Source organism: Bombina bombina, chromosome 7 (assembly GCF_027579735.1).
Source record: "Bombina bombina isolate aBomBom1 chromosome 7, aBomBom1.pri, whole genome shotgun sequence".
NCBI classification, from domain to species: Eukaryota; Metazoa; Chordata; class Amphibia; order Anura; family Bombinatoridae; genus Bombina; species Bombina bombina.
In genome coordinates this window covers 166,274,489-166,562,846 of record NC_069505.1, presented here as the reverse complement: position 1 = coordinate 166,562,846, position 288,358 = coordinate 166,274,489, and the positions used below count along the sequence as shown (strand labels likewise).

At 38.3% G+C, this 288,358-nt stretch overlaps 1 protein-coding gene across 1 annotated transcript; it reads left to right on the top strand.

Annotated features, from left to right (window-relative positions):
- Positions 1-51,368: 51,368 nt before the first annotated feature.
- DCDC1 (doublecortin domain containing 1) lies at positions 51,369-280,375 on the top strand. Its single transcript, XM_053689318.1, has 19 exons — positions 51,369-51,404; positions 54,977-55,158; positions 127,331-127,430; positions 127,841-127,976; positions 130,608-130,767; positions 131,860-132,000; positions 148,395-148,625; positions 162,805-162,919; positions 166,188-166,358; positions 168,634-168,819; positions 201,055-201,258; positions 222,088-222,262; positions 228,248-228,394; positions 230,088-230,189; positions 251,330-251,466; positions 263,443-263,619; positions 270,083-270,236; positions 277,453-277,562; positions 280,107-280,375. Exons 1-19 carry the CDS (start codon positions 51,369-51,371, stop codon positions 280,155-280,157), a joined length of 2,715 nt encoding a protein of 904 aa, XP_053545293.1. The 3' UTR covers positions 280,158-280,375.
- Positions 280,376-288,358: the final 7,983 nt, after the last annotated feature.

The window sequence follows — 288,358 nt, the reverse complement described above, 5'->3', positions numbered from 1 at the left end:
AAGTAGTTTCTAATGATTAAGGCTTTCAGCTTCTAGGTTTTCTGTTGTAAAAACAGTCTCAGTTTGATCTCCTGACTATTGCCATGCCTCCAAATTTACATCAACATAGGAACCAAACCTACCAGTCAAAATAGTCTTTAACTTTTCACCCAATGTAAAAATTAGCTTTGTAAAGAACATGGTATCCATTTGCAATTAGAGTAAATAAAAACCACATACTCTGTTAAATAAGGTTGTACGTGCAAATAAACACGCCAATAATAGTTCTAATTTTGGTATTTACCGCACACAAATATGGCTTTTGTTAGTCTGACCTGTACAACTCCACCCCCACCTGATGGGGGTAATTTTAAATCACAAAAGATATCGGGGGCAGGTGCATATTATGTGTGCAAAGTAAATTATGGTTTTTATTTAATCAACATTAAGGCTCAGTCACGCAGTGCTCTGGTAATATATTATTCTGAGAATAGTTAGACTTGCTTGAGGTCTCACATCAGTAGGTATGTAATCACAGTGGCTACAGAGAGCAATAAAAAGGAGTTTGAAACAACATGATGGTTTTTGTAAATTGTGGCATTTTACTAAGAGAACATTACTGTGAAAATGGCAGGCCTGATACATCCACAGTATTGTGTCAGTTCTTTGGATGCTGAGAATGCTGTATTAGGGTAAAGTCAAGCAACAATAAAACATGCTGTACTCAAACTGTTTCTTCAGTATCTCAAAATGAAAAGCGTGAATATAAATGTTGCTAACTAGTGAGAATCAGGCTGTCACCTCCACGCACCGTTAAAATAAAATAAAAAAAAGACGTAATCTTAAAAGGACATAAAACACGTTAAGATTGTGATATAAAATGTTCAGTTATGTGTAGTACAAAAAAAAATTGCAATATACTTTTATTACTTATTTTGTCCCAGATTTGTTTTTATTATTTATTTTGTCCCAATTTTACTCTTTCCAATTCCCCAGAGTTTTTATAAAGTATCAACTGCCACCATGTTAAAACCTAGGTTTCCCTTTAACTAAGCTCTGCTAATCAGCACAATTAGGGGCAGATACAGTGTGCATACGTTGGCTGTGAAATACAGCGATGTTAAAGGGACTTCAAACCCTGATAAATAAAATCCCTTCAGTTGGATCTGAAATACCAAATGTTTCTTGCATGACTCAGTAATTGTACTGATTGTACAATTAAAAACAATATGTTCTGATTTACTTCTATTATCTAGTTTTCCAAAAATACTTTTAACAATGTTATACATTGTGCAAACACTTCTGCCATCTAGTGGTAAAAAGTATATAAAATCATTCTTGCAATACTGCTACCGTAAAGTGCTCCAGACGTGAGCTGGAACGCTTTGTTAAAATAGTACACTGAATTATGAATGAAAAAATTGGCGTTTCATGTCACTTTTACATTGGTATATTCCGCACAGCCATTGATTATACACTTTATCTGCTCCTAATTATCCTCAGCAGAAAAGATTTGATAAGGAAAACCAAGCTTTGAGAACATGGTGGCGCCAGTAGTGGACCTTCTCAACCGAGGGTCCTGGTGCAAAAGTTTTTTAGGTCCTTCTCAAAGGGTAATTCAGTAGTAAGCAATAGTAATAATATACATGCTGTTCTGCATTATGATTTTGAGGATAGATAGATGATAGATAGATAGAGATAGATAGATAGATAGATAGAGATAGACAGACAGATAGATATAGATAGATAGATAGATAGATAGATAGATAGATATAGGTAGATAACTAGATAGATAGACAGACACACAGACAGATAGATATAGATAGCTATAGATATATAGATAAATAGACAGACAGATAGAGATAGAGAAATAGATATATAGATAATATAGATAAAGAGATTGATAGATAGACAACCTGCACTAATAAAAAAACTCCCCCGCATTAGGATCGTACACATTCCGCAAACACCTATGTATAGACTGGCTGCTATGGGTCACCTCCAGCACTTGGTCCCTGGTGCCACCGCACCTGCTGCACCAATGGTAGTACCACCCCTGTGTGGCGCCTGTTATTTTATAGAAGCTAAAGTTCTGTATAGAAACTAAACCTTTACACTTATTTCTTCATTATTTATATACAGTAATTAAAAAATGCATCTACATATTATTCTCAGGCTAATGTGCCTTGAACACATACTTCTACCTAGCATTTATTCACTGTTTAATGCTCCTGTAAAGGGTTAGATTGGCACCATAAAGCGGGACATTTTGTTCATGCACGGCTCATCAGGAAGTGCGGCTGTCATATGATTTCTGTCAGATACAATCTGTTTGAGATTTCTTTTTACTTTCAAGCACAGGGCTGCTTGTCTGTTTTCTAACCTTAGGTGATGGGTCCTGCTGCCTTGTCAAGTAACATTTGAGTTCCCTCACTACCTGCCTGTTGACTAAAGCACAGACTCACTGCAGTAGGAGAGCCAGCCTCAAGGCAACCCAGTATCTGTCTCTTCTTGTAATTAGTTGCAGTCTTGTGTGCAGTAAAGAGCTTACAATACTAATGTAGATACATTAGTGTTTGCAATCTATTTAACTCTTATGCTCTCACACATTTTTTATTAAAAAGGAACAATAAAATATCTATATTGTTACAGCATTTTATTTTTAAACAGATTCTATTTTTTTAAGGTGGGTTTAATCCCTGCACAGAAACTCCTCAAAACTTCTTTTTATTCTAGATAAAAATACTGACACTGATTGGAGCATACTTAAATATGTCTGCTCACCAGCATAATCCTTATCCAGAGCAGCACTGCAGCAGAACTTTATAGGGATGCCGTAATTCAATATTGTGCTCCCAATGATCAATTTTACCTATTGGGGTGTTTACAAATAGCTACTTTACCTTTAAGAAAGTTAATTTTGGCTGTTAAAAGCACAGCCTACACAGTATTGGTAAAAAAAGCTATTTAAACAAGAAGCTGCAGGAGAAATCAGCTTTCCAGTAGGGATAGGAGAAAGTTAAGTCAATTTGAAAGGGTGTTCCTGCAGCACACTTGAATGCAATGAACTCTTATCATAAGTAAAAAAGCTAATTTGTTTAAAAATAATACAATATTTTAAGAAAATATATGATTTATTATTACTTTTAACTTTAAACCCTATCGCCTAGATTTAGAGTTCTGTGGCCAAGGGGTGCGTTAGCTACGCTGGCTTTTTTCTGGCCGCACCTTTTAAATACCGCTGGTATTTAGAGTTCACAGAATGGCTGCGTTAGGCTCCAAAAAAGGAGCGTATAGCATATTTACCGCAACTTCAACTCTCGATACCAGCGGTGCTTACGGACGCGGCCAGCTTCAAAAACGTGCTCGTGCACGATTCCCCCATAGAAAACAATGGGGCTGTTTGAGCTGAAAAAAAACCTAACACCTGCAAAAAAGCCGCGTTCAGCTCCTAACGCAGCCCCATTGTTTGCTATGGGGAAACACTTCCTACGTCTGCACCTAACACCCTAACATGTACCCCGAGTCTAAACACCCCTAACCTTACACTTATTAACCCCTATTCTGCCGCCCCCTGCATATTTTTTTTAACCCCTAATCTGCCGCTCCGTAAACCGCCGCTACTTACATTATTCCTATGTACCCCTAATCTGCTGCCCCTAACACCGCCGACCCCTATATTATATTTATTAACCCCTAATCTGCCCCCCACAACGTCGCCTCCACCTGCCTACACTTATTAACCCCTAATCTGCCGAGCGGACCGCACCGCTATTATAATAAAGTTATTAACCCCTAATCCGCCTTACTCCCGCCTCAATAACCCTATAATAAATAGTATTAACCCCTAATCTGCTCTCCCTAACATCGCCGACACCTAACTTCAAACATTAACCCCTAATCTGCCGACTGGAGCTCACCGCTATTCTAATAAATGTATTAACCCCTAAAGCTAAGTCTAACCCTAACACTAACACCCCCCTAAATTAAATATAATTTAAATCTAACGAAATAAATTAACTCTTATTAAATAAATTATTCCTATTTAAAGCTAAATACTTACCTGTAAAATAAACCCTAATATAGCTACAATATAAATTATAATTATATTATAGCTATTTTAGGATTTATATTTATTTTACAGGTAACTTTGTATTTATTTTAACCAGGTACAATAGCTATTAAATAGTTAAGAACTATTTAATAGCTAAAATAGTTAAAATAATTACAAATTTACCTGTAAAATAAATCCTAACCTAAGTTACAATTAAACCTAACACTACACTATCAATAAATAAATTAAATTAAATACCTACAATTACCTACAATTAAACCTAACACTACACTATCAATAAATGAATTAAATACAATACCTACAAATAACTACAATTAAATAAACTAACTAAAGTACAAAAAATAAAAAAGAACTAAGTTACAAAAAATAAAAAAATATTTACAAACATTAGAAAAATATTACAACAATTTTAAACTAATTACACCTACTCTAAGCCCCCTAATAAAATAACAAAGCCCCCCAAAATAAAAAAATGCCCTACCCTATTCTAAAATTAAAATAGAAAAGCTCTTTTACCTTACCAGCCCTGAAAAAGGGCCCTTTGCAGGGCATGCCCCAAAGAATTCAGCTCTTTTGCCTGTAAAAAAAACCCATACAATACCCCCCCAACATTACAACCCACCACCCACATACCCCTAATCTAACCCAAACCCCCCTTAAATAAACCTAACACTAAGCCCCTGAAGATCTCCCTACCTTGTCTTCACCTCACCGGGTCCCGATCTGTCCAGAAGAGCCTCTGATGTCTTGATCCAAGCCCAAGCGGGGGCTGAAGAGTGACGTCCTCGGGCTGAAGTCTGGATCCAAGCGGCGGCTGAAGAAATCCATCATCGGGCTGAAGTCTTGATCCAAGCGGGCGCTGAAGAAGTCCATAATCGGGATGAAGTCTTCTATGAAGCAGCATCTTCAATCTTCTTTCTTCCGGAGCCATCATCTTCCAGCCGACGCGGAACATCCTCTTCTACCTACGCCTACTTGCCGAATGACGGTTCCTTTAAATGACGTCATCCAAGATGGCGTCCGTCGAATTCCGATTGGCTGATAGGATTCTATCAGCCAATCGGAATTAAGGTAGGGAAATTCTGATTGGCTGATGGAATCAGCCAATCAGATTCAAGTTCAATCCGATTGGCTGATCCGATCAGCCAATCAGATTGAGCTCGCATTCTATTGGCTGTTCCGATCAGCCAATAGAATGCAAGCTCAATCTGATTGGCTGATTCCATCAGCCAATCAGAATTGTCCTACCTTAATTCCGATTGGCTGATAGAATCCTATCAGATTGAGCTCGCATTCTATTGGCTGATCGGAACAGCCAATAGAATGCGAGCTCAATCTGATTGGCTGATCGGATCAGCCAATCGGATTGAACTTGATTCTGATTGGCTGATTCCATCAGCCAATCAGAATTTTCCTACCTTAATTCCGATTGGCTGATAGAATCCTATCAGCCAATCGGAATTCGAGGGACGCCATCTTGGATGACGTCCCTTAAAGGAACCGTCATTTTTCAGTTGGACGTCGTCGGAAGAAGATTGATCCGCGCTGGAGGTCTTCACGATGGAGCCGTTCCTCATCGGATGAAGATAGAAGATGCCGCTTGGATCAAGATGGTTGCCGGTCTGGATCGCCTCTTCTTCCCGGATAGGATGAAGACTTTGGAGCCTCTTCTGGACCTCTTCAGCCGCAGGATTATGGATCGCCAGCCCCCGCTTGGGTTGGATGAAGATTTTGGAGCCAGGACCGATCGGTGATATCCGGTGAGGTGAAGATAAGGTAGGAAGATCTTCAGGGGCTTAGTGTTAGGTTTATTTAAGGGGGGTTTGGGTTAGATTAGGGGTATGTGGGTGGTGGGTTGTAATGTTGGGGGGGGGGTATTGTATGTGTTTTTTTACAGGCAAAAGAGCTGAATTTCTTGGGGCATGCCCCGCAAAGAGCCCTGTTCAGGGCTGGTAAGGTAAAAGAGCTTTGAACTTTTTTAATTTAGAATAGGGTAGGGCATTTTTTTATTTTGGGGGGCTTTGTTATTTTATTAGGGGGCTTAGAGTAGGTGTAATTAGTTTAAAATTGTTGTAATATTTTTCTAATGTTTGTAAATATTTTTTTATTTTTTGTAACTTAGTTCTTTTTTATTTTTTGTACTTTAGTTAGTTTATTTAATTGTAGTTATTTGTAGGTATTGTATTTAATTCATTTATTGATAGTGTAGTGTTAGGTTTAATTGTAGGTATTTTATTTAATTTATTTATTGATAGTGTAGTGTTAGGTTTAATTGTAACTTAGGTTAGGATTTATTTTACAGGTAAATTTGTAATTATTTTAACTATTTTAGCTATTAAATAGTTCTTAACTATTTAATAGCTATTGTACCTAGTTAAAATAAATACAAAGTTACCTGTAAAATAAATATAAATCCTAAAATAGCTATAATATAATTATAATTTATATTGTAGCTATATTAGGGTTTATTTTACAGGCAAGTATTTAGCTTTAAATAGGAATAATTTATTTAATAAGAGTTAATTTATTTCGTTAGATTTAAATTATATTTAACTTAGGGGGGTGTTAGTGTTAGGGTTAGACTTAGCTTTAGGGGTTAATATATTTATTACAGTAGCGGCGAGATTAGGTCGGCAGATTAGGGGTTAATACTATTTATTATAGGGTTATTGAGGCGGGAGTGAGGCGGATTAGGGGTTAATAACTTTATTATAGTAGCGGTGCGGTCCGCTCGGCAGATTAGGGGTTAATAAGTGTAGGCAGGTGGAGGCGACGTTGAGGGGGGCAGATTAGGGGTTAATAAATATAATATAGGGGTCGGCGGTGTTAGGGGCAGCAGATTAGGGGTACATAGCTATAATGTAGGTGGCGGTGGTGTACGGAGCGGCAGATTAGGGGTTAATAATAATATGCAGGGGTCAGCGATAGCGGGGGCGGCAGATTAGGGGTTAATAAATATAATATAGGGGTCGGCGGTGTTAGGGGCAGCAGATTAGGGGTACATAGGGATAACGTAGTTGGCGGCAGTGTACGGAGCGGAAGATTAGGGGTTAAAAATGTTAATATAGTGGCGGCGATGTGGGGGGACCTCGGTTTAGGGGTACATAGGTAGTTTATGGGTGTTAGTGTACTTTAGAGCACAGTAGTTAAGAGATTTATAAACCGGCGTTAGCCCAGAAAGCTCTTAACTACTGACTTTTCTCTGCGGCTGGAGTTTTGTTGTTAGATTTTTAACGCTCACTTCAGCCACGACTCTAAATACCGGCGTTAGAAAGATCCTATTGAAAAGATAGGATACGCAAATGACGTAAGGGGATCTGCGGTATGGAAAAGTCGCGGCTGGAAAGTGAGCGTTAGACCCTTTCCTGACTGACTCCAAATACCGGCGGTAGCCTAAAACCAGCGTTAGGAGCCTCTAACGCTGGTTTTGACGGCTTAAATCAGTTATATACTGGCCAATGACGACAGCCAAGTTTGGTGCAGTGGAAATTCCTTCTTAGGGTAGTAGGGGCAGTTCCCCTGAAATTTGTCTAGGGATAAAAATAAATAAAATGGCATTGTAAAGAGGACAGTCAGATTAATATTTTTTTTTGGGGGGTTGTAAGTAATGAAGCTATAAGACATAGTGGTTTATAGTATTAGTAGAGCCCAGCACATCATTTTTATGTCTCTTCCTGAAAATGTGCTTTATATAAAAACTGTTTTAATGATTTAAATAAATAAATAAAAATGCTACAAAGCTGTATTTTTATATTTACCTGTAAGATGTTTATGATGGCATTTTGTTTTTTACAAACTGATTAGTTAGGGAATTTGTTAAGCAGCTCATACTGTTTACTAAAATTTAATAAGCATTTCCTGCATTTGTTAAGAAAATACACACACTCAAACATACACACACTCACACATATATATATATATACATACTGAATGTATCTATATCTATCTATCTATATATATATATTATTTCTGTTCATTTTAACTCATACTAGAGAGCTATATAGGTTCAAATAGGTGGGGCAATCTGAGGGGTGGGGCTTTCTTACAGTGGTGAGGTCTAGCGCTGCACCATCTTCAAAATTTACCAGCCGAATAGAGACTACACATTCCAGGGCTTGGGCAGAGGGAATTGCATAGGCAGGGATGACTGGATTGTTTGGAGGGCGGAGTTTGTCATTTCTGGGTGGGGTTTAGGAATTCCTTGTATACACTTTGGTAAACTCAGATATAAGGAGGTTAGAAAAAGTATTGGGAGAGACGAGGAATAGAGATCCCAAACTGTTAAAAAGTCCTTCAAAATCTAGGACAGTTGGGAATGCCGCAGTATGTTGAAGGGACTAGTCAAAATTAAAATTCAGATGATTTAGATAGGGCATTTCATTTTAAACAACTTTCCATTTTACTTTTATCATCAAATTTGCTTTATTCTCTTAGTATTATTTGCTGAAAGCTAAACCTAGGTGGGCTCATATGCTTATTTCTAAACCCTTATCCAATTGCATTTTGACAGGTTTTCATGGCTAGATAGTACTAGTCCATGTGTGCCATGTAGATAACATTGTGCTCACTCCAGTAGAGTTATTTATTAATCAGCACTGATTGGCTAAAATGCAAGTCTATCAAAAGAACTAAAATAAGAGGACAGTCTGCAGAGGCTTAGATACAAGGTAATCACAGAGGTAAAAAGTGTATTAATATAAAAGTGCTGTTTATGCAAAACTGGGGAATGGGTAATAAACAGATTATTTATCTTTATAAACAATAATAATTCTGGAGTAGACTGTCCCTTTAAACAAGCAAAAGTTTTGAATAGTTTTAAATGTTTGATCTTGATAAACTTAAGGTTAAAATGTTAATATGGAAAATGTTAATTTTTGTGCTAAATTTGCTTTTAAACTTTTGTTCAAATTGGAAACATTTAGCAGAAAGGTTTCAATATTTCTGATCGTTATATTAAAGATATGGCTTTGGATTCTGACAACATAAAGAGACTTTAAACTCAACGTTTATTTCAACATTAAATGCTTAAAAGGACACTGAACCCAAATTTTTTCTTTCATGATTCAGATAGAGCATGAAATTTTAAGCAACTTTCCAATTTACTTCTATTATCACATTTTCTTCATTCTCTTGGTATCTTTATTTGAAATGCAAGAATGTAAGTTTAGATGCCGGCCTATTTTTGGTGAACAACCTGGGTTGTCCTTTCTGATTGGTGGATAAATTCATCCTCCAATAAAAACGTGCTGTCCATAGGACTGAACCAAAAAAAAGCTTAGATGCATTCTTTTTCAAATAAAGATAGCAAGAGAAAAAAGAAAAAATGATAATAGGAGTATATTAGAAAGTTGCTTAAAAGTTCATGCACTATCTGAATCACGAAAGAAAAAATTTGGGTTCAGTGTCCCTTTAATAATGTTTACAATATTGCAACAAAGTTTCATTTTTTACTATACTGTTTCTCATTTGGGTCCAGAGAGGCTGAAGTACATTCTATGGATTTCAGGACTCTGACTTCTGTACATGCATTAGAGCAGTGTTTTTATCAACCAGTGTGCCGCGGCAGACGGACAACAGTGTGACATATATTTTTAAATTTTGCTTGTTTTTTTATTCTGGGCCGTTTTTTTATTTTGAGTGAGATGATGACTGAGGGTAACTGCGCAGCGGCAGCTCGTCTCCCTGACCCGTGTTCACACTTGGAAGGAACTCCCACCCACCACAACACGTGTCTAGTGCCGGCTCTACACACAGCACGACGCAACACTTCAATTCCCCATGCATGCTGGCGCAGCTTTGCTCCTCCTCCAGAACAGTTCCAGCCAGGTCACGTCAAACATCACGTTTTTTCTCAGCACAAGGAACATGACCGGAGGACTGGAGACTCACTGGAGAGGAAGAGGGAGGAGCCAGCCGGTGCTGTGTGGACTCGGAGTGTGTGCAGAACTAGCGTGGGGAAGGAGCAGCACTGGCCATTACATTCTGGCAGTGGCACAGAAAGAACGTCCGTGTGACAAAGTCAGAAGATAGGGAAGGTCTGAATCTGGGCAGTGGGGTTTCAGGAGTGTCAGTGTGTAATAAGGTAAAAAAAAAAATCCCCAAATTTACAGACTGTTACTGAAAATTACTGTACCAACACTATATCATATTGTTTGTAATTTGTGTGTGCAGTGCAAGTTGACTGCAGGTCAAATCATATCCTGAAAAAAACATAACCAAGCACCTCCATTGTGATTTACTCTTTCAGGAGTGTAACGTTCAAATAAAGTCCTCAAATTTACTGTTACCACCTTTATATCTTCTTTCTTGGTAATTTGGCTGTGCAAGTTGACTGCTGGTCAAATATTACTAAAAAAGCATAACCAAGCTAGCACCTCCATACTTTTACATAATTTTACTAGAGTTCAGGAGATAAACATTTTTAAGATACCAAGAGAAGAAATAGATAGAATTGAGTAAATTAGTTTATATATGTATTGTATCTGCTGTCCGAATTGTTTTGTTGGCATGTATGTGTATGTGCATGTATGTATGTGTGCATTTGTATGTGTTTGTGTGTGTATGTGTTTGTGTGTATATGTATGTGTGTATGCATGTGTGTATGTATGTATGCTTGTGTATATATATATATGTGTATATATATATATATATATATATATATGTACGTGTGTATATATGTGTATATATTATATATAAAGTGCTCCACAGATAACACTTTTCCCATTGCGAGGGGGGGGGGGACTTTTCCCAGTGCGGGGGTGTCCCTCTTTCAAAATTTGAAATATTGGGAGGTATGTGACAGGCTCATCAGGCACCATTTACAACCATGACATATTGACATTCATTCACAGACAATCATTATGATTGTTTGTGAATGAATGTCAATATGTCATGTATAGTTTGTAGGAGGCATGGCATGACAGCACAGTACAGTGTGTATGTATGTATATATATATATATATATATATATATATATATATATATATATATATATATATATACTGTATTAGGCTACAATGTGTGATTTTGGAAAATTTTGGGATGGTGATGTGCCGCAGGATTTTTTAATGTAAAAAAGTGTGCCACGGCAAAAAAAAGGTTGAAAATCACTGCATTAGAGGGATTGTTTGATATGTGTAGGAGCTAATTTAAATGAGTGAGCTGTGTTTGTATCAATGTATGCATGATTAAGGGCAATATTGTCTGAAATGTTGCACTTATCTTTGTTGCACTTGAATAAAATTGAATTGAATACTTCACTGGTGCTGCTGCATTTTTGAACTGATATCACTAGCACAGGAGACACTGGTACTGAATTATCTAATTTAAACTTACTTTAGATTAAAGGGACATTACACCCAATTGTTTTCTTTTTATAATCTAGAAAGAGCATGCAATTTTAAACATCTTTCCAATTTAGTTCTATCTTCTAATTTGCTTTATTCTCTTTATATCTTTTGTTGAAAGCATAGCTAAATAGGCTCAGTAGCTGCTGATTTGTGGCTATTTCTTTAACAAAGGATATCTAAAGAATGAAGCAAAGTAGATAACAGAAATAATTGCAAACTATTATAAATAGGGAGAAAATAAGGAAAAGTAGTCCTTATAAAAAGATAGGGAATTCAGCACTCTCATATACACATTTAAAGAGACAGAGATATAAATATCTCAAGGTATCAACCTAAGTATTAAGATAAATAGAGCAGAGTGTGGAGCCAGGTGGAAACCCAGAATAAAGACTTGACAACTAGCATGCTTGCAAGGCACTCTTTATAGGCCATATTGGGACACGCCTCTGGGAGTTTCAAAAAACAAAAAGTATATATATACAAAGTGACATTTCATATATAAAATTTATTTACAAAATAATAATATTAATTCAAAAATAAAAATAAATATAAAAAACCTGGTGCTCAAATGCACATGCAATTTGTTAAAATATAACTAACAGCCAAATTGAGAAAAATGAGAGCTCCCCCAACGATGCATTGGACACATAGGGAGGGTCAGCAAGTTACACCTAACAAGACAGTTTGTTGTTTTTCTAATTCCTATAAAGGCTAAATAATAAGGAAAGGGATAAAGTATTCTAAGTCAGAAATTAAGTAAATTTAGAAACTTCTATTGTTAAAAGTATCTTATAGAGACAAGACCGGGATCGAACCTGTGACCTCAAATCTACTATAAACTAATAGTCAAATTGAACTAGTATTAACCCACTACTCTAAGCAATATAACCTATATATAATGAAGATCCAACAATTATAGATCTACAACCTTTAAAGTTAAATATACTTATTAACCCAATGTATAACAACTGCATTTAAGTATTCTTAAAAATATTATTAACAGTCGAAAATTTGGAGCTAAACTAGTTATAATGATAGCAAAACAAAGTCATATTAGTTCAATGACTATTTTATATTGAACATAAGGGATCGAACCCAGGGTCTAAAGGGTCTATATATCTTAATGACTTAGAAGAACCACAGTCCTAATCCACTAGCCCAAGGGTACAGTGTAGAAAAGTAAACAAACTTTATAGAAATGATGCGAACTCGAGTTTTTCATTTAACCCAAATGGGGCACAAGTATGTAAGCGATAAATCCAACCAGTTTCCTTCTGGAGAAGACATTTGTCCTGATCACCTCCTCTCTTATGTGACAAACCAGTATCAATTCCTATGAACTTTAATAGTTCAAAATCTGAATTGTGGCACATCTGAAAATGACGTGCAACACTACTAGTATCTTTGTTATTTTTCACGTCATCTCGATGTTCTCTCACCCTGTCGAGGAACTGGCGCTTCGTCTTCCCTACGTAAAACATAGGGCAAGGACAGTATAGCAAATAAATTACCCCAAAAGTTTGACAATTGTTTGGGTAATTAATGCGATACACTTTGCCACCTGTAGTAAAGGTTTCAGTCCTTGTAATAAAACTGCAAGAAATACACTTTCCACAAGGAAAACTACCCTTGTGTGATTGGTGTATAGTGAGCCAATTCTGTTTTGGAGTTTTAACAAAGTGACTTCTGACCAAGCAGTCTTTCAAGCTCATAGCTTTTCTAGCGGTAAGTAGGGGACGATTGCCTACTTTTCCTGCCAGTTTTTTGTCTGCAAGTAAGAAATGCCAATTTTTACTTAAGATAGAACGAATTTTGTCCCAGTGAGAGTTAAATTGTGTGATAAATCTGACATGGGTATTTTCCAAGCTCTTTTCATTTTTTGAGAAGAGAAATGGTTAAATCACCTTTCCACAACATGAAAACATCATCCACATAACGGAGCCATAACTGGACCGAGCTCTCAACTATATCATTATGGGTGCACTAGACTGTGCCCTTGGGCTAGTGGATTAGGACTGTGGTTCTTCTAAGTCATTAAGATATATAGACCCTTTAGACCCTGGGTTCGATCCCTTATGTTCAATATAAAATAGTCATTGAACTAATATGACTTTGTTTTGCTATCATTATAACTAGTTTAGCTCCAAATTTTCGACTGTTAATAATATTTTTAAGAATACTTAAATGCAGTTGTTATACATTGGGTTAATAAGTATATTTAACTTTAAAGGTTGTAGATCTATAATTGTTGGATCTTCATTATATATAGGTTATAGCACTTAGAGTAGTGGATTAATACTAGTTTAATTTGACTTTTAGTTTATAGTAGATTTGAGGGCACAGGTTCGATCCCGGTCTTGTCGCTATAAGAAACTTTTAACAATAGAAGTTTCCAAATTTACTTAATTTCTGACTTAGAATACTTTATCCCTTTCCTTATTATTTAGCCTTTATAGGAATTAGAAAAACAACAAACTGTCTTGTTAGGTGTAACTTGCTGACCCTCCCTATGTGTCCAATGCATCGTTGGGGGAGCTCTCATTTTTCTCAATTTGGCTGTTAGTTATATTTTAACAAATTGCATGCACATTTGAGCACCAGGTTTTTTATATTTATTTTTATTTTTGAATTAATATTATTATTTTGTAAATAAATTTTATATATGAAATGTCACTTTGTATATATATACTTTTTGTTTTTTGAAACTCCCAGAGGCGTGTCCCAATATGGCCTATAAAGGGCCTAGTTTAGGTTGATGAAGTTAGCCCTGAGGAGTCCCTGCTACTCATTGGGATGAAACACGTGTAGACCTTTACTAAGAATTTTGTTGCTTTTTGTAATTAATAAAATTATGAGTGCCTTGCAAGCATGCTAGTTGTCAAGTCTTTATTCTGGGTTTCCACCTGGCTCCACACTCTGCTCTATTTATCTTAATACTTAGGTTGATACCTTGAGATATTTATATCTCTGTCTCTTTAAATGTGTATATGAGAGTGCTGAATTCCCTATCTTTTTATAAGGACTACTTTTCCTTATTTTCTCCCTATTTATAATAGTTTGCAATACTTATATAGGGTCTGCACCTCTAGTTTGATATTACTACACAGAGCTAAAATATTGGTAAATGGCTCCCTTATCTCCATTTTTTAGATAACAGAAATAAATTGGAATGCTGATTAAAATTGTATTCTCTTTCTGAATCATGAAATTATTTTAAAAAGGACTATTGTTTCTGGTCACTTTGAAATGGCTGCAAAGCTCCTCCAACTGATGACATCACAATCTGGGCTGAATTAAATGCTTTACTAGTTACAAAAGACTCAATAATTGGATTCAACAGACTGTCAGTGCTATTAGCAGAGACCATAGATGCAGCCCAGATTGTGATGTCATCAGGGGCGGAGCTTGGCAGCCATTTCAAAGTGACCAGAAACAATATTTATTTTAAAATATATTTTTTTACCATTTCTGCTGCATGATATAGAAAGAGTGCAGGAGGATATTTGCAGTTTAAACTAAAGTAAGACTTTAAGATGACTAAAATGTAGGCTGTCCCTTTAAACACTGGCATTCATTAAAGTTTTTTTTTTTACATATATGTATATGTTTATATATTTTTTTTTAAATATCAGCTAGAGGTAAACAGTTAAAATATGGCAATTTGTTTTTAGTTAGCCTACAGAGATTGAATACCTTGAACTATACATAAACCAGGGGTTCTCAGTTAAAAATCTAATATGATACTGTACTTTAAATTCTACCAGCAAATGGAGACAAGAGTTCATAAGTATTAAAACTTACTTTTTGAGTACATTAAAATAGATACCAAGGCAAAAAGCATCAGATCTATGATAGCAAAAACAATCCTATGCGTTTCATGTACAAGGGCACTGCGTCGCAGCTAATATGGTCTAAAAAAATTAATTCAGAGTATGTTAAATATAACATTTTTTATAGTGAGCACGAGCAGAAAAAAAAGCAATTTCAGCAAAACTTAGAATCTACTTCAGCTGTTTAAAAATTCACTTAATAGGCATTTAATCTATAATCCTGGAACATTTTAAGCACAACTGTACCACAAGATGGAGTGTTTAATACAAACTGGCAATCTTTCTAAGTACAAAAACTATTACCAAAAAAACTTAACTAATTAATTTCAAATGTTAGCACTTGTAGTTACTATGTATGGAATAAGATTGTATTGTTGTAAAAACATACATAGCTAAATGCCAGGAAAACATTTTAAATCATTAAAGTGATATGAAACCCCAATTTTTTTTTCGTGATTCAGACAGAGCATACAATTTTTTTTATTTTATTTCTCTTGTAAGGTGTATCCAGTCCATGGATCATCCATTACTTGTGGGATATTCTCCTTCCCAACAGGAAGTTGCAAGAGGATCACCCACAGCAGAGCTGTCTATATAGCTCCTCCTCCAACTGCCACTACCAGTCATTCTCTTGCAGCTCTCGACAAGAAAGGAAGTAGCTAGAGAGATGTGGTGTTTTTATTTAGTTTATCTTCAATCAAAAGTTTGTTATATTCAAATGGTACCGGAGTTGTACTATTTTAGCCTCAGGCAGAAAGTAGAAGAAGAGTCTGCCTGTGGTCTTTGATGATCTTAGCAGGTTGTAACTAAGATCCATTGCTGTTCTCACACATAACTGAAGAGAGAGGTAACTTCAGCTGGGGGAATGGCGTGCAGGGTCTCCTGCTATGAGGTATGTGTAGTTTAAATTTTTCTAGAGAAATGAATATGCTAGAAAATGCTGTTAATACCGGATTTATTTAAGGTAAGCCTGATTACAGTGATTTAATAACGACTAGTATCATGCTTGCTGTAAAAGGTAATATTCTTATTACTTTCTCACATTACTGAAAAATAAAACGTTTGCTGGAAGTGTTTAAACGTTTTTTATGCATATTGGTGATAAAACTTTATTGGGGCCCAGTTTTTTCCACATGGCTGGCTAGATTTTGCCTAGGGATAGTTTTTGTTAGGCCCTCTCACTGTGAATACAGGTTGGGAGGGGCCTATTTACGCGCCTAAATGCGCATTAGATTTTGCAGCTTGAGACATCCAGTTTCCCTGAAGTCCACTGAACACTTAGGACCTCTCTAAAGGGTTTTTGTGCCTTTCAAAGTCGTTATATAGGCAGGTAGGGCCACAGCAGAGCTGTGGCAGTTTGTTGTGACTGTTGAAAAACGTTTATATCGTTTTTTTGATCCGGTTTTGAAACTAAGGGGTTAATCATCCATTTGCAAGTGGGTGCAATGCTCTGTTAGTCTATTATACACACTGTAAAAATTTCGTAAGATTTACTGCTTTTTATCACTGTTTTTCAATTTCTGACAAAATTTGTTTCTCTTAAAGGCACAGTACCGTTTTTATTTTTTGCTTGTTTACATTTATCAAAGTGTTTTCCAAGCTTGCTGGTCTCATTGCTAGTCTGTTTAAACATGTCTGACCGAGAGGAAACTCCTTGTTCATTATATTTAGAAGCCATTGTGGAACCCCCTCTTAGAATGTGTACCAAATGTACTGATTTTACTTTAAGTTATAAAGATCATATTCTGTCTTTAAAAGAATTATCACCAGAGGAAACTGACAAGGGGGAAGTTATGCCGACTAACTCGCCCCACGTGTCAGAACCTTTGACTCCCGCTCAAGAGGCGCCAAGTACATCTAGCGCGCCCATGGCGTTTACTTTACAAGACATGGCAGCAGTTATGGATCATACCCTTACAGCGGTATTGTCCAAACTACCAGGGTTACAAGGAAAGCGAGACAGGGCTAGAAAAAATACAGAGCACTCTGACGCTTTAGTAGCTATGTCTGATATCCCCTCACAATATGCAGAAGCTGAGGCAGGAGAGCTTCTTTCTGTGGGTGATTTTTCTGCTTCAACCTGATTCTGATATGTCAACATTTAAATTTAAGCTTGAACACCTCCGCGTGTTGCTCAGGGAGGTTTTAGCTACTCTGGATGACACACCATTATAGTGCCAGAGAAATTGTGTAGATTGGATAAATACTATGCAGTGCCTGTTTACACTGATGTTTTTCCAATACCTAAAATGTTTTCAGAAATTATTACTAAGGAATGGGATAGACCAGGTGTACCGTTCTCTCCCCCTCCTATTTTTAAGAAAATGTTTCCATTAGATGCCCCTACACGGGACTTATGGCAAACGGTCCCTAAGGTGGAGGGAGCAGTTTCTACCCTAGCTAAGCGTACAACTATCCCCATCGAGGACAGTTGTGCTTTCCTAGATCCAATGGATAAAAAGTTAGAGGGTTACCTTAAGAAAATGTTTATTCAACAAGGTTTTATTCTCCAGCCTCTTGCATGCATTGCCCCAGTCACTGCTGCTGCGGCCTTCTGGTTTGAGTCTCTGGAAGAGGCCTTACAGGTAAAAACTCCATTGGATGATATACTTGACATGCTTAAAGTGCTTAAGCTAGCCAATTCATTTGTTTATGACGCCGTTGTTCATTTAACTAAACTAACGGCTAAGAACTCAGGTTTTGCTATTCAGGCGTGTAGGGCGCTATGGCTTAAATCCTGGTCAGCTGACATTACTTCAAAGTCTAAGCTTCTCAATATTCCCTTCAAGGGGCAGACCCTATTCGGGCCTGGACTGAAGGAGATCATTTCTGATATTACTGGAGGAAAAGGTCATGCCCTTCCTCAGGATAGGTCTAACAAATTAAGGACCAAACAAACTAATTTTCGTGCCTTTCGAAACTTTAAGACGAGCGCGGCATCATCTTCCTCTAATACAAAACAAGAGGGAAATTTTGCCCAGTCCAAGCCGGTCTGGAGACCTAACCAGGCTTGGAACAAAGGTAAGCAGGCCAAGAAGCCTGCTGCTGCCTCTAAGACAGCATGAAAGATTGGCCCCCGACCGGTAACGGATCTAGTAGGGGGCAAACTTTCTCTCTTCGCCCAGGCTTGGGCAAGAGACGTCCAGGATCCCTGGGCATTGGAAATTGTGTCCCAGGGATATCTTCTGGACTTCAAAGCTTCTTCCCCAAAAGGAAGATTTCACCTTTCACAATTATCTGCAGACCAGATAAAGAGAGAGGCATTCTTACATTGTGTTCAAGACCTCCTAGTTATGGGAGTGATCCACCCAGTTCCAAAGGAGGAACAGGGGCAAGGATTCTATTCAAATCTATTTGTGGTTCCCAAGAAAGAGGGAACCTTCAGACCAATCTTAGATCTCAAGATCCTAAACAAATTTCTCAGGGTCCCATCTTTCAAGATGGAGACTATTCGAACCATCCTACCTATGATCCAGGAGGGTCAATACATGACTACCGTGGACTTAAAGGATGCTTATCTTCACATTCCGATACACAAAGATCATCATCGGTTTCTCAGGTTCGCCTTCCTAGACAGGCATTACCAGTTTGTGGCTCTTCCCTGGGTTAGCTACGGCACCAAGAATCTTTACGAAGGTTCTTGGGTCACTTCTGGCGGTCCTAAGGCTGCGGGGCATAGCAGTAGCCCCTTACTTAGACGACATTCTGATACAGGCGTCGAATTTCCAAATTGCCAAGTCTCATACGGACATTATTCTGGCATTCCTGAGGTCTCATGGGTGGAAAGTGAACGAAAAGAAGAGTTCTCTATCTCCTCTCACAAGAGTTTCCTTCCTGGGAACTCTGATAGATTCTGTAGAAATGAGGATTTACCTGACAGAGACCAGGTTGTCAAAACTTCTAAATTCCTGCTGTGTTCTTTATTCTACTTCTCGCCCTTCGGTGGCTCAGTGTATGGAAGTAATCGGCTTAATGGTAGCGGCAATGGACATAGTGCCGTTTGCCCGCCTACATCTCAGACCGCTGCAACTCTGCATGCTCAGTCAGTGGAATGGGGATTACACAGATTTGTCCCCTCTACTAAATCTGGATCAAGAGACCAGGGATTCTCTTCTCTGGTGGCTATCTCGAGTCCATCTGTCCAAAGGTATGACCTTCCGCAGGCCAGATTGGACAATAGTAACAACAGATGCCAGCCTTCTGGGCTGGGGGGCAGTCTGGAACTCTCTGAAGGCTCAGGGGTCATGGACTCAGGAGGAGGCTCTCCTTCCTATAAACATTCTGGAACTAAGAGCGATATTCATTGCTCTTCAAGCTTGGCCTCAGCTAGCGGCAGTGTGGTTCATCAGATTTCATTTGGACAACATCACGACTGTAGCTTACATCAACCATCAATGGGGAACAAGGAGTTCCCTAGCGATGTTGGAGGTTTCAAAGATAATTCGTTGGGCAGAGATTCACTCTTGCCACCTATCAGCTATCCATATCCCAGGAGTAGAGAACTGGGAGGCGGATTTTCTAAGTCGACAGACTTTTCATCCGGGGGAGTGGGAGCTCCATCCGGAGGTGTTTGCACAGTTGATTCAACGTTGGGGCAAACCAGAACTGGATCTCATGGCGTCTCGCCAGAACGCCAAGCTTCCTTGTTACGGATCCAGGTCCAGGGATCCCAAGGCAGCGCTGATAGATGCTCTAGCAGCGCCTTGGTCCTTCAACCTGGCTTATGTGTTTCCACCGTTTCCTCTGCTCCCTTGTCTGATTGCCAAGATCAAGCAGGAGAGAGCATCTGTGATTTTGATAGCACCTGCGTGGCCACGCAGGACTTGGTATGCAGATCTGGTGGACATGTCATCCTTTCCACCATGGACTCTGCCTCTGAGGCAGGGCCTTCTACTTCAGGGTCCTTTCAACCATCCAAATCTAATTTCTCTGCGGCTGACTGCTTAGAGATTGAACGCTTGATTTTATCAAAGCGTGGTTTCTCCGAGTCGGTCATTGATACCTTAATACAGGCGCGAAAGCCTGTCACCAGGAAAATCTATCATAAGATGTGGTGTAAATATCTTCATTGGTGTGAATCCAAGGGTTACTCATGGAGTAAGGTCAGGATTCCTAGGATATTATCTTTTCTCCAAGATGGATTGGAGAAGGGTTTGTCAGCAAGTTCCTTAAAGGGACAGATTTCTGCTCTGTCTATTCTTTTGCACAAACGTCTGGCTGAGGTTCCAGACGTGCAGGCGTTTTGTCAGGCTTTAGTCAGAATTAAGCCTGTGTTTAAACCTGTTGCTCCGCCTTGGAGTTTAAATTTAGTTCTTAAGGTTCTTCAAGGGGTTCTGTTTGAACCTTTGCATTCCATAGATATTAAGCTCTTATCTTGGAAAGTTTTGTTTTTAGTAGCTATCTCCTAGGCTCGAAGAGTTTCGGAGATATCTGCTTTACAATGTGATTCTCCTTATCTCATTTTTCATTCCGATAAGGTAGTGTTACGTACCAAACCTGGTTTTCTACCTAAGGTGGTATCTAATAAAAATATCAATCAGGAGATTGTTGTACCGTCACTGTGTCCTAATCCTTCTTCAAAGAAGGAACGTCTGTTACACAATCTTGACGTGGTTCGTGCTTTAAAGTTTTATTTACAAGCTACTAAAGATTTTCGTCAAACATCTGCATTCTTTGTTGTCTACTCTGGACAGAGGAGAGGCCAAAAGGCTTCGGCAACTTCTCTTTCTTTTTGGCTAAGGAGTATAATACGCTTAGCTTATGAGACTGCTGGCCAGCAGCCTCCTGAAAGGATTACAGCTCATTCTACTAGAGCGGTAGCTTCCACATGGGCTTTTAAGAATGAGGCTTCTGTTGAACAGATTTGTAAGGCGGCGACTTGGTCTTCGCTTCATACTTTTTCAAAATTCTATAAATTTGATACTTTTGCTTCTTCGGAGGCTATTTTTGGGTGAAAGGTTTTGCAGGCAGTGGTGCCTTCCGTTTAAGCACCTGCCTTGTCCCTCCCTTCATCCGTGTCCTATAGCTTTGGTATTGGTATCCCACAAGTAATGGATGATCCGTGGACTAGATACACCTTACAAGAGAAAACAAAATTTATGCTTACCTGATAAATTTATTTCTCTTGTGGTGTATCCAGTCCACGGCCCGCCCTGTCATTTTAAGGCAGGTGTGTTTTATTTTTAAACTGCAGTCACCACTGCACCCTATGGTTTCTCCTTTCTCTTGCTTGTCTTCGGTCGAATGACTGGTAGTGGCAGTTGGAGGAGGAGCTATATAGACAGCTCTGCTGTGGGTGATCCTCTTGCAGCTTCCTGTTGGGAAGGAGAATATCCCACAAGTAATGGATGATCCGTGGACTGGATACACCAAAAGAGAAATAAATTTATCAGGTAAGCATAAATTTTGTTTTCCAATTTACGTCTATTATCAAATGTGCATCGTTCCCATGGTATTCATTGTTGAAGAGATACCTATGTAGGTGTCTGGAGCACTACATGACAGCCCTCTAGTGCTCTTGCAAATAGACAACATTCTTGCAAAGTTGCTGCCATATAGGGGCCCATTTATCAAGCTCCGTACAGAGCTTGTGAGCCCGTGTTTCTGGCGAGTCTTCAGACTAGGGTTGCCACCTGTCCCTTAAAATACAGAACACTTATAAGTTACACATGCTGCAGGGTGTGCAGGGAGGAATATGAATAGTGCTGTCCAGAAACACAATACATGTTCCTTCCTGCACACCCTGCAGAATGTGTAACTCATAAGTGTCCAGGAAAACATGGCTGAGGTGGCAACCCTACTTCAGAGTCGCCAGAAACACACGTTATGAAGCAGCGGACTAAAGAACGCTGCTCCATAACCCTGTCCGCCTGCTCTGAGCAGGTGGACAGGAATCGCCGGAAATCAACCCGATCGAGTACGATCGGGTTGATTGACAGCCCCCTGCTGGCGGCCGATTGGCCGCGAGTCAGCAGGGGGCAGCATTGCACCAGCAGCTCTTGTGAGCTGCTGGTGCAATGTTAAATGCGGAGAGCGTATTGCTCTCCGCATTCAGCGAGGTCTTGCGGACCTGATCTGCACTGTCAGATCAGGTCCGCAAGACCGATGATAAATAGGGTATATACTGGCGCTGAGGAGCTAGGGTATTAGGTCTATGAAAAGATATGTATCTCAAGTGTCTGGTATATAATGGCACAGATTTAGCAAATATATCTAGGTTACACTAAAGACTAGCTCGAAATAAGCAGATTGCAATAGTGTCTGGCTAAATTAAATGCCTATCTGACCGTACGTAGTTTCTAGGATAATAAAATGAGGGACTAATGTCACTCTCTAAATAATGCAGTTGTGTGGGAATCAGATTGTATTTTTTGAGAAATAAATAATTGTGTTTATTTTAAGTAGCATAAAAAACAGTGCAAAAGCAGAAAAACTATACAATATAAGATAAATAATAAAATCTGGACGTCCAGTCTTGAACAATGTATATTAGCAATTGGTAACTTTATATAAAATTAATATAAATAAAATTAATGCAATTACAATGGATATAATAAAAGTGGTTTATGCAATGAGAGTTCATAGTCTGGGAAACGTCTATGTGCTGTGGATTGTCACAGCAATATAAAAGTTAAAAAAAGTACCTTGAAAGTCCTCAAAACTCTACGTTTAGAGTGAGGTATCTGAGCAAAAAAAAGGGACTTTGCTTTGTATTAATGGATCCGCTCTCATTAATATTTTAAACTTGATGATGATCGTCAAAGGCAGGTGAGTCCTGGATTTCCAAATGTGTGATCCGTTTGAAGAAGCTGATACCAAGCGGGTGTATTCCGCTGTGAGCCTTGCTCCTTTCTGTGTCTCCTTGCCCGATCAAAGGCAGGTGCAGCCTGGATTTCCAATTGTGCGATCCGTTTGAGGAAGCGGTTACCAAGCGGGTGTATTTGGCTGTAAGCCTTTCTCCTTTCTGTGTCTCCTTACAGTACAAAATTACGGATACTGTGGTAACCGCTTCCTCAAACGGATCGCACAATTGGAAATCCAGGCTGCACCTGCCTTTGACGATCATCATCAAGTTTAAAATATTAATGAGAGCGGATCCATTAATACAAAGCAAAGTCCCTTTTTTTTGCTCAGATACCTCACTCTAAACGTAGAGTTTTGAGGACTTTCAAGGTACTTTTTTAACTTTTATATTGCTGTGACAATCCACAGCACATAGACGTTTCCCAGCCTATGAACTCTCATTGCATAAACCACTTTTATTATATCCATTTTTATTGCATTAATTTTATTTATATTAATTTTATTTAAAGTTACCAATTGTTAATATACATTGTTCAAGACTGGACGTCCAGATTTTATTATTTATCTTATATTGTATAGTTTTTCTGCTTTTGCACTGTTTTTTATGCTACTTAAAAACACAATTATTTATTTCTCAAAAAAATACAATCTGATTCCCACACAACTGCATTATTTAGAGATTGACATTAGTCCCTCATTTTATTATCCTAGAAACTATGTATGGTCAGATAGGCATTTAATTTAGCCAGACACTATTGCAATCTGCTTATTTCAAGCTAGTCTTTAGTGTAACCTAGATATATTTGCTAAATCTGTGCCATTATATACCAGACACTTGAGATACATATCTTTTCATAGACCTAATACCCTAGCTCCTCAGCGCCAGTATATATCCTATTTCTTCTAACTTGCTTCACCAGGGGTATCTTATTGGGGGTCCCCTTTTATACTTGGCTTTTAGGGATCCCTAGCGCCTACACATTTTCTCTCTAGCTCACGATGATAAATAGGGGCCATAGTATTCTAGTAATGGGCACACTCCTGATCTTACATTTCTGCTTTTCAACTAAAGATACCAAGAGGAGAAATAAATATTTATAATAGCAGTAAATTAGAAAGCTGATTCAAATTGCATGCTCTTTCTGAATCATAAATGAAAAAATTGGGGTTTTACGTTCCTTTAAATTACAAGCTGTGATGTAATTTGCACTTCACAGAAGTGCATACAGTTGCAAGAAAAAGTTTGTGAACCCTTTTGGAATTACCTGGATTTCTGCATTGATTACTCATCATATCCAAACTGATATTCATCTATGTCACAGTTATAGACAAACATAATCTGACTGAACTAATAACACACAAACAATTGTACTTTTCAGTATTTTTATTGAAGACATTGAGTAATGATACTCAGTGCATGCTGGAAAAAATAATTGAACTTCTGTGTTAATGTTTCAATTAAAAAGATGAGATTGTAAGTGTGGGTTGCACACGTGCCCTGTCGTTTAAGTATAGAAGCTTAAAGCCTGGTTACTGACAAATCTGTTCTTCGAAAGGTTAGTTAGTGTGAATCATGCCTCAATCCCAACAACATTCACAGGACCTTAGAAGACACATAATAGAGATATATGAAGCTGGAAATGTTTATGAAAGCAGGCGTATTCATCAATCCATGGTAAGACAAACTGTCTATAAATGGAGAAAATCTACAACTGTTTCTACTCTCCAAAGGAGTGGGCGTCCTGCAAAAATCCCTCTTAAGGGGACGAATTATGACCTGAAGAGGGCTGTGCAATAAAGAAAACACCTCAGGCTCGCCGGAAACAGCAGTTATGAAGCAGCGTTCTAAAGACCGTTGCTCCATAACTTGTCCGCCTGCTCTGAGGCCGCGGACATCAATCACTCCGATCCTATACGATCGGGCTGATTGACACCCCATGCTAGCGCCCGATTGTCCGTGAATCTGCAGGGGGCGGAATTGCACAAGCAGTTCACAAGAACTGCTTGTGTAATATAAATGCAGACAGCGTATGCTGTCGGCATTTATCGATGTGCGACGGACATGATACGCTACATCGTATCATGTCCGCTCGCACATTAATAAATAGGCCCCTAAGAGCATAATGGGCAACCCAGAAAGAGGTGAGAGAGAACCAAAGGGTAACAGCAAAAGACCTCCACAAAACTCTACTGTGAAAGTCTTTGTTCATGTGTCCACTATCAGAAAAACACTGAACAAGAATGGTCTCAAGACCACCTGAATGTTTCACAACATGTCTAGGAAAATGTGCTGTGTATAGATGAGAAAAATGTTTAACCTTTTGGCAACAATCCACAATGAGTGGAGAAAAAAAGGGCACTGCCCACCAAAACCTCATTTCAACTGTGGAGAGAGCATCTAGGTTTGTTACTGCTTTGCTGCCTCAGGGGCTGGATGCCTTACAATCATTGAGGGAACAATGGATTCAAAAGTGTATCAAGACATTTTACATGATACTGTCAGGGCAGCAGTTTCTCAAGCTTAGGAGAGGTTGGGTGATGGAACAAGACAATGACCCAAAGCACACAAGCAAATAAAATAAAGAATGGCTGAAAAAGAAGAATCATGTTTTGGAATGGCCAAGTCAGAGTTCTGGCCTTAACCCAATTGAGATGCTGTGGCATGACCTGAAGAGGGCTGTGCAATCAAGACAACCCAGAAATATTTATGAGCGGCAACAGATTTGTAGAGAGGAATGTTCCAAAATGTGTCCTCAATGTTGTGCAAGTCATATAAGCAGCTACATGAAAACATTTTGTGGAATTTGTTGTTGCTAAAGAAGGATCTACAAGTTACTTAATCCAATGGTTCTTTTACTTTGTCCAGCCTTCATTGTAAATGTTTACTCAATGTCTTCAACACAAATTTAAAAAAATACAGCTGTGTGTTATTAGTTTAGTCAGATTGTGTTTGTCTAGAACTGTGACTTAGATGAGAATCAAACCAATGCAGAAATCCAGATAATTTCAAAGGGTTCACAAACGTTTTCTTGCTACTGTATATTTTATATTGTGCTTTATCAAGATGATATAATGCAGTATATTCTTCCTAAAACTCTTAAAGGATCATTAAACATAGGATAATTTCATAATCAAAAAATGCATACTAAAATATAAAATAGTAATAATGTAAAAAACAATTACTTTGAATTTCAGATGAGCAATAGATTTGTTTTCTGACAATTGTCAGTTTCCTTTAATTTCCCCTGCCGCTATATCAAGTGACAGCCATTAGCCAATCACAGATACATGTACGTGTATACTGTGAAGCTTTGCACATGCTCAGTAGAAACTGGTGTCTCAGAAAGTGTGCACATAAAAAGACTGTTCACAATTTGACAATGGCAGTAAATTGAAAAGGTGTTTTTTTAATTGCATGTTCTGTCTGAATCATACATTTTAATTTTGGTTTTAGTGTTCCTTTAAACATTTTAGGGCTTTAATGACATTGCCTTGAAACATATAACTATATATATTACAAATAACCATACTCAATATCTCAGGTATCCAATTCCCCCCTGCCTATTACATTATCACATCTAGGTAAGTATGTTCCTTAAGACCACTTTTATTTGACCTGCATTAACTATTCTTATGGGAGCCAAAATACTGGGATTAACCCTGAATACAATAGAAAGCATTACTGTTGGACTCCTTCTACTTTTGGATTCCCAAGTTACATATATTATCACTATTCTATGCTTAATACACTTAAATGAAGAATTGTGTTAAGGAAATAATTGTGGGAGCTAAATAAACCCCTTAGAATGTTCCGTGAAGTTTCACATTACTGCCAATAGGCTAGTTTAAAAAAAATCTAAAACCAATCACTTTTCCTTGCCCACTTTAGAAACTGGACTCTTAGGCTTACATGCTAAGGGGGTTCAGGGGATAGCAATGGAGGAGTGGAACTGGTATAAAGTAAGGTTAGTGTAGGTTGTATACATCCCTGAACATTAGAGTCTTTAGAGAGCGCTTGAAGCTTTCAAAATTAGGGGAGAGTCTTGTGGAGCAGGGCAGAGAGTTCCACAAGATGGGAGCCAGTCTGGAGAAGTCCTGTAAACGAGAGTGTGATGAGGTAACCAGAGAGGAGGAGAGTAGGAGGTCATGAGCAGAGCGAAGGGGACGGGAGGGAGAGTATCTGGAGACAAGGTCTGAGATATAGGGGGGGAGCAGTGCAGTTGAGGGCTTTGTATGTCAGAGTGAGAATTTTGTGTTTGATCCTAGAGGCAAGAGGAAGCCAGTGAATGGATTGGCAGAGAGGTGCAGCAGATGAAGAGTGACGTGTAAGGAAGATGAGTCTGGCAGAGGCATTCATTATGGATTTTAAAGGAGCTAGGCGGCAGGTGGGGAGACCAGAGAAGACAGAGTTGCAGTAATCGGGGCGGGAAAGAATGAGAGAGTGGATTAAAATCTTAGATGTGTCTTGTGTAAGGAAGTGTCTAATTTTAGAGATGTTTTTAAGGTGGAAGCGGCAGGCTTTAGCCAAGGACTGAATGTGAGGAGTGAAATAAAGATCTGAGTCAAATTTGACCCAGAGACATCGGGCATGCGGGGTAGGGGTAATGATGGAGTTGTCGACAGTTATAGAGAGATTGGGGGTGGAGATTTTGGAAGAAGGGGGGAAAATGAGGAGCTCAGTTTTGGAGAGATTTAGCTTGAGGTAGTGAGAGGACATCCAGGAAGAGATGTGAGAAAGACAGTTAGTGACACCGGTTAGCAAGGAAGGAGATAGGTCTGGTGCAGAGAAGTAGATTTGGGTGTCGTCGGCATACAAATGATATTGGAAACCGTGGGACTTTATTAGGGAACCTATTGATGACGTGTAGATTGAGAAGAGAAGGGGACCGAGGACAAAGCCTTGCGGTACTCCAACAGAAAGTGGTGACGGGGTAGAGGAGGCCCCAGAGAAGGCTACACTAAAGGTTTTGTTTGACAGGTAGGAAGAGAGCCACGAAAGGGCTGTGTCACAGATGCCGAGGGATTGGAGGGTTTGGAGCAAAAGAGGGTGGTCAACAGTGTCAAAGGCTGCGGACAGATCAAGGAGGATAAGCAGAGAGAAGTGGCCTTTTGATTTTGCTATAAGTAGGTAGTTGGTAACCTTAACAATAGCTGTCTCTGTGGAGTGATGGGGACGAAATCCAGATTGCAGTGGGTCAAGAAGGGAGTTTAACGTAAGGAAATGGGATAGACGTGCATATACTAGTTTTTCTAGAAGCTTTGAGGCAAGAGGGAGGAGGGAAATAGGGCAGTAGTTGGATGGGGAGGTACGATCAAGGGAAGGTTTTTTGAGGATAGGTGTGACCAGTGCATGTTTCAGCGATGAGGGAAATATACCGGTGCTGAGGGAGAGGTTGAAAATGTGTGTTAGTATAGGGGTAAGGGTAACAGAGAGGGAGGGTAGTAGCTGTGATGGGATAGGGTCAAGGGGACAGATAGTAAGGTGAGATCGCAGTATAAGTGCCAAAACATCTTCCTCAGTAACAGGGGAGAATGAGCTAAGTTTAAGGTTATGTGGGTTGTGGTTGAGTGAGAGCATTTGAGGGGGGGAGAGAAAGGAATTATGAGAAAATATGAATGTATGAGAAAATAACATACTATAAGGACTGTAGTCTTATAGTGCATGGGGCCATGTAACTCCATGAGATTTGCCAACAAGCTCTACCCTTTATAGTAAAATGTGTACAACTTAGTGACATATATTATGTAGCCCATAAAGAATCATGCATAAACTCTTGCAGTCTGTATGATCACATAACCGATTTCTATTAAAATCTACAAATATCCAACTTCAGGTAATCGTCACTGAGCTGTTATCTTTGTGTAGATATGCCAGTCACCATCCTACAGATACAGTGCACTGGGTTCTTTATGGCAAATGAGATCTTACACAGTTTAAGGTGGAAGCTATGGCAATCAAGTCCTATAGTCTATTTTTAAGGTTTTGAAGATGGTCTTTCCAAACTTTACAAACTTGTTATAAGCTATAGGAGCACTTGTTTATAACATCATGGGCCAGATTACAAGTGAAGCGCAAAAATAAAACACTGCTCAAGTGAAGACAATAGCGCTATTATTTTTAGCCAGGCATTAAGTTGAAAGTAAAAAGTAATAATGCAAGGAAAAGAGAAGGAGAAAGAGAGAGAGAAAAAAGAGAGCATGGTGAGAAAGAGAGTGGAGGGAGAAAAAGACAGTAAGAAGGAATAAATAATTGAAAAGAGAGGTGGAATGGTGAGAGAGGAGAGAGAAAAGAGAGAGGGTGTGAACGAGAGATAAGAAACAGTGGAAAGAGAATAAAGATACATTTTATATAAGGGAGAGAGAGAAGACAATGGCTAGAGAAGGGAGAGACAAAGAGGAGAGATAGAAGGATAAGAAAAGTGAGAGAGGGGACAACAGAGTCAAGAGGACAGAATGCAGAGTGGAAAGAAAAATAAAAGGAAGAACAAGGGAAAGAGGGGGAAAGAGAGAAGGAGGAGAAATAGAGTCAGAAGAGAAAATTGAGTGAGAAATTAGAGAAGTTAAAGGAGGGGAGAGAGAAGGGAGAGTGGAAGAAATGTGAAAGGGAGATTAAAGCGAGAGGAGGGGGAGAGATTGAAAAGAGAGATAAAAGGGTAAAGAGGGGCAGAAGTAAGAGAAAGGAGAGGGAGGAAAGTAAAGTTAGTGAGAAAGATAAGAGAAAAAGCAGAGGGGTGGAAGCAAAGGAGGGGTAATAGAGGGAGGGAAAAGAGGGGATTGAGAGAGAAAAGAGTAAAGAGGATGATCAGAAGGGAGAATGTGAGAGAAGGGACAGAGTAGAGAAAACATATAAGAAATGTAAATAGCAGCTTATTACCTCTGGTTGCAGGAGATAAAATGCTTATAATGCAGTCCCCTTTCCTTTTTACATGTTTACTGTTGCCTGTGTCCCCTCTGCCTCCTGAGTATGCTGATGCTGACAGCACCAAACAGGGTCAGGTAGAAGGTGGAGGGAAGTGAGGAGTCTTGACAGCCACAAAACGTGTAGTTGTGTAACAGCCTGTCCGGGTTATAATATCCAGTTAAGCCAGGAGAAAATTGATAGGCAGGGCTACTATACTACTAAAACTAACATACTAAGGTCAGAAAAATAAAACAAAGAAAGCACAATTTTTATGCCCCTTTGTGAGGCCCCATCAAGAGTGAGGCCTTACACTAGGGCCACCTATGCCCCATATAGTGACTTCTTGAATAGTAGCCTCATCCGTTGTTTTATATACACGTTTACACTGCCCTCCTTGTGATATTTCTTTCAGTTACATTAGTTGTTAAGCACTTGATAAGTAAAAAATTTTGCTCTGAAATTGAATTTCCACCTACTACAAAAATAAGTAATATGCTTTTGTTACAAGGGGGTAACTACAGGATCTCAACAAGCATTAAAATGTATATGCAGGGACATTAGGATAGTAACAATTCCCATTATGGCTAGAACCACAATCAATAATAATCCTTGCAAAATCTTTGCTAAATTTTTTAGCCAAGACCTTTGATGACTCCGCCATTTGGTAGCTGAGTTCCTTGCTGAAATCGAGGGAGCAACCTGTAAGTCCAATTTCCACAGAGTCAGTATGTCCCCTTTTAAATTATAGTTACAGGAGTTTCATTCTAGAGGCTATGCCCTACTTGACAAAATCAATCTTGCAGTTCTCCAAATCTTTAACTCCAAAATCTTGGTAAATCTTTAATCTGGTAATACTGTCCACTAGTTAATCCTCTGTATAGCTGCATCAAGGCTCTAGTACATTCTGATTTTTGACCGCATTATTAATTTACCATACTAGTCTTTTCTGGGGTTTATTTTCCAATCTTAGCCTTGTTCGTGATAGAGCCAAGGTTGTAGATGTTTCTCAAGTATGAATTAGGGAGAAATTGAGGACACTTTGATTTAACAGAATCATCCAGTTAATGAAATCCCTATCCGGTTGACTGAGGTAACAAATCCCTAATTTCATGACAGCATATGTGTGCAGGAAGGTAGTTCCTCCAGGCTTGTCCCGTGTTTTGTTTCCCTTAAAGAGAAAGCATGCACTAGTTAGTAATAGTATGCAATAATTTGTAACAATTTGACTTGTTATTAGAACAAAGGACATAATACCTACACCACTAGCTATCAACACACTTTTCCTATGTCTTTTATTTTGTTGAACCAGTATCCAAATGTTAGATCCTGCACAATTTACTTAATTTAGCTCTAAATAAAGATAACATGGTACAGAAATAATGATATTTCAGAATTATGCCCATGGCCGTAGCGAGTTGCATAATCTTTGTAGTATACAAAAGCTTACCAAGTGCTATTAGCTTCAATATACATTTGCCAATCCCACCCATGGGATTTAACTACATTTGCCAGCTGCCAGATAAAACAGTATCTGGGGGTACAACACACCTTATCCAAGTGTCAAGTTGATTGGTCCATCTTTGGGGGTTAGTTCAACTTCCAAAGTCAGTGTCAACTTATTATGTTTAGGTAGTAATAAAATAAATAATGTCTTAGCTTTAGATGTTGAGGCAGTCAGGCAGTCTGTTTTTCATGTTACAAATAACCATAAGGGATCTGACTATAGGTCAAATGTATTGAGTGCAACAACATTTTTGTTTTTCTAAAACTTTATCCCAGGCCTTCAGTGTATGTGTGGGTGTTATTTTTTATATTTGTGTTTTCATTGAACCATTGAAGCATTTGACCAAGCTAGCAGATTGTGGTTAATATGGTACATGCAAAGTGCACTGTATGCTATTATCCACCCTCCAGTATTGGACATCAGTTCTTGTGAAATGGGTCCCTTGATCTATTTGTATGTCTTTAATGTTCTTTATTCCCTCAGTCATCACATTGTAAGAACAAATACCATCCAAGATGAAGGGCAATCCCATCTTCTCTTGTCTTATATACATAGCTATACACTGACAGCTATACACTGCACTTCTGACCTTTCTTGCAGGTACAAAATTCCATTGCCACCTACCACAAGGCCATCTAATATGCTTTCATTACATCTGCTCTATTTAGAATAACAAGCACCGGCCACATATTTGTCTGCTCTTTACTATTCCTTATATATTCCATGTTCATTTTTAAAGGGACAGTAAACACCTTGTAATTACAAGACGTCTTTTGTGTTGCCATAGAATAACATATCAGCCAAGTCTTTATGTTTTTAAAATAAATTAGCATCCTTTTTTACTGCAGTTATTTTTTAATTGCTAAACTCCACCCACAATTTACCTTATTTGGAGGAGCCAATCTGTACTTTAGTTCACAGACAACAAGGCTGTCATAAAGTTAGTATAAAATGCATAGCTTTGCAGTTGATATCAATTAAAACCAATAAGGCACGATTATGTAGCATGGTTAGCCTTGATAAGTCAGTAGGGTAAGTTATGAGACTTTGAGAGTTATGAGAAATTTCTCAAACTTCAGATCTAAATTACATGAAGAGAGGACAAAATAAATAATGAAAATATATTGTAAAGTTGTTTTTTCTTGTAAATTTTAGACAAGCAATCAGACACTTTATTAACCCCTTGAGTGCTAATGACGGCTCTGAGCCATCACATAGTTTCCCACTCTGGTGCTAATGACGGCTCAGAGCCGTTACTAGCACTCTCCCAACTTGAGGGAGATCTGGGGGCTCCCACCCGCTCCTACCCAGGCGATCGGTGCTGCATAATGAAAGGCATCACCGGGGCTTCCGTTTTGTGTGGTGACGTCATGCGCAATAAACGTGATGACGTCACCGCGCAACTTTATTTAACATTAACAATGTTAAATATAGGAGCAGGGGGCATTCTGCTTAGAAGCCTGTATCTCAGTCATCTAAGCAGCTACAGACCCCCAAGACCCACCGTTGGAAAGTTAATCGCCTAACCTTTCCAACGGTGTAAGTCTTGGGGATCTGAAATAAATAAAATAAAAAGTAAAAAAAAAAAATATTTTTAAAAATATTAAATAAAAAACCCTTTAAGAAAACCTTAGCACCCAGGTGGGAAAGTGCTTATCACTCAAAGGGTTAAACAAACCCAACACAAACAATTAATACTGGATACAAGCAGTTTAGGTATTATCATATCATAGTCCCCCCCCCAACATAAATGTTTAGAAGGAAACTAACATATATTTTGTGTTTTTTGCATCTATTGTAGGGCATTTTGGAATGAATTACAGTTTTTGTTTTCGAATATCGAATGTTCGTGTTCTGAGTTGTGAGGTATTTCTTTGCCATACTTCTATCCCACTGACCATTGTGGACCAACATGCATTATCTGTTAGTAAATGTTGAAAGCAAGAACCCTTCTTTCATTTACTCAACCCCATATCAAAATTTTTTTTGATTGACAGTTTTTTTTAAGCAACAAATCGTCCAGATTACAAGTGGAGCGCTTAATATCGATTTAGTGAAAAATATATTAGCGCTACACTGAGTAATACCAGTGCACGCTAATGTGAATTGGTATTGCAAGTTGTCAGCAATGCTGGGAAGCATTGCGCTCATGAGAGCGTGCTTTCATAGCCTTGAGAACCTCGTGCAGTGAAGGGGGTAAGTCGTGCAGTGATGGCAGCAGATGTAAATATATATGTTTATGAATATATACATATAGATTTATTTATTACCATGTGTATATACAGATATTAACACATAAATATATACAGTATGTAGTATATAATCATATACATATACTGTATATTTACAGGAAATACACAGTTCCTATAGACCGCATTGTAAAGTGTAGTTTTTTTTCTTACACCCCACTCCCGTCAACTTTACCGCCAAAATCCTGCCTAGTGCAGTTATTTTATTAAAACATAAAGATGCTGTATTTTGGGGGCGTTTGGGGCAGATTTTAAAATTAACCAGAGATCTGATCTCTGGTTAATTTTATAAGCGCTAATTGCTACCGCAAAATTTGCCTGTTTGCTGCCACACGATAATTTAGCGCTCCACTTGTAATCTAGCCCAAATGTGTTTAAATAGGCATCCTTATAGTAACCTTTTGAAAACTGCTGCCCATCCACTTCTACGCTTTTTTCTGTGTTTTAAATAGTTCCTATTGCCAATCTGAAGCCGTAGGGCCCGCTCATTTACTACAGCTAGTGCACTGTCCTGATTTCTGGACTCCGTGAAGCTAATTACATTCTGGGGCACTGCTTTCATTGCTGGTTAGGGGCAGGCGGTCTTGGCGCATGCGTTCAGCTTCTTACAGTTCAGAAATGGGAGCAAGCTCTTTATGAAATCTATTGCACAACTGATAGAAATTTGAATAGGCCTCTGTGACTCACAGAAGCATATGGGCAGTCCGTGTTTTTTTTATAACTCAGGAAAAGATGCTTTACAAAATGCTTTACAAAAAAATACAAAATGCTTTACAAAATACATTTATTGTATACATAAAAATTGTCTGTCGTAAAGCAAAATTATTTTTAATCTTGATTATTTAAATTTTTACTAATCCTTTAACCATTTTTCATACAACGTCTTATTATGGGTATGTTAATCAAAAACTTGCTGGTGTGGAGAGAAATCTACTAAATCTATGGGTTGTGTAGGAGTCCCTGTTTCACACCCTGAAGCTGCATAGTAAGATAAACATTATTCAAGCTAAAATTTACCTTTATAAAATTATTTGAGAGACCTCACCGTACTGACAAGAATTCTTAGATTATTTCGCCTGAACGGAGAGCTTTACATTATCGGGCCCTATGAGTGAATCATATTAAACATTGATCCCGATTTTGCCTTAATGGTTATGCAAACATACTAACAGGCTTTGCCATATACACTTCGGCTGCCATTGTTTTTCCTGCCCTTCATGTTGCCAACACAACAGAAGTACAATTTAATTTGTCAACCAGTGAATATCTCAACATTCTTACAATTCAAGCATTGGGTATTTTTAGGCAATGTCTACTGTGAGCTGTCTGAATAAAGATAGTAAAGGAGCTCTGAAAATCTTGTCTAGCTGTTTATTTAGTACGCGTGAGACCGAGACCCTCATATGAACTCATTATACAAGAAGAAAGCAATAGTGAGCTCTCAAAAGCAAACAACACTAAATCTAATATGATTCATCTTACTAAGGAAGCAATACAAAATATATCATCATAATTAACAAAGGCTAATGTATTAGATAATAACAAAATCAATGCATATAATGAAAGGAGAGGGCTCCAAATCCAAGTATCCTCATTATTAATTTAAATAGAATATACATTAAATAGACACGTTCCTTTTTTTTGGGGTATGATGAAGAAATATGACCATGTATTGTGTTAAAAAACAACTCTATGGAAAATATAGATATAGATATAACTACTTATAAATGCATTTAATTATAGGAAGTACCCATCTTTATTATTTATATTAAACTAGGTAAAATAAAAACTATTTTCAATAATAATAATAAAAAAAACCCATGGAATTATATCTATAGATTAACATACATGACTTTGTGGTCCACATAAAAAGGGAAATTTATTTTGCCATGAGCATAAAGGGACAGTATACTATAAAATTGTTTTTCCCTTAATCTGTTCCCAATTACTTTTTAACCAACTGCATATTATAAAATGTATGAGATTTGCTTTTTTTAGGCTTATTTGTGTATATAAATTAGCTGATTTTGTGTTTTGAAGCCACAACCTAATAAAATGGGTTGAGCTTGTAGGTATAGGGGCCTAGTTATGAACGTGTCAACTTTCCTGCCTTCGCCGGCCCAATACGCCCGCCTAAGCTCGCCTCACATCGCCGCCCCAGACCTGCAAAAATTCGCCTAAGTTATCAAATAAAGCTGTCAAAAAGCCGCGCACCAAGTACGGGGCGATGAGTAGCGGACTGTGAGAGTTATCACTCATCCGATCTCGCTGCTCTTCGGCTTTTTCCCAGCTTTATTGACAAGCTGTCACTAAGCACCCACACTAAACTACACTGTTCTACCCCCTATACCGGCGCCCCCGGAGCCCCCCGCAACTAAATAAAGTTATTAACCCCTAAACCGCCGCTCCTAGACCCTGCCGCAACTCTGATAAATGTATTAACCCCTAAGCCGCCGCTCCTAGACCCTGCCGCAACTCTGATAAATGTATTAACCCCTAAACCGCCGCTCCCGGACACCGCTGCCACCTACATTATACCTATTAACCCCTATCCTGCCCCCCCATACCGTCGCCCTCTATAATAAAGATATTAACCCCTATCCTGCTGATCCCGCACCTCGCCGCAAATAAATAAATAGTTTAACCCCTAAACCGCCGCTCCCTGAACCCGCCGCAACCTATATTAAATTTATTAACCCCTATCCTGCCCCCCCATACCGTCGCCCTCTATAATAAAGTTATTAACCCCTATCCTGCTGATCCCGCACCTCACCGCAAATAAATAGTTTAACCCCTAAACCGCCGCTCCCTGAACCCGCCGCAACCTATATTAAATTTATTAACCCCTATCCTGCCCCCCCTACACCGTCGCCACCTATAATAAATTTATTAACCCCTATCCTGCCCCCCCTACACCGTCGCCACCTATAATAAATTTATTAACCCCTATCCTGCCCCCCACTACACCGCCGCCACTGTAATAAAATTATTAACCCCTAAACCTAAGTCTAACACTAACCCTAACACCCCCCTAACTTAAATATTAATTAAATACATCTAAATAATATTTATCTTATTAACTAAGTTAATCCTATTTAAAAAGTTACAATTACATCTAACACTACACTATACTTTAATCAATTATTCCTATTTAAAACTAAATACTTACCTGTAAAATAAACCCTAAGATAGCTACAATGTAATTAATAATTACATTGTAGCTATCTTAGGATTTATATTTATTTTACAGGTAACTTTGTATTTATTTTAGCTAGTTAGAATAGTTATTAAATAGTTATTAACTATTTAATAACTACCTAGCTAAAAGAAATACAAAATTACCTGTAAAATAAATCCTAACCTAAGTTACAATTAAACCTAACACTACACTATCATTAAATAAATTAAATAAACTACCTACAAATAACTACAATTAAATACAATTACATAAACTAACTAAAGTACAAAAAATAAAAAAAGCTAAGTTACAAAAAATAAAAAAAATAAGTTACAAACATTTTAAAAATATTACAACAATTTTAAGCTACTTACACCTAATCTAAGCCCCCTAATAAAATAACAAACCCCCCAAAATAAAAAAATGCCCTACCCTATTCTAAATTTAAAAAGTTCAAAGCTCTTTTACCTTACCAGCCCTTAAAAGGACCTTTTGTGGGGCATGCCCCAAAGAATTCAGCTCTTTTGCCTGTAAAAGAAAAATACAACCCCCCCAACATTAAAACCCACCACCCACATACCCCTAATCTAACCCAAACCCCCCTTAAAATAACCTAACACTAATCCCCTGAAGATCATCCTACCTTGAGTCGTCTTCACTCAGCCGAGCAGCGATGGAACCGAAGTGGACATCCGGAGCGGAAGAAGTTATCCTCCAATCGGCGCTGAAGAAATCTTCCATCCGATGAAGTGATCCTCCAAGCAGCGCTGAAGAAGTCTTCGATCCGGGCGATGTCATCTTCCAAGAGGCGCTGAAGAAGTCTTCTATCCGGGCGATGTCATCTTCCAAGCCAGGTCTTGAATCTTCATCCCGCCGACGCAGAACATCCTTCTTTACCGACGGACTACTGACGAATGAAGGCTCCTTTAAGGGACATCATCCAAGATGGCGTCCCTTCAATTCCGATTGGCTGATAGGATTCTATCAGCCAATCGGAATTAAGGTAGGAAAAATCTGATTGGCTGATTGAATCAGCCAATCAGATTCAAGTTCAATCCGATTGGCTGATCCAATCAGCCAATCAGATTGAGCTCGCATTCTATTGGCTGATCGGAACAGCCAATAGAATGCAAGCTCAATCTGATTGGCTGATTGGATCAGCCAATCGGATTGAACTTGAATCTGATTGGCTGATTCAATCAGCCAATCAGATTTTTACTACCTTAATTCCGATTGGCTGATAGAATCCTTTCAGCCAATCGGAATTGAAGGGACGCCATCTTGGATGACGTCCCTTAAAGGAGCCTTCATTCGTCGGTAGTCCGTCGGTAAAGAAGGATGTTCCGCGTCGGCGGGATGAAGATTCAAGACCCGGCTTGGAAGATGACATCGCCCGGATAGAAGACTTCTTCAGCGCCTCTTGGAAGATGACATCGCCCGGATCGAAGACTTCTTCAGCGCCGCTTGGAGGATCACTTCATCGGATGGAAGATTTCTTCAGCGCCGCTTGGAGGATAACTTCTTCCGCTCCGGATGTCCACTTTGGTTCCATCGCTGCTCGGCTGAGTGAAGACGACTCAAGGTAGGATGATCTTCAGGGGATTAGTGTTAGGTTATTTTAAGGGGGGTTTGGGTTAGATTAGGGGTATGTGGGTGGTGGTTTTTAATGTTGGGGGGGGGTTGTATTTTTCTTTTACAGGCAAAAGAGCTGAATTCTTTGGGGCATGCCCCACAAAAGGTCCTTTTAAGGGCTGGTAAGGTAAAAGAGCTTTGAACTTTTTTTAATTTAGAATAGGGTAGGGCATTTTTTTTATTTTGGGGGGGGGGTTGTTATTTTATTAGGGGGCTTAGATTAGGTGTAAGTAGCTTAAAATTGTTGTAATATTTTTAAAATGTTTGTAACTTATTTTTTTTATTTTTTGTAACTTAACTTTTTTTATTTTTTGTACTTTAGTTAGTTTATGTAATTGTATTTAATTGTAGTTATTTGTAGGTAGTTTATTTAATTTATTTAATGATAGTGTAGTGTTAGGTTTAATTGTAATTTAGGTTAGGATTTATTTTACAGGTAATTTTGTATTTCTTTTAGCTAGGTAGTTATTAAATAGTTAATAACTATTTAATAACTATTCTAACTAGCTAAAATAAATACAAAGTTACCTGTAAAATAAATATAAATCCTAAGATAGCTACAATGTAATTATTAATTACATTGTAGCTATCTTAGGGTTTATTTTACAGGTAAGTATTTAGTTTTAAATAGGAATAATTTATTAAAGTATAGTGTAGTGTTAGATGTAATTGTAACTTAGGTTAGTTTTTAGTTTACAGGTACATTTCTCTTTATTTTAGCTAGGTAAGCTATTAAATAGTTAATAACTATTTAATAGCTATTGTACCTAGTTAAAATAAATTGAAAGTTACCTGTAAAATAAAAATAAATCCTAAGATAGCTACAATATAATTATTATTTATATTGTAGCTATATTAGGGTTTATTTTACAGGTAAGTATTTAGTTTTAAATAGGATTAACTTAGTTAATAAGAGAAATATTATTTAGATTTATTTAATTAATATTTAAGTTAGGGGGTGTTAGGGTTGGTGTTAGACTTAGGTTTAGGGGTTAATAATTTTATTACAGTGGCGGCGGTGTAGTGGGGGGCAGGATAGGGGTTAATAAATTTATTATAGGTGGCGACGGTGTAGGGGGGGCAGGATAGGGGTTAATAAATTTATTATAGGTGGCAACGGTGTAGGGGGGGCAGGATAGGGGTTAATAAATTTAATATAGGTGGCGACGGTGTAGGGGGGGAAGGATAGGGGTTAATAAATTTATTATAGGTGGCGACGGTGTAGGGGGGCAGATTAGGGGTTAATAAATTTAATATAGGTTGCGGCGGGTTCAGGGAGCGGCGGTTTAGGGGTTAAACTATTTATTTGCGGCGAGGTGCGGGATCAGCAGGATAGGGGTTAATAACTTTATTATAGAGGGCGGCGGTATAGGGGGGGCAGGATAGGGGTTACTAGGTATAATGTAGGTGGCGGTGGGCTCCGGGAGCTGCGGTTTAGGGGTTAAGACATTTATTATAGTTGCGGTGGGCTCTGGGAGCGGCGGTTTAGGGGTTAATATGTATAGAGTAGCTTGCGGTGGGCTCCGGGAGCGGCGGTTTAGGGGGTAATAACTTTATTTAGTTGCGGCGGTGTAGGGGGGGACAGATTAGTAGTGTTTAGACTCGGGGTACATGTTAGGGTGTTAGGTGCAGCCATCTCCCATAGGAATCAATGGGATGTCGGGCAGCAGCGAACTTGTACTTTCGCTATGGTCAGACTCCCTGATTCCTATGGGATCCGCTGCCTCCAGGGTGGCGGTTTGAAAACCAGGAACGCTGGGCCGTAAAAGTGCCAAGCGTACCTGCTAGTTTTTTGATAACTAGCAAAAGTAGTCAGATTGTGCCGCACTTGTGTGCGGAACATCTGGAGTGACGTAAGAATCAATCTGTGTCGGACTGAGTCCGGCGGATCGAAGTTTACGTCACAAAATTCTACTTTTGCCGGTCTCTAGCCTTTGATAACTAAGGCGAATCAGCCTCGCCACAAATACGCTGCGGAATTCCAGCGTATTTGAGGTTGACGGCTTGATAACTAGGCCCCATAATCAGATCTCATTACTTTATCACATTGTGTACATATAGCTGCTTCTTTATCTTATATCTGTCCGTAAACCAATCACCAATACTTGGAGAGAACAATGGAAATTAACATTTTATTACCTTATCTCTTTAATACCCTACTGGGAGTGTAATTTATTCTACTGGCTGTGTTTACAAAGGTTGGCCTTGAGGCCAAAAACTTTCAGAATAGGTGAGGGTACCACAGGCTAAATCAAATTCCAGTATAAGGGTAATGGAAATGCTTGTAAACAATTGAATACACTCCAGCAGGTAAAGTGGATTATTGGGAACAAATTAAAGGGGAGAAATGTTTTGAGTAAACTGTCCCTATAAGAGAATACACTTTAAAAGAGAGGCTGTTGGAAGACATAACACAAAAAAATTAACCTTTTGTAGGCTTCAGGTGACTTAATTAATGCATTTTTATTATGATGGAAGACCCTTTATTTTTAAGCCACATATAACAAGGGCTCTTGACTTTATCTCCTTGCAACAAAACAAGGTTCTGTTTTCTGTAATAAAAGAACATATATTTATTCTAAATCAGCGTTGCAGAGTTTAAGTTTTTTTATGGCAGCTTGACTCTAAGGTGGGAAAATATTTTATCTGGGATTAGTTTATATGGGCAATTTATTAATCTGATCTTGGGTAGTGGCTGATATGGAATTTTATACTATTCTTTATTTATTTTTTTCGTCCCTAAAATGTTTTTCTTCTTCTAACCATAGATCAGAATTGGCCAGAGATAAACTTTTAAATCTAACTGAATATTTTTACAACAGTGAGTCTCTGAAGACGTGATTTAATGAATCACTGGTGTTTCATGAAAAATAAGAAATATTTTTTATGGTGAATCAAATTTTTTTTAATAAAGATTTAGTAACCAAATTGCTGAAGAACGACGTAAAACCATACCCATAAACCTACCGTAATTATGAAGAAAAATATAGAGGTAAAAGATGAACACATTTACTAGCTTAGTCCCTGTGAAATTGTGTCAAAAAAAGCAAATGATTAATCTGTGAATTTAGCTCACAAAAGACAGAAAACAATAATGGTGTTGTTACTTTTTGTCATTTAAAGAATAAATGAAACCAAATAGGCTTTTCTTATCTATCCATGTTACATTAGAGGAGTTCACGGCCTGCTCTTAGCATTTTCCAACACAGCTGTAGAGTATTTTAAAGCCTATTTTTTAAATAAGTGATGCTCAATTTGTCTTTGATGATCCGAATGATTCAGGTGAGATGGGTGCACTGTCGGGCACTGATTTGCATAAAAATTAATCACGGAAAAATGTAAATTGATAAAATTTTGCCTGGCTTTTTCCCCTGTATTCGAAAAGCCACGGATGTCTCCCAGAAGCAATCATCTCAGTATGGTGCCACATTGGAAGCCTTACAAATGATCACATTTGTGTTGAACACTCACTCATTTAAATGTCAGCATTGATGGGGCGGTACATCACATGGGAAAAAAAGTGAAAAAAATAAATAAATACACAGCAGCTGAAGACAATCAAATTTGAGGGTACTGGTTAGAAATACATGATCTAATGTGAATAAAATACATTAATTATCTTCTTTTTTTTCCAAATTGATAATTGTTTTAGTATTACACCAGAAAAGTCTTGCAATTTATTTGGAATCAAACAAAATGCAGCAGAATAGGTGGCAATTAATCTGAAAAATTATTAAACACTAAAAGCAAAGGGATGTAAAAATATAGATATTTTTTTGTTTCACTTTAACCCCTTCACTGCTTAGCTCTGCATATATTACATGTTTTTAACTTACTGTAATTATATAAAAAAAAAAATTTATATTTTATTTTAGAACTTTAGATACATATAGATATTTCAAAAAGTCAGATCTCAAAAATGTGGTATATTCAAATGCATAAAAGAGCTTGTTTTATTATTATTATTATTATTATTATTATTATTATTATTATTATTATATTTGTAAAGCACCACCCATTTTGAAGAGATACATGTATAGAAATGTCTAGTTGTTATGTTTTGTTCAGAAGAGACACAGATGTAATTAAGAATGAATACTACAACATAAGGTTCTGCATATTTAGAATAGTTTGGACAGTTTAAATGATGAAACAAAAATATTTTTGGGATATGTAAGATTGAAGATTGGAATGAAATATTATAGCTGCATAGTGTATTTAAATCTAACTGGTTCTCATTCTGTACCTGTTATTATTGAAAATAAATCTCGCAATGTACACTCCACCAAAAAAAAATAAAAAAAAATCTACAATTAGTTTAGAAAAACAGAAACGTATATGTTAAAGATGTATATATATATATATATATATATATTTATATATATATATATATATATATATATATATATATATATATATATATATATATATATATATAAAACACCTAACATTAGAAATATGTTCCGTCTCTTAACTAATAATTTTTTAAGGATATTAAACCACAATATTTAAACAATAATTTAAACAATAATTTAATCTCCAATTTAAAATACAGATCACTTATTTTCATAGATTTTTTTTGGTGCTAGATTGTATTTTCTCCTAAACATTATAAAAAAAACATTATATTTGACATTTCATATTGCCCCTTTTACAAATCCAAGTCTACATTATATAACTAGATAGAATACCATGGTTTATTACAATCCCTTAGAATAGACCACTGGTTTTCAAACCAGTCCTCAGACCTTTCTAACAGAGCAAGTTTTGAGGATATCGGAACTAGAGCTCATTTACAAATAAACAACTGATTAGTAAACACGGTTATTTTACCTGCTCTCACCCAAGGTAATCCTGAAAATCTGGCTTGTTAGGGAGGCCCGAGAACAGGTTGGATTTAAGTGGCTTCGCATTAGAGAGTAATGAAAGTCAACATTAAACTTTCATTGTTGAAATAGAGAATTCAGTTTTAGATACTTTTTGAAAATGATTAATTAATATTAATTAATTATTATTATTATTATTATCATCAAATTGACCTAATTTTCTCGCTTTCTCCTATTTAAGAAAACCTTACCTAACTATGCTCAGGAGCATCAGTGCACTACTAGGATCTGGCTCGTGATTGTTGGTTACACCCATATGCTTCTTGTCATTTACTCACCAGATATGTTCAGCTAGCTCCCAGTAGTGCTTTGCTTCTCTGGAGCCGCCTATAACTATATGTTTAACTGCTTTGGAGGTATTAAACACATAGTTAAATGCAAATAATGATAAAATGCTCTAACATATAACATTCTTTTTGCACTTTTATGCCCTGTAACTTCATCAATACTTTACTTGGACACAGTTTGACAGAGGTATTCCAAAGCATCAGGAACAACTCTCTGGGCAGATCTTTGTAGAAATGTTGGACTTTCCTTATTTAGTGCCCTTGACCTCTTGAAAATCGATTTTGCACCCGTTTTACTTTGTATATCTTTTGTTTTTAATGTTATCGTTTTTGGGGCATATTTATCAAGCTCCGTACGGAGCTTGATGCCCCTTGTTTCCGGCGAGCCTTCAGCAGTCTAAAGACCACAGCTCCATAACTTTTCCGCCTGCTTTGAGACGGCAGACAGAAATCAACCCGATCAAACACGATCAGGTTGATTGACACCCCCTGCTAGGGGCCGATTGGACGCAAATCTGCTGGGGGCGGCATTGCACCAGCAGTTCACAAGAACTGCTGGTGCAATGATAAATGCCAATAGCGTATGTGTAGCAGACTTCGTATCATGTCCGCTCGCACATTGATACATATGCCTCTTAGTGTGAGTCAATTTCACATATTTATAAATGCAGTTGCTTCCTGGTTAATTTAAATGCTCTAAAATATAGCCCAAATCAGATTTTTAGATGACAATTGGAGAGCAAAAATATTAGTTCTATAGAGCTCTAACACTCCTCAAGTTAAATTAATAGCGATCTTATCCTTCAGCTCATATTACCAGTTAAAAGTAAAATGATAGTGCACAAGCGAAAGCCTAAATCCCTCACCTAAAGGCTTCTATGGAACGCACTACAAAACTCAGGTCTTGGCTTTTGCGTGAGCATTAACCCAAATGTTTGTTAAACCGAAGGTGCTCTAAGCATATGGTACGTTTAAAAAATAGAAGAAACTGTTTTGTTCTTCACAAACTATAAAATTATATTTTAGTTTAAATCTATCTATCTATTATTAATGAAAATGTGTTAACAGTGATTTAAAGGGATATGGTATATGTCAAGGTGACTGGAAGGGTTTAAAGGAAAGTATAGATGTTTGTGTGACACATTTGATCCCCTTCCCAGTTCAACACCTTGTCATATTCCTTTAAATCCATTAGAAAAAAATCATTTGAATTTAAAACATATTTTCCTTACAATCTATCTGTCTATCTATCTATCTATCTATCTATCTATCTATCTATCTATCTATATACACACATGCTTTTACATACTTTTATTATTGCCCTTCAGGTCTCCAGTTGTGCTACCTTTTTAGTACTGTACTGTGTTGCACTCATACATATGATAATCAGAATATTAACTTATGATAGCTATTAAATAAATTAATGAGTAAAAATGTGTTTTTTTTCCAAATAAAATGTCTAATTATAAAGTTATACAAAATAGCATGAAATAGTTAAATTGTACATAAATTGATATTACTGGTTAAGGGTAGATTACTAGTGAAGCGCAAAATTGCACTTTCGGGAGCTCGATATTTGCACTTCACTCAGTAATACTGGCGCATTTAAATGTAAATGGGTAAATTTTCCCTTTACAGGTGCACGTTAAATTAGTGCTCCACTTGTAATCTAGCCCTAAATGGGGGAAAAACTTAATTAAAAAATAGAAATAGTTAAATTGCACATAAGTTAATATTCCTGGTTAAATGGGAAAAAAAAACTTCATTAAAAAATATTAGTAAATTAATTTACTCAAGACATTTACATTGACCACGTATATTTTTTTTTTATGTAAAGGTCAGAAATAAAATACCCTAGAAATCAGGCAATCCTTTTTTTATAGTTTTTGCTACAATTCTCCTTTTTTTATTTTTTATTATTTTTGCATTTCTATATCTGCGTTTTTGGTTTTTGGACTTGTATTTATTTGTTTTCATAATGTGGCTTCTAAATCTCGTGCACATTACGAATGAGTTCAAAAAATGATAACTTTTTAAATAAAATGTTTAATTATAAAATTTATACCAAATGACATGAAATAGTTAAATTGCATATAAGTTGATATTACTGGTTAAATAAAAATATATTAGTCATTTGTGTAATTACCTTTCGTTACATTTACATTGACTACGTATAGTGTAAAGATCAGAAATAAAATACCCTAGAAATTTTGCTACAGTTTTCCTTTTTTTTAATTAATATTATTATTATTACATTTTTATATTTGACGTTTTGTATTTTATTTGTTTTCATAAGGTGACATCTGAGTCTCCGGCACATTACTTTAGAACAAGAGAATTATAAAATAATATATCTGATTTGGTGATGAATTTCCCCTGTTATACATATTAGATTGAATAATACAATATTTAATGCTTTGTGTATAATATGCTCAATATACATGAGGTGTTTCGGGGGGGGGACCATCGGTGGGCATGATCAGTACTTCTGTAATATGTTTAAATATTGTGTCTGCTGCAAAATCTTCCTGGGATTTTATTTTTTGTTGTTGGCAACTCAAAAATTAAGATGAAAATATGCACTTGTTTTCACAGCTTTTCTAATGCATTGATTGGAAGGGGGCTTGAGTCTAAGCTTTCTAATTACTGTGGCTGATACACTTTGTTGTCAAATATGAAAAAGTCACATATACTGAAATCCTCTTTACGAGTCAGTTTTACCAGTTGATTCTACAAAATTGACTTTTGAGAATTATAGACAGATTTTAAGGTGTTATCATTATCTATTTAGGCTTGTCCTTCTTGCAATGCATTATTTTGGGGCTGAATAAGGTGTTATCATTATCTATTTAGGCACGTCCTTCTTGCAATGCATTATTTTGGGGATGAATAAGGTGTTATCATTATCTATTTAGGCATGTCCTTCTTGCAATGCATTATTTTGGGGATGAATAAGGTGTTATCATTATCTATTTAGGCATGTCCTTCTTGCAATGCATTATTTTGGGGCTGAATAAGGTGTTATTATTTATTTAGGCACGTCCTTCTTGCAATGCATTATTTTGGGGCTGAATAAGGTGTTATTATTTATTTAGGCACGTCCTTCTTGCAATGCATTATTTTGGGGATGAATAAGGTGTTATCATTATCTATTTAGGCACGTCCTTCTTGCAATGCATTATTTTGGGGCTGAATAAGGTGTTATTATTTATTTAGGCACGTCCTTCTTGCAATGCATTATTTTGGGGCTGAATAAGGTGTTATTATTTATTTAGGCACGTCCTTCTTGCAATGCATTATTTTGGGGATGAATAAGGTGTTATCATTATCTATTTAGGCACGTCCTTCTTGCAATGCATTATTTTGGGGCTGAATAAGGTGTTATTTATTTAGGCACGTCCTTCTTGCAATGCATTATTTTGGGGCTGAATAAGGTGTTATTATTTATTTAGGCACGTCCTTCTTGCAATGCATTATTTTGGGGCTGAATAAGGTGTTATTATTTATTTAGGCATGTCCTTCTTGCAATGCATTATTTTGGGGCTGAATAAGGTGTTATCATTATCTATTTAGGCACGTCCTTCTTGCAATGCATTATTTTGGGGCTGAATAAGGTGTTATTATTTATTTAGGCACGTCCTTCTTGCAATGCATTATTTTGGGGCTGAATAAGGTGTTATTATTTATTTAGGCATGTCCTTCTTGCAATGCATTATTTTGGGGCTGAATAAGGTGTTATCATTATCTATTTAGGCACGTCCTTCTTGCAATGCATTATTTTGGGGCTGAATAAGGTGTTATTATTTATTTAGGCATGTCCTTCTTGCAATGCATTATTTTGGGGCTGAATAAGGTGTTATTATTTATTTAGGCACGTCCTTCTTGCAATGCATTATTTTGGGGCTGAATAAGGTGTTATCATTATCTATTTAGGCACGTCCTTCTTGCAATGCATTATTTTGGGGCTGAATAAGGTGTTATTATTTATTTAGGCATGTCCTTCTTGCAATGCATTATTTTGGGGCTGAATAAGGTGTTATTATTTATTTAGGCATGTCCTTCTTGCAATGCATTATTTTGGGGCTGAATAAGGTGTTATTATTTATTTAGGCATGTCCTTCTTGCAATGCATTATTTTGGGGCTGAATAAGGTGTTATTATTTATTTAGGCATGTCCTTCTTGCAATGCATTATTTTGGGGATAATAAATATGTTTTCTAGTCCCCTTCCTATATTTTATGTACGTAGCTTATCCACATTTACTACCTAATGACTCAATAGCGGCTATAGGCACATTATATCCAGACCATCAGCTCCTGATATTGTCCCTACATGTTATAAGTTCTGTTGCAGGCACAACGAAAATACCATAAGCTAAGTAGATAATTAATACACTTACTGGTGTGGGTTAAAAATAAAGTAAAACATAGCAGACTCTAATGGATGGAAATTACATTTTTCAAAGTTGTATGAATTGCTATCCCCATCTAGTGGTAGTCAAGAGAAGGTACATGTATACGGTTGGAGTTAAATGCTTACAGGATACTAGTTAATCATTTAGAAGAATTAAACAAACACTTGGAAGAAATAATTATTAATTGTCTGAACCAGTTAAAGGGACAGTCTAGTCAAAATTAAGGGCATGTCATTTTAAACAACTTTCCATTTTACTTTTATCATTAAATTTGCTTCATTCTTTGGTATTCTTTGTTAAAAACTAAACCTAGGTAGGCTCATATGCTAATTTCTAAGCCCTTGAAGGCTGCCTCTTATCTCAGTACATTTTGACAGTTTTTCACAGTTAGACACTGCTAGTTCATGTATGCCATATAGATATCAAATGCATGTCTGTCAAAAAAAACTGAGATAAGGGGGCAGTCTGCAGAGGCTTAGACACAAGGTAATCACAGAGGTAAAAAGTAAATTAATATAACTGTTGGTTATGCAAAACTAGGGAATGGGTAATAAAGGGGTTGTCTATCTTTTTAAACAATAAAAATCCTGAAGTAGACTGTCTTTAATTTGCTATACGGCATTAAAACAGTGTTTGTCCTTTATGTAATATTACAGCATTATTTGCATTGTATCCCAATTTGCTTCTTAAAAGTGATGTGGAACTTTATCATTTTATTTTCTATTTCATCCATTCTGTACAACATGTTTTAAACATTACAGAAATCATTTTGAAAAATAAGTATTTAGAAATGTAACATATTTACATTTCTTTTCACATTTTAAAAAAGTGTCTTGGCATTTGAAGCCATTGTAAGCAGCAACATTCACACAGCTTTGAGGTTTCTGCACTTGTAAATAGACTTTCACCAATTTATTTTTTAAGCAAAAATACAAACACATTTTGGAATTGTTTTAGCAATAATATTTTAGATTTAGATGATAAAAAACTATATAGAGCTTCTTATGAATAAATGTCAGAAGAACTATCTGCATATGATGGTACAAATACATGTATACCTGAGTGTCTAAAAATGTATGTAATAATTATATCAATATATTAGGGCAATATTTATATATTGAAGCAGCTTTGATAACGGCAACAGACGAAACATGTCAGCAGCTGTAGGAGCTGACTCCTATTAGGAGAATGGCACCCTGTTGTTGTTGTTCTTTTTACTTTGATGATTAATAAAGGTTTCTTTTATTTTATTCTATTGCACTGGTGCTCCGCTATACTTTTTTGCTTATCCCAATATTTATATACATCAAAAGTAATTCCACGGCTGCTATCTAAAAAAGAAGTTATATCTAATAGGACAGGGCTTGTAAAACTATAGCAAATATGCACATGTGAAACCCCCCCACAAATGAATAAAATATTCCTCACAGTATATTATGTGATATATTATATTGCAGTTGCCAAAAAAAATAAAAGTAAAAACGGGGAGAAATGGAGAACCATTGATACGAATCTTATGTTTAAAAATGAGGACTTTATCACTGGTCACGTGCCAAAAAAAATATCACTGTTAAAAGGGTCATGAAAACAAAAAATTTCATTCATGATTTGGACAGAGAGTAACATTTAAAAAAACATTCCAAATTAATTCTGTTATCAAATTTATTTAGTTCTCTAGGTATTGTTTGTAGAAAAGCAGGTAGCATTGTGTCTGGGGCACTATAAAGCAGCTGGTTGGCATGAATGATTTAAACAATGTTATACATTTGCAAGAGCACTAGATAGCAGCACAAACATTTGCCACATAGAACATATCTGGTGATCCAATGACAAAAGACACGTGTATGTAGCCACCAATCACTAGCTAGCTCCCAGTAGTATATTGATACCTCTGAGGGTATCTACTTAAACTTTTCAAAAAATTATGCTAAGAAATTTGAAAAAAGATGTGAATTTAAGTGTCTTAAAATTATATCCTCTGTCTGAATCATAAAAAGTTTCATTTTGAGTTTTATATAAGATTAATGAGCTCAGTAGGTCCAACTTATACATTCTTTAGGAAAGGAGATGTAAGGTCAATAGGACATTGCACTATACGGTTGCTGCTATAATGGCATTAAGCAGGGGGGAACTGGATTGTGTGTTTACAAATCGACTATAAAGCAACACTAAACACTAAATACGTTTCATGTAACTCCCTATAATCATGGGTGCTGCCATTTTGGATCCTAAGTTACACTGCAGGTATGTGAAAGAGAGTTGCTGCACATGCGCAAACAGGTCAGCACTGGAATGTAGTAAAAGATAGAGTTTAACATGGTGGCTCCCCTGAGTAGAGGGGGCGGGAAATAACCTTAATAATATGCTTATAACATAAGTGTTCACTGTCCCTTAATGTCATAATAAAATATTTTGCTAGCTTTATAGTATTAGCAGAAGGCAGGGTGTTATTAGCCCAGGAACAGCACTGTATGTGATGTGCCAACAAAACAAAATAGCATGCCATATTAATCAAGTGCACCAAACCACCCCTGACATTTGTAAGGTGCTGAGATAACACACATGACATTTCAACGTCAACCATTTTAAGCAAATCACTACAAGGTATTTCCAGCAAGTCACATGTAAGATTAATAAAGACAATGCTTAAATATGCAGACTTCCTGTTATAATGTGCAGTTTCTTATCTCAAACAGATAGTGTAACATATCACTGCTGCCATAGAGTGAGTCATGACAAAGCATTTGTAACATTGCCCCCAGTGATTTAAGCAATTGTCAGATGTTGCAGGTAGTAGGGTCGCTTTAAGCTTAATTAGCTTTAGGGCTTAAGAGAAGGGTTAAGTGGTTATAGTTAGGATTAACTCTCACCTTAACCTTAGTATCAGGTTAGAGTTGGAATTAACTCTTGCCCTAACCTAACTAAAGTTTACAAGTCAGATAAGTGACGTGTGACATTCCAAAGTCAATATTTTTAAAGTGAGATATTTCCAGCATATCATAATTAGGACAAGGTATAAAGGTGTAGACTGTTATAATGTCCTGCTTCTGTTACAATACTGAAAACCCAGTGTGATGCTTTTCCTCTTCCATACTAGTCTACATTCAGATGGTCAAATCATATTTGGTTTGCAGCAGGTTTTCTAGAGGGTGATATTGAGCATTCAAATAATATTGATTTCCCCCTTTGCCAGATGGGCCATAAGGCATGAAGGGACCTCTAAACCTGGTCAATGGAAACTGTCAAAAGTGAAAAACCCACTGTGGAACAAACTTACCTACATGTGGCCAGTGCTTCCCAATGGAGAAATAAATGAGGTAATACTGGGTAATGCTACCGCAACGTAATACACAGAAATACACAGATATGTTAAAGAATACATTACAATACTCTGGGTGAGTTTGTATTAGATTGGAGGTACCAGCAAACTTGAAGGAGGGATATATTTACCATTGTGACATATTGTAGTCTACGTTTACTATTGCGGTTCTAGGGCATCCTTAAAGCTGCTGCTAATGTACTTTAATGCAGTATCCACATACCTCAAAGGTGTCACTTTGACTAACTCACCCTTTTCTACTTGCCCACTGCTGTGTCCGGGTTCCTGGCTGCTTAGCCCTCCAGTCACATCATATAAGAAACAACAGCAGACATGCAGCCTCAGTGTCACGCAGGGGTGATAAAACAGATAAGGATTGTTAATACCAGTAAACACCTTCAATATATGGTTTGTCAACCAGCCTTGTTAGCCCCCCCAAAAAAAAAATAATTAAATACATAAATAACCGTTCCTATGTTAAAAAAAAGGAGGACCTAAATATTATATGTCACAAATTTCCTGGGAACAGGGCCGCCACTAGAAATTTTGAGGCCCCTGACTTAACCATTGATCAGCCCCCCCCCTTCCTTTGACATGTGCAATTTTTGACCAAGTGACTAAAACGTATATGCACTTTATTCTTAAGTGTATATTTAAACTTGGAAATGTTGTAAAGGTAGTAACATACAAACACATATACACTCATACACTGAAACACACACACACACACTCACACATAAGGATTCACATATAGACACTCAGCAGACACGCAAATAAACACACTCAGACACAGACACCCAAACAGAAACTCAGCACTTGTTTACATTGACCTGACAAGTAATGAGGTAAACTACAGTTTTGTAAAAAAAAAAAAAAAAAAAAAAAGAAGATTTAGAAAACAAAATATGGAGTTCTGATTATCTTTTTGTACAGGAAGATGACAACTAAATGATGACAACAGCATGCAGTGGCTGAAAGGAAGGGCCCTGAACTGCCTAAACAATAATTTAAAGGTTAAATTGTGGATTGGTGACTTCCAGAAAGGTCTCAGTCTCAAAGTCTGTAGAAAGATGTGAACAATCAGTAGTAAGGCCAAAATGTCCTAAAAAGGAACAGACAATGGACACACACACAAACTCAAACTTGCACATACACCCAAGGAAACACTGACAGAGACAGCCCCAGAAAACACACAAAGACATACAGACACACACAGAGACACCCACAGAAAACACACAAAGACATACACACTCAGAGAGACAACCACATAAAACACAGAAAGACATACATACACACCCTCACTGAGACATCCACAGAAAACACACAAAGACACACACACACCCTCACAGAGACACCCATAGAAAGCAAACACCCTCACAGAGACATCCACAGAAAACACAGACATACATACATACATACATACACAAACCCACCCTCACAGAGGCATCCAGAGAAAATACACAAAGACAAACATACACACACCCTCACAGAGACACCCATAGAAAAAGCTCAAAGACATATGCACACACCCTCACAGACATCCACAGAAAATGCACAAAGATATACACACCCACCCTCACAGAGAGACCCACAGAAAAAAAATACATACACACTCATAGAGACACAAACCAAAGCACAAAGACATAAACACAGACACCCACAGAAGCACTCACATGAGGAAACATCTATGCACCTTGCATCCCCTAAATCAACAGTGTGTGACATGCATGATATAAAAAATTGCAGAAATGAAGAGATCACTTTTTAAAGAATCATATTTGTAAATGTGCAAACAAAACTAATTCTGTGAATTCAAAATTGTACATTAATGATCTGGGTAGATGGCTAGATGAAGAAAAGTACTTTTAAAAGGTTGACATATGTTTGTTTGTTTTTTCCCCATTTCCCCAACCAAGAGCACCACTTCAAATATATTGTACACATGTTCCCATCTGTCAGCTGTACTTATGGATTTTGAAAATGCTGTACTCTATATGGTCTTGGTGGAACCATAAGCTGTGGTACTCATACCATTATATCTGGTTAAATGCATGATTTAGGCTTGTTGGTATGTATTTAAAAATTAAGTCAGCTGTAGTGTAAACTGAACAGTTTTAAGTTAATCTGTCTCATTTCAAACACTGAGCAATCTTAGTCTGAGAGTTTAACATTTTATGCAGATGTAAAAATCTTAGATAAAATGCCTCCTTGCATCTGGAAAATCCTTGCATAAAGGGGCAGTAAACTGGAATGTAATAAATAAATATATATATTTTATATATATATATATATATATATATATATATATATATATATATATATATAGTCAGTGGAAAAGAAGTCACTCACAGGGTCTTGTTTAGAATAAATAAGTGAATATTTATTTAATATTCACTTATTTATTCTGAACAAGACCCTGTGAGTGACTTCTTTTCCACTGACTATACACTTGTTTGAAGTGCACCCAGGGCAAGGAAGGCTGTTTAAAGCCCAAAGGAAGCAGGAGTGCTACTACCTTCCCCACGAAATATATATATATATATATATATATATATATATATATATATATATATATATATATAAATGTATATCTGCCAAAAGGGCACCTACCATTTGTGTATTGAGGAGGAAACATTTCTGCATGGTTTTAAATATAGAATTTCTACAGCATTGTCAAATAATCATAAATACACTGCTGCTAAAAAAAAAATGTGTTTTTATGGCCCCCTGGCCCACCATACAACTACTACCACACTGAAGTTACAATCCAAAATTGCACAAAGAAATAAAAAACATTTTCTAAGTAAGTCCTACCTCCTCTGCAAATGAAAGTGATCTGCCGTCTGACTCAGGCACACACTGTACAAACAAACAAAGTGCCAAGTCTGTCTCACACTGTGCATAGTGGTTTAGTGCACACTCAGAAATCCTCTCAAATGCTAATACTTTACTCCTTGTAATAACATTTCCCATGCTCAATTAGCACTCTGCTGTAGTATCCACTGGTGGCTGCCAAAATTTAAAAAAAAAACAAAAAAAAACTTTTTTTTTTTTTTTAAGTTCTTGCCTCATGGGGCCCCCCTGGCCCATTGGGCCCATAACAGGAGTCACCCCCTGATGGCGGCCCTGCCTGGGAAGGGCAGGTAAATAAATAGTTAACATAGAAGTCTAAAATATTTATTTAAATAATGATCTGATTACTTTTAGGGGCCGATTTATCATGCCCCATATGCATCTTAATACATCTGTTTCCGCTCGAGCCTTCAGGCTCGCCAGAAACATGAGTTAAGAAGCAGCGGTCTTAAGATCGCTGCTCCTTAACTCAGATACGATCAGGTTGATTGACACCCCCTGCTAAAAAATTCCAACAACATATGCTGTTGGCATTTATCGATATCCGACCGCACATTGATAATTCTAACCCTAAATATGTACTGCTCAATGCAGCATCTTAATGTCTTTATATTTTTTTTTAAACATGAGTGCACCCTTTAAGCAAACATTCTTTTTCAGATTTGATATATAATCTAAGATTTAATTTATGTTTTATTTTGTAATTGGTTATGGCAGGACTTTAACTGGCCGATCGAAGGGTCATTGATTCCAAACAGTCCCCCGTTGGAGAAACCATGTCAGGATCACCCAGACACTCACGTACCTTTGAGACTGAAGGTATTAAGAAATGGAGACTCAGATCAATGCAACACATACAAAATTGTGGGCCCAAACTTGTCAAACATGCGCAAAAAGCAGTAAGTCAATGCATTAAGTATGGGGAGCTGTCTCCTGGGTGATAGATAACTGTTAATTCTACAGTATATACTGATATTTCACCATAAAATGTTTTAATAAGACTAGTATTTAAACTTGTATTATACTTTAAAGGGTCAGTAAACCTTAATTTTTTTTTTATATAATTCTGCACATAGTGCAGAATTATATAACATTACATTAACCAATTGTTTTAAATCATAATATTGCCTTTTTATTTTTAAAAAATATCGCCGTTTTACAGACCCGCTCTCTGGGCTCTGCTGAGCGGGTCTGTTGTTTTTACTGAGCGCATCGGGCCAGCTGTATAGTCACAGCCCGGCCCGACCGCGCCATTAGACACAATGCAGCTCGCTCCCGCTGTCAGACAGAGCAGGAGCGAGCTGCATTGTGTCTAATGGCGCGGTCGGGCCGGGTTGTGACTATACAGCTGGCCCGATGCGCTCAGTAAAAACAACAGACCCGCTCAGCAGAGCCCAGAGAGCGGGTCTGTAAAACGGCGATATTTTTTAAAAATAAAAAGGCAATATTATGATTTAAAACGTTTGGCTAATGTAATGTTATATAAGTCTGCACTATGTGCAGAATTATATAACATTTTTTTTAAGGTTTACTGTCCCTTTAATTATATATTTAGCATGTTTTTCGTGTAATTTGATTTTAGTACTGCCCCAAAAGAGTATGTAGTGAATCCTACTTACTTCAGCAATCTGCCCTTTCCATATGCTACACCGTGACTACTTGATCAGTGCAGGAACTCATTTAAAAAGACATAATAGATATTTGTAAGGGTATGATTTTGGACTGCAAAATTTACAGTTTTGAATTATTGTAATCATGTATTACATATGTAGTTAATTTGCTATGTAGTGCATAATTACTAGGAGATATACTATGTGTGTGCATATATCATATATATATATACTGTAGACAAAGAAGCGCACTCCAGTGGGGATTCATTTTCAAATCGCCACTTTTAATGTGAACGTTTTCAAATTACAAAACCCTTCCTCAGACATACAAAGTGAAGCAGCTGTTAATACGTTTGCAGTACCCTGGATTATTACAGTGCTGAGGTCTGGAGTTCTATCCCTTTGCAATATATATATATATGACACGTGTGTGTATGTGTGTATATATATATATATATATATATGACACGTGTGTGTGTGTGTGTGTATATATATATATGACACGTGTGTGTGTGTGTATATATATATATATATGACACGTGTGTGTGTGTATATATATATATATATATATGACACGTGTGTGTGTGTGTATATATATATATATATGACACGTGTGTGTGTGTGTGTATATATATATATATATATATGACACGTGTGTGTATATATATATATATATGACACGTGTGTGTATATATATATATATATGACACGTGTGTGTGTGTGTATATATATATATGACACGTGTGTGTGTGTGTATATATATATATATATATGACACGTGTGTGTGTATATATATATATATATATGACACGTGTTTGTGTGTATATATATATATGACACGTGTGTGTGTGTGTGTATATATATATATATATGACACGTGTGTATGTATATATATGACATGTGTGTGTGTGTATATATATATATATATGACGTGTGTGTGTGTGTGTGTGTATATATATATGACACGTGTGTGTGTGTGTGTGTGTGTGTGTATATATATATATATATATATATATACACACACACACACACACGTGTCATATATATATATACACACACACACACACACATGTCATACATATATATATACACACACACACACGTGTCATATATATATATATATATATATATATATATATATACACACACACGTGTCATATATATATATATACACACACACACGTGTCATATATATATATATATATATATATATACACACACACACACGTGTCATATATATATATATATACACACACACACACACCCATAAAGGCAAATTATTGTAGTGTTAGGACCAGTCAACATTGGGAAACCTTATAAGTTGATGACTGGCTAAGCAGAATATGGTCATATTGTGTTACTAAGATCCCAATTTTAATGTGTAAGCATAGGTGTTTTTGGAGGCAATTTTTTGCAGCATTTAAAAATGTATTGTTTATTTGCAAGTGGGCCAATATGCCCTGTTATAAGTAACTTTGGTCTCATTGGCTGCACTCCCAAACTTTGTGGTTTTAGATATATATACAGATATATATATAGGTATACCTCGCTTTACAGAGCTTCACTAATACAGTGCTAATATGGAACTGAAGTTCAACCTCCAAGGAATTTGAAACAGTACTGTACTCAACTTGAGATGGCGAGAGAGGCGACTGGCACCATTTTGTTATGCTACATTTTGATGTTTACAGCGTTGCAGTGCCCTCCGTCTCTCAATGTCATAGTCTGAAAAATGTTACTACTATTTTACAAGTGATGTACAGTTTTTATTAAATACTAATTGAAAACTGTACTGTACTGTGCTAGAGTTAAACTAAACTTAGCGCTATTGCACACCTAATATATATTAGTTCAAACATGTTTTAAAGTTTTTAAACACACTGGCAAGTGAAAAGAAAGCTAAAATTTTACAGGGGGGTCCGGTCCCTAACCCACTGCATGAACTAGGTATACCTGTGTATATATATGGTCTGAGGAAGGGGATACGGTCCCCGAAACGTCATAATAAAGGAACGTATTTTAAAAGCCCAGTGAGTGCAAGCCATTTGTTTACCTATATGTGTATGTATATATATATATATATATATTTATTTATTTTTTGCCTGCAACTTATGGTGATAGTGCATATAACTTTAATATTAATTTAGCGTATAGATGATACAATCATTCATGATCCATTTGTTCCATTTGTTGATGCAGATTTCATTCTCAGCAGCAATCTGCACATTTGTAGTATTCACAAACTGAAAAAGTGAGACTAACAAGGAACTTGAAGCATATTTACATTAATTAAATAAACTTCATACATCACTGAACAGTGATTAACATCCACGCAGGCTGGCAAATATGATATCTGAAAGAAATGATCTTGCAAGGAAAGTGAAGCCTGAAATTGAAGGCTGTGATGCATACATATCTTACTATTATATTATATCCTTATTATTTCTGTTTTTTTTCTTCTTTTTTTGTAGCAATGTTAACCCGTCTGCTAAAAAAGGAATTGAAAATACAGGAAAAAGGGGTAGCTCTAAAGAAGATAATTCAGTGAAAGTTGACCAGATTGAATTGCAGCAGTTTTTAGAAAGGTATACAATACAATTTATTAATATTTTATATGTTTGGTTTTTTTTGCACTGAATATTTTAAAGCTAATTAATTTTTTAAATGGCAAACCTTTCAAACATTAGTGATAATTAGTTTAAACAATTAAAATCAAGTACACAGCAGACAATGGCTATCACAATAATATTACTAGGTGAAATGGGAAAAATCAAATTACATATATCTAGTGCTGCCATAATGCTCTTATATAAAACTGGGACAAAGTTATATGTTTTATAATATAAAGGAATGTAATTAAGGAACCACAATTTAATAATTAAGCAACGTAGTAAAGGTACCAGACACCATTCCATGATAACCATTCCAGAAATGAAAGCATTCGTATGGGGGCTGCCGGATGTAACTTAACAACATAATAATAATAAAAAAAAAAATATGATTGTCACACACTTGCAACAAATATGAAACAGGTACATATGAGTGAGGCAAATTAGTAAAACATAACTCAATAGTGCTCATTAAAAATGGTATAAAAATTCCAAAAAAATTAAAACAATAAACAATCCATATTGCTGAGAAGTCCAGGGAATATGTACTTTATACATATATAACGGATCAACTCTAAAATTATACAGTATCAGCAGATAAACAGAATTAACAGTAATTACCATCTGACTCAGAGGCCCATTGTAGCACACTTAGGCCTCTAGTTATCAACGTGTCTACTTACCTGCCTTCGCCGGCCCCAATACGCCCGCCTAAGCTCGCCTATCATCGCCGCCGCGGACCTGAAAAATCTCGCCAAAGTTATCAATAAATCTGTCAAAAAGCCGCGCACCAAGTACGGAGCGATGAGCAGCGGACTGTGATAGTTATCACTCATCCAATCTCGCTGCTCTTCGGCTTTTTTACAGCTTTATTGACAAGCTGTCACTAAGCACCCACACTAAACTACACTGTTCTACCCCCTATAACGGAGCCCCCCGCAACTAAATAAAGTTATTAACCCCTAAACTGCCGCTCCTAGACCCCGCCGCAACTCTTATAAATGTATTAACCCCTAAACCGCCGCTCCCGGACCCCGCCGCCACCTACATAATACCTATTAACCCCTATCCTGCCCCCCCTATACCGCCGCCACCTATAATAAATTTATTAACCCCTATCCTGCGATCCCGTACCCCGCCGCAACTAAATAAATAGTTTAACCCCTAAACCGCCTCTCCCGGACCCCGCCGCCACCTATATTAAACTTATTAACCCCTAATCTGCCCCCCCACACTGTCGCCACCTATATTAAATTTATTAACCCCTATCCTGCCCCCCTATACCGCCGAATCCTATAATAAAATTATTAACCCCTAAACCTAAGTCTAACCCTAACACCCCCCTAACTTAAATATGAATTAAATACATCTAAATATTATAACTCTTATTAACTAAATTAATCCTATTTAAAAATAAATACTTACCTTTAAAATAAACCCTAATATAGCTACAATATAAATAATAATTATATTGTAGCTATTTTAGGATTTATTTTTATTTTACATTCAAATTTCAATTTATTTTAACTAGGTACAATAGCTATTAAATAGTTAATAACTATTTAATAGCTACCTAGTTAAAATAAAGACAAATTTACCTGTAAAATAAAAACTAACCTAAGTTACAATTACACCTAACACTACACTATCATTAAATAAATTATTCCTATTTAAAACTAAATACTTACCTGTAAAATAAACCCTAAGATAGCTACAATGTAATTAATAATTACATTGTAGCTATTTTAGGATTTATATTTATTTTACAGGTAACTTTGTATTTATTTTAGCTAGTTAGAATAGTTATTAAATAGTTATTAACTATTTCATAACTACCTAGCTAAAAGAAATACAAAATTACCTGTAAAATAAATCCTAACCTAAGTTACAATTAAACCTAACACTACACTATCATTAAATTAATTAAATAAATTACCTACAAATAACTACAATTAAATACAATTAAATAAACTAACTAAAGTACAAAAAATAAAAAAAATAAGTTACAAAAAATAAAAAAATTGTTACAAACATTTAAAAAATATTACAACAATTTTAAGCTACTTACACCTAATCTAAGCCCCCTAATAAAATAGCAAAGCCCCCCAAAATAAAAAAATGCCTTACCCTATTCTACATTAAAAAGTTACCAGTTCTATTACCTTTACCAGCCCTTAAAAGGGCATTTTGCGGGGTATTCCCCAAAGAAAATAGCTCTTTTGCCTGTAAAATAAAAATACAACCCCCCCTCAACATTAAAACCCACCACCCACATACCCCTAATCTAACCCAAACCCCCCTTAAATAAACCTAACACTACCCCCCTAAAGATCATCCTACCTTTAGCCGTCTTCAGCCAGCCGACCACCGATGGAACAGAAAAAGACATCCGGTGCGGCAGAAGTCATCATCCAAGGGGCACTGAAGAAGTCTTCCATCCGATTGAAGTCATCATCCAAGGGGCGCTGAAGAAGTCTTCCATCCGATTGAAGTCAACATCCAGGCGGCGTCTTCAATCTTCATCCATCCGGAGCGGAGCTATCTTCAGACGAGCCGACGCGGAGCCATCTTCTTCCACCGACGACTGAACGACGAATGACGGTTCCTTTAAGTGACGTCATCCAAGATGGCGTCCCTCGAATTCCGATTGGCTAATAGGATTCTATCAGCCAATCGGAATTAAGGTAGGAAAAATCTGATTGGCTGATTAAATCAGCCAATCAGATTGAGCTTGCATTCTATTGGCTGATCGGAACAGCCAATAGAATGCGAGCTCAATCTGATTGGCTGATTGGATCAGCCAATAGGATTGAACTTCAATCTGATTGCTGATTTAATCAGCCAATCAGATTTTTCCTACCTTAATTCCGATTGGCTGATAGAATCAGCCAATCGGAATTCGAGGGATGCCATCTTGGATGACGTCACTTAAAGGAACCGTCATTCGTCGTTCAGTCGTCGGTGGAAGAAGATGGCTCCGCGTCGGCTCGTCTGAAGATGGCTCCGCTCCGGATGGATGAAGATTGAAGACGCCGCCTGGATGTTGACTTCAATCGAATGGAAGACTTCTTCAGCGCCCCTTGGATGATGACTTCAATCGGATGGAAGACTTCTTCAGCGCCCCTTGGATGATGACTTCTGCCGCTCCGGATGTCTTCTTCTGTACCATCGGTGGTCGGCTGGCTGAAGACGGCTAAAGGTAGGATGATCTTCAGGGGGTAGTGTTAGGTTTATTTAAGGGGGGGAGGTTTGGGTTAGATTAGGGGTATGTGGGTGGTGGGTTTTAATGTTGGGGGGGGTTGTATTTTTATTTTACAGGCAAAAGAGCTGTTTTCTTTGGGGCATGCCCTGCAAAAGGCCCTTTTAAGGGCTGGTAAGGTAATAGAGCTGGTAACTTTTTAATGTAGAATAGGGTAGGGCATTTTTTTATTTTGGTGGGCTTTGTTTTTTTATTAGGGGGTTTAGATTAGGTGTAAGTAGCTTAAAATTGTTGTAATATTTTTTAAATGTTTGTAACTTAATTTTTTTATTTTTTGTAACTTATTTTTTATTTTTTGTACTTTAGTTAGTTTATTTAATTGTATTTAGTTGTAGTTATTTGTAGGTAATTTATTTAATTAATTTAATGATAGTGTAGTGTTAGGTTTAATTGTAACTTAGGTTAGGATTTATTTTACAGGTAATTTTGTATTTCTTTTAGCTAGGTAGTTATGAAATAGTTAATAACTATTTAATAACTATTCTAACTAGCTAAAATATATACAAAGTTACCTGTAAAATAAATACAGGTGGCCCTCGGTTTACAACGGTTCAATTTACACCGTTTCAGAATAACAACCTTTTTCTCCAGTCATGTGATTGCTATTGAAAAGCATTAAGAAGCAGTGCATTGATTAATATAGCCAGTAGGTGGAGCTGTCCGCTTGTGTTGCAGCAAAGCCAAGCAAGCTGAAATTAATCAGTTTAACCAGACCTGAGCTATCGAGCAGATTTCAAAGGAACAAGATCTTCCTGTCTATAAATCAGTCCAGATTGGAATGCATAGAAAGAACTGTTTGCGGAAAAATGCAAGTAAAGTCTGTGTTGTGTGATTATTTTATTAGGTTTATAATACTATTTAGCAAATGTTTTTGTTCATTTAACTTAGTTTAATTATATATTCTGTGTTGTGTGATTATTTTATTAGGTTTATAATGCTGTTTAGCATTTAAAGTCTTCATTTCAAAGCTTTAAAAATAATGTATTAGGTGTTACTTATGACAATTTTGAGAGGGACCTGGAACCTAACTCCCTCACTTCCCTTTGACTTACATTATAAACTGGGTTTTAATTTACAACAGTTTTGATTTACAACCATTCCTTCTGGAACCTAACCCCGGCGTAAACTGAGGGCTACCTGTATAAATCCTAAAATAGCTACAATGTAATTATTAATTACATTGTAGCTATCTTAGGGTTTATTTTACAGGTAAGTATTTAGTTTTAAATAGGAATAATTTATTTAAGTATACAGGGAGTGCAGAATTATTAGGCAAGTTGTATTTTTGAGGATTAATTTTATTATTGAACAACAACCATGTTCTCAATGAACCCAAAAAAACTCATTAATATCAAAGCTGAATAGTTTTGGAAGTAGTTTTTAGTTTGTTTTTAGTTATAGCTATTTTAGGGGGATATCTGTGTGTGCAGGTGACTATTACTGTGCATAATTATTAGGCAACTTAACAAAAAACAAATATATACCCATTTCAATTATTTATTTTTACCAGTGAAACCAATATAACATCTCAACATTCACAAATATACATTTCTGACATTCAAAAACAAAACAAAAACAAATCAGTGACCAATATAGCCACCTTTCTTTCCAAGGACACTCAAAAGCCTGCCATCCATGGATTCTGTCAGTGTTTTGATCTGTTCACCATCAACATTGTGTGCAGCAGCAACCACAGCCTCCCAGACACTGTTCAGAGAGGTGTACTGTTTTCCCTCCTTGTAAATCTCACATTTGATGATGGACCACAGGTTCTCAATGGGGTTCAGATCAGGTGAACAAGGAGGCCATGTCATTAGATTTTCTTCTTTTATACCTTTTCTTGCCAGCCACGCTGTGGAGTACTTGGACGCGTGTGATGGAGCATTGTCCTGCATGAAAATCATGTTTTTCTTGAAGGATGCAGACTTCTTCCTGTACCACTGCTTGAAGAAGGTGTCTTCCAGAAACTGGCAGTAGGACTGGGAGTTGAGCTTGACTCCATCCTCAACCCGAAAAGGCCCCACAAGCTCATCTTTGATGATACCAGCCCAAACCAGTACTCCACCTCCACCTTGCTGGCGTCTGAGTCGGACTGGAGCTCTCTGCCCTTTACCAATCCAGCCACGGGCCCATCCATCTGGCCCATCAAGACTCACTCTAATTTCATCAGTCCATAAAAACTTAGAAAAATCAGTCTTGAGATATTTCTTGGCCCAGTCTTGACGTTTCAGCTTGTGTGTCTTGTTCAGTGGTGGTCGTCTTTCAGCCTTTCTTACCTTGGCCATGTCTCTGAGTATTGCACACCTTGTGCTTTTGGGCACTCCAGTGATGTTGCAGCTCTGAAATATGGCCAAACTGGTGGCAAGTGGCATCTTGGCAGCTGCACGCTTGACTTTTCTCAGTTCATGGGCAGTTATTTTGCGCCTTGGTTTTTCCACACGCTTCTTGCGACCCTGTTGACTATTTTGAATGAAACGCTTGATTGTTCGATGATCACGCTTCAGAAGCTTTGCAATTTTAAGTGCTGCATCCCTCTGCAAGATATCTCACTATTTTTGACTTTTCTGAGCCTGTCAAGTCCTTCTTTTGACCCATTTTGCCAAAGGAAAGGAAGTTGCCTAATAATTATGCACACCTGATATAGGGTGTTGATGTCATTAGACCACACCCCTTCTCATTACAGAGATGCACATCACCTAATATGCTTAATTGGAAGTAGGCTTTCGAGCCTATACAGCGTGGATTAAGACAACATGCATAAAGAGGATGATGTGGTCAAAATACTCATTTGCCTAATAATTCTGCACTCCCTGTAGTGTAGTGTTAGGTGTAATTGTAACTTAGGTTAGTTTTTATTTTACAGGTAAATTTGTCTTTATTTTAACTAGGTAGCTATTAAATAGTTATTAACTATTTAATAGCTATTGTACCTAGTTAAAATAAATTGAAATGTGCCTGTAAAATAAAAATAAATCCTAAAATAGCTACAATATAATTATTATTTATATTGTAGCTATATTTGGGTTTATTTTAAAGGTAAGTATTTATTTTTAAATAGGATTAATTTAGTTAATAAGAGTTATAATATTTAGATGTATTTAATTCATATTTAAGTTAGGGGGGTGTTAGGGTTAGGGTTAGACTTAGGTTTAGGGGTTAATAATTTTATTATAGGATGCGGCGGTATAGGGGGGGCAGGATAGGGGTTAATAAATTTATTATAGGTGGCGACGGTGTAGGGGGGGGGCAGATTAGGGGTTAATAAGTTTAATATAGGTGGCGGCGGGGTCCGGGAGAGGCGGTTTAGGGGTTAAACTATTTATTTAGTTGCGGCGGGGTACGGGATCGGCAGGATAGGGGTTAATAAATTTATTATAGGTGGCGGCGGTATAGGGGGGGCAGGATAGGGGTTAATAGGTATTATGTAGGTGGCGGCGGGGTCCGGGAGCGGCGGTTTAGGGGTTAATACATTTATAAGAGTTGCGGCGGGGTCTAGGAGCGGCAATAGGATGCGGCGGTATAGGGGGGCAGGATAGGGGTTAATAAATTTATTATAGGTGGCGACGGTGTGGGGGGGGGCAGATTAGGGGTTAATAAGTTTAATATAGGTGGCGGCGGGGTCCGGGAGCGGCGGTTTAGGGGTTAAACAATTTATTTAGTTGCGGCGGTGTACGGGATCGGCAGGATAGGGGTTAATAAATTTATAGGTGGCGGCGGTATAGGGGGGGCAGGATAGGGGTTAATAGGTATTATGTAGGTGGCGGCGGGGTCCGGGAGCGGCGGTTTAGGGGTTAACATATATATTATAGTGGCGGCGGGGTCCGGGAGCGGCGGTTTAGGGGTTAATAAATTTATTAGAGTGGCGGTGGGCTCCGGGAGCGGCGGTTTAGGGGGTACTACATTTATTTAGTTGCGGCATTGTAGGGGGGACAGATTAGGGGTGTTTAGACTCGGGGTACATGTTAGGGTGTTAGGTGCAGACAGCTCCCATAGGAATCAATGGGATGTCGGGCAGCAGCGAACATGAACTTTCGCTATAGTCAGACTCCCATTGATTCCTATGGGATTCGCTGCCTCCAGGGCGGTGGATTGAAAACCAGGTACACTGGGCCGGGAAAGTGCCGAGCGTACCTGCTAGTTTTTTGATAACTAGCAAAAGTAGTCAGATTGTGCCGAACTTGTGTGCGGAACATCTGGAGTGACGTAAGAATCGATCTGTGTCGGACTGAGTCCGGCGGATCGAAGCTTACGTCACAAAATTCTACTTTTGCCGGGCAGCAGGGCTTGATAACTAAGGCAAATCAGCCTCGCCACTAATACGCTGCGGAATTCCAGCGTATTTGAGGTTGACGGCTTGATAACTAGAGGACTTAGGCTCAGATTACAGTTGCGTACAGTTGGGTTTATCTAGGCTGTCTGTGCAAATATTGTGCGTATTATAAGTTAAAAGTAAATAAATTCGCTTGAGCCCAATTGAAATTAACGAGGGTCTGGTTAACTGTTACACACTGTTTTGTACACAATAAAAAGTTGTACAAAAAACATTAAAAATACATTTAAAAGTACAGTTACACTCATAATAACAATATCTAATAAAAATTATTTTTAAAAAATTGCAATAAAAAGTTATAAGGGCTCAAAGATATGAGGTCTTAGGTGTTAGAGAAAAAAGGCTGTAAATAGCTTTAACATAGAGATACATCCATATACGTGTCTTAATATGTACATGTATGTTATTATTATTTTTTATTATTATTAGGTATTTGTAGAGCGCCAACGGATTCTGCAGTGCTATGTGTGTGTGTATATATATATATATATATATATATATATATATATATATATATATATATATATTTATATGTGTGTACATACTGTATGTATATGCATTTAAATGTGTATATATGTATTTACAGACATATAAACACATATGCAATATTCATTTTTAATAAAGTGTTTAACTGTGTTTGTACTGTAAATATTTCACATTCCAATGTTCTTCACATTGGGGAAAATGTTCAAAGTATTTATAAATAGATATTCATATATATATCTGTATACCTATATATAATTATATAAGCAAAAACAAAAGTGTTCCCTGATCCCTAAACATGATGTTCCCAAAACAGCTAAGGCAAGTGGGCAATACAACATTAGGTTGAAAGTCACTAAATCCCAGGTACAGCAAAAGGTCTAAAATACCGATTAAAGACCTGAGTGAATAAAGCGGATTGTGCTGCACATTGCCATATTGTGTGACCCATGGATGTCGTTTTACTGAAGTTGTCGAATAAAGATATTGTTTTAAAACGTCACCTACTACTACATCTCCTTTTGATCATATAATATATATATATATATATATATATATATATATGAAGAATGAGGTTTCAAAAGTCAGCGCTCATAGAAGGGAGAGAACAAAAACAAAGAAACAAATTATGGTGCAGTATGACGGCACTGGTGTATTTTGTGGCAAAAAAGAGAAAGAAGTTTGCTCACCTTTTTTTGACCTCAAACCTGTGAGGTATGTTTGAAGCGTGAAGGGGATTTAATCCCTATCTGTGTTAAAGCTGGTTAAATGGGTGAGTAGTCACTTGTAGTATGGTACTCTATTTTCTTGATTTTATGTAAATTGCTCTTAGGTCTCCCTAAGAGTAAAAGGGGAAACTAGACGTGGACTCCTTGCACACATGCCCTAGAGATATGCAACTGTACCTCACTGATGAGACCCAAGAGAGGCCGAAACATACGTCTGGGGTTTGTTGTTTGTCTTGTTCAGAGAAGAATTGCCTGTTATTTCGGTGCTGGACTGTCATTGGGCAGGATCAGACTGATATGCTACAGGATATTTTTTCTCTGTGAAAAGGCATAGTGTGCAAAAAGAGACTGCACACTGAGTGGCACTGGCCTTGTGGACAAGCACAGAAGTTTTTCTAGCTATTGTTCTGTCTCAGTGAGTGTATCTCTCTATTTTCTTGATTTTACGCACCCATTTAACCAGCTTTAACACAGATAGGGATTAAATCCCCTCCACGCTTCAAAGATACCTCACAGGTTTGAGGTCAAAAAAGGTGAGCAAACTTCTTTCTCTTTTTTTGCCACAAAATACACCAGTGCCGTCATACTTCACCATAATTAGTTTCTTTGTTTTTGTTCTCTCCCTTCTATGAGCGCTGACTTCTTAAACCCCATTCTTCACTTTCTACCTCACATTCCATTTGATGATAGTGGAATACTCAGAAACTATCTGCCATTGAAACACATCAGGAGGAACTCCCTCAAGCAGAATAAATATTTGCTGTACACACAGCGCAAGACAAAATACCTAAACACAAATATATATATATGTGAAGAATGGGGTTTCAGAAGTCAGCGCTCATAGAAGGGAGAGAACAAAAACAAAAACAAAGAGACAGCTTTAACACAGATAGGGCCTAAATCCCCGCCACGCTTCAAACATACCTCACAGGTTTGATGTCAAAAAAGGTGAGCAAGTTTCTTTCTCTTTTTTTTTCCACAAAACACACCAGTGCTGTCATACTGCACCATAATTTGTCTCTTTGTTTTTGTTCTCTCCCTTCTATGAGCGCTGACTTCTGAAACCCCATTCTTCACCTTCTACCTCACATTCCATTTGATGATAGTGGAACACTCAGAAACTAGCTGCCAGAGGGTCCTGCTCTCCTCCAATATATAAATCCAAAGGAAATCAGGCATGATTAAGGGTCTGTGTTACACGAAACGTAAAGTAGCAGACCTATTGTTTTGGGCCCGCTCCAATGGTAATATGTATATGCTGCTCTGTATAATGATTTTGAGGATAGATGGACCTGCAACCTGCAGTAATAAAAGGCTCCCCTGCATTAGGATTGTACACATTCTGGCCTATGTTTAGACTGGCTGTTATGGGCCCCCCGGCACTTGGGGCCTGATGCTACAGCACTTGCTGCACCAATGGTAGTTCTGCCCTGAGATATATATATATATATATATATATATATATTACAAAATACCATCAGATATATGTAGAAATATTTATTTATGAATAAATATAACATATTCTTCTATGTGAAGAACATTGGAATGTGAAATATTATTATTTCATGTCGGGATAGTGCACTAGAGAAAATGCGATCAGGTTTGCACGACTTGTTGGGTGTTAGTTTTTTTCCACTTTACGTGCTCTATTGAAGTCTATGGGAGAATACGTTAACACAATGGCAATATTTTAACTTCATCTTTTTACGTACGTCGGTGTTAGCTCACAAGCAAAAACATTTTACTCTCAACTTGTAATATGCATGGTGTCTGATGCACACCTAAAGCAGAAGTTGAATGCAGTTAGCGAGCAGGAGCGATAAATAACGCTCCACTAGGAATTTAGCCTTTTTTGGTTTTGTGAGCTCCACAAAAGTGGATAATAAGTGAGCTTAACCTATTTTCTCATATTTTTGCTAAACCTGAGGCGAAGCACAAATCAGGTGTTCACTTGCTGGGAAACCCATTGGAAAATTATGTTTCTTGATATTTTGTACACAAATTGGCTGGTGTCCGTTTTTTTATCATGCCCTGACCATTTATATTTTAATTTTAGTAATTATTTTAGGGAGAGAACAGCTTGAGCCCACTTATTTATCCACTTTTGTGATAACAATGTTTATTATTTTTATATATCATTTTATGTATTAGGTTACCAATTGTGTATTTAATAAACAAAACACAAAATATATTAGCGCTATAGCCACATTCCTCTTCCTAATTCAATTAACGTGCATAAAGTCACTATATAAAATCAATGCAACTTGGCAGTAATCCTTACAAAAGTTGAAACAATCATATTAAAGTTAATAAAGAGGGGGGCGGAGCCTGGCCACGCAGGAAGATGGTCACACATTAACAGGGCTCCTGCATCCAAACTGACATTAAAGCTTCAAATAGCATCAAAAAGATCTTTTTCTTTTAGGCTGGGCGGTTGGGGTACATGCCTGATAGACTCTCAGGGCACAGGACTTATAAAAATTAATATTGCCTCCTGCTGAGAAGGAAAAGGAACAAACATCGCATACAGCCTCCCACATGGAGAACTTTTAATGGCCGCCGCTACATCAACCGGCTTATAGGAGAGGAGCCGCAACATTCACAGACTGGGGGCAACAACTTAAAAGTGTGAACCGGGATCGCACAAATAGCCCCGTACCTCCGCACAGCTACGGCCACAAAAAGGGAAGGAGCAGTGATTGCTATCGCGGCAATTACCGCGAGACAGTGAGTCCGGCCCTGATCAGATCTGTACAGGGAACAACAACGGAAGGGAGACGGAGCATAACATGCCTTAGCACGAGCAGAAGGGGACAGAGCCTGGCTGACAAATAAAGGGGTAAGCAGTCCTTGATCGGTAAGACTAGGCTAACACAGACTCGGCAAGAGAGGGTCAGTGATTTTAGTGGCCATCAGTTACGCACATTGAGGGTGCTGCTCCTGTCTAAGAAGCTGCAGAACTTTTTTTATTTTTGCAAGAAGTAGCACAGCACACAGTTAAAGCTATTTACTAGAGGGGGCATCTGGACCTAAATATCAACGGTTCTTACTACATATTACCCTTGTTTCAAACCCTGCTTCCTACTTATCCTACAAAGGGAGACAGCCCACCTAAAACAGGCAGAAAGGATCTGATTTATAATTAAGGTCAGAAAAGACCTTCTCATGTCAATCACTACTATTAGCTGCCACCTCATTTAAAAAGACTCTCTTAACCACTAATACTATATCTACAACCTAATAGGGGCATAGCAGATCCTGCACTATAATTAGGAGAGATTGTTATTCCCTTGGTTAGTCTTTTTTGCTGTCCCCAACTGTACAGCTACTAGGTAGGGGGCTTTTCTGTACTAAAATAATACATACTATAGCTGGGTACGCCAAAGCTTATCCAAGCAAAAGGGCATGCCGAATAAGAGAACATCTAAAGGGGAAAAGCCTGGGAGCACCAAACCCATGAGCCAATATTTAAGACCACTGGAACCTTCTAAGGAAGTTTCAGAGGGCTCAATGGCGGAAGAGACTGAAGATAGAGGCTTAGGCACATCAACCAACACCCCTAATCATTCAACTTTTGTCACAAAGGAGGATATTTTACATCTTTCCTCCAAAGAAGATATACAAGGGGTTCTCACTGAAATGAGAAGTTTATTTGGAGACCTGCGGAAAGATATGTCAGCTCTGGAATCAAGAGTGGCGTCCGTGGAAAAAGCCTCAGGTGAGACAGCATCTACTACCCGACAGCATACCTCAGACATCCAGAACCATGCGGACAACCTGCAATACTTGAACGATAAGCTAGAAGATATTGACAATCAAGGCCGCAGGAACAATCTGCGATTTAGAGGGGTTTCTGAGTCTGTGGCCCCCCAGAATATAGAAGGATACCTTCAGGCCTTATTCAGAATTATAAAAGACTCCCCCTCTTCCCTAGACATATTAATAGAGAGGGCACACAGGGCTCTAAGGCCCAAGCCACCAAACAAAGCCCCCCCAAGAGACATTATTGTGCGATTTCTTAGTTTCAAGGACAAAGAGGAAATCTTACAATGTGCTAGGAAAAAACATCCAATTACACACGTGGGTGAAGAGATACAAATTTATACAGACTTGTCACCAATAACCCTCCAAAAAAGAAGAGAGCTAGGACACATCACATCAGTACTGCGGAACTGCAAGATCCAATACAAATGGGGATTTCCGGTGTCGATCATCGCCTCAAACAACAATAAAACTGCCATCTACAGGCCAGGCATGGACGAGAACATTTTCTTCGAGAATCTATCACTCCGGCTTCCCCCATCTAGCAGCACCTCAAGGGAGGACAGATCATTTTCCCAGCAACCCTTGAGCGCTCATCAACCTGATAAGGACATTGGGTAAAGTATAGTATTGAATTTATTGGTTATCAAGAGTAATGCTCCTTTGATACTTCTGAAGAAGAGGCTAACAGCTCATAGACTTTTCATGGACAATAGACTGTTGAGTGTTGATTGATCTGTTTCAGTTGTATCTTTATTTGGGGGGTACAGGCTTAATATATTAGATAAAAGATAAGGGGTAAAGTTTAATATTGTCTGTATGCTCCTTTAAAGGAATAATCCTAGGATGCTTGAAACATCTTGGTTAATTGCTCACTAAGTCCTGATAGACAATGTTTTTTTGAATGTTATTGAAATTATTGCAATTCTGTCTTCAACCCTTGTTTAAAAAGTTTGAGGCGCTGAATACACAATAGTGATTCCCCCCCCTAGAGATAGCGCACTAGTTTCTATACCTAGACGTAAATTATAGGGGTCTAGCACTTTTGAGTAAAATGGTCTGTAATGAAACACTTGTACCACGATGTAACGAATAGTACGGACTAGAGTCTATGATTCAGAGGAATAGTAGTATAGGACAGCAGGGCACATACTAATGTAACTGTAATGACTTTTGCTAACATCTTCTAAAGCCGGCCCATGAGAGATGCTCGGGGGTACTAAGGATTGCAGGTTGAAGAACACCATGATTGCAGCCATTAGGCCCCAGACGCTCACCCCTTAGGATGGCAGTGAGAAGAGGGGATAGCCCTCTTCGGTCAATAAAATACTGCAACAAACAATGGGTTTTAATCTTACGGTCTTCCCAAGTACCATTGCAGGAAATTACAAGGCTTGAGTTTTATTTGTTAAGGATTTACATGCTACGAAAATTATAACTAATCTGCCCTAGCATTAGTCCATTAGGTTTCACTGAACAGGTTGTGCCCCAGTCGCCTTGCCATGTTTTCATGTTTAATGTTTGAATCTTGCTATTAGAATATAATTGTTTTTATAATCCATGTCAGTAGAGGAGACTTTCCTCAATTGTTTGTGTTTGTTTACATAATAGTGAAAAGCAGTAATCAAAAGGTATTTTTATTTTTTAGTACTTAAATTTTATTGATATTGGTTCTGCAATACTAATACTTATCAGATCCTTAAACAGATTCTACCTTTGGAACTACTTTCCTTCTTTTCCATTTCATTTCATACTTCATCCCACTTTCTCTGCTATCTAACTTTAACTAAACCCACTAGTTACCTTAACCCTCCCTTCCCCCCTTATTTTTTTTTTTTTTTCTTTACACCGCATTGCTTATTGCAATGGCTGGGTAACGCAGGCCTAGCAGATTCAAAGATCATTCAATTAATTTCGCTACCATAAACGCAAAGGGATTGAATGATCCAGGAAAACGCTCAATAGCCTTTAAGGAACTTAACAAATTAAACAGCCATGTGATTTTAGTTCAGGAAACTCACTTTAAAAAGGGTAGGGAACCCAGATGGCATAATCCTTTGTTCCCCGTGGCGTACTTCGCTTCTGGTCAGGGCAAAAAAGGGGGGGTGGGTATTATATTTCATCGTACAATCCCCTTTACTCCGACTCACATAGAGAGGGACCCGAACGGTCGCTACTTGATACTGGTAGGGACTCTTTTTGGTAACAATATTACACTAGCCTCAATATATTCCCCTAGTATGGGACAGGAGACCTTTATGAAAAAGATATCCAATCTACTACTGGAACAATCCAGAGGAATCACATTCCTAGCTGGGGACTTTAACCTTGTTTCAGACCCAGTCATGGATACCTCAAAGGGAGTGACTTGCACACCAGCGTCCACAATCAATCAGGTTAAAGCCACACTCCAAAACACTGCCTTGCACGACTTATGGCGCACACTCCATCCTGCATCAAGAGATTACTCGTTTTATTCCATACCTCACAATAGTTACTCACGGATCGACTATATTTACACTGACTCATGCAGCCTTTCAATCACACATCAGAGCAGTATAGGTCACATAACATGGTACGACCATGCCCCAGTCTCTTGTTCGGTATTATGGCCGGATGTTCCAGTTGTTCAGCATATATGGAGACTGGATGAGACTTTATTAGACAATCCAGTTATCCTTAGCGATGTACAAAAAACTTTGACGGAATATTTTCAAAATAATACATTTCCCTCTTCGTCAAGGGCAATGATCTGGGAGGCTCACAAAAGTGTGTTAAGAGGGGCCCTGATTAAACATAAAGCAATACTTAATAAACAGTACAGAGCTAAATATCAGGATCTACAATCTAAAATTAGTGAACTGGAAATTACACATATGAAGGACCCTTCCAATAATGACATTAAGACTCAACTAAGAGACGCGAGGTCTGAATTTCATAAACATCTAACGGAAATACACCAAAAGAAAGCCCTGTTATTAAGACAACACTACTACGAGGGTGGAAACAAGCCGGGCAAAATCTTAGCCAGATCCCTTAAAAAAAGACAGATCCGGTCTTATATTCACTCCATTAAAACCACAGATGGTCGTTCAGTGCATAGTAGCACTCAAATAGCTGAGGAATTCCACAAATTTTACCATTCCCTGTATAATATTCAGGTACACACACCGGACTCCCCTCAGGAGGCCATAAAAAGTCAACAAGAATTAGCTGTAGACTCTTATTTGAGGGATGTAACCCTTCCCTCATTAACCAGGGAGGAAGCAGAGCAGTTAGATGCACCAATCACAACAGAGGAATTATACACGGCAATAAAGGACAGCCCAAAAGGTAAAAGCCCAGGACCTGATGGGTTTTCATCCACATATTATAAAAAATGCAGGGATATTTTGGCTGGCCCGATCTTAGCCCTGTTCAATGAGATTAGAAATAACCCTAACTTGTCTCGAGTTCTCCTAGAGGCTCATATTATGGTTCTCCCCAAACCAGGGAAGACGGGAGACTCCCCAGGGCACTATAGACCCATCTCCCTAATTAACTCAGACATGAAGATTTTAGCAAAAATCCTTGCTACTCGTCTTAACAAATTCTTACCGAATCTGATTCATAAAGACCAGGTGGGTTTTGTTCCGGGCCGTGAGGCTAGGGACAATACCGTCAAAGTTACACAACTGATTTCACATGCCCGGGCTTCTCACACCCCATTAGTGCTCTTTGCTACCGACGCGGAGAAGGCCTTCGATAGGGTGGGCTGTCCTTTTCTGCGCGGTGTACTAGAGAAAATGTCCTTCGGTAAGGCCTTTATAGACACTGTCTTCGCATTATACTCACACCCCAATGCCAAAATCAGAATTAATGGAACTCTATCGAAACCTCTAGATATAAGCAACGGAACTAGGCAGGGTTGTCCCCTGTCCCCATTACTATTCGCTTTATCAATCGAGATTCTAGCACAAAAGATAAGATCAAACAACAAGGTATCAGGTATCAAGGTAGATGGCACGGAGTACAAACAAGCGTTATACGCAGACGATATCCTCTACACGATAACTAACCCTCTAGACTCGATCCCTGAATTATTGTAAGAAATTAGAGCCTATGGTGAAGTCTCGAACTTTCTCCTCAATTTAAGTAAATCCGAAATCCTAAACGTTAATTCCGACCCTGTCACTATACACACTATACAGAGAAACTATGGCCTTACTATAGCAAAAAATACACTTAAATACCTCGGTATTCAGTTAACATCTGACCCCGCAGATCTCTACAAATATAACTATTTACCTATCAAAAACGACATTGCAGCAGACCTATCTTCCTGGAAGAAGGAGTATATTTCCTGGCTAGGAAGAATAGGCGTCATTAAGATGAATATTATGCCCCGTATACTGTATCTCTTCCAGACATTGCCTATCGCACTTCCAAAAGGATACATAGCTCAATTACAGACCATATTGGACCAATTTATCTGGTCCAACTCTAAACCTAGGGTGTCAAGGCAGACCATGCACCTCCCAAGAGAGAGGGGGGGCTGGGTTTGCCGGATATCTCTCTATACAGACAGGCTGTAGGGCTACAAAGAATAGTGGAATGGGCACAAAATCATGAGCACAAAGCCTGGATTCTCTTGGATAGACAGATTCTTAAGGTGCACAATGTAGGGTCACTAGCGTGGTTGCCTCCCAGGTCCCGTCCTAGGGCTTTACACAACTATCACCTACTAGAGGAAACTTTTAATATTTGGGATTCAACTGTAGCGACTTCAACACATATTTCCTCTAGACACTCACCTCTAACACCGGTGTTTGAAAATCCTGAACTACCGTATCATCAATTAGGCTATCGAAAGGTTGTACCTTATAACTTTACAGTGGAGTGTGTGGAGTAATAGATAAAGGCAAAATAATCTCACAGAACGAGTTAAAACACTGACAACCCTTACTATTCAACTCATTGTTACATCATAATCAACTAATAAACTACATATCTAGACATAAACATAAACAGAAGTTGGGAAGAGAGCTTACCCCTTTCGAAAAGCTCTGTGTTAGTGAGGGAGCTTTGAGACATTTGGTTTCCTTACTATACAGAATATTACTAATCCGTGAGACCAATTCACTTCCAATTTACGTAAATAGCTGGATGACAGACTTAGGCTCCGAGATAGACTTCGAGGCCTGGTCAACAGCCTTTAGACTCACAAGGAGATCATCTGTGTCCTCAAACATACAGGAAACACATATAAAATTTCTCAGCAGATGGTACATGACACCCATTAGACTGCACAGGATATTTCCCGCACTGAGTCCCATGTGCTGGAGGGGTTGCGGGGAACAAGGATCACTTTTGCACATCTGGTGGTACTGTCCCACATTGAGGTCTTTTTGGGCAGGGGTACTGGGTAAAATCAAAGAGATATTAAATATTTCTATCCCTAACTCACCAGAAATCTTACTATTCTTGACACTACCAAAGATGCAAAGTCATGCGCACCTAGCACTACTGTTAATCCTACTCACGAGCGCTAAAAAATTGATACCTAAAAGATGGAAAACACAAGACCCACCTACGGTAGGGGAATGGCAATCCCAGGTAGAAAATGTCCTTCTCCTTGAGAGATATCATTATCTAAAGACACATAGACTGGATACTTATGAGATGATAAGAGCGATCTGGCTTGGCACAATCTAGATTAAACACTGTTTTTTGTTTTTTTTTCTTCTCTCCCTTCCCCCCTCATGAATCAGCTTTCCTCCCCCTTCCCACTATCTTTCACTCTCTTTCCCCCCCTAGTTACTACCATATCCCCTTCTCCGGCTTCCTTAGGTAATACTCCTGGATCAAAGTGTATTGCAATTATCTGTAAAGTTCATAAAATTTACTGAAAATTACAAATATCCTGATTTCTCGCTCTTGACGTGGGTCATTTGAGCGGGTACATGAACATTTAGAAGTGTATAACATTTTTTTTTTTTTGTGCTTGTTTCTGTATTGCTGTTTGATAATTTTGATGAGCAGTATTATGTGAATACTTTCAGCAAGACTCTGTATATCTATTTCACTTCAATAAAGCTGTTTTAAAAAAAAAAAAAAAAAAAAAAGTTAATAAAGAGGAGTCATCTTGAAATCACTATTTCTTTCATACAGGTGAGTCCACGATCCACTACCCCTGGGAATTACTCTTCCCTGACACTATGAGGAGGAAAAGATTCCCAAATCCAAGGAGCTCTATAAAACACCTCCTACCTCACTGGAAACTCAGTCCTGTCTTTGCCTCCACTGGAGGAAGGTGAAGAATGAAGATGTGCAGTTTGATTCTTCAGTGAGAGGGGTTCTCAGATTGAGTTGAGGCCCATTTCCCCTCAGAGTACAGTTTTTGGTGGAGGGATGTATTTGGAGTAAAGGTAGTGGCATATTTTTCACCTTTTTGGATTTAGTCACAAGTCTTCCACAGATGTCAAAGGTCCTTTGCCTCTTCCTGTTGGTTTGTCGATATACTCCTATTTCTTTCGTAAGATGAGGAGAGTCCATAGGTGTCCATAACATGTAAGATATATTTCTTGTCACTAGGAGGAAGTCAAGAACCCTTACCCCACCTCCTCTCCCCAGAGGAGAGAGGTTGAGAGAGGTGCACTGCAAGCAAGATTTTATTATTTTCTATGTAATCATTTATTGGGAGCTCAGACCTGACTTGAGACCCAGTACCCCTCTTTCATCTTCACTCTGGGAAGACTTTGGGATAATTTCACCAAGATTGTGAGTGAAGCAGGGGTAAAGGAATATCTCAATTATGGCATGTCAGTACTCTCAATGGTAAATCTCTTAGTCATAATTGCCCTCAGGCATTGCTGGGACCCCGTCTCTCAGCTTCCTCCTGCGTAGTTGCTGGTATATCCGCAAGTATCCTCCAGTATATTTACTAGCACTGGATGGACTTTCTACTGGATCAGGATTCTGTGAGGGAGAAAGGCCTCAGCAAGCTGTTAAGATACAGTGGAGGGGTGCAGTGACTCAGACACTAAACACAGCCTAGGAACTATCCCTAGTACTTTCCTTTTATAGGTATTACGTAGTTAAGGATTCTCAGCCTTTACACATAGCACCAGGCCCGGACTGAGCATCTGGCACACCGGGCAAATGCCTGGTGGGCCGGGCCGATTACTTTAACCTTCCCTGCACAGCCGGCACCAACACACAACAATGAGTGGCCCTTCTTTGGTAGTCAGCTGGCTTGAAGATACATATCCCTCCTTAGCTAACCCCACCCGCTACACAAGCATCACATCGCTGCAAGTGTTCCTTCTTTTGTACCCTAGAAGGCCCTGGCTTGTTCTATATCCCTCTGCAATCCCATAAGGTATTTGGACTGTTACCATAATGCAGGCAGTAGCTGCCATTCTTAGGGCCAACACCAGCGGACTTTCAAGGTAATAATGATGCCTCATTTCCAATGTTCCCTCAAAGCCCTCTCTGTGTATTGCAAACAGCGCAACTCAGAACTCCTGTAACAGGAGGGATGTGGAATGTGATTTTTTTTAATTATATTTCAACAGTGCTGGACTCCTGGAAAACTAAGCTGCAAGACACCGTGAGAGAGCACTGTTAAAATAAAAAAAAAAATCACTTTTCACATCCCTCTGGTGTAGCACAGCTTGATCCTTTTTCTGTGCTACACTGAGGGGGAAGGACCTTAGCTGACTGAGGAGTTGTGTGCGTAAATCACACAGCTCTGTCAGAGTAAGACCGGGAGAAATTAAACATGGAGAGCAGCAGGCAATAAACTTCCAGTGAAAAGATTAAAGTGCTGCCCTCCTCCTCCATACACTAGAAGCAGCCTAGTAGGTGAGTGCTGGAGATCTTCCTCACATGCCATTAAAAATGACTCGTAAGTTTTTAGTTTGTGACAGCTGAAAGTTACAGATTTATTAAACACCCATGCAGGGTCATGAAAACAGTGCACATACTACTTATTCTAGCAATACCAGCTTTTTTTTTTCTTTTTCTAATCCAACATTCTTTAAAAAATAAAATAAAAGATACAGAGCATTATTTAACCCCTTGGCTATCATAGAGAATTTCAGTACATTCTAATACATTTCACTGTAGCCCTTTTTGACAGCCAGGGGGTTAAATTATGCTCACAATATGGTCTAGGCATGTGAGGAGGTTAAGCAGGAGACTGAAGCTTCTCTGTGTCACAAGCTGACATTTTTTATATAAACTTTGAGCAATAATATCTGTAGTACTAAGTCTGTGTAATGATATTGCTGCTTTTAAATGAGGGTCTAGTTAATCAGTATTGTTTAGCTGTGATGTATTTTTACCACATTCCTACCTGATTACTAAAGGTTATTTCTCTATCAAATTTGAGTGATTTAATTTTCTTTATAGTGATGATGAGACTTAAAAAGCTATTTCTTCATGCCATGTGGTACCCTGCTAGCCAGCTACATATGCTGCAGTACAAATGTATATATGCATATAACTACGGTAACAGATCTCAGCTGTATGTATATGTATGGAATCTGGAGCAGGCTGCAGGCATGGGTGATGGGCAGAGGGTGCCTGGGTGACCTATTTTGCTCCTGGGCATGTGTGTATCCCTCTGTAGCCACATGACTTTTTCCATACCAGCCAATGTACAAAAAACAGTGATTGTATGGTGTTATGAATGTTAAATCATTTGATAATTAAACAAATACATTATGTTTGTCATGTTTGTTATATGGATGGTGAGGGGAGTGGGCTGCTTTGCCGTAAAATGTCCGGGCCTATTTTTGGTCCCAGTCCCTGCATAGTACTTTAATTATGTGTTTAAAAATTATGGAATTCAGAGTTAAAATCTCTCTTTTTCATTGCCTTATTACACCTTAGCAGCCCTCAGTATGTTTTAGTCCTGGGTTCACTAACAAAAAACTACACTCTCTCTTTAAGAAAACTGCTAATTGCCTTATGCAGTTAGCAGTTCAGCTCATGATGGAATAGGTTAGGGTTGGGAACACAAAGGGGATCAAAGTTTTTTTTATTCAATAAAATTAGTTTTTGGTGTGATTTAGTGTTTTTTTTTTCTCACAGGCACATAGTTCCGTACTTAGGCCCCTATTTAAGAAAGTCTGGCGGACCTGATCCGACAGTGCGGATCAGGTCCGCCAGACCTCGCTGAATACGCCGAGCAATACATTCGCGGTATTCAGCATTGCACCAGCAGCTTACAAGAGCTGCTGGTGCAATGCCGCCCCCTGCAGACTCGCGGCCAATGGGCCGCCAGCAGGGGGGTGTCAATCAACCCGATCGTACTCGATCGGATTGATTTCCGGCGATGTCTGTCTGCCTGCTCAGAGCAGGCGGACATGTTATGGAGCAGCGGTCTTTGTGACCGCTGCTCCATAACTGCTCTTTCTGGCGAGCCTGCAGGCTCGGCAGAAACACGGGGCATCAAGCTCCATTCGGAGCTTGATAGATAGGCTCCTTAGGCTCTGCCCCCCCTTTAGCGCCCTTTCTCTCTCCAAGTGACTGAACATTTACACTCGGCCTGTCTCCAGGCCTTACAAGCTATCTGGGTCCAGTTTTTACCCTTTATATGCCTAAGAGGTGGGTGAGTAACCTCATAGGAGCTGTTGAGGGGGTGGGTAATAAAAATGTTTTTTCTTAGGGAACATCTTTTGCTTTTTTCTCTGTCTTCTGGGGTTTTGAGGTGTTTTTCTAAAGGCTGTTTGTTGTAGTTTATGCAAATACACTGATAATTTAAAGTTTTGGAATAAATCTTTATTTCCAATTACCTGCAGTTTTGCTTTTTATTTTGCAGTCATGTCTGTACCCCCACTTGATTTGACTCACCCATTAGAAGGGACCCCTAGGGAACACACTGCAGCCCAAAAGCTTTCTGCAGTTCATTTTCCCTGTTTATTATGCAAAACTGTTCCAGTGGAACAAATTAACCAGTTATGTACTAATTGTTTCCCACATCTCCAATTCGCAAGCCATGATCATGTCAGTATGACACATTGCAGACAATCAGTGCCCATATCTGTATTTGTGGACCAAGGGGATTCCACTGACTCTTCTCCAGAGTTTAAATCCAGTCTTCAAAAGACTATGACAGAGATTTCAGCGGCTATCCCCAAACCAAGTAAGCCAAAGTGAGATTCAGAAGCTTTACCTCACTCTACCTGTAATACGCAGGGTCCTATCCCCAGGCTCAGTTACCACCAACCTTACAAAGCTCTGACTCGGCTGAGGCTCTGTCTGAGGGTGAAGTCTTCTCTTAGGACCTTGATCCTATACCTGAGCCTTTTGCTGCTTCCACATTTAGATTTAAAGTGGATCATATCCGCTTCCTACTTCAGGAAGTTTTGAATACCTTGGAACTATCAGAACTGAATCCAGAGGGTTCCAAACCTATAAATAAGTTGAATCAAGTTTTTAAAGCATAGCCTAAAGTGCCTGAGGTTTTTGAAGCACCAGACTTGGTTACTTACTATAAAGCAAAAGAATTGAAGAAACCAGACATTCCTTTTGCACCTTCGAACAGGTTTAGAAAAAAATAGTCACTTTCAGAGAAGAATTTAACAGCCTGGGAAGTAGTTTCTAAATTTGATGGAGCTATTTCCACCTTAGCTAGACACACTACTATTCCTATGGAGGATAGTTCTTCATTTAGGGATCCAATGGATCGCAAATATGAGTACTTGCTTAGGAAATTATTCTCCCAATCGGCTCTTCAGCTTAGACTTGCAGTAGCAATTACCTTTTAGCCACTGTGGCGTCCTTCTGGTGTGATTCTCTTTGTTTCTTCTAATCAATCTTCTGAGGATATTACCAACTGCATTAAAGTCCTTAAAATGGCTAATGATTTAATTTGTGATGCAGTCTTTGACATCATCAAAAGTTATGTAAAAAATAAATCAATTTCTTTTTTCCTAAGGAGAGCTTTATGGCTTAAACCTTGGTCAGCTGACATGTTTTTTTAAGAATAGATTCTTATCAGTCCCTTTTAAAAGGAAGATGCTTTGTGGATCAGCATTTGATTCTCTTAGCAAAACTGTCACTGGGGGGAAATAGGGCTTTTCTACCTCAGGACAAGAAATCTAAGGGGAAGTGCAAACCAATCATTTTTGTTCCTTTGGCTTCCTTAGAGTGCAAAAGTCCTACTCCAACCAGAAGTCTGAATCCTCCAAACCTTCCTGGAAACCAGGATCTTCTTGGTCTAAAATCAAACAGTCCAGCAATATCCAGCACAAGCACCAATGGTAAGAGCCCCAAGGAGTTACTACCAAACTCCAAAAAGGTAATAACAAACACAAAAGGTAGGAAGCTCACCAAAATGCCAAAGTAGATTCTTTTATTCTTGGAAAAGCAGAGTCAAACAGCCACCATGACGTTTCGGGGTAATGTGCCCCATAATCATGTGTGTAATAACAATACAGATACACCTGTTTAAATAGTCTTACCTGGGTTTTAACCCTTACAGTCTTTCTTACAGCACAGCATATTATGCAATAGCGCCATCTAGCGACCTCCCAGAGGTGTAAGCTGATAAAATTAAAAACAAACAGCTATGAAGCCTCAATTGAATACTAAATTAATCATCTAACCTAACAGTATTTGCAAATTTAAAAAAAATAATTGCATGGTCTATCTACAGAAAAAATGGCTCTAACAGAACTGAAAAGAATTTTTATCACAAAATATGTATAAACTATCAATAAAATACTGACCAATCTATTTCTCTATTTAACCCCTTTGGTTCCAGGGTATCAAGGTGGAAAATCCAAAAGGATTCTCGTTGTTTGAGTAAAATATCTCTATTGCCACCCCTTCTGGGGACCTTGATCTGTTCAATCACCTGGAACCGAAGTTGGCTAATGTGATGTCCAGCTGCTATAAAATGATAAGCAACAGGAGCTGTTAGTTTACCACACCTGATATTGCTCTTATGCTCTGTTATACGGTCACGTACCCTCCTAGAGGACTCACCAATGTAGGCCTTCCCACATGGGCATTTGATCATATAAATAACGTAACTGCTATTACAAGTGAAATAGTCCCTGTAATAAAATTTGTATCCACTATGTGGGTGTAAAAAATAAGGACTTTTCACTATGGAACTGCAGTTACTGCAACCAAGGCAAGGGAAGCATCCTAAATTTTTCTTGGTAATAAACTTTTGTGTTCCAGATTTAGCAGAACCAATATCGGCCCTTATAAGAGTGTCTCTCAAACCTTTACTACGTTTATAAGCAGGCATCGGTACTTGGCCAAACTCCACAATATCTGAATTACATCCACTAAGGATGCCCCAATGTTTTTTTTATTATTTTTAAAACCTGTTCGCTCTGTCTAGAGAACTCAGATACAAAAATCAACCTTTTAGAATTTTTGCTCACTGGCTTTTTGGGTTTTAACAGAGTGTTACGGTCTAACTGGGATACCATATCAATGGTGTTCACAATCAGATCAGATGGGTAGCCACGTTGTAATTTTTTTTTTACTCATTTCAGACAATCTAATGGGAACCTTAGATTCCTCTGTGACAATCCGTTTCACTCTAAGTAACTGACTCTTGGGTAGTGACCTGATCAAGGAAGGATGATGGGCACTATCATATACCAATAAGTTGTTTCTATCTGTCTCCTTCCTGAAAATATCAGTTTTGAAATTATATCCATCCTTGATCACCGTCACATCCAAAAAATCAATTGAGCATTCACTAAAAGTCAGGGTGAACTTAATGTTACTGGTTGAGTGGTTCAACTCAGCAACAAACAGCTCAAGGGCTTCAACGTCGCCCAGCCAAACCCCAAAAATATCATCAATGTAGCGCCACCAATGGTGCCACATCGACGAAATAGGGCACTTTCATAAACAAATTTTTCCTCAAAGATGTTCATAAAGATGTTGGCATAATTTGGGGCGACGTTGGAGCCCATCGCTGTACCCTGCAACTATAAATAAAATAAATCCTCAAAAAGGAAGTAATTATTATAGAGAATTAACTCCAACAGCTGCAAAATAGATTCAACCTGTAATTGTGAATGCAAACCAGAAGTGAGCAAAGCATGTTGGACAGCTCCTAGGCCACTCTCATGAGTAATTGACATATACAAACTTGCAACATCCAGACTGAAAAGAATAAATGTATCAGTCTGGAGTTGCAAGTTACTGAGTTTAATCAAAAAATCATTGGTGTCCTTAATAAAAGTACTTGACTGCTCTACCAGTGGCCTTAAGACTCTATCCAAAAATATGGAAATATTTGAAAAAACAGAATTAGTCCCAGCAACAATGGGACGCCCTGGTGGAGCAGTCAAGGACTTGAATCTTTGGTAGAACATATAACACAGGTGTAATTGAATCAGTAACAATTAAAGAATTGGCTGTCTTGTCATCAATTAGACCATTATTAACAATAAATTTAACAATAGACTGAATTTCCTTAGTAATTTTACTGATAGGGTTACCTGCAATAACCTTATACACACTCCCAGTATTGAGCTGACGATAAACCTCAGATTTATAATCTGCTTTATTCAATATGACTGTTGCTCCGCCCTTATCTGTCTGCTTCAATATGACATTGTCATTGGATTTAAGTGATTTAAGGGCTGATTGGTCTGCAGATGTAAAATTAACCAACCTAGGTTTACAATTAAAATTTTTGTTGTTTGGTCTTAGACTGTAATTTATTCAGATCAGAAAGCACAAGCTGTTCATAGGTCTCTATGCTATGGTCAGTGACTGCAGGGTAAAAAGAACTCTTATTGAATAACCCTAAATGTTTGATGCTCAAAGGGTTAATTTTATTGCAACTCCAGACTGATAAATTTATTATTTTCAGTCTGGATGTTGCAAGTTTGTATATGTCAATTACTCATGAGAGTGGCCTAGGAGCTGTCCAACATGCTTAGCTCACTTCTGGTTTGCATTCACAATTACAGATTGAATTTATTTTGCAGCTGTTGGAGTTAATTCTCTATAATAATTACTTCCTTTTTGAGGATTTATTTTATTTACAGTTGCAGGGTACAGCGATGGGCTCCAACGTCGCCTCAAATTATGCCAACATCTTTATGAACCTCTTTGAGGAGAATTTTGTTTTTGAAAGTGCCCTATTTCGTTGATGTGGCGCCATTGGTGGCGCTACATTGATGATATTTTTGGGGTTTGGCTGGGCGACGTTGGAGCCCTTGAGCTGTTTGTTGCTGAGTTGAACCACTCAACCAGTAACATTAAGTTCACCCTGACTTTTAGTGAATGCTCAATTGATTTTTTGGATGTGACGGTGATCAAGGATGAATATAATTTCAAAACTGATATTTTCAGGAAGGAGACAGATAGAAACAACTTATTGGTATATGATAGTGCCCATCATCCTTCCTTGATCAGGTCACTACCCAAGAGTCAGTTACTTAGAGTGAAACGGATTGTCACAAGGTTCCCATTAGATTGTCTGAAATGGGTAAAAAATGTTTACAACGTGGCTACCCATCTGATCTGATTGTGAACTCCATTGATATGGTATCCCAGTTAGACCGTGACACTCTGTTAAAACCCAAAAAGCCAGTGAGCAAAAATTCTAAAAGGTTGATCTTTGTATCTGAGTTCTCTAGACAGAGCGAACAGGTTTTGAAAATAATAAAAAAACATTGGGGCATCCTTAGTGGATGTAATTCAGATATTGTGGAGTTTGGCCAAGTACCGATGCCTGCTTATAAACGTAATAAAAGTTTGAGAGACACTCTTATAAGGGCCGATATTGGTTCTGCTAAATCTGAAACACAAAAGTTTATTACCAAGAAAAATTTAGGATGCTTCCCTTGCCTTGCTTGCAGTAACTGCAGTTCCATTGTGAAAAGTCCTCATTTTTTACACCCACATAGTGGATACAAATTTTATTACAGTGACTATTTCACTTGTAATAGCAGTTACATTATTTATATGATCAAATGCCCATGTGGGATGGCCTACATTGGTGAGTCCTCTAGGAGGGTACGTGACCGTATAACAGAGCATAAGAGCAATATCAGGTGTGGTAAACAGCTCCTGTTGCTTATCATTTTATAGCAGCTGGACATCACATTAGCCAACTTCGGTTCCAGGTGATTGAACAGATCAAGGTCCCCAGAAGGGGTGGCAATAGAGATATTTTACTCAAACAACGAGAATCCTTTTGGATTTTTCACCTTGATACCCTGGAACCGAAGGGGTTAAATAGAGAAATAGATTGGTCAGTATTTTATTGATAGTTTATACATATGTTGTGATAAAAATTCTTTTCAGTTCTGTTAGAGCCATTTCTCCAACATAGGTGTGTCCGGTCCACGGCGTCATCCTTACTTGTGGGATATTCTCTTCCCCAACAGGAAATGGCAAAGAGCCCAGCAAAGCTGGTCACATGATCCCTCCTAGGCTCCGCCTTCCCCAGTCATTCTCTTTGCCGTTGTACAGGCAACATCTCCACGGAGATGGCTTAGAGTTTTTTAGTGTTTAACTGTAGTTTTTATTATTCAATCAAGAGTTTGTTATTTTAAAATAGTGCTGGTATGTACTATTTACTCTGAAACAGAAAAGAGATGAAGATTTCTGTTTGTAAGAGGAAAATGATTTTAGCAACCGTTACTAAAATCGATGGCTGTTCCACACAGGACTGTTGAGAGGAATTAACTTCAGTTGGGGGAACAGTGAGCAGACTTTTGCTGCTTGAGGTATGACACATTCTAACAAGACGATGTAATGCTGGAAGCTGTCATTTTCCCTATGGGATCCGGTAAGCCATTTTTATTACAGAAAGAAAAAAAGGGCTTCACAAGGGCTTTCTAAGACTGTAGACATTTTCTGGGCTAAATCGATTTATATTTTATACTCCATAGCCTTGAGGAATTATTTTAATCTTGGGAATTATGTAAAATAACCGGCAGGCACTGTATTGAACACCTTATTCTCTAGGGGCTTTCCCTAATCATAGGCAGAGTCTCATTTTCGCGCCTGTATTGCGCACTTGTTTTTGAGAAGCATGACATGCAGATGCATGTGTGAGGAGCTCTGATACATAGAAAAGACTTTCTGAAGGCGTCATTTGGTATCGTATTCCCCTTTGGGCTTGGTTGGGTCTCAGCAAAGCAGATACCAGGGACTGTAAAGGGGTTAAATATAAAAACGGCTCCGGTTCCGTTATTTTAAGGGTTAAAGCTTCCAAATTTGGTGTGCAATACTTTTAAGGCTTTATGACACTGTGGTGAAATTTTGGTGAATTTTGAACAATTCCTTCATACTTTTTCGCAATTGCAGTAATAAAGTGTGTTCAGTTTAAAATTTAAAGTGACAGTAACGGTTTATTTTAAAACGTTTTTTGTACTTTGTTATCAAGTTTTTGCCTGTTTAACATGTCTGAACTACCAGATAGACTGTGTTCTGAATGTGGGGAAGCCAAGGTTCCTTCTCATTTAAATAGATGTGATTTATGTGACACAAAATTTAGAGAAAATGATGCCCAAGATGATTCCTCAAGTGAGGGGAGTAAGCATGGTACTGCATCATCCCCTCCTTCGTCTACACCAGTCTTGCCCACACAGGAGGCCCCTAGTACATCTAGCGCGCCAATACTCCTTACTATGCAACAATTAACAGCTGTAATGGATAATTCTATCAAAAACATTTTAGCCAAAATGCCCACTTATCAGCGAAAGCGCGACTGCTCTGTTTTAGAAAATACTGAAGAGCATGAGGACGCTGATGATATTGGTTCTGAAGGGCCCCTACACCAGTCTGAGGGGGCCAGGGAGGTTTTGTCTGAGGGAGAAATTTCAGATTCAGGGAAAATTTCTCAACAAGCTGAACCTGATGTGATTACATTTAAATTTAAATTGGAACATCTCCGCGCTCTGCTTAAGGAGGTGTTATCCACTCTGGATGATTGTGAAAATTTGGTCATTCCAGAGAAACTATGTAAAATGGACAAGTTCCTAGAGGTCCCGGGGCCCCCCGAAGCTTTTCCTATACCCAAGCGGGTGGCGGACATTGTAAATAAAGAATGGGAAAGGCCCGGTATACCTTTCGTCCCTCCCCCCATATTTAAAAAATTGTTTCCTATGGTCGACCCCAGAAAGGACTTATGGCAGACAGTCCCCAAGGTCGAGGGGGCGGTTTCTACTCTAAACAAACGCACCACTATACCCATAGAAGATAGTTGTGCTTTCAAAGATCCTATGGATAAAAAATTAGAAGGTTTGCTTAAAAAGATGTTTGTTCAGCAAGGTTACCTTCTACAACCAATTTCATGCATTGTTCCTGTCACTACAGCCGCGTGTTTCTGGTTCGATGAGCTAGAAAAGGCGATCAATAATAATTCTTCTTCTTATGAGGAGATTATGGACAGAATTCGTGCTCTCAAATTGGCTAATTCTTTCACCCTAGACGCCACTTTGCAATTGGCTAGGTTAGCGGCGAAAAATTCTGGTTTTGCTATTGTGGCGCGCAGAGCGCTTTGGTTTAAATCTTGGTCAGCGGATGCGTCTTCCAAGAACAAATTGCTTAACATTCCTTTCAAGGGGAAAACGCTGTTTGGCCCTGACTTGAAAGAGATTATCTCTGATATCACTGGGGGCAAGGGCCACGCCCTTCCTCAGGATAGGTCTTTCAAGGCCAAAAATAAACCTAATTTTCGTCCCTTTCGCAGAAACGGACCAGCCCCAAGTGCTACGTCCTCTAAGCAAGAGGGTAATACTTCTCAAGCCAAGCCAGCCTGGAGACCAATGCAAGGCTGGAACAAAGGAAAGCAGGCCAAGAAACCTGCCACTGCTACCAAGACAGCATGAGATGTTGGCCCCCGATCCGGGACCGGATCTGGTGGGGGGCAGACTCTCTCTCTTCGCTCAGGCTTGGGCAAGAGATGTTCTGGATCCTTGGGCGCTAGAAATAGTCTCCCAAGGTTATCTTCTGGAATTCAAGGGGCTTCCCCCAAGGGGGAGGTTCCACAGGTCTCAATTGTCTTCAGACCACATAAAAAAACAGGCATTCTTACATTGTGTAGAAGACCTGTTAAAAATGGGAGTGATTCATCCTGTTCCATTAGGAGAACAAGGGATGGGGTTCTACTCCAATCTGTTCGTAGTTCCCAAAAAAGAGGGAACATTCAGACCAATCTTAGATCTCAAGATCCTAAACAAGTTTCTCAAGGTTCCATCGTTCAAAATGGAAACCATTCGAACTATTCTTCCTTCCATCCAGGAAGGTCAATTCATGACCACGGTGGATTTAAAGGATGCGTATCTACATATTCCTATCCACAAGGAACATCATCGGTTCCTAAGGTTCGCATTCCTGGACAAGCATTACCAGTTTGTGGCACTTCCGTTCGGATTAGCCACTGCTCCAAGGATTTTCACAAAGGTACTAGGGTCCCTTCTAGCGGTGCTAAGACCAAGGGGCATTGCAGTAGTACCTTACTTGGACGACATTCTGATTCAAGCGTCGTCCCTTCCTCAAGCAAAGGCTCACACGGACATTGTCCTGGCCTTTCTCAGATCTCACGGGTGGAAAGTGAACGCAGAAAAAAGTTCTCTGTCTCCGTCAACAAGGGTTCCCTTCTTGGGAACAATAATAGACTCCTTAGAAATGAGGATTTTTCTGACAGAGGCCAGAAAATCAAAGCTTCTGAACTCTTGTCAAATACTTCATTCTGTTCCTCTTCCTTCCATAGCGCAGTGCATGGAAGTAATAGGTTTGATGGTAGCGGCAATGGACATAGTTCCTTTTGCACGCATTCATCTAAGACCATTACAACTGTGCATGCTCAGTCAGTGGAATGGGGACTATACAGACTTGTCTCCGACGATACAAGTAAATCAGAGGACCAGAGATTCACTCCGTTGGTGGCTGTCCCTGGACAACCTGTCACAGGGGATGAGCTTCCGCAGACCAGAGTGGGTCATTGTCACGACCGACGCCAGTCTGGTGGGCTGGGGCGCGGTCTGGGGACCCCTGAAAGCTCAGGGTCTTTGGTCTCGGGAAGAATCTCTTCTACCGATAAATATTCTGGAACTGAGAGCGATACTCAATGCTCTCAAGGCTTGGCCTCAGCTAGCAAAGGCCAAGTTCATACGGTTTCAATCAGACAACATGACGACTGTTGCGTACATCAACCATCAGGGGGGAACAAGGAGTTCCCTGGCGATGGAAGAAGTGACCAAAATCATTCAATGGGCGGAGACTCACTCCTGCCACTTGTCTGCAATCCACATCCCAGGAGTGGAAAATTGGGAAGCGGATTTTCTGAGTCGTCAGACATTTCATCCGGGGGAGTGGGAACTCCATCCGGAAATCTTTGCCCAAATCACTCAATTGTGGGGCATTCCAGACATGGATCTGATGGCCTCTCGTCAGAACTTCAAGGTTCCTTGCTATGGGTCTAGATCCAGGGATCCCAAGGCGACTCTAGTAGATGCACTAGTAGCACCTTGGACCTTCAAACTAGCTTATGTATTCCCGCCGTTTCCTCTCATCCCCAGGCTGGTAGCCAGGATCAATCAGGAGAGAGCATCGGTGATCTTGATAGCTCCTGCGTGGCCACGCAGGACTTGGTATGCAGACCTGGTGAATATGTCATCGGCTCCACCATGGAAGCTACCTTTGAGACGAGACCTTCTTGTTCAGGGTCCGTTCGAACATCCGAACCTGGTCTCACTCCAACTGACTGCTTGGAGATTGAACGCTTGATCTTATCAAAGCGAGGGTTCTCAGATTCTGTCATTGATACTCTTGTTCAGGCCAGAAAGCCTGTAACTAGAAAAATTTACCACAAAATATGGAAAAAATATATCCGTTGGTGTGAATCTAAAGGATTCCCTTGGGACAAGGTAAAAATTCCTAAGATTCTATCCTTCCTTCAAGAAGGTTTGGAGAAAGGATTATCTGCTAGTTCCTTGAAGGGACAGATTTCTGCCTTGTCTGTGTTACTTCACAAAAAGCTGGCAGCTGTGCCAGATGTTCAAGCCTTTGTTCAGGCTCTGGTTAGAATCAAGCCTGTTTACAAACCTTTGACTCCTCCTTGGAGTCTCAATTTAGTTCTTTCAGTTCTTCAGGGGGTTCCGTTTGAACCCTTACATTCCGTTGATATTAAGTTATTATCTTGGAAAGTTTTGTTTTTGGTTGCAATTTCTTCTGCTAGAAGAGTTTCAGAATTATCTGCTCTGCAGTGTTCTCCTCCTTATCTGGTGTTCCATGCAGATAAGGTGGTTTTACGTACTAAACCTGGTTTTCTTCCGAAAGTTGTTTCTAACAAAAACATTAACCAGGAGATAGTCGTGCCTTCTTTGTGTCCGAATCCAGTTTCAAAGAAGGAACGTCTGTTGCACAATTTGGATGTTGTTCGTGCTCTAAAATTCTATTTAGATGCTACAAAGGATTTTAGACAAACATCTTCCTTGTTTGTTGTTTATTCTGGTAAAAGGAGAGGTCAAAAAGCAACTTCTACCTCTCTCTCTCTTTGGATTAAAAGCATCATCAGATTGGCTTATGAGACTGCCGGACGGCAGCCTCCTGACAGAATCACAGCTCATTCCACTAGGGCTGTGGCTTCCACATGGGCCTTCAAGAACGAGGCTTCTGGCTGATTGGTGACTTCCGGTGGGAGGAGCAGGAAGCGCAGGTGTACTACGCGCTCCTCTGACTAAGGCAGCACGAACACGCCGACACACCAAGTTGCCATAGGCCGTGGTTTCATACACCACAGCCAGGACCTGGGCGCTGTAATCCGCCTGAGTGTGCGGAAGTCGCGGAGCAGCCAGAGGCCGGTTTGCTACGGCCGTTTGCCAAGTTTTGTCAGCTGACGGCGGGGTGAGATCTGAGGTGAGATCTAGCAGAAACCCAGTAATTAGGCTGAGTGACAAGAGCCGTGATTGCAGCAGAAAGAGTGGGAAGCTCCCAATGAGGAAGATATGTTGTGAGCAGCATTGGAAACATTGAAGGGGCACTGGCCTGACTCAAGACAACACCGCCACCGCTAGCTGCCTAACCTGGCATCTCTGGAAGGTAGGATCCCCCCCGCATTTGACAAGTAAAAAGTCCCTGACCTGGTACAGGGTGAAGGTAAGAGGCGGGCTGGCCGGGACTGTATTTTGGGGATTGAAAAAAAAATGGAAGTAAGTCCCTGACCTGGTACAGGGTGAAGACAGTAAGGTATAGCAAGATGTGCAGTGAAAATATATACCTAAAGCCAGTCAGTGGATGACCTGTGACTATAAAAGTTTATGGTTGAAAGAGTTGGCGCTGCTAGCCTTTTCTTTTTCTCTTCCCCGCACATTACAGCCATTGGATTAGATTGCTTAAAGGGGCGCCTTTTCTAGTACTCCTGGACCGCTAATATAATTCCATGATTATGTGTTCCAAGGACATACCTAAAGTCTATTACTAATCGCTATACATATGCCGTAAGGTCACCAACATCAACAAAAGAACTGAGACATAAGGGGAAATTACCTGTGCTTGTGTGTGAATAAAATTCAAGGCATAAATAACTAAAATCTATTCGGTGGCTTGCTCTGGCCAATAGCAAAATGTAACATTGCTACAACCGACCGTTTTTTAGTGAGCGAAACAGAATGGCGCACTTAGGATCTGAATGACATTTATTGAAATTTATTGAAAAGGGGAGAGAACGGAAAGGAACTTTCTTTTTTCCTTTTTCTTTTTTTTTCCTTTTTTCCTTGCTTTTTTTTGTATTTCCTTGTTTTATTCTGGCCTCCTGTTTTTCTTTTTTTTGTAGTCTTACTTTTTCCTTACTTTCTTGACTAGCAATTTAAAGGCGTGTGTTGCACCCTTACATAGCTGGTGAAAGATTGTGTTTTGATGGATATATAGTTTACAACAAATGTTGGAAAAAAAAAAAAAAAAAAAAAACGTTTGTAAATTGTTATGGTTTGATAGATATGCAGTACATACCAAATGATGAAAAATGTTTATTTTCCTTTGTTCTGCTCTGATGAATATATAGTATATATCAATTGGTTTACTAGAATATTAGAGTGTTAGGCCTACTGATTTATTTGAAAAAGTATTTTTTCTGAAGTTAGGGTATAGTAGAGGTAGGAGAGAGGAGTAGTTGAGTTACAAATTTCACTGAAGTAGATGACAATTGTTGACCATTGCACATTCACAAACTCATACAGGGGAACACTCCCTAACACACAATATAATTACCTATACTAGAAACACTTATACACTTTTTCTACATATTTTTACTATACCCTTTTTTCTTCTTTTCTCTTTTCCCTTTTTCTTCCTAGGTCACTATTAAACACAGGCACGTCACTTTACACACTCTCTCACTCTCACATATCCCATTTCTTACTTCTGTAAACACTCTAGTTTTTTTTTTTCTTTTCTGACACATGGACAAATATTTTGCACCTAAATCACACGCAATGCCAGCAAAACCCAAGGATAGAAAGCCCAGACATAGCATTGAAAGTATTAGCGATATTAGACCTGAAATGACCACTGTAAATATTTCTAAAGATGATATAGAAGAAATTTCTAAACAGGTAGCACTATCTCTATCACCTCAACTTGACCATATCAAAACAGAACTATTTACACTCTCAGTAGAAATGAAAAACTTTACATCTAGACTTACAGAAATTGAATCAAGAATTTCAGATACTGAAGACTCTGTGACCAAACAAAACCTCTCTATACAACAACACGATATAAAAATTTCAGAAATTACTGTCAAAATAGAAGATTTAGAAAATAGATCACGTAGGAACAACTTAAAAATTGTAGGCCTTCCAGAAACCACCAACTTTCAGGATCTAATATACTTTGCCTCAGTGACTCTGCCACAAAGTCTAGAGATTGATACCAAACTGCATAATTTTATGGTTGAAAGAGCACACCGTGTAGGCTTTATTAGAAACACATCAGAAAATACTATTCAGAAACGAGCTATCCTAATTAAATACCTGAATTTTCAGGACAAAGTACTAATACTTAGAGCATTCAGAAAAATGAAAAATCTAGAGATTGACAATAACAGAATTTTAATCTTCCAAGATTACTCAGTCCAGACAGCAACAAAACGCAAAAGTATGGCTCCATTCTGTACAAACATGATAAACATGGGCTTAGCCGCACACTTAATTTATCCCGCTAAAATTAAGATTTATATGGATAATGAGACAACTACACTAGAAACAATTGCAGAGGCCAAGGCATTTTTGAATAAGTTCCAACCTAGGTAATTATTAAAAAATAAGGAAAATGCTCCTCTTCTTCTCTCCTCTCTTTTTCTTTTTTGTGCTTTTGGTTTATTGGTGTATGGACAGTTAATGGTATGGCAAGTTGGATAACTTTATTTTACCTTCATATAATAAACGAGATAACTAAGGTTAAGATTTGTATAAAAATGAAAGAATGGTCGAAAACAAGGACAGTACATTTTTCTTTAAATATTTTAAACACTTATGTTCTATTAAAGATAAAGGTTCGGGTTAGAGGGAGGGGCAAGGAGGTTAGAATTTATTTTGAATCCCCTTTTTTTTTTTTTTTTTTTTCTTCTGGTTTGTTATCTTAAAATAAAGTATAAATGGCAACACTAAAACTAATTTCGTGGAATGTGGGAGGGGTCACTAACCCAATCAAAAGAAAGAGGATCCTGACATATCTTAGAAATAAAAGAGTGGATATTGCACTCCTACAAGAAACACATCTGACTGAAATAGAACATAATAAACTTAAAGTTAACTGGGTTAGTGAGGTTGTCTATACCCCATGTGCAACACGTAAAAGGGGGGTCGCAGTTTTAATCAGCAAAAACTTAGAATATCGAATTATAGGGCAAGAGATAGACCCAGGGGAACGATTTATTATTCTAAAAATTATTATAAATTCACGTATGTTCACGTTATGTAATGTCTATGGCCCAAATGTGCCAGATATAAAATTTTGGGAAAAATTAAAATTAAAATTACATGATTCTATAAATACGAATCTTATAGTTGCAGGAGACTTCAATATGGTTTTTAACAATATTGATAGATCACAGGCAACTGGAAATAAAACTAAACAGATCACAAAAAAATCCTCCAGGATTCTTAAAGTATTTGCTAGCGCACTAAACATCAAAGACATCTGGAGATTGCTATATCCTAATTGTAGAGATTTTACGTGTGAATCAAAAAAGTACCGGACATTTTCACGGATAGACTTTTTTCTGGGGTCAGACAAAATTATTAACTCAGATATAAAAGCACAAATAGATAACTTCACCATTTCAGACCATGCCCCGATATCATTAGAGACACGGTGGGAAACAGACAGATATGATCCAGTTAAGAGTTACGGCTTCCCACGTTATTTAGCAAACAATTTAGAATTTAGAAACCGACTCATTGCTATATGGCACGAATATGTTCAACAGAACAAAGACTATATACACAAGAAAGAGATCTTCTGGGAAACTGCTAAGGCAGTAGCCAGAGGAGAAATTAAAAAATTCACTATTAGGTTTAAAAAAAAGCTATATTTAAGAGAGACTGAAATTTCTAACTATCTAAAAAACAAATATAACGCATATATTGCATCTCATACACAGACTAATTGGCAAAGTTACATGAAGGCTAAGCAAGAATGGGAAGTTTTTCTATCACAAAAATTTGCTATCCAAGAACTGAAGAACAAAAGTAGATTTTACAGATTTGGAAATAAAATAGGGAAATTGTTAGCAAGATCTGTAAAAGATAGGAAACCGATGCATCACATTAAGTCACTAAATATTGATGGCAAAAAAATATTGAACCTTGACACAATCAAAGCAGAATTTTATAAATACTTTAGGGACCTATACTCAGTAGCGGATATTAATGTAAAAAATAAACAAGATTTTTGGGAAAAAATTAAATTACCTAAGCTCTCGGCGGAAGATTTAGAGAAACTCAATGCACCAATTAAAGAATTGGAAGTCCTAAACGCAATAAATAATTTGAAGTTGGACAAAGCCGCCGGACCTGACCTTCTACCAGCAGAATTTTATAAAATTCTCAAAAATGAAGTAATAGGTGTACTTACGGAACTATTTAATGACTATTTAATTAACTATAAGATTCCATCTCCTAACTTTGCAGTTTCAAAAATAATATTACTCCTAAAAAAAGGGAAAGATCCTGAATCAATAGACTCCTATCGTCCAATTTCACTATTAAACTCCGATTACAAACTATTCACTGCAATTTTGGCAGATAGACTGAAGTTAATTATGAGCCCGTTAATACACCAAGATCAGGTTGGCTTTATGTCTAAGAGAAACTTGTCAGCAAACATACGCAAAATTTTTCTATTAATAGACTTCTTAGCAGATGTTAAAAATAAAAGTGAACAAAACTCCGCCATTCTTGCAGTTGACGCCCATAAAGCATTTGACTCCATTATCTGGGACCATTTATTCTGCTCTATGAAGAACTTTGGGTTCAAAGATCAGTTCCTTGAATGTATTCGTGCCTTATATTCCAATGCAACTTCTATTTTGATGGTTAATGGCTCAAACACTACATCCTTCCCTATTCTATCTGGAACACGACAGGGATGTCCAATTTCACCGCTTTTATTTAATTTAGCAATTGAACCCCTTGCAGTTACCTTAAGGGATAATTTAGGGGGGATTAAGATAGGCAAAATCCCTGTTAAACTTCTACTTTACGCAGATGACCTGATTTTACTTTTAAAGGATGCACAGACCGAAATTCCCAAAATTTTGGAAATTATAAAAAATTTTGGTTCTTTCTCAGGTTACACAATTAACATATCCAAATCAGAACTACTCTGGTTGAGTAAGCATCACCAAAATCAATACACACCCCCTTTTAAAGTAGCCCCGCAATACATCACATATTTAGGAATCCAGATCAGTGCCAATCCAGAAGAATGGTTTAGTTTAAATTACCCACCCCTATTTGCAAAAATCAGATTTGAGATGATGAAATGGGATAATCTTCCACTCTCAATTACCGCAAGAATCAATGTAGTTAAGATGATCGTCTTACCTAAAATATTATATTTAATGCAAAATATCCCTCTAATCATACCAAAAAAATATCTTAGCAAGTTAGACCAACTAATGAGACGATTTATATGGGGGAGGGGTGCGAATCGAATATCATTATATAAACTGTCACAACTAAGGCAATATGGTGGATTGGCACTACCCAATTTTGCTATTTACAATAGTGTAAGTCTTGCAAAAATTGCAATGGACTGGATTACGGGCGGGAACTATATTGCATTTACAGAAGCAGAACAAAATTTAGTATACCCTCTTTCATTAAATGCGCTTCTGCACTGTCCTAAAAAAGTAATTCCAAAAAGTATTAAAAATAAACAATCATTATATCATATTATAATTGCATGGCAAGACATACGACGCAGAGTAGATAGTGACCCTCATTTTTCAGATCTACTTCCTATTAGAGGTGACCCACGCTTTCCACCTGGTATTAGCAGTCAAGTATTTAGGAAATGGGCCACAGCAGGACTTATTTATTTAACACAACTTAGAGAACCCAATCTACAGAGTATATTACCATTTGAGACTCTTAAAGAGTCTTATAATGTACAGAATGTGGATTTTTTTGCATACCTTCAAGTGAGACATTGGTTCTTTAAAGCTATGGAAGATAATAAACTTCCATGGACCCACTCAGGAATGAAAATGGGGCTAGCATTATTTAAGGCAGGCAAACGCTCTATTAAATACTGGTATAATATGATTATTACTAAGACAGGGGAACTAAACATTGTACAGATCTGTTCAAAATGGCAAAAAACGATTGTAGATCTAAAAAGGGAACAAGTAAAACAAAGTATAATTCTCTTGGATGAGGCCACACTCGCGGCAAGCTGGCGAGAAATGCATATAAAACTCTTACACAGAATATACTTTACGCCTGCTAAAATAAATAAATGGTCGACACAAGGTTTAAGGGTATGCCCACGTTGCTCTTTAGCCGATGCTGACTTAACCCATATGTTTTGGAGTTGCCCAAAAATTAATCAGTTTTGGAAACGGGTACAATTTTGGTTAAATAAGGTGACAGCTACAAATCACATATTAGAACTACAACACATAATTTTCCTACTAGACACATCAGACAGACTGGTAAACAGAGCTTTCTGTAATACGGTAATTCTGGGTGGAAGATATCTCATCCTTAAAAACTGGCACCAAAAAAAGTCACCGACTATAAATAATTTAACATTTTTATTACAAAGACAATATACAATAGAACAATTTGATAACGCAAGTAACTCTGAACAGCAGCATAATAGATTTAATTCAAAATGGTTAGATTTTGTTAAACACTACAAAAACACTAATTTACAGAACCAGTTATTATCACCATTAGAGAATATAAGTTAAGACGCAAACCTCTTTTTTCCCCTTTTTTTCCCCCTTTTCTTTCCCCCTTTTGGGTTTTTTTTTTTTTTTTTGTCTTTTTCTTTTTCTTCCCCCCTCCTCTGCCCCCCCTAGAGAAATTTAAAAGCTAAAAACTTTTCCTTGAAGCCGGTCAGGATTTTGATATTTAATTTGCAGGTGGCTCCACCTTTCTCAATAATTTAAAGGTTGAAATTATTTAAAATTTACACTGGACTACCCGAACTTATTATATATCACAGTAAAGACCTGTTTTTTTGTTTTTGTTTTTTTTCTTTGTTTTTTAAGGTTTATAATAATGAAGCTAGGGTAAATCCCGTGTTAATGACTAATGTGATAAAGGAAGAAAAGTGAAATATTTAATATCTGAAAAGGTTATGATTTTATTTTCATGTATATCTTATCTGTATCTCTGTTCCATGTTTTCTGGTTCCAAATGACATAAGTGTATCATTGATTATGTAATTTTTTGTCTTTGCCTTTTCTTTCTTATTTCTGTATATTCTTTTTTTTGACCTTTAATAACAATAAAAAAAACATTATATCGAAAGAACGAGGCTTCTGTTGATCAGATATGTAAGGCAGCGACTTGGTCTTCACTGCACACTTTTACTAAATTTTACAAGTTTGATACTTTTGCTTCTTCTGAGGCTATTTTTGGGAGAAAGGTTTTGCAAGCCGTGGTGCCTTCCATCTAGGTGACCTGATTTGCTCCCTCCCTTCATCCGTGTCCTAAAGCTTTGGTATTGGTTCCCACAAGTAAGGATGACGCCGTGGACCGGACACACCTATGTTGGAGAAAACAGAATTTATGTTTACCTGATAAATTACTTTCTCCAACGGTGTGTCCGGTCCACGGCCCGCCCTGGTTTTTTAATCAGGTCTGATAATTTATTTTCTTTAACTACAGTCACCACGGTATCATATGGTTTCTCCTATGCAAATATTCCTCCTTTACGTCGGTCGAATGACTGGGGAAGGCGGAGCCTAGGAGGGATCATGTGACCAGCTTTGCTGGGCTCTTTGCCATTTCCTGTTGGGGAAGATAATATCCCACAAGTAAGGATGACGCCGTGGACCGGACACACCGTTGGAGAAAGTAATTTATCAGGTAAACATAAATTCTGTTTTTTTCTGTAGATAGACCATGCAATTATTTTATTTAAATTTGCAAATACTGTTAGGTTAGATGGTTAATTTAGTATTCAATTGAGGCTTCATAGCTGTTTGTTTTTAATGTTATCAGATTACACCTCTGGGAGGTCACTAGATGGCGCTATTGCATAATATGCTGTGCTGTAAGAAAGACTGTAAGGGTTAACACCCAGGTAAGACTATTTAAACAGGTGTATCTGTATTGTTATTACACACATGATTAAGGGGCACATTACCCTGGAACGTCGTGGTGGCTTGTTTGACTCTGCTTTTCCAAGAATAAAAGAATCTACTTTGGCATTTTGGTGAACTTCCTACCTTTTGTGTTTGTTACTAAAATCAAACAGGCCAAAAAACCCAACTCAATTCAGAAATCTGCATGAAGGGATGCCCTCCTTGTCCAGAAGAACTTCTGGTAGGGGGCAGATTGATTCGGTTTCAGGCCTCGCTCAGCTCAGGATCCAGCTCTCAGTATAATATCTCAGAGTTATCACATAGGCTTTTGCACCAGACCTCCATGGGAACGGTTTCATCTGTCTCACATTCCAAAGGATCCTGTAAAGGCGGCTGACTTTGTTCAATGTATTCAAGACTTAGAGGGTATGGGAGTAATCCAACCTGTTCCAACATCTTAACAGGGTCAGGGTTTCTACGCCAACCTCTTCATTGTCCTAAAGGAGGAAGGCACCCATAGTCCTATGCTGGACTTAAAAACTCTGATCAAATTTGGCCAGATACCCTCTTTCAAAATTTAAACAATCTGTACCATCTTGCCTCTAATTGAGGAGGGTCAATTTATGACAACTATAGATTTAAAGGATGCATATTTGCATATTCTCTGTTGCTCCTTATTTGGACGATATCTTGGTCCAAGCTCCGTCTCTTTCGTTGGCTACTTCTCATACCCACAGAATGATATCTTTCCTTCATGAACATGGATGGGAAATCTGGATGTGATAATAGACTTGGTTCAAATGCGCTTATTTCTCACAGAATTTCGCAGAACCAAACTTCAGACTGCCCGTCTTTCCCTACAGATGGATCATTCTCCATCTGTAGCACAATCTATGGAAGTAATGGGTCCTATGGTAACAGCATCAGACGCGGTACCTTTTGCTCGCTTTCATCTTCGTCCTCTCCAGTTGTCCATGCTTCAACAGAGGTCAAAGGATTGTTTCCATCTGGAACAACAGATAGATCTCAGTTCTTCAGTCAAACAATCTCTCTTATGGTGGAGGCAAAGTCCCTGTTTGAGCCTTGGAGATTTCTTTCATCAGCCTATCTGGATAGTAGTCCCTACAGATGCAAGTCAGGTGGGTTGGGGCGCTGTTTGGGAGTCTTGAAGGGTGCAGGGAGCATGGTTCCCTCTGAAGATGAAGTTACCTATCAACGTCCTAGTTCTTTGTGTGATTCTTCAGGCCCTTCAATCTTGGGCCCCTCTCAAATAGGAAAAATTAATTTGATTCCAGTCAGACGCCACTGCTGTGGCAGACATTGTGGGCCTAGCAAGCCTTTATATTTAGCACAGTAACTCTGTTGAGCCTGCTCTAATTGGGTCTGTTGTATTGATTCTCTGTTAAAGTAAGATTGTCTGTTTAAGTATAATAGTTAGCTAACCAAGTTAATTTTTAAATTATTTGCTTTGCAAGGGTTGCATTTAAAAAAAAAAAAAAGAAATAACTTTATTTCTACCATTCCATTTTTTTCTGTCTGTGTGGGTAATTAGGGTGGGATTATTTTCACCTGTGTGGGCCTAGCAAGCCTTTATATTTAGCACAGTAACTCTGTTGAGCCTGCTCTAATTGGGTCTGTTGTATTGATTCTCTGTTAAAGTAAGATTGTCTGTTTAAGTATAATAGTTAGCTAACCAATTTAATTTTTAAATTATTTGCTTTGCAAGGGTTGCATTTTTTTAAAAAAAAGAAATAACTTTATTTCTACCATTCCATTCTTTTTTTCTGTCTCTGTGGGTAATTAGGGGTGGGATTATTTTCACCTGTGTGGGCCTAGCAAGCCTTTATATTTAGCACAGTAACTCTGTTGAGCCTGCTCTAATTGGGTCTGTTGTATTGATTGTCTGTTAAAGTAAGATTGTCTGTTTAAGTATAATAGTTAGCTAACCAAGGTAGTTAGGCAAACAAGGATTTGGAGTAACCAAGGGGAAATATAATTATTTTATATTTTTAAGTTAAACCTTTTATTAAGAATGTGTGAGAATTTCATTCAGTGTACAGCTTGCCAAATGTTTGCAACACTGGAGCAGCTGCTTCTGGGATCATATGTTTGTGGCAAGTGTGAGCATATTGTCTCTTTAGAAACTCGTATTGGAGTTCTGGAGGAAAGAATTGCAACACTGCATGAAATTCAGACACTTGAAAGGGAAATGGATAGGACTGAGCTGGTTGTTAATGGTTCCAGCAGTGGGAATGGGGAGGATTCAGATGAGGAGACTCCAGGATGTAGCTGGGTCACAGTTAGAGGGCGAAGTAAAGGTAAGCGGAAGAGACAGGCCAGTTCTGAGCTGGTACACCCCAATAGATTTGCCAGATTAAGTGAAGATGTTGGGGATATCAGTTCGGGGCTGGCAGTGTCAGAGAGGGCTGTTTTGCCTAGTATAGTGAACAGTCCTTTAGTTGTGGAAGAGCAGCATACTATGGTGGGCAGTCCTTCAGTCATGGAAGAGGGGCATACAAGTAAGGGACTGAGGCAGATGTTGGTGGTAGGAGACTCTATTATTAGGAAGGTTGATAGGGTAATTTGTCATCCAGACCCTTTACATAGAACAGTTTGCTGTCTTCCAGGGGCTCATGTTAGGCATATTGTGGAGCGTATTGATAGATTGTTAGAGGGATGCAGGTCTGATCCTGCAGTCATGGTGCATATTGGTACGAATGAAGGAATCGGCGGGAGATGGAGAGTCCTAAAAAATGACTTCAGGGAGTTAGGTAGCAAGCTTAAAGCAAGGACCTCCAAAGTAATATTTTCTGAGATATTACCAGTGCCGTGTGCTAACTCAGTAAGGCAGAAGGAGCTAAGGTCTGTTAATTCATGGTTAAAAACATGGTGTAAAAATAAGGGGTTTGACTTTTTAGAACACTGGGCTGATTTTTCACTAGGGTACAATTTGTACAGTAAGGATGGATTGCACCTGAATGACATGGGTGCAGGTGTGTTGGGGGAAAGGATGGTAGCAAGTTTAGAGAATCTTTTAAACTAGGCAAAGGGGGGGAGGGTCAGTTAGAACACAATAGAACAGAGAGATCAGTCTGTGAATATGTCACTCCCTTAATATCTCAAGGAAGGGATGACTTAAGAAATGTCACATTAGAAAGTATAGAGGAAAGCACACCAAGTAACAGCAGAAAGCACATAAAAAATAAATGTATGAGAAGAAATGCAAGAAGCATGACAGGTAAAATGGGGGAGCTGACACTCTTAGTTGCAGAAGAAGACTATGATGTTATTAGTATAACTGAAACTTAGTGGGATGATTCACATGAGCATGGGCAGTTAACTTAGAGGGGTATACTTTATTTAAGAGGGACAGGAATAATAAAAGGGGTGGAGGAATCTGCATGTATATTAAACCTAACCTTAAACCTACAATAAGCAAAGATATTTATGATACAAGTGACAATGTAGAGACCCTGTGGGTTGAAATAAAGAGTGGGGGGAAAAATCCTAAAAAAATATTACTAGGAACATGCTACAAGCCCCCCAACATTAGTGACCCGGAGGAAACTCAACTACTTATCCAAATAGGTAAAGCTGCTAATAACAGTACTGTAATTATGGGAGATTTTAACTACCCTGATATAAACTGGGCCAATGAAACTAGTAATTCAGCTAAGGGGGATAGATTTTTAAATGTTCTCAGGGATAACTTCTTGTCACAATTAATAGAGGAGCCGACTAGGAGTAAAGCTATATTGGATTTAGTGCTATCAAACAATACAGATATAATATCAAACATAGAAGTCAAAGAACATTTGCGTAACAGTGATCATAACATAGTCACATTTGAAATCTCTTTTCATATGCAGTGTCTTAAAGGTTTAACTAGGACTTTTAATTTCAAGAAAGCAAAATTCAACAATTTAAGGAAATCATTAAATAATATAAATTGGGACAATGTATTCTCTAATAAAAATACAGAGGATAAATGGATAATATTTAAAAAATTGTTAAATAAATATACATATCAACAAATACCATATGGTTATAAAAATAAAAATAAAAAATCAAAGCCGTTATGGCTAAATAAAAATGTGTTAAGAGAAATTAGGAAAACACGTAGGGCATTTAAATTATTAAAAGAAAATAGTACAGACTCAACATACAATATTTATAAGGAATGTAACAAAACATGCAAAAAAGCAATCACATTAGCCAAAATTGAAAATGAAAAATTAATTGCCAAGGATTCTAAGTCTAACCCTAAAAGGTTCTTTAAGTACATAAATAGCAAAAAATCTAAGAAGGATAATATAGGTACATTAAAATGCGTGGAGGGTAGCATGATAAATAATGACAGGGAGAAGGCTGAGGTACTAAACCAGTTTTTTTCTTCAGTATACACAAGAGAGGAACCATTGGATGATACTTTGGAATAAAATAGAACATGCCAGTCCATATCATTAACTGGGTTATGTTTAGAGGATATCAGGAAAAAACTGGATAATATTAAGGTAAATAAAACTCCAGGCCCAGATGGAATACACCCAAGAGTGTTAAGGGAACTTAGCACTTTTATAGACAAACCTCTACTCTTAATTTTTCAAGACTCATTATCCTCAGGCATGGTACCCCAGGATTGGCGTAAAGCTGATGTGGTGCCACTCTTCAAAAAGGGAAGCAGGGATGATCCTGGAAGCTATAGGCCAGTTAGTCTGACATCAATAGTGGGGAAGATATTTGAAGGGATTATAAGGGATTATATTGATGAGCATATTCGTGTAAACAAGATTATAAATTCTAATCAGCATGGCTTTAGGAGAAATAGATCATGTCAAACTAATCTAATTAGATTCTACTAGGAAGTAAGTAAAAATATAGATAAAGGGGAATCAGTTGATGTGATATACCTAGATTTTGCAAAGGCATTTGATACAGTGCCACATGAGAGATTAATGCACAAAATTAAGGGACTTGGAATAGCTGAAAATGTTAGCTCATGGATAAATAACTGGATAAAAGATAGGGAGCAAAGAGTAGTAGTAAATGGATCATACTCAGATTGGACAAAGGTAATCAGTGGGGTCCCCCAGTGATCAGTACTGGGCCCTGTTCTTTTTATTATTTTTATAAATGACTTGGAGCAAGGATTAAATAGCGACATCTCTATTTTTGCAGATGATACTAATTAAGTAAGGTCATTAGGTTAGAGCAGGTCGAACTCTCATTACAAAGGGATTTGCAAAAATTAGAACTATGGGCAAGTAAATAGAAAATTAGATTTAATACGGAAAAATGCAAGGTTCTACATTTTGGAAGTAAAAATAAGCAGGCAACGTATTTTTTAAATGGGACAAGACTTAGCCAAACACAGGAGGAAAGGGATTTGGGAGTAGTAATAGATAACAAGCTAAAGATGGGTGCACAATGCAGGGCTTCAAAGGCTAATAAGATACTAGCATGTATTAAAAGAGGCATTGATTCAAGGTAGGAAAGCATAATTCTGTAACTATATAAAGCCCTGGTAAGACCTCACCTTGAGTTTGGAGTGCAGTTCTGGGGACCGATCGCTAAAAAAGATATTGCAGAACTAGAAAAAGTTCAGAGAAGGGCCACAAAGCTAATAAGGGGATTGGAGAAATTAACCAATGAGGAGAGGCTAGCCAAACTGGGTCTGTTTTCTTTAGAAAAAAGGCGCTTGAGAGGTGACATGATTACTTTATATAAATATATTCAAGGCCCATATACAGAGATGGCAGAAGCTCTGTTTATTCCAAGAAAATTGTTTCTGACAAGAGGTCATAATTTAAGGTTGGAGGAAAGGAGATTTAATCTCCTGCAACGGAAACGTTTTTTCACTGTAAGAGCAATAAAATTGTGGAACTCATTACCAAAGGAGGTAGTGAATGCCAATACCATAGATACATTTTAAAATAGTCTGGATACATTTCTGTATATAAACAAAATTCATGGATATGATTGCTAGTATTAAATGGGTCACCTTTTAGTGGGGTTATTTAAGCTTAACTGGAGCTTTTTGTAAGTATTTTAGATTTGCATAGGTTGAACTTGATGGACTTCAGTCTTTTTTCAACCTTATCTACTATGTTACTATGTTACTGCACCCTATATGCCATTCACATTCCAGGAGTGAACAATTGGGTAGAAGATTACCTAAGTCGTCAGTCCTTCCATTCAGGGGAATGGTCTATTCATCAGGAAATGTTCAATCAATTAGTCCTCAGGTGGGATCTTCAGAGGTAGATCTCATGGCATCCAAATTGAACTGCAAGCTTCCAGTTTATTGCGCCAGGCCAACAGATCCAAGTGCTCACATGATGCTCTAGTCTGCCCTTGGAACTTTCGTCTGGCCTATCTATTTCCTCTGGTTGTTCTTCTTTCAAGAGTCATTGCAAGAATCAAACAGGAACTGGCTTCTGTAATTCTCATAGCTCCCGCATGGCCAAGCAGAACTTGGTATGCGGACCTAATACAGATGTCATCTCTTCCTCCTTGGACTCTACCCCTAAGGAAAAATTGGCTGTCTCAAGACCCTTGTGTCATCCGGATCTCAGATATCTGAGTTTGATGGCGTGAAGGTTGAACGACTAGTTCCCAAAAACAGAGGTTTCTCAGATCCTGTTATCTTTACTTTACTGCAAGCCAGAAAACCTGTCACACAGAAAATGTATCATAAGATTTGGAAAGCTAACTTATTTTGCTGTTCTTCTAAAGGTTTCTCTTGGAAATATTCCAGAATCCCTAGAATTCTTCAGTTCCTTCAAGATGGACTAGATAAGGGATTATCGGCTAGTTTTTTTAAAGGGTCAGATTTCCGCATTATCGGTTTTGTTTCACAAAAAACTGGCCAAATTATCTGATGTTAAAACTTTTGTCCAAGCCTTGGTGAGAATTTGCCCTGTTATTAGACCTATTTCTCCCTCTTGGAATTTGAATCTGGTTCTTTCTGTTCTCCAAGGCCTCCCTTTCAACCTATGCACTCCTTGGACCTAAAGTCATGGAAGGTTCTCTTTCTTCTAGAAATTTTCACCCCTTCTTGATTTTTCATCAAGATAAAGTGGTACTCCAGACTAAATATGATTTGCTACTGAAAGTAGTGTCTTCAGAAAATATTAATCAGGAAATTGTTGTTTCTTCACTGTGCCCAATTCTTTCTAACCCTAAGGAGCACCTACTTCACAATTTGGATGTAGGCACAGCCTTAACATTCTATCTTCAGGCTACTAAAGACTTTAGACAGACTTCTAACTTGTTTGTCCACTTTTCAGGTCCCAGAAAGGGTCAAAAGGCTACAGCGGTGGCCTTGGCATCATGGCTAAAACAGACTATTTGTAAGGCTTACTTGGTTGCGGGAAAACCACCTCGAAAAAGAGTAATTGCTCACTCTACTAGATCTGTATATACTACTTGGGCCTTCAAAGGTGATTCCTCCTTGGAACAGATTTGCAAGGCAGCAACTTGGTCTTCACTTCATACCTTTTCTAAATTTTATCATTTTGATATTTATGCTTCTTCCAAAGTTGCTTTTGGCAAGAAATACTTACAGGCAGCAGTGTCCGGCAGATAGGAACTGCCATCATTTTGTCCCACCAGTCATTAACATGGACTTTCGTATTGTATCTCACATGTTATGGACACCTTTGGACTTTCCTCATCTTACGAACAAAAATTGACTTTATGCTTACAGATACATTTCTTTCTTTCAGGATGAGGAGAGTCTATAGGATACATGGTGGACTGGGCCTGGGGACAGGATGTCCACTCTTGGTGATGGAATCAGGCCAGTATCTGTCTATGAGCATGCTCTCTGCTCCTACGTTGCCTTCTTTGTTGACACAATTGTGCCTGACCAGCCCAGTGCCTCTGCCCCCACAGAAGTCCTGGTTTCTATAACTGTAGGCTGCCCTGCATAAGTGCTATAAAAGTAGCCAAATAACCAATTTCTTTTTTTATTTATATCAAATTTACCATTGTAAAAAGAGTGGTTGATATACCTGGGCCACTTGGTTGCACTCTGGTCAAAACGTTGCCAGCTTTCCCTACTGCTACATGTGAAACCAATAACTGTCCAGTAAAACATGGCTGAGAAGGCAAGCCTACAAGTCTTCCTGTACTGAAAATTTTAATAAAGTGAACATCAACATTAGGAAAAATATAAAATAATGTTTTATTTTATTGAACTTTAGATACAAAACAGAAAATCATCCTGTGTATAATATGAAAGCATAAAAACACATATTTTGACATAGGTAGAATGGTAAGTAGTGTGTGACATATTTAAATTTATATTGAATTAATTTGGAATTAATTTAATGAAAGATAGCATTTGTTTAGTGAATCAACTGTGATGTTCCAGAGCTAAAATACCATATTGTGCAAACAGAGGCCTAGATTTAGAGTTCGGCGGTAGCCGTCAAAACCAGCGTTAGAGGCTCCTAACGCTGGTTTTGGGCGCCCGCTGGTATTTGGAGTCAGTGATTAAAGGGTCTAACGCTCACTTTTCAGCCGCGACTTTTCCATACCGCAGATCCCCCTACGCCATTTGCGTAGCCTATCTTTTCAATGGGATCTTTCTAACGCTGGTATTTAGAGTCGTTTCTGCAGTGAGCGTTAGAGCTCTAACGACAAGATTCCAGCCGCCTGAAAATAGCAGGAGTTAAGAGCTTTCTGGCTAACGCCGGTTTATAAAGCTCTTAACTACTGTACCCTAAACTACACTAACACCCATAAACTACCTATGTACCCCTAAACCGAGGTCCCCCCACATCGCCGCCACTCGATTAAAATTTTTAACCCCTAATCTGCCGACCGCCACCTACGTTATACTTATGTACCCCTAATCTGCTGCCCCTAACACCGCCGACCCCTGTATTATATCTATTAACCCCTAACTTGCCCCCCACAACGTCGCCGCAAGCTACTTAAAATAATTAACCCCTAATCTTCCGACCGCAAATCGCCGCCACCTACGTTATCCCTATGTACCCCTAATCTGCTACCCCTAACATCGCCGACCCCTATGTTATATTTATTAACCCCTAATCTGCCCCCCACAACGTCGCCGACACCTACCTACACTTATTAACCCCTAATCTGCCGAGCGGACCTGAGCGCTACTATAATAAAGTTATTAACCCCTAATCCGCCTCACTAACCCTATCATAAATAGTATTAACCCCTAATCTGCCCTCCCTAACATCGCCGACACCTACCTTCAATTATTAACCCCTAATCTTCCGACCGGAGCTCACCGCTATTCTAATAAATGTATTAACCCCTAAAGCTAAGTCTAACCCTAACACTAACACCCCCCTAAGTTAAATATAATTTTTATCTAACGAAATAAATTAACTCTTATTAAATAAATAATTCCTATTTAAAGCTAAATACTTACCTGTAAAATACATCCTAATATAGCTACAATATAAATTATAATTATATTATAGCTATTTTAGGATTAATATTTATTTTACAGGCAACTTTGTAATTATTTTAACCAGGTACAATAGCTATTAAATAGTTAAGAACTATTTAATAGTTACCTAGTTAAAATAATTACAAATTTACCTGTAAAATAAATCCTAACCTAAGATATAATTAAACCTAACACTACCCTATCAATAAAATAATTAAATAAACTACCTACAATTACCTACAATTAACCTAACACTACACTATCAATACATTAATTAAACACAATTGCTACAAATAAATAAAATTAAATAAACTATCTAAAGTACAAAAAATAAAAAAGAACTAAGTTACAGAAAATAATAAAATATTTACAAACATAAGAAAAATATTACAACAATTTTAAACTAATTACACCTACTCTAAGCCCCCTAATAAAATAACAAAGCCCCCCAAAATAAAAAATTCCCTACCCTATTCTAAAATACAAATATTACAAGCTCTTTTACCTTACCAGCCCTGAACAGGGCCCTTTGCGGGGCATGCCCCAAGAATTTCAGCTCTTTTGCCTGTAAAAAAAAACATACTATACCCCCCCCCCAACATTACAACCCACCACCCACATACCCCTAATCTAACCCAAACCCCCCTTAAATAAACCTAACACTACCCCCCTGATGATCTTCCTACCTTGTCTTCACCATGCCAGGTTCACCGATCCGTCCTGGCTCCAAGATCTTCATCCAAGCCAAGCGGGGGCTAGACATCCACTGAAGAAGTCCAGAAGAGGGTCCAAAGTCTTCCTCCTATCCGGCAAGAAGAGGACATCCGGACCGGCAAACATCTTCTCCAAGCGGCATCTTCTATCTTCTTCCATCCGATGACGACCGGCTCCATCTTGAAGACCTCCAGCGCGGATCCATCCTCTTCTTCCGACGACTAGACGACGAATGACGGTTCCTTTAAGGGACGTCATCCAAGATGGCGTCCCTCGAATTCCGATTGGCTGATAGGATTCTATCAGCCAATCGGAATTAAGGTAGGAATTTTCTGATTGGCTGATGGAATCAGCCAATCAGAATCAAGTTCAATCCGATTGGCTGATCCAATCAGCCAATCAGATTGAGCTCGCATTCTATTGGCTGATCGGAACAGCCAATAGAATGCGAGCTCAATCTGATTGGCTGATTGGATCAGCCAATCGGATTGAACTATATTCTGATTGGCTGATTCCATCAGCCAATCAGAAAATTCCTACCTTAATTCCGATTGGCTGATAGAATCCTATCAGCCAATCGGAATTCGAGGGACGCCATCTTGGATGACGTCCCTTAAAGGAACCGTCATTCGTCGTCTAGTCGTCGGAAGAAGAGGATGGATCCGCGCTGGAGGTCTTCAAGATGGAGCCGGTCGTCATCGGATGGAAGAAGATAGAAGATGCCGCTTGGAGAAGATGTTTGCCGGTCCGGATGTCCTCTTCTTGCCGGATAGGAGGAAGACTTTGGACCCTCTTCTGGACTTCTTCAGTGGATGTCTAGCCCCCGCTTGGCTTGGATGAAGATCTTGGAGCCAGGACGGATCGGTGAACCTGGCATGGTGAAGACAAGGTAGGAAGATCATCAGGGGGGTAGTGTTAGGTTTATTTAAGGGGGGTTTGGGTTAGATTAGGGGTATGTGGGTGGTGGGTTGTAATGTTGGGGGGGGGGTATAGTATGTTTTTTTTTACAGGCAAAAGAGCTGAAATTCTTGGGGCATGCCCCGCAAAGGGCCCTGTTCAGGGCTGGTAAGGTAAAAGAGCTTGTAATATTTGTATTTTAGAATAGGGTAGGGAATTTTTTATTTTGGGGGGCTTTGTTATTTTATTAGGGGGCTTAGAGTAGGTGTAATTAGTTTAAAATTGTTGTAATATTTTTCTTATGTTTGTAAATATTTTATTATTTTCTGTAACTTAGTTCTTTTTTATTTTTTGTACTTTAGATAGTTTATTTAATTTTATTTATTTGTAGCAATTGTGTTTAATTAATTTATTGATAGTGTATTGTTAGGTTAATTGTAGGTAATTGTAGGTAGTTTATTTAATTATTTTATTGATAGGGTAGTGTTAGGTTTAATTATATCTTAGGTTAGGATTTATTTTACAGGTAAATTTGTAATTATTTTAACTAGGTAACTATTAAATAGTTATTAACTATTTAATAGCTATTGTACCTGGTTAAAATAATTACAAAGTTGCCTGTAAAATAAATATTAATCCTAAAATAGGTATAATATAATTATAATTTATATTGTAGCTATATTAGGATTTATTTTACAGGTAAGTATTTAGCTTTAAATAGGAATTATTTATTTAATAAGAGTTAATTTATTTCGTTAGATAAAAATTATATTTAACTTAGGGGGGTGTTAGTGTTAGGGTTAGACTTAGCTTTAAGGGTTAATACATTTATTAGAATAGCGGTGAGCTCCGGTCGGAAGATTAGGGGTTAATAATTGAAGGTAGGTGTCGGCGATGTTAGGGAGGGCAGATTAGAGGTTAATACTATTTATGATAGGGTTAGTGAGGCGGATTAGGGGTTAATAACTTTATTATAGTAGCGCTCAGGTCCGCTCGGCAGATTAGGGGTTAATAAGTGTAGGTAGGTGTCGGCGACGTTGTGGGGGGCAGATTAGGGGTTAATAAATATAACATAGGGGTCGGCGATGTTAGGGCAGCAGATTAGGGGTACATAGGGATAACGTAGGTGGCGGCGGTTTACGGAGCGGCAGATTAGGGGTTAAAAGTGTAATGCAGGGGTCAGCGATAGCGGGGGCGGCAGATTAGGGGTTAATAAGTGTAAGGTTAGGGGTGTTTAGACTCGGGGTACATGTTAGGGTGTTAGGTGCAGACTTAGGAGGTGTTTCCCCATAGGAAACAATGGGGCTGCGTTAGGAGCTGAACGCTGCTTTTTTGCAGGTGTTAGGTTTTTTTTCAGCTCAAACAGCCCCATTGTTTCCTATGGGAGAATCGTGCACGAGCACGTTTTTGATGCCGGCCGCGTCCGTAAGCAACTCTGGTATCGAGAGTTGCATTTGCGGTAAAAATGCTCTACGCTCCTTTTTTGGAGCCTAACGCAGCATTTGTTTGAACTCTCGATACCAGAGTTAAATTTATGGTGCGGCCAGAAAAAAACCCGCGGAGCGTTAACAGCCCTTTTACCGCCGAACTCTAAATCTAGGCCAGAATGTGCTAGTTTTATCACATCAGGGTAGTGACTGGTTGGTCTTGTCTTATCTTTACCTAGGTCTGTGTAATTGGGGTCATAAAATGTTCTATTTTGCTAATGGTCTTAACATCTGCCCAGCACTCTTAATAGTCTTATGGTTATCTGTTTCTGAATGCTGTATCCTCCCCATCTCTGCTTCCTTCTCTCCCCTGAGGACTGATAGCTGTCAGTCCTCTCTGTACATCACATAATACTATTTAACTCCTTTGGGACTATTTCCTGGTAATGCTACACATCCCAATTTGTAACAGCCAAAAGATGGATACCATTCAAGCATAAAATATACTAATGCAATCACTGAGAGATGTATTCAGAGTTGTGTCCCCAAATGGATCAGTTGGAATGGTTTGGCAAGTCTATGTGATCATAAGCTGTAGAGACAGCTTTGTAAACCCTACTGCAAGCAGAGTAAATAAAACAAAGATTTTTACAGTGGATCACCGAAATATCTGCTTTGCTCCTTTTTTTTATTATTACTGTGTTATGGGCAATGCCATTGTGTATATTGGTGTATGTATCAAGACATCCAGGTGATGCCGTGCATTCATCACACATGCTTATCCTAGGAATATGTGCCTCTCCTTGCACATTATAGACTGATTGTTGGCATAGTGTGGGATTCATTGGAAGCACCATTTGAGCTTTTTAAGAAAAGGGCAAGCGTCTATTAGATGATTGGTTGTTTTGTAGCTACATAATGACTCTGTATCATGTTACTTTTTGCATGATAGTTTCTTACCTGCTCTGTGTTCTGTTCTGCCATTATCTGTATACTTTATCCTTTATCATATTGCTTTTACACTGGCTCTTTCATGCATTTTGTGCCCTGCAGGTCATTAGAATCTTGGAAAGCTTGTCCTTCTACCCATCTGATCTCATCCATATATTTCCTCTGCCTCTTCTATGTTATGTTGTGATTTACCTTAAAGGAACAGTTAAGTCAGAGTTAAACTTTTACATGGTTCAGATAGAGTATGTATGTTAAGCTTCTTTCCAATGTACTCTAATCTAATATGCTTTGTTCTCTTGGTATCATTTTTTAAATGCATACCCTGATAGGCTTTGGAGCCGCAATGCACTACTGGGAGCTAGCTGCTAATTGGTGGTTGCAGTACTCAGCTAGCTCCCAGTACTGCTCCTTTAACAATGGATACCAAGAGAATTAATTTAATGAAAGATAGCATTTGTTTAGTGAATCAAATTTGATATTTCAAGTGAGTTGGAAAGTTGTTTAAAATTGTATGCTCTGGAAAAATGCATGCCCTGAGAGGAAGAGGAGGAGCCTGTGCATAGACTGCACGTTGCACCTGTGCAGGTATCTCTCCCATGCAGATACACCTTGGCGGTAAATCGTGCCTGGAACCCTCATGCTGGAGGGATTTACTGCAGCTGGCCTAAGCCATCAGCCCAGCTGTCCTCCACAGCGTATACATTGACCATACGCTTTTACAGAACTTTACCGGAGAACCTAACATTGTCCCTGTTCAGCACTCTATCTAATCTCACTGGAAGTGAGAATAATACCCAAAAAGACTGAAACAGCTGAAAATTCATCTCCCCCTCCACCGGGCTGGAGCGAGAGGGTTTAAAAAAGGAGCTACTGAGTATATCTGAGAAGCCTGAGCAGTTTCCTTTGAGCAGAAGACTGACGACTACCCCCCGCAAAACCTACCGATATCCGATCAAGAACTAGCGCTGCCGTGACCGCCTCCACCCACCGATGATGCGTGTGGAGAGCTGATAGAGTCCTCCTCCTGGTTTGGGGGACCACGGAACCGGCTTCTCACTTCCCGCCGGAACTACGCGGATGAGCACAACAGGCGGAGGAGCACCGGAGCTAGGTGAATCAGTCGGGACATCTCAGAGCTACGCCCGCGACTGCGAAACGACATCTGCAGAATATTTGCAGGCGGGGTACGGAGGCAAGAACCGTGGAGTTTGAAAGTCGCTGTGCGGTGAATCACCCTGGCTGAGATCCCGCTGCAATATCAGTCCGAATACAAGCAGGGGTAAGAAGGTACAAACTGCTCTGTCTTTGCTCATATCAATAGCTCAGGCTCTCTCTTTAAAAATAATACAACGCTCCCTGTATTAGGACTATATTCTAATGGGACCTTGCTGACTTTGCTCTTCTCCCTATTATGGAACCTCCTTGCATTTATTTCTTTATTTTCGGCCGGTGGCCGCACTAGTGTTAACTACAGGTTGTCCCTGGTTGGAGAATCTTTGCTCTGAAAACTGATAGATACCATTCACATAAAGAACTGCTGGAGCCATTTGAAGGGGACTTACATTGATGGTGTACAAAACATGGGCCAACCTTGAACTAAAATAGATGTTTAGTCACACAAATAGCTATCATAACTCATTTTATGTGATATAAAGAAGTAACGGATTTACTTATTCTTTTTCTTAGGGCCTACTAACCTATTAACCTAAAAAACAAATTTATATGTCAATTGTGTCTTAGGAATTGTTGTATTTTGAAATTAAGCTATGTGATAGTTAAGTGCTTGGGGAGGGGAAAAGAGGAAAAAAAAAAGAAAAAGGAGGAAAAATACAACCTATAATTTACAGATAACATTGATATCACCCTGAAAGCATACTATTGTATGATCTCATTTCTTAATTCTTATCTAAGGGTAAGATACAGTATTTTGAAACAGCTAAACTCTGACATTCTCAGCTAAAGCATTCCGCCCCAGTTATCTGAAATAAGGTGTAATTTAACTCTTAATTAAGAGCACGTATCTGTGTCCCTATCTTATTGCTACCAGTTAAGAAGGTATCAAATTATTTCTATACCTGTTTTGCTATACCTAATACATTTAACCCAAAGGGATTTACAAATGCATTCTATCACTATATATCTACTTCTTTGAGTACTGCTTACATAGGGATTTTCTGGTTTGATTTGTATATGAAAAATGCTAAGAACTTAGCTGCAATATAAGTAAGGGGTGAGCTGGAACCTACATCTCAGAACTGGTTGCAACTTAATTTTTTTTAATTAAAACGGTGTTTCTGTGTCCCTATGCTATTGTTGCTAGCTAGGAAAGCATTGGAGTATTTTTTCACTTGTTTGGATATATCTACCATATTTGTATTGGAGGGGATTCGCAGGGGCACCCTGTCATTAACTGTTTATTTCTTTAAGTATGTTTGATCTGTATATGGAAACGGCTAAGTAATTAGCCATAACACAAGCAAGGGGTCAGCTGGAACTTATATTTTAGATAAGCCCCCTCTTAAGTAAAACTTTTTGGGCCCCTTGGCTGGTGTGGGGACTCTCTTACATAGGAATCTACACCTCACTAAATTAAGCTTTTTTTTTTTTTTTTTTTTTTTTTCTCCTCCCCTCCCTCACTTCTTCCACCCCTCCTATCCTCACATTTTCACCCCCCCCTCACTCCCACTTCCTTACCCTTCCTCCCACGGAATTTATTGAACACTTATTTTTTTTCCTTTTTCTGAATACGGCACAAGTGGATCACTACTTAGGCTATTTGCACAATATATGGATAAATTTCTTCACAGTCACTCCCGGACTCCCCCACCAGCCATGACAGCAAAACCAAGAGAGAAAAGGAATAAAAACATTATAGAGGCAGCTGCCGAGACACAGCTAACTCCTGTTAATACTCCATTTACTAATGAAACCTTTAACATGCAGGCCTTAGTATCAAATATCGCGGAAGCCTTAAACCCTAAATTTGATGCCCTTAGGGCAGAGATTAAACAAGAGATCTCATTGTTGTCCCAAGAATTGAGACATTTCACCAGTAGAATTAACGAAGTAGAACAAAGGGTGTCTGATCTCGAGGACCTTACTGTCATTCATAGCACAAGCATAGAATCTACTGTAGCTACCTTGTCCAAAATGCAAATCAAAATCGAAGATATAGAAAACAGGGCCAGAAGAAATAATATCCGCATTATTGGGGTACCTGAAGCAAAACAACCTGAGAATCTAAACTCATTTATCTCAGATACCCTAGTACAGTTACTTAAAATCCCCTCCAGCCATCCTCAAATAGTGGTAGAAAGGGTTCATAGAATAGGGAAGCAACAGGTTGACAACAGAGGTAACACTAGACCCAGGCCAGTAATAGCCAAACTACTTAATTTTAACGACAAAGTCACCCTTCTCCAACACTTTCGCAAGAATCAGCCTATAATGTTTAAAGAGAGCAGGATTCTCCTATTTCAGGACTACTCTGTAGAAACATCACTTAAGAGGAGAAATCTAGCCCCAATTTGTTCCAAATTTATCCAGCAGGGGTACCAGGCTCTAATTAACTACCCTGCTAAACTTAAGGTTTTTGTTAAGGGAGAAGTTTTTATGTTTGAAAATGCGCAAGACGCAGAAAAGTTATTGAGTCAGTTAAATGTCAGTGAGTAAACTGAATGGGTACCAAGGATCCATTGTACCTGGTTATTATTTTATTCTTATTTAATTATTTCTTTTTTCTTTAGTGAAGAATGGAAAGGAAAATAGTTGAGAACAATAAGGATTGGATAAGGAAGGGGAACGTTGTTCCCCCCTTTTTTTTTTTTTTTTTTTTTTTTCTCTCTTTCGTTCTCCCTCCCCCTGTTTTGTTGGTTTGTTTATCCTCCCCCCCTTGCCTCCCACACCAATTTCACTTATCTACCCATTGAAATAAATGGTCAATTTTAAAATAGTATCCTGGAACGTAGGAGGTATTACCACCCCTATAAAGAGGAAATTAATTATTACCCAATTAAAGAAACTGAATACGGATATAGCTTTCCTCCAGGAAACGCACCTCAATCTAGAGGAAAGTTCGAAACTAAAGACATCATGGGTTAAGGAGATATTTGCTGCGCCGGGACAGGGGAGAAAGAGAGGGGTAGCCATTTTAGTGGGGAAAAGGATTAATGCAGAAACACTGTATGTTGGAGTGGATCCGGAGGGGAGATCAGTGATTATAAAAATAAAGATTAGTAATCGTGTGTACACACTATGTAACGTATATGCGCCTAATACTCTTGACCCAGAATTCTGGAACCAATTGCAGACTGAGATACTCTCTAAAATAGAAGGTAATCTTATTCTTGCAGGAGACTTTAATATGGCTCCACAGTGCCCACTTGATAGGCTGAGACAAAATACAAAACAAAAAAAGCATAAAAAAGATAATTTGGAAGCTAAACTACTCACGAAGCTGATGCAAAATCTGGGCATTAGGGACATATGGAGGATGCAAAATCCTGATGTTAGAGAGTATACCTGCTTATCCAAAGCTCATAAAACGCTATCAAGAATCGACCTCTTTCTGATTGATGAAAGATTGTGTACATATGAGATTAAGACAAAAATACTCCCTATATGTTTGTCTGATCATGGGCCGATCATTTTAGACCTCCAGGACAAGCAGCATAAATTTAAGTCAAATCGCTTTTTCTTCCCTTCCTATTTAGCGTCTGATATGAAATTTAAGAACTGGCTCAGAGTTAAGTTTAATGAGTATGCCCTCCGTAATTCAGAATATAGAGATCGTCCTGCTATATTCTGGGAGGCAGCAAAGGCTGTGTTGAGAGGCGAAATTATAGCTTATCTGGCTATACTAAATAGAAAAATGCAACAAAGAGAAAAGGAGTTAACAAATGCAATAACAAATGCATACAATCGATTCCTCCTTGACCAAAACTCAGTTAACTGGGATAAATATAACAGTGCAAAAAGCAATAAAGATGCTTTTTTACTATATAGAGAAACCCAGAAAGAACTGAAATTACAATCCAAATTATATAAATATGGTAATAAATCTGGGAAATTATTAGCTAAACTGGTTAAAAGCGAAAAAAAAAACCCCGTTGATTGAGAAATTGGTTGTAGGTGAGAATGTAATTCTTAAATACGAGGAAATTGCGGAAGAATTGAAAAAATACTATCAAGAATTATACTCTTCTAGACCCTCTGACTTAGCTCAAGCGGAAGACTTCTGGAGTAAAATCCCAGTTCCTAAAATTTCTAGTGATATATCTGAAACTCTTAACGTTCAAATCACAGAGGAAGAAATTAAGAAAACTATCTCTGACCTTGCCCTTAACAAAGCCTCTGGGCCGGATGGGTTGCCTAATGAATTCTTTAAAATCTTATCCCCAGAAATATCAGTATACCTCTGTAAACTATACAACTCCATGTATATAGATGGAGAAGAGATGACGAAATCTTTTTCATCCTCTTACACAACTTTAATACTCAAAAGAGGGAAGGACCCAACTTTAAGGGAGTCATATAGGCCAATTGCTTTATTAAATTCCGACTACAAGATCTTTACATCAATTCTTGCCCAGAGGCTACAAAAAATATTAGGTGATATCATTCATAAAGATCAAGCCGGATTCTTAAACTCTCGAAACTCCTCAGCAAAAATCAGAGAAATATTGGTAACATCAGAATACTTCTTCTACGGGGGGGAAGGGGGGAGGAGGGGGGATAGGGCCCTGCCAGACCTAGCGGTTATTTCAGTTGACGCTGAGAAAGCCTTCGACTCTGTTCAATATGATCATCTTTTTCTCTCCTTAGAAAAGTTTGGGTTTACAGGAGGGTTCCTCGACTTTATTAAAAATTTATATAATCAGCCGCATACGAGTCTAATTGTAAATAATCTACTCTCCCCCCAAATTGTATTGGGCAGAGGAACTCGTCAGGGATGCCCCCTCTCCCCTCTCCTCTTCAACCTCTGTATTGAACCCCTGGCAATTGCGATTAGGCAACAACTTGAAGGCATTAAAATAGGGGAGTATGAAATAAAATTGGCTCTATATGCAGACGATATCCTTATATATTTATCAAACAGCAAAGTCAATCTCCCTAAATTATTACAAATTATAGGCCAATTTGGCTCCTTCTCGGGCTACAAAGTAAATACTACCAAGTCAGAACTATTCTGGCTTAGGAAAAATAACTCTTCCCCTAGCAATATTCCTTTTCGTCTAGTTAAGGATTCGTTTAAATATCTAGGTATCAATATCCCAAGTGAACCAAAAGATCTATATAAGTTTAACATTCTACCAGTCATCTCAATTTTTAGAGATAAGCTTAGAAATTGGGAGAGTCTGCCACTCTCTATCTCTGGACGGATAGCATTATTTAAGATGGTTCTTTTCCCTAAATTGCTCTATGTCTTACAGAATACAGCAATAATGCTCCTAGAAAGAGACATACGATTAATAAATAGTATGCTCAGAAGATTTATCTGGCAAAAAGCTAGACCTAGGATTTCTTTGAATAAATTGTCATCTGCTAAAGTTTATGGAGGCTTTGCCTTGCCAGACATAAGGTTGTATAACTTGGCTTTCCTAGCGCGAATTGCAGCCGACTGGATCTTCTCCAAGGATTACGTGCTGAATAATAACTTGGAAGAGAAAGTTTGCTATCCATACCTACCAAAAGCCCTGCTACACTGTGAACCTAAAGACTATCCAGTGAATATCAGATCACTTAAAATGTTCCTTAACCCCTTGAGGGCCTGGAGAAGAATCGGAAAGCTTATAGATATAAATTGTCAGGTCTCACAATATCTACCTCTAATAGGCAACCCCAAATTTCAGGCAGGCTTAGATTCACCTGTGATTAAAAACTGGTATACATTGGGATTGGACAAACCTATATATTTTGTGGATCAAGAAAGAAAATGTATTAAATCCTTTGATGAACTCAAAAACAACTTTAATCTCTCCAACAAGGAGTTCTTTGCATATTTACAGACAAGGCATTATATTATAGATATGATGCGGATATCTAAATGGCAATGGGACTTAGGTAGTCTAGAGGACTGGCTTACATTAGTTAAGAACGGGCTGATGTCTATCACCCCATGTTACCACTTATTGGGAGTTGGCAAAGGGAAACACCTTCTTGAAAAATTAGCGCAGGATTGGAATCTAGACTTGGCGCAGGATTATATCGATAGTCAATTTATAAAAACCTCTATTGGCAGGGTGTCTCAGGCTACAATTTCTGCCACCTGGAGGGAGGCTCATTTAAAACTTATACATAGATATTATTATACCCCTGAAAAAGCATTTAAGCTTAAGAATTCAAACTTTGATAAGTGTCCCAAATGCTCCAGGATGGCTGCAGATCTGAAACATATGATCTGGGATTGTCCACTGATCAGACAGTGTTGGTATAAAATAGAATTCTGGGCAAAGACGTCACTTAAAATATCCCCTCTGGATCTCTCTCTAACCCAGGTCATATTCTGCTTAAATAATCAAGAAGAGCATAGGTCCAATGGGAATTTAATTATTTCAATTATTTTAGCAGTTAGATACTTAATTTTTAAAAAGTGGAAGTCAAGAAATTTGCCGACAGTATCAGAAATTAAGAATTTTCTTAAGAAACAATGTATTCTAGAGCAGCGAGATACTAACATTGATAAGGAATCTGACATTAAGCTTTTTTTTAAAAAATGGGCACCATTCATCAAATCACTTACAGAGACAGAAATTGATCAAATAATATTCCCTTTCCAAAACTCAGAGATGGTACTTTTGGGAATATGGTAAAGGAAGATGTATTCTGATTTCTCCCCTTCTTCTCCTGTGTGAGGTGTGGGGGGCTCTCTCCCTTTTTTTTTTTTTTTTTTTTTTTTTTCCCCCCTTTTTTTTTTTTTTTTTTTTTTTCTTCTGGTTCTTGTATGGTTGTTCAGGGAAAACAACAAGGGTGGGGAAAAAAAGGGGAAAAATATATTCCAACAGGGAAACATTGTGGATTGTCTATTGATGTTTAATGTTAATGGTTTGTCTATTTTTTTTTTCTCTTCCTTGAAATTATATGAAAATGTATAAACCTGTTGAAATATAATAAAAATATTTAAAAAAAAAAATTGTATGCTCTGTCTGAATCATCACACAGAACAAATGTGTTTCACATCCCTTTAAGAAAGCATTCAACACAAAATGACATCAGCTCAATCTCTTGCTACTTGTCAACATCAAGTAGCAGTGAGCATCATGGTATGTTGCTTTGAGAGCTGACTCAACAAGGGTTCTTAATTGCACTCCTGCAGCGTTCCTTGACTCAACTTTGTGTTTTTCAACATTCTGCATTAAAGGGACATTAAACACTAAATAAATGCTAGATAAAATGATGCATTCAAAGGAAAGATTAGTCTGAGAAGGATTGGAACAGCCAATAGAATGCAAGCTCAATCCTATTGGCTGATAGAATCAGCCAATAGGATTAAAGCTCAATCCTATTGGCTGATTGCATCAGCCAATTGGATTTTTTCACCTTTAATTCTGATTGGCTGATAGAATTTTATCAGCCAATCGGAATTCAAGGGACGCCATCTTGGATGACATCACTTAAAGGAACCTTCATTCGAGAAGAGCTGTGGAAAGAAGAGGATGCTCCGCGCCGGATGTCCTGAAGATGGAGTCGCTCTGCGCCAGATGGATGAAGATAGAAGATGCCATCTGGATGAAGACTTCTGCCCGTCTGGAGGACCACTTCTTGCCACTTGGATGAAGACTTCTCCCGGCTTCATTGAGGATGGATGTCGGGTCTTCAAAAACTGTAAGTGGCTCTTCGGGGGTTAGTGTTAAGTTTTATTAAGGGTTTATTGGGTGGGTTTTATTTTTAGCTTAGGGTTTGGGCGGAAAAAGAGCTAAATGCCCTTTTCAGGGAAATGGGGATCTTAGGTTTTTTTAGTTAGGATTTTATATGGGGGGTTGGTTGTGTGGGTGGTGGGTTTTACTGTTGGGGGGTTGTTTGTATTTTTTTTTACAGGTAAAAGAGCTTATTTCTTTGGGGCAATGCTCCGCAAAAGGCCTTTTTAAGGGCTATTGGCAGTTTAGTTTAGGCTAGGGTTTTTTTTTATTTTGGGGGGGCTTTTTTATTTTCATAGGGCTATTAGATTAGGTGTAATTAGTTTAAATATTTGATCATTTCTTTTTTATTTTGTGTAATTTAGTGTTTGTTTGTTTTTTGTAATTTAGTTAATTGTAATTAATAAATTTAATTTATTTAATTGTAATCTAAGGTTAGGTGTTAGTGTAACTCAGGTTAGGTTTTATTTTACAGGTAAATTTGTATTTATTTTAGCTAGGTAGCTAGTAAATAGTTAATAACTATTTACTAACTAGTCTACCTAGTTAAAATAAATACAAACTTAACTGTGAAAAACAAATGAAACCTAAGATAGCTACAATGTAACTATTAGTTATATTGTAGCTAGCTTAGGGTTTATTTTACAGGTAATTTAGTTTTAAATAGGAATTATTTAGTTATTAATAGTAGGTTTTATTTAGCTTTATTTTAATTACATTAAAGTTAGTGGGTGTTAGGGGTTAATAACTTTAGTATAGTGGCAGCGACGTTGGGAGCGGAAGATTAGGGGTTAATAAATGTAAAGGGAAAAGGGACTTTTTGAAAGCTGCGGTAGTTATGTTGCGTTACGGCCAAAAAGGTGTGCGGTGCAGCTAAACCTGCAAAACTCGTAATACCAATGGTAGTGAAAAAGAGCCTTAACGTTGCTTTTTCACTCATACCGCAAAACTCGTAATCTAGCCGTTAATTTTAAAAAGAAGGCATCTAAGCTAAAAAGTCAGGTAATTTTTTGTTTCAGACCCTGGACAGCACTTGTTTATTGGTGGGTGAATGTATCCACCAATTGGCAAGAACAACATTCACCAAAAATGGGCCGGCATCTAAACGTACATTTTTGCTTTTCAAGTAAAGATACCAAGAGAATGAAGATTTGATAATAACAGTAAATTAGAAAGTTGCTTAAAATGGCATGCTCTATCTGAATAACAAAAGAAAACAAATTGGGGTTCAGTATCCCTTTATGCATAATTAAGGTTAAATAACCCAAAACGTTGCTTTTTTTTTTTTTGTGTGTCCTGCTGTAAGATGCTTCAATAAAGACACGTTTTCTTCAAAAGAATCAGGTGCTGTGGACATTGCAGTTAGTGGATTGAGGGGTATCTGCAGTTGCCCCTATTTCACGTGCGTCAGGTATAGTGCTGTTGTCCTATTAACTGTATGCTTTTCATATAAAGGTACCAAGAGAAGGAAGAAAAATGATAATAGAAGTAAATTAGAAAGTTTCTGAAAATTACATGCTCCATGTGAATCATGAAAGAGAAAAAATTTGGCTTCATATCCCTCTAATTAATAATGCTTCGCTATTGCTTATCATATTCCCATTGTACATAAACTGCTCTGTAGTACTGTACACATCCAAAGCTTTAATAGCAATTTAATAATACTGTACCTATCTGTTGTGAAACCATATGCATTCCTGTCTCTCTGTGCCAACCAGCAAACTGTCATACTAAAGCAGTATCACCACATTAATCAGAAACACCTCACACATTAATTAAGAGTTGCACAATCATTTTTGTAGATGTTATGGGTTGTCATTACAGCTACCCAAGTGTAGTCTCTGCTCTTTGCAATTTTAGCCTGCTAGGTCACTGCAAACTCTGCCAGGTCTTTGTCCTGTTGGCTATTACTTGTATACTGTGTCCTGCTGGCACTTACCACCTAGCACAGTAGGTCCTGTTGGCCATTTTGCATATTAAGTCCTGACAGTCATCTTGCACACTGTATTCTGCTGCCTGCTGTTGTCTGCATAGTGTGTGCTGCAGGCTGTACCTAACTGGACTGTGACCTCATTCATCTCTTGCCTCTGCACTGTTCTTTGTTTAATGCTTTCTAGTCCTGGTATCATGCAATAACATATACTGTGTATGGTTCAGTTGTCATAATAAAGAAATCAACATCTGACATATTACCCTATTCCATTTGCTCTTGTCTATGGCCAATAGTAAACTTGATAGCTAGAATATGATAAAGGCAAGCCTTGTGGTTATATTGAGACAATTTCCAGAAATAGGAATTTCTTCAGTTTCGTTTCGAACCAGAACTTGCTAAAACTGTTATGTTTCCTCCATATGATGCGTGTTTCTCTATTGTCTGAAGTTAGAATGTTTCTTGTGGTCATATATCATGTATAGAAATCATATTTATGGTGAAATGTTCGTGTAATTACAGGAACATTAAACTGCTTGTCACCTTAACAGCCTCTGGAACCAACTGGGGACTATGTCATATAACAAAATATCAACTTCCACGTAAAACTGTGGTCTTTGGAATACAGTCTACCCTGCCCTTAAGAGGACATATATTTGCAAAAAGAAAATGCTATAATTTATTAGAACATTTTACTACTACACTATTTTCATGTAACCATGGGCCGGATGATCTAAAGCTCTCCGCTCTGGAAAAATGATCTAAGCAGTCTGTATAGCTAGATACGCAGCTCTCATGCTAAAAGTTGCCTTTCTAAAATTCATTACATCCTTGTTATTTAAGTATACTCCAAAATAGAATGAAAATAGATTTACATACCGTGACTCTTTGAGATTCCTTGAAGTTCTTCAACTCTCAGTAAATCACAGAGCCTTAGTGGTAGATTTATCAAGAAGTGGATGCTGCAATCTACTCCTGAAGTTTCCGCCTCGCCGGAAACTTAATTTAAGAAGCAGCAGTCCTTAACTCATCTGCCACCTCTGAGGTGGCGGACAGCAATCATCCCGATCAGATACGATTGGCCGCAAATGTGCAGGGGGCGGCATTGCACAAGCATTTCACCAGAAATGCTTGTGCAATTTTAAATGCAGACCGTGTATACTGTCGGCATTTAGCAATGTTGGGAGGACATGATTTGCCACAGCAAATCATGTCCGCCCGCAAGGTGATAAATCAGCCCTTTAGTGTTTAAGCCAGGCATAGATCAGCTCTGGAGCAGTAATGAATTACCCATCCTGGATACGTAGCACCTTTGCATCAAACATTTCCTGTCTGAAACCTTAAACATTTCAGTCAAGCATATATATATATATACATGCACACCTTTTAAATTGTTTGTATTGCAAGAACCATCACTTTATGTTTACAGATTTAAACTCTTTTCTTACTGTTACGCAGACATTTTTTTTTAAACATTGAGTATCAAAATGATAGGAAATCTTACAAGAAATAAAATGTAGACTATAATGATAATCTTTTTATAATTCTTATTGTTTCTACTTTACAAACACAATAAAGGAATAGCACCTCAAATGCTACCATTGGCAGGAACTTGCCAGCCCCCAAATGTAACCGTAGACTCAATTCTCACATTCTATTAAGGGACGTGAAACCCAAAATTATTCTTTAATGATTCAGGTAGACCATACAGTAAAAAAATAATAATTTTAAAACACTTCTTTTATAAATTTTTAAAATTCTTTTTGTATCCTTTGTTAAAAACTAAACAAGGTAGATAGGCTCAGGAGAGTGCATGTGTCTGCAGCACTATATGACTGTATAACGGAGTTCCTGCACTATTTTTTTGGTAGAACTAAGTTCCCTCCGGACAGAGAACAGAAACACTTTAGTAAATACTGCTGCTGTTAGTGAGAGAAGAGCTGGAGCACAGTCTGGTTAGAGGGATAGTGAGATCCTCTAGTAATGTGCAGTAACACTTCCTATAATACACTTAAAGGGACAGTAAAGTCACAAAAAATCGTTCATGATTTAGATAGGGCATGCAATTTTAAACAACTTTCCAATTTACTTTTATTACTAATTTTGCTTTGTTCTCTTGGTATTCTTAGTTGAAAGCTAAATCTAGGAGGTTCATGTGCTAATATCTTAGACCTTGAAGACTGCCTCTAATCGGAAAGCATTTTGACAGTTTTTCACCACTAGAGGGCGTTAGTTCATGTGTTTCATATAGATAACATTGAGCTCCGGCACGTGAAGCTCCTAAGAGCAAGCACTGATTGGCTAAAAATGCATGCCTGTCAAAAGAACTGAAATAAGGGGGCAGTTTGCAGAGGCATAGATACAAGGTAATCACAGAGGTAAAAAGTATATTATTATAACTGTGTTGGTTATGCAAAATTGGGGAATGGGTAATAAAGGGATTATCTACCTTTTTAAACAACACACATTCTGTTGTTTACTGTCCCTTTAATGTAAGCCTGACAGCGGTCCTGCTGTGTGATCACCCCACAATGTGTGTAACACATGGTGCTTACATTTCTGTGTGACTTGCTCTGGGGTTATTTAGCTCCCCTCAGCAGAAATAGGACTATTGTATCTTAAGTGGGTGAGACTCTCTGACAGAGGAGGATTCTCAGGCCCAAAGACAACCATTCAACCCTTCATTGGTTTTAATTTGCTTTCACTAACCAAAGTGTATAGATTGTATACATATAAATGCAGTGTGTATAAAACAATATTAATTGTGAGGGGGTGGAAGTCTTATTGAGTTCCCACACACTTACCTAGGTATCTCTTCAACAAAGAATACCATGGGAACAAAGCACATTTTATAATAGAAATAAATTGGAAACCTTTTTAAAATTGTATGTTCTGTGTGACTCACCAAAGAACATGTTTGGGTTCCATTTACCTCCAAAAAAGGAGATTGTTAGCATAAATGGAGGCCCCTTTGCGTAAAAGGACAATGCTTCAAGAATTTAGCAGCCATTACGCAAGTCTCACTTGAGGAACGTCTGTTAATGCAATTTTGTATTTCTGATAATAGTTATATGTTTTTATAAAAGTAATTTTTATTAGAAAGTGTGGCTTTTATCTCTTTTCATATCAGTTCTATATTGGTTTGACTTATATAACAACTTTGCATGTTAAGGGACCATAAGCACATCTGTGTCCAATTCATAATATTCTATACTTTTACTACTCACTCTCAACTAAATACACATTTTGCAGGGAGCAGTCATGTGTGTAAGTACTTCGATGTTAACCCTGTGTTTAGTCAATAGTTCATTAATCTTTTCTCCTCAGGTGCACGCTGATGATGAATTTACCTTCCGCAGCCCGCAGACTATTTAATGAAAACGGTACTGAAATTTTTCGTTTGAGAGACCTTGAAAGAGATCAGTTGGTAAGGATGAAGAAGATTAGGTTTGATTTGTAATCTCTTCTGTGTCTTGATACCAGATAAGCGTGCTACTTGCTGTTAGAAGATTTCCTGCCTTTGGTATACAAGATAAGTTAGTTACACTTCAGTATATGTTGGATAATAGAGAATATTTCACTGTGGAGTTGAACACTGTCTGTGTGTTCATCTGAACAGCACAAATATCTAAATACAAAAGGTGCATTTTTATTGACACGATGTGGGCTGGATGCATGAAAGGGCTGGATTATGATAACACTCAACAATAATCCCCAATGTATCTACTGATCTGCACCTATCGTGCTTAGTTTTATTTTGGTCATAATTTATCATACTGTGATGCCAATATGACTGTGTCTTGATATGAGGCATTAAAGAACACTAATATCTAACAGGTATATGCTTCATGCGGAGAGCACTGGATTGATCCACAATTGTCTGCAGCTGAGCATAAAAACCACCTTCTGCTCAATAACCTTGAATCAGATGTGGCTTTAATTCGGCATTATTGCTGCTTGAGAAACCCTGACAGTAAGTATATCCTCTCTACCAAATATATTTATAAACTCCTGTTTTAGTACTAAGGCTTTGTGTGTGTATATATATATATATATATATATATATATATATATATATATATATATATATAAATAAAAGGGATATGAAACCCATATTTTTTTCTTTCACAATTCAGATTTTTTAATTTACTCCTATTATCAATTTTTATTTGTTCTCTTGGTATGCTTTGTTGGATGCATTACTGGTTGCTGATTGAACACATTGGTGAGCCAATGACAATCGGTGTATCTATGCAGTCACCAATCAGCAGATAGAACCTAGGTTCTTTGCTGCTCCTGATCTTTCAGCAAAGGATAACAAGAGAGGGAAGCAAATGAAATAATTAGAAGTAAACTAGAAAGTTGTTAAAAATTGTATTCTTTATCTGAAATAACATTTTTGGGTCCCTTTAATTGTAGAATTATTGTAAGGAAGCTATGGGAAATACTATTATTATTGATATGTTTAGCACTTATTAATCTAATGCCAAATGAGGATGGATACGACTTGTGTTCCAGACCTTTCTTTTGTTGCACATTATCAGCATAGCCCAGAGATTGAGGTTTCTGGTTTGTAGCTGAAAGACTTAAAGGGACGTAATGCCTAAATTTTGAAGCACTTGAAAGCGATGTAGCATATCTAAAAAAAAACTGACAGTAAAATATCACCTGAGCATCTCTATGTAAAAAAGAAGATATTTTACCTCAAAAAAATTTCTGTAGTCACGTCCCACTCCAAAGTCAATCAGGATGCTAGTCCTTGGACTTGCAATAAATCGTATGTCTGGCATGTGCAGCACAGTCACTTTATTTGCTTCCTCAGTTTAAGAAAGTTTACCATGAAATCTTGTGGGATTTCTTGTGGGATAAAATAAAAATGTTAAAGGGACATTGAAGTTGAAATGTAACCTTCATGAATCTGTGTAATTTTGTACCCATCATGTACCCAGCTCTTTAGCAGTTGGAAAATAGAATGAACAATTCTTTAGATTTTTCAAAGTAGAAACTACTATCATATTTATATTTTTCTTGTGGTCTCTCTTGTTGAAACGTAGCTGCTTTTCATGAAAGAGTGCTGAGGTAGGGTGTTTGCACTTTGTGTGCAACAATTTTATATACATTAAAAATGAGTCAAATTTGACAATTTGTTTTGGCACCAGATTTATTAGAGTAAAAGTGCAACACTTGTTTGTTGCACCTTTACTCTTTTACTGTTATCAACAAGCTGAATGCCATTGACCGTCAACTTTTTCTTAGCATTAACTCCGCTAGAAGTAAGCTTTTTGTACACGTCAGGCAGTGCTCGTATTAAAAGTTGAAAGTAAACTGTTTTTGCTTGTGTGCTAATCAAACGCGAGGAAAAAGCTGAACTTAGAATATCGCGCACGTCATCTCGTATTTACCAATAGAAGTCAATGGAGCAAAAAAAGTTTGGGGGGGGGGAACAGCCTACTCGCGCGCAAACCCTATTGCATATTCTCAAGTGTGCTAACCTGACATTAAAATATTAATATTTCACATTCCAATGTTCACATAGAACATGTTCTGTTTATTCAGAAATATATATATAATGTTTTTTGCACAAATATAAATTTATAATTATATATACACAATTATATATAGATATATACAGATACAGATATATATTAATATCTATTTAAAAAGAATAGAACAAATTCTGCCATGTGCAGAACATTGGAATGTGAAATATTTACAGTAAATACATAGTTACATACATATGCTTTTACATGTTTTCATCTACTTAATTGCAAAGGGCTTGAAATGCACTTATATATGTGTCTATATATAGGTAAGTATGTATTTAGGTGTTTATATGTGTATATATATGTCTAAATACATCTAAACACATATACATAAAGAAATACCTATGTACACACACACATATACTGTATGTATGTATATATATATATATATATATATATATGTGTCTATATATAGGTAAGTATGTATTTAGGTGTTTATATGTGTATATATGTCTAAATACATCTAAACACATATAAATACAGAAATACCTATGTACACACACACACACACACACACACACACATATACTGTATGTATGTATATATATATATATTTAGACACACATATTTAGACATGTATGTATCTCTATGTCAAAGCCCTTTGCAGCCTTTTTTTCTAACACCTGAGACCTCATATCTTTAAAGCCCTTATAACTTTTTTGTGCAATATTTGTAAAAAAAAATAATAAATGATTAGACCGTGTTATTATGAGTGTAACTGTACTTTTTAATGTATTTTTAATGTGTTTTGTGAGACTTTTTCGTTTCGCAAAACAGTTAACCAGAGCTCTGAGGTTTCTCTTACCCGTGTTAACTTCAATTGCGCTCAAGCGATCGTGTTTACTTTTAACTTTAAATATGAGTGAAAAACCCAACGCACACAAACAGCCGCAATAAACCCCTAATCGCTCGTGGAAAACTGTTAGTGCTCCACTCGTTATCTGGCCCTAAATTGGATAATAGAAGTAAATTGGAAAGTTTTTCAATGAATGCTGTACCTGAGTTGTGAAAGTTTAATTTTGACTTCATGTCCCTTTAACTTTTGTATTTTCTACTCCTAGATTTAGTTCTTGAGGTATGCGGTGAAATTGCTCCAGGAGCAAAACTCTGTATAAATTACAGTGTGGCAGCTACAGATGAGGTGGAAACAGCAGTAAATGCAGAAATGAAACCCGAAGAAACAGATGATCTCATATGGGAAGATGACTTAGACACTCTTATGTAAGTTTAAATAAAATTGTGTGTGTGTATAACTGTCTTGTCCAGTATGTATTTGTAATTTTATGGTTGCAGACCCATGTTACATATATATATAAATATAAGAACAAGAATTTAAAGTCACATACTGGGGCCTATCTATCAAGCTCCGTACAGAGCTTGAGGCCCCGTGTTTCTGGCGAGCCTGCAGACTCACCAGAAACATTAGTTATGAAGCAGCGGTCTAAAGACCGCCTGCTCTGATGAGGCGGAAAGGAATCGCCGGAATTCCACCCGATCGAGTACGATCGGGTTGATTGACACCCCTTGCTGGCGGCCGATTGGCTGCGAGTCTGCAGGGGGCGACGTTGCACCAGCAGCTCACAAGAGCTGCTGGTGCAATGCTGAATACGGAGAGCGTATTGCTCTCCGCATTCAGCGATGTCTGTCGGACCTGATCCGCACTGTCGGATCAGGTCCAACAGACATTTTATAAATAAACAACATTTTTACCACCTGCTAAAAATATTAAGAGCCTTTGAATAAACCTTCAGTTGTAAAATGTACTCATTACAGACGCTAGTTGTGAGTTATAATCAAAGGAACTGCATCTGTCATGTAGCCTTCCAATCTCATGTATTGGGTGACTATAGATGTTAATGACAGGAACACCCACTGACAATTTGCTCAGAAAGACAGGTGAAGTAATGCATTTCAAACATGATCTTGCCTTTATGAGGTCCCTTCGCAACCTCATAATCGTCTATGAATTTAACCCATTATCTGGCCCAGCAATGTAGCTTGTGCATCAGTGTTGAAGGTGAAATTAATGCACACTCCCGTTAACTCCTTGGATAGGGAGATGGCTACAATGATTATAATAATAATACTTGAAAAACTTTACTGGCATCCAATGGGCTAACCCTATCCCTATACTTTATTACTACAATGCTGCCACGTGTCTTTGAGATGGGTGATTGGGGATATCCTTGAAGTAAGATGTTAGAGACAATAAGAAGTCACTATAAAGAAAAGCTCTTCTTCAACAGCATCTAGTAATCTGGTTCCAAAAAACGGACTGATAACCACCAAAAAATCTTTGTTCTACTTCTTCAGAGATTCGCACACACGGGCACACAGGAAAGTTGATGCCTCGTTCACAAACACAAAATATCCTTGGCAACAAATACCACTGGATGTTGAGGAGGATGATGATGATCTGCTAGACAAAGAAGCCACTGAAGAAGAACAGTACAGGTCAGTATGGACCTTTTATAATCCATTCCTTTACACATGCTCACTGAGGTATTCTCATTGCAACTCCTACTAGTCATTTATTTTCTCACCAGCCACATGTAAATATAGTGAGATGCTGCTTCTCAGTGAGAAATCATTATTAAAAATATATACAGGGAGATTTGGAAAGATTAGCTCAACAATATGACTCGTAGTTGTCAACGCAAGTGGCAGAAATAATTTATGAAAACATGACAATAATATAAGTCTTAGTTTTATTGTCAGGTATATTATCTAATTCTGAACAGCAGAAGTACCAGATACTGACACGTGTCATCGTGCACATTTTTTGCCATGTGGTGGTGTGTATATATATATATATATATATATATAGATAGATACATAGATAGAGAGAGAGAAAGAGATTTAACCCTTGATATGCTCATTTTCTTATACATTCGGGTGTTTGGTGTTCCTACACTGTGTAGAAATGTTACAAAAGTTAAATGTGTTTACAAATACACATTGAGTTCAATAATATAAATATACTGTACATAAATTATATACATGATCTGTTATATGCATTTTTCTATGCAACAAATGAACTGACACACAGGTGATTTTTTGCTTGTAATTGTCCAATATTGTGCTAGATTACAAGTGGTCGCTTATTTAACTTTTATGTGCACAAGTTAGATAACCAGCAATAACAAGTGGCTGGTTAATGCTACCCCAAACTTGCGGTATCAATTAGCGCTCAGACCTCTGGTTAATTTTAAAAATGTCCCCTAATTGCCCCCAAAATAAAGAATTTTGTCTTGTGTTATTAATAAAAACTATGACCATCTTTATTGTTTAAAAATATTACTGCAAAAAGCAGTTTTAAGGGGTTAAAGTGTGCAGATGTGGGGTGTTAGAAAAAAATGGCACTGAAAAGTACCTTTACATTGCGGTCTATAGGGACTGTGTTAATACTCAAAATATATATGTATATGCTTATATACATACCCTGTATATATTTATGTGTTAATTTGTGTATATACACATATATTCATATACATACTGTATATATTTCCGCTTTGATGCACAACTTACCCCCTTCTCTGCGCTAGGTTATCTGCCGTGACTATCAGCTTGAGAACGAGGCTCCCATTGGAGCCTATGGAAGCGTGCTCTCATGAGCTCAAAGTTTGCGAGGTCGCGTTTGCATTGCAACTCACTTCTAATACCAGCGCACAATCGCCATTACAAGTGGCTGGATATTGCTACCATGAGCTTGTGGTAGCAATTAGCACTCAGAAAATTAATCAGCATTAAAAAGCATCTTTATTTTTTTATTTTTAAATAACTGCTAAAAGCAGTTATAAGGTGTTAAAAGTGGTGGGTGTGGGGTGTTAGAAAACAACGGCACTGAAAAGTGCGTTTACATTGCGGTGTATGGGGACTGTTATTTCTGTAAATATATATGTATATGCTTTATATTTGTCTTTTAATATGTGTATATACACATATTAACACCTAAATATATATAAGCATATACATATATATTTATATTTGTTGCCCATCGCTGTGTGACTTACCCCCTTCGCTGTGCTAGTGAGACACAGCATGAAAATGAGGCTCCCATTGGAGACTACGGAAGCTCGCTCTCTTGAGGACAATGCTTCTGTGCAATGCGAACGTGAGGTTGCGTTCGCATTGCACCTCACTTGTAATACCAGCACACATTTGCGTGCGCTGGTATTCCTCAGTTAAGCACAAATATGGCTTTCGCCGAAGCGATATTTTGCGCTCAACTTGTAATCTGGCCCTAAATGTTTTTCATGACATGTGCTCGATACTTGCACCTCTTTGCACATAGTCAAATAGCCTGGCTATACTTTCACCACTTGGGGTTAAAACAAGCCTTCCAAGACCCCTTCATCCCACATCAGTGTTTGGCTTTCTGCTCTTTTTTTCCAGTAGTTGAGTGCCTATTGGTAAGTAGCACTGGTTAGTTTGGAGCCTTTTATTCTCCTTATCTGATGTTGGTTAACACGCCACTCCCTCATTACTCAGATACACTATTTGCTGGTCAGATGCAGTGTCTCTGTCTCCTAGTGCGTTAACTGCATGTTGGATTAGCTCACTTCGCCTTGTAAGTGTTTTTGTTTTTGTTTTGTTTTTTGGAGCTGCTTTTGAAAAAAATAAGTATTTTCCCTTTCTTCAAGAAAGAAAGCTCTTTTTTTTTTTTTTAGATAAAACTACATGTTTTATTTTATGTGCACATTACTACTTTTTAGTTTTGTAGTTTTCTGCTGTTATGGAGCTTTCTGATTCTGTCCCTAAACATACTTTAATAGCTGAGATCTCTGAACACTCTCCTACCAGTATTAAATGTGTTTATTTTAAACAGGCTGAGATATTACCTCCAGCACATTTATGTAACACACGTTTAAGTGTTTTAATGCATTCAGACCAATATAAAGCTGCTCTTGCTCCTAAAGGTGTTACTGCTCCTTCTGTTTGTTCTTTACAGAGGAGTTTTTCAGATTTTGCTCCTGGAGTTAAGGATTTCAGTCGCTCTACAGTATCTCAGATTTTGGCAGCTATGCCTCCTTCAATAGAAATAGCTGGCCTGAGAATATACCCTGCTTGTAAAAAGACTCTTCTATGAAAGGACTCTAATTTCTCTTGTTAAGTGTATCCAGTCCACGGATCATCCATTACTTATGGAATATATTCTCCTTCCCAACAGGAAGCTGCAAGAGTCCACCCACAGCAAAGCTGCTATATAGCTCCTCCCCTAACTGCCATATTCAGTCATTCTCTTGCAAGCCTCAACATAGATAGGAGGTTGTGAGAGTCTGTGGTGCTTTCTACTTAGTTTATTCTTCAATCAAAAGTTTGTTATTTTTAAATGGCACCGGAGTGTGCTGTTTATCTCAGGCAGTATTTGGAAGAAGAATCTGCCTGCGTTTTTCTATGATCTTAGCAGACGTAACTAAGATCCATTTGCTGTTCTCACACATTCTGAGGAGTGAGGTACTTCAGAGGGGGAATGGCGTGCAGGTTTTCCTGCAGATAAGGTATGTGCAGTAAAATATTTTTCTAGGAATGGAATTGACTAAGAAAATACTGCTGATACCGAAGTAATGTAAGTAAAGCCTTAAATGCAGCGATAGCAACTGGTATCAGGCTTATTAATAGAGATACATACTCTTGTAAAAATGTGTTTTAAAACGTTTGCTGGCATGTTTAATCGTTTTTTAACATATGTTTGGTGATAAAACTTATTGGGGCCTAAGTTTTTTCCACATGGCTGGCTTAAATTTTGCATAGAAACAGTTTCCTGAGGCTTTCCACTGTTATAGTATAAAAGTTACAGTTGGTGCAGTTAAAATTACAAACAGTGACATTCAGCTTCCCTCAGCAGTCCCCTGCATGCTATAGGACATCTCTTAAGGGCTCAAAAGGGCTTCAAAAGTAGGAGCTGTTATGACTGTTTAAAACATATTTTTCGTTTTGTTAATCTGTTTTTTGTATTAAGGGGTTAATCATCCATTTGCAAGTGGGTGCAATGCTCTGCTAACTTGTTACATACACTGTAAAAATTTTGTTAGTTTAACTGCCTTTTTTCACTGTTATTTCAAATTTTGGCAAAATTTGTTTCTCTTAAAGGCACAGTAACGTTTTATATATTTGCTTGTTAACTTGATTTAAAGTGTTTTCCAAGCTTACTAGTCTCATTATTAGTCTGTTCTAATGTCTGTCTGACATAGAGGAAGCTCTGTGTTCATTATGTTTTAAAGCCATGGTGGAACCCCATCTTAGAATGTGTACCAGATGTACTGATTTCATGTTAAACAATAAAGATCATTTTTTGTCTTTAAAAACATTATCACCAGAGGATTCTGTCGTGGGGGTAGTTATGCCGACTAACTCTCCCCACGTGTCAGACCTTTTGACTCCCGCTTTAGGGACTCACGCTCAAATGGCGCCAAGTACATCAAGGGCACCCATAGCGTTTCTTTACCAGGGGATTCTGTCGAGGGGAAAGTTATGCCGACTAACTCTCCCCACGTGTCAGACCCTTCGACTCCCGCTTCAGGGACTCACGCTCAAATGGCGCCAAGTACATCAAGGGCGCCCATAGCGTTTATTTTACAAGACATGGCAAAGGTGGTGAATAATATTCTGGCAGCAGTATTAGTCAGACTACCTGAAATTAAAGGAAAGCAGTTAGCTCTGGGGGTAGATACAGAGCATACAGACGCTTTAAGAACCATGTATGATACTACCTCACAATATGCTTAGTCTGTGGGTGATTTTTTTTTTTTTTTGACTCAGGGAAGATGATTTAACCTGATTCTGATATTTCTACATTTAAAATTTATGCTTGAGAACCTCCACTTGTTGCTCAGGGAGGCTTTGGCTGCTCTGAATGAATGTGTACAATCGCAGGGCCAGAGAAATTGTGTAGACTGGATAAATAATATGCAGTGCCGGTGTTTTTCCAATACCTAAAGAGGTTTACTAAAAATTTTTTTAATAAGGAATGGGATAGACCAGGTGTGCCGTTCTCTTCCCCTCCTATTTTTTAGAAGAATGTTTTCTAATAGTTACCACCACACGGGACTTCTGGCAGACAGTTCCTAAGGTGGAGAGAAGAGTTTCTACTCTAGCTAAGCGTACCACTACCTCTGACGAGGACAGTTGTGCTTTTTAGATCCAATGGATAAAAAATGTTTATTCAACAGGGTTTTATCCTGCAGCCCCTTGCATACATTGCTTCTGTCACTGCTGCTGCGGCGTTCTGGGTTGAGTCTCTTGATGAGGCTTTACAGTTAAGCGACTCCATTGGATGAATATATTTGACAAGCTTATGCTAGCCAATTCCTTTGTTTTCTGATGCCTTGTTCATTTGACTAGACTAACGGCTAAGAATTCTGTTTTTTACTATACTGGCGCGCAGAGCGCTATGGCTTATATCATGGTCAGCTGTCGTGACTTTAATAAATAAGCTACTTAACTTCCCTTCAAGGGGCAGACCCTATTCGGGCCTGGTTTGAAGGAGATTATTGCTTATATCACTGGAGGAAAAGGTCATGCTCTTCCTCAGGATAGGTCTAAATCAAGGGCAAAAAAAAAAAAAAAAAAAAAGTCTAATTTTCGTACCTTTTAAAAACTTCAGGGCAGGTGTGGCATCCTCTTCCTCTAAGGCAAAACAAGAGGGAATTTTTGCTCAGTCCAAGGCGGTCTGGAGACAATCGGACCTGGAACAAAGATAAGCAGGCCAAGGAGCCTGCTGCTGCCTCTAAGGCAGCATGAAGGAACGGACCCCTATCCGGTAACGGATCCTATAGGGGGCAGACTTTCATTCTTTGCCCAGGCGTGGGCAAGAGATGCCCAGGATCCCTAGGCATTGGAATTTATATCCCAGAGATATCTTCTGGATTTCAAAGATTCCCCCCCAAAAAAAGGGGAGATTTCGCCTTTCACAATTATCTGCAAACCAGATAAAGAAGGAGGCATTCTTACATTGTGTACGAGATCCATCCAGTTCCAAGAGAGGAACAGGGACAGAGTTTTTACTCAAATCTGTTTGTGGTTCCCAAGGAGAGGGAACCTTCAGACCTATTTTGGATCTAAAGATCTTAAACAAATTCCTCAGAATTCCGTCATTTAAGATGGAAACTATTCGTACCATCTTAACTATGATCCAGGAGAGTCAATAGAGGACTACAATGGATTTGAAGGATGCTTATCCTCACATTGTGATGCATAAAGATCACCATCGTTTTTCAGGTTTGCCTTTCTAGACAGGCATTACCAGTTTGTAGCTCTTTCCTTTGGGATATCTACAGCCCCAAGAATCTTTATGGAGGTTCTGGGGTCGCTTTGGCGGTCCTTAGACCGCGGGGCATAGAAGTGGCCCCTTATTTAGACGACATCCTGATACAGGCGTCAAACATCCAAATTGCCCAGTCTCATACGGACGTAGTACTGGCATTTCTGAGATCACATGGGTGGAAAGTGAACAAGGAAAGAGTTCTCTATCCCCAATCTCAAGGGTTTCCCTCCTAGGGACTCTGATAGATTCTGTAGAAATGAAAATTTACCTGACGGAGTCCAGGTTGTCAAAGTTTCTAAATTTCTGCCGTGTTTTTTTCATCCCACCCGCGCCCTTCGGTGGCTCAGTACATGAATGAAATCGGCTTAATGGTAGCGGCAAGGGACATAGTACCGTTTGCACGTCTACATTTCAGACCGCTGCAACTATGCATGCTCAGTCAGAGGAACGGGGATTACACAGATTTGTCCCCCTGTTAAACCTGGACCAAGAGACCAGAGATTCTCTTCTCTGGTGACTATGTCGGGTCCATCTGTCCAAGGGTATGACCTTCCGCAGGTCAGATGGGACAATTGTTACAATAGATGCCAGCCTTTTAGGTTGGGATGCAGTCTGGAACTCCCTGAAGGCTCAGGGATAGTGGACTTAGGAGGAGACCCTCCTTCTAATAAATATTCTGGAACTGGGAGTGATATTCCATGCTCTTCAGACTTGGCCTCAGTTAGCAACTCTGAGGTACATCATACTCAGTCGGACAATATACACGACTGTGGCTTACATCAGCCATCAAGGGGGAACAGAAGTTCCCTAGCGATGTTAGAAGTCTTACAATAATTCACTGGACAGAGACTCACTCTTGTCTATCAGCTATCCATATCCCAGGTGTTGAGAACTGGGAAGTGGATTTTCTAAGTCGTCAGACTTTTCTTCCGGGGGAGTGGGATTTCCTCCGGAGGTCAAGACCAAGCAGGAGAGGGCTTTGGTGTTTTTGACAGCGCCTGCATAGCCACGCAGGACCTGGTATGCAGATCTGGTGGACATGTCATCCTTTCCATCATGGTCTCTGCTTCAGAGACAGGTCCCTCTACCTCAGGGTCCTTTCAACCATCTAAATAGAATCAATCTGAGATGGACTGCCTGGAGACTGAACGCTTGATGTTATCAAAGCATGGCTTCTCCGAGTCAGTCATTGATACCTTAATACAGACATGAAAGCCTGTCTCTAGGAAAATTGAACATAGATATGGTGTAAATATCTGATTGTTATGAATCCAAGGGTTACTCATGGAGTAAAGTCTGGATTCCCAGGATATTATCTTTTCTCCAAGATGTTTTTGAGAAAAGGGTTGTCAGCTAATTCCTTAAAAGGGGACAGATTTTTACTCTGTCTATTTTTTTGCACAAGCGTCTGGCAGGTATTCTAGACGTTCAGGCATTTGGTCAGGCTTTGGTTAGATCCAAGCCTGTGTTTAAAACTGTTGCTCCGCCATGGAGCTTAAACCTGATTCTTAAGGTTCTTCAAGAAGTTCCGTTTGAACCTTTTTTGTTCCATAGATATCAATCTTTATCTTGGAAAGTTCCTTTTGGGTAGCTAATTCCTCGACTCGTAGAGTCTCCAAGTTATCTGTGTTACAATGTGATTCTCCTTATCTGGTCCTTCGTACGGATAAGGTAGTCCTGCGTACCAACCTGGGTTTTTTCCTAAGGTGGTATCTAACAAGTACATCACTCAAGAGATAGTTGTTCCATGCTTGTATCCTAATCCTTCCTCAAAGAAGGAACGTCTATTACACAATATTGGACGTGGTTTGTGCTTTAAAGTTTTACTTACAAGCTACTACAGTTTTCATCAAACGTTCACCTTGTTTGTTGTCTATTCTGGACAGAGGAGAGGTCAAAAGACTTCAGCAGCCTCTCTGTCTTTTTGGTTAAAAAGCATAATTCATTTAGCTTATGAGACTGCTGGACAGCAGCCTCCTGAAGGGATTACAGCTCATTCTACTAGAGCTGTGGTTTTCACTTGGGCCTTTTTTAAATGTGGCTTCTGTTGAACAGATTTACAAGACGGAGTCTTGGTCTGCGCTTCATACTTTTCAAATTTAACAAATTTGATACCTTGCTTCTTCGGAGGCTATTTTTGGGAGAAAGGGTTTTTTACAGGCAGTGGTAACTTCCGTTTAAGTACCTGCCTTGTCCCTCCCATCATCCGTGTACTTTAGCTTTGGTATTGGTATTCCATAAGTAATGGATGATCCGTGGACTGGATACACTTAACAAGAGAAAACATAATTTATGCTTACCTGATAAATTTATTTCTCTTGTAGTGTATCCAGTCCACGGCCCGCCCTGTCACTTTAAGGCAGGTAATTTTTTCATTTGAACTACAGTCACCACTGCACCCTATGGTTTTTCCTTTCTCTGCATGTTTTCGGTCGAATGACTGAATATGGCAGTTAGGGGAGGAGCTATATAGCAGCTTTGCTGTGGGTGGACTCTTGCAGCTTCCTGTTGGGAAGGAGAATATATTCCATAAGTAATGGATGATCCGTGGACTGGATACACTACAAGAGAAATAAATTTATCAGGTAAGCATAAATTATGTTTTTCTATCTAAAGGGTCTATAAAAGACGTACTGTCTTCCAAAGGAATAGTAGTACATTAGCCAGAGTGGAAATGGCCCCATCAACCTTGGGAACTGTTTCCCCACAAACCAACATTAGCAGTAGCTAAAGGATATAACTTTTTAAACCTTGCAGAAAGAGTAAATGAATTACCTGACTTAGACCATTCCCTAGAAATCATGTTAGAGACAGCATCAGGAATAGAGAGATTAACAACAGTCTTAAAAACTGAATTGTAAATTATTGCAAGGCTTATCATCAGAAATTTAGGATCTTTAACCCCTAAAGTCATTAAAAGAGAATGAATATGTTTAACTTTAAACAAAAAAAGAGGAAATACCAGGTTCAACATTAGTTGAGGATTCCTCATCACCAGAGGAAACTTCACCATCTGAAGACATAACAGTATCCCTGGTTTCAGGGCACATAGAATTTGTAGACGGTTAAACCTGAACTTACCTTTTATGCTTGTTTGAAGGCAGGAAAGCAGCCAGGGACTCAGAAACTGTGGCCTTGATAACATTTTTTACAGTAGGCAAAACAATATCAGTATTCTCCTGTAATGAACAAACAGAAGGGGTGTTAATACCCAAAGAAACAGCATTAGGTTGGTCTGATTGCATCAATAATTCTAAACATGAGTCACATAAATGAGCTGGAGAAGGCACCTTAGCTTTTTTACAATAAGCACAACTAATAATGGTAGAAAGGTGTTTAGGGGACTCAGTTTCTTGGGTAGATTTAGGGATGAAATCAGGCTGTTCCATTTTTGCATATAGTAAAGCAATGCAATAAACACTATAACCTCCTTAAAAAGCTCTTTGCAAAACAAAGCAGGAGGTATTAACATAACATCGGAGGGGCAGATAATGCCCATCAGAAAGAAGTAACATACAGCTATAAGGAATTTAGTGCACCAAAAACCCAATGTGTGCATAGTCGATGATGAATGACTATAAACTGGTGTAAACCGGACTACATGTGAAATAGCTATAGAAAGACTAAAAGGACATTTACTAACCCAACAAGCGTTAACCCGATGTGCACAACCAGGATGCTTGTAAACCTAAAAGCCAACAAGATAAATTCAAACTAAGCGTGCCAAAAAAACAATGCAAGCTAAATAGCAAGGGAATAGTGTAAAGGATTCTGTCCTAGGGCCATATATATTAGCAAATATATATATAGAAACCTAAAAAAGTGCCCATAACATAGCTATAGAGTGTCTTAAATGTTTAATTAATGATACTTACCAATAGACACTTGTCCACTAGCAAACATGCAGCAGATAGCCAAATCAGTACTGAATCATAGCAGCAGAGTTTATGGAATAGAAGTATATTGATCCATAAAGGGAGACAAAGGACAAATCCCTGCGACCAACTTTGGAAGGCTTATTAAAAATTCACCATAAGACGAAAAAAGAATCACAAACCATACCCCACATACATCCCTCTGACAACCACTGTACTCTGAGGGGAAACTGGACCTTAATATAGACTGAAAACCCCTTCTCTCTGAAGAATCAAATGCGCATCTTCATTCTACAACCACCTCCAGCGGTAGTCAGTAAAGACGGAGATATGTGTGAGGTGGAAGGTTTTATAGGGCTCTTGTGGTTTGGGAATATTTGCCTCCTCCTAGCAGTAGAGAAGACTATGTCCCTTCTACAAGGTTCACTTGTCCTATTGTAAGGCTATATTTCAAAATTTAGAACTGTACCGCAGTACAAAGGTCACATATTATTTATCCAGTAAAACTAGAACCTTGATAGGTGCGCTAGTGTAAGTTCATTGGATAGAAAGAATCCGGCAGCACTCTTGATAGTTAGGTGTGATGAAATGAATCCTGTGGAAGCAAGGATAGAAAGAGGCGCCACATAGGATAATAACGTTTGGAAACAACACAGACGATAACAGATGAGCCCCCCTGAGGATGGCTACTCACATACACGGCGGCACAACCGGAGTGCCCCACTGAGCAATACGGGACCAATACAGTCGCCCGAAAGACTCAAGGCAAATACGTCCACACACCAGCCTCAGGTCACGTTTATAGAAGCACCAACAACCGCAGCGGAGATATCCTCAAGGAGTAGTAGTCATCCAAATATCAGTATCAAGGTGTTGTGAGGGCAACACACAGGATCCGACAAGGTAGATACAATAAGTTCATAAAATCATATATAACGATTAGTGAGTGATGAAAGAGCAAGTGATATTAAAATTGCAAACTTTATTGGCACACTATAGATACAGCAACGCGTTTCTCAGCAAAGAAAAATGCCATTTCATCAGACTGTAAAAATGAATATGAACTACTTGCTCTATTTAAAAAACATGTTAGCCAATCATGGGGCCATATCAGTACACACCCCTCTTGCGTCATAATAGATAATGACTCGTAAAAAATCCTCACAGAGGGAGTGACTTGAAGGATATAAAGTGTGTAATGAGACGCTAGCCATGACAGGATAGCATAGTGAATAAAACATACTGAATATACATGATAAAAGAATACTAAATTATACATAAGAGACTATACAAACCGATACAAAATATATACACATATTATAAACTGATAGATTGCATAGATATCAGTTCATAGAACATATATATATATATATATATATATATATATATAGTTCCAGGATGAGCACTCTCACTTCAAATTTCATCAGCCAGGGTGCTAGTAGGTAGTAGATAATGGTAACAAAAACTTGCACTCACTGGACTTTTTCAAACACCAAAAAAAAATTTTTAATGTAACGTTTCGGAGACAAAGTATCCCCTTCCTCAGACCTGAGGAGCGTCTGAGGAAGGGGATACTTTGTCTCCGAAACGTTACATTAAAAAAATTTTTTTGTTGTTTGAAAAAGTCCAGTGAGTGCAAGTTTTTGTTACCATTATATATATATATATATATATATATATATCATATCACTCAGTTAAAAACAAAAGACAGACCCGTCATAAATACCCCAATAGAGACCAAAAATCAAAACCGGCAAAGGAGTATGTAACCTATATAATAATATAGGTAATCACCATATCTGTTGTACTCAATAAGAATACATGGGTAGGTGATACAAATGCATTAGAACCTATCAGATCATAAAAGAATAGTAAACTCTTTGTTAAATTTATCTAAAGGGTGGGCAGGCCATCACAGAAGATCCTTTATAAATCTCGATAACATCTTGCTACATAACTAACTCTGATTCAAACTTCTAGTGGCATTACTAAACTATAGGCATCCTCTAATGACACAAAACATTACATACGTGCTCAATGTGGGACTATTGTGTATTGTTGCTACAGATGTATTGGTGCAGGGATATGTATATGGATTAATCTTAGCGACAGTCGGTAGGCAGTGATACAACCTAGGGGAGAAGTCTAGCCCTAGGTTTAGATACATATTAGGACCTAAGAATAGAACATGAAAGACAAAGGAGGACCATAACAGACTGTAAGCCAATATAAATCCACCAATAATTCAGGCAGATATTGATACCTAGGGATAGATCATTATAGACAGAGGAAGACCATATCGGACTGTAAGCTAATAGAAATCTACTAGTAAAAATCTACTAATTAAGGCAGATAGAGTGATATATTTATTAAAAATGTACCTAGTAGATGATCAGACAACATATGAAATATGTACAGATGTGTGAGAGAGAGGGACACCTGGATCCAGATGTGCTAGATGAGGTAATTATTGGAATGCAGCCAGGTCGATATTGAGATTGAGACTATCTGGGTGCATACTCTTAAGCACATGGATCCAGTAGGTCTCTCTCTGTCTCAATCTATAGAACCGATTGTAAAGATGAGAATTTGGGATGATTTCTATGGGAGTAATAGAGAAACAATTAGTGTCACCATTATGTATTAAATTACAGTGTCTGGGGACACTATGGCTCCTATAATTATTTTTCATGTTGCATTGGTGCTCTGACCATCTAATACTAAATCTTCTACAGGTGCAACCAAAGTATTGGACCCCACATGTACAAGATAGAAGATAAACTACATACTGGGAGGCACATGATACATGACCAATTATGGAATATTTACGTCCAGTCACATTGGATTTAAAGATCTTATTATTATGTACAATATGATTACATAATTTGCATCTGCTGACTTTACATTTAAAAGAGCCATGGGGTAGTGATCTTATCATAGTACCTATAGGGACATTTATCTTTTGGTGTTTGACAATTTTGCTAGGAGCTAAAATAGTTTTAAGATTAGGGGCTTTTTTGGCCTATCAGGTTACCCAAAATGGGGTCTTTGGTAAGGATACTCCAGTGTTTAGTAATGTACCGCCGTGTATGTGTTGTTTCCAAACGTTATTATCCTATGTTGCGCCTCTTTCTATCCTTGCTTCCACAGGATTCATTTCATCACATATTTATTACTTATTAGATGAAACTTCACATTATGCAAAGACTAAAGTTTGTTGTTAAAATATACATTGGTGTAAGGGAAGATCATGTCTTTGTTCCTGTTAGGTTGATATATATACACAGAGAGAAGCACTCAACCAGGCATAAACAGCTCAGTAGCTTGTTCTTTAGGAGGTTACCACCTGGGAAAAGCCTCTTTTAGCAAGGCATATATTTCTATTCTGATCGTGGGAAAAGTCTCTGTAATGGTAGGGGAAAGCAAACATGAACTCCTTACTTTATGTGCCTATGGCTGCACCTCATTGATGAGACCAACAGAAGGCTGAAACAATTGTCTGGGGTTGCCATGTTCCTCATTTGGAGGAGGACTGTCTGGTTTTTAGAGCTGGTCCGGACCTTTTAGGTGGAACCAGACTGATATACTTCAGGAAAACTCTCCTCTGTGAAAAAAAAGAAATAGGACAGATCTGTATTATTTTTAATATGGATACCCAGAGCTTATTCTTACATATGTAGCATTTACACTTTGCATACAACTAGCGGGGGCACTTCTTATTGTAGGGTTATACAATTTTAGCAAAACAGTTATCCTATATAATAAAAGGCCAAGTGTGTTTGTCCGAAGCTGTCATGCTTAATATGGATACCCAGAGCTTATTCTTACATATGTAGCATTTACACTTTGCATACAACTAGTGGGGGCACTTCTTATTGTAGGGTTATACAATTTTAGCAAAACAGTTATCCTATATAATAAAAGGCCAAGCTGTCATGCGCAGTAGAGACTGCGCGCGAGGACAAACACACCTGGCCTTCCAACTGACCTGGCATCGTGTGGTGGAGTGGGCGTGACCAGGCGGGTGTGACGTGGGCGTAGCCGGCGTGACATGGACGGGGCCGGGCATGATGTGGGCGGGGCCAGACGGGCCAGATGCCGGGGCGTCTGCAGAGAGACAGAGAGATCTAAAGAGGGGGGATAGAGAGAGCAGAAGAGGGTGGATAGAGAGAGCAGAAGAGGGGGGATAGAGAGAAGGAGAGAGAGAGACAGCAAAAGAGAAAGGGGGAGAGAGACAGCAAAAGAGATGGGGGAGAGAGACAGCAAAAGAGATGGGGGAGAGAGACAGCAAAAGAGAGGGGGGAGAGAGACAGCAAAAGAGAGGGGGAAGAGAGACAGCAAAAGAGAGGAGGGAGAAAGACAGCAAAAGAGAGGGGGGAGAGAGACAGCAAAAGAGAGGGGGGAGAGAGACAGCAAAAGAGAGGGGGATAGAGACAGCAAAAGAGGGGGAGAGAGACAGAAAAAGAGAGGGGCGAGAGAGACAGCAAAAGAGAGGGGGAGAGAGCACAAAAGAGAGGGGGAGAGTGCACAAAAGAGGGGGGAGAGAGACAGCAAAAGAGAGAGGGGAGGGTGCACAAAAGAGAGGGGGGAGAGCGCAAAAGAGCGGGGGGAGAGAGCGCAAAAGAGAGGGGGAGAGAGAGCAAAAGAGAGGGAGAGAGAAAACAAGAGGAGAGAGAGAGCAAACGAGAGGAGAGAGAGCAAACAAGAGGGGGAAGAGAGAGAGCAAAAGAGGGGGAGAGAGAGAGCAAAAGAGAGGGAGAGAGACAGCAAAAGAGGGAGAGAGAGCAAAAGAGAGGGGGGAGAAAGAGCAAAAGAGAGAGGGAGAGAGCGCAAAAGAGAGGGGGAGAGAGCACATAAGAGAGGGGGGAGAGAGCACAAAAGAGAGGGGGGGGAGAGAGCACAAAAGAGAGGGGGAGAGACTGCAAAAGAGAGGGGGAGAGAGAGCGCAAAAGAGAGGGGGAGAAAGAGCAAAAGAGAGGGAGAGAGCAAATGAGAGGAGAGAGAGCAAACAAGAGGTGGAAGAGAGAGAGCAAAAGAGGGGGAGAGAGAGACAGCAAAAGAGGGGGAGAGAGAGAGAGCAAAATAGAGGGATAGACACAGCAAAAGAGGGAGAGAGAGCAAAAGAGAGGGGGGGAGAGAGAGCAAAAGAGAGGGGGAAGAGAGAGCAAAAGAGAGGGGGGGAGAGAGAGAGCAAAAGAGAGGGGGGAGAGAGAGAGTAAAAGAGAGGGGGGAGAGAGAGAGTAAAAGAGAGGGGAGAGAGAGAGCAAAAGAGAGGGGAGAAAGAGAGAACAAACGAGAGGAGAGAGAGCAAACAAGAGGGGGAAGAGAGAGAGCAAAAGAGGGGGAGAGAGAGACAGCAAAAGAGGGGGAGAGAGAGAGCAAAAGAGAGGGAGAGACACAGCAAAAGAGGGGGGGAGAGAGAGAGCAAAAGAGAGGGAGAGACACAGCAAAAGAGGGAGAGAGAGCAAAAGAGAGGGGGGAGAGAGAGAGAGCAAAAGAGAGGGGGGAGAGAGAGAGAGCAAAAGAGAGGGGGGAGAGAGAGAGCAAAAGAGAGGGGGGAGAGAGAGAGTAAAAGAGAGGGGGGAGAGAGAGAGTAAAAGAGAGGGGAGAAAGAGAGAGCAAAAGAGAGGGGGGATAGAGAGAGAGCCAAGGGGTGGGACCGATGTACTGCAAAAAATGGCCCGTGTACAAGGGCTTTAGGACTAGTAATAAAATAAAACACTATTCATGAGCTACCTTGGTCAAGATGCATTAAAGGTCACAATGGTCAACATACATTAAAGGTTTGTGAGACTCTTCTCATCTTTTAAGCCAGCCATGTTGGATACATCCCCCTGAAACTGCAGATTAGAATAAATTTAGCAGAATACTATAACAGCAGAGACATTTGCCAAACAAGGGTTAGACTTAGGGTTAGGGGTTAATAACTTTAGTATAGTGGCGGGGGGGCAGAAGATTAGAGGTTAATAAATGTAGGTAGGTGGCGGCGACATTGGGGGCAACAGATTAGGGGTTAATAAGTGTAGGTGGGTGGCGGCGACATTGGGGGCGGCAGATTAGGGGTTAATAAGTATAATGTAGGTAGCGGTGATGTCGGGGGGTGGCAGATTAGGGGTTAATAAGTATAATGTAGGTGGCGGCGATGTCGGGGGCGGCAGATTAGGGGTTAATAAGTGTAATGTAGGTATAGGCGATGTCGGGGGCGGCAGATTAGGGGTTTTAGACTCTGGGTTTATGTTAGGGTGTTAGGTGTAAACATAAATTTTCCTTCCCCATAGGAATCAATGGGGCTGCGTTACGGAGCTTTACGCTGCTTTATTGCAGGTGTTAGGCTTTTTTTCAGCCGGCTCTCCCCATTGACGTCTATGGGGAAATCGTGCACGAGCATGTAAAACCAGCTCATCGCAGCGCTGGTATTGGAGTGCGGTATGGAGCTCAATTTTGCTTTACGCTGCAATATTGCATGCTAACGCCGGTTTTTGAAAAACTGTTATAGCAGCGCTAGAGGGAGGTGAGCGGTGTCAATAACTTGCAAGTTAGTACCGAGCAGCTCTTACCGCAAAACTCGTAATCTAGCCATTTGTTTTTTGCTTTATCTCATTAGTTAACTGTTTTTTAGAATTTTTTTATTTTATTTACTAAGCCTTTACAAAGGAGGTCAGATTAATTATATATGTGTATATTTAAATGTATTCTGCCACCTTCAGATTTAGTCTAATCAATGAATATTTCAACAGGTACAAGAGAAAGGTTATTACATTCCAACAGATTCACCATCAACAGTTTGAATATGTGGATGGACAGATCATTAGTTGTACGTTCCCTGACCTAGTTGTAGGGGTGGCTGGGGCCGAGGTTCATGCAGGAGTCAATGTGATATTAGTGGATAGAAATCCTGATGATATACATCAACGATGGAAGTACCAAGAAGAAACCAGGTATCAGAGATTTGGATACGTTTGGGTTAATTGTTGATTATACAGAATTGATAGGAGTAGTTCATCATTTTTTTCTACAACACTTTTGTTATAGATTCCAATCTGTCAGTCATTTTTACTACTTGCCATTTAAACCAACATTTGAATCCATTGTCTTCTCAATGAATTGCTGTTAAAGGGATACTAAATCCAAATTTTTCTTTCATGGTTCAGACAGAGCAATTTTAAGCAACTTTCTAATTTACTCCTATTATCAATTTTTCTTTTTCTCTTGCTATCTTTATTTAAAAAGCAGGAATGTAAAGCTTAGGAGCCGGCCCATTTTAGGTTTAGCACTCTGGATAGCGCTTGCTTATTGTTGACTACATTTCGCCACCAATAAGCGTGCCTAACTCAGGTTCTGAACCAAAAATGGGCCGGCTTCTAAGCTTTACATTCCTGCTTTTTAAATAAAGATAGCAAGAGAACAAAGAAAAATTGATAATAGGAGTACATTAGAAAGTTTAAAATTGCATGCTTTATCTGAATAATGAAAGAAAAAAGTTGGGTTTTAGTATCCCTTTAATAATGCCTTTGATACACATTATTGATAAGAATAGCAACATCAGCATTTCCTGTTTCTACAATGAAAAAATGCATGAACATAGCCAGATTTATATTTGTGTGCTCTCAAAATAAAGAGAAACAGACCTCAATAATAAACCAAATGCAAAGTAACTCAACATTACAAATTGATAAAGTGTTTCATAATATATGAGACCAATTTCACTGCCTTGTTTTCATCTGTTATTAGATTTATATAGCGGTAGATGGATACATTATGTGCATAACAGGCTGTGACGTTTAACCCATTACCTAGTAAAATCAAACATAACAATAAAATGTGATAAAACAAACATAAAGGTTAATATTTTTTGTTTGCAATTAAATAAACATATATAGTTTACAAATATTTATTCTGATTTCTTTTTTTACTTGAAAAAAAACAGGATGTAAAAGTGTTCAGATTAAAACAGTTCATGCTCTAAATTTGTATATAACTTCACTGGAGTGAGCACGTTATCTATTTGGCACACATGAACTAGCACTGTCTAGCTGTAAAAAACCCTGTCAAAATGCATTGAGATAAGAGGCAGCCTTCAAGGGCTTAGAAATTAGCATATGAGCCTACCTAGCTTTAGCTTTCAACAAAGAATACCAAGAAAACAAAGCAAATTTGATAAAATTAAATTGCAAAGTTGTTTAAAATTGCATGCCCTATCTGAATCATAAAACTTTAATTTTGACTATACTGTCCCTTTAAAGTGCTGAAAATAAGGCTTGAGAAGATTGTTATGGCTATTTTTCTTCTGCTAGGCTAATGGACAAAAACATAATGTCATTCACTAGTTTTTTTTATAAGGTTTATTTCTGTATATGTGCTCAAAACAAGTTGTTTAGTAGATTAATTCATTTTTTAATTTTTTTTTAATTGTTGTCTTGAAGTTTTAATTAATTTGCGTTATGTTTTTCCTCAAAGTATTAATTTTTCCATTGAAAGCTTTTTGGGATATCACTATACAAGATAAATGTGTCACATTATGCAGAGGATGTAAATGCTGATACTGAGCAGGAGAATAGACCAGTTCTTGTCTGAAAGCCAAATGAATTAATCATCTGAAAACCCGCTGGAACCCAGAGTCTCTTTACCAAATAGTATGATATCAATAGCTGCATGCTTCACTAGAAGAAAGAGTGCTTTATGGGTATTTACATCATTTTTGTGTTCACAAATTGTATCCATTCATAGCAGATAAAGGTGAATAAGTGCCTAGTTACAAAATGATGTCTGCTTGAGTAAGTTAGTGAGATTGGAGAACTCTCTAGATAAGGACCAGGTTTTATATTCATTTCCTGTTCTGTGAATTTGTATTTATAGAAAGCAACAGACTACAGTCAAGTGTGTATGTTCTCCCCAAATTTGATAAAATGTTTTCACCTCATACATATTGATATAGCCCCAAATGCATAGTTTTTTAAATTACAGAAGGGAATGCTTTACAGCCAAATGTGTGAACTGGTTCAGTATAGATGTTAATCCCCATAAACGGGCATATTTGTTGGGATGGAAACTTCTGATTCTTTTTTTTTCAGTAACAGGGATTTAGCCATAACAAACATTTGCAGAGCTGTCACACTATGAGACAATGTGACACACTATACAAGAGCTTAAAGCGAGGTAAAGAGACAAACTCTTAGAAAGAATACACATATAGCACTCAGGGGTCAGACAGGTATATTAAGCTGTAGAGCTAACGGTGACTACAACTTGTATAACACGCATTACATGGAAAATGCGAGAACAAACACTAAAATTAAAATATAACTTTTATTGGGTCTACTAATAAAAATAGGAAAAGTGAACTTAAAATCACACTTAGGTACCTTACGTTGGATAGGTAAGGGTTAAAGGAGAGAGACACCATAGATTGTTTCTTGTATATAGAGTTGACTCAGTGATTCGCAGCGTGGGTTAAAGCGGCTGGTTATATATATATTGGCCTAAAGAACCTCTTGATAAATAGCTATTCAGCTATAACTTACAAAAGTATGAATACGTCAACCGTAATGTAATAGAAACTTATGTATTACTTAGGATGTAATATATTATAATATGTTATAGAAAGTCACTGGATATATCGTCGGTAATAGTCTAATGAAGGTTCCCATTACGTAGCACTAGTATATAATATGGTTATTGAGTAACATACATAAGAGCTTAGAAAGTTCTATTAAGAGTACAGAACAAGTAGAGCTCCTGTGAATTACTAGTGCAGCGTTAGTGCGTGGGAATTATACTTGGTACATTTGTTGGTAAGAGGCAATATCAGTTCAGATATATCCTAGTATCCTAGCTTTCTTTGGTGATTATACGTAGCGCTTCATGCAAGACCTGTAATAGCTTAGCTCAAGTGGTTCAGTAAATATGATGTGTGTCAATCATGCCGCATAAAAAATATCTGTATAGACATTGTATTACTTGGCGAATCACACATTTATTAATAACAGGCAATATCGGTTCAGATGTGTCCTAGTAATTTGGCTTGCTTAGGTAATTATACGTAACACTTCATGCAAGACCTGAAAAAACTTGACTCAAGGGGTTCCGTAAATACATGTAATGTGAATCAGTCACGCCACAGAATTAATATCTGCCGTTATCACTAAGTCATTGTATAAACATTATATTGCTCGGTGAATCACACATTTGCTAATAGCAGGCAATATCGGTTCAGATGTATTCTAGTAATTTAGATTACTTGGGTGATTATACATAACGCTTCATGCAAGACCTGTGAAAACTTGAGATCAAGTGGTTAAGTAAATACATGATATGTATCAATCATGCCACAGAATCAATATATGCCGTTAACACTAAGTCACTACAAAAGTATTTGCTCTGAGAATCACTTCAGCATATGCATCAGTAATTAAACTACAGTAAATGTAAGGTAGCCTAAGGCTGTCTAAAAACACAGGAGCTCCTATGACTCCTCACCAGTACCCTAGTGTCCCTAAGATGCTTCGCTGTAAGTCAGCTTTTTCAAAGGGTGACCACGCCGATAGGATGCCTGCTTTTTATAGCGTATTGGGTCACACCCCCAATGTACGCGTCATCACTTGACAGCCAATCCAATTCGTATACTATTCAGAGCATTATAATACTCGCTAAGCAATTTGTGCAACGAATAATAATTAATAACAGCAGAATTTCTTGGTAATGGAGTTATTTTGTAGGTATGTACATTGATTAGTTGTCATGGGAATTGCTTGCCAGATATCATATTGGAATTATTATAGCATGCGGTCACTTGGTAGTATGATAAAGAAAATGAAACAAAAAAGAGAGAGAAGAAGACACACATGAGTTACCCACTGATTCATTGACAAAAGCTGTAGGTCATTGTTAGTATATATATATATATATAGTGTGTGGGTAATTTGAGTTCATAACAGTCATCCATAGAAATAAGATTGAAGTGTAAAGATAAGAACCTAAATTTATGTAAACAGGCAGGTAACATTTGACGTGTAAAGGGTTGTGTCATTATGACGTAAATCTAGTGATAACTGGTGTTTGAATAAGTGTATATAAAGAGAAAGTCAATAGCTTGTGAGAAGTGAATATAAAATTATACAACGCTTTTAAGGGAATTTGACTCATACAGAATCATTGAGTTTAATCATAAGTGCATGAATCTGGGTAATTGTACCAAGAATGTGTTAACCTAGTTAGTGCTCCAATATTAAGAAGTGAATACGTGAAGATGAGGAAATACTGTGTTAATTAAATAACCTCAATCAAGGTCTTATACAAAATTTGGTTGCAGCGGATTAGTGGGCACTGCAATGTGTTTCAGTGTGTCTCCTGTTTTTAGCTATATCTAGTATAACAATAAGGCTTAGTTATCCCTTTGGCACGGATTCTCATTGATCTCTTGTTTGCTGCATAGGGGTCCATTTATCATTGTGCAGATGGACATGATCCGCTATAGTGAACCATGTCCGCCACACATCGATAAATGCTGACAGCATATGCTGTCTGCATTTATCATTGCACCAGCAGTTCTTGTGAACTGCTGGTGCAATGCCGCCCCCTGCAGATTCGCGGCCAATTGGCTGCCAGCAGGGGGTGTCAATCAACCCGATCGTATTGGATGGGGTTGATTTTCAGCGGTCTGTCTGCCATCTCAGAGCAGACGGACAGGTTATGGAGCATCGGTCTTTAGACCGCTGCTTCATAACTTGTGTTTCTGGTGAGCCTGAAGGCTCACCAGAAACACAGGGCATCAAGCTCCATTTGGAGCTTGATAAATAGACCCCATAGTATCAATATTTTACTACTGTTGGTACTTACAGACAATACTTGTAATTTTAAACTAGTATCTATTTTCCCAAATAGATGATTCATATTTTTGATGTCATTAAATGTTTAATGCTGGTATTTTCCGAGAATTCTCATACTGTTACACTAATATATGTTGCTGGTATTTGCTCTGATAGGAGGCAGCTAGATTGTCATTATTACAGTTTAAATTAGAGAAATTGAGTAAAGTTGTTCTGTTCATTTAGTCCAAAAGGTTGAACTGTATTTAATAAAAAAAAAATCCATCTGCTTTCTGCCTGTAGCAGAGTCTTTTCTAAATTTCCACCTCTTATGCCCATTTTTACTTTCTGGATGCCATAGCACTTTAACTCTGATTGTTTAGAGTTGTGTTTATTGTAAAAATGGCGAGCTACAGACTCAAGTTGTTTTCCTGCTTTGAGATCTTTGGCAGCATTTTTAATATTTCTCAGATGCTCCTGTAGTCGTCTTTTTATTTTTCTGGTCGTCATGCCAACATAGGTTCTTCACATTTGCATTGTAAGGCATAGACAACTCCCTCTGTATGGCAATTCATGTATGTATTGATTTTGTGATTTTTATTAAAGTGATCACTTTGTGTATTTTAAGCATGAAGCTACAGGTACTGCAAGTTCCGCATTTGAATGAGCCATGTTAAGAAGCTCCCATTGTTTTGGGGCCCTCTAAGTGGCTTGGACTTACAGGTTGCGTGTTCTCCTGAATCCTGAATGTACTTTATCCCCCACGATTTGTGATAGGATGGGATCAGATCTGAGGATATACCAGCTGTTCTGTAAGATGTTTAGAATTTGTTTACTACTTGGGTTATAGGTTGAAATAAACCTAATCTGTTCTTGTCTAGGTTTATTCTTTTTCTTTAACAGATTGTGTATTTTAGTACATTTGGCTCTTTATTCTGCTTTTTTAATCAACCTTCGGCTATATCCTCTCAGTAACAGTCTTTCAGTGAGTTATTTTGCTCTTAGTAATTTTGCTCTGATGAGCAGTTACGTCTCATGAGTAAGAACTTACCTATGGGTAATTTTTCTCAAGTGTTCTGTATTGGTATCTGAGAATGCAAATTTGTGCTCCCACCAGCCTAGAAATAAATTGGCATAGGTGGAAGCACATGCTGGGCCTATGGCAGTACCTCTAGTTTGTAGGTAAGAGCAGTTATTAAATGTAATGAAGTTGTGTTTGAGGACGAAACTCAGTAGTTGTACTATGAAGTCATCATGTGAGGGGCCTTCTTCTCAACCCATTGATAGAAACCATTTAACTGCTTGTATTCCTAAATCATGTTTTATACACGTGTATAGAGATTCTACATCTGCCGTTACTAACCATGTACAGGGAGTGCAGAATTATTAGGCAAGTTGTATTTTTGAGGATTAATTTTATTATTGAACAACAACCATGTTCTCAATGAACCCAAAAAACTCATTAATATCAAAGCTGAATAATTTTGGAAGTAGTTTTTAGTTTGTTTTTAGTTATAGCTATTTTAGGGGGATATCTGTGTGTGCAGGTGACTATTACTGTGCATAATTATTAGGCAACTTAACAAAAAACAAATATATACCCATTTCAATTATTTATTTTTACCAGTGAAACCAATATAACATCTCAACATTCACAAATATACATTTCTGACATTCAAAAACAAAACAAAAACAAATCAGTGACCAATATAGCCACCTTTCTTTGCAAGGACACTCAAAAGCCTGCCATCCATGGATTCTGTCAGTGTTTTGATCTGTTCACCATCAACATTGCGTGCAGCAGCAACCACAGCCTCCCAGACACTGTTCAGAGAGGTGTACTGTTTTCCCTCCTTGTAAATCTCACATTTGATGATGGACCACAGGTTCTCAATGGGGTTCAGATCAGGTGAACAAGGAGGCCATGTCATTAGATTTCCTTCTTTTATACCCTTTCTTGCCAGCCACGCTGTGGAGTACTTGGACGCGTGTGATGGAGCATTGTCCTGCATGAAAATCATGTTTTTCTTGAAGGATGCAGACTTCTTCCTGTACCACTGCTTGAAGAAGGTGTCTTCCAGAAACTGGCAGTAGGACTGGGAGTTGAGCTTGACTCCATCCTCAACCCGAAAAGGCCCCACAAGCTCATCTTTGATGATACCAGCCCAAACCAGTACTCCACCTCCACCTTGCTGGCGTCTGAGTCGGACTGGAGCTCTCTGCCCTTTACCAATCCAGCCATGGGCCCATCCATCTGGCCCATCAAGACTCACTCTCATTTCATCAGTCCATAAAACCTTAGAAAAATCAGTCTTGAGATATTTCTTGGCCCAGTCTTGACGTTTCAGCTTGTGTGTCTTGTTCAGTGGTGGTCGTCTTTCAGCCTTTCTTACCTTAGCCATGTCTCTGAGTATTGCACACCTTGTGCTTTTGGGCACTCCAGTGATGTTGCAGCTCTGAAGGAAAGGAAGTTGCCTAATAATTATGCACACCTGATATAGGGTGTTGATGTCATTAGACCACACCCCTTCTCATTACAGAGATGCACATCACCTAATATGCTTAATTGGTAGCAGGCTTTCGAGCCTATACAGCTTGGAGTAAGACAACATGCATAAAGAGGATGATGTGGTCAAAATACTCATTTGCCTAATAATTCTGCACACAGTGTAGTTGGCATAAGATGAACATTCTCTAATTGAACTAAGACATCTGTGGTGTCTTGCACATATGAGGATATCTGTGGAAGGTAGTCTCTGAGTCTAAAATCTACATACTGGCTTGCCTTCTCTGTAAGGCTATTAATGCCTGAGACAATTGGACGTCCAGGAGGGTGGTTTATGTTCTTTTGAATTTTCAGAATTAAGTAGAAAGTAGCTACTGTTGGATTAGTTACTTTCAAGAATTGGTATTCCTTAGCTGTGATTATGTTGTCCTATTTGGCCGTGTTGATAATTCATATATTTCTGTAGGTATTCTTGTGATTAATTGAATCCAAGTTTTTGATAACAGGAAATATCTTTTAGTTGTTTGTTTCTTTTCGGTACATGTTCATAGGCCATACAACTATGTTATTACCACCTTTGTCCTAATTTCTTATTATGACGTGTTTCCATGTTTTCATATCTTTTAGTGCCATTTGTTCTTTTTTTGATAGATTTTGTTGTGTATTTGATAATTGAAGTATTTGGTCACATACTACTTCATTAATCACTTGTAATTGTGAACATTGGTTTAGTTTTGGCATGAATGTAGACTTATTTTTAATTTTGTCCCTCCACGATCTCTTTGTGAGGTTCATTTAGCTGGTCCTCAGATTGTTCATTTTCTTGTAACAGATCCTCTAAAATGTCTAAGGTATCTCTCTCTTACTGTTGATACCTCACTGGAGGTATTTAGTTTTGATTGGTGCGTGTAGAATCTCTTTAGTGCTATTTTTCTAACAAAAACGTGTACATCTTTAATGGTTTCAAATTTGTCAAGGGTTGGAGTGGGACAGAAGGACATACCTTTGGTTAGTTATCCATAGGCATTGCAGTGCCCACTAATCCGCTAAACCAAAAATTTAGGTAATTTAATCAATACAGTATTTCCTCATCCTCACGTATTTATTTCTTAATATTGGAGCACTAACTAGGTTAACACATTCTAGGTACAATTACCCAGAGTCATGCACTTATGATTAAACTCAATGATTTTGTATGAGTCAAATTCCCTTAAAAGCGTTGTATAATTTTATATTCACTTATCAAAAACTATTGACTTTCTCTTTATATACACTTATCCAAACACCAGTTATCACTAGATTTAGGTCATAATGGCACAACTCTTTACACGTCAAATGTTACCTGCCTGTTTACATAAATTTAGGTTCTTATCTTTACACTTCAATCAATCTTATTTCTATGGATGACTGTTATGAACTCAAATTACCCACACACTATATATATATATATATATACTAACAATGACCTACAGCTTTTGTCAATGAATCAGTGGGTAACTCATGTGTGTCTTCTCTCTTTTTTGTTTCATTTTCTTTATCATACTACCAAGTGACCGCATGCGATAACAATCCCAAGATGAAATCTGGCAAGCAATTCCCATAATCATTAATCAATTTACATACCTACAAAATAACTCCATTACCATGAAATTCTGCTGTTATTAATTATTATTCGTTGCATGAACTGCTTAGTGAGTATTATAATGCTCTGAATAGACAAAATTGTCAGGATACGAATTGGATTCGCTGTCAAGTGATGACGCGTACATTGGGGTGTGACCCAATACGCTATAAAAAGCCTAAATCCCAGCGGTTCGTTCACCCTTTGAAAAAGACGACTTACGGCAAAACATGTTAGGTGCGCTAGGGTACTGGTGAGGAGTCATAGAAGCTACTGTGTTTTTAGACAGCCTTAGGCTACCTTATGTTTACTGTAGTTTAATTACTGATGCATATAATGGAGTGCTTCCCCCGAGCAAATACTTATATAGTGACTCAGTGTTAACGGCATATATTGATTCTGTGGCATGATTGATACATATCATGTATTTACTTAACCACTTGATCTCAAGTTTTCACAGGTCTTGCATGAAGCGTTATGTATAATCACCCAAGTAATCTAAATTACAAGAATACATCTGAACCGATATTGCCTGCTATTAGCAAATGTGTGATTCAACGAGCAATATAATGTTTATACAGTGACTTAGTGTTAACGGCAGATTCTTTGGCTTGACTGATACACATTACATGTATTTACGGAACCCCTTGAGCCAAGTTTTTTCAGGTCTTGCATGAAACATTACGTATAATTACCTAAGCAAGCCAAATTACCAGGACACATCTGAACCGATATTGCCTGTTATTAAAAAATGTGTGATTAGCCAAGTAATAAAATGTCTATACAGATATTTTTTATGTGGCATGATTGAAACACATCATATGTATTTACTGAACCACTTGAGCTAAGCTATTACAGGTCTTTCATGAAGCGCTACGTATAATCACCAAAGAAAGCTAGGATATTAGGATAAATCTGAACTGATATTGCCTGTTACGAACAAATGTACCAAGTATAATTCCAACGCACTAACGCTGCACTAGTAATTTACAGGAGCTAGTGAAGTTAGATCAACCCTTACCACGGCTCTACTTGTTTTGTACTCTACATAGAACTTTCTAAGCTCTTATGTATTTTACTCAATAACCATTATACTATATACTAGTGCTACATAATAGGAACCTTCATTAGACTATTACCGACGATATATCCAGTGACTTTCTATAACATATTATAATATATTACATCCGGTTACATTACGGATGACGTATTCATACTTTTGTAATTTATAGCTGAATAGCTATTTATCAAGATGTTCTTTAGGCCAATATATATAACCAGCCACTTTAACCCACGCTGCGAATCACTGAGTCAACTCTATATACAAGAAATAATCTATGGTGACTCTCTCCTTTAACTCTTACGTATCAAACGTAAGGTACCTAAGTGTGATTAAGTTCACTTTTCCTATTTTTATTAGTAACCCCAATAAAAGATATATTTTAATTTTAGTTTTTGTTCTCCTATTTTCCATGTAATGCGTGTTATACAAGTTGTATTCACAATTAGCTATACAGCTTAATGTACCTGTTTGACCCCTGAGTGCTATATGTGTATTCTTTCTAAGAGTTGGTTTTAAATCTCTTTAAACTCTTGAGTGCTAACGAAGGCTATGAGCCGTCACAAATTGTCTCACTCAGGTGCTAACGACGGCTCAGAGCCGTCGCTAGCACTCTCCTACCTTGAGGGAGATCTGGAGGCTTCCACCCGCTCCTACCCCGGCAATCGGGCCTGTATGGGGCTTCACGTTTTGCGCGATGATGTCACAGCACAACTTTATTTAAAATGGGCATTGTAAGGTATAGGGAAAGGGGGCATGCTGCTTAGAAGCCTGTATCTCAGGCATCTAAGCAGCTACAGACCCCCAAGACCCACCGTTGAAAAGGTAATCGCCTAACCTTTCCAACAGTATAAGTCTTGCAGATCTTTTTTTAAGGAAATCACAATAGATTTCATTAGTTCTCTTAATATTTGCATATTTTTAAACAACTTGATGATTCTTTTATCGTTGCCCTTCCCCTCCACTAGATCCTATTTAGCTATTGGAATATGAACAAAAGAAACATATAATTAAATCCCAACATTACCCAGTCAATTTCCTTAGTTTTACTTCTATGGTTATTGAACAATTAGCCAATTAGATGCTAATAGATAATATTAGTTTACACCCCCAAGTAATTGGTTCTTGTTGGCTATATAAAGATCCAGAGTAGGAGAGGGCATTATTTCTGATGAAGCGCATGTACGCATGCATGAGGCGCGTCAGGTAAAGGGCTCATCTTGTAGTACTTGAAGGCCTGTATCCAATAAACCGATGGATATACTTTGGGACTCAGTGTTTTTCTTTCCTCTCCGTATATACAGCTTAATGTACCTGTCTGAGCCATGAGTGCTATATTTGTATTCTTTCTAAGAGTTGGTTTTACCTCTCTTTAAGCTCTTGTATAATTTAGATTTCAATACACAGCACCAATACCCCCTTATATATTATCTGTACACAGATTTCTAAGATCCGGGACTTGGGGTTTATACAATATAATACGGTAGTGCCATTGATATTGTCTACTCCCAATGTGACACACTACTTGATCTTTGTTCTCCAGATCACACTGTGGATCAAATCATACTATAAAATGAAAGATCAGATTGTGCAAATCTCTCCATTTGTGACCACCCAAGCTCAGAAATCTGCAATAAATTTGCATTTCCCATATCTAACAAATCATGTGGTTGTTTCTTTAAAACTATTAACATTTTATTGATATAGTTTAATAACCCCTCAAATCTAGAGTTTATAAAATCTGTTTTATATAGATAAATTCAGAATTTTCTAAAATCAGACCTTTTAAAAACTGAAAATATATTTATCAAAGGTACAATATTTCAATATTACCTTTTTAATATCTAATGACACCTCCGTGCATTAGATTTAATTTTGTTATCAGTTTGTAATTATTGAAATTAAGAATTAATATAGCTATTAACAAAATATTTAACAATGGGTTTATAAAATGTTAAACAGCTATAATAGTAGAAAAATGACATGCTGTAATCCATTAGAGCAGGGTTCTTAAAACGTGTTTTCCCAAGACCCAGTGCCATGATACCACATAGCTTTGCGACCCTATTTTTATGCTTGGGGACCAATTTATCGAGTGCCGGGCGGACATGATTTGCTGTGGGCATTTAACATCACACAAGCATTGCTTGTGAAATGCTTGTGCAATGCCGCCCCCCCTGCACATTCACGGCCAATCGGCCACTAGCAGGGGGTGTCAATCATCCCGATTGTATTGGATCAGGATGATTGCAGTCCGACACTTAAAAGGTGACGGAGAAGATAAGGAGCAGCGGTCTTACGAGCCGGAAACTTTGGGCAGATTCAGCAGTCTCTGCTGCTTGTTAAATCCGGCCCTTGGTCTAAAAATCTCTGAAATAATATACCACAAGATAGCTGCAATTATTGGCAAAGCGAATAAAATGTGTGCATACTTTACTCCTGATTCCTATCCTACATATAGCCACCAATAAGCAAGCGTAACACAGGTCCTGAACCAAAAATGGGCTGGCTCCTAAGATTTACATTACTGCTTTTTAAATAAAGATAGCAAGAAAACGAAGAAAATGTAATAATAGGAGTAAATTAGAAAGTTGCTTAAAATTGCTGCTCTGTCTAAATCATTAAAGAAAAATATTGGGTTTAGTGTCCCTTTAATGTCTAAAGGGAATTGCACACTAAACATGTTAGAAAGAATGATGTATTTAAAGATTAGCCTGAGATTTATTTGTAGATGTATGTTTTACATTTCTTTTAGTTTACATACTGAAGAAATAAGTGCATATTTGTAGTGTACAGTTCATAAAGCAATGGGAATCTCCATGTTATAACCTAAGTTTCCTTTTATCTGCTGAGGACAATTAGGACAGCTATAAATGGGTCACTAGAGTATGAAACCAATGACTTTGTGGGATATAGCTGTGTTAAGTTTAAAGTGAAGGTCAATTTTCATGTGAAAGTGCCCGGTTTTAAAAAAAACTTAAACAGGGGCACTTTTATTCATGAAAATTGACATAGCACCGTATTTTAAAAATACTTACCTTGTTCTTCTGAAACGCCGGATCGCCGTTCTGAAACGATGCCCCACCTGCTTCTTCCTGGTTTACTTACTCAGCAATGACGAAACCGGCTTCCTCCAATCACAGTGTTGCCTCAGGCAATGATTCCCCTGGGGGGGAGAAGCCGTGATTGGAGGATGCTGGAATTGTCATTGCTTACGTATGAAGAGGCTTGCGACGGGCTGGTGAAGCACCTGAGCGGCTTCAAGAAGAAAAGGTAAGTATATTTTTTTTAAAAACGGCTCTAATGTCAATTTTCATGAATGAAAGTGCCCTTGTTTTTAATAGTTTTTTTTAAAAAAAATTGACACTTTCACATGCAAATTGACCTTCACTTTAAAGTTTCACTTCTACTTTGGAAAGCCCTCAATTTTAAGAATTTAATTGCATGAAAGGGGAGCAAAATGAATAATGAAAGTATATGTCAAACATTTTTACTGCATATATTAAAAAAAAAAGTATATTCCAATTTCAATGTGCTTAATCTTCCTTTAACACAAGCCATTTGACATTCAACTGATGAAAGCACAAGAGAATGTGATTAAAGAGACAGTAAAGTCAAAATGCAACTTTGATAGATTAAATTTTTATATGAAAATAAAAAAACAAAATTCCAGTTTACTTTTGTTATCAAATTTGCTTTTTTCTCTTGGTAGCTTCTATTGAAACGTAAACTTAGGTAAGCTCATAGGAACTCAGGAGTGTGCACGTGTCTTTAGATCTCTATGTCAGCAGTGTTTGGAAAAATGATAAGGGGGCAGTCTGCAGAGGCTTAGATACAAGGTAATCACAGTCATTAAAAGTGTATTAATATAACAGTGTTGGTTATGCAAAACTGGGAAATGGTTAATAAAGAGATTATCTATCTTTTTAAACAATAAAAATTCTGGAGCAGACTGCCCCTTTAAATGTCTTTCTAAAGAAGGTTACCACACAAAAACAGTGTAAATTAAATATATATATAATTTATTTTTGTTGACTTTAGACCCCTTAATTATTTACATATTGTCATATAAAAAGCCAATTTTCCATTTGATTTTTTTTTTACCATCTTTATTTTTCCTGACTAGAAAGTTTCATTTAGCTGGCAACCCAGAACTGGTATTGGCCATCTCAATGCCAAAGGTGTATCCAGGAATGAACGATTGGGAAGTGCAGTTCCCTGGGTGCCCCATAATCTTACAGGTAAGAATTCCTTCTAACAAAAAATCAACTAATCCCTTAATCCATTGGTTGTCAGAGAACCATGTGGGAAGCTTCCATCATCCACAGGAGTAGCCAAAGAAATACATATGCCAAGTGGAAATCCTCAATTGTGTGACAGCACCACTGAAATAATATTGTAACCAATAATGATACAAAATGATCTGTTGTGCCTGAAACACTTGCCAACATAATGTTACTGCAAAATGTTATCAAAAAGATTCTCTTCACAATAAAAACAATTGCAAAAGAAATACTATAGGGTCTATTTATGAAGCAGCGGATGCTGCCTCCGACCCACTACGTTTCAGTTCCGGCTGAAGCCGAAGTTAAGAAGCAGCGGTCCTAAGACCACTGCTCCTTAACTCGTCCGCCGCCTCTGAGGTGGCAGACAGCAATCCGCCCGATCGAATCGATCAGACTGATTGACACCCGCAAATCTGGGGGTGGTATTACACCAGTAGTTCACAAGAACTGCTGGTGCAATGATAAATGCCGACAGCGTATGCTGTCAGCATTTATCGAAGGGCAGCGGACATGATCTGCTATATCGGATCACGTCCGTCCGCACATTTATAAATGGACCCCTATATATGTATATATAGGGGCCGAATTATCAAGCTCCAAATAGGCCGCTGCTCCATAACTGGTCCGCCTGCTCTGAGGCTGCGGACATCAATCCACCCGATCCTATACGATCGGGCTGATTGACACCCCCTGTTAGCGGCCAATATATATATGTATGTGCAAAGATATATGTACAAATTCTAGCATTAATAATCATTTATAAAAATAAAAAAAAGCATATCATGACTTCAAGAAATACAAATACACATTAATTTATGTGAAAGTATCATATAACAGTTTTTTTGTATAACAAATAAATATAACAATAACTTACTATGAGATATTGTTTGTTGAGGTATAAATGTAGCTAATTCTTGGACATTAACAGTTGAAAAATAAAAGATTAGCTTTAGAGAAATGTGCTTGTTCATGGATAGTAATGAAATGGTATAAATAAAGTTTGGAAAAACCTGAATAACTGCGACATTGATGACAGTTAACACCAGTCCGATGCTCTTCGCACCGTACTTGACGCGCGTGTTTTTGACATCTTTTTTGATAAATAAAGGGATCGTATTCAGATCCGTTTCAGCGATGTCTCGCGAGCGTATTGACGCCGGCGAATGCACTGAGATTGATGCTTTGATAAATTGACCACAGAGCCTTTACAACAATTCATTTCTACATTTAGAATTTTTGTGATAATAAAAGTATTTTTTTTATTTTTTCTAATTCCTAATTCTTTTTTTGTTGTGCTGGGTGAAGACTTTATTAAAGGGACATGCAATCCAATTTTTTCTTCATTGATTTAGATAAAGCATAACTTTTTACACAACTTTCCAATGTACTTCTTTTATCTAATTTGCTTAATTCTCTTGGTATTCTTTGTTGAAAAGCATATCTAGATAGGCTCAGGAGCTGAGAGCTAGCTGCTGATTGGTGTCTGCACATATATATGCCTTTTGTGATTGGCTAACCAATGTGTTCAGCTAGTTCCCAGAATCTTTGTGTGTTTATAGTTCCCAGAAGTGCATTGCTGCTCCTTCGAGAAAGGATACCAAAACAATAAAGCAACTTTTATAATAAAAGTAAATTAGAAAAATATTTACAATGGTATGCTTTATCTAAATGATGAAAGAAAGAGTTTGGGTTCCATGTCCCTTTAATGTTTGTACATATAGCAATCTCTATTTTCTCTAGTCATTCCACAGTTCAACTACCCACCCCCACCGCCAGTTTATCCCACGGACGTTTTGTAAACATCATATATACACTGCAGACACTCCGCTCAAGCAAATATTTGGAACACATTAAAGGGATATAAAACCCAACGTTTTTATTTTATGATTCAGATAGAGCATGCACTTTTAAACAACTTTCCAATGTATTTCTATTATCTAATTTGCTTCAATCTCTTGCTATCCTTTGTTAAAAAAAATACCTAAGTAGTCTCAGGCGCAGCAAAGCGCTCCTGATTGGCGGCTGCACATATATACTGTATATCTCATCATTGGCTTACCTGATGTGTTCAGCTAGCTCCCAGTAGTGCATTGCTGCTCCTTCAACAAAAGATACCAAAATAACAAAGCACATTTGATAATAGAAGTAAATTGGAAAGTTGTTTAAAATTGTATGTTCTATCCAAATCATGAAAGAAAAAAAAATTGTGTTTCATGTCCCTTTAATCCCTCACTCAATGACGCAAGAGCTTTGTATATCCCAGTGATCTCTCATCGTATGGAGCAGCTGTTGGTCCTGACATATTTTTGCCGGGGTCTTATCAGAATATGGTGGGAAAGGGATTTTTGGTAAAGAAACCAGAGACACAGCATGGGTAAGGTGAGGGTGTGAGATGTGTTTGGTGGGCATAATAACCTCTATAGTTAGAGGTGCAAGTAGTGATTACTGTTTTGGAATGCCTGATTCAGTTACAGTCTTTAGAATCAGCTACAAGAACTTCAGAAGCTGATTTGACAGAACTTCTGTATATATCCCCGGACTCTGGATGGCCTCATATATTTGCTGCCAAAAAGGAACACGTTACTCCAAAATAAGTACAACTTGAAGAAAAATAATAATTTTTTAAAATGAGTCAACTTTAATAAGCTAAATATGATAGCCAGAGGGGTGTGTTTTAGCCTAGAGCATCAAGGCTTGCAGCTAGTACAAAATAACTCTAAATTTCATTTGCTATTTCCATTTGCAATTCAATGATACTTGGTTATCTAGTTGGAGTGGATGACCCCTCTAGTTGGAGTGGATAAGTGGATGACCCCTCTAGTTGGAGTGGATGAGTGGATGACCCCTCTAGTTGGAGTTGATGACTCCTCTAGTTGGATTGGATAAGTGGATGACCCCTCTAGTTGGAGTGGATGAGTGGATGACCCCTCTAGTTGGAGTGGATGAGTGGATGACCCCTCTAGTTGGAGTGGATGACTCCTCTAGTTGGAGTGGATGAGTGGATGACCCCTCTAGTTGGAGTGGAGTTTTTATTACATTTAATGAATTTTCTTTGTAAATTCTAAGGGTGACTTGTAACATCCTCTTGGGTCTTAAAAATAAAAGCAGAGTCTTAAATGGTAATGATAGCCCAGAAGATATTGTTCTGTACCACAAATGTATTGAGCTATTTTAATATCTGATATATTGTGAACTGTTGTTGATGTGCTTTCCTTTATTATAGAAAAATAAAAGTCACATAAACGGGGCTGCGAATCAGAAATGGAAGCGTATTCCCGCTATGAAAACACTAGGTGCTTTTTGTACTGATCAGCTGGACAAAGAAATCACAGCAGCCAATCAGGCCTTAATTTGCACATTCACTGTTACCAAGTCTTTGGCAATAAGTCAGCCGGTAAGCATCTAGAAAAGTGCCTTATATCCTTGCAGTATGTGCCATCTGGTCCAGATTAGCCGAATAACTCCTGTAAATGGGTTAAACACATAGGCAAAGTCAGCTCCAGAGCCATGCTCCCATCTCCCAGCACTACTTTGAGCTAGCTGAGCACATATGGTAAGCAAATGATAAGAGATATATGTGCACATATCTTTCTACAAAGAATACCAAGAGAATAAAGTAAATTTGATCATAGAAGTAATCTGACAATTCTCTTAAAATTGCGTAATCTGTCTGAGTCATATAAGTTTATTTTTTACATTCACGTCCTTTTAAATGATTGATTAAACAATAGAAAATCAATTGTAAAGAAAGAAACTAGTGGCTAATAAAGAACAATGAAATACTCATGGAAAACAATAAGATACTTAGGTTAGGTTGTCCGATCTGTGGAGTTATAAAATATAGAAGGATACAACAAGATCTACACTCAGGGTTAGGCAGAGGAGTCACAGTGATCGTTACCAGTACAAACTGGGGGAACTTGTTCATCTGCTGGGACAGTATAGGCAAAAACAAATGAAGAGGGAACAGCCTCCTCCTGTGCAGGATCCAATACTCCCGGTCTTATAACAGCTTTGTGTCTTTATACTTCTGAGGTGTTAGTCTACAAACACTATTCATAAAACAAAAACAATTAGTGTTTCACATAATAAACACGATTCTTATAATGTATGATATCCATTTTAACAAGATTACTGCCTTTAAAGGGACAGTCAAGTCCAAAAAAAAAAACTTTCATGATTTGAATAGGGCATTTAATTTTAAACAAATTTCCAATTTACGTTTATCACCAACTTTGCTTTGTTCTCTTGGTATTCTTAGTTGAAAGCTAATCCTAGGAGGTGCATATGCTAATTTTTTAGACCTTGAAGACTGCCTCTAATCTGAATGCATTTTGGTCACTAGAGGGCATTAGTTCATGTGTTTCATATAGAAAACATTGAGCTCATGCACGTGAAGTTACCTAGGAGTGAGCACTGATTGGCTAAAATGGATGTCTGTTAAAAGAACTGAAATAAGGGGGCAATTTGCAGAGGCTTAGATAAAAGGTAATTACTGAGGTAAAATGTGTATTATTATAACTGTATTGGTTATGCAAAACTGGGGAATGGGTAATTAAGGGATTATCTATCTTTTTAAACAACAAACATTCTGGTGTTGACTGTACCTTTCAATGGGACATGAAACCATTTTTTTTTCTTTAGTGATTCAGACAGAGCGTACAATTCTTAAAAAGTATCCAATTTACTTCTATTGTCAACTTTACTTAGTTCCTATGGTATTCTTTGTTGAAGAGACACCAAGGTAGGTAGCATGCACGTCAGGAAATAGTGCTGCCATCTAGTGCTCTTGCTAATGTATAACATTCTTGACAAACTGCTGCTGTATAGTGCTGCTAACACGTGCACGCTCCTGATCCTATGACCCTGCTTTTCAACAAAGAGAATTAAACAAATTTGATGATAGAAGTAAATTGGAAAGTTGTCCTATTGCATCATGAAAGTAAAGAAAGTGTGTTTCATGTCCCTTTAAGAATGAACAGGCTTTATACACTCCATGGCCTGCATAAGATTCATTAGGAGGCCCTTGAGGTTGCTGAGGATCTTTATTGTAAAGGCCACTTCACTGCCTCACTTTTATCTCCTACAATTAGTGGCTGCTACTGCCATGAACATCTATAGTTGCATAAGGTGCCAATTACATGATATATCTAACATCAAACATACCTAGTTTTTGTGATGCCGGTGGAACGACTTATATGCGCCAAGAGGCGAACGGCTATAGCACAGATGCACCCCTATTTAATATAATGGAGAGTGACTTGCAACTCCTGCATGTAATGAGGGCTGTGCACAAATCCTTATGAATTACTCCATTTTTAAAGTTGAGATGTACAGAGCGTTCTTTTCTGCAAGATATCAGTTTCATAAACAGATTTTATTGCATTGTTTTAATGCTCTCTCTAAGAAGACGCACAAATGCTAAATGTAAAAAATGTGAGTAAGACCTTTAAACAGGTGATACGTGCTCACATATAGAACTGGTCTAAATACGTAGATACGTAGATGATATATCATTTTACACCTGCAATACGGGAATTATATCTTTTTATAAACTGCCAATGAAAGGAAGACTTAAAATATCATTATTATTCCTTACAAAATGTTATAACGAACCAATCAATTTCATGGCAAAATATTATTTTTTAACATTGTTTTCTTATGAACAGGGTTATGCTTTCACATCATCCAATGGCAGTGAGAAAGTAATGACTTGCGAATCCTGCGCAAGAAGCTTGAGAGGAACGAGAGAGCTGACAAAGACCTTGGCTGACAGTGCGTTCTTTTGTGCTACGGGACAAGAAAACTCTGAACTAAACCCTACAGGACCCTTTAAATGTGCTCATGTGATACAGGTAGGATATCTGTTCTGTATCTACTGCATCTGTTCTGTATCTACTGCATCAAACTCAGTAAATAAACTACATAAACCCTATGTGCCAATGCTAACAAACTTTATCTGATGTTTTAGAATTACATGATAATTATTAGTTTAAAATCAGAACATCCAGGAACTCATTGTATTGATTATATTGTTATATATTATACCAGCTTTGGAAATATAACTTAAATCTGGCACTATAGCTGTCATCCATTTAAGAGAATTCACAATCCTATATAATAAAAGGCCAAGTGTGTTTGTCCGAAGCTGTCATGCGCAGTAGACAGCACAGCACGAGGACAAACACACCTGGCCTTTGAGAGTCCCTAAGACTCTGCTCTGCAGTGCGAGCAGAAGTGTGCGTGACCGAGCGTGGCCAGGGGCGTGACCAAGCGTGAAGGGGGCGTGGCCGAGCGCGAGGGCTGTGAGGGGGCGTGGCCGAGCGTGAAGGGGCGGGGCCAGGTGGCCCGTGAAAGGCTGTGCAGTGAGAGCTCAAAAGAGGGGAGAGAGGGGGTAGGGAAAAGATAAGAAAGGTGAGAGAGAGAGATCAAGAGGGGAGATAAAGGGAGCACAAGAGAGGGAGCAAAAGAGAGGGGGAGAGACAGCAAAAGAGAGGGGGAGGGAGAGCAAAAAAAAGGGGACAGAGAAATCAAAAGAGAGGGGGGGAAGAGAAAGAGAGAGGGAGGGGGAGAGAGAGAGAGGGGAGGAGAGAGAGAGGGGAGGAGAGAGAGAGGGGGGAGGAGGAGTGAGAGAGAGAGGGGAGGTAGAGAGAGAGGGGAGGGAGAGAGAGAGGGGGAGGGAGAGAGAGAGGGGGAGGGAGAGAGAGGGGGAGGGAGAGAGAGGGGGAGGGAGAGAGAGAGGGGAGGGGGAGTGAGAGAGGGGAGGGGGAGTGAGAGAGAGAGGGGAGGTAGAGAGAGAGGGGAGGGGGAGAGAGGGGAGGGGGAGAGAGAGAGGGGAGGGAGAGAGAGAGGGGAGGGGGAGGGGGAGAGAGAGGGGAGGGGGAGTGAGAGAGAGAGGGGAGATAGAGAGGGAGAGAGAGAGAGGGGAGAGAGAAAGGAGAGAGAGGGGGGAGAGAGAGAGAGGGGAGAAAGAGAGAGAGGGGGAGAAAGAGAGAGGGGGGAGGGGGAGAGAGAGAGGGGGGAGAGAGAGAGAGAGAGAGAGAGAGAGAGAGAGAGGGGAGAGAGAGAGAGATAGAGGGGAGAGAGCGCAAAAGAGGGGAGGAGAGAGAGAGCGCAAAAGAGTGGGGGGAGAGAGTGCGCAAAAGAGGGTGGGATAGAGAGAGCGCAAAAGAGGGGGGATAGAGAGAGCGCAAAAGAGGGGGGGAGAGAGAGCGCAAAAGAGAGGGGGGAGAGAGAGAGCTCAAAAGAGAGGGGAGAGAGAGAGTGCAAAAGAGGGGGGGGGGAGAGAGCGCAAAAGAGGGTGAAGAGAGAGCGCAAAAGAGAGGGGGGGAGAGAGATCTCAAAAGAGAGGGGGAGAGAAAGCGCAAAAGAGAGGGGGGAGAGAGAGCAAAAGAGAGGGGCAGGGAGAGAGCGCAAGGGTTGGGACTGCTGTACCCTGCAAAAAATGGCCCGTGTGAACGGGTTTTAGGACTAGTTGTGTATAATCTGGTACTAGTGGACTAATTGAAATTTCCAGCCATATACATATGCACACACATACACACACACACACATATATATATATACTGTATATATGTGTGTGTGTGTGTAACATTGCTGAAAGTTTCAAATGCAAATAAGGTTTTTACCTAGATTATAGCATAACCAATGAATATTAGAGGGAAATAGCACTGCTATAAGTAAATGCTGTACTAGTTAACTCATTGCTGCTCCGTAGCTAACTTTAACTATATGTTTAAAGGGACAGTCTAGGCCAAAATAAACTTTCATGATTCAGATAGAGCATGTAATTTTAAACAGTTTTCCAATTTACTTTTATCACCAATTTTGCTTTGTTCTCTTGGTATTCTTAGTTGAAAGCTTAACCTAGGAGGTTCATATGCTAATTTCTTAGACCTTGAAGCCCACCTCTTTCAGATTGCATTTTAACAGTTTTTCACCACTAGAGGGTGTTAGTTCACGTATTTCATATAGATAACACTGTGCTCATGCACGAGAAGTTATCTGGGAGCAGGCACTGATTGGCTAGACTGCAAGTCTGTCAAAAGAACTGAAAAAAGGGGAAGTTTGCAGAGGCTTAGACACAAGATAATCACAGAGGTTAAAGGTATATTATTATAACTGTGTTACTTATGCAAAACTGAGAAATGGGTAATAAAGGGATTATCTATCTTTTAAAACAATAAAAATTCTGGTGTAGACTGTCCCTTTAATCCCTCTATGGTGGTTAAAGAGACGTTAACACTAAATAAATGCTGGAAAGAATGAAGTATACAAACCAGTGATTAGCCTCAGAATCATTATTAAAAGTACAGTATTCAAATTCCAGCAGTTTAAATATTATTTTATTGTGCAATTATATCAAAATGTATCCAATATCCTAACTACAATAGCATTAAAATAGATTAAATGTAGTGAGGCCCAAATTCATACATTCACTCCACTTACATACTAGAAAAATTAGCTATCAACAAATTACCCCAAGGGAGAGCTGTACAGGGAGTGCAGAATTATTAGGCAAGTTGTATTTTTGAGGATTAATTTTATTATTGAACAACAACCATGTTCTCAATGAACCCAAAAAACTCATTAATATCAAAGCTGAATAGTTTTGGAAGTAGTTTTTAGTTTGTTTTTAGTTATAGCTATTTTAGGGGGATATCTGTGTGTGCAGGTGACTATTACAGTGCATAATTATTAGGCAACTTAACAAAAAACAAATATATACCCATTTCAATTATTTATTTTTAACAGTGAAACCAATATAACATCTCAACATTCACAAATATACATTTCTGACATTCAAAAACAAAACAAAAACAAATCAGTGACCAATATAGCCACCTTTCTTTGCAAGGACACTCAAAAGTCTGCCATCCATGGATTCTGTCAGTGTTTTGATCTGTTCACCATCAACATTGCGTGCAGCAGCAACCACAGCCTCCCAGACACTGTTCAGAGAGGTGTACTGTTTTCCCTCCTTGTAAATCTCACATTTGATGATGGACCACAGGTTCTCAATGGGGTTCAGATCAGGTGAACAAGGAGGCCATGTCATTAGATTTTCTTCTTTTATACCCTTTCTTGCCAGCCACGCTGTAGAGTACTTGGACGCGTGTGATGGAGCATTGTCCTGCATGAAAATCATGTTTTTCTTGAAGGATGCAGACTTCTTCCTGTACCACTGCTTGAAGAAGGTGTCTTCCAGAAACTGGCAGTAGGAAAGGGAGTTGAGCTTGACTCCATCCTCAACCCGAAAAGGCCCCACAAGCTCATCTTTGATGATACCAGCCCAAACCAGTACTCCACCTCCACCTTGCTGGCGTCTGAGTCGGACTGGAGCTCTCTGCCCTTTACCAATCCAGCCACGGGCCCATCCATCTGGCCCATCAAGACTCACTCTCATTTCATCAGTCCATAAAACCTTAGAAAAATCAGTCTTGAGATATTTCTTGGCCCAGTCTTGACGTTTCAGCTTGTGTGTCTTGTTCAGTGGTGGTCGTCTTTCAGCCTTTCTTACCTTGGCCATGTCTCTGAGTATTGCACACCTTGTGCTTTTGGGCACTCCAGTGATGTTGCAGCTCTGAAATATGGCCAAACTGGTGGCAAGTGGCATCTTGGCAGCTGCACGCTTGACTTTTCTCAGTTCATGGGCAGTTATTTTGCGCCTTGGTTTTTCCACACGCTTCTTGCGACCCTGTTGACTATTTTGAATGAAACGCTTGATTGTTCGATGATCACGCTTCAGAAGCTTTGCAATTTTAAGAGTGCTGCATCCCTGTGCAAGATATCTCACTATTTTTGACTTTTCTGAGCCTGTCAAGTCCTTCTTTTGACCCATTTTGCCAAAGGAAAGGAAGTTGCCTAATAATTATGCACACCTGATATAGGGTGTTGATGTCATTAGACCACACCCCTTCTCATTACAGAGATGCACATCACCTAATATGCTTAATTGGTAGTAGGCTTTCGAGCCTATACAGCTTGGAGTAAGACAACATGCATAAAGAGGATGATGTGGTCAAAATACTCATTTGCCTAATAATTCTGCACTCCCTGTATATCATCATCCGGGACAATGTGTTGATATGTCTGAGTCTCATGAATTCATTCTTTACATGATCTTAATTCAAATGTGGACAAAAATATCTATAAAGTGCCAATTGTGCTATGCACTTAATTTTGTAATCCACAATCATTAGCTCCACTGTCCTTGTGAAGCATATAAACAACAAAGTCTAAGTTTATATTAGACAACTGCTTTAACTTGTCCCAGTTCATATAAACCTAAGCCAATTATCCCCAAAATTAACCTTGGGGCCATCGTATGATATATAGCAAGCAGTATCAAAATGTTATAATGTATATCAAACATAATATTGAAGTGCACACTATTTAACAATCTTTTACATGTAGAACACCACCTCAGTTGCAGAGAATTCATTTTTTTTAGCATTCTACAACCAGCATATATTGCTACTTACGGTTATGATTTCTGGAGAAACATTTGCGGTAACCATATGGAGTAAAGCTTTAATTCTATTTATGTAAATTTTTTGATAGCGTTCCTTAAAATATTCAAGTAGATTTATTAGGGGTCCCAGTGAAGAGACGAGATCAGTTAAAAAGAGTGTCAAGTCATCAGCGAGCAGGGATAGTTTTTGTACAGTATAATGAATGACAAGATATTGTATTTCATTCAATTGTCTAATTGCTGCTGCAAGGAGTTTAAAGGCCAAGACAAACAACAGGGTTACAGTGGGCAACCATGCTGGATACCATTACAGATCTAAAAACTATCTATAACACTCCTACCGCCATACTGAAAAACTCCAGAATCCCAAAAGCCCTCAAAGTAGCAGAGTTATAAAATTTGAGCAACACTTGGGCTATTTCATTTATGAAGGTTTTATAAAAGAGAGCTGTAAATCTATTCGGGTCCTAAGCCTTGTGAGTTTTTAATGAAGAGACAGCTTACATCACTTCCTCCTGCATGAAAGGGCTATTTAAAGGGACATTAAACACTAAATAAATGCTAGATAGAATGATGCATTCAAAGAAAAGATTAGTCTGAGTATAACATGCAGATGTATTTTTTAAAGTTTTATTAGCTGTTTAAATATTGACAAAATAAGTGTAATGTTTTAGTGTCTATGAAACAATGGGAGCTGCCATGTTGTAACTTAGTTTACCTTCTCTGCTGTGGCCAATTAGGGACAATTATAAATAGGTAACTAGAGTGTGCAGCCAATAGCTGTATGGAATATAACAGTGTTCTGCACTTCCATTTCTAACAGGACCTGAAAAACTCACAATTTCAGAATGAAATTGCAGGAAAAGGGGACAAAACAAATAATGAAAGTATATTGCAGAGTTTTTTTTTATACATATACGATTTATCATTTTATATTACCATCTAAAACTGCATCTAGTTTAGGTAGGTTCAGGTTAATTAAAAAAGTTTGGATAGCGACATTGTCAGCTTGGACTAAATTAGATTGGCTACCCAAATTATATAGTGAGGTGTAACAGACCGCGAACGCCTGCCCTATCTCCTTAGGAGAGTAAACTTGCCCAGTATGTGTCTTAATACAGGAGATATGCCTTTGTTGGGTCCTCACTCTAAGCTTGGTCAGCTCGGTCAGCTCTCGGTCAGCTCTATTACCTTTATAGTAGTAAAGCTGCTTCATTTTTTGAAGATTATCTTTAATCCTCTATTCCTCTCTAAGGGTTATCTCAGCACAAATCCAGGCCTATTTTACTAACAAGTAGTTCCTTAGGATCTTGCTTATTAGTGACTTCTATGGTTCTTAATTTACCACATTATTTAGCTATCAATGTCCCCTGATCTTTGCAGAGCTGAACTGCTTTTTTGATAAAGTGGCCTCTTAAACAAGTTTTCATAGCTGCCCAGACCACATAAAAAGTCTGTTTTGCCATTGTCCTTATATTTTTTGGTTGTTTGGGTCTTGGGGCCAAATATTGCCACTCTGGGGCAGCGGCTCAAAGTTTTAGAAAAGTGCTTGTTTGAGCAGAGGCTGAATCTATTCCTTCCTGAAGCAGACCCCATCTCTGGAGCAAGTTTTTGGCTTGTTGTGGAGAGGTGGCTACATACTGCTGTCCATTTCTGGTGATAAAAAGATGAACTGGGAAACACCATCTACTGTATATTTAAGACCATGGTCATGTAGAATTTTATTGTAGATTGCATAACCTCTGCGGAGTTATAGAGTATGTGGAGCACTGGTGGCACTCAAATTTACCAGTAAGTGAGGGCCTCTTAGTCAGTATCTGGAGAAGCATCTTGCTAAAGGTGAAATAGTTTAGCCTTGCTATCTTGAGGCTTTTCATTATCAAATTACCTTGGCCTTAGGGCTCTATGAACCCTATCAATAAGAGTTTTGTTTTCTATAGTATGCCCCAGGAACATTTGGAAGAAGTTTTGTAAAAATTCCTCCAGTTCCTGTGGCTTTACTGACTCCAGGATGCCTCTGATCCTGATATTATTGCACCTTCATCTATCCTCCAGATCACCCATTTTGGACTCCAAGGCAGAATGTTGGTTCGCCAGATTTTGGGAATGATTAACAATGAGATCCTCTTGCTTGCGCTCAAAGGCGACAGTGCGCTCTCCAATGGAGGCAATATTTCTCTTGAGATCTGTATGAGATTTATCAAATTACTTAGATAATTAATCTTTATATGAGGCTATCAAAATTTTTATGCTATCTACCAAATTATTGGCGGAAAATTCAGCAGAATTGAATTTGAAGGATGTTGCATAAGAGCTGTATTAAGCTGTACTTCCATTGTCTAAGGGTTGGTGTTGAAAGTGATTCATAACTGTACGCTTGGGTGCCGAGAGGCCTCTTTATTTCTTTTTAAATGATTGAGACATTTTATGAAAGAGTCCATAGATAAGCTACCTCCAGAGTAGTTTTATTGCTCCGTCACATTTCAAAAAGTACTTGTGATTTCTAGTTACATTAAGTTGTCTGCAAATCAAACTCCCACTCTCTAACAGCAAAGATGGAGATGTCCAATGTATACAAAAGTGGTTGACGGAGGTCAAGCTAGAAAGCATCTTCATAGAAAAGCTGAGCCCAGAAATTAAAAGCACAAAGACTCAGCAAAGATTACAGGTCATTTCCCTAGGGACATACCCATTTAGCGTGACAGAAGGTGAATGGAATGTGGAGATTACCCACTTGGGGCAAGAATAAGGTTAGAAGGAGGAAGTAGACATAGACCTATCATGGAAATACTGCTGCTGGCTCCTAGATAAACGCTCTTGTTGGTGTTGCACAGATAGGGGCCCAAGTACAATGAGTGTTTGTGGTAGTATAGGGATGTCAGGTGCAACCAGTGGTAGTAGACACTTATTGCAAAAGAGTTAGCATTTTTAATGCAGCTGGGGATTTCTTTGAGCACTGCTAATAAAGTGACTGTCTATGTCATGGAGTGTCTGAAGTCCCCTTTTCACCACTCTTCTGTGTCTGTCCATCGCTACACACAGCTGACACTCTCAATGAGGAAGGCAGTAAGGGCAACTGGAACGCAGCTTGTAGTTAGGACATATAGTGAAATCTTCAAGGTATGTCTGCTGGAGCTGTGCACAATTTTTATAGTGGTGGCTGGAACTCAGCAACCCACAGGGATTTACCAGAGAGGGCAGCAAGGTCAGTAGTGAGGGCCAGTAATTAAATCAAGTTGGTGGCGAAGGTAGGGAACATTTTCCTATCGCAGCTGTATGTCCCTTTACTCAACCAAGACCCTCATAACTCCAGTAAAAAGTATAACAACCCAAAGAATAATATAAAATGACTATCCTTATTGTCTCTGAGTATTAGGCTATCTACATTGGTAATGCAAAATAGTTCACTTTGGAAAATTGTGCGGTTAACCCCTTGGCTGTGCTTTGTTGACCTACATGGTATCGAAGGGGTTAATGTGTTTTTTTTTATGTACATGAGGGGTTTTAACATTTTCAAAGTTTAGCCAACTTATTGCACTTATATTGTACCTCAAATCATAAAAATGTTTTACCAAAGGATTATTAAGATAAATTGAGTCATAATTGTTAATTGTAGATGTGTATTAATTTAATTTTTATAACTCTTAATGTTTGGCCTGTGTATCCCATTCAGTGTGGGCAAATGATTAAATAAATGACCCCTTTAAATCACAGGTTGTAAAAACCTTTTGCGTTGACTTTTTGCCCATTTAAATTATAATTTTTACTGCAACGTTGGCAGCTTAGGACAGGAAAAGTACCTTTATATTAAGAATGTCATTAAGTCTGGCCTCAGAGAGATGCATAATGTCAGATTTAATAAAATGGTCAATAATACCTTACATGTTTTAAGTAAAAGAGGAGATTTAGGGGAACGATTATGTATATTTTTGCATTCCTTTGTAGGCCTGTATTTAAAGGGACATTAAACTCAAAATTGTAGTTGTCATAAAATATTTAATTCTGTGAGGTAAAATTACTTTATAAGGTAATATTTCATTTTGCCTACTTTTCCTTTTAGATGGACATTAAAGGGACACTCAAGTCAAAATTAAACTTTCATTATTCAGATAGCGCATGCAATTTTAAACAACTCTCCAATTTACTTCCATTAAAAAAAAGTGCACAGTCTTTTTATATTTAAACTTTTTGAGTCACCAGCTCTTACTGAGCATGTGCAAGAATTCACATAATAAGCGTATATGCATTTGTGATTGGTTGATGGCTGTCACATTGTACGTGTATGCATTTGTGATTGGCTAATGGCTGTCACATGGTACAGGGGGAGTGGAAATAGACATAACTTTTAAAATTGTCAGAAAAAAAATCTACTACTCATTTGAAGTTCAGACTAACGCCTAGATTTAGAGTTCTGCGTTAGCTGTCAAAAGCAGCGTTAAGGGCTCCTAACGCTGCTTTTTACCGCCCGCTGGTATTTAGAGTCAGGCAGGAAAGGGTCTAACGCTTACTTTCAAGCCGCGACTTTTCCATACCGCAGATCCCCTTACGCAAATTGCGTATCCTATCTTTTCAATGGGATCTTCCTAACGCCGGTATTTAGAGTCTTGGCTGAAATGAGTGGTAGCGCCTCTATCGACAAGACTCCATACGCAGGAAAAAGTCAGTAGTTAAGAGCTTTCTGGGCTAACACCGGTTTATAAAGCTCTTAACTACTGTGCTCTAAAGTACACTAACACCCATAAACTACCTATGTACCCCTAAACCGAGGTCCCCCCACATCACCGCCACTCTAATACATTTTTTAACCCCTAATCTGCTGACCGCACACCGCCGCCACCTACATTATACCTATAAACCCCTAATCTGCCCCCCCCAACGTCGCCGCTACCTACCTACACTTATTAACCCCTAATCTGCCAACCGGAGCTCGCTGCTACTCTAATAATTGTATTAACCCCTAAACCGCCTCAAAAACCCTATAATAAATAGTATTAACCCCTAATCTGCCCTCCCTGACATCGCCGACACCTAACTTCAAGTATTAACCCCTAATCTGCCGACCGGACCTCGCCGCTACTCTAATAAATGTATGAACCCCTAAAGCTAAGTCTAACCCTAACCCTAACACCCCCCTAAGTTAAATATAATTTTATTCTAACAAAATAAATTAACTCTTATTAAATAAAGTATTTCTATTTAAAGCTAAATACTTACCTGTAAAATAAACCCTAATATAGCTACAATATAACAAATAATTATATTGTAGCTATTTTAGAATTTATATTTACTTTGCAGGCAACTTTGTATTTATTTTAACTAGGTACAATAGCTATTAAATAGTTATTTACTATTTAGTAGCTACCTAGTTAAAATAATTACAAAATTACCTGTAAAATAAATCCTAACCTAAGTTACAATTAAACCTAACACTACACTATCAATAAATTAATTAAATCGATTAACTACAAGTACCTACAATTAAATAAACTAAACTAAATTACAAAAAAAACAAAACACTAAATTACAAAAAATAAAAAAAGATTACAAGAATTTTAAGCTAATTACACCTACTCTAAGCCCCCTAATAAAATAACAAAGCCCCCAAAATAAAAAAATACCCTACCCTAATCTAAATTAAAAAAGTAAACAGCTCTATTACCTTACCAGCCCTTAAAAGGGCTTTTTGCGGGGCATGCCCCAAAGAAATCAGCTCTTTCGCCTGTAAAAAAACACAATACCTCCCCCAACATTACAACCCACCACCCACATACCCCTACTCTAACCCAAACCCCCCTTAAATAAACCTAACACTACCCCCCTGAAGATCTCCCTACCTTGAGTCGTCTTCACCCAACCGGGCCGAAGTCTTTATCCGATGGACCAAAAGAGGGCATCCGGAGCGGCAGAAGTCTTCATCCTATCCGGGCAGAAGAGGACATCCGGATATTCCGATCAGCCAATAGAATGCAAGCTCAATCTGATTGGCTGATTGGATCAGCCAGTCCGATTGAACTTGAATCTGATTAGCTGATTCAATCAGCCAATCAGATTTTTCCTACCTTAATTCCGATTGACTGATAGAATCCTATCAGCCAATCGGAATTCGAGGGACGCCATCTTGGATGACGTCATTTACAGGAACCTTCATTCGGCGAGTAGGCGTCGGTAGAAGAGGATGGATCCGCGTCGGCTGGAAGAAGATGGCTCCGCTCCAGATGGATGAAGATAGAAGATGCCGCCTGGATGAAGATGTCTACCGGTCCGGATGTCCTCTTCTGCCCGGATAGGATGAAGACTTCTGCCGCTCAGGATGCCCTCTTTTGGTCCATCGGATGAAGACTTCGGCCCGGTTGGGTGAAGACAACTCAAGGTAGGGAGATCTTCAGGGGGGTAGTGTTAGGTTTATTTAAGGGGGTTTTGGGTTAGAGTAGGGGTATGTGGGTGGTGGGTTGTAATGTTGGGGGTGGTATTGTGTTTTTTTTACAGGCAAAAGAGCTGATTTCTTTGGGGCATGCCCCGCAAAAAGCCCTTTTAAGGGCTGGTAAGGTAATAGAGCTGTTAACTTTTTAAATTTAGATTAGGGTAGGGTATTTTTTTATTTTGGGGGCTTTGTTATTTTATTCGGGGGCTTAGAGTAGGTGTAATTAGCTTAAAATTTTCGTAATCTTTTTTTTATTTTTTGTAAATTAGTGTTTGTTTGTTTTTTTGTAATTTAGTTTAATTTATTTAACTGTAGGTACTTGTAGTTAATTGATTTAATTAATTTATTGATAGTGTAGTGTTAGGTTTAATTGTAACTTAGGTTAGAATTTATTTTACAGGTAATTTTGTAATTATTTTAACTAGGTAGCTATTAAATAGTAAATAACTTTTTAATAGCTATTGTACCTAGTTAAAATAAATACAAAGTTGCCTGTAAAATAAATATAAATTCTAAAATAGCTACAATATAATTATTCGTTATATTGTAGCTATATTAGGGTTTATTTTACAGGTAAGTATTAGCTTTAAATACTTTGTTTAATAAGAGTTAATTTATTTGTTAGAATAAAATTATATTTAACTTAGGGGGGTGTTAGGGTTAGACTTAGCTTTAGGGGTTAATACATTTATTAAAGTAGCGGTGGCGATGTTAGGGAGGGCAGATTAGCGGTTAATACTATTTATTATAGGGTTTTTGAGGCGGGAGTGAGGCGGTTTAGGGGTTAATACATTTATTAGAGTATCAGCGAGCTCCGGTCGGCAGATTAGGGGTTAATAAGTGTAGGTAGGTAGCGGCGACGTTGGGGGGGGGGCAGATTAGGGCTTAATAAATATTATGTAGGTGTCGGCGATGTTGGGGGCAGCAGATTAGGGGTACATAGGGATAATGTAGGTTGCGGCGGTGTACGGAGCGGCAGATTAGGGGTTAATTGTGTAATGCAGGGGTCAGCGATAGCAGGGTCGGCAGATTAGGGGTTAATAAGTGTAAGGTTAGGGGTGTTTAGACTCGGGGTTCATGTTAGAGTGTTAGGTGCAGCCTTAGAAAGTGTTTCCCCATAGGAAACAATGGGGCTGCGTTAGGACTCGGAGCTGAACGCTGCTTTTTTGCAGGTGTTAGGTTTTTTTTCAGCCGAAACTGCCCCATTGTTTCCTATGGGGGAATCGTGCACGAGCATGTTTTTCCAGCTAGCCGCTACCGTAAGCAACGCTGGTATTGAGAGTTGAAGTGGCGGTAAATATGCCTGTACGCTCCCTTTTTGGAGCCTAATGCAGCCCTTTAGAGAACTCTCAATACCAGCGTTATTTAAAAGGTGCGGGGGAAAAAAAAGGAGCGTTAGCTACGCGGGTCTTTACCGACAAAACTCTAAATCTAGCTGTTTGTATCTTGTTATCTTGCATTGGTTGATTATGCAAATCTACTGTGTTGACTGATCCTTTAATAGTTTGAGATTGCAATAAAAAATTTTTTTTAGTATGAATAGTAAAAACAAAACTTTTGCAAAGTACTTTTATAATTTATATTTTCCACTTTTACTGCATTTTAGCTCTGAAATGTTTTTTTGTCAATTCCACTGAGTTTCTATAAAGTAATGAATGCCACCATGTTGAAACCTAGGCTTTTCCCTAATCTATCTCTTCTGCTGTGTACAGGTAGGGACAGATATAGAACAGGCAATACAAGAGAGTATATTAACAAGGCTATTGGGATAAGTTTATCAACGGCAGGGGCGGACATCTCCACCCTTGTCCGCCCAGCATTGGCGCAGTAGGTTAAGAAGCAGTCTGCAGACGAAGGTGCTTCAAATCTGCATTTGCAGCTTCTTAAATTGAGCCCTATGTGGAAACCCTGTTAGATAGTTTCTGTAACAGTACAATATTCCATACAGAATTGTTTATTAAAGGGAAATGAAAACACCAACTTGCCAAATTACTTCTATTTTCAAATTAGCTTCATTCTTTTTATTTCCTTTGTTAAAGGAACAGCAATGCACTTCATGGAGCTAGCTGAACATATTAAGTAAAGAAGCTAGCTCCCAGTAGTGTATTGCTGCTCCTCAGCATACCCAGGTATGCATTTCAACAGATGATACCAAGAGAACAAAAGCAAATTAGTTAAAGGGACACTGAACCCAAATCTTTTCTTTCGTGATTCAGATAGAGCATGCAATTTTAAGTAACTTTCTAATTTACTCCTATTATCAAATTTTCTTCATTCTCTTGGTATCTTTATTTGAAATGCAAGAGTATAAGTTTAGATGCCGACCCATTTTTGGTGAACAACCTGGGTTGTTCTTGCTGATTGGTGGATAAATTCTTCCACCAACAAAAAAGTGCTGTCCAGACACTGAACCAAAATTAAAAAGCTTAGATGCCTTCTTTTTCAAATAAAGATAGCAAGAGACAAAGACAAATTGATAATAGGAGTAATTTAGAAAGTTGCTTAAATTGCATGCTCTATCTGAATCACAAAAGAAAAAAATTGTGTTCAGTGTCCCTTTAACAATAGTAAGCTAGAAGGTTGTTTAAAAAAAACAAAAAAAACAGACCCTATGTGAATCATTAAACATTTCATTTTGGCTTTACTGTTCATTTAAGCAGAAGAGATGGGAGAGTTATCCAACAGCGCTAATTGAAATCGACCTATAGCTCCTAGAACCAATGGGTCCCTAGTTACCGATAGAAAGCAGACATTTGTTTAAATGGTTAAGGGAAGGAGCGCCTAAGTAAAGGCTAGGTCTTGGTAATGTGGTGACCCAAATACCACAGAGGTCCGTCGGTTTACAAATATAATGTGTTACTTATATTATGGGTAACACAAAGACCGAGTAAGACCAATGGGGGTGGGATAAATCAGGGGTATGGGTGCAAAAAAGTTAATTTATTACAGATTATATTAAAATGGTACTACATAAACATAAGACATGGATCCATGTGAAAGAAAATTACATATATAATTTTTAAAAAAACAGTGTTAGAATTTGGATGTTGTCCTACTCTAATTCTATATCACTAGTCTGTTAGTGAAACAGATAAAAACATTATATAAAAACAGTCACAATAAATATGGCGCATGAAATGCTACTCTAAAAATTGCCAAAGTGCTTGCAGATATAAATATTGACCAAGTGTTGTATGAAGGAAACCCTAGATGAGCAGTAGGAAAATGTTAAAATGTAACATATAACAATAACATTTTTGGCAGTAAAGATAGAAAAGTGAAAAACAAATCACAAATGAAATAAATACTTCGTAAAAGTCCCAAATATAGAGTTCCAATAGTGTCCAAAATGTTCAAAAATAATCAAAAATAAAATGTTCCAAATGATCCAAAATGTTAGTGTCAATGTGATAGGGTGTGAAATCAAATCCAGGTGCAAAACAAATATAATCCTGGTGCCCAAAAATATATAAAAAAGCGAATACCAAAGGAGCAAAAAATAAAATTCACACTTATTCAATTGCTGTGATGTGATGAATCCAAACTAAAACAGTGATAAAAAACCTTGGAGGTGATCAAATAAACCTTGGAGGTGATCAATTAAAAATAGTTGTTCTTAAATCCTGTGAAAAAAGAAAAATACAACATAGAGCAGTACTGTATACAAATAGTCACAAATATGAAAAGTATCTCACTATATAATCCAACGCGTTTCGGCCCACTTGCAGGGCCTTTCTCAAGACTGATATATGGTGATGTTATTAATCCCTTTATACATCTAACAATAGGCTGTTGGCACCAAAAAACGGGCGTAATTGCGCCAAAATTAGTCCTCTCACCCGGATCTGATTGGGAAACCGGATGTGCTAGTCTGACCTTAGATGTCCATCTATATTAGTTGGTTAATCCGTTATGGAGAAAGAGGGAAATTTGTAATGAACAAAATAGATTCACATACTAACCCTTCTATGTGGACTTTGAATATGTGAAAGCCGCTATTTGTGAGAGGTTATTTCGATAATAGTAAGCGTAGATGTTTGTTATCTCAAACCGGATGTTGCGCTTTGTTTACTTCCGGTTATAGTCAAACCTGAAATCCTCTTTAACCGCAACAACCGGAAGTGGCTATGTTATTAAGGGTGAGCGTTGATGTTTGTTAGCTCAAACCGGATGTTGTGCTATGTTTACTTCCGGTTATCATCAAACCGGAAGTCCTCTTTAACCGCAACAACCGGAAGTATCTATATTGTTTACTTCCGGTGATCGTCCTTCCCACCCAATAGGATGGGGGGAAAATGCATGTGGATATTCGTTGTTTGTTGGGGGATGTAGGCTGAGTGAGTCCTATCATAAATACTTAAGGGTAATATGTAAAAGTATGAAAGTTAAAAGGAAAATATAAAAAAAAAATTTTACCTTTTTTTAATGTTAAAATCTCACTGTAAATGGTTTTCTGATATATGTCAGAGTTTTTATTGCACCATTAAAAAAGTCATATAAATAGAATCCAGATTGTTGGACAGAGGTTTGTACTACAAGCTGATATTGTACATATCAGTGAACTAATTATGGAGATCGGTGTAAACTGTGTTTCCCGTCCAATCTGTTTGTTTAATATAAAGGTATTAAACCTATATATAAATAAAAATGATAAAATGATGATAAAATATAATGAAATATGTTTAAGTACATCAAAACATGTATAAAAATGTCCTGGAAAATGGCATTGGGACATACCACCTATAATGTGGTGGGTTGTACTAAAATTACTTAATATACTTAAGATTCTATCTAAGTCAGCTTTCTAAGTCACTTTTTGGATATAATCTATGATGGAACTTTGAAGTCTAAATCTAACAGCTGTCAAAGATATTAAATGGTTAGTAAGTGACAGGGGTTTCGTCTAACATGATACTCCTGTCGATTGTGTGTGGACTGTGTTAGGTCTGGGTGGGTACTTCTACTTAATATTGAGTAGGTGTGACAGGTCCTCTTTGTTATTAAGACCCTTAGGGTAGAGGCAGTCGAGTTAAAAGATCCATCTGGATTCTGATAGTAGTTTCTTATCATAGTCGCCCCCCCTCCAATTTTGTTTTACGAACTGTATCCCATAGTAGCTTAGATCCTTCAGATTGCTTTTATGGTATGTTGTAAAGTGTCTGTACATGGACGTTTCTGTGTTGCCATGCTCTATCTGTAGGATATGTTTGCGGATTCTGTCTCTCAAATATCTTGAGGTTTGTCCTACGTATTGTAGTCCGCAACTGCATTGAACTATATACATGACCCCCTTACTAGTACATCTTATCAGGTCTTTGATTTGATGTTCCATTCTCGAGTTATGTGAATGAAATGTCTTAATCTTTAAGCCTCTCTTGCATGCTTTGCAGCTGGTGCAAGGAAAGAAACCTTTGACCTTTCTGCCAAAGACATATTTTACGTTAGTTGTCTGTGAACGTGGGATGCTTGGGGAAAGTATACTCTTCAGATTATCCGATCTCCTATAAATGAATTTGGGTTTCTTCGCCAATATCTCTCCTATAGTGTCGTCATTCTTTAATAGATGCCAGTTCTTCTCAATTATTTTCTCTATGAGATTTCTGTTCTCACTATATTGGGTTATGAATGCAACATCTATGGATTTGTTGTCACTATTGGTCTTGGTTTTATCTTCTTTTTCTTTGTATCTCAGGAGTTCCTTTCGGTTCCTTTTTCTGACCTCTTCAATGTTTTTGTTTAAGGCGTCTTCCTCGTATCCTCTGTCTAGGAATCGTGTCTTCAGAATCTCAGCTTGTTTCTCCCATTGTTCCTGGTCTGAACAGTTCTTCTTAAGCCTAAGCAATTGGCCCTTCGGAATGTTCTGTTTCCATTTGCTATGATGGCAGCTGTTGATATGGATGTAGATATTGCAATCCACGGGTTTGAAATAGTTGGAGGTTTCCAATTTACCATCTACGACTGTGATCTTCAAGTCTAAGAATGTGATTTCTGAACTGCTAATTTTGTTTGTGAATTGCAGATTGTGTGTATTGTTATTCATTACACGGATGGTATGTTCCAGATCTTCTATTGAACCCTTCCATATCATTAGTATGTCATCTATATAGCGGTGATAGGAGACCAGGTCCGCGCCCGCCGGGCATGAGTCCCAGAAGATATGCTCCCACTTGCCCATGTACAAATTGGCGTAGCCCATGTACAATCAGATTGAAGTTCAATGATTGGATGAGCCAATAGAATTGACCTCGCATTCTATTGGCTCATCCAATCAGCCAATCGGATTGAACTTCAATCTGATTGGCTGATTAAATCAACCAATCAGATGTTCCTACCTTAATTCCGATTGGCTGATAGAATCCTATTAGCCAATCGGAATTCGAGGGCCGCCATCTTGGGTGACGTCATTTAAAGGAACCGTCATTCGTCGTTCAGTCGTCAGCCAGGATGGATGTTCCGCATCGGAGGTCTTCAGGATGCTGCCGCTCCGCTCCGGATGGATGAAGATAGAAGATGCCGCTTGGATCAACACTTCAATCGGATGGAAGACCTCTTCTGCCCCGCTTGGATGAAGACTTCAACCCGATGGATGACCTCTTCTGCCCCGCTTGGATGAAGAATTTGGCTCGGCTGAGTGAAGACGACTCAAGGTAGGGAGATCTTCAGGGGGTTAGTGTTAGGTTTTTTTAAGGGGGGTTTGGGTGGGTTTTAGAGTAGGGGTATGTGGGTGGTGGGTTGTAATGTTGGGGGGGTATTGTATTTTTATTTACAGGTAAAAGAGCTGATTACTTTGGGGAAATGCCTCGCAAAAAGCCCATTTAAGGGCTGGTAAAAGAGCTGATTACTTTGTAATTTAGGATAGGGTAGGGCATTTTATTATTTTGGGGGGCTTTTTTATTTTATTAGGGGGCTTAGATTAGGTGTAATTAGTTTAAACTTCTTGTAATTTTTTTTATTTTCTGTAATTTAGTGGGGGGGGGTTTGTATTATAATTTAGTTTATTTAATTGTATTTTAGTTTAGATAATTGTAGGTAATTTATTTAATTAATTTATTGATAGTGTAGTGGTAGGTGTATTTGTAACTTAGGTTAGGATTGATTTTACAGGTAATTTTGTAATTATTTTAACTAGGTAGCTATTAAATAGTTATTAACTATTTAATAGCTATTGTACCTAGTTAAAATAAATACAAAGTCGCCTGTAAAATAAATATAAATCCTAACATAGCTACAATGTAACTATTAGTTATATTGTAGCTATATTAGGGTTTATTTTATAGGTAAGTATTTAGTTTTAAATAGGAAAAATGTATTTCATTATAGTAAATTTATTTTGTTTAATTTAAATTATATTTAACTTAGGGGGGTGTTAGGGTTAGACTTAGGTTTAGGGGTAAATAACTTTATTATAGTAGCGGCGACGTTGGGGTCGGGAGATTAGGGGTTAATAATTGAAGGTAGGTGGCGGCGATGTTAGGGAGGGCAGATTAGGGGTTAATACAATTTATTATAGTGTTTGCGAGGCGGGAGTGCGGCGGTTTAGGGGTTAATACATTTATTATAGTGGCGGCGATGTCCGGTCGGCAGATTAGGGGTTAATAAGTGTAGGTAGGTGGCGGCGAGGTTGGGGGGGGCAGATTAGGGGTTATTAAATATAATATAGGTGTCGGCGATGTTGGGGGCAGCAGATTAGGGGTTCATAGCTATAATGTAGGTTGCGGCGGTGTCCGGAGCGGCAGATTATGATTTCATAGTATAATGCAGGTGTCAGCGATAGCGGGGGCGGAAGATTAGGGGTTAATAAGTGTAAGGTTAGGGGTGTTTAGACTCAGGGTTCATGTTAGGGTGTTAGGTGTAGACTTAGAAAGTGTTTCCCCATAGGAAACAATGGGGCTGCGTTAGGAGCTGAACGCTGCTTTTTTGCAGGCCAGCTCAACCCCATTGTTTCCTATGGGGAAATCGTGCACGAGCACATTTTTCCAGCTTACCGCTACCGTAGGCAACGCTGGTATTGAGAGTTGAAGGGAAGCTAAATTTTCTCAACGCTCCCTTTTCTGAGGCTAACGCAGCCATTCAGACAACTCGTAATATCAGCGTTGGCTTAAGGGTGCCCTGGAAAAAAAAAGCAGCGTTAGCACCGCGGGTCTTTACCGTCAAAACTCGTAATCTAGGCGTATGTGTGGCGAGGTGACAATGGAGTAAAATGTCTAAATTTTCACCGCGTAAGCCCTTGCGATGAATATATGATACCCACTTGCAACGCTGGTTCTATTTATGTTAGTTTATGGGTGTAATAACAGCGAGTGATGGATAAAATATACGTGCCGCACTGCTATGCGGCGCCGTATATGTGATCGATTCTCATAGTGTAAGGTCGGGTTACCATAGCAATTCATTAATTCTTTGTCAAGAAATCCGACATTGGATGGAAGTGTTAACACAACGTTAACTTACATCTACACCAAAAGAACGATTGCACGCAATCCACTAAATATTTCACTGGAAACCGGGTACTAAAATTTTTAACGGCTTAATGGAAACAAGCCCTAAGTCAGCATGAAAGTGCAGCCCGACCTAGATGGAGATTTATAAATGTGCCCCAAATGCCTTCAAAATACTGTGTAGTGCATTTTATAAAAAAATAAAGATAGCAGCATCTTTATTTTCTAACAAAATAACTGCACTAGGCTGTATTTTGGAGGTAAAGTTGGCGGGAGTGGGGTGTTAGAAAAAAAAAACGGCACTGAAAAGGCAATGTGAACTGTGTGTTCCCAGTAAATATATATGTATATGCTTATATACATATATATTTATGTTTTAATATGCGTATATACACATATAAATGTAATGCTTTTATTTTTTGTTTCTTTTTCTATATCCCCAAGATTTACACTGTTGGAAAGGTTAGGATATTACCTTTCCAACGGTGGGTCTTGGGGGTCTGTAGCTGCTTAGATGCCTGAGATACAGGCTTCTAAGCAGCATGCCCCCTTTCTCCAACATTGGTGTGTCCGGTCCACGGCGTCATCCTAACTTGTGGGATATTCTCTTCCCCAACAGGAAATGGCAAAGAGTCCGAGCAAAGCTGGTCACATGATCCCTCCTAGGCTCCGCCCACCCCAGTCATTCTCTTTGCCGTTGGACAGGCAACATCTCCACGGAGATGGTTAAGAGTTTTTTTGGTGTTTAAATGTAGTTTTTATTCTTCTATCAAGTGTTTGTTATTTTAAAATAGTGCTGGTATGTACTATTTACTCTGAAACAGAAAAGGATGAAGATTTCTGTTTGTAAGAGGAAGATGATTTTAGCAGACAGTAACTAAAATCGGTTGCTGTTTCCACATAGGACTGTTGAGATGAAGTAACTTCAGTTGGGGGAAACAGTTAGCAGACTTTTCTGCTTAAGGTATGACTAGCCATATTTCTAACAAGACTGTGTAATGCTGGAAGGCTGTCATTTCCCCTCATGGGGACCGGTAAGCCATTTTCTTAGTCAAAAACAAACAGAATAAAGGGCTTATTATGGGCTAAAAAACAGGTAGACATTTTTATGGGCTAAATCGATTGCTTTATTTGTGCATATTATTCAAATTTAGGCTAACAATTGACATTTATAATCTTGGGGAACGTTTATAAAACGGCAGGCACTGTATTGGACACCTTTTTCAGTCAGGGGGCCTTTCTAGTCATAGACTGAGCCTCATTTTCGCGCCATTAATGCGCAGTTGTTTTTTGAGAACAGGGCATGCAGATGCATGTGTGTGGATCTAAGAATCTCTGAAAAAGCTTTTAGAAGGCGTCATTTGGTATCGTATTCCCCTCAGGGCTTGGTTGGGTCTTAGCAAAGACTGTATCTGGGACTGTATAGGGGTTAAATTGAAAAACGTCTCAGGTTCCGTTATTTTAAGGGTTAAAGCTCTGAAATTTGGTGTTCAATACTTTTAAGGCTTTAAGACACTGTGGTGAAAATTTGGTAATTTTTGAACAATTCCTTCATACTTTTTCACATATTCAGTAATAAAGTGTTTTCTGTTTGAAATTTAAAGTGACAGTAACGGTTTTATTTTAAAACGTTTTTTGTGCATTGTTGACAAGTTTAAGCCTGTTTAACATGTCTATACCTTCAGATAAGCTATGTTCTATATGTATGAAAGCCAATGTGTCTCCCCATTTAAATTTATGTGATAATTGTGCCATAGCGTCCAAACAAAGTAAGGACAGTACTGCCACAAATAATGATATTGCCCAAGATGATTCCTCAAATGAGGGGAGTAAACATGATACTACATCATCTCCTACTGTGTCTACACCAGTTTTGCCCATGCAGGAGGCCCCTAGTACATCTAGTGCGCCAATACTTATTACCATGCAACAATTAACGGCTGTAATGGATAACTCCATAGCAAATCTTTTATCCAAAATGCCTACTTATCAGAGAAAGCACGATTGCTCTGTTTTAAACACTGAAGAGCAAGAGGACGCTGATGATAATTGTTCTGTCATACCCTCACACCAATCTGAAGGGGCCATGAGGGAGGTTTTGTCTGAGGGAGAAATTTCAGATTCAGGAAAAATTTCTCATCAAGCTGAACCTGATGTTGTGACATTTAAATTTAAATTAGAACATCTCCGCGCACTGCTTAAGGAGGTGTTATCTACTCTGGATGATTGTGACAATTTGGTCATTCCAGAGAAATTATGCAAGATGGACAGGTTCCTAGAGGTTCCGGTGCCCCCCGACGCTTTTCCTATACCCAAGCGGGTGGCGGATATAGTAAATAAAGAGTGGGAAAAGCCCGGCATACCTTTTGTTCCTCCCCCTATATTTAAGAAATTATTTCCTATGGTCGACCCCAGAAAGGACTTATGGCAGACAGTCCCCAAGGTCGAGGGGGCAGTTTCTACTCTAAACAAACGCACTACTATTCCTATCGAAGATAGTTGTGCTTTCAAAGATCCTATGGATAAAAAATTGGAAGGTTTGCTTAAAAAGATTTTTGTACAGCAAGGCTACCTTCTACAACCAATTTCATGCATTGTTCCTGTCACTACGGCAGCGTGGTTCTGGTTCGAGGAACTAGAAAAGTCGCTCAGTAGAGAAACTCCATATGAGGAGGTTATGGACAGAGTTCACGCACTTAAATTGGCTAACTCTTTTAATTTAGATGCCGCTTTGCAATTAGCAAAATTAGCGGCGAAAAATTCAGGGTTTGCTATTGTGGCGCGCAGAGCGCTTTGGCTAAAGTCTTGGTCAGCGGATGTGTCATCCAAGACAAAATTACTTAACATTCCTTTTAAAGGTAAAACTTTATTTGGACCTGATTTGAAAGAGATTATTTCAGACATCACTGGGGGAAAGGGCCACACCCTTCCACAGGATAGGTCTTTTAAGGCTAAAAATAAGCCTAATTTTCGTCCCTTTCGCTGAAATGGACCAGCCTCTAATTCTGCATCCTCTAAGCAAGAGGGTAATGCCTCACAACCCAAACCAGCCTGGAAACCAATGCAAGGCTGGAACAAAGGTAAGCAGGCCAAGAAGCCTGCCACTGCTAACAAGACAGCATGAAGGAGTAGCCCCCGATCCGGGACCGGATCTGGTGGGGGGCAGACTCTCTCTCTTTGCTCAGGCTTGGGCAAGAGATGTTCAGGATCCTTGGGTGCTAGAAATAGTTTCTCAAGGTTATCTCCTGGAATTCAAGGAACTACCCCCAAGGGGAAGGTTCCACAAGTCTCACTTATCCTCTAACCAAATAAAGAGACAGGCATTCTTACATTGTGTAGAAGACCTGTTAAAGATGGGAGTGATACACCCAGTTCCAATAAAGGAACAAGGAATGGGATTTTATTCCAATCTGTTCGTAGTTCCCAAAAAAGAGGGAACGTTCAGACCAATTTTGGATTTGAAGATCCTAAACAAATTTCTCAGGGTACCATCGTTCAAAATGGAAACTATTCGAATGATTCTACCCACCATCCAGGAAAGTCAATTTATGACTACCGTGGATCTAAAGGATGCGTACCTACATATCCCTATCCACAAGGAACATCATCAGTTCCTAAGGTTCGCTTTTCTGGACAAACATTACCAGTTTGTGGCTCTTCCATTCGGATTAGCCACTGCTCCAAGGATTTTCACAAAGGTGCTAGGGTCCCTTCTAGCGGTTCTAAGACCAAGGGGCATTGCAGTAGTACCTTACTTGGACGACATTCTAATACAAGCGTCGTCCCTGTCAAAGGCAAAGGCTCATACGGACATCGTTCTAGCCTTTCTCACATCTCACGGATGGAAGGTGAACAAAGAAAAGAGTTCTCTGTCCCCGTCAACAAGAGTTCCCTTCTTGGGAACAATAATAGATTCCTTAGAAATGAGGATTTTTCTGACAGAGGTCAGAAAATCAAAACTTCTAAGCTCTTGTCAAGTGCTTCATTCTGTTCCTCGTCCTTCCATAGCGCAGTGCATGGAAGTAATAGGATTGATGGTTGCAACAATGGACATAGTTCCTTTTGCACGAATTAATCTAAGACCATTACAACTGTGCATGCTCAAACAGTGGAATGGGGATTATACAGACTTGTCTCCAATGATTCAAGTAGATCAAAAGACCAGAGATTCACTCCGTTGGTGGCTGACCCTGGACCATCTGTCCCAGGGAATGAGCTTCCGCAAGCCAGAGTGGGTCATTGTCACGACCGACGCCAGTCTAGTGGGCTGGGGTGCGGTCTGGGAATCCCTGAAAGCTCAGGGTCTATGGTCTCTGGAAGAGTCTCTTCTCCCGATAAACATTCTGGAACTGAGAGCGATATTCAATGCTCTCAGAGCTTGGCCTCAACTAGCAAAGGCCAAATTCATAAGGTTCCAATCAGACAACATGACGACTGTTGCTTATATCAATCATCAAGGGGGAACAAAGAGTTCCCTGGCGATGAAAGAAGTGACCAAAATAATTCAATGGGCGGAGGATCACTCCTGCCACTTGTCTGCGATCCACATCCCAGGAGTGGAAAATTGGGAAGCAGATTTTCTGAGTCGTCAGACATTTCATCCGGGGGAGTGGGAACTCCATCCGGAAATCTTTGCCCAAATAACTCAATTATGGGGCATTCCAGACATGGATCTGATGGCGTCTCGTCAGAACTTCAAGGTTCCTTGCTACAGGTCCAGATCCAGGGATCCCAAGGCGACTTTAGTAGATGCACTAGTAGCACCTTGGACTTTCAACCTAGCTTACGTATTCCCACCGTTTCCTCTCATTCCCAGGCTGGTAGCCAGGATCAATCAGGAGAGGGCCTCGGTGATCTTGATAGCTCCTGCGTGGCCACGCAGGACTTGGTATGCAGACCTGGTGAATATGTCATCGGCTCCACCATGGAAGCTACCTTTGAGACAGGACCTTCTTGTTCAAGGTCCATTCGAACACCCAAATCTGGTCTCCCTCCAACTGACGGCTTGGAGATTGAACGCTTGATTCTATCAAAGCTTGGGTTTTCAGATTCGGTGATAGATACTCTGGTTCAGGCCAGAAAACCTGTAACTAGAAAAATTTACCATAAAATAAGGAAAAAATATATCTGTTGGTGTGAATCCAAAGGATTCCCATGGAATAAGATAAAAATTCCTAAGATTCTCTCCTTTCAAGAAGGTTTGGAGAAAGGATTATCTGCAAGTTCCCTAAAGGGACAGATCTCTGTTTTATCTGTCTTACTACACAAAAGACTGGCAGCTGTGCCAGATGTTCAAGCATTTGTTCAGGCTCTGGTTAGGATCAAGCCTGTTTACAGACCTTTGACTCCTCCCTGGAGTCTAAATCTAGTTCTTTCAGTTCTTCAAGGGGTTCCGTTTGAACCCTTACATTCCATAGATATTAAGTTACTATCTTGGAAAGTTTTGTTTTTGGTTGCACTTTCTTCTGCTAGAAGAGTTTCAGAGTTATCTGCTCTGCAGTGTTCTCCTCCTTATCTGGTGTTCCATGCAGATAAGGTGGTTTTGCGTACTAAGCCTGGTTTTCTTCCTAAAGTTGTTTCTAACAAAAATATTAACCAGGAGATAGTTGTACCTTCTTTGTGTCCGAATCCAGTTTCAAAGAAGGAACGTTTGTTACACAATTTGGACGTTGTCCGTGCTCTAAAGTTCTATTTAGAGGCTACTAAAGATTTCAGACAAACATCTTCCTTGTTTGTTGTTTATTCTGGTAAAAGGAGAGGTCAAAAAGCGACTTCTACCTCTCTTTCCTTTTGGCTTAAAAGCATCATCCGATTGGCTTATGAGACTGCCGGACGGCAGCCTCCTGAAAGAATCACAGCTCACTCCACTAGGGCTGTGGCTTCCACATGGGCCTTCAAGAACGAGGCTTCTGTTGACCAGATATGTAAGGCAGCGACTTGGTCTTCACTGCACACTTTTGCCAAATTTTACAAATTTGATACTTTTGCTTCTTTGGAGGCTATTTTTGGGAGAAAGGTTTTGCAAGCTGTGGTTCCTTCCGTTTAGGTGACCTGATTTGCTCCCTCCCTTCATCCGTGTCCTAAAGCTTTGGTATTGGTTCCCACAAGTAAGGATGACGCCGTGGACCGGACACACCAATGTTGGAGAAAACAGAATTTATGCTTACCTGATAAATTACTTTCTCCAACGGTGTGTCCGGTCCACGGCCCGCCCTGGTTTTTTAATCAGGTCTGATGAATTATTTTCTCTAACTACAGTCACCACGGTATCATATGGTTTCTCCTATATATATTTCCTCCTGTCCGTCAGTCGAATGACTGGGGTGGGCGGAGCCTAGGAGGGATCATGTGACCAGCTTTGCTGGGACTCTTTGCCATTTCCTGTTGGGGAAGAGAATATCCCACAAGTAAGGATGACGCCGTGGACCGGACACACCGTTGGAGAAAGTAATTTATCAGGTAAGCATAAATTCTGTTTTTCCTATACTTAACATTGTTATCTTTAAATAAAGTTGTGCAGTGACATCACATCATTGCGTGTGACGTTACCGCAAGCAGCATAGTCAAACAGGCAGAGTTCATTAACAGTTAAACAGTCCAGCAATTCAGGGGTTAAGGCAAGCAGAGTAGTCAAACAGGCAGAGTTCAGCAACAGTGAATCAATACAGCAATTCAGCATACAGATATACAGCACCAAGGAGCACAAGAAGTAACACCTATACTTGGGCACAGGTGAGAGAGACTGAGGCCTTTACATAGGGAAGACAGGGCGGACTGTGATGATGTCATCACCATGCTGCAGTTACACTGCCGTATCCCTAGCAACAGGAGGAGTGCCTGTGTCTGTGGCAACGGCCACAGCAGAGCAGAGGAGCAGCGTGACAATAAACACATACACGTTAATGTATATGCATATACACATATTAACACATAAATATATATATGTATATAAGCATATACATATATATATTTACACTTTGCTGCCATTGCTGCGCTACTTACCCCGTTTGCTGTGCAAGGTTCTCATGCCGTATCTCACGGCATGAGAATGAAGCTCCCATAGGAGCCTATCAAAGCGCGCTCTCGTGAGCACAATGCTTCCCAGCTTGCGCTGGTATTACATTGTGGAACACAAATATCGCTTTCACTAAGGCAATATTTAGCGCTCCACTTGTAATCTGGCCCTGTGTGAGCAGAGTATAAGATGTAAATCCAGGTCCCAGCAGCTCACTGTAGTGGGATATGGTTCGTCTCTCGTGATCATCACTCTGTGGATAGCAAACAGTTGTGTCAGAAATGATAGATGGTAAAAACAGTAGATGCACTCACGTGTAATATTGCACCAAGACAGGAGGTCCAAACAAGGCAAGCTGGAATCTCACAGTTATCCAGCAGACTAATATCCCATAAGTCACCAATGGCAGTCTCCGACCGGCTCATATATGTGGGGATAGTAAATATATAGCAAGTTGATAAAATTAAAACTGGATTTATTAAAAACAATTTAAAAGAGTATAACAAGCGATGCGCTTCTCAGCTCAATCAGCTATTTCATCAAACTTGTATAAAACTAAAAAACTAATATATATAGACAAACAATATCCTCCTCATTGGTTACAAATTGGCAAAATCTGTGTGAAGTGCTGGCCAAAGAAGAACACAACCCTTGAACCTCATTGGACAATAAAAAGTAAAAAAGTATATTTCGAGTGATACAAATCTAGCCCAAATTCACATATTCTTTATCTCTTTTTCCTTTTCTCCTCTAATAACAAATACCTAAATTACAAGTTTTGTGCTATAAAGTGTGCGAAATGAACGCAACAAAAGTTGTGTTATTTCACCCTCTATAGCGCTGCCAATATGAGTTTTTGAGAAACCGGCTTGTGCGTGCAATATGGTTGCGTTGAGCTCCATAACGCACAAAATACAAGCACTGCTTGTACGTGCTCGTGCAAGCTTTCCCCATAGACATCAATGGGGAGAGAGTGTTAGAAAAAACACCTGAAGTGCGGAATGAAAAGCTCCGTAACGCAACCCCATTGATGTATATGGGGAAAAAAAGTTACGTTTGAACCTAACACCCTAACATAAACCCCACGTCTAAACACCCCTAATCTGTTGCCCCCGACACCTACATAATGTTATTAACCCCTAATCTGCCGCCCCCGACATCGTCGTCACCAAAATAAATCTATTAGCCCCTAATCTGCCACTCCCGATATCGCCGCCACTATACTAAAGTTATTAACCCCTATTCCCCCGCACCCCAACATCGCCCAGACTATAATAAAAATATTAACCCCTATCCCGCCGCTCCCCGAAACCGCTGCCACTAAAAAAGTTATTAACCCCTAAACCTCTGGCCTCCCACATCACTACCACTAAATAAACATATTAACCCCTAAACCGCCAGCCCCCACATTGCAACAACCTAAATTAAACTATATTAACCCCTAAATCTAACCCTAACCCTAAACCTAACCCTAAACCTAACACCCCCTAACTTTAACATAATTAAAATAGAGCTAAATTAAAGTTACAATTATTAACTAAATAATACCTATTTAAAACTAAATACATACTTGCCTATGAAATAAAACCTAAGCTAGCTACAATAAAACTAATAGTTATATTGTAGCTAGCTTAGGTTTTTATTTCACAGGTAAGTTTGTATTTATTTTAACTAGGTAGACTAGTTAGTAAATAGTTATTAACTATTTACTAACTACCTAGTTAAAAAAATACAAACTTAACTGTGAAATAAAACCTAAGCTGCCTTACACTAAAACATTACAAAAATAAAAAAACCTACCATAACAAAAAATAAAAAACACTAAAATTACAAAAAATATAAAAACCTACCTACTATCTTTTTTTGAAAAACAAACACCCCCTAACAGTATTACAAACCCCCCACACCCCAAATCCACAAAATAAAAATACAGTAAAACCTAATCTAACCATTGCCATGAAAAGGGAATTTGTAAACACCACAAAAAGAAAAAAAACATTATACAAAATAAGAAACAAATTATCCAAAATAATAAAAATTATTCTTATTCTAATACCCCGTTTAAAAAAAAAAAACCCAAAATAAAAGAACCCTAATCTATAATAAACTACCAATAGGCGGTCCCGGTCCCGCGATGAATGAAGATGGAGCCACGGGGATGAAGTCCGTTCAAGCAGGACTTCAGCAACTGTGAGTACCCTAAAGAGGGTTTTTTTTAAGGTTTTTTGGGGTTGTTTTTTTTTAGATTAGGGTTTGGGCATTTCTTAAAAGAGCTGAATGCACTTTTAAGGGCGAGAAAAAGATCTGAATGCCCTTTTAAGGGCAATGCCCATACTAATGCCCTTTTCAGGGCAATGGGTAGATTAGGTTTTTTTTAGTTAGGTTTTTTATTTTGGGGGGTTGGTTGGGTGGTGGGTTTTACTGTTGGCGGGTCTGTATTTTTTTTCAGGAAAAAGAGCTGATTTCTTTAGGGCAATGGTTATTGTAGGCTACGGGGTGTTTTTATTTTGGGGGGCTTTTTATTTTGATAGGGCTATTAGATTAGGTGTAATATTTTTATTTTGGATAATTTTGTTTGTTATTTTTCGTAATTTAGTGTTTGTTATTTTTGTACCATTTTTTTTCTTATTTTTTGTAATTTAATATTTTTTATTTTTTGTAATTGTAGATTTAATTTATTTAGTAGGGTTAGTTTTTTTAAAAAATGTAATTTAATACATTTAATTGATAGTTATTTTAATTTTAGTCTAATAGTAATGTTAGTTTAATTTATAGTTTAAGCTTAGTTTTTTTTAATTTCACAGGTAAGAGTTTTTATTTATTTTAAGATAGGGATCTTGTAATTTTAATTTAAAGTTAGGGGGTTGATAGGTTTAGGGGTTAATAGTTTAATTTAGTTTTTGGCGATGTGGGGGGCTATCGGTTTAGGGGTTAATAGGTTTATTTAGTGGTAGTGATGTGGGAGGCCAGATGTTTAGGGGTTAATAACTTTATTTAGTGGCGGCGATGTCGGGGAGCGGCGGAATAGGGGTTAATCTATTTATTATAGTTTGAGCAATGTTGGGGTTGGGGAATAGGGGTTAATAACTTTAGTATAGTGGCGACGATGTCGGGGAGTGGTGGAATAGGGGTTAATACATTATTAGTGGCGGCGATGTTGGGAGCCGCAGATTAATTTAATTTTTTGTTTGTGATGCGGGAGGGCCTCGGTTTAGAGGTTAATAGGTAGTTTATGGGTGTTAGTGTACTTTGTAACACTTTAGTTATGAGTTTTATGTACAGTTTTGTTGTATAAAACTCATAACTACTGCTCTCAGATGGCGGTACGGATCTGGTTGTTATAGGGTGTAACGCAAGTTTTTTAGCCTCATCGCAAAATTTTGTAATGGCAGCGCTATGGGAATCCCATGGAAAAAACGTAACTTTTTCGAGTGCAGGTCTGAGGTTGCGTTACAGGCTAAAAGGCTTGCCGTACAGCTATACCGACAAGACTCGTAATGGCTGTGTTGCTGTATAATCGCTGAAATTACCATTTTTTCAGCTTTAAAACACGAACGCAAAACTTGTAATCTACCTGAAATTGTGTCTAACCATGCTTGCCTAAAAAACAACATGTAACCCAAATGATATTGTTGTTTTTCAAATTGCTTGCCTATTATGCAATATTGTGATGGTCATGGTACATACACAATTTGATATACAGGCTGCTGTTATACAATAGGAATATCAAATTCTACATGAAAACAATAACAAGTGTTTTATTAGCTGACTATGGCATTGCCTGATATATACTGTTTGGGGCATTGGGGACATGAAACCCAAACTATTTTTTTTATGATTCAGATAGAACATACAATTTTAAACAACATTCCATATTACTTCTTTTCTCAAATTTGCTTTGTTCACTTGGTATCCTTTGTTGAAGGAGCAGCAATGCACTACTGGGAGCAAGTAGAACACATAAGAGGCATATGTGTGCAGCCACCAATCAGCAGCTAACTCCCAGGAGTGCATTGCTGCTCCTGAATATACCTAGGTATGCTTTTCAATAAAGTATAGCAAGAGAACAAAGCAAATTGGATAATAGAAGTACATTTTAAAGATGTTTCAAATTGCATGCTCTATCTGAATTATAAATGAAAATGTGTTCCATGTCCCTTTAAAATGACGTAGCTAACACAGACCAGGTACACTTTTTGTTTGGGGCCTTGCTTGAGCATAAATATGATTCTTTTTTACACATTACTAGGGCCATGTTTTTAAAAAGTATATTTTTTTAGTCATTTGACTTTTTAACCTTCTGTTGTGTTGTACATTTGCTTTTTGGGAGACACAATATTTTATTAGGAAAAAGAATGTCAAATATTTCCACAATAACCGGTTGAGTTATGAGCATATATGCACTTAATATAAGCACATTTTTCCTATTTCTGATTTTTTTACTTTAAAGGGACAGTCAACCATAGAATTGTTATTGTTTTAAAAGATAGATAATCCCTTTATTACCCATTCCCCAGTTTTGCATAACCAACACAGTTATATTAATACACTTTTTACCTCTGTGATTATCTTGTATCTAGGAACCTTCTTCCAGCCCCCTGATCACATGACTGTGACTGTTTATTATCTATTGTCTTAAATATAGCATTGTATTGTGCTAGATCTTAAATAAGTTTCTGTGCCTGAACACAGTGTTATCTATATGGCCCACGTGTACTTTCTGTCTCTTTGTGTTGAAAAGAGATTTAAAAAGCATGTGATAAGAGGCAGCCCTCAAAGGCTTAGAAATTAGCATTTGAGCCTACCTATGTTTAGTTTAAACTAAGAATACCAAGAGAAAAAAGCAAATTTGATGATAAAAGTAAATTGGAAAGTCAATTAAAATTAAAAGTCCTATCTGAATAATGAAAGTTTAATTTAGATTTGACTGTCCCTTTAAGTAACATAATATGGTATAGCTGGACAGGTTTTGTCCCAATGCTTTAAAATGCCTAAACTATGTAATCAAAGAGTATGCAAAGAGGTTAAACACATGGTTTAAGTCAGTTCCAGAGCATCATTCCACGCCCTGGAGATAGCTGAACCCATCTGAAAAGCCAGTGACAAGAGGTAAATGTGTGTAACCACCATTAGCCCTCTATCTACCAATAGTGCATTGCTGCTCCAGAACCTACCGCAGAGAATAGTCTAAATAGTGAAAGTTTAATTTTTACTTTAATGTCCCTTTAAGTAATTTGTATATATGTCTGCCTGTTTAAAAAATAAATAAAAAAGAATTGTACCGGGTGCAATCTGGAGACAACAGTAATTCATGAAATGGGCGAAGGGTGTGAGGTAAATTTGTTTCTAAAAGGATTAAGCTCAGAACTCTCAGCAACGGGGAGCTTACACCGCTTAGCTTTATGAATTTCACAGTTGCCTGTGAAGTGAGTTTGAGTTTTATTTAGTCAAGGTCACTTTCCCTCTTTTTTTTTTTAAACTATGTGTCCCAAAGAAGCGAGTTTTCTGTGTTGTATAATTATAGAAATTAATTTATAAATTAGGCATGTGGTATATTGGTATATTCATTTATTTAAAACTCACAACAGGTAAGGCCAAGCCCACTTGGAGTAATGTACCCAGGGGTTTATATATATATACACACACACAGACAGATGGAAATGATAGATGATTGATAGATAGATGATAGATAGATAAATAGATGGATAAATGTTTCACTTCTTTTTGTTTCTTGTTGTACAGACTGATCTAACAACGGCTGAAGCAGAAAACACTCTACAATACCTGGAAAGGATGCTTACTAACTTGCTGTTTGAGTGTTCCACTCAGACCATATCTCCAGAGATCCCAGCTGCTAAAAGCCGAAGAGCCATAAAGATAAAAGCCTACAAAAACGGGGCAGGATTTAAAAATGGAAAACTTATAATTGCTGGGACATTTGCAATGGTAAGTTCTCATCATAGTTAACCAAGTTCTTATTTAAAACTAAGTTGTCAAAATATTCCAAGTAGCATTGCCACCTACATTGACAATATAAAGTAAAGGATCCCTTTTAAATATTTCACGAATCCTAATAAGCATGCCTATTAACCCCCAAATTGACATAACCCCCACTACAAACTATACTTATACTACTGAACCCCCTAACCACCAATACACCACAGCAAACTATCCCAACACTACCTAACCCCCTAATTGCCAATACCAATACACCACAGCAAACTATCCCTACACTAACTAACCCCCTAACTTCCAATACCCCAGCGCAAACTATCCCAACACTACCTAACCCCCTAATTGCCAATACCAATACACCACAGCAAACTATCCCTACACTAACTAACCCCCTAACTTCCAATACCCCAGCGCAAACTATCCCAACACTACCTAACCCCCTAATTGCCAATACCAATACACCACAGCAAACTATCCCTACACTACCTAACCCCCTAATTGCCAATACCAATACACCACAGCAAACTATTCCTACACTACCTAACCCCCTAATTGCCAATACACCACAGCAAACTATCCCTACACTACCTAACCCCCTAATTGCCAATACCAATACACCACAGCAAACTATCCCTACACTACCTAACCCCCTAATTGCCAACACCAATAAACCACAGCAAACTATCCCTACACTACCTAACCCCCTAATTGCCAATACCAATACACCACAGCAAACTATCCCTACACTAACTAACCCCCTAACTTCAAATACCCCAGCGCAAACTATCCCTACACTTCTTAACCACTAATACCCCACCACAATCTACCCCTAACCCCCATTACAAATGTCTCCTATACTACTTAACCCCCAAACAGCTAACCTCTGAAGAATGAAAGTTTTTTCTATTGGCTAATAGAATTTTAGTAACCACCCAAAAAGAAACCTATCTTTAAAAAATCCTATGCTAAAAAAAGATGCCCTGATTAAACTCTTTTGCTAAATAAATAAATAAATAAAAAAAAAACTATCCTAAAAAAAAGCCCTAATGCTAAACCCCAAAGGTTAGTACTTACTAACTTGAATCTGGCTCCTTAGGTGGTCAGCTCTTCATCCATAGCGGTGCTCTGCTGGGGCTGTCCTTTTCCATCCGACCCGTCTTCTTCCATATTCCATCCAATGCTTCTTGTTTTCACAACAACGGGAACAAGTGTGCCCCTATTTTAGCCTAATTTATATGGGTCTTTATGAATCCCAGTATCTTTATTGCAACACTTTTGGGGCAAACCTGGCCTTCTACGTTAGATATATTGAGGATCTTATATTTATTTGGGAAGGTGACATCTTAATAATAATGCCTTTTTACTTCTATTATCTAATTTGCTTCATTCTCTTGATAGCCTTTGTTGAAAAGCATATATAAATAGGCTCCGTAGCTGCTGATCGGTGGCTACATATACAGTAGATGCCTTGTGTGATTGGCTCACCCATGTGCATTGCTATTTCTTCAACAAAGGATATCTGAAGAATGAAGAAAAATAAATAATAATGGAAGTAAATTAGAATGTTGTTTAAAATTATATTCTCTATCTGAATCATGAAATGAAAATGTTGGGTTTCATGTCCCTTTTACCTTTGAAAGGATATATTGTAATAATTTCCTTGATTTTCCAAGTAACCATTATAAAAATACGAAACCAATGTTCCATTCAGCCAATTTAGAAGAATGCAAGAAACTGTTCCACCCTTGAGGATCAATCCCTAGTTTAAAAGAGAGATTTATACATAAAGTTTATCAATTAGACCTAATCAAACACAGTTTAGATAGGCAAGGAAACATAAAGGGTGTAATACCTGGACTCTATTAAGAATTGGGAATTAGGTTCAAGTTCCACTCAGTCTCACAAAATAGCGGAATTAATAAAATAATCCCTGTTCTGCTCATAGACTGAGGGCCCAAAAGGGAATAGCAGCAATGTGTTGCAGAGATTGCAAACTGTCTCTTTAAATATTGGTGCTTTGAGCTGTAACCACTCCAAATAGCAAGGTATAACAAACACTCCCAGTGTAGCAAAGTTATCAACAGACAGGATAAAATGAATCAATCACACTCAATATTGCAGATTATTTGTATTCCAGTTAATATGGATATCAGAAACAATGGTGCAGTCTCTTTATAAACAGATGCAGCAAGTTCAGGATTAATTACAGGAATGTCTAGAGAATGCAGGCAATATATAAATCAAGTCTTGCAAGGCAAATGTGCAGAGTTTTAGAGAACAAGTTTAAAGTAATCTCACCCCAGGAGTTGCAGTTCGTTTGGCAGCTACAGTGTGATGAGAGACAGAGAGAGTCAGGAAGTGCTGGAGAGCAGGAGGAGGTGCCAGTAAGGAAGGTAAGACTTACAATTCCAGCAGGGTATCCAGGAATATGCCTGTGAAAGGAGAGGTAAAGATTATAGTATAAGGTTTGAGAAGGGATACATGGAATGAAGGATGTATCGGTAGAGTTTCCGGCAAATCCAAAGTTACAGCATTAGGATTAATAATTTTAACAATGGAAAAAGGACCAATATAGAGGGCTCCGAGTTTTCTTGAAGGATACTTGAGTCTTAAATGTTTAGTGGAAAGCCAAACAAAATCACCCACCTGATAAGATGGAGAGACACGCCTTCGTAGATCATAATAAACCTTTTGGTGGGCTTGAGCGGTCTTGAGATTGTCTTGAATCACAGTAAAATGTTGAGCTAGTTCATTCAACATGTCATTAACCAATGGGGAAGTACTCTCTTCTCTGGTATATAGATGAAATCGGGGATGAAAACCATAATTAGCGTAGAATGGGGACATCTTAGTTGATGAATTTAATGTATTGTTGAAAGCGAATTCAGCCGTGGGTAAAAGAGAAAACCAATTATCTTGTAGTTGAGTGCAATAGCACCTTAAATACTGTTCGAGAGTCTGATTTGTTCTCTCGGTCTGGCCGTTTGTCTGGGGATGATAGGAAGTGCTGAGCCGAGGTTGAATTTTAAGAATGTGGCAAAGCTGGGTCCAGAACTTGGAGGTAAATTGCGAACCCCTATCTGAAGTGATGGTATCCGGAAGACCATGTAATCTGACAATATGTGTGAGAAAAAGTTGAGCAGTTTCTGAAGCAGTGGGTAGCGAATGTGATGGGAGAAAATGTGCCATCTTTGTAAATAAGTCCACTACAACCATTATACAACTATGGTTGTTTGACGGAGGTAATTCTACAATGAAATCCATTGCAATGTCCTTCCATGGTTTATTTGGTATGGGTAGAGGCATGAGGAAACCATAAGGATGTGCTCTGTCATTTTTGACTTTGGCACAGGTATCACAGGACTTAATGAAGTTAGTAACATCAGAATTCATAGCAGGCCACCAGAAGTCTCGTCTAAGTAATTCAATTGTTTTATGTATACCAGGATGTCCAGATACAATTGAGTTATGTGTTGAATTGAGTATTTCAGTACGAAGTTGTAAAGGTACATATACCTTTCCTTGGTGATAATATAGGTCATCTTTACCTTTCTCAAGGATGCTAGTAGGCAGATCTTGATCTTGTTGTTGGGCTAGTCTTAACTGAGTTGAAGAATCGATACTTAAAGCGATGAACCTCTCTTGAGGTATTACGGTTGACTCGGGAACAGCAAAGGTGGGTCTTGGATCTTTCCTCGACAGAGAATCGGCCTTTCCGTTTTTACTTCCAGGACGGAATGTGATATTATAATCAAACCTGGAGAAGAACAAATTCCATCTAATCTGGTGTGCAGACAAGGTCTTATTAGTTTTTAGATACTCTAGGTTTTTGTGGTCCGTGTAAATTAGTATAGGATATTTGGTGCCCTCAAGTAGGTGTCTCCAAAATTCTAGTGAGCTCTTAATTGCCAAGAGCTCTTTCTCACCAATCGGATAGTTGACTTCAGAACTGGTCATAATTCTTGAGAAAAATCCAACTGGGTGAAGAGGATCTTTAGGAGACATACGTTGGGACAAAATAGCTCCAAAGGCATAATCTGACGCGTCCACTTCCAAGACATATTGTAATTGGGGATCAGGAAATTTAAGGATAGGTGCTGTAGTAAAAGCTTTATTTAATTTATTAAATGCTGTATTAGCCTGTGATGTCCATAAAAATGGAGTATGGGAACCTGTGAGAGCAGTTAAGGGTTTAGCTATTAGAGAGAAATTTTTTATGAATTTTCTATAAAAGTTCGAAAATCCAATAAAACACTGTACATCTTTCTTAGTTTTGGGAATGGGCCATGATGCTATAGCCTCTACCTTTTTATTCTCCATCTGTATGCCCTGAGGAGATATATGGTATCCCAAGAAAGAGATAGTATCAGTATTAAAGATACATTTTTCTGGTTTGGCAAACAATGAGTTTTGTCTCAGTCGCTGTAACACAGTTCTGTGATATGTGTTGGTCAAATGTTTTAGAGTAAATGAGTATGTCATCAAGGTACACAATCATATACACATCCAAAAGGTCACGAAACAAGTCATTGATGAAACTCTGAAATGTAGCTGGGGCATTACATAGCCCAAACGGCATGACCGTATACTCAAACAATCCATATCTTGTTCTAAACGCAGTCAGCCATTCATGTCCAGCTTTTACTCTTATTAAATTTTATGCCCCTCTTAGGTCAAGTTTTGTAAATATCGTAGCTGCCTGAAGTCGTTCTATTATTTCAGGTATGAGGGGTAGCGGGTATCTGTTTTTCTTGGTTCGTTTGTTCAGTTCCCTATAGTCAATTATAGGTCTTAAGGTGTCGTCTTTATTACGAACAAAAAACATACCTGCCCCAGCGGGTGACGTAGAGGGCCTAATAAAGCCCTTTCTTAGGTTATCATCAAGGTATTGTTTTAAATGTACTAGCTCTGGTTCTGACAGTGGATATATATGCCCATAAGGAATATCAGAACCTGGTAGGAGCTCTATTGGGCAGTCATATGATCTATGAGGTGGTAACCTCTCTGCTTCTACTTTATCAAATACATCTGAGTAGTCAGAATAACAGTCAGGAATAAGATGTTGTTCTGACGTGGTCTGAAGAATATGTGTGAATGTAAAACAAGTGTTAGTGCAATACTCAGAAACAAAGTTTACCTCTGAAGTATTCCACACAATATGTGGTTCGTGTGTTTGTAACCACCGTAAGCCTAGTACAATAGGAAAAAGAGGAGAGGCTATAACATCAAAGGTAACATGTTCCCTATGACCTGAAGTAGTGGTCATTAGAAGAGGTGTGGTAAGGTGAGTGATTGGCCCAGATGAAATAAAAGAACCATCTATAACACGGATGGCAAGTGAATCACCTCTTTTTATTAATGGAATATCATACAACTCTGTGAAAGACTCATCTATTAAATTACCAAAAGTTCCAGAGTCAATAATTGCTTGGGTCTGTATTCTTTGGGTTTCCCACTGTAGAGTAACAGAGAGATTACAATGAGTATTAGAAAATGTGCTATTTGTACAGATAATGTTACTAGAATTTCTCTTACCCTTCTGTTTAAGAAGACTTGGGCATTCTTTGACAGAATGTGTCTTTGCTGCACAATATAAACATAAATTGTTTATCCTTCTTCTATTTTTCTCTTCAGCGGAAAATGGTCCTTTAGTAAAGGCCACTTCCATTGGTTCATCCAAACGTAGAGTGGGGTTTGGATAAGCAGATGTGGGAGGCCTTTTCCAAGTATGTTCTGTGGGAGCTTTTTCATGTCTGCGCTCTCTTAGACGGCGATCAATAGTAACCACTTGGGTCATAAGGGCATCCAGAGTGGTTGGCATAGAACCCCGGGCTAGTTCATCCTTTATTAGATCTGATAACCCTTGGCGAAACTGGAAAAATAGAGCTGCCTCATTCCAGAGGGTGTCAGGTGCCCATCTTTTAAAATCTGAAATGTAATCTTCAGCAGGGCGTTTGTTCTGTTTTAGAGCTTTAAGGGCTATCTCAGCGGTGCTCTGTTTGTTCTTGTCTTCATAGAGAAAAGACATTTTATCAAAGAACAACTGAAGTGAATCCAACACTGGATCGTTGGTTTCGAAAAAATTAGTAGCCCAAGTTTTAGGTTCCCCTTTAAGATATGATATCACGGTAAGAACCTTGATACGATCAGTGGGATATGTTTTAGGTTTGAGTGAAAAATATAACAAACAGGAGTTTTTAAACTCCCTGAAAGAGTTCCTATCACCTGTGAACCTTTCAGGGGGACAAACCTGAGGTTCATGCTGAGTCTCAGATACTGAAGGTCTTTTATCAATATGATCTCTGATTACAGTACGTAAATATTGATTCTCAGATTGGATCTCTCTTATCCCCTGTATTAAGAGATCCATATTCTGAGTGAGAGCATTCACCTTATTTGTAAGGTCTGCTATTTCCATTATAATTCCTTTTATGGCTTAGTATTTTGTAATACCTGGACTCTATTAAGAATTGGGAATTAGGTTCAAGTTCCACTCAGTCTCACAAATTAGCGGAATTAATAAAATAATCCCTGTTCTGCTCATAGACTGAGGGCCCAAAAGGGAATAGCAGCAATGTGTTGCAGAGATTGCAAACTGTCTCTTTAAATATTGGTGCTTTGAGCTGTAACCACTCCAAATAGCAAGGTATAACAAACACTCCCAGTGTAGCAAAGTTATCAACAGACAGGATAAAATGAATCAATCACACTCAATATTGCAGATTATTTGTATTCCAGTTAATATGGATATCAGAAACAATGGTGCAGTCTCTTTATAAACAGATGCAGCAAGTTCAGGATTAATTACAGGAATGTCTAGAGAATGCAGGCAATATATAAATCAAGTCTTGCAAGGCAAATGTGCAGAGTTTTAGAGAACAAGTTTAAAGTAATCTCACCCCAGGAGTTGCAGTTCGTTTGGCAGCTACAGTGTGATGAGAGACAGAGAGAGGTGCTGTGAAATCCGTTTCTGTGTAACAGCTTGCAGACTGAGTCAGGAAGTGCTGGAGAGCAGGAGGAGGTGCCAGTAAGGAAGGTAAGACTTACAATTCCAGCAGGGTATCCAGGAATATGCCTGTGAAAGGAGAGGTAAAGATTACCTTAACAGAAGCTCTTACTTCAGACTGTCAGGGCAGAGAGAGCTTAATGCTGCAGCAGTGGTCGTTTTCCAGGTTACAGCTGACAAAGGAGAGATGGTAAATTAACCCCTTAATGACCACAGCACTTTTCCATTTTCTGTCCGTTTGGGACCAAGGCTATTTTTACATTTCTGCAGTGTTTGTGTTTAGCTGTAATTTCCCTCTTACTCATTTACTGTACCCACACATATTATATACCGTTTTTCTCGCCATTAAATGGACTTTCTAAAGATACCATTATTTTCATCATATCTTATAATTTACTATAAAAAATTTTATAAAATGAGGAACAAATTGAAAAAAACACACTTTTTCTAACTTTGACCCCCAAAATCTGTTACACATCTACAACCACCAAAAAACACCCATGCTAAATAGTTTCTAAATTTTGTCCTGAGTTTAGAAATACCCAATGTTTCCATCTTCTTTGCTTTTTTTGCAAGTTATAGGGCCATAAATACAAGTAGCACTTTGCTATTTCCAAACCATTATTTTTCAAAATTAGCGCTAGTTACATTAGAACACTAATATCTTTCAGGAATCTCTGAATATCCATTGACATGTATATATTTTTTTTTAGTAGACATCCCAAAGTATTCATCTAGGTCCATTTTGGTATATTTCATGCCACCATTTCACCGCCAAATGCGATTAAATACAAAAAATTGTTCACTTTTTTACAAATTTTTTCACAAACTTTTGGTTTCTCACTGAAATTATTTACAAACAGCTTGTGCAATTATGGCTTAAATGGTTGTAAATTCTTCTCTGGGATCCCCTTTGTTCAGAAATAGCAGACATATATGGCTTTGGTGTTGCTTTTTAGTAATTAGAAGGCTGCTAAATGCCACTGCGCACTACAAGTGTATTATGCCCAGCAGTGAAGGGGTTAATTATGGAGCATGTAGGGAGCTTTTAGGTATAATTTTAGCTTTAGTGTAGTGTAGTAGACAACCCCAAGTATTGATCTAGGCCAATTTTGGTATATTTCATGCCACCATTTCACCGGCAAATGCGATCAAATGAAAAAAAACGTAAAATTTTTCACAATTTTAGGTTTCTCACTGAAATCATTTACAAACAGCTTGTGCAATTATGGCACAAATGGTTGTAAATGCTTCTCTGGGATCCCCTTTGTTCAGAAATAGCAGACATATATGGCTTTGGCGTTGCTTTTTGGTAATTAGAAGGCCGCCAAATGCTGCTGCATTTCACACGTGTATTATGGCTAGCAGTGAAGGGGTTAATTATGTAGCTTGTAGGGAGCTTGCAGGGTTAATTTTAGCTTTAGTGTAGAGCTCAGCCTCCCACCTGAAAAATGAGACCCCCTAATCTCTCCCAAACAGCTCACTTCCCTCCCCCACCCCACAATTGTCCCTGCCATCTTAAGTACTGGCAGAAACTCTGCCAGTACTAAAATAAAAGCTATATTTGGGCTTTTTTTGTGGTTTTTTTATAGCATATTTACATATGCTGCTGTGTAGGATCCCCCCTTAGCCCCCAACCTCACTGATCCCCCACTAAACAGCTCTCTAACCCTCCCCCTCTGCCTTAATGGGCGCCATCTTGGGTACTGGCAGCTGTCTGCCAGTACCCAGTTTAGTAAAAAATGTGCCTTTTTTTAAAAAAAATTCCCTTTTCTGTAGTGTAGCTTCCCCCCCCCAAGACCAACCCCCCACCCCTTCCAGATCCCTTAGCTGTTTATTTAGAAATGTCAAAACTTTTTTTTTGTTGCTTTTTACATCTTTACTTTTCTGCAGTGTAGCGGTTCCCTCCCGCTCCCGCCCCGTGCAAGGGCCCGCCCGCCGCCCCCGTGCACGCGCGCGCTCCCGTGCGCGCTCCCGACTGTTACGCCCCCGATCCCGCCCCCCTTCCCTCCATTCGGCACATCGATGGCCGCCCACCCGCCTCCCAGACTTGCTCCCACCCACCAACGATACCGGCCACCGATGTCCGGTGCAGAGAGGGCCACAGAGTGGCTCTCTCTGCATCGGATGGCCAAGGGGGGTTATTGCAGGATGCCTCGATATCGAGGCATCACTGCAATAACCGGAAAGCAGCTGGAAGCGAGCAGGATCGCTTCCAGCTGCTTTCCAGACCAAGGACGTACGCCACACGTCCTCGGTCATTAACTGTATTTTTTTTGAGGACGTGTGGCGTACGTCCTTGGTCATTAAGGGGTTAAGTGGAGGTTTAGCTGAACTACTTAGACAGTAGTTAATGTGATCCAGGTAACAGAAGACAATACTAAGCAAAGAGAGGTTGGGGGAGGAGACTTTTATAGGGTTCAGATACAGGATTTAAAGGGATATACATGACAAAGGGACAGTCTACACCAGAATGTTTATTGTTTTAAAAGATAGATAATCCCTTTATTACCCATTCCCCAGTTTTGCATAACCAACACAGTTATATTAATACACTTTTTACCTCTGTGATTATCTTGTATCTAAGCCTCTGCAAACTGCCCCTTATTTCAGTTCTTTTGACAGACTTGCATTTTAGTCAATCAGTGCTGGCTCTTAGGAACTCCACGTGCGTGAGCACAGTGTTATCTATATGACACGCATGAACTAACACCCTCTAGTGGTGAAAAACTGTCAAAATGCCCTGAGATAACAGGCAGCCTTCAAGGGCTAAGACATTAACATATGAAGCACCTAGGTTTAGCTTTCAACTAAGAATACCAAGAGTAGAAAGAAAGAATTCATTTGAAAAATTGTTTAAAATGACATGCCCTATCTGAATTATGAAAGTTTGTTTTGGACTAGACTGTCCCTTTACTAGGTAACATGTATAATAATAAGGAAAATAAAGATGATAATACATTTGGGATCAACCATTGTTTAATCACTCAAATTAACAGCAATCATCACAAGATTAGAAATATTTTAGATAACCATTGAAATATTATATGCAAAGACCCTGTTTTGAAGCAAGTACTACCCATTAAACCTAAATGTGTTTTTTTTCCAGGGTACCAACTATAAATAACAAATTAGCACCCAGAAAAGCAGTAGTATCTAAAATCAAGAAGAGATTGTCCAAAAGTAACAATAAAGCTTAAACAATTTATGATTCAACATGGATATATTCCAACATTCTTTTACAAACAATAGTTTCTTATTACTAGGTGGATATAAATTTAAATGATCTATTGGAAACAAGGTATTCCATCTTAATACTTTCATGAATCACAACTCCAATTATGAAGTATATTATTGCAATGTAAATGAGGGCTACAGTATATAGGCCACACCTGTCATAAATTAAAGACAAGATGGTATGAACATCTGAGAAACATTAATAAAGACAGATTGGTCCCTAGTGTCTCTAGACATGTAGTGATTTATTGTGATGGTAGGAATTACACCTTCAAAATTACACAGATAGAACTAATTTGTAATTGGAATCCAGGGATGAGATTCACTAAACTAAGAGAGAGAGCACCCTATTGTATTTATAAATACATATGTTATATCCAGATGAGATAAATGAGAATATTGATTTACTTGTGTTTTATTAGTACTGTTTTGTATAGTAATTTTTATTATAAGGGTATATATGCCAAAAATATATTTATTATTGTGCAACATAATCATCATATATGTGAAACGTCTCTTGTAAACGTCTGCATGCTAAACGTATTTGTTTTCTTCTATAAGGTATAACGAGTCCACGGATTCATCCTTTACTTGTGGGATATTATCCTCCTGCTAACAAGAAGTGGCAAAGAGCACCACAGCAGAGCTGTCTATATAGCTCCTGCCTTAGCTCCACCCCCCAGTCATTCTCTTTGCCTACTCTAAGTACTAGGAAGGGTAAAGTGAAGAGGTGATAAAATATTAGTTTTTAATTTCTTCAAGCAAGAGTTTTTTGTTTTAAATGGTACCGGTGTGTACTATTTACTCTCAGGCAGCAGATGGATGAAGACTTCTGCCTGGAGGATGATGATCTTAGCATTTGTAACTAAGATCCAGTGCTGTTCCCACAGAGGCTGAGGGGTACAAGAAACTTCAGTGTGAGGAATGTTTTCATGCTATATAGCAGTGAGGTATGTTCAGTCATTTTTTCTGGAGAGACTGTGTATTTCAGAAAGGCTGACAGTATCCCCATGAGGGTAAGGGTAAGCAGTAATCCTAAGAGCTATAGAAAGGCATTACTAAGCTTGCATAAGGGGCTAATTAAAAAATGGTTGACACTGAGTTTTTAATGTTTGTGGGCAAACGTTTTTTGAACTGGGAGTGCTGTTAACGTTTTGTGGGCAAAAACGTTTTTTGGGCAACTTTATTGAGGGTACACTTGGCTTATCTTTTGGGTCTCAGAACCCACATGGCTAGTTTTAAACCGCTATGGTGAGGTTCTTTGAGGCTGTAGAGACATCGAGTGAGATGGGCGGGGCCTATTTTCACGCCTCAGATGCGCAGTTGTTTTCACTCTGCAAGCAGCAAGCTCCAACTCCTGAGGGCCCTTGTGGATGTTTTGGGCCAAATCGAAGCTTTAACCCCATATTTACAATCCCTGAGGGCAGGTAGGCTCCATAGCAGGGCTGTGGCAAGGTGCTGGTCATGTTTTTTCCGGATTTAGGCCTTATTTCAATCCGGTTTGCACAATAAAGGCTTAAATGTTAAATTTTCTTGTGGAGCAAACTTAACTACACATATTGAGTCTGCTATCAAAATTTTGAAAAATTTGGTGCATTTTAAAGCTGTTTCGCACAACGTGTATGCTTTTTTTCTCTTACCGTTTTTTAAGATCGTTATTTTTTTCACTAAATAAAGTGTTTTCATGCTTGTTTGCAGTCATTACTAGCCTGTTCAGCATGTCTGACATTGAGGAAAGTCATTGTTCAATATGTTTAGAAGCCATTGTGGAACCCCCACTTAGAATGTGTCCCTCATGCACTGAAAGGTCAATAAATTGCAAAGAACATATTTTAGCTACTGAAAGCTACTAAAAGTAAGTTGCAGGATGATTCTCAGTCAAAAAGGAATCAGGTTATGCCATCTAATTCTCCCCAAGTGTCACAACCATTAACGCCCGCACAAGCGACGCCAAGTACTTCTAGTGCGTCTAATTCTTTCACTCTGCAAGATATGGCTGCAGTTATGAATACTACCCTCACAGAGGTTTTATCGAAGCTGCCTGGGTTGCAGGGGAAGCGCAGTAGGTCTGGTGTGAGAACAAATGCTGAGCCCTCTGACGCTTTATTAGCCATATCCGATGTACCTTCACAATGTTCTGAGTTGGGGGTGAGGGATTTGCTGTCTGAGGGAGAGATTTCTGATTCAGGAAAGATGTTCCCTCAGACAGACTCAGATATGATGGCTTTTAAATTTAAACTAAAACACCTCCGCTTGTTGCTCAGGGAGGTTTTAACTACTCTGGATGATTGTGACCCTATTGTAGTTCCAGAGAAATTGTTTAAAATGGACAGATTTCTAGAGGTTCCTGCCTACACTGATGTTTTTCAGGTCCCTAAGAGGATTTCGGACATTGTTACTAAGGAGTGGGATAGACCAGGTATTCCGTTCGCTCCCCCTCCTACTTTTAAGAAAATTTTTACCATATCAGACACCATGCGGGACTCGTGGCAGATGGTCCCTAAGGTAGATGGAGCTATTTCTACCCTGGCTAAGCGTACAACTATACCTATTGAGGACAGTTGTGCTTTCAAAGATCCTATGGATAAAAAATTAGAGGGTCTCCTAAAGAAAATATTTGTTCATCAGGGTTTTCTTCTCCAACCTATAGCGTGCATTGTTCCTGTAACTACTGCAGCTGCTTTTTGGTTCGAGGCTCTGGAGGAGGCTCTTCAGGTTGAGACCCCATTAGATTATATTCTGGATAGAATTAAGGCTCTCAAACTAGCAAACTAGCTAATTCTTTCATTACAGATGCCACTTTTCAACTGGCTATATTAGTGGCAAAGAATTCAGGTTTTGCCATTTTAGCACGTAAAGAGTTATGGCTTAAGTCCTGGTCTGCTGATGTGTCATCAAAATCTAAGCTTTTAGCCATCCCTTTCAAGGGTAAGACCCTATTTGGGCCTGAACTGAAAGAGATCATTTCAGACATCACTGGAGGGAAAGGCCATGCCCTTCCTCAGGATAAGACAAATAAGAAGAGGACCAAACAAAATAATTTTCGTTACTTTCGAAACTTCAAAGGTGGTCCCTCTACCTCTTCCCCTGCTGCAAAGCAAGAGGGGAATTTTGCTCAATCCAAGTCAGTCTGGAGACCTAACCAGACTTGGAACAAAGGTAAACAGGCCAAGAAGCCCGCTGCTGCCACCAAGACAGCATGAAGGGGTAGCCCCTGATCCGGGACCGGATCTAGTAGGGGCAGACTTTCTCTCTTTGCTCAGGCTTGGGCAAGTGACGTTCAGGACTCCTGCGCTTTAGAAATCGTAACCCAGGGGTACCTTCTAGATTTCAAAGATTCTCCTCCAAGGGGGAGATTCAATCTTTCTCAATTGTCTGTAAACCAGACAAAAAGAGAGGCGTTCTTATTCTGTATAGAAGACCTATATACCATGGGTGTGATCTGCCCAGTTCCGAAAACAGAACAGGGGCAGGGGTTCTACTCCAATCTGTCTGTGGTTCCCAAAAAAGAGGGAACCTTCAGACCAATTTTAGATCTCAAGATCCTAAACAAATTCCCATTCTTCAAGATGGAGACCATTTGGAATATTTTACCAATGATCCAGGAGGGTCAATATATGACCACCGTGGACTTAAAGGCTGCTTATCTACACATCCCTATCCACAAAGATCATCACCAGTTCCTCAGGTTCGCCTTTCTGGACAAGCATTACCAGTTTGTGGCTCTTCCCTTCGGGTTGGCCACAGCTCCCAGAATTTTCACAAAGGTGCTAGGGTCCCTTCTGGCGGTTCTAAGGCCGCGGGGCATAGCAGTGGCGCCTTATCTGGATGATATCTTAATTCAGGCGTCGACTTACCAACTAGCCAAATCTCAAATGGACATCTTGTTGGCTTTTCCAAGATCTCACGGGTGGAAGGTGAATGTAAAAAAGAGTTCACTTATCCCTCTCACAAGAGTTCCATTCCTGGGAACTCTGATAGATTCGGTGGACATGAAAATTTTTCTGACGGAGGTCAGGAAATCAAAGATTTTAACCACCTGCCGAGCTCTTCATTCCATTCCTCGGCCGTCAGTGGCTCAGTGTATGGAGGTAATCGGTCTAATGGTAGCGGCAATGGTCATAGTTCCGTTTGCTCGTTTGCATCTCAGACCACTGCAACTATGCATGCTCAATCAGTGGAATGGGGATTATGCAGATTTATCTCCTCAGATAAATCTGGATCAAGAGACCAGAGACTCTCTTCTTTGGTGGTTGTCACAGGATCATCTGTCCCAGGGAATGTGTTTCCGCAGGCCAGCATGGGTCATAGTGACGACGGACGGCAGCCTATTGGGCTGGGGTGCAGTCTGGAATTCCCTGAAAGCACAGGATTTGTGGACTCAGGAGGAGGCTCTCCTCCTGATAAATATTCTAGAACTGAGATCGATATTCAACGCTCTTCAGATGTGGCCTCAGCTGGCTTCGGCCAGATTCATAAGATTCCAGTCGGACAATATAACGACTGTAGCATATATCACTCATCAGGGGGGAACAAAGAGTTCTCTAGCGATGATGGAGGTTACCAAAATAATTAGATGTGTAGAGACTCACTCTTGCCATCTATCAGCAATCTATATCCCAGGAGTGGAGAACTGGGAAGCAGATTTTCTAAGTCGTCAGACTTTTCATCCGGGGGAGTGGTGTTTGCACAATTGATTCAGCAATGGGGCACACCAGAATTGGATCTGATGGCGTCTCGTCAGAACGCCAAACTTCCTTGTTACGGGTCCAGATCAAGGGATCCTCAGGCAGTACTGATAGATGCTCTAGCAGTACCCTGGTCGTTCAACCTGGCTTATGTGTTTCCACCATTTCCTCTCCTTCCTCGTTTGATTGCCAGAATCAAACAGGAGAGAGCCTCAGTGATTTTGACAGCACCTGCGTGGCCACGCAGGACTTGTTATGCAGACCTGGTGGACATGTCATTTCTTCCACCATGGACTCTGCCACTGAGACAGGACCTTCTGGTTCAAGGTCCGTTCCAGCATCCAAATCTAGTTTCTCTGCGGCTGACTGCTTGGAGATTGAACGCTTGATTTTATCCAAGCGGGGTTTCTCAGAGTCGGTCATAGATACCTTGATTCAGGCTCGAAAGCCTGTCACTAGGAACATTTATCATAAGATATGGCGTAAATATCTTTATTGGTGCGAATCCAAAGGCTACTCATGGAGTAAGATCAGGATTCCTAGGATTTTGTCCTTTCTCCAAGAAGGATTGGAGAAGGGGCTATCAGCGCATTCCTTAAAGGGACAGATATCTGCTTAATCAATTCTACTGCACAAACGTCTGGCAGATGTTCCAGACGTTCAGTCGTTCTGTCAGGCTTTAGTTAGAATCAAGCCTGTGTTTAAGCCTGTTGCTCTGCCATGGAGTTTGAATTTAGTTCTTAAAGTTCTTCAAGGGGTTCCGTTTGAACCTATGCATTCCATAGATATTAAGCTTCTATCTTGGAAAGTTCTGTTTTTAGTTGCTATCTCTTCGGCTCAAAGAGTTTCTGAGCTATCTGCATTGCAATGCGACTCGCCTTATCTTGTTTTCCATGCTGATAAGGTGGTTTTGCATACCAAACCTGGATTCCTTCCTAAGGTTGTTACTAATAGGAATATTAATCAGGAAATTGTTGTTCCTTCTCTGTGTCCTAATCCTTCCTCTAAGAAGGAGCGTCTGTTGCACAACTTGGTCGTGGTTCGTGCTTTGAAGTTTTACTTGCAAGCAACCAAAGATTTCCGTCAAACATCTTCTTTGTTTGTTGTCTATTCTGGAAAATATAGAGGTCAAAAAGCTACAGCTACCTCTCTTTTTTTTTGGCTGAAAAGCATCATCCGTTTGGCATACGAGACTGCTGGACAGCAGCCTCCTGAAAGGATTACAGCTCACTCTACTAGAGCGGTAGCTTCCACATGGGCTTTTAAAAATAATGCTTCTGTTGAACAGATTTGTAAGGCTGCGACTTGTTCTTCGCTTCATACCTTTTCCAAATTTTACAAATTTGATACTTTTGCTTCTTCGGAGGCTATTTTTGGGAGAAAAGTTCTTCAAGCAGTAGTCCCTTCTGTTTAACCATCTGTCTTGTCTCTCCCGTTCATCCGTGTCCTGTAGCTTTGGTATTGTATCCCACAAGTAAAGGATGAATCCGTGGACTCGTCATACCTTATAGAAGAAAAGTAAATTTATGCTTACCTGATAAATTAATTTCTTCTATGGTACGACGAGTCCACGGCCCGCCCTGTCATTTTAAGACAGATTATATTTTTTTATTTTAAACTTCAGTCACCTCTGCACCTTTTAGTTTCTCCTTTTTCTTCCTGTACCTTCGGTCGAATGACTGGGGGGTGGAGCTAAGGGAGGAGCTATATAGACAGCTCTGCTGTGGTGCTCTTTGCCACTTCCTGTTAGCAGGAGGATAATATCCCACAAGTAATTGATGAATCCGTGGACTCGTCGTACCATAGAAGAAATTAATTTATCAGGTAAGCATAAATTTACTTTTTTACTGTTCTTGTTATAAAATGTATATTTGCTACTAGAGCAAACACGTTGTAGTTATTGGAGATAGCGACTTTTAAAGATTGGATATACAGTACATTTTTTTATAGGCGTTTGTTTCCGTTGCATATTTGTATCCATTTTTAAAAAGTCTTAAATGTTGCTGATCCACATGTTGTGTCACTTGGCTATATCATTTGAGTTTTTGTATCAGCGGTGGTTTTGTTTTCATACACGTTGGTGACGTGGGGAAATTTCCTGTCAACTGTTTGTCATCTTCTGATAAATTCAGATAAGGTAAGATGATCTATTGAATTTGTTATTGACTCAGCACATGTAGAGTTAAAAGGCTATAATAGTCAAATAATTACATGCTCTAATTCCTTAGATCATGTACTATTAACACTAGTGACTGCACTAATATGCATTTAACCCCTGCACAGAGCAATGCAGATCCTGAGCAGAATCACTGCCTTTCGCACTATAAGTAACTAGCTCTGCTCATTGTATTAGCATCTGTTTCCGGTCGGGACTGGCAATGCTTTGCTGGTCCCGAGCAGCACTTCTACTTTACTTTTAACCCCTTTGCGGGGGTTAAACACATAGTAGTGTGGGGTCAACTACTGTCCCTTTAATGAAAATTGAATTACTTTTTGTACAGTATGTTTATGGCGTGCGCACGTATAACTAACATATATGTTGATTTAATTTAAATACTTCCATTACTTGGGTATTGTTATATTGCCAAGAAAATGGACAGATAAACAAATAGCTGAGAAACGCGTCACAATTTTGTTTGAATTGGATTGTGGCTGTGTAATACAGTTGATTTTTAATTTAGACCCTGCATAGTCTTTTAATAAAATAATCTTTTTAATCATAATTTTTTGGGCAGTGGAAATACTTCCTTAATTGTAGAAGATCAAGGTTTCTGATAGCCTAAACATTTGTAGTGATTACATATTGTGAGTATAAGCCCTTTGGCAACCTCTTTTTAAGTGGTTTAATAATGTGATGCGCTATGTAGTCTTTTATATTTTAGAGAGGAAAGATTGACTGACACAATTTATCCGAATTGTGGTGCAGCCTGAACATACATTATTGGGAATTATGAACTGAAATCTGTGAATCTCCTTGGGACAGTTATATTACTTATGGTTTACATTCCATGAGTATTTTTGTTGTTTTTTTGCAGACATAAAAACATATTGGTATGCATACCTCCTTATAGACAACGAACAAATCAAATCACCACAAACACTGGTACAACAAGGGTTGCACGGATCACTTGTACACATACTATAGAACACATTATTTTTTCACGAGAAACCCATTAGCCAAAAACATGACGAGACCGCGCACAAACCTTGAACTGCTATGCACCCAAGCACCCTTACCAAGACACACAATATCAAAAATGTATTAAATATTGACCCAAACCCAACCAGGACATGTTCATCACTACATGAAAAATTGGGAAAGAGACTTAGGAGTTATCATATTACCACAGACTTGTTCACAGATTTTTCAATATACGCTAAAAACGTCAGCATCTTCTAACTTTACTGAACTCAATCTTAAAATATTACATAGGTGGTATTACACGCCCCGTAGACTCCATTGTTTGTTTCATACGACAGAAAATAAATGCTGGCATTGTGGACATGTAGGAAGTGACATGACTCACCTTTGGTGGTGGTGTTCCTCTATTCAGGATTTTTGGAGGCAAATTATCACAGATATAGAACACATATCAGAAACACAATTCTCTTTAGATCCTTTAATCTGGCTTCTAAATAAGCCCCCGAAATTGAAGTACAAGCCGACACGAAAACTCTTCTTTATTATGACAAATAGTGTAAAATTCCTGATAGCTAAAAATTGGAAAAGCAGGGAGACACCTGACATATTAATGTGGAGGGAAAAAGTTTCTGAGATTTTAGAATTGGAGGAGTATCACTAAACATGACCAAATGGATATGCTTAAATAGTTGTGCTTTGGGAACAATACACTCACACACTGATCAAGAAATAAGCACATCACCTTTGGAAATAATAATAGATAGGATTCATTGTATTGACGGAAAGACCGGAGACCAAATAAAACACATACTTAAGATCTGCAGCTAAAATAGGATTATCAGAACTTTCCAACGTACATGATTAAGATTAATATTTACTGTTTTGGTTTGTATTATGGTTTTAAAATGTTAAATATTTGAAAAAGAATCAGCCTTTGCATACAATTGGGAGCTGCGCCTCCAAATTTGTAACATGACAACTTTGATGCTAAATAAAGCTGATTTAAAAAACAAAAAACAAAAAAAAAACATTGGTATTTTCACTTTTGTGTGGTTTAATATAAACCCTAATGTTGTGAGTTACAAATTATTTATTTCTTTATTTTCATAATCCAGCTTTATTGAAAAATATTTACTAATACAGTGATTTTGGAGACACAGCTCCCAATGTTACAACATGCAGAATAGGATCAAGACATTTTAAAAGGGACAGTCTAGTCAAAATTAAACTTTCATGATTCAGATAGGACATGCAATTTTAAACAACTTTCCAATTCACTTTTATCATCAAATTTGCTTTGTTCTCTTGGCATTCTTAGTTGAAAGCTAAACATAGGTAGCCTCATATCATATGCTAATTTCTAAGCCTTTGAAGGCCGCTTTTTATCTCATTGCATTTGACAGTTTTTTCATAGCTAGAGGGTGTTAGTTAATGTGTGCCATATAGATAACATTGTGTTCACTCCAGTGTAGTTACTTATGAGAGGGCACTGATTGGCTAAAATCCAAGTCTGACAAAATAACTGAAATAAGGGGGCAGTCTGCAGAGGCTTTGATACAAGGTAATCACAGAGGTAAAAAGTACATTAATATAACGGTGTTGGTTGCGCAAAACTGGGGAATGGGTAATAAAGGGATTATCTATCTTTTTAAACAATACAAAATCTGGAGTGGACTGTCCCTTTAACAACTTTTAGTATAACAAACAAACAATTATAGAGAAACAAATGATTGGACAATTGCATGGGGTCCTTATGTGTTGTGAGTCACAAATTATTAATTTAATTGTGTTATAATATTTGTATTATTGATTTTTAAATCACTTTGATTAGTTATTTTCTATTATCACTTGTAGGGTTGAGAGTGCCCCCTATTGATTACTGATCTTTTTTATATCTTTTATTCAATTTTGTAGCTATATTGTACCTGGCATCATCAGAGGGGAAGAGAATAGGGCAGCACCCATGACTTCATTTGAATTAAACAAATCTAATATATAAAAACAACACATCTGTATATTATTCGCAGGCTAATATTTGTCATTATTTCTAGCATATGTTTAGTGTTTAGTCTCTTTTTTGCTCTCACAACAATGCTGTTTCATTCACTTTTTTTCATCGTTATAAAATGTGATGTAATGTTAGAAAGTAAAATCCTGAGTGTATTAAAGAGTGTGTTAAAGGGACAGTATACTATAAAAATGTTTTTCCATTAATGTGTTTACAAATTCTTTTTTTTACCAACTGCAGGGTATAAAATGCATGAGACTTTGCTTTTTAAGGTTCATTTGTGTATATTAAATAACTGATTTTGTGTTTTGAAGCCACAACCTAATAAAATGGGTTGAGCTTATAGGTAGAATCATTACTTTATCACATTGTGTACATATAAATTATTCTTTATCTTATATCTGTCCGTTACCAAAACAGACAGAAACTTGGAGAGACCAATGGAAAATTAACATTGTATTACCTTATCGCTTCTATACCCCACTGGGAGTGTCATTTCTTCTGCTGGCTGTGTTTACTCAGCTTATCTATAGCTTGGACCTAAGGCCAGAAACTTTCAAAATAGGTGGGGCTACCACAGGCTAAAGACTATTTCAAATGCCAATATAAGGGTAAAGGAAATACTTATAAACAATTGAATACACTCCAGCAGGTAAAGTGGATCATTGGGGACAAATTAAAGAAAATAAAATTGTTGACTAAACTGTACCTTTAAGCATTTGTTTTCTCTATGTTGCAGTTGCTCAGCAAGTGTACGAGGGAGCTGAGTCTCGCCAGACCAGCCTGTAAAGTTTACACTATGGATGGGACTGTGATTCTGACACTGTCTGGCTTGGTCTCATGGGCAGTAAATAATTTCTTCAAGCAGAACGAACAAGCAAGAGATGAAACAACTAATGACGAGAGTCAGCAAGGTCTTTATCACATTTAGTATCATTTATGTTTTCCCCTTATTCTTTTAAAGAACTATTACACTTGACATTTTAGCAATTGCTAAAAAATTGTATTATTGTAAGTGCAACATTATTGCAATATACATTCATTATTTATTTTGCTGCCCTTTGTTGTAAAATACAACTAAACGGAGTGCTTGTTTTACTTTCTCCCAGGGAGGTTTGGGATAATACATTTTAGGCAATTTATGTAAGCTTTTGTTTACTTCAACCTCCCCCCTAAGATTCACATTAGTCACATGTTTGTAAAAGGTGGATTATCAGTATTGTATCAACAATCATGATAGGAGAAGCATTCTTTGCAATAGTAACTAAACTGAATCAGTGCTAATCCATTAAGAGAAGAGATAAGGGCAGGCTCCCCCAATCTCTCTCAACTGCACATGTGCAAACAGACTTTATCTGAATATTAGTTTTTGATTGGTTAGCAAGGTTTTTTTTTCTGGGGGACAGGGAAATCAGTGACAAGAATAAACATAAAACAATACATACAATCAGCCAATAGGATTGAGCTTGCATTCTATTGGCTGATTAGATCAGCCAATAGGATTAAAGGTCAATCCTATTGGCTGATTGCATCAGCCAATAGGATTTTTTCACCTTTAATTCCGATTAGCTGATAGAATTCTATCAGCCAGTTGGAATTCAAGGGCACCATCTTGGATGATGTCATTTAAAGGAGAATTCATTGTTGAAGAAGACGTCGATTGAAGAGGATGCTCTTCAATCTGGATGAAGACTTCTGCCCGGTTGGATTAAGACTTCTGCCCAGTTGGATGAAGACTTCTGCCGCTTCGTTGAGGACTTCTGCCGGCTTCGTTGAGGATGGATGTCGGGTCTTCAAAAACTGTAAGTGGATCTTCGGGGGTTAGTTTTAGCCTTTTTAAGGGTTTATTGGGTGGGTTTTATTTTTAGATTAGGGTTTGGGCACTTGAAAAAGAGCTAAATGCCATTTTAAGGACAATGCCCATCCAAATGCCCTTTTTAGGGCAATGGGGAGCTTAGGTTTTTTAGTTAGGATTTTATTTGAGGGGTTGGTTGTGTGGGTGGTGGGTTTTACTGTTGGGGGGTTGTTTGTATTTTTTTTACAGGAAAAAGAGCTGATTTCTTTGGGGCAGTGCCCCGCAAAAGGCCCTTTTAAGGGCTATTGGTCGTTTAGTTTAGGATAGGGTTTTTATTTTGGGGGGGCTTTTTTATTTTGATAGGGCTATTAGATTAGGTGTAATTAGTTTAAATATTTGATAATTTCTTTTTTATTTTGTGTAATTTAGTGCTTTTTTGTTATTTAGTTAATTGTATTTAAAGGGCCATGAAACCCACATTTTTTCTTTCATGATTTAGAAAGAGAATGCAAATTTAAACATTTTTCTAATTTACTTATATTATCTAATTTGTTTTATTCTCTTGATATTCTTTGCTGAAAAGCATATCTAAATATGCTCAGTAGCTGCTGATTGGTTGCTGCACACAGAAGCCTTATGTGATTGGCTCACCATGTGCATTGCTTTTTCTTCAACTAAGGATATCTAAAAAATGAAGCAAAATAAATAATAGAAGTAAATTGTAATGTTGTTTAAATTTGTATTCTCTATCTGAATCATGAAAGAAAGATTTTGGGTTTAGTGGCCCATTAATTTATGTAATTTATTTAATTGTAGTGTAAGGTTAGGTGTTAGTGTAAGACAGGTTAGGTTTTATTTTACAGGTAAATGTGTATTTATTTTAGCTAGGTAGTTATTAAATAGTTAATAACTATTTAATAACTATTCTACCTAGTTAAAATAAATACAAACTTGCCTTTAAAATAAAAATAAACCCCAAGCTAGCTACAATGTAACTATTAGTTATATTGTAGCTAGCTTTGGGTTTATTTTACAGGTAAATATTTAGTTTTAAATAGGAATTATTTAGTTATTAATAGTAGGTTTTATTTAGATTTATTTTAATTTCATTAAAGTTAGTGGGTGTTAGGGTTAGGTTTAGGGGTTAATCCCTTTAGTATAGTGGTGGCGACGTTGGGGGCAGCAGATTAGGGGTTAATAAGTGTAGGTAGGTGTCAGCAATGTCAGGGGCAGCAGATTAGGGGTGTTTAGACTCGGGGTTCATGTTAGGTGTAAACATAAGTTTTTATTTCCCCATAGGAATCAATGGGACTGCGTTACGGAGCTTTACGCTGCTTTATTGCAGGTGTTAGGCTTTTTTTCAGCCGGCTCTCCCCATTGATGTCTATGGGGAAATTGTGCACAAGCACGTAAAACCAGCTCACCGCAGCTCACTGCAGCGCTGGTATTGGAGTGCGGTATGGAGCTCAATTTTGCTCTACGCTCACTTCTTGCCTGCTAACGCTGGGTTTTTGAAAACCTGTAATATCAGCGCTGTAGGGAGTTGAGCAGTGACAATAACTTGCAAGTTAGCACCGCGCCGCTCATAACGCAAAACTCGTAATCTAGCCGACTGTTAACACCACTTTTATTTAAATAAATAAATAGTTGAAATACCTTTGTTCTTCACTCAAAATGTTATTTATTTATATTCATTTATCTATTTAGACCAACCGAGTAAATGTGACAAACAGGCAAATAAAGTAGCAGACCCCTCCCCCAGTGGAATACGATTGCTCTGAAAACTGCAGTTGCCATACCAACTGTATAATACAAACAAATTCACACAGAAGAGTTACAGAAACCCTCAATCTATAGACTGTTAGTCATACAGATGGTAACTCATCTTTATGTATAAGGATCATCTCAGTATAATAGTATAAAACAGAACAAAGTCCTGCCACAGTCTTATGAGCCGCATTCAGGCTTGGTCAGACAGGTATCGGCCAATCAACAGATAATACTTAACTAATGTTACACCACCTAAGGTGGAGCCAACTGCTAAACTAAATAAAATTGTCACTGAAAGCGGCTCCAGTGTTATATCAATATCGTAGGCATGATCAATACAGCGAAATACACTTCTTTAGCCATATATATCAATATACTAGGACGCTGACATAAAAAGAAAGTTTTTTGGTAACAGAATTACAGTTACTAAATTACAGATCAACACCAGAGTGGAAGTGAGAGTAATCAAAAGGTTACCTATAACTAACCAGTCTGCTTGCAGAGCCTCGTGCACACTCTCGTAAGGACTACATCAAGTTAATTAGAGCTAGTACACTAAAAAGCCACATTAAACATCATATAGAGCAATAACATAACTGGAGATACGTTTACATATTAAGTATTTTTACTTAAAGGGACAGTACACAACAGCTTTTATATAACCGCATGTAATAGACGCTATTATAAAGAAGAATATGTACAGATACTGATCTAAAAATCCAGTATAAAAACTTTTAAAAACGTACTTAGAAGCTCCTAGTTTAGCACTGTTAGGCTGGGGCACCCACTGAAAGGGGCTGGGAAAGGAGAAAAAGCAGACACACACTCCCCCTTCCCTGCATATGAAAAGACAGATTCACAAACAGGAGTAGCAGAAATCTGTAGACCTGGGTCTACATCTGATACTTTGGGGCTTGGTTAGGAGTCTGAAAATCAGCACTATGTTATTAAAAATTAAGCAAAACTATACATTGTTACAAAAACTCTCCCAGATGGGCTATATAAATGGATCATCTACAAAACATTTATGCAAAGAAAAATCTAGTGTAAAAAATCCCATTAAGTATTTCCCAGTCGTTAGTGTGGTTGTTGTGCTACAAATAAAATATAATATACAACATATACCAAAGTAATTTACCTACACCGCCATATATACAGAGACACACACTTAGCTAAAAATAAAAACAACAGATCCATAATGACACATCTTGTGTCGAAGTAATAAAACAAATGGCCCATATTAACACAAAGAGCCAAAAGTGACACACAGCCCTTTGCTAACATTCATACATTTACAGTGATGCAAGGGACAAGATTTATCAAGCTGCAAGTGGACAGGATTCACATGTTGTGAACCTGTCCGCATTTGATTGAGGATTGTGGAGTGCATTTGTTCCCCATATTTATCATTGCACGGCGAACGCTTGCGCAAGTTTGCCCCCCTACCTTCACGCAACCAATTGCGTGAGAATAGGGCTTGTCATTTACCCTGGTCGAATAAATCCGGGGTGATTTTCATCCGCCAACTTCAAATAGTTTAAACCGCTGCTCCATAAATATCAGTTGCAGGCTCAAATGAGTGAGTCAGCAAACGATCGGGGCGTTCGCCTCATGATAAATCTTTCCTAATGAAATGCTTTGAAATGCACAAATAGTGATACAAACAGAATAACGCTGATCCTGGAGGTTCACCGTCCACGTACCCAGCCTTATACAAGTATTAAGTGAACTAACTAGGGTTCTGATGATTGAACGCTCTACGCTATTTGGCTAGCACAAAATGAAATTCTATCAGGTTTGTAAACTGCCCGATTGCATTATCTTTTTTTGCAACTATTGACAACTTTTGACCAGCTGAAAATGATTAGCATTATCAATGTCAACTTAGCCTATGGGCCGGATTCTCCAAAGCTCTTTGGTCTGGTGAGATGATCTAAGCAGTCTTGTCAGTACTGTGAGATGCATCAAATATTTTTAAAAAGGCAAATTGTAGCTTGAGATGTTTATCCCTCTATGCAGGATTCTGGACACACATACATTGCATTATAATACTCAACTGTACCAGTTTTCTCAAGACAATCACTGTATTTGTCCAGGGATTTTGTCCCACATTTTAACATTTTGCTCTGCAGTGGGGGTTTAGCATGGTTGTCTGTGACTTTAGGAGTCAGCTATGAAGAGTTTTGTGATCTTAAAGGGACATATGATGAAGCACTTGAAACTGATGCAGTATAACTGTAAAAAGCTGATTAGAAAATATGTAAAAAAGGAAGATATCTCACATCAAAATTTCCTCAGTAGCCACATTCCATTGTAAAGGAACTTTAAGCAGCCAATCAAGATGCTGATCATGGGATCATGTTATTGTTCCCCAGTTTAAAGGGACAGTTCACCCCCAAAAATGATCCCCTTTTAATTGTTGGCAGTGATTCATTTTACCTGCTGGAGTGTTTTAAATTGTTTACAAGTAGATCCTTTACCCCTATTTTGGCATTTGAAATAGCTGATTTAGCCTGTGGTATCCCAACCTATACTGAAATTTTCTATACTGGAGTATGTTCTATTGAATAGCCTAAGTAAACACAGCCAGAAGAAGAGATTACACTCTCAGTGGGGGGCATCATAGTTAAGTAATAAAATTATAATTTTCCATTGTTCTCTCTAGGTATAGAGCTTTAGTTTTCTAGACAAATATAAAATAAGGAATCAAGTGCGTGTACACAAAGTGATAACATAATGAGATCTGATATTACCTGAAGCTCAACCCATTGTAATAGGCTGTGGTTTAAAAGCACAAAACCAGCTACTTGATATACACAAATAAACCTGAAAATGCAATTTCTCATAAATTTTATACTCTGCAGCTGGTATAATAAGTTGTTGAAAATACATTCATATAAAAACAATTTTATAGTGTACTGTTCCTTTAAGGAAGTTTACTATGAAATCTTGCAAGATTTCAGTGAAATCTCATGCGATTACAGTAAAGCAAAGTGTGACATTAACACTGATGAAACTGATTGGCTGTTTTATTTTTTCAACATTCAGCGGTCAGTAGCTGAAGGATAACTGTTCGCCAAGCACTTAAAATTGTGACATGTTCAGGTGATATTTTCTTGATAGCTTTTTACAGTTATGCTGCATCATTTTTAAGTGATTTAGCATATGGGTATTATGTCCCTTTAAGTATATATTTGTTTACATAGTTTGGCAAATAATATTATGTATTTGTATAATATATATTTGCCAGAATATATATTTTTTTTAGTTTATGAACTGTTATTATATAGTCAAGTATTATTTAAATAATATTCTTAAACTTTTTTTTTCTCAGATGTGCAGACATTGAATGAGAAATCTGTAATCAGGTGGGCTAACCCAGAAGACTTAAATAACGTAGATGAATATTTATTGTGCTTTATACTTCGAAACCCTATTGAAGTCTGGGTCTCCTGCGGTGAACCTTTCCTGTCTCTCCAGGGTAAAATAAAACATCTGAAAATTACATTCCTTCTTGGAAAAAAATGTATGGTCCGCACTTTTTTTATGTGTTCATTTTGTACCAAGTCTGTTATATGTACATACATTTGTATTAAGAGCAAGTAGTCTTTATAACTTTCATTGTACAGAGTTCCCTACATTTTTTTATGTTCTGTAAATTGTATTTGTCATTTTCCTTCTATATAAATCAAATATAACCACTTAATTTAGCAGAATAATGATATGATGCCACTTTTATTACATTCAGAAGCAAAAATATACATATTTAAAAAGAAAACATATTTACTGTTTAACAAGACGTTTTAAGAGTGATTGGTGGTTGGAGATATATATATATATATATATATATATATATATATATATTTCTAAATAACTCTTGTCATGGCTCATCTGATTTGTTCAACTAACTCCAAGTAGTGGGTTTACTTTTTAACAAAAAAATAACAGAATAAAGCAAAATTTGTTAAATTAAGCATATTGGAAAGTTGTTTAAAATTATTTGCTCTATTAGAATTATGAAAGTTTAAAGGGACACTGAACCCAATTTTTTTTATTTTTTTATTCAGATAGAGCATGCAGTTTTAAGCAACTTTCTAATTTTAACCTAATTTCAATTTTTCTTCGTTCTCTTGCTATCTTTATTTTAAAAAGAAAGCTTGTTTTTGGTTCAGAACTCTGGACAGCATTTTTTTTATTGGTGGATGAATTTATCCACCAATCAGCAAGGACAACCCAGGTTGTTCACCAAAAATGGTACGGTGTTCTAAAGAAAATGGTATACCACATAGGAATGGGTATACCACGTCACTTTAGATCACGTGACTCAGCTGCTGGAGGCGTGTTGCGCTCAATGCAATATAGCCTTTATTACAAAATTCCAAGCATAAGTTTCAAAATGTTTTGGTGTCAACCGACACCTTTTTCGGCAAGTCGGCGGCGCACAATGGATCACTGAGGAGTAGGGCCGTGTGCGCATGCGCATTGCAAATTGCGGTCCATAGAATCCTGCGACCCGTTGTTATGCAATAAATCTCATTAAACAGATGTTTGGAAAAGGTTGGGCCTCTTGCGCATGCGAATTGAGAGCCACACCCCTCCAACAGCTGATAATACGTCACCGGAAGTAACGTAGTATACACATTCCTATGGTATACCAGTTTCTTAAGAACACCGGCATCTAAACTTACATTCTTGCATTTCAAATAAAGATACCAAGAGAATGAAGAAAATTTGACAATAGGAGTAAATTAGAAAGTTGCTTAAAATTTCACGCTTGTTTCTGAATCACGAAGGAAAAAAAATTGGGTTCAGTGTCCCTTTAATTTTGATTTTACTTTCCTTTCAATGCAAACCAAGCCTTAATTGGATAGATAGATAGATCATGGATAAGATAGATAGATGAGATATATATAGATAGATAGATAGATAGATAGATAGGATAAAAAGATAGATAAATGGATAAGATAGATAGATATATGCTTTAAATGTCATGCTCTGATTTAAAAAAATAATCAAAACAGTTGATTTTTTGTCATTCATGCTTCTGTAATCCCTTTGATTTAATTTAATCTTGCCACTATCCCTACTATATACAGATAAATTAAGCCCAGTGGTTATACAATTAAAATTATTGCACTGGACAAGTTATGATCATTATTTTTTTCTTATTCAAGCCTTGCAGAGATCAGAAAAGCAGGAAAAAATAAAGTGGCAGCAAAAGGAGAAGATTGTGACTGACCTGGAAATGATGAGACACAAAATGAGACAATTGCAAGGTAATCATTTGGATGGAATATATCAAATTGGAAGTTCCTTTTAAGAATTAAAATTACAAATATGAATCCTAAGGTTTAGAAAATTATAATAGACACATAAAGTAATTTTCTATATTAGATGGTGCATGGTTTCAAGCACTGCACAAATTACTAGAATGAAAATATGACTAAGATGATTTATTTGAACATACATATGATATGGTATATATGCTGCATTAATAAATGCTTGTTATTTTTGCACTGCTGCTTGTGGGCGTGTCTGAGTGGTATCTGGGTGGGGCAAAGTGAAATCTGCAAATCAGGACATATGGCTGTCTCAGAGGGACTGAGCTCAGAATTAAGGACTGTCCCTCTCAAATAGGGACAGTTGGGAGTTAATCAATTAACAAAACAGCATCAATTCTTTTTTTTTTTTTTTATTTGTATTTATAACCAAAAATGCATAGTAAAATATTATACATAACTTTGCCAGCAGGGCCAAAATAGAAATTATCTAGTACAATACAAATGTACAGTGAAGTATACGCCTACAATATTAACCTAGATATGTACAATTGACATAGTATAAATATTCCAGGGCCACAATTTAAGGAGCGCCATATGATAGATACAACATTTTATACATCCTATATATTCACAATATTGGATTTTTGTGTTTAAAACATAAAGGAAACAAAACAAAACAAACATGACATAACATAACATGACATAACATAGCATGCCATAGCATAACATATCAAAACAAAACTAAACTAAACTACACTAAACTAAACAAAAACAAAAAAAGGGGGTGGGGGGGAGGTTCTCCTTCTCTCTCTTCCCCCCTTCCCTCACCGGTCAACTTCACTCTCTTCTGTCCAATATTTGGGGAAGTGTCCAGCATATATATTTGTTTGAACAAATACAGAATTAAGTAACGGTTTAATCTATTTTTTTGACATGCTATTGGTAAAGACAAAATAAAAGATTCCCACTTCCTGAAAAAGGAGACTAGGTGTTCTTCATAAGGATATGGTAAGTTAAATTGCTCTGCCGTGTATTGTGTAATCAGAGCATTTTTGAAATGAGAAATTTTGGGTGCTGAGCATGATTTCCACAATTTAAGGATAAGGTTATGGCCAATTAATATAATTGTGTTTATAAGTTTAAAATTTTTGGGGACCCCTTGGAATTTGACCAGGAAGAAAATCTCAATTGGTTTAAGTGGATAATCCTAATGTACAACTGAGTTCATCCAATATATAATTTTTTGCCAGAACTGAAAAATTGTAGGGCATTCCCAAAAACAGTGTAATAGATCTGCTTTCATTGACTTACATCTAGAGCAAGGGACCCATGATTTATACCATTTAGATAAGGTTTCCGGAGTAAAGTAACTCTGAAGATTAATCTTAATCTGAGACTCCCTCCATGATGTTGGTATCCATGGTTGTTGAATTATTTTGAAGCTATCCATTATAGTCTGCTCATTAATATCCAGGAACTTTTTGACCATTTTTCCACCATATCGTTAACTTGTATACTTGATGATTTCTGGATTATATTATTATTATTATTATATTATTATTAGTAGTACAATGGGGAAATTGCATAAATTCCCATTGAATAGCTAGATATTCTGTTCTGTAATTCACCCAATGACCAATCTGTACCATATTTTTGGAGCAACTCATATAGAAAATGTCTTACTTGGAGGTAAGCATAAAATTCACGTGGTGGAAGATCAAATTTTCTAGCTAATTCTGCATAGGTTATTGGATAACCATCTATTGACAGTGTTTGACTCATCCATTTTAGTCCTTTTAAATCCCAGTCTTTAAAGATCCTATTTGAAAGCCCAGGACTGAAATTAGGATTACCACAAATAGGCAAAAATCGCGTAATATACGGGGAACATTCCAACTCGACACACAATTTCTGCCATGGTACTATAACCTTTTTAAACATAGTTAAATAAAAAATATTCGAGGGAAGAGAAGTTAATGGGCAATGTAGTAAAGCCTTCAGGTGGAAAGGTGCCACCAATTTGGATTCCCAAATAAATGTGGTAATTTGTTCTTTCTTGGTTATCCAATCTAAGGCAAATCTTGCCGAAGCAAATTATAAGTTTGAATGTTAGGGAGTGCTAGACCAGCTGCCGATTTAGAATTCATGAGTCGATAGCAGGCAATCTGTGGTTTGGACCAAGCTTTATTATATTTAAGAATATCCAACTTGTGCATAGGAATCAGAATATTTTGGAAAATATATAGTAATTTGGGAAAGAGAATTGTTTTGATCAAAACAACACGGGCTGTTAGTGAAATAGGTAGAGAAGTCCACTCCTCTAGCTTTTTTATGCAATGCTCCAGGCAGTGCCCATAGTTTAATTTATACCATTCATCAGGATATTTAGATAATCTAAGACCCAAGTACGTAATTTGGGATACTTCAGAGAAGGGATGATTAATTCTAGTTGTAGGATTTTTATACAGCCATAAGGAGTATGGCTAGAGGTTCTAAGCAAATATTAAATAATAAAGGGGAGAGAAGGCAACCCTGCCTAGTCCCTCTGTGTAGAATAAACCATTGGGAAATCATATTATTAATAATGATCACTGATGTAGGGGAACTATAGATTAATCGGATATAGTTGTTAAAATATCCTATCAGACCAAAATGTTCCACAGAGAGAAACAAATGATCCCAGCTAATCCGGTCAAAGGCCTTCTCTGCATCAACCGTTAATATGGCCTTATCCGAAGTCCCATGAGATCTAGAGGCCCTGTATTTATTCCAAAAAGATTCTAAAAGCACTAAGACCTTCCTCGTATTTCTTATGGGATTCCGCCCTGGCATAAACCCTAAATGATTTTCATGTAGATATACTATGGGATTCTGCTTTATACAGATCATTAAAAAAGTCGAAAAACACTCTTTCAATAGCTGAATGGTTAGTAAATCTATTCAGACCCTTTTTAATGGCAGGAATATAATTCCTGGAGCTAGATTTAGTAATTCTAGCTAGGAGCTTAGCAGATCATCCTATTGGCTATTCCAATCAGCCAATAGAATGCGAGCTCAATCCTATTGGCTGATTGGATCAGCCAATAGGATGAAAGCTCAATCCTATTGGCTGATTGCAACAGCCAATAGGATTTTTTCAACCTTAATTCCAATTGGCTGATAGAATTCTATCAGCCAATTGGAATCTAAGGGACGCCATCTTGGATGACGTCATTTAAAGGAACCTTCATTCGTCGGTAGTCGTCAGAAAGAAAAGGATGCTCCGCGTCAGATGTCTTGAAGATGGAGCCGCTCTGCGCCGGATGGATGAAGATAGAAGATGCAGTCTGGATGAAGACTTCTGCGGGCTTGGATGAAGACTTCGGCCGTTTCGCTGAGGACTTCTCCCGGCTTCTTGGAGGATGGATGTCAGATCTTCAAAACTGTAAGTAAATCTTCTGGGGTTAGTGTTAGGTTTTTTTAAGGGTTTATTAGGTGGGTTTTAGTTTTAGATTAGGGTTTGGGCTGCAATAGAGCTAAATGACCTTTAAAGGGAAATGCCCATACAAATGCCCTTTTCAGGGCAATGGGGAGCTTAGGTTTTTTTAGTTAGCTTTTTATTTGGGGGGTTGGTTGTGTGGGTGGTAAGTTTTACTTTTGGGGGGTATTTGTATTTTTTTACAGGTAAAAGAGCTGATTTCTTTGGGGCAATGCCCAGCAAAAGGCCCTTTTAAGGGCTATTTGTAGTTTATTGTAGGTTAGGATTTTTTAATTTTGGGGGGCTTTTTTATTTTCATAGGGCCCTTAGATTAGGTGTTATTAGTTTAAATCTTTGATAATTTCTTTTATATTTTTTGTAACTTAGTGTTTATTTGTTTGTGTAACTTAGTGTTTGTCATTTTTTGTAACTTAGTTGTTAGTTTTTGGTAACTTAGTAATTTTTTTGTGTAGATTTAAATTATTTGAGTAGGGTTAGGGTTTAAATATATAATATAGTTATTTCTCTTGTAAAGGTGTATCCAGTCCACGGGTTCATCCATTACTTGTGGGATATTCTCCTTCCCAACAAGAAGCTGCAAGAGGACACCCACAGCAGAGCTGTCTATATAGCTCCTCCCCTAACTGCCACCCCCAGTCATTCTCTTGCAGCTCTCGACAAGAAAGGAAGTATCAAAAGAGATGTGGTGACTTAGTGTAGTTTTTACCTTCAATCAAAAGTTTGTTATTTTTAAAAGGTACCAGCGTTGTACTGTTTTAACTCTCAGGCAGAAATTGGAAGAAGACTTCTGCCTGGAGGTTTGATGATCTTAGCGGTTTGTAACTAAGGTCCATTGCTGTTCTCACACATAACTGAAGAGTATGGAAAGAAAACTTCAGTTGGGGGGACGGTCTGCAGATTGCCTGCTTTGAGGTATGTTCAGTATATTTTTTTCTAGAGAGATGATAAGGTCTAGAAAATGCTGACAGTGCCTGGTATATTTAAGGTAAGCCTGATACAGTGATTTAACAACAACTGGGATCATGCTTGCAAAAAGTGATAATCTTCATGTTAATACCTATATTACTTAGTGTAAAAACGTTTGCATGATATATAAATAAAAACGTTTTTTCTCTGAGGGTGATAATTCTTTATTTGGGGCCTAGTTTCCACATGGCTTGTTAGATTACTCCTAGGAGTACTTTTTTATGGCCCTCTGACTTTGAGTGCATGGTGGGAGGGGCCTATTTTCGTTTTCAGTCTGAGACATCCTGCTTCCCTGAAGGAGTCCTCTGGCTTATAGGACCTCTGTAGAGGGTTTTGTTCCTTCAAAAATCGTTTTTAAGGGCAGGTAGGAGCCACAGCAGAGCTGTGCAGTGTGTTTGACTGTTTGTTAACAGGTTTAATGTTTTTCTAATTCGTTTTTCGGCCTGAGGGGTTAATCATCCATTTGCAAGTGGGTGCAATGCTGCTTTAGTCCCTTATACACACTGTAAAAATTTCGTAGAGTTTACTAATTTTTTTCACTGTTTTGCAGTTTATGAGGTAGTTTTTTTCTCTTAAAGGCACAGTACCGTTTTTTATTATTGCTTTTTTCACATTTATTAAAGTGTTTTCCAAGCTTGCTGGTCTCATTACTAGTCTGTTAAACATGTCTGACATAGAGGAAACGCCTTGTTCATTATGTTTAGAAGCCATTGTGGAACCCCCTCTTAGAATGTGTACCAAATACACTGACCTTTCTATAAGTTATAAAGACCATATTATGGCTTTTAAAGATTTATCACCTGAGGTTTCTGAGACTGACAAAAGGGAGGTTATGCCATCTAGCTCTCCCAACGTGTCAGAACCTATAACTCCCGCTCAAGGGACGCCAAGTACATCTAGCGTGTCCAATGCGTTTACTTTACAAGACATGGCGGCAGTTATGCATCATACACTCACAGAGGTATTGTCCAAACTGCCAGGGTTACAAGGAAAGCGAGACAGCTCTGGGGCTAGAACAAATACAGAGCTCTCTGACGCTTTAGTAGCTATGTCTGATATACCCTCACAATGTGCAGAAGTTGAAGCAGGAGAGCTTCTATCTGTGGGTGACTTCTCTGATTCAGGGAAGGCGTTACTTCAGTCTCACTCTGAAATGACAGCATTTAAATTTAAGCTTGAACACCTCCGCGTGTTGCTCAGGGAGGTTTTAGCGACTCTGGATGACTGTGACACCATTGTAGTCCCAGATAAATTGTGTAAAATGGACAAATACTTTGCAGTGCCTGTTTGCACTGATGTTTTTCCAATCCCTAAGAGGTTTTCAGAAATTATTACTAAGGAATGGGATAGACCAGGTGTGCCGTTCTCTCCCCCTCCTGCTTTTAAGAAAATGTTTCCTATAGATGCCGCTACACGGAACTTGTGGCAGACGGTCCCTAAGGTGGAGGGAGCAGTCTCTACCCTAGCTAAGCGTACAACTATTCCTGTCGAGAACAGTTGTGCTTTCCTAGATCCTATGGATAAGAAATTAGAGGGTTTCCTTAAGAAAATCTTTATACAACAAGGTTTTATTCTCCAGCCTCTTGCATGCATTGCCCCAGTCACTGCTGCAGCGGCTTTCTGGTTCGAGTCTCTGGAGGAGGCTTTACAGGTAGAGACCCCGTTGGATGATATCCTTGACAGGCTTAGAGCTCTTAAGTTAGCCAATTCATTTATTTCTGATGCCGTTTTTCATTTAACCAAGCTAACGGCTAAAAATTCAGATTTTGCCATTCAGGCACGTAGGGCGCTATGGCTTAAATCCTGGTCAGCTGATGTCACTTCAAAGTCTAAACTTCTCAAGATCCCCTTCAAAGGGCAGACCCTATTTGGGCCTGGACTGAAGGAGATCATTTCTGATATTACTGGAGGAAAAGGCCACGCCCTTCCCCAGGATAGGTCCAACAAGTTAAGAACCAAACAGACTAATTTTCGTTCCTTTCGAAACTTCAAGAGTGGCGCAGCTTCATCATCTTCTTCTTCTTCTACAAAACAAGAGGGAAATTTTGCCCTGTCCAAGCCAGTCTGGAGACCTAACCAGGCTTGGAACAAGGGGAAACAGGCCAAAAAGCCTGCTGCTGCCTCTAAGACAGCATGAAGGAGTAGCCCCCGATCCGGCACCGGATCTAGTGGGGGGCAGACTTTCTCTCTTCGCCCAGGCTTGGGCAAGAGACGTCCAGGATCCCTGGGCTCTGGAGATTGTTTCCCAGGGATATCTTCTGGATTTCAAAGCTTCATCTCCAAAGGGGAGATTTCATCTCTCACAATTATCTGCAAACCAGATAAAGAGAGAGGCATCCTTACATTGCGTTCAAGACCTACTAGTTATGGGAGTGATCCACCCAGTTCCAAAGGAGGAACAAGGGCAGGGCTTCTATTCAAATCTGTTTATAGTTTCCAAGAAGGAGGGAACTTTCAGACCAATCTTGGATCTCAAGATCCTAAACAAATTTCTCAGGGTCCCATCCTTCAAGATGGAGACTATTCGAACCATCCTACCTATGATCCAGGAGGGCCAATATATGACTACATTGGATTTAAAGGATGCTTATCTACATATTCCGATACACAGGGATCATCATCAGTTTCTCAGGTTCGCCTTCCTAGACAGGCATTACCAGTTTGTGGCTCTTCCCTTCGGGTTAGCCACGGCACCAAGAATCTTTACGAAGGCGGTTCTAAGACCGCGGGGTATAGCAGTAGCCCCTTACCTAGATGACATCCTGATACAGGCGTCAACTTTTAAAATCGCCAGGTCCCATACAGACATTGTTCTGGCATTCCTAAGGTCTCACGGGTGGAAGGTGAATGAAGGAAAGAGTTCCATCTCACCTCTCACAAGAGTTTCCTTCCTAGGAACTCTGATAGATTCAGTAGAAATGAAGATTTATCTGACAGAGGTCAGGTTGTCAAAACTTCTAACTCCCTGCTGTGCTCTTTATTCCATTTCTCGTCCGTCAGTGGCTCAGTGTATGGAGGTAATCGGATTAATGGTAGCGGCAATGGACATAGTTCCGTTTGCCCGCCTACATCTCAGACCACTGCAACTTCGCATGCTCAATCAGTGGAATGGGGATTACACATATTTGTCCCCTCTACTAAATCTGGATCAAGAGACCAGGGATTCTCTTTTCTGGTGGCTATCTTGGGTCCATCTGTCCAAGGGAATGAGTTTCCGCAGGCCAGAATGGACTATAGTAACGACAGATGCCAGCCTTCTGGGCTGGGGTGCAGTCTGGAACTCCCTGAAGGCTCAGGGTTTGTGGACTCAGGAGGAGGCCCTCCTTCCGATAAACATTCTGGAACTAAGAGCGATATTCAATGCTCTTCAGGTTTGGCCTCAGCTAGCTGCGGTCAGGTTCATCAGATTTCAGTCAGACAACATCACGACTGTAGCCTATATCAACCATCAGGGGGGAACAAGGAGCCCCCTGGCAATGTTGGAGGTTTCAAAGATAATTCTATGGGCAGAGGTTCACTCTTGCCATCTCTCAGCTATCCATATCCCAGGAGTAGAGAACTGGGAGGCGGATTTTCTAAGTCGGCAGACTTTTCATCCGGGGGAGTGGGAGCTCCATCCGGAGGTATTTGCCCAGTTGATCCAACTTTGGGGCAAACCAGAACTGGATCTCATGGCGTCTTGTCAGAACGCCAAGCTTCCTTGTTACGGGTCCAGGTCCAGGGATCCCAAGGCAGCGCTGATAGATGCTCTAGCAGTGCCCTGGTCCTTCAGCCTGGCTTATGTGTTTCCACCGTTTCCTCTGCTCCCTTGTCTGATTGCCAAGATCAAGCAGGAGAGAGCTTCGGTGATCTTGATAGCCCCTGCGTGGCCACGCAGGACTTGGTATGCAGATCTGGTGGACATGTCATCCTTTTCACCATGGACTCTGCCGTTAAGGCAGGACCTTCTACTTCAAGGTCCCTTCAAACATCCAAAGCTTGATTCTATCAAAGCGTGGTTTTTTCCGAATCGGTCATTGATACCTTAATTCAGGCTCGAAAGCCTGTCACCAGGAAAATCTATCATAAGATATGGTGTAAATATCCTCATTGGTGTGAATCCAAGGGTTACTCATGGAGTAAGTTCAGGATTCCTAGGATATTATCTTTTCTCCAAGAAGGATTGGAGAAGGGTTTGTTAGCTAGTTCCTTAAAGGGACAGATTTCTGCTCTATCTATTCTTTTGCACAAACGTCTGGCTGAGGTTCCAGATGTTTAGGCATTTTGTCAGGCTTTAGTTAGGATCAAGCCTGTGTTTAAACCTGTTGCTCCGCCATGGAGTTTAAATTTAGTTCTTAAAGTTCTTCAAGGGGTTCTTTTTGAACCTTTGCATTCCATAGATATTAGCTTTTATCTTGGAAATTTCTGTTTTTAGTAGCTATCTCCTCGGCTCGAAGAGTTTCGGAGTTATCTGCTTTACAATGTGATTCCCCTTATCTGATTTTCCATGCAGATAAGGTAGTGTTACGTACCAAACCTGGGTTTCTTCCTAAGGTGGTATCTAATAAGAATATCAATCAGGAGATTGTTGTTCCTTCACTATGTCCTAATCCTTCTTCAAAGAAGGAACGTCTATTACACAATCTTTATGTGGTTTGTGCTTTAAAGTTTTATTTACAAGCTACGAAGGATTTTCGTCAAACATCTGCTTTGTTTGTTGTCTACTCTGGACAGAGGAGAGGCCAAAAGGCTTCGGCAACTTCTCTTTCTTTTTGGCTAAGAAGTATAATACGCTTAGCTCATGAGACTGCTGGCCAGCAGCCTCCTGAAAGAATTACAGCTCATTCTACTAGAGCAGTAGCTTCCACATGGGCTTTTAAACATGAAGCCTCTGTTGAACAGATTTGTAAGGCGGCGACTTGGTCTTCGCTTCATACCTTTTCTAAATTCTATAAATTTAATACTTTTGCTTCTTCAGAGGCTATTTTTGGGAGAAAGGTCTTACAGGCAGTGGTGCCTTCCGTTAAAGTTCCTGCCTTGTCCCTCCCTTCATCCGTGTCCTAAAGCTTTGGTATTGGTATCCCACAAGTAATGGATGAACCCGTGGACTGAATACACCTTTACAAGAGAAAACAAAATTTATGCTTACCTGATAAATTTATTTCTCTTGTGGTGTATCCAGTCCACGGCCCGCCCTGTCATTTTAAGGCAGGTGTTTTTTATTTTTAAACTACAGTCACCACTGCACCCTATAGTTTCTCCTTTTTTTCTTGCTTGTCTTTGGTCGAATGACTGGGGGTGGCAGTTAGGGGAGGAGCTATATAGACAGCTGTGCTGTGGGTGTCCTCTTGCAGCTTCCTGTTGGGAAGGAGAATATCCCACAAGTAATGGATGAACCTGTGGACTGGATACACCACAAGAGAAATAAATTTATCAGGTAAGCATAAATTTTGTTTTTAATTTGTAGTTTTATGCAATTTTAGTATAAAAGTTAGGTTAGATTAATTTTTATTTTAATATAGTTTAATGTAATTTTAGTTTAAAAGTTAGGTTAGATTAATTATTAATTTAATATAGTTTAATGTAATTTTATTATAATAGTTAGGGTAGGTTAATTATTAGATTAATATAGTTTAATGTAATTCTATTATAATAGTTAGTGTAGGTTAATTATGAATTTAATATAGTTTAATGTAATTTTATTATAATAGTTACGGTAGGTTAATTAAAAGGGACACTAAACCCAAACATTTTGTTTCATGATTTAGGAAGAGAATAAAATTTAAAATAACATTCCAATTTCCTTTATTATCTAATTTGCTTCATTCTTTAGATATCCTTTGTTAAAGAAATAGCAATGCACATGGGTGAGCCAATCACATGAGGCATCTATGTGCATCTACCAATCAGCAGCTACTGAGCATATCTAGGTATGCTTTCCCGCAAAGAATACCAAGAGAATGAAGCAAATTAGATAATAGAAGTAAATTATAAAGTTGTTTAAAATTGCATGCTCTTTCTAAATAATGAAAGAAAAAAATTGGGTTTTATTCCCCTTTAATTATAATAGTTAGGGTAGGTTAATTATTAGTTTAATATAGTTTAATGTAATTTTAAAGGTAAGTTTAAATGTATTATAAAATAGGGATGAGTTAATATTTAATATACAGGTTGTTAGGTTTAGGGGTTAATAGGTTAATTTAGTTTATGCCAATATGGGGGGCTGGCGGTTTAGAAGTTAGTAACTTTATGTAGGTGGCGGCGGTGTAGGGGCAGCAAATTAGGGGTTAATAAGTATAATGTAGGTGGCGGCGGTGTAGGGGCAGCAGATTAGTGGTTAATAATTTTAATGTAGGTGGCGGCGGTGTAGGGGGTGGCAGATTAGGGGTGTTTAGACTCGGGGGTTATGTTAGGGTGTTAGGTGTAAACATAAATTTTATTCTCCCATAGGAATCAATGGGATATCGGGCAGCAGCGAACATGAGCTTTCGCTGCTTTCAGACTCCCATTGATTCCTATGACATCCGCTGCCTCCAGGGTGGCGGATTGAAAAACAGGTACGCAGGGCCGGAATAGTGGCAAGCGTACCTGCTAGTTATTTGTTAACTAGCAAAAGTAGTCAGATAGTGACCAATTTGCATTCGTAACATCTGTAGTGACGTAAGCATCGATCTGTGTCGGACTGAGACCGGCGGATCATATGTTATGTCACAGATTTCTACTTTTGCCGGTCTGTAGGCTTTGATAAATAAGGGGAATCAAGCTCTCCATAATTACACTGCAAAATTCCAGCGTATTTGCAGTTGACGGCTTGATAAATAGGCCCCTTTATCCGGTACATATGGGTACTTTATCCTATAATATTTGAAGTGCCATAGTATGTTTAGCCTAGCTGCTTCTTTATTGTCTGTTAACCATAATTATCCTAATACTCTGATATAATTATAAAACTAACAAAATAGAGTACGAAATGGTCACATAGGCATAAATATGGGTATGATATTATCCGTGCATAGTTAGAATTTATATATGAGATGTAAGGCGCTAGTAGAGTACTTTATGGAACTATACTTTTGGGCTACTATATAGCTGACAGCTTACCAAAGAGCTATATAGGTTAATTACTTATAATATCATAGCAAATCTTTTTCTTTAGTTGATATATTCCCTCCTATTATTTGTATTTAGATCCCCTGAGTGTGCACATTTACCAGTATCCTTACAACTAGAGACAAACTGACACATTGTGAAGGGGCGAAAAATGTCCAGTACATAAATTAATGACAAATAGCAGTTTAACACTAGAACCCACCTATCTCTTAATTTAATCGTTCCACCTAATGTTGGGTATAGGGCCCATACACAAGTGCCGGGGGATAGCTATCTAGGATAGTGGAATACAGATTTTCACTTATTTTGGTATTGATGTAACTGCACTTTGGCACTAAACCACCACAAGTTTTACCAGATCCTGTTTGTATTAAAGCTGCAATTATCTCACACTGGTCATTATAGCTCACTTGTGCTACAGGCGACAGTACAAATATTACTATTAAGTATGTTAGGATGACTATAACTGCTAGACGCGACTCACATTCAGTAATTTCTGAACAGCTCATGTATATAAATGGCACCCACCTAACCAGCTTTCAATTGTTACCCAATAATTATGAGGAATTAACCTAATTTGAAAGAGAGGCTTCAATCTAAAGTTATAGATAATAAATTACACTTTCATATAAATCCCTTAAGACCTTATTTATACACAGAGTATTCTTTATCAAGCTGTCCGGACACGACCTCCCATCCCAACGTCCTAGCATTTATATTTATATAGAGCCAAATATGAAGGCGCTATAGAAGTGTCATACATACTGGCTCGCTTACTTCATCCTGAGTAAATGCATGGATGTACGTAATATACCCAGGTCTTTGTCTGGGATCTAACAAGAGTGGCTTTGGTCCGCTATTCCCCAAGCAGTTATGCTGGAATAACATAAATATTTTCCTATGTTGATATATATATAACTTTGCAACTGAACGTGTGGAAAATCCATATGAGTGTCTTACCTTTTCAACATGGGATATAATATGTAACCTCTCAGTGGTAAGAAATTGTACCTCTTAAACTAGATAATATGTTTCTGCTTGTGGTAAGTTATCATAAAATATCATCCTATTAGGCAGCAAAACATGATAAAGAGGTTTTATTAAAAACATGATTATAAAGTAAAATTTTCGGTATCAATATCAGTCATGTACCGCTTTGGTTTGTGACATAATAGTCCAATATAAAGTCACTATAATTACAGGGAAGTTCACAGAAGATTTATGTTATTGACCTATTCCTTTATGTGTTTGTCAAATTGTACCACATACTGATGTAACTTGATATGTATTGTTTGATTTATCAATGCCTTAATAAAAAAAAATATTGAAATTAAAAAAAAAAAAGATAATATAGATAATATAGGTTTCACAAGACCCTCCCCCAACTAATGCAGAGGTATCTTGTTATTGGCTAGGAATACTGGAGTGTCCATTATAAGTGTGTTTTTAGTAGGTGGTATGAACTAATAACTTTTTTTAGTGCAGTACCAATCTTTAATATTATCTGTTAATTCTAGAATGGTGTAGAGACAGGGTTATACAGTGTGAACTCCACTTACTCTAGGCACATTGCAAAAAAACTACATTTTTAGAGTTAAAGGGACAATGTACTGTAGCATTACTTGTTATGCTAGCTGTAGAGTATGGAGCATTGCTCCTTTTGATTTATTTTTATATCTGAAAAATCTGTTTTTGCTCATTGAAACACTCTCTCTCTCTCTCTCCTCTTTCTCTTTTAGTCCAAGCACGGTTAACAGATTGCTACCGGGAGGTTAATATCTGCTACCACCTCTTGCTTACAAAGTGTTTCTACAGTCTATACTGCAATATAGAAATTGTCCGTATAGGTGGCAGTTTCAATAGGCAAAATCATCTATTTCAAATAAAAAGATAAAGTAAAGTCTCCCAGGCTCCCTTATTTATCTGTTATTTTTCACAACAAGATAGTGTACGCTTGTACTCTTATTTAGTTCATTTTTATGTATCTGACAGTTTCATATCTTTACTCCCAGTGTTGTTGAATGTATTCAGCTAGACTGTGTGAAAAGGATTTAAATGAAGAATTTTACTGTATCAAATTATAAAATAAAGTGTTGCTTTCAGTAACTACTGTATAATTTACCGATTTCCTACGTGAATTTGTTGATTCTTCAGCTTCCCTTGTTTTCTTCAAAAAATGTTGGCAACCTTAATTAGACCAGATGATAAAAAAAACTTGCTGGCAAGGAGACAAATCATGTAAAACCATTTTTTTGCATTATATTGTACTGTATGAGTACCACTTTCATATTCACACTACTTAGCGAACACATTTAAAGCTATAATTTGCCTTTCTAAAATTCTTCGAGAGACATTGCAGTACTCAGGAGACTTCTGGGATAATCTCACAGATCAAAGGGCTATAGAGAGCCTGAGTTTACATTGATAAAGGGACAGTACACACCAATTTTCATATAACTGCATGTAATAGGCATTGCTATAAAGAAGAATATGCATTGATACTGATCTAAAAATTCAGTATAAAACCTATTAAAAACTTACTTAGAAGCTCCCAGTTTAGCTCTGTTGATGAGGTTAGACTGGAACATCCACTGAAAGTGGCCGATAAAGCAGGAAGAACAGATGGGCTATATAACTAGATCATTTACAAAACATTTATGCAAAGAAAAATCTAGTGTACAGTGTCCTTTATTGCTTAGAAATTTTAGCTGGTCAATAGTCATTAAAACACCTGCCATAAAGATAACACAATCTGGCAGTTTACAATCCTTTCAGTTTTTCATTTTTTGCGCTAGTTTGCGGATGTGGGGTGTTAGAAAAAAAAACGCACTGAAAAGTGCCTTTAAATTGCGGTCTATTCATATACATATATATTTAAACTTTGCTGCCCATTGCTGCGCGACTTACCCCCTTTTTTACGCTAGGTTTTCTACCCTGATTATCGGCATGTGAACGAGGCTCTCATTGAAGCATATGGAAGCGTGCTATCGTTCGCATTGTTCTTTAAACTTCAAATAGTATTATGAGTGAAGCGCAAATATCGCAAAAGCGCAATTTTGTGCTCCACTCTTAATGTAGCCCAATATATATTAACTGAACATAAGAGTCTGACAAAGATAGAAATTAAATAGTTTATTAAATACAGTTAGGTCCACAAATAATTGGACACTGACACAAGTTTTGTTATTTCGGCTATTTACTAAAATAAATTCAAGTTACAGTTAAATAATTAATATGGGCCTAAAGTGCAGTCTCTCAGCTTTAATTTGAGGGTATTCACATCCAAATTGGAGAAAGGGTTTAGGAATCACAGCTCTTTAATATGTAGCCCCCTCTTTTTCAAGAGACCAAAAGTAATTGGACAATTGACATAAAAAAAAAGCTATTTCACGGACTGGTGTGGGCTATTCCTTTGTTATTTCATCATCAATTAAGCAGGTAAAAGGTCTGGAGTTGATTCCAGGTGTGGATTTGCATTTGGAAGCTGTTGCTGTGAACCCACAACATGCGTTCAACGACGCTCTCAATACAAGTGAAACCGGCCATCCTTAGGCTGCAAAAAATAAATAAAAATACAGGCTCTAATTTGTTAGAGCACGTTATTTTCACACTAGTATCCCTTGTTTACTCTGTTTAACACCTTAATTGTGGTTAAACACATATATAAAGTACTGCAATGTGTTGGCAGGCAAGCTAATTAGGAGCAGGATATGCAGGTATCCAATCATCACCTCTGGCCTGATCAGGAGCTGCAACATTTTGAGGTTCCCAGGCAGGGATTCAGCTACAAAAAAATACAAATAAAACATGTAGATGTTAATGGTGAATATTTTATAAAAAATCATAATGTGTTTATAAAAGACAGGGATGGAACTACCGGCGGTGCAGCAGGTGGAGTGGCACCAGGACCCAAGTGCTGGGGGTGGGGGGTATAGCAGCCCATCAATACATATGGGTGTGCAGAATGTGTACAATCCTAATGCAAGAGAGCCTTTTATTAATGCAGGTTGCAGGTCCATCTTATCTACACTGTATATTTATACTCAAAATCATTATGCAGATGTTTATTATTACTATTGCTTACTACTGAATTACCTTGGGGGGGTCAAAGAAACAATTTGCACCAGGGCCCTCTGTCGAGTAGGTCCCCTACTGCTAAAAGATTAGAATATACCACATTAGTTAGCATTAGGGACTAATGCAAAAAAAAATAAAATAATAGAATTAGAATATCAATTTAAGAAGTCTGTCTGATGTGTTCACACTTGCATGTGATTGGCTTGGAATTGCAGAAGAGATCACAATAGTTGGAAGGCCGTATTCATAAAGCATGTGATTGAGCGGTATTCATAAAGCATGTGATTGGGCGGCATTCATAAAGCATGTGATTGGGCGGCATTCATAAAGAATGTGATTGGGCGGCATTCATAAAGCATGTGATTGGGCGGTATTCATAAAGCATGTGATTGGGTGGTATTCATAAAGCATGTGATTGGGCGGCATTCATAAAGCATGTGATTGGGCGGCATTCATAAAGCATGTGATTGGGCAGTATTCATAAAGCATGTGATTTGGCAGCATTCATAAAGCATGTAATTGGGCGGTATTCATAAAGCATGTGATTGGGCGGCATTCATAAAGCATGTGATTGGGCGGCATTCATAAAGCATGTAATTGGGCGGTATTCATAAAGCATGTAATTGGGCGGTATTCATGAAGCATGTGATTGGGCGGCATTCATAAAGCATGTGATTGGGCGGTATTCATGAAGCATGTGATTGGGCGGTATTCATGAAGCATGTGATTGGGCGGCATTCATAAAGCATTTAATTGGGCGGCATTCATAAAGCATGTGATTGGGTGGTATTCATAAAGCATGTGATTGTGCGGTATTCATAAAGCATGTGATTGGGCGGTATTCATAAAGCATGTGATTGGGCGGCATTCATAAAGCATGTGATTGGGTGGTATTCATAAAGCATGTGATTGGGCGGTATTCATAAAGCATGTGATTGGGCGGCATTCATAAAGCATGTGATTGGGTGGTATTCATAAAGCATGTGATTGGGTGGTATTCATAAAGCATGTGATTGGGTGGTATTCATAAAGCATGTGATTGGGTGGTATTCATAAAGCATGTGATTGGGCAGTATTCATGAAGCATGTGATTGGGTGGTATTCATAAAGCATGTGATTGGGTGGTATTCATAAAGCATGTGATTGGGTGGTATTCATAAAGAATGTGATTGGGCGGTATTCATAAAGCATGTGATTGGGCGGTATTCATAAAGCATGTGATTGGGCGGCATTCATAAAGCATGTGATTGGGCGGTATTCATAAAGCATGTGATTGGGCAGCATTCATAAAGCATGTGAACAGAGCATACAAAAATAACTTTTGTTTTTTAAAGAGTTTATTCTTTGGTTTCTTGTTTAAGCTTTTGTAAAATTCTTTAAAATTGATTGTTGTAGTATGAAAACAAAAAACTAACATAAAAAATTGGTTAGTACATAATCTAAAAACACACACTCAACGTGTTTTGATTTAAAAAAAAAAATAATTTGTCACAAGCTACATGTTTGACCACTAAGTGGCGCTATTTCTCTGTGTAAGACATGATTTAGTTAAGGCAAGAATGTCCCATTGAACGGCTGTAAAAGAATCTGGGAAGCAGATTACCTTGTTTGCTAGCAATATTTGCCAGATAATTACATATTGCACAGCTCACAAAATAAACATCTTACCACTGGCCTTAATTCACTAAAATTTAGAGAACTCATCTTTTTACTCACTATAACTGGTTGAGATTGCAAACTCTCTAGAAGGAAAAATCCTTTGAATTACTGTATTATGTTCTGAAGCTGAGTTCCCTCATTAGTATCTTTGGTAGAGGATATTGAAAAGGAGAATCCTTATCTTTGTTAGTGTACCTAGGCTGTGTAGATGTTATAACAGGAGGACTATTCCAATTAATTAGAAGCACTGTGCAGTGTATCTTGCATGGGGTTTTTAAATCAAAGGCAGTTCCAATCCAATAGAAACCAGGTAATCAGGTGGTTTTATAGTGGCTTTGCATCACATCAAAGAGACAGTAAACGCCTTGACATTGTAATATAAAATGTTTTTCTTATGCATTGTTAAACAACTTTACAATATACTTTCATTATTGTTTTATTTATTTTTCCATTTTTATTTTAAAGGGACACTAAACTCCATTTTTTTTCTTTCATGATTCAAATAGAGCATGCGATTTTAAGCAACTTTCTAATTTACTCCTATTATCATTTTTTTCTTTGTTCTCTTGCTATCTTTATTTGAAAAAGCAGGAATTTAAGCTAAGGAGCCGTCCCATTTTTTATTTAGCACCTGGGTTGCGCTTGCTGATTGGTGGATAAATGTACCCACCAATCAGCAAGCGCCATCCAGGGTTCTGAACCAAAAATAGGCCGGCGTCTTAGCTTAGATTCCTGCTATTTCAAATAAAGATAGCAAGAGAACGAAGAAAAGTTAATAATAGGAGTATATTAGAATGTTGTTAAAAATTGTATGCTCTGAATCATGAAAGAAAAAATTGAGTTTAGTTTCCCTTTAAGACATCTGAAAATGATAAGACAAACAGGACACAATGTCATCCAAACTGATCAGAACAATCATACTACAGTAAACAGAAAAACACTGTCAAAAATAATCGGATATCCATCCTAGTAAAGTCCCTAGGACAAAATAGAAGTTAGATTGTTCGGATCAGAGTACCAAAATGGGCCTCAATTTTGATAAACAATGTTCTCCGAGTCCATTGTAATAAAACATCATGAAGCCAGATAGAAAATTATGAAATTTAAACAATATCTATGAACAAAACAACTAATGTAACACTTTTTAGTGCATATTTTTTTTCATTATAGATTTCAACAGGTAAGAACTGCAAAATAATTCACTATATACTAAAATAATGTGGCTAGCCTTGTCTTCTGCACTAAAGCCAATTTTGGTTGTTGAAAAACAATTACAGCAAACACAATGTTAATTTGATGTTAAAAAATGTTTAATCCTAGCTGATATGTCATTTAATTAAAACACAACAGAAATGTCTTGCAATAACAAGGTGTCACTGTGCCTTTAATTTCACCAATATTTTTTCATTAAAGGACCACTAAATACACTAGACTTGAATAATTGACAAATCCACAATAAAAAGACAATGCAATAGCACTTACTTTGAATTTGAAATGAGCAGTAGAATATTTTCTAGCACATTTTAAATCACATTTTCCCTCCCCCTGTATCATGTGACAGCCATCAGCCAATCACAAAATGCATATATACCTATATTCTGTTCACTTTTGCACATGCTCAGCAGAAGCTGGAGCCTCTGAAAGTGTGCATATAAACAGAATTGGCACGTTTTTAAAATGAAAGTATATTGGAAAGTTGTTTTAAATTCAAGGCTTTATCTGAATCATGAAACTTTAATTTTGACTTTAGTGGCCCTTTAAACAGTCTCTGACGCAGCTTTTCTTTTAGAGCTAATGTCCCAGTTTCTGAAATGATACCAGATTCTTCCCATGGTCTGTCCCCCCTCGCACATGACTTAAACCTACTTGTACCCATCCAATAATATCTCCACCCACAAGTCTCCCTAACACAACTTAGGCTTTCCTGAGCCAGGTAGTGAGAGATTCAGAGATGTATTTCAGTCCATCAGAAAACACTTTTCTTGCAACTTTTTGCATGATTGTGAAGAATGTAAAAACAAAGGACTCTTAGGATTTAGTAAACAGAACACACACATTTATTTTGATGTTTTGGGAATCCACAATCATCATTCTGAAGAAGGGGATTATGAATCCATGAAACATTAAAATATATTTATATTGAGTAAGAAATTATTGTGGGCAAGTAAAGAAATTTTATATATATATATATATATATATATGTGTGTGTGTGTGTGTGTGTTGTATCTATGTACATCTATGTGTGTGTATATATGTGTGTATATATATCTATCTATATATCTATATCTATCTATCTATCTATCTATCTATATATATATATATATATATATATATATATATATATATATATATATATATATATATATAAATTAGACATGTGCATTTTGAGGTTTCGTTCACCTCCTTAAACGGAAGACGACCGCTGTTTGTGCCGCTCTGCTATTTTCGTTGCCAAATTTACTCTTGTGCAACAGCAATGCACTCAAATCTGGATTTGCACAGGTCTTAGTGTGTTTCACTTGCACAATAAGTTATTCACCTCTGAAAGGAGACGAATATCGAAAGCAGCCTCCGACTTCCTCATTCGGCAGTTAACAAAACTGCCGAATGCACATTTCTAGTAAATTGTAAAGTTGTTTAAAGGGACAGTCTAGGCCAAAATAAACTTTCATGATTCTGATAGAGCATGTAATTTTAAACAATTTTCCAATTTACTTTTATCACCAATTTTGCTTTGTTCTCTTGGTATTCTTAATTGAAAGCTTAACCTAGGAGGTTCATATGCTAATTTCTTAGACCTTAAAGCCCACCTCTTTCAGATTGCATTTTAACAGTTCTTCACCACTAGAGGGTGTTAGTTCACGTATTTCATATAGATAACACTGTGCTCGTGCACGAGAAGTTATCTGGGAGCAGGCTCTGATTGGCTAGACTGCAAGTCTGTCAAAAGAACTGAAAAAAGGGGCAGTTTGCAGAGGCTTAGATACAAGATAATCACAGAGGTTAAAAGTATATTAATATAACTGTGTTGGTTATGCAAAACTGGGAAATGGGTAATAAAGGGATTATCTATCTTTTAAAACAATGACAATTCTGGTGTAGATTGTCCCTTTAAAAGTATATGCTCTAAGTGTATGCTCTATTATGAAGGAATTTTATTTGGGTTTCATAAACCTTTAAGGGCTAGATTACAAGTGGAACCCTAATTTATTGCGCCCCACAAACGGGCAAATCTGCCCGTTTACGGACACGCACTAAGTAACCAGCCATTAAAAGTGGCTGGTGTAAATATGTGTTCCTACAATAGCCATGTGGGAAATCTGGCTTGGTGCCGTCTGGTGCCGGATTCCCCGCATGGCTATTGGCTAAGAGGTGGAAACGTCACCTCTCAGCCAAATATCGTTCTGCCATGGGCTGCCTGAGCAGCTCAGTGCGGTGAATGCTGCAAACAAATAAAGGAGCTTTATTTTATACTTCATGACTGAAAGTCCCCTTTATTTGTTCTAATGGTAAATCCTAGCGTTTCACAAATGCTAGGATTTACCATCACTTTAATATGTGTTTATGCAAATCTGGGGAATGGGTAATAAATGGATCATCTATCTTTTTAAACAATATAAATTCTTGTGTAGACTGTCCCTTTAAATGTTTAATTGCTGTACTTTTTATATGCAAACAAAAATGTTTCCTTTGATGTCTTTTTTATTTATAATTGTCTTCCTCATGTACATTATTATTGTCTTCCTCATGTACATTATTATTGTCTTCCTCATGTACATTATTATTGTCTTCCTCATGTACATTATTATTGTCTTCCTCATGTACGTTATTATTGATGTGTGTTGTTGCTAATTGTGTATCTCAGGTCGACGTGCAAAATATCTCACTCCTGCAAACATGATACCAACAAAAAGTCCACAGCAGCCTGTGCTGGTAGAAGGTGGGTGGACACAAGAAACCAGCGAGGAAAAGAAATTAATGAAAGACATGCAAAATGTGGAGGTTTGTAAGAACATTTCCTGCCAAAAGATAGCAGTAAAAAAATCCAATTAAATTAGAATCTATCAACTCTTTTGAATCGTGATTTAGTTTTACATTGAACAGTGTGCTGTGATATTTCTTTTTTTGTTTGTAAAAAGCATATTATAAAGTGATTTTTTAATGAATGTTCCTGTCCTTGATATAACTAATTTTATGTTTGTGCACGTGAAGGTATGTCCCCGCCCACCAGTAGGACACCAGCAGGACAACCCTATACCAGGAAATAAATCACTAGACATGTGCACGTGTAGATATGTCCCCGCCCACCAGCAGGAAATTAATCAATAGACATGTGCATGTATAGGTATGTCCCCGCCCACCAGCAGGAAGTTAATCACTAGACGTGTGCGTGTATAGGTATGTCCTTGCCCACCAGCAGGAAGTTAATCACTAGACATGTGCGTGTATATGTATGTCCCTGCCCACCAGCAGGAAGTTAATCACTAGACGTGTGCGTGTATAGGTATGTCCCCGCCCACCAGCAGGACAACCCTATACCAGGAAGTTAGTCACTAAACATGTGCATGTATAGGTATGTCCCCCACCCACCAGCTGTAAGTTAATCACTAGACGTGTGCGTGTATATTTATGTCCCCGCCCACCAGCAGGACAACCCTATACCAGGAAGTTAGTCACTAGATATGTGCGTGTATAGGTATGTCCCCGCCCACCAGCAGGAAGTTAATTACTAGACGTGTGCGTGTATAGGTATGTCCCCACCCACCAGCAGGAAGTTAATCACTAGACATGTGCATGTATAGGTATGTCCCCGCCCACCAGCAGGAAGTTAATCACTAGAAATATGCGTGTATAGGTATGTCCCCGCCCACTAGCAGGAAGTTAATCACTAGACGTGTGCGTGTATAGGTATGTCCCCGCCCACTAGCAGGAAGTTAATCACTAGACATGTGCATGTATATAGGTATGTCCCCGCCCACTAGCAGGAAGTTAATCACTAGACGTGTGCGTGTATAGGTATGTCCCTACCCACTAGCAGGAAGTTAATCACTAGACATGTGCATGTATATAGGTATGTTCCCGCCCACTAGCAGGAAGTTAATCACTAGACGTGTGCGTGTATAGGTATGTCCCCGCCCACTAGCAGGAAGCTTATCACTAGACGTGTGCGTGTATAGGTATGTCCCCACCCACCAGCAGGAAGTTAATCACTAGACATGTGCATGTATATAGGTATGTCCCTGCCCACCAGCAGGAAGTTAATCAATAGACATGTGCATGTATAGGTATGTCCCTGCCCACCAGCAGGAAGTTAATCACTAGACGTGTGCGTGTATAGGTATGTCCCCACCCACCAGCAGGAAGTTAATCACTAGACATGTGCATGTATATAGGTATGTCCCTGCCCACTAGCAGGAAGTTAATCACTAGACATGTGCATGTATATAGGTATGTCCCTGCCCACCTGCAGGAAGTTAATAACTAGACATGTGCATGTATATAGGTATGTCCCCACCCACCAGCAGGAAGTTAATCACTAGACATGTGCATGTATATATGTATGTCCCCACCCACCAGCAGGAAGTTAATCACTAGACATGTGCATTTATATAGGTATGTCCCTGCCCACCAGCAGGAAGTTAATCACTAGACATATGTGTGTATAGATATGTCCCCACCCACCAGCAGGAAGTAAATCACTAGACATATGTGTGTATAGATATGTCCCCACCCACCAGCAGGAAGTTAACCACTAGACATATGTGTGTATAGATATGTCCCCACCCACCAGCAGAAAGTTAATCACTAGACATATGTGTGTATAGATATGTCCCCACCTACCAGCAGGAAGTTAATCACTAGACATGTGCATGTATATAGGTATGTCCCCACCCACCAGCAGGAAGTTAATCACTAGACATGTGCATGTATATAGGTATGTCCCTGCCCACCAGCAGGAAGTTAATCACTAGACATGTGCATGTATATAGGTATGTCCCCACCCACCTGCAGGAAGTTAATCACTAGACATGTGCATGTATATAGGTATGTCCCCACCCACCAGCAGGAAGCTAATCACTAGACATGTGCATGTATATAGGTATGTCCCCACCCACCAGCAGGAAGTTATTCACTAGACATGTGCATTTATATAGGTATGTCCCTGCCCACCTGCAGGAAGTTAATCACTAGACATGTGCATGTATATAGGTATGTCCCCACCCACCAGCAGGAAGTTAATCACTAGACATGTGCATGTATATAGGTATGTCCCCACCCACCAGCAGGAAGTTAATCACTAGACATGTGCATGTATATAGGTATGTCCCCACCCACCAGCAGGAAGTTAATCACTAGACATGTGCATTTATATAGGTATGTCCCTGCCCACCTGCAGGAAGTTAATCACTAGACATGTGCATGTATATAGGTATGTCCCCACCCACCAGCAGGAAGTTAATCACTAGACATGTGAATGTATATAGGTATGTCCCCACCCACCAGCAGGAAGTTAATCACTAGACATGTGCATGTATATAGGTATGTCCCCACCCACCAACAGGAAGTTAATCACTAGACATGTGCATTTATATAGGTATGTCCCTGCCCACCTGCAGGAAGTTAATCACTAGACATGTTCATGTATATAGGTATGTCCCCACCCACCAGCAGGAAATTAATCACTAGACATGTGAATGTATATAGGTATGTCCCCACCCACCAGCAGGAAGTTAATCACTAGACATGTGCATTTATATAGGTATGTCCCCACCCACTAGCAGGAAGTTAATCACTAGACATGTGCATTTATATAGGTATGTCCCTGCCCACCTGCAGGAAGTTAATCACTAGACATGTGCATGTATATAGGTATGTCCCCACCCACCAGCAGGAAGTTAATCACTAGACATGTGCATTTATATAGGTATGTCCCCACCCACCAGCAGGAAGTTAATCACTAGACATGTGCATGTATATAGGTATGTCCCTGCCCACTAGCAGGAAGTTAATCACTAGACGTGTGCGTGTATAGGTATGTCCCTACCCACTAGCAGGAAGTTAATCACTAGACGTGCATTTGGCAGTTTTGTTAGCTGCTGAATGCGGCCGCTCGTGCCATTTGATTCTTTTTGGAGACGGATTTCTTTTTGTAAAAGTGCAACACACTAAGATCTGTGCAAATCCAGATGTGCTGCACTTCACAAGAAGAAAACTGGCTCAGAAAAGAGCCAAATGTCACGAGTGACTAGGGTTGCCACCTCAGCCATGCTTTCCTGGACACTTATGAGTTACACATGTTGCAGGGTGTGCAGGCAGGAACATGTATTGTGTTTCTGGACAGCACAATTCCTGTTCCTCCCTGCACACCATGCAGCAGGTGTAACTCATAAGTGTCCAGAAAAACATGGCTGAGGTGGCCGCCTTCCTCTGCATTTGCCAGCTAACAAAACTGCTGAATGCAAATGTTCTACTTATCATCCAGTGGGCAATTTGTCTGTAGGAATAAACAGAGCACAAACATATTTACACATCCTGATCCGTTCCCTGCAACAATAAATTAATAATAATAATAAACATGTTCATCATAAAATCTAAATACAAAATTTAAACCATCATTTTCTTAACATGTTGTATATTTTTTAAAATGCTTATCTTAGCAGAGTTAAAGGGATATTGAAGTCAAAATTAAACTTGTATAATTCAGATAGAGCAAGACATTTTAAATTTACTTTTATCAAATGTACTTTGTTCTCTTGGTACCCTTTTTTGAAAAAAAGCATATGTCCATATCCTCAGCAGCAGCAATGCAGTCCTGGGAGCTAGCTGAATAATGGCGGCTTCATGCATTCATCTCTTGTCATTGGCTCACCAGGTGTGTTCAGCTAGCTCTAAATAGTGTTTAGCTGCTCTGTAGCTAACTTTAACTATGAGTTTAACCCATTTGCAGAATATGTGTTTATATACAGAATGTGTGTGTTTGTGTCTGTATGTGTATTCAGAATGTGCAATTGTGTGCATATATATGTGTGTCTATACAGAATGTGTGTTTGTGTATATATATATATATATATGGTAAGACTTAAAGGGAAGTAAAACCCATCATTTTTGTAGAACATACAATTTTAAATATTTTTTCAATTTACTTCTATTATCAAATTATCTTCGTTTTCTTGCTATCCTTTGTTGAAAAGCAGGAGGGTAAGTTTAACCCCTTAAAGACCGACGAAGTGCAGGATACGTCCTCAAAAAAAAATACAGTTAATGCCTGAGGACGTACTCTGAACGTCGTCGGTCTGGAAAGCGGCTGGAAGCGATCCTGCTCACTTCCAGCTGCTTTCTGGTTATTGCAGTGATGCCTTGATGTCAAGGCATCCTGCAATAACCTTTTTTAGCCATCCGATGCAAAGAGAGCCAACTCTGCGGCCCTCTCTGCACCGGATATCGATGGCCGGTATCGTTGGTGGGTGGGAGCCGGTGTGGGAGGTGGGTAGCGGCAATCGATGGGCCTTGTGATGTGGAGGGGGATGGGATCATGAAATGCTAGGATTGACCATTGGAACAAATAAAGGGGACTTTCAGTCATTAAGTATCAAATACTTCATGCTGAAAGCTCCTTTATTTGTTTGCAGCATTCACCGCACTGAGCTGATCAGGCAGTCCATGGCAGAACGATATTTGGCTGAGAGGTGACATTTCCACCTCTTAGCCAATAGCCATGCGGGAAATCCGGCACCAGATTGCACCAAGCCGGATTTCCCACACGGCTATTGGCTATTGTAGGAACACATATTTACACCAGCCACTTTTAATGGCTGGTTACTTATTGCATGTCCGTAAATGGGCAAATTTGCCCATTTGTGGGGCGCGATAAATTAGGACTCCACTTGTAATCTAGCCCTTAAAGGGTTATGAAACCCAAACAAAAATTCCTTCATGATAGAGCATACACTTAGAGCATATACTTTTAAACAACTTTACAATTTACTAGAAATGTGCATTCAGCAGTTTCGTTCACTGCCGAATGCGGAAGTCGAGGCTGCTTTCGATATTCGTCTCTTTTCGGAGGTGAATAACTTCTTGTGCAAATCCAGACAGCTGCCAGTACCCAAGATGGCCCCCAATAAGGCAGAGGAGGAGGGTTAGAGAGCTGTTTGGGTGATATCAGGGAGGTTTGGGGCTAAGGGGGGATACTACATAGCAGCATATGTAAATATGCTAAAAAAATAATCAAAGATACCTTTTATTTTAGTACTGGCAGACTTTCTGCCAGTACTTAAGATGGCGGAGACATTTGTTTGGTGGGGGAGGGAAGGGAGCTGTTTGGGAGGGATCAGGGGGTGTGATGTGTCAGGTGGGAGGCTGATCTCTACACTAAAGCTAAAATTAACCCTGCAAGCTCCCTACAAACTACCTAATTAACCCCTTCACTGCTAGCCATAATACACGTGTGATGCGCAGCTGCATTTAGCGGCCTTCTAATTACCAAAAAGCAACACCAAAGCCATATATGTCTGCTATTTCTGAAGAAAGGGGATCCCAGAGAAGCATTTACAACCATCTGTGCCATAATTGCACAAACTGTTTGTAAATAATTTCAGTGAGAAACCTAAAATTGTGAAAAATTTAACTTTTTTTTAATTTGATCGCATTTGGCGGTGAAATGGTGGCATGAAATATATCAAAATGGGCCTAGATCAATACTTGGGGTTGTCTACTACACTACACTAAAGCTACAATTAACCCTAGAAGCTCCCTACATGTTTTCCTAATTAACCCCTTCACTGCTCACGTGTGGTGAGCAGTGGCATTTAGCGGCCTTCTAATTACCAAAAAGCAAAGCCAAAGCCATATATGTCTACTATTTATGAACAAAGGGGATCCCAGAGAAACATTTACAACCATTTATGCCATAATTGCATAAGTTGTTTGTAAATAATTTCAGTGAGAAACCTAAAGTTTGTGAAAAAATTTGTGAAAAAGTGAATAATTTGTGAAAAAGTGAATAATTTGTGAAAAAGTGAATAATTTTTTTTATTTTATCGCATTTGGTGGTCAAATGGTGGCATGAAATATACCAAAATGGGCCTAGATCAATACTTTGGGTTGTCGTCTAAAAAAATATATATACATGTCAAGGGATATTCAGGGATTCCTGAAAGATATCAGTGTTCCAATGTAAATAGAGCCAATTTTGAAAAAAAAGTGGTTTGGAAATAGCAAAGTGCTACTTGTACTTATTGCCCTATAACTTGCTAAGAACATGTAAACATTGGATATTTCTAAACTCAGGACAAAATTTAGAAACTATTTAGCATGGGTGTTTTTTGGTGGCTGTAGATGTGTACCAGATTTTGGGGGTCAAAGTTAGAAAAAGTGTGTTCTTTTCCATTTTTTCCCTAGTATTTTGTATTTTTTTTATAGCAAATTATAAGATATGATGAAAATAATGTTATCTTTTGAAAGTCCATTTAATGGCGAGTAAAACAGTATATAATATGCGTGGGTACAGTAAATGAGTAAGAGGAAAATTACAGCTAAACACAAACACTGCAGAGATGTAAAAATAGCCTTGGTCCCAAATGGACAGAAAATGGAAAAGTGCTGTGGTACACATGCCTGCAGCATTATATATTAGCAGTTTTGCGACAATTATACATTAGCAAGAGCACTAGATGGCAGCACAATTTCCTGTCATGTAGTGCTAATGTTATACACTAGCAAGAGCACTAGATGGCAGCATTGTTTCCTGTCATGTAGTGCTAATGTTATACATTAGCAAGAGCACTAGATGGGAGCACTATTTCCTGTCATGTAGTACTAAGGTTATACACTAGCAAGAGCACTAGATGGCAGCATTGTTTCCTGTCATGTAGTGCTAATGTTATACATTAGCAAGAGCACTAGATGGGAGCACTATTTCCTGTCATGTAGTGCTAATGTTATACATTAGCAAGAGCACTAGATGGCAGCACAATTTCCTGTCATGTAGTGCTAATGTTATACATTAGCAAGAGCACTAGATGGCAGCACTATTTCCTGTCATGTAGTGCTAATGTTATACATTAGCAAGAGCACTAGATGGCAGCACTGTTTCCTGTCATGTAGTGCTAATGTTATACATTAGCAAGAGCACTAGATGGCAGCACTATTTCCTGTCATGTAGTGCTAATGTTATACATTAGCAAGAGCACTAGATGGCAGCACTGTTTCCTGTCATGTAGTGCTGATGTTATACATTAGCAAGAGCACTAGATGGCAGCACTATTTCCTGTCATGTAGTGCTAATGTTATACATTAGCAAGAGCACTAGATGGCAGCACTATTTCCTGTCATGTAGTGCTAATGTTATACATTAGCAAGAGCACTAGATGGCAGCACTGTTTCCTGTCATGTAGTGCTAATGTTATACATTAGCAAGAGCACTAGATGGCAGCACTAATTCCTGTCATGTAGTGCTAATGTTATACATTAGCAAGATCACTAGATGGCAGCACTATTTCCTGTCATGTAGTGCTAATGTTATACATTAGCAAGAGCACTGGATGGCAGCACTATTTCCTGTCATGTAGTGCTAATGTTATACATTAGCAAGAGCACTAGATGGCAGCACTATTTCCTGTCATGTAGTGCTAATGTTATATATTAGCAAGAGCACTAGATGGCAGCACAATTTCCTGTCATGTAGTGCTAATGTTATACATTAGTAAAGAGCACTAGATGGCACCACTATTTCCTGTCATGTAGTGCTAATGTTATACATTAGCAGGAGCACTAGATGGCAGCACTATTTCCTGTCATGTAGTGCTAATGTTATACATTAGCAAGAGCACTAGATGGAAGCACTATTTCCTGTCATGTAGTGCTAATGTTATACATTAGCAAGAGCACCAGATGGCAGCACTATTTCCTGTCATGTAGTGCTAATGTTATACATTAGTAAAGAGCACTAGATGGCAGCACTATTTCCTGTCATGTAGTGCTAATGTTATACATTAGTAAAGAGCACTAGATGGCAGCACTATTTCCTGTCATGTAGTGCTAATGTTATACATTAGTAAAGAGCACTAGATGGCAGCACTATTTCCTGTCATGTAGTGCTAATGTTATACCTTAGCAACAGCACTAGATGGCAGCACTATTTCCTGTCATGTAGTGCTAATGTTATACATTAGCAAGAGCACTAGATGGCAGCACTATTTCCTGTCATGTAGTGCTAATGTTATACATTAGCAAGAGCACTAGATGGCAGCACTATTTCCTGTCATATAGTACTAATGTTATACATTAGCAAGAGCACTAGATGGCAGCACTATTTCCTGTCATGTATTCCTCCAGACAACACCTATCTAGATATCTCTTCAACAAAGAATAACAAGAGAACAAATCAAATTTGAAAATAGAAGTAAATTGGAAACTTTTTTAAACTTGTATACTCTGAATCATGAAATAAATGTGGGTTTTGGTTTCATGTTCCTTTAATGTAGTAAGGAGGAGTTGCAGTTAGGGTTTCATTATGTTGACAGCTGTATGAGAAAGGGATAATAAAGTACAAATAGCTATCGGTGGTAAATCCTATACCCCAACTTTGAGGTACCCCCCAAAAAATTGACTGCTTATCAACATCACAATTAAAGGGCCATAACAGTCGAAAAAATGACATGCTCTAATTTGTTAGCGCATGTAATTTTATGATTATCGGCCCTGCGCTACTGTGTGTTTAACCACTGCAAAGGAGTTAAACACACAGTAGAACTGCTGAATCACGCGCCTAGTGCTGCTGATTAGATCAGTGTCGGTTCATGTGGGACCAGCAGTGCTCCATGTGACGCGAGCAGCACTTCTAATTTGTGGTTTAACCCTTGTGCATGGATTAAACACACAGTAGTGTGGGGTCGACAGATCTAATGAATTAGAACATACAATTTTTCGACTGTTATGGCCCTATATTGGTGACCTATTTGTAACACAACCAGTAAAGGGACGGTCTACTCCAGAATTTTTATTGTTTAAAAAGATTGCTAATCCCTTTATTACCAATTCCCCAGTTTTGCATAACCAACACAGTTATATTAATATACTTTTTACCAAATTCTAAGCCAAGTCTTTGTTTAGATACTGACAAATTATGGAGAAACTAGTCCTAAAGCCCGTTCACACGGGCCGTGTGGTTTATTTTTATTTTTATATTCTCTCTCTCTCTGTGCCCTATCTCTCTCTCCCCTCTTTCTCCCCCCTGTCTCTCTCACTCTCTCCCCCCTGTCTCTCTCACTCTATCCCCCCTGTCTCTCTCACTCTCACTCCCCTGTCTCACTCTCACTCTCACTCCCCTGTCTCTCTCTCACTCCCCTGCCTCTCTCTCCTCCCCCCTGTCTCTCTCTCTCTCCCCTGTCTGTCTCTCTCTCTCCCCTCTCTCTCTCTCCCCCCCTGTCTCTCTCTCCCCCCCCCTGTCTCTCTCTCTCCCCCCCTGTCTCTCTCACCCTCTCCCCTGTCTCCCTCTCCCCTGTCTCTCTCACCCTCTCCCCTGTCTCCCTCTCCCCTGTCTCTCTCACCCTCTCCCCTGTCTCCCTCTCCCTCTCCCCTGTCTCCCTCTCCCCTGTCTCTCTCACCCTCTCCCCTGTCTCCCTCTCCCCTGTCTCCCTCTCCCCTGTCTCCCTCTCCCCTGTCTCTCTCTCCCTCTCCCCTGTCTCTCTCTCCCTCTCCCTTGTCCCCCTGTCTCCCTCTCCCCTGTCTCCCTCTCCCCTGTCTCCCTCTCCCCTCTCTCCCCTCTCTCCCTCTCCCCTGTCTCCCTCTCCCCTGTCTCCCTCTCCCCTCTCTCCCTCTCCCCTGTCTCCCTCTCCCCTCTCTCCCTCTCCCCTGTCTCCCTCTCCCCTGTCTCCCTCTCCCCTGTCTCCCTCTCCCCTGTCTCCCTCTCCACTGTCTCCCTCTCCCCTGTCTCCCTCTCCCCTGTCTCCCTCTCCCCTGTCTCCCTCTCCCCTGTCTCCCTCTCTCCCTCTCCCCTGTCTCCCTCTCCCCTGTCTCCCTCTCCCCTGTCTCCCTCTCCCCTGTCTCCCTCTCCCCTGTCTCCCTCTCCCCTGTCTCTCTCTCCCTCTCCCCTGTCTCCCTCTCCCCTGTCTCCCTCTCCCCTGTCTCCCTCTCCCCTGTCTCCCTCTCCCCTGTCTCCCTCTCCCCTGTCTCCCTCTCCCCTCTCACCCTCTCCCCTGTCTCCCTCTCCCCTGTCTCCCTCTCCCCTGTCTCCCTCTCTCCCTCTCCCCTGTCTCCCTCTCCCCTGTCTCCCTCTCCCCTGTCTCCCTCTCCCCTGTCTCCCTCTCCCCTGTCTCCCTCTCCCCCTCTCCCCTCTCTCCCTCTCCCCTGTCTCCCTCTCCCCTGTCTCCCTCTCCCCTGTCTCCCTCTCCCCTGTCTCCCTCTCCCCTGTCTCTCTCAACCTCTCCCCTGTCTCCCTCTCCCCTGTCTCTCTCTCCCTCTCCCCTGTCTCCCTCTCCCCTGTCTCCCTCTCCCCTGTCTCCCTCTCTCCCTCTCCCCTGTCTCTGATCAGCTGCTTTCAACGGCTATTTGCTAAGTGGGTTGTCAACGGCTAGTGCGAGGGTGTGATAGGCGGCTAGGCTAGTTGCGTGCGCGTGGGTTCGCGTGCGCGTGCGCATGTGATAGGCTAGTAGGCTAAGTGGGTTGTCAACGGCTAGTGCGAGGGTGTGATAGGCGGCTAGGGTTCGCGTGCGCGTGCGCGTGCTCAAATCAGTTTTGTGAGTGTGCGTGCGCAGCAAGGGGGGTCAAAGTGCTAACAAACATGCTAAGTGGGTGGGAGAGTGCGCGCGTGCGAAGTATCAACAGCTGGCCAAGGGTGCGCGTGCGATCAGCGGCAAGAGTTTGTCTGAACTGCACATGACGGCTTCAGACAAACTCTTGTCTTTTATAATATAGGATGATACAAAATTGTTAAATTTCTTGCAATTTATTTCTGATATAAAGTTTGTTATTGTGCCCTGCGTGGCAGATATCATTTGATCAGTATGATTGTATTATTTTTTGATGGCTTATGCAACAAATAAAAGATTTAAAAAAAAAATATATACTTTTTACCTATGTGATTACCTTGTATCTAAGCCTCTGCAGACTGCCCCCTCATTTCAGAAATTTTGACAGGCTTGCATTTTAGCCAATCAGTGCTGACTCCTAGGTAACTCCACGTGCGTGAGCACAATGTTATCTGCATGGCACACGTGAACTAACAACCTCTAGTTGTGAAAAACTGTCAAACGCATTGAGATAAGAGGCGGCCTTCAAGGGCTTAGAAATCAGCATATGAGCATACCTAGGTTTAGCTTTCAACTAAGAATGCTAAGAGAACAAAGCAAATTTGATGATAAAAGTTTTTTTAAACTCAATCATGAAAGTTTAATTCTGACTAGACTGTCCCTTTAAAGGCATTTTAAAGTGATTTAGCTCATGAGATGCAAGTGAAACTGGCAGGGATGTCACAGCTGCTATTAATTGCCCCTCTATTGTAATCTCAACCATTACATTATTTTCTTTAGCTGAACTGTGTAAGTCGGTAAAGGGAAAACTATAAGGAAAAGGTGTGTGTCATATATTATGTTTTAGGAATTTATTGTACTGTCTGAATATTCATTGTGATCTGTATATTAAATGTAACCCCTCATTTACTTGATTTTTAAGATTATTCATTTATAATAGTATTAATTTTTGCTGATATATTTATTTTATATTATATGGTTTTTATTTTTCCATATATCTGTGTGTGAACTCAGCCTTGTGCGCCACTCTAGCTTTCCCTCTTCATGGTTAAGGGAAAACTAGTTTTAAACATAAATACAGATTTCTAAAGAGAAAGATATGGCAAACGTTTCGCATGACCATTTACAGATATTTGTTTATTCAATTAATCTAACAGTACATGTTTTATCATCCTGCCTCTCATAAAGTTAACATAATATATCTGGTTCCTCCCACCTGTTTCCTAAGATGCATCTTTCGGATATTCAAGCTCAGCATATGAAGAACTCTCCTCTGCTTGCTACCAACACAGACTCCAGTCAGAAAGGGCTTTACACCAGTCTGACTATGAAGAGAGTGTGCGCTTATTTAAATGGTGGTAGCGTAGATCAAGGGGTATTTGCCTGGGGCAGATCTATGGAAGAGGTGAGTGTAATTTGTCCTTCAGATGTATGTTTCTATATGATTACACATTACCAGTGTTTCAGGCTCTATGTTTCAGTTATGTTTACATTAAATTAAACCTGTTTGATAGCACTACACAGAGCAGTCACACCAGCTAATAGTAATATAACAATGAATACATAGAGCAGCTCCTTAAAGGGACATGAAACCCATTTTTTCTCCTTCATGATTCAGATAGTACATACAATTTTAAACAACATTCCAATTTACTTTAATTATCAATTTTGCTTCATTCTCTTGGTATCCTTTATTGAAGCAGCAGCAATGCACTATTGGGAGCTAGCTAACACATTGGTAAGCCAATAATAGGAGGTCTAAGTGCAGCCACCAATCAGCAGCTAGCTCCTGTGTTATGTCTCTTTAAGGGTGGGAAGAGAATGAAGTGGGACAAATTGGGTGCTGGTGATTGTTTTTAAAGGGCCATTTAAGTCTTTGCTGTATTCCATTTGTGTAAGGTTATCATATTAGTACCACTACTGTTTTTTTTACATTTGTATTGGTGTTCCAGATAAAGACCATGGGGTCGATCCGATAAAAATCGTCGCCCGCAAAAGCTGGCGACGCCAATATTTGCGCGGGTTTGGTATCCTATATACGGCGTAACCTAGAAGTTACGCGCGTATATCTCTGCCGTCGCCCGTAGTTTTTTGGGCCATAGGCAGGTATACCAAACCCGCGCAGTTTGGTATCCAATATACAGCGTAAGGACTTACGTGGCGAAAATTGAGAAATCTTACTCCATTTTCACCTCGCCACAAAAAGCAGCCGTAAGAAGCCTTACGCTGACTATTGGAGCCCCGTAACCCCCTAAACTGGCTGCTAAAATAAACCTAACACCTAACGCATGCGCAATGTCTATCTCCCTGTCAACCGCGATCTGCTAAATAAAACCTAACACCTAACGCATGCGCAATGTCTATCTCCCTGTCAACCGCGATCTGCTAAATAAAACCTAACACCTAACGCATGCGCAATGTCTATCTCCCTGTCAACCGCGATCCCCCGCCGCAATCCCTAATAAAGTATTTAACCCCTAAACCGCCGCCATCTACATAAACTAACCCCCTACTGTGAGCCCCTAAAACCGCCACTATCTAACTGATCTATCCCCTAATGTGAACCCCTTACACCGCCGCCATCTATATTAAAATTATTAACCCCTAATTTAATCTACCTACCCCGCCACCAGCTATATTATCTATATTAACCCTAAGTATATTATAGTTAATATAGTTATTATATTATATATATTAACTATATTAACCCTAATTATATTAGGGTTAATATAGTTAATATAGTTACTATAGTATTTATATAAACTATATTAACTCTATCTAACCCTAACACCCCTAACTAAAATCTTATTAAATAAATCTAATTCATATTATAAACTAAAATATTCCTATTTAAATCTAAATACTTACCTATAAAATAAACTCTAAGATAGCTACAATGTAATTAATAATTACATTGTAGCTATGTTAGGGTTTATATTTATTTTACAGGTAAATTGTTAATTATTTTAACTAGGTATAATAGCTATTAAATAGTTATTAACTATTTAATAGCTACCTAGTTAAAATAATTACCCAATTACCTGTAAAATAAATCCTAACCTAAGTTACAAATACACCTACACTATCAATAAATTAAATAAACTACAAATATCTATCTAAAAATACAATTAAATAAACTAAACTAAATTACAAAAAAACAAACACTAAATTACAAAAAATAAAAAAAAGATTACAAGATTTTTAAGCTAATTACACCTATTCTAAGCCCCCTAATAAAATAATAAAGCCCCCCAAAATAAAAAAATTCCCTACCCTATTCTAAATTAAAAAAAGTTCAAAGCTCTTTTACCTTACCAGCCCTTAAAAGGGCCTTTTGTGGGGGCATGCCCCAAAGAAAACTGCTCTTTTGCCTGAAAAAAAAAAACACAATACCACCCCCCAACATTACAACCCACCACCCACATACCCCTAATCTAACCCAAACCCCCCTTAAATAAACCAAACACTACCCCCCTGAAGATCTCCCTACCTTGTATTCACCCAGCCGGGCCAAACTCCTCATCCGATCCGGGCGATGTCTTCCAGCAAGCGGCAGTGAAGTCTTCTTCCATCCGGGCGATGTCTTGAAGCAAGCGGCAGAGAGTCTTCTTCCATCGGCGATGTCTTCAAGCAAATCGGCATCTTCAATCTTCTTACTTCACTCCTCCACCGCGGAGCATCCATCCGGCACGACGACTTCCCGACGAATGAGGTTCCTTTAAATGACATCATCCAAGATGGTGTCCGTCGAATTCCGTTTGGCTGATAGGATTCTATCAGCCAATCGGAATTAAGGTAGAAAAATCTGATTGGCTGATTGAATCAGCCAATCAGATTCAAGTTCAATCCGATTGGCTGATTGGTTGAACTTTTTTTAATTTAGAATAGGGTAGGGAATTATTTTATTAGGGGGCTTAGAATAGGTGTAATTAGCTTAAAAATCTTGTAATCTTTTTTTTATTTTTTGTAATTTAGTGTTTGTTTGTTTTTGTAATTTAGTTTAGTTTATATAATTGTATTTTTAGATAGATATTTGTAGTTTCTTTAATTTATTGATAGTGTAGGTGTATTTGTATCTTAGGTTAGGATTTATTTTACAGGTAATTGGGTAATTATTTTAACTAGGTAGCTATTAAATAGTTAATAACTATTTAATAGCTATTATACCTAGTTAAAATAATTAACAATTTACCTGTAAAATAAATATAAACCCTAACATAGCTATAATGTAATTATTAATTATATTGTAGCTATCTTAGGGTTTATTTTATAGGTAAGTATTTAGATTTAAATAGGAATATTTTAATTAATAATATTAATATTAGATTTATTTTAATAAGAGTTTAGTTAGGGATGTTAGAGTTAGATAGGGTTGTTATACTTTATATATATATATATATATATATATATATATATATATATATATATATATATATATATTATAATAACGATATTAACTATATTAACCCTAATATAATTAGGGTTAATATAGTTAATATAGCTGGCGGCGGTGTAGGGGGATTAGATTAGGGGTTAATAATTTTAAAATAGATAGCGGCGGGGTAGGGGCTCACTTTAGGGGGTTATAGATTTAATATAGCTGGCGGCGGTGTAGGGGGATTAGATTAGGGTTTAATAATTTTAAAATCGATAGCGGCGGGGTAGGGGCTCACTAGGGGGTTATAGATTTAATATAGCTGGAGGCGGTTTAGGGGTTAATAACTTTATTAGGTTGCGGCGGGGTTTGGGAGCGGTGGTTTTGGGGTTAATACATATTTTATTGTTAGGATAGGGAGGGGGATAGCGGATAGAGGGTTAGACGTGTCGGGCTATGTTAGGGAGGCGTGTTAGACAGTGCGGGTGATTTAGACTTTAGTCAGGTTTTGTAGGCGCCAGCAGTTTCTAATGTGCCGTAAGTCACTGGCGACGCCAGAAATTTGTACTTGCGCAGATTTCTGGACATCGCTGGTTTGTCAGACTTACGGCACTTTAGCATCTGACGGCGCCTTATATGGGATAGCTCGAGTTGCGAGCTGAAACTGCGGGCGACGCAGGTTCCCTCGCTTGCGCCGCAAACTCCGACGTTTATCAGATCGCGCCCCATACCTTTAAAAAAAAGACAAATCTCTGTATTATAATAAGAAAACATAAAAACAATTTAGTATCAACTACAAAATAAGCAACACAAATTAGCAAATATAAATTAATATGAATGAATGCAGTAATCACCATAGCGCAGGTTAGATAAAAGTGTTGTATGGCTTTTAGTTATAACAAACTGATCCAAAAGAATTTACTTATATAAAGGCGGTTTTACTTAAAGGGACATTATACACTCATTTTTTCTTTGCATAAATGTTTTGTAGATGATCTATTTATATAGCCCATAAAGTGTTTTTTTAAAAAAAAATGTATAGTTTTGCTTATATTTGAATAACATTGATCTGATTTTCAGACTCCTAACCAAGCCCCAAAGTTTTATGCGAATACCGTCAGATACCTTCTCCAGCGTGCTCCTGTTTGTGTAAAGGGTCTTTTCATATGCAAAAGAAGGGGGAGGGGGGGAGTGTCTTATTTCCCACTTGCAGTGGGCTTTCCAGCTACCTTTTCAACTGAGCTAAACTGAGAACTTCTAAGTAAGTTTTTAAACTATAAAGTTTTATACTGGATTTTTATATCAGTATCTGTGCATCTTATTCTTTATAGTAGTGTCTATTACATGCAGTTATATGAAAATGAGTGTATACTGTCCCTTTAACCTCTTACCCAGATCACTTGAGGGGGTAATTAGAGTTGTAACCAACAAGTAGATAGACAGAGTATTGAGCAGATATAGCATAAATATTTGTTGCTGTCAGACACAGTACCAAAATCCAGTGAATAATTTCTGCACAGCCACCAGTTAGGGTTGTCACCTGTTTTGGAAAAAGAAAATACTGGCCATGCTAATTTGCATAAGTTAGCATACACACGTACACAGTATAACTCTGAAACTGAAGCTGCTAGGACTTATTTTAAAGTATTATTTGCTTATAATTAGATTCTAACACAAATAAGAGAAGTTTCACATTGACAGGACCTTTATTTCTATATTTATTCCATATTATCTATATTGACCTGAACCTAAAAATACCAGCTGGTTCGCAAACCCTACTACCAATACAACAACCTTCTATGGCTGCCGTACCAGAGGTTCCCCCATTAATACATCTAAATTCAAATGAGGTTATATATTGACTCCCTACATGTTACAATAGAGTCTTGAATCAGAGTTTAAAGGGACACTAAGCACTAAATAAATGTCATGCACCTCCGTCTAATCATGGGTGCTGCCATTTTGGAACCTTGATTACAGTGCAGGTATCTGAAGGAGAGTTGCTGCACATGTGCAAACAGATCAGCACTGGTAATGCAAGAAAGATAAATTTCAACATGGCGGCACCCATGACTAGAAGTAGGTGGGGAATAACCTCAATATGCTTGTTAATGTCCCTTTAAGGTGGGGTTGCTTAATATTCCAACTAGGTGGGTTTGGGCAGGGCGTGCATTCGCCATCTTGAAGGGGCAGATTATTCACAGAGCAGCTTGGTACCATAATCATTGCAGCAGGATATGTTGCTTTTGGTGGTTCAAGTACTAAGATTTAGGGGGTAGATTTATTGAGCAGCGGATGCTGCATCGATGTCCCGACCAGAAACAGAAGTTAAGAAGCAGCGGTCGTAAGACCGCTGCTCCTTAAAGGGACGGTCAACACCAGAATTTTTTTAGTTTAAAAAGAAAGATATTCCCTTTATTACCCATTCCCCATTTTTGCATAACCAACACAGTAATAATAATACATATTTTACCTCTGTAATTGCATTGTATCCAAGCTTCTGCTGACTGCCCCTTTATTTCAGTTCTTTTAAAAAAACAAACTTGCATTTTGCCAATCAGTGCTCACTCCTAGGTCACTTCACGTGCATGAGCTCAATGTTATCTATATGAAACACATGAACTAATGCCCTCTAGTGGTCAAAATGCATTCAGATTAGAGGCAGTCTTCAAAGTCTAAGACATTAGCATATGAACCGCCTACGTTTAGCTTTCAACTAAGAATACCAAGAGAACAAAGCAAAATTGGTGATAAAAGTAAATTGGGAAGTTGTTTAAAATTACATGCCCTATTTAAATCATGAAAGTTCTTTTGGGACTTGACTGTCCCTTTAACTTCTCTGCGACCTTTTAGGTGGCAGGCAAATAATCGCGATCGGGATGATTGACACCCTCTGCTAGCGACCAATTGGCAGCCAGTGAGAAGGGGTGGCATTGCACAAGCATTTCACTAGAAATGCTTGTGCAACGTTAAATTCCGACAGCATATGCGAGGTCGGGTGGACATGATTCACTACAGCGAATCATGTCCGCTCAACCTTTGGTAAATCTACCCCTTGGTATTTCATGCTGCTAAACATTGCTGACCTTGTGAGAGAGGCAGACATGTTCTTCAGTTTAACACTATCCTTATATGTTATAGTAGGGATGGCTAACTATTGTGCCGAGGGTTATATGCAGACCTCTGAAGCTAATTAGATAATAGATGTAAATTGGAAAGTTGTTTATAATTGTATTCTCTATTTGAATCGTGAAAGAAAAAATTTGGGTTGGATGTCCCTTTAAGGCTTCTAAAATACTGATCTGTGGCCCCACATGTTTGCCCAGTAGAGTAAATTGTTGCAAATACATAAAGTTTCTTTTCTCCACCACTGTGGCCATGGGTTTATTTTAAGAAAGGGGAGAGTTCTTTCCATTCTATTTTGATTGTTCACTGGGCTGCTGTAAACTGGGCTAAAGCAGATGAATGTATTTTGTTTTTGTGTTTGTTGCAGTTGCTGGATAACTGTGCATCTCGATTAAACATGCAGCATCATTTAGCCAAAGTACTTTATACTCCTAATGGGGAAGAAGTGACATCCTGGGATGAAATTAAAAAGGACATGGTTCTATGTGTATCAGCTGGAGAGGCGTTCATGAGCAAAGCAGGTACCATATATCCTCCTGGATTATGCCTAATATTTTGCACAGTTTCTGGATTTATCCAGAAGTAGATATAGGGTATGTTCTGCACGTAAAAGCACATGATAAAAACTGTACAACTCACAGCATCTCTGCTTGTAGCTGCCAATATAACTAAATCAATGTTTAACCTCCTTATTACCGCCTGGGTTATGTGTTCCTTATTTCCTTAAAGGGACATTCTAATATTTAATGCTGTATTTTGTTAGAGTCAAGTCCCTTCTTTATTATTGTCTTAACCCCCCCCCCCCCCCCCAATACACACACACACAATATGTGTAAGCACATATTTTAATTCACACTCCTGGAATGCCCTGTGCCTCTTCAGTTAGGGATGCAGCTGATGATTGAAATGGCTTGTGAACCAATCAGAAGAAGGCTTATCTTTGTTAAAGTAACAGGCTAAAACAGAATTTTTATTGTTTAAAAAGATAGATAATCCCTCTGTTACCCATTCCCCAATTTTGCATAACTAACACAGTTATAATAATATACTTTTTACCTCTGTGATTACCTTGTATCTATGCTTCTGCAGACTGCCCCCTTATTTCAGTTCTTTTGACAGACTTGCATTTTAGCCAATCAGTGTTGGCTCCTAGGTAACTCCACAGGTATGAGCACAATGTTATCTATATGGCATACATGAACTAACGCCCTCTAGCTGTGAAAAACTGTCAAAATGCATTCAGATAAGAGGCAGCCTTTAAGGGCTAAGAAACTATGCAGCACACTGAACACTAGCTACATCCTTGGTTAAACGCCCAGAATCATACGACTGATAAGGATACCTCCTTAAAAGCAGGTGAGGTGTCCAGCTTTCTTTCATGCAGTTGGTGAGAGTCCACAATCCATTACTCCTGGGAATTTCTCTTTCCTGCCACTGTGAGGAGGCAAAGATTCCCAAACTCCAAGAGCTCTATAAAACCCCTCCCATCTCACTGATAACTCAGCCTGACATATTGCAAAGCTAATTCCCCTTTGAAACCTTTTTTTATGTTTAATGCACGTAGGCGTTCTTTGTGCATATATTTTTAAACACACGCCAGTTTTCGAGAGTATACCTCTTTTGACGCACGTCGGGTATTAGTTACCAGGAGTAATGGATCATGGACTCTCATCACTTGTATGAAACAAAGCATAATTTGTTACCTGATAAATTCATTTATTTTATGGTGGAGAGAGTTCATGAGACCCCACCTGGTTTGGTGTTGGTTTATTTTTTGAGCACATCTTTTTTTCCCTGCACCTATTTTTTTACTTTTATTTCTTTTCCTACCTTTTTGGCTTGGCTATAGGTCAGGCATATGTATCAGTAAGGTGGGAGGGGTTTTATAGAGCTCTTGGGGTTGGGGAATTGTTGCCTCCTCCTATTGGCAGGGAACTTTCAGGAGTAATGTATTGTGGACTCTCACCACCATTATGTTTTTATTTATGCTCTGCCTCACTTTCAGTATATTCTTATTAAACTTCTAATTTGTTACATGTGCATATCTGGCGTTTCACATATATTGACATAGGAAAATATTTAGACGATGCAGCTATTTCACAGAGTGTACACAGCTACTGAAAGATGAAATCATGGTTGAAAAAAAAATATATATGAAGTATTTTGTTTCAAAATAACATTTTCTTTGCAACTTTATGAGAAAAGGGATTTTGTTTAAAACACACACAAGAATGGCATGTTGTGATTTAAAATACTGTTGAAATTGTGCAATAAAATGTTACTGTAGTCATTTAGAAAGGAAATCTTGCAAAGTCAAAGGCGTTGATTTAATTTGTGAAACTACTATCTCACAGAAATCTTGCTATAACTGCAACTCAAAAATGTTGGAAATCATAAAAAATTGTACCTGCCCCTTGTCACAGATGCAAATTGTTAGTGAAAGGGACAATCAAGTCAAAATAGAGCATGCCGTTTTAAGACACTTTTCAATCTACTTTCATTTTGGTGGCACCACAGTTTATATGTGTATGAGTCTGATTGGCTGATGGCTGTCACATGATACAGGGTGCCAGCGAATTAAAGTACATTTTAAAAATGTTGAGAAAAAAATCTACTGCTTATATGAAATTCACAGTAAGTGCTATTGCATTGTCTTGCTATTATGCATCTGCCAATTCTGCAATTCTACCGTAATTAAATGTCCTTTAAAGGAACACTAAAGCCAAAATTAAATGTTTATGATTCAGCTGCAGCATGCAATTGTAAAAAACTTTCTAAGTCACTTCTATTATCAAAATGTGCACACCCTTTTTATATGCACACTTTTCTAAGGTACCAGCTTCTACTGTGCGAGAATTCACAGTATTTATGTATATGCATTTTGTGATTAGCATCACATGATGCAGGGGGAAGGGAAATTGAGCTAACTTTGAAATTTGTCAGAAAAAAAAAATGTACTACTCATTTGAAATGCAGACAAAGTGCTTTTGCATTGTCAATTTATTATGCATTTATGATTATGCTATTCTGTTCAATTTAATATTCCTTTAAGCTCCACCATAGTCAGTGAAGCCGCATCTTTCTTGTACTATAGAAAATGTTCTCTTTCAAAATATACATTATGTATGTGTGTGTGTATATATATATATATATATATATATATATATATGTGTGTGTGTATGTATGTACTAGAGCCATGTAACATATGTTATTGATACCAGTACTTGATGACACCGAGCACTCTCAGCACGTGCTAGAGAATTATGTGCATACTTCAATTTCCTACATATGCTACTAGAGCCATGGGCAGTTTTACAAAGGGTGTGTCCTGTCAATTACTATATTTTTTCACCATGCCCCATGTGCATTGTTCCTTTATTAGCATTAGTTCTCATAAATGCTGAAATAACTTGTGCCATGCATATGGCTCTCTTCCTGTATAAAACACCATTTTCTTTCTGCCTTTTTTCTTCTGTTTTTACCTATTTGGAGCAAGGGAGAACAGACTGCACTAAGAGTTTTATTTGGGTGACTCATCAGGGGTAGGGTGGATAAAAATCCAAAAGGTTATGCATCCTGGAATAAGGATTAGTTTTTAATTATGTAGCAAGAGGCTGTATATTCATGGATGTAATGTTAAATTGTTTGGTAAATGAATTCCATTAATCCATATTCACAAGGTCATAAAATAAGCTAAGATTATTTGTGGCATTTTTTGTATCTTGAAGATATTATAATATATTATTGGTTTTGTAGTTCTCAAAACTGTGAATTTGTGTCTGCAAAAATTTCACAAAAAAAAATGTTATAAAGTAAACATGAAGAGTTGAGAAATGGACCTTAAAGGGACATAAACCCATTTTTTTTCTTTCATGAATCAGATACAGCATACAATTAGATTTCAGAATAATTTCTGTTATCAAATTTGCTTCATTTTTTTGGTATCTTTTGTTGATGTAGAGTGATGCTCTACTGAATAGATAAAAAATATGAAAATAGATCTGCACAAGGACCTAAGTGGGAGGAGAGAGGGGGAAACATTAAAAATGGAATAGAATACTATTTAAGTTAAATAAAGCTATTTCAATTATTATTAAGGTAATCATTATTTTTCTACTTTCAATAAAGTACAGCTGAAAAGTTGATCAAATATGAATCTATTAAACTAGAGATAGTTCACCGTCCATTAACTTAATTCATTTCAATGATCTATCTATGTATTTTTAATGGTATATAACTAAATCAGTAATATTATGCTATAACTGGAAAAATAATCTGAAAAGTTATTATCCTAAAAATGAAACCTTTTGGTAGAAAACCATGTTTTTAAATTGAGTCTTCTTGATAGGGATTTAAATCAAATCCACCCTGCTTAGCAGTATATATGGACTATAACTATACTCTCTCATTTCTAAACCATTTATTAAGTTGGAGGAACAGGCAGTGGGATATTTTGTGAGAAGATCAAGTTACGAGTTCATTGTGCTCTTTTCAGACTAATTGTGCCACTTGTTAATCATGAGTTCATCGTCAATATACCGGCTCCATATATCTGCACTATACTATTTATTTATTTTTGCAAACTCTTTACTGTTTCTGCTGTTATTTTACCTACAACCATGATGTTTCTTTGTGATTCACTTATGGAGATTGTTTTAATGACTAATAAAACTCACTTGTAATTCAAGTCTATAGGATGAGTCTATACAGAGGTTAAAGTCATTTGCATCAAATACTTCTTTAGATGTCTGATGATCCAGTGGATTTTGTGCAACCCCATGCTGTTGGAAGCAGGTTAAGAAATATATTCAAGGAACTTGGCTGTTGAAACTCTCAAAACCTGCCTATAAAATGTTGTTCCCCTAAATTATCTTATGGGCTTTCTTAGTTGTTCTTCACAAAAATTCTTAATTTATTAGTTTTAGATCCAGTGACGGGCAGAGCATTCAGGCAATTGATTTAGAACTCTTGAGTGATTTTTCTTGTTCTCATTTGCCTGGCAAAAGCTTCAAGGATTTTCACCAAGATGATGGTTGTTCTGCTGCAAATATCTAGATTTATGGATGAAAACCTAGTAAAGGCTATATAAGTAGGGGAACGGATTCATCATATCTCTTTGGTGATTCAATATTTTCAGTGATTTGGTAGATCAATTTGTTAAAATGTACACTTCTTGTCGTTGTACTTCTAGACATACCTCCTGGAAAATTTGTGATGTAGAATTTAGTGGGAGAAGTGCAGAGTTTAAAGGGACAGTCTAGTCCAAAACAAACTTTCGTTATTCAGATAGGGCATGTAATTTTAAACAATTTACTAATTTATTCTATTATTAAATTTTCTTTGTTCTCTTGGCATCTTTTGTTAAAAATCAGGGATGTAAGGTCAGGAGTGTGCACGTGTCTGGAACACTTTATAGGGTTATTCATTTGCAAGAGCACTAGATGGCAGCACTATTTCCTGCCATCTAGTGCTCCAGACACTTACCTAGGTATATCTTCAACAAAGAATAGCATTGGAACAAAACAAATTTAATAATAGAAGTAAATTGGAAACTTTTTAAAAAAATTGTATGCTCTGTCACTCAAAAAAGAACATTTTTGGGTTTTATATCCCTTTAAATCCTTTAATATTTTTACATTGAACAATGATATCACATACAAAGGATAACGTTAGTCCATCATACAATATAGTAAGTGTGTTTGTACATTTGCTTGTCTTTAAATCATGTACACAAATGTGTTGTTACTCTCTTTCTGAATTTAGGACAATTCAATCTGATCTCTAATGCATAATAAATAAATTTACAAAAAACAAATGGCATTTTTGCATTAACTAGTATAAGTATTAGAGAAGTAGACTTTGTCAACAACACAGCTTAAATGTGTTATTAAAGGGACACTGAACCCAAATTTTTTCTTTTGTGATTCAGATAAAGCATGAAATTTTAAGCAACTTTTTAATTTACTCCTATTATCAAATTTTCTTCATTCTCTTGGTATTTTTATTTGAAATGCAAGAATGTAAGTTTAGATGCCGGCCCATTTTTGGTGAACAATCTGGGTTGTTCTTGCTAATTGGTGGATAAATTCATCCACCAATAAAAAGTGCTGTCCAGAGATCTGAACCAAAAAAGCTTATATTCCTTATTTTTCAAATAAAGATAGCAAGAGAACGAAGAAAAATTGATAATAGGAGAAAATTAGAAAGTTGCTTAAAAGTGCATGCTCTATCTGAATCACGAAAGAAAAACAATGTGGGTTCAGTGTCCCTTTAACAAACACACTTTCTATGCAAATTATATTTAATAGATATTGGTTTGTGCTTAAACCTCAAACAAATGAAAAAAAGTGCATTCTCCATTTGGCTAATTCTCAAATGTTTATATTTTCTATCTTAACCATTTAAGGCCATTATGGCGTTCTATTCCATCCAAACTGTGCCAGACTTTAGCGCCGTTAGGATGGAATAGAACGCTGTAACGGCCTTAAAAGGTTAAGATAGAAAATATAAACATTTGAGAATTAGAGCCAAATGGAGAATGAAGCCAACGGCGCTTCCTAGATGCGATCATGGTCTGGAGGGCGTGCCTAGCGTCATAGGGACGCCCCACTGATTTGATCCCATCATTGAAATCTCTCAATTGCATGGACGATTGTGGGATTTCAATTTGTTTACATCAGAACGTTGTTCCGATGTAGACAAATTAACCCAGTCGTCAAAGAGTTAAAGGAAAATAATTTTAATGGTGTGTAAAAAAATAATAATCTTGGTCCGCTCTAATATACTGTAAGTAAATCCACTTCTAGGTGCTATATCAGCCAACAAACTGATTTTTACTCTTGTGCTGTCTATCTTCCTCCCAATCTGAGCCAGTAACTAAAACTATCTATTGATATCTCAAATGTGTATGATCATCACAGCTTCCAAATGAAATATAAATTTAGGATAATCACAGTTTCCAAATTAAATATAAATTTAGGATAATCACAGTTTCCAAATTGATACAAACTCCAGATTATTCTGAAATCCAAATCAAATATTGAAAACAGCAACTTTTCATGCTAACAATATTGAATTTGGTTCTTTTTTTTTCCTTTGCACATGTGAGCAAAATCAAGCTATGTCATTTTGAAGCTTTATATCTGTACATACTGCTTGTTTTTTTCATTAAATGATGCTAGACTAAATCTACCCCATGAGATCTATAACATGCCAGGTTTCATGAAGACTGATACACCATTTAGGTCTGTCGCTTTGTGTAAATATCCTCATGGCCATATACTGAAAAATGTAAATCGTAAATATCTCAAGAAATACAGAACCAATTTGTTTCAAATTTTCAAAGTTTAGCGAGTTTGTAGTGACTGCCAGTTTAATGTAAACTTTAGCCAAATTCATTGAGGCATTTCAAAGTTAAATGCTTTGAAAAACGGTAAGCAATATTTAAAATGGACCGCTAACACAGTATTTGAAGCAAACAGATTTGCATATCTTACCCAGAATCCTCTTGTGCATTGGTAACAGTGTATACGGAGTTTTACTGGGTTAAAGCAAGCAGGGATACCTGCCTAGATGTGCTAATTGCCTGTGCAATCATTTCTATTGATTTACTTTTGCGATATGGAGGATTTTAATCTCAAACTTATTTCCACCATCATTTTAATGAATTTTGATTTAATATTATAAGAAGAGCTTTAATCACCATCTGATACATTTGCTTTTTTTTTTTAATTTCAGCTAGCAGACAAAGAATAGAAGTCAAAGCAAACTACGCCAGAATTCGGAAGAAGTATGGCCCGGAAGCAACTGATGTCATTGTATCTGAACCCGAGAGCCTTGATCTTCAGGTTGTATCATACAACAAATCCACAAGCTGTATACAGAGCAGTTATATTAACCAATAGATCTTCCAAACATAAGAATTAACGAGGTATCTCAATATATTGACACATGTTTACTGCAGACAATTTCACAATGAGATCTGAATTCTAAAAGGCATGGGTGATTATTACTAGCCACAGAAGTATGTGACGTTCTTAGCACATATCATTATTACTCTTTAGTATATGATAGTTCTATGACTGTAATCCATTTAAATTCAGCAGAGGACATGTTCTGCTCTTTAAATTGCTCTTTTATGTTTTCAACCTAATTTGACTTGAATAATTAGTGTTATATTACTTTCCCTAGCTCTGATATTCTTTATTGTCATCCTAGATATTTAATACTACGTTAAGAGATATGGCCTGCCCATTTCAGGAGCTTACATATACCCAACACGCTGGCTTTTCATTTTCAATGAGCTGAGATAAAGCACATTTTCTATAGCATGTGAGCGTTAAAGTCATTCAGAACAACAAATGCGATCGTTCACCAGACTAGAGATCCACTGTAGTCAGTCAGATAAATGTACAATTGGATAGATATTTTCTATAGAATGGCCTTCATAATAAATGTTAATATGCTTTCAAATGATAGATAGATGTAAATGATAAATGTCTTTATAGCATAAATTGCAAACATCTTAGCTGAAGTTTATTTACACAATTCAGGTTTAAGGTAGTATTTAAGGTGCAAGGACATTCAATTTTTGTAATGTTCTGCCCTTTTTCAAAATCACTTCAAAGGGACAGTCAACACCAGAATTCTTGTTTTTTTAAAAGATAAATAATCCCTTAATTACCCATTCCCCAGTTTTGCATAACTAATACAGCTATAATAATACACTTTTTACCTCTGTAATTACCTTGTATCTAAGTCTCTGCAGACTGCCACCTTATTTCAGTTCATTTGACAGACTTGCATTTTAGCCAATCAGTGCTCACTCCTCAGTAAATTCACGTGCATGAGCTCAATGTTATCTATATGAAACACATGAACTAACGCCCTCTAGTAGTCAAAATGCATTCAGATTAGAGGCAGCCTTCAAGGTCTAAGAAATTAGCATATGAACCTCCTAGGTTTAGCTTTCAACTAAGAATACCAAGTTAACAAAGCAAAATTGGTGATAAAAGTAAATTGGAAAGTTGTTTAAAATGGCATGCCCTATTTAAATCATGAAAGGTTTTTTTTGGACTTGACCGTCCCTTTAAACCATTTAGATGTATTAAAGTAACATATCTACTAATACTGAATATAAGAAGAAAAAAAAATTCTCCCCATAACAACGAATGAACGATTGCCAGCTGACATGTCACATCCAGAATGTTCTCCAGAAATTGTGCTAACACTAACATTTACCTCCTGTATTAAACACATTGACAAAGGACATGGAATGCAATTGTGCAAAAACTTTAGTGTGTTTTTTTGAGTATTATATTATAATATATTTATTTTTTCTTCACATCCATAACCAAGCATAGTGAGATAAACAGATCGTATGCTACAATTTACTAGATTATTTGATGGAACTAGCAAAACTGATGAGACTTCTTAGACAGACCAGAGAGCGTTAGAGAACGGGGCCCTAAAGAAGAACTGTTATACATTGCAAGGCAACCCTCTCTAGCTGCTAAACCTTACCCATACCACAATCCTTTTGATATTGCAAGATTTACAATCTACAGTATCACCATATCCAACAGTGGGCTAGTGGAATTGTCTGTGTGATATACAATATAGTGAATGTCAATAAAAATCCAATTTTCTTTTTTTTACTTTTTATCTTGTGGTTACTTGTCTTTAAAAATATAAAAATGTAATTAATAATACTAACTTTAATAACAAGTTAACAAAAACAACTCTTATCTGGGTAAAGTAATAACTTAATATACCATTTGTTCTGTGAGTTAGAAATAAAATTATACCAGATAATGAATTAATAATTTCATTTAAGATTAGCTCAATAAATCTTTACTGATTTACTATGAATATTGAGTTTGTAAAATTAGTTCTATTTTGTATTGCATTCCAGTTTCTTGTTTAGTGAGCGTTGGTTTGCTTTTCTGACAAATTTTTACAAACTAATAATATTTTGTTGCTAAGATGTACAGTTTTTTATGCTTCAGTCTATAGTGGATATCATCTACTGCAAAGAATATTTTAGCATAAAACAATATCTGAATAATGTGAAACAAAAAGATAAATGTATTAACCCTATGTTTATCATATGTCGGCTTTGGTGCAGGATAACGTTACTTTTATACGAACAGTTATTTCAGTTTTCTGGTCAGAATAAGTAAAGACCTTTTTTTATAACTATTATAAAATTATACCACACATCCATGAAAGAAAATTAGATTTCATAGCCTGTGCCAGACCTTGAATATAAATTCAGCCTTGGAGCAATGAATTTAAAATTGTTATTACTTAATCTGCCTACTTTATTACTTCCTTTTCCTAATGTGGTTGACACTTGACTGAAACTCATCTCTCCCTCTCCTCCTCTACAGGGTGAAATTCTCTTCTGTCCGTCAGAACACAGTGAACGCAAAAAGAACTAAATAAATTGACATTTGAGAAGTATTTAGCCTAAATGGATTACACAGTTATGTACAAATCATTCCTAAGAAGGTTCTACGCAGGTTAAGATTACTGTCAAGGTGAAATTTAGCCTGCCACCATAAAATAGGGGGGATAATGTGAGATTGTGACAGTAGCCTCCTCCCCCCCTTTTAAATACCAGCTCAAACCTTTTTTATTCTTGTAAAAATTAATGTTATGTAATATTCAGTGACTAATAAATAATGTAGAGGTTTCCAACACATCTTATAGCGACCACAATTTAGTTAACTCCTAAAACAAATTCTGGTGAAGTTATTTAGGGCAACATCATCAAGTTTGCATTAGTTAAACTATGTGTTTATTTATATCTACATAGATAAAGAATAGCACATTTAGGGCCAGCTTACAAGTGGAGCGCTAAGTATCGCTTTCATGAAAACGATATTAGCGCTCCACTGAGTAATATCAGAGCACACTAATGTGCCCTGGCGTTACAAGTTGTCAGCAATACGAACGCGAGCATTGTGCTCATGAGAGCGCACTTCTATAGGCTCCAATGGGAGCCTCATTCTGATGCCGTCAGAGACGGCACAGAACCTAAGCGCAGCGATGGCAGCAAATATAAATATATGTATATGATTATATACATATATATTTATGTGTATATACTCATAACACATAAATATATATGTATATAAGCATATACATATATATTTACAGGGAAAACACAGTTCCTTTTTTGTTATAACACCCCACTCACAACTTTAGCCCCAAAATACTGCCTAGTGCAGTTATTTTTTTTAAATAAAAATGCTGCTATCTTTATTTTTTAATAAAATGCACTACACTGTATTTTGATGGCATTTGTGGCACAATTATAAAATTAACCAGAGATCTAATCTCTGGTTAATTTTTTTAAACGCTAATTGCTAATGGTAGCAATAACCAGCCGCTTGTAATGGCTTGTAAATTATCTTGTGCCCGCAAATGGGCAAATTTGCCGTTTGTGGGCGTGCAATAATTTAGCCCTTTTTTTGTAGCAGGAATTTTCTTTAAAGGGACATTAATATTATTTTATATGCACCAGAAATTAATTAAAGCATTGAAAAATATATGCATTAAAAAAAAATAATCATTTTAGTAGCAAAATTGACATTCATTTGATATGATACACCACTTGAACAGTATTGAGTGTTGCTGAGCGTCTGTCCTTTGCTGTGGCGAATTATGGGCCGATATAAATGTGGCTCCTGCTCATATCAAGCAATCAGTTTTCAGCATTTAGTAGGGTAAGGATTCCAACTTCCATAGAATGTATTAAAACCTGAGGGCAGTGGGAAAATATTCATTTTCAGATGTAATTTACAAGAAAAAAACACACAATAAACAATGAAAGTGTATGACAAATTTTTTCACTTTTAAAGTGAATGTAAAGTTTCATGAATGAGTGCCCGGTTTTTAAAACTACTATTAAAAACGGGCACTTTCATTCATGAAACTTTACATTGCAGCGTTTTTCTTTAGCAAACACAGACCGCGTTCCTCCGCCCGCAGCTCCTCTGTACTTACCTCATTAATGACGAAACCGGCTTTCTCCAATAATGGCTTCCACCCCAGAGTGTCCATCTCTTGAGGCCACGCCGTGATTGGAGGAAGCCGGTTTCATCATTGAAGGGCTAAGTACAGAGGAGCTGCGGGCGGAGGATCGCAGCAAGTATTTAACCCCTTGAGTGCTAACAACGGCTCTGATCTGTTTCTCACTCCGGTGGTAACGATGGCTCAAAGCCGTCGCTAGCACTCTCCCACCTTGAGGGAGATCTGGGGGCTCCCACCCGCTCCTACTCCGGCGATCGTCCCTGTAGAGTGACAGGCATTGCCGGGGCTTTTCGTTTTGCGTGGTGACGTCACATGTAATTTATTTAAAAAAAGACAATTGACAATATAGGGAAAGGGGGCATGCTGCTTAGAAGCCTGTATCTCAGGCATCTACAGACCCCCAAGACCCACCGTTGGAAAGGTAATCGCCTAACCTTTCCAACGGTATAAGTCTTGGGGATCTGAGAAAAAAAAAAAAATTAAAAAACCCTTAAATGTGCTTAGCACCCAGGTGGGAAAGTGTTTAGCACTCAAAGGGTTAAAAAAAACGCCTCAATTTAAAGTTTCATGAATGAAAGTGCCCCTGTTTTTTTTAAAAAAACGGGCACTCATTCATGAGACTTTACATTCACTTTAATATTTAAACTTTTTATTGGAAATTTAATTTTGAATTTAATGTCTCTTTTAACAGTTCTACTTCCACAACTGAATGTAATGTTTTATCACCAAATCAGGAGTTATGTATGTACCTCATTTTTTTCTCATGCAGTAGTAATTCATTACTGACTTTGCATTCCCATTGAGATATTCCTGGCCGTTAATTCAGCATGCAGTGGTATCACAGAAAAGAGGCCTTAAATAGGCTTACAAGACATGTTGTCATAGCAACACCATAAGATACAGGAAATCTTTATTTTATGTAATTATGGACATGGGGAAATTGGAAATATAAGAAAATATAAAGGCAGGATTTGATTACTTTACATGTCCCATTTAAATGATTTGCCTAGGAGACAGGGCATGAAAAGAGAATCTGATTTTAACCCCTTTGCTGCCTAGCCGCAGCATATGAAAATATGTAATCACATGTTTAACTTGATGGATACAGAAAATTAGGTAAGAATTACACATTTAAAATAAATATACAAGAAAATACTATATAGTTATTTACTTTACCCACTTAACAATTTTCATCAGTATTGCATTTAGTACTGGTATCCGACTTTCTCTACAGGTTAAACAAACATTCCACTACAAAGAATAGTTGGTCTCTATAGACCCAGAACAATTTACAAAATCAACTATGTAATATACACTTACTTAAAGAAAAAATGTTAGCCTTAGCCTATTTTATTATATATATATATTAGCAAAAATGCTTCTAGTAAAATGTATGACTGTTTTTCAGTGGAATATGCAAATATACTATGAGGGCCCATTCCTGCTCAGAAAGGTGACTGGTGTGTATTGCCTCTGAAGACATAATGTGTGTCCTACAAGCTTCTGCTGACTCTCTGAGATGTAGTGTTCAAATATTGGTAAATGGGCCCTCACAGGATATATGCGTATGCCAAAGAATACAGTAATAACTTTTATTATAGGCATTTCTGCTAATTAAAGTGTATTACAAAACTGCTTCTATTTCAAATTGAAATTTTTGACCCTTCAACCCCTTAGTGACCAGACCGATTTTCAATTTTCTTACCGTTTGGGACCAAGGCTATTTTTACATTTCTGCTGTGTTTGTGTTTAGCTGTAATTTTCCTCTTACTCATTTACTGTACCCACACATATTATATACCATTTTTTTTCTCCATTAAAGGGACTTTCTAAAGATACCATTTCCATCATATCTTATAATTTACTATAAAAAAATTATAAAATATGATGGAAAAAAACACACTTTTTCTAACTTTGGACCCCAAAATCTGTTACACATCTACAGCCACCAAAAAAAAAACCCATGCTAAATAGTTTCTAAATTTTGTCCTGAGTTTAGAAATACCCAATGTTTACATGTTCTTAGCAAGTTATAATGCAATAAGTACAAGTAGCACTTTGCTATTTCCAAACCATTTTTTTTCCCCAAAATTCCCCAAAGTTACATTGTAACACTGAAAAAAAATTGTTCACTTTTTCACTAACTTTAGGTTTCTCACTGAAATTATTTACAAACAGCTTGTGCAATTATGGCACAAATGGTTGTAAATGCTTCTCTGGGATCCCCTTTGTTCAGAAATAGCAGACATTTATGGCTTTTTGGTAATTTGAAAGCCGCTAAATGCCGCTGCGCACCACACTTGAATTATGCCCAGCATTGAAGGGGTTAATTTGGTAACTTGTAGTGAGCTTGTAGGGTTAATTTTAGCTGTAGTGTAGTAGACAACCCAAAGTATTGATCTAGGTCCATTTTGGTAAATTTCACCGCCAAATGTGATCAAATAAAAAAAAAAAGTAAACTTTTTCACAAATTTTAGGTTTCTCATTGAAATGATTTACAAACAGTTAGTGCAATCATGGCACAAATGTTTGTAAATGCTTCTCTGGGATCCCCTTTGTTCAGAAATAGCAGACACTTTTTGGTAATTAGAATGCAGCTAAGCACCACACCTTTATTATGCCCAGCAGTTAAGGGGTTAATTTTAGCTTTAGTGTAGAGATCAGCCTCCCACCTGACACATCCCACCCCCTGATCCCTTCCTGACCCCCCTCAAACATCTCTCTTTCTTCTCCCACCTCACAATTGTCACCGTCATCTTAAGTACTGTCAGAAAGTCTGCCAGTACTAAAATAAAAGGCTTTTTTATATATATTTATTCTGCCATGATCAACCCCCCCATACAGCTCTCTAACCCTCCCCCTTCTACCTATTTTCCACCATCTTGGGTACTGGCAGCTGTCTGCCAGTACCCAGTTTGCTAAAAAACAATAAACAACAACAAAAAAACAGTTTTCTGGAGTCTAGCTGCCCTCTCCAAACATTTATTTCCCTCTCTGAACTTAATGTAGTGTGCACACGCGCTCCCCCGTGCGCTTCTGCTCACTGGCGCGCACTGCAGGGACAGTATCCCGAAGTCCCTCCAACAATGGGCTGCCCACCCACCTCCCTGCTACGGCTCCCATCCACCAACTATTGGCACCATCTCTGGCCGATGCAGAGAGGGCCACAGAGTGGCTCTCTCTGCATCAGATGTTAAAAATAGGGTATTGCAGGATTCCTCAATATTGAGGCATCGCTGCAATACCCTGAAAGCGCCTGGAAGTGATCACAATCACTTCCAACGCTTGAAACCCCAAGCACTTCCTTGGTCATTAACTGACACTTTTTGTAGGACGTGACTGGCATGTCCTTGGTCGTTAAGGGGTTAAAGGAAGAATAAAATTAAAATAAGACTTTCATGATTCAGATAGAGCACATCATTTTAAACAGCTTTACATTTCACTTCTATTATCAGAATGTGCACAAGGAAAATTGAACCAACTTTGAAATTTGTTAAAATAATATACTACTTATTTGAAATTCATAATAAAGACTCGATGATCTATAGGTCTCTGGGCTGGCCAGATAATTAAAGAATGCTCGCCAGTACTTGTATTTCCCTGGTGGAATGCTCTAAAGCCACTTTTACCCTGAAAACAGGGTGTGTCACTAAAGGGCGTATACTGCATTTTCATATGAAAAGTGCACAATAATATTCATATTTTAAACATCATACAAAATTAATAATTGAAATATTCACACATAAATAAGCAGGGAAAATTTGTATTGTTAAGGTGCATCAAAATACAAAGCGTAATTGTTGTTTTTTCGTAAGATTGGCTAAACATGGGCATTCCATGGTCGTATATGAAATTGTCCTTCTAATCCCAGTGTAATTCTGTAAAGATTTTCTCACTTCAGCTCTAAGAGTTTTTTCTCACCATCTAAAGGGTGGTGAGCTTCTCTCAAAATAACCCTAATAGACAAACACATGCATACGAAAATATAGGTGATTGTAATATGCTACACGCAAAAAGCAGCGTAATGTTATTTATATTGGCTGCAGGATTTTATTTTTACAGTTTACCCCCTGCTCACTGCTAATGCTAACTTTGCTCCATGGTGCAAAGTTTCCCTTTCCAGCGAGCTCCATTACTTTCAATAAGAGACATCTCGCCACTTGCAGGGACTGCCCCTTTTTTACAATAATTCTACCAGGGCAGCCCCTGTGAGGATCGGTGAGAAAAAAACCACGTCTGAAATTGCGAGGTTAAGGTCATGGGGCCTTAGGCGCTCTTGTCTTTTTTTTTTATTATGCATTTGTTAATAACGCAATTCTACTGTATTTAATGTTACTTTAACCTAATCACTGATTTCCAGCAAAACATCAGAAACAAAAAAGGTTGTGCAGAAGGCAGAAATAATTGTTTTCATTACTCTTTAACCAATGATTTGTATAGTCTATTAAATTTATTTTGGGTCAATATATTTTTAATATTGTATTATTTTTATTGTTTACATTCATAAAAGTCAGGACATTTTCTGCCTACTGAAGCATAGAAGGGGACATGTACAGATCTCCCAACTGTCCCTCACATGATTGTCATAGTATGGGCGCTCTACCCTGTTGTCCTTCACAGAAAATATCCCAGTTTCCAAAATGAAACCAAGGACTTCAGGACTCTGCCCACGATGACCTATCCCAACCCTGCTCATGACACGCCCATGTCAAACCCCTCTGGTCAAGTTCCACCCACATAACACTTCTTGGTCCCGCAACAAGTTACCCTTACACAGCCTAGACCTCCCAGCGTGGGACATTTGGGAGGTATGCATGCAGCACTTGCTTGTTACACTTCAAATTATTTCAGTCTTAAGTTTTAGGCAGTTATGTAATGCAAAAAAAAACATACAGGGATCTATTCACAAAGCTCTGACTTCACAACTGACTTTATAAACAAAGAGCTTTGCTTATAGTGAGTGGACCGGTATTTAATCTGAAGACCAAAGTGAAGTGATTTATTTTTAAATGAGTCTAGTACTTGACACCAATGGAATTTGTTAATTTACTTGACCTTTGGGGTCCTTCAGAAAAGACCTAACTAATATCCAATATGCTGGGAGTGATCTAAAACAGTACCTGCCACTTAGCATTGCTAAGGTAACTTAATAGTCTTTATCTGTTGTGTAGTTGTATCTTATTTCTTCAATAAACATTCTATAGAGCTTGGATACTCTATATCTAGCATGTTCCAGTGTGACATTGTATCAGATCTAATTAAAACAAAGAAAGAAATATATTGGCACTGTGAAAGTAATGAGTGGTAGGGCAGACACCACAAAGCGTGTCCAGTGCTACCCCTTTTAATAGACAAAAGATTAGGCACTCACATCCACTAGAAAGTGTTAGTAATAGTTAAAAATTACATTTTATTATCATAAAGTAAAATAAGAGTATTATGTCCTAAAAAGGACCATACCGCTATGCAAAAACAAACATACAAACTGAGTGCTCTAACACATAGCTGTATACGCCGGCTTCAGATGATATGGGTGAAGGGCACACATTAGCTCTTGTTGTAGATACTGAGTGCTCTAACACATAGCTGGATACGCCGGCTTCAGATGACATGGGTGAAGGGCACACATTAGCTCTTGTTGTAGATACTGAGTGCTCTAACACATAGCTGTATACGCCGGCTTCAGATGACATGGGTGAAGGGCACACATTAGCTCTTGTTGTAGATACTGAGTGCTCTAACACATAGCTGTATACGCCGGCTTCAGATGACATGGGTGAAGGGCACACATTAGCTCTTGTTGTAGATACTGAGTGCTCTAACACATAGCTGTATACGCCGGCTTCAGATGACATGGGTGAAGGGCACACATTAGCTCTTGTTGTAGATACTGAGTGCTCTAACACATAGCTGTATACGCCGGCTTCAGATGACATGGGTGAAGGGCACACATTAGCTCTTGTTGTAGATACTGAGTGCTCTAACACATAGCTTGATACGCCGGCTTCAGATGACATGGGTGAAGGGCACACATTAGCTCTTGTTGTAGATACTGTGTGCTCTAACACATAGCTGGATACGCCGGCTTCAGATGACATGGGTGAAGGGCACACATTAGCTCTTGTTGTAGATACTGAGTGCTCTAACACATAGCTTGATACGCCAGCTTCAGATAACATGGGTGAAGGGCACACATTAGCTCTTGTTGTAGATACTGAGTGCTCTAACACATAGCTGTATACGCCGGCTTCAGATGACATGGGTGAAGGGCACACATTAGCTCTTGTTGTAGATACTGAGTGCTCTAAAACACATAGCTGTATACGCCGGCTTCAGATGACATAGGTGAAGGGCACACATTAGCTCTTGTTGTAGATACTGAGTGCTCTAACACATAGCTGTATATGCCGGCTTCAGATGACATGGGTGAAGGGCACACATTAGCTCTTGTTGTAGATACTGAGTGCTCTAACACATAGCTGGATACGCCGGCTTCAGATGACATGGGTGAAGGGCACACATTAGCTCTTGTTGTAGATACTGAGTGCTCTAACACATAGCTTGATACGCCAGCTTCAGATGACATGGGTGAAGGGCACACATT

What these genes read in the sequence shown, in the direction of transcription:
- DCDC1 (XM_053689318.1), top strand. Translation starts at nt 51,369, where the DNA reads ATGTGGCCAGTGCTTCCCAATGGAGAAATAAATGAG. An exon ending in ACCTTTCCTGTCTCTCCAGG is followed by an intron (nt 228,395 to 230,087) that starts GTAAAATAAAAC and finishes TTCTTATTCAAG; the next exon opens with CCTTGCAGAGATCAGAAAAG. An exon ending in CCGAGAGCCTTGATCTTCAG is followed by an intron (nt 277,563 to 280,106) that starts GTTGTATCATAC and finishes CCTCCTCTACAG; the next exon opens with GGTGAAATTCTCTTCTGTCC.